Source organism: Xenopus laevis, chromosome 6S, assembly GCF_017654675.1.
Source record: "Xenopus laevis strain J_2021 chromosome 6S, Xenopus_laevis_v10.1, whole genome shotgun sequence".
Taxonomy (NCBI): domain Eukaryota; kingdom Metazoa; phylum Chordata; class Amphibia; order Anura; family Pipidae; genus Xenopus; species Xenopus laevis.
In genome coordinates, this window is record NC_054382.1 from 83,822,329 (window position 1) to 84,043,779 (window position 221,451).

A 221,451-nucleotide genomic window follows, 5' to 3' on the forward strand; every position below is an offset into this window, starting at 1 on the left:
AAGTGTTTTCCTTTAAGTAGTGTATGTTTTTTAACACATTGCTTGATTTGGGCAATGCGATAACACATTTAGACTGTTCACAAACTGCCAATGCAATGATATATTTATAATGTACTTTTATTTAAAGAATAAAAGTATAACAGACACCCTAATGCCCTTAATGCATTTGTATAGGACAGAATTAAAGGAAAATTATACCCCTCAAACAATGTAGGTCTCTATAAAAAGATAAAACAACTCATTTGTAAAACCCTGCTTCATGTAAAGAAACCATTTTCATAATAATATATTTTTTTAGTAGAATCCTAGATAGAAAATGTAAAAATTAAAAAATAAGGGCCACCCCCTGGGATCGTAGGACACAAACAAACCAAACAAACTATACATGTTAGGTCACATGTACCAATTAACCACATTTAAAATATGGAAATAACTTGAGACATCTGACATCTGACATCTCTTCAGTATTTATAAGTAGGTATATCTATGTACCATAGTCCAAAGGTGAAGAAAGGGTAATGGCGCATCTTCACGCTAGATACATTGTACCAGCAGTTTTCTAATTGGTGAAGGACTTTGGGAATGAAGAGAAACAGATGCTGAGAGAGGATTAGTGAAGATAAACTCGATTATTTCAGTACAGAATTTTTAATTGATTGTATTTAGAAAGTTTCTTATTTCAGTATGCTGAAGCGTCTATTAAATTTTCATTTTCGCGATAGTTCCCCATAAAAAAATCTTATCTGTATAAAATATCAGTAACATGATATTGACGTGCAGAACAAACCTGGCCCTAGAAATAAAAACACATAAAACAAAGTACACACTGGGATCCATTGTATATTTTAAAAGGTAAATTTTATTAAATACATGTTAAAAAGGTTCAATGTTTCGGTCTGTTCCTGAGACCTTTATCAAGACCAATAGCACACTAAAAAACATTGTATCAATATATAAGTAAAACCAATTAACACTCACCCAATCCCGTGCAGCCCCATGGGACATGTGATGCAAGGTCCACCCCAGCCGAGGGTTAAACCAAACACCACCTGAACCATATAAGAAAAAGGAAGAAACATAGAGAAACACTTTCATCATTATTTACATAGTTGCAACAAATTTATCAGATATTGTACAAGCAAGAATGTTACAAAATCCAGCGAGATAACCTTTAGTCATTTATCAATGTGGCTTTTATCTTTGTTTCAAAACACATAAGAAGGAACAATGCTCATTTAACCCTGTCGGTACCGTGGTATTAAGCTTTTTAATCCAAAACACTTCTCTCTGGACAAGCATTTTAGATCTATCACCCCCTCTTCCAGGGGGAGGGGGTGAACTTGCATCACATGTCCCATGGGGCTGCACGGGATTGGGTGAGTGTTAATTGGTTTTACTTATATATTGATAGAATGTTTTTTAGTGTGCTATTGGTCTTGATAAAGGTCTCAGGAAAAAACCGAAACGTTGACCCTTTTTAACATGTATTTAATAAGATGTACCTTTTAAAATATACAAAGGATCCCAGTGTGCACCTTACCTTTTTGATTTTTGTATGCAGCTTTAATTGGTAGCACCTGGGTCAATTTTTCCTAGTGGTGTGCTGAACTACTTGGACTGTATATATATATATATATATACACACACACATATACATACATTATATATATATATATATATATATATATATATATATATATATATATATATATATATTAGTGGAGTGGATGCCGGCACTCACGAAAAAGAAGTCAATGTTGCTTGGGTGCAGTTCCACATAATGATGAATGAATAGTGGATGAAGTAGCCGCACTCGCAGGACTTAAAGTTTGAAAAACTTTTTTATTATTGCAGGTGAAAAATCAGCTATATATATATATATATATATATATATATATATATATATATATATATATATATATATATATATATATATATAATACGAAAAAGAGGATCAGCACTCACAGGACTTAAAAAATAATAAGTTTATTGAAAAATTATGGACTAATATTTCAATAAACTCATTATTTTTTAAGTCCTGTGAGTGCTGATCCTCTTTTTCGTATTGTATGCTGCGTCTATTGATTGTGCACCCAGGCATCCTAACAGTTTTTTACGCGAGTGCTGGCATCTCTTCTATTGTGTATATATATATATATATATATATATATATATATATATATATATATATATATATATATATATATATATATATATATATATATATTTATTAGAGAATATAAGGAGCACTCATGGATATAGTGAATTTATTGAATTTTCACAAATTCCCCCACATCTACGCGTTTTTGTTCTCCTTGAACCGTCGTTAGAATATATAAATATCTCAATATATCATTATATACAACACATAAAATAAAACATATACGTGGCAGATACTTATATGGCAATACAAGGTCTGTTTGTTTAGTGAAACTTTGCTTGAGCCACCCTTGTGAGGAGACAAATTGGTCCAATCCAAAGCAGAACCAAGGGGGTTTATAACTAGGAAAACAGATGTCTAACAATGTTTTGGGCCCCATTGTGTATGACCACCTTGAGAAAAACAAGGAGTACAATTCTTATTTAATGTAAAGACCTGCTGATGGAGAGAGATGATGAGGTGAAAATCCAGGTCCATATTTATCAGATTGTTATTGTACCCCTTATCTCTGACTGTGATTAGGCACAAATACCTGAAATAAAAAGTGATATTACACAGTATACACAAATGTGTGCGCAAATGGTATTATTTGAATCTACTTTGGTGCCAGAGAATATGTTACCAACTCTGGAACCAAGCTGGAAAATGTTTGTATTTTTCAGTGTATTTGAATAAACCACTAGGGGACGTGCTAGCACTACATTCAAGAGCACTTTTAAGATAACATTCTCCCAGGAATTCTGACAAACTCATTTGAATCAAATGATTCAGGAGAAAAAATGTATTCACCAGCCATGCAAATTCTCTGCAGAAAATTCACCGCGAAAAAACAAAAGAAAAAATGGCCATTGACTTTAATACATCAGGACAAAAAAAAGTTGCCATAAGAAAAAACGCTCATTGACTTTAATGCATTTGGAGAAAAAAATCGCCATAAGAAAAAACGCAGTTTGACTTCAGTGCATTAGGATAAAAAAGTTGCCATAAGAAAAATCGCCCATTGACTTTAATCAATTGGAATGAGAAGAATTGTCGTGCACATAAAAATTTGTCGCTTGTAAAAACGCCCATTGACTTCAATGCATTTTGTGAAATTTCGCCATTCTGTGAATTTTTCTGCAGTTTCACAAATGTTTAGGCTTAGTATTTAGGATTGCTTCGCATTTCTGTACAAGGGGATGTAAGGGCATGCAATGATTTATGTGAAAGCTTCAGGAGAACAAAGGATAAATACAATTGTCTGTCACTTTTTATCAGAAAAACACATTTTCCTGCCCCTGGCTCAGTTTGCCGGTAGAATTTGAGGAATGTTTCATATGTTACAACATGCTGGACAGAATAAAATCACATTGCTACATTGTTGTGTTTTCTGCTCGTTTTAATTGCTTTCAAGTTGTTTTACTTAAAAACCATGGTCTTAACAATATCAAATATATAATTTAATACAATGTATTACACTATTGATGGATTTTACCAAGTAATCTTACTAAAAGCTCTGAATACAATCAAATGGAATCATATTAGGATATTGAGCTTCAGCAGTTGCCCTAGGCTGGTAGGGTATTGGGGGAGTTTTTTTTAGAAATAGCACATATTAGTTATCTTCTTCTTTTCATACTGTTGTTTACTAATAAAGGGGGCGTGCAGTCTCCAAAATGTCTGTGATCCTAATAAATGGATCAGGAGAGTTGTTTGCACCAGTATTTTGGCCTGAGTGGTCATGTATTGAATCCAGGCTGGGAAATGCCATGTGTTGCAAGGTGCAAGGGTGTCCTGAACTTTCCACTTTTAAAGGGTTATGTACTTTAAACATGACTTTTTCTCACTTTATTAGGAAAAAGAATTCGACCCAACTCCCAAACCCTAATCCCATTTATATTTCAATTATTTGATAATAATCAAATAAAAAAAAGCAAAAAAACGTTGTGCTTCAATTCCAAACGTGTGGCTTTTTCGAATTGACGCTTCGAAAAATTTCCTTTTTTGAGTTGTCGCCCTGAAAATCTCGAATAATTTGGATCATTGAACGAAAACTAGCCTGAAACTTTCAAAAACCATGAAGGCATAAAATATGCTCCAAAGGTTAAAGGGACCATCCTCCAATGACTTTTACATGATTTCAACAGGTTTTAGCTGGAGTATTTTCAGATTCAAATTGTTAGCAGCTTCAGGGTATAATAAATAGCCATTTTATATTATTATCCTAGTACTGTAATACAATTTTTAATGCCAACATGCAGGGCCGGGCCAGGCCGTTCGGGAGCTCCAGGCAACCCGGGCAACTGTGGCACCCATTGACCGCACGCTTGTGTATGAGACAGGCATGCGTGATGACCGTCCACATCACCCCCATCAGGTTCGCACTCCCCCTTCCCCTTAGTACGTCCATGCATGCATGCGCACATGAACAAACACGCGCAGGACTGCAGACGAGCAGGGCTATGCAGACCGGACTGGGGTAGGCAGCAGTGAAATGTACATGCCTGGTGCCCCCCAAGCTTTGCGCCCTAGGCATGTGCCTACTCTGCCTACCCCTATATCTGGCCCTGCCACCATGTTAAGTAGAGTTTAAACTGGAACTTTAATTCTGTGGGGAATTTGATCAGAAAAAAATGGGTTAATGTGGCCACATTAATCAGGTTGGCTGTTAATTTGGTCATATTTGGTCATGTTTGGTCAACATTATATTTGCAGCATAATTTGACTTAATACAGTTGCTAGCAATCCTCAGTCTGACTCTTTCTTAATACCTTTTGGAAGTTTTGCTCTCAAATTTAAGTCACAGAATTTAATAACATTGAGTGCATGGTTCACTTTTCCTTGTATGTATGAATGCATAATTACAGTAAAGATGCTGACAGCACGGAATTATGAGGAAAACGCTGCATTGTTGGTAAAAAAAAAAGTAAGAGTTTGAAATAATTCACTTGCACTAGTAGTGAGCCTTTTTGGACTTTATTCCTGAATTTAATTTTCTCAGACCAACACTGATCCTTCTGATTATTATACAATAATTATACACATGCATACAGGAGTCAAGAGGATTGGCTTTATACAGCTTTTTTTCTTTTTTACACCCATGATATATTAGACTTTTTTTTTACTGCATAAACTGCAAACTAAACAAAACTGGCAGTATTCTAGTGACAGATGAGTTGAAAAGTTATTTTTTGAAAGATAGTATGCAAAATTTTTTGGGGGAAGACTTCTTTTTGAATACTTACTAGTTATGTTTCTATGAGTGAAGTCTTTCTTGTTCATGTCAGACTGTAATTGGTATTGATGTCACTAGCCTCGTGGGACACCAATTTTGTGTTATGAATATTTATTTTTCTCTCCTGGTCTTCTGTGTTTTTAAGCTTTGACATAATTCATGGTTATAGCCAAGGCATGTTTTCAGTTCAAATTTATGTTGTTGGTTAGTATAGCCTTGTGCAGACATATTATTTATGTTTATGTTCACAGCAGAGAAGTTCAACTTGTGGTTTGGCCCTCCAGCTATTTCATTACTAAAACCATCAACGACTCTGTCCAGTCTTCTGCTGCTTTTTGTATATGCTGGGAATTGTAGTTTAACAATTTAACAAGCATAGTTGTTTTTTTTATATATATATATATATATATATATATATATATATATATATATATATATATATATATATATATATATATATATATATATATATATATATATATAATGCATAAACTTCTAAAAATTATGACTATTACTTTCAAAATGGCCTTTCCACCATCATATGATTTCCTCTCTATTTTCCAATTAAAAGCGGAATTAAACTATTATTTCCCACCCGCCCAGAAAAGGGTCATTCATATATGCTCCTCCTTGTTTTTAAGGGTATAGGGTATTTTAATACCAAGATTACCAGTCTATAGATAAATCCTCTGTATTATAACAAAGGCTGCCACGTGGGGTAGTTAGGGGTTTGTTTCTACAGAGCTCCTTATCTCCATTTTTAAAAAAATTACTGTTTATGGGGGAGAAAGGTTAATGAGTTCAGAAAAAAAAACTATTTTCCTTTAGTACTTAATAAAGGCCCAAAATGGGGGGGGGAATTAGTGGAAATGTAATAAAATTTTTACAAAGAAAAAACATTTGTGCACAAAAAGTATAAAAATTTGAATGTCACAATGTAATATTAATCATTAGACTTTTTATTGCATTGCGAATCTTAATAGTGCATTGTGAATCTTTAACACCTGCTTGAAGGTGGCACAAACTTTAAGAGTAAGAGTAAACATAACAAATTTATCATTAAGAAGTTTTATTACATGCATTGTGTACTATTACAAACATTTGCAATCACTATCTTACTGTTGTGTGGTAAAGTGTCTGCAAAGGCAAAAATGGTTCACATTGCGAACATTTATTCACATTGTGAATTATTTTTTGCTTAGCGATCAATATAAAATTCCCTCCATTTGGTTTAATCATCACAATATGCAAAATACATTTTCAAGGCAAATACATTTTCAAAATAATTCTTATTTATTGTGCTCACTGCTCTTGATTAGCAAAGGTGTTTATTGATGTGTACAGCCCCTTTAAAGGAACAGTAACACCAAAAAATTAAAGCATTTTAAATTGACAATATACTTTACTATTGCCCTATACTGGTGTGTTTGCTTTCAAAACACAAATATAGTTTATATATAGGGATGTAGCGAACGTCGGAAAAAAAGTTCGCGAACATATTCGCGAACTTGCGCAAAAACGCGAGCGGTTCGCGAACGGTTCGCGAACCCCATAGACTTCAATGGGAAGGCGAACTTTAACATCTAAAAAAAAAATTTCTGGCCAGAAAAATGATTTTAAAGTTGTTTAAAGGGTGCAACGACCTGGACAGTGGCATGCCAGAGGGGGATCAAGGGCAAAAATGTATCTGAAAAATCTGCCTGTGTGTGCTTGGAAGAGATAGTGTAGGGGGAGAGCTGTTAGTGATTTCAGGGACAGATGATAGTAAGTTTGCTGGCTAGTAATCTGCTTGATACTGCTCTGTATTGGAGGGACAGAAGTCTGCAGGGATTTGAGGGACATTTTAGCTTAGGTAGCTTTGCTGGCTAGTAATCTACTGTTCTCTTTAAACAACTGCCATACGTTGACCTTGTAGGCATTGTTTGCCCAGTTTTTTTGGACGCAGCCACTGAAGCACAGTTGCCAGAAAAAATATGCCATATAAATGCTGAAAATAGTCATTTTTCGCCATACGTTGACCTTGTAGACATTGTTTGCCCAGTTTTTTTGGTTGCAGCCACTGAAGCACAGTTGCCAAAAAAAATATGCCATATAAATGCTGAAAATAGTCATTTTTCGCCATACGTTGACCTTGTAGACATTGTTTGCCCAGTTTTTTTGGTTGCAGCCACTGAAGCACAGTTGCCAGAAAAAATATGCCATATAAATGCTGAAAATAGTCATTTTTTGCCATATACGTTGAGTCAACGTATGGCAAAAAATGACTATTTTCAGCATTTATATGGCATATTTTTTCTGGCCTCTGTGCTTCAGTGGCTGCGGCCAAAAAAACTGGGCAAACAATGCCTACAAGGTCAACGTCGTTGACCTTGTAGGCATTGTTTGCCCAGTTTTTTTGGCCGCAGCCACTGAAGCACAGAGGCCAGAAAAAATATGCCATATAAATGCTGAAAATAGTCATTTTTTTGGTCGCAGCCACTGAAGCACAGTTGCCAGAAAAATTATGCCATATAAATGCTGAAAATATGCATTTTTTTGGTTGCAGCCACTGAAGCACAGAGGCCAGAAAAATTATGCCATATAAATGCTGAAAATATGCATTTTTTTGGTTGCAGCCACTGAAGCACAGAGGCCAGAAAAATTATGCCATATAAATGCTGAAAATATAAATTTTTTTGGTTGCAGCCACTGAAGCACAGAGGCCAGAAAAATTATGCCATATAAATGCTGAAAATATGCATTTTTTTGGTTGCAGCCACTGAAGCACAGAGGCCAGAAAAATTATGCCATATAAATGCAGAAAATATGCATTTTTTTGGACGCAGCCACTGAAGCACAGTTGCCAGAAAAAATATGCCATATAAATGCTGAAAATAGTCATTTTTTGCCATACGTTGACCTTGTAGACATTGTTTGCCCAGTTTTTTTGGTTGCAGCCACTGAAGCACAGAGGCCAGAAAAAATTAAACCAGTAGGGTTTGCACCCTAGTTTGTAACGGTGGCGGAGGGAGGAGGAGGACGCTAAAGGACAGCTGTGTGTGGAGTCATGAGGCTTGAAGAGAAGGACAGCTGCATAGAAGTCAGAACAAGTCTTCCGGCGTGCAGTAACCCTCCGAGATCCACCCCTCATTCATTTTAATAAAGGTCAGGTAATCGACACTTTTGTGACCTAGGCGAGTTCTCTTCTCAGTTACAATCCCTCCTGCTGCACTGAAGGTCCTTTCTGAGAGCACACTTGAGGCTGGGCAAGACAAGAGGTTCATGGCAAATTGTGACAGCTCTGGCCACAGATCAAGCCTGCGCACCCAGTAGTCCAGGGGTTCATCGCTCCTCAGAGTGTCGATATCTGCAGTTAATGCCAGGTAGTCCGCTACCTGCCGGTCGAGGCGTTCTTTGAGGGTGGATCCAGAAGGGTTGTGGCGCTGCCTTGGACAGAAAAACATTTGCATGTCTGACGTTACAGACTGGCCAAAGGGCTTTGTCCTTGCAGGTGTGCTCGTGGCAGGATTACTGGCACCTCTGCCCCTGGAATGTTGATGAGTTCCTGAAGTGACATCACCCTTAAAAGCATTGTACAACATGTTTTGCAGGCTGGTTTGTAAATGCCGCATCTTTTCGGACTTGTGGTATGTTGGTAACATTTCTGACACTTTATGCTTGTACCGAGGGTCTAGTAGCGTTGCGACCCAGTACAGGTCCTTCTCCTTAAGCCTCTTGATACGGGGGTCCTTCAACAGGCATGACAGCATGAAAGACCCCATTCTCACAAGGTTGGATGCAGAGCTATCCATCTCCGCTTCCTCATTATCAAGGACTGCATCATCCACGGTCTCCTCCCCCCAGCCACGTACAAGACCAGGGGTCCCCAAAAGGTCACCACTAGCCCCCTGGGAAGCCTGCTCCTGTTGGTCCTCCTCCTCCTCCTCCACAAAGCCACCTTCCTCCTCTGACTCCACTTCTGGCACCTCTCCCTGCGTTGCAGCAGGTGCCTGGGTTCGTTCTGGTGATTCCGACCAGAAATCGTGCGCTTCCAGCTCCTCGTCACGCTGGTCTACAGCCTCATCTGTCACTCGTCGCACGGCACGCTCCAGGAATAAAGCGAAGGGTATTAGGTCGCTGATGGTGCCTTCGGTGCGACTGACCATATTTGTCACCTCTTCAAAAGGTCGCATGAGCCTGCAGGCATCGCGCATAAGCACCCAGTAACGGGGGAAAAAAATCCCCAGCTGTGCAGATCCAGTCCTACCACCCAGTTCAAAAAGGTACTCGTTGACGGCCCTTTGTTGTTGCAGCAGACGTTCCAACATAAGGAGCGTTGAATTCCAGCGAGTCTGGCTGTCAGAAATCAAACGCCTGACTGGCATGTTGTAGCGCTGCTGAATGTCAGCAAGGCGTGCCATGGCTGTGTAGGAACGTCTGAAATGGGCCGACACCTTTCTGGACTGGGTGAGAACGTCCTGGAATCCTGGGTACTTGGAGACAAAACGTTGGACTATTAAATTTAACACATGTGCCATGCAGGGCACATGTGTTAAATTGCCTAGTCTCAACGCTGCCAACAGATTGCTTCCATTGTCACACACCACTTTTCCGATCTGCAGTTGGTGTGGGGTCAGCCACCGATCGGCCTGTGACTGCAGAGATGACAGGAGTACAGATCCGGTATGGTTTTTGCTTTCCAGGCACGTCATCCCCAAGACAGCGTGACAACGGCGTACCTGGCACGTCGAATAGCCTAGGGGGAGCTGGGGGTGCACAGGTGTGGAGGAGGAGAAGGAGGACCCAGCAGCAGAGTAAGAAGAAGAAGAAGACGAGGTAGAGAGCGATGGAGGAGTAGAGGTGGTGGCAGAACCGCGTGCAATCCGTGGCGGTGACACCAACTCCACTGTTGTTGTTGAGCTACCCATTCCCTGCTTCCCAGCCATTACCAAGTTCACCCAGTGGGCAGTGTAGGTGACATACCTGCCCTGACCATGCTTGGAGGACCATGCGTCAGTAGTCATATGGACCTTTGGCCCAACACTAAGTGACAGAGATGCGGTAACTTGGCTCTGCACATGTTGGTACAGGTGTGGTATTCCCTTTTTAGAAAAAAAATTGCGGCTGGGTACCTTCCACTGCGGTGTCCCAATTGCTACAAATTTGCGGAAGGCCTCAGAGTCCACCAGCTGGTATGGTAAAAGCTGGCGGGCTAAGAGTGCAGACAAGCCAGCTGTCAGACGCCGGGCAAGGGGGTGACAGTCAGACATTGGCTTCTTACGCTCAAACATGGCCTTCACAGAAACTTGGCTGGTGGCAGATGACTGGGAATGGGAACAGGTGGTCAAGGTGGAAGGCGGAGTGGAGGGTGGTTCAGACGGGTCAAGGAGAGCAGAGGTAGAGCAGTAAGATGCTGGACCAGAAGGAGTGTGGCTTTTAGTTTGCCTGTTGCCTTTGAGGTGTTGCTCCCAAAGTGCTTTGTGCTTGCCGCTCATGTGCCTTCGCATAGAAGTTGTACCTATGTGGCTGTTGGGCTTACCAAGGCTCAGTTTCTGACTGCACTCATTACAAATTACAATGCTTTTGTCAGAGGCACACACATTAAAAAAATCCCACACTGCTGACTTTTTGGAAGTGTGCGATCTGGCGGTAACAGTAGAAGTTGGCGGCATTGGCGGCAATGGCGGGTGCGTTGGCCGGCTGAACACAGGTGCCGATACATGTTGTTGCCCTACTGATCCCTGCGGGCTGTCCTCCCTGCTTCTTCTAAGTCTTATTCTCCTACTGCCTCTCTGACTCTCCGTCTCTCCATCTGAACTACCCTCCTCTTGCTCTCTTCTACTAGGCACCCACAAAACATCAATCTCCTCATCATCATTCTCCTCAGATGCATCAATTTCTTCTGACACATCACAGAAGGAAGCAGCAGCGGGGACCTCCTCCTCATCACTCATTATGTCCATCTCTGTCGTGTTCTCTGCCAGAATTAAATCTGGTGTAAGGTCCTCATCTCCTTCATCTTCTTCTGGCAATAATGGTTGCGCATTACTCAGTTCAAGAAACTCATGGGAAAATAACTCCTCTGACCCCAGTGAAGAAGGGGCACCGGTGGTGGAGGAAGTGTTACGTGGGGTGGCCATAGCAGTGGAGGATGAGGAGGATGTTGTGGTAAAGTTAGAAACGGTAGAGGATGGGGTGTGCTGTGTAAGCCAGTCAACTACCTCTTCAGCATTTTGGGAGTTCAGGGTCATTGGCTTTTTAAAACTGGGCAATTTGCTAGGGCCACAGGATTGCATAGCAGCACGGCCCCTAGCACGGCCTCTGCGTGGCGGCCTGCCTTTGCCTGGCATTATTTTTTAAAAAACAACAACAACAACAACAAAAACTCAGTTGGTTTTTCTGGAAACGATAATACACACAGCTAGATGGCGGGTTGAAGAAAACAGTGTGCAAATAATGCCTACAAGGTCAACGTATACACTACTACAGCGGTGGATACGGATTACGTAAAATATATTATGGCTGCTTGAAAAAAGTCACTCCGGTGTTTTTTCTGGAGACGGTAATATTATGGATATTTAGACAGAATGTGAACAAGGTCACACAGCTAGATGGCAGGTTGAAGAAAACAGTGTGCAAATAATGCCTACAAGGTCAACGTATACACTACTACAGCGGTGGATACGGATTACGTAAAATATATTATGGCTGCTTGAAAAAAGTCACTCCGGTGTTTTTTCTGGAGACGGTAATATTATGGATATTTAGACAGAATGTGAACAAGGTCACACAGCTAGATGGCGGGTTGAAGAAAACACTGTGCAAATAATGCCTACAAGGTCAACGTATACACTACTACAGCGGTGGATACGGATTACGTAAAATATATTATGGCTGCTTGAAAAAAGTCACTCCGGTGTTTTTTCTGGAGACGGTAATATTATGGATATTTAGACAGAATGTGAACAAGGTCACACAGCTAGATGGCGGGTTGAAGAAAACACTGTGCAAATAATGCCTACAAGGTCAACGTATACACTACTACAGCGGTGGATACGGATTACGTAAAATATATTATGGCTGCTTGAAAAAAGTCACTCCGGTGTTTTTTCTGGAGACGGTAATATTATGGATATTTAGACAGAATGTGAACAAGGTCACACAGCTAGATGGCGGGTTGAAGAAAACACTGTGCAAATAATGCCTACAAGGTCAACGTATACACTACTACAGCGGTGGATACGGATTACGTAAAATATATTATGGCTGCTTGAAAAAAGTCACTCCGGTGTTTTTTCTGGAGACGGTAATATTATGGATATTTAGACAGAATGTGAACAAGGTCACACAGCTAGATGGCGGGTTGAAGAAAACACTGTGCAAATAATGCCTACAAGGTCAACGTATACACTACTACAGCGGTGGATACGGATTACGTAAAATATATTATGGCTGCTTGAAAAAAGTCACTCCTGTGTTTTTTCTGGAGACGGTAATATTATGGATATTTAGACAGAATGTGAACAAGGTCACACAGCTAGATGGCGGGTTGAAGAAAACACTGTGCAAATAATGCCTACAAGGTCAACGTATACACTACTACAGCGGTGGATACGGATTACGTAAAATATATTATGGCTGCTTGAAAAAAGTCACTCCGGTGTTTTTTCTGGAGACGGTAATATTATGGATATTTAGACAGAATGTGAACAAGGTCACACAGCTAGATGGCGGGTTGAAGAAAACACTGTGCAAATAATGCCTACAAGGTCAACGTATACACTACTACAGCGGTGGATACGGATTACGTAAAATATATTATGGCTGCTTGAAAAAAGTCACTCCGGTGTTTTTTCTGGAGACGGTAATATTATGGATATTTAGACAGAATGTGAACAAGGTCACACAGCTAGATGGCGGGTTGAAGAAAACAGTGTGCAAATAATGCCTACAAGGTCAACGTATACACTACTACAGCGGTGGATACGGATTACGTAAAATATATTATGGCTGCTTGAAAAAAGTCACTCCGGTGTTTTTTCTGGAGACGGTAATATTATGGATATTTAGACAGAATGTGAACAAGGTCACACAGCTAGATGGCGGGTTGAAGAAAACACTGTGCAAATAATGCCTACAAGGTCAACGTATACACTACTACAGCGGTGGATACGGATTACGTAAAATATATGAATGCTGCTTGAAAAAAGTCACTCCGGTGTTTTTTCTGGAGACGGTAATATTATGGATATTTAGACAGAATGTGAACAAGGTCACACAGCTAGATGGCGGGTTGAAGAAAACAGTGTGCAAATAATGCCTACAGGGCAAATAATGCCTAAAAGGTCAACTTATACACTACTACAGCGGTAGTAAAATAAAAAAAAGTAAAATAAAAAAAAATGAATATTAAAAAAAAAAAATTAAAGTTGGTGCTGCTGAACTACTAGGAGCAGCAGATTAGCACACCAGTCCCACTCCCCAACACTGCTAGACTAATAGCACTGGGCTCTTATAGTAGTAGTAGTAGTAGTAAAACAACAAAAAAATAAATAAAAGCAGTCCTTACAAGGACTACTGTTATTGCAGCAGTCAGCAGATGAGATCAGAAGCAGGACAGCTGCCCACTGCAGCTACATACAGAGCACTGCAGTAGAAGGTAGATTACTAGCCAGCAAAGCTACCTAAGCTAAAATGTCCCTCAAACCCCTGCAGACTTCTGTCCCTCCAATAACAGAGCAGTATCAAAACGATTACTAGCCAGCAAACTTTCAACTGTCCCTGAAATCACTAACAGGCAGCAGCTCTCTCCCTACACTATCTCTTCAGCACACACAGGCAGAGTGAAAAAACGCTGCAGGGCTTCGGTTTTTATAGGGAAGGGGAGTGGTCCAGGGGAGAGCTTCCTGATTGGCTGCCATGTACCTGCTGGTCTGGGGTGAGAGGGCAAAAAAAAGCGCCAACAATGGCGAACCCAAAATGGCGAACGTCGCGCGACGTTCGCGAACTTCCGGCGAGCGCGAACACCCGATGTTCGCGCGAACAAGTTCGCCGGCGAACAGTTCGCGACATCTCTATTTATATAAACAAGCTGCTGTGTAGCCATGGAGGCAGCCATTCAAACACAGGATACACAGTTGATAACATAAGTTGTGAAGATCCCCATTGTATACTACAGAACTTACCTGTTCTCTATTGTGTATCCTGTGCCTTTTCTCCTTTTTCAGCTTTGAATGGCTGCCCCCATGGCTACACAGCAACTTGTTTATATTAAATATAGTACAGTTTCTGAAGCAAACACACCTGTTTTACAAGCGAAGTGTAACACTACATTATATTTACAATACTTTAAGACATTTCATTTTTTTGGTGTTACTGTTCCTTTAATGACAATGATAAATGCTACAAATTGTCTATGGAGGGTACTTTGATCAAGGTCCTTCACTAATCCTGTTTCACGAGGAACAAATACACTTAACAGTACTGGAAAAGTTCTGCTTGCACCTCTGCTCCCCATTACCTCCTTATACACTTGCATTCCATACAATGAAAGGGCCGCCCCCTGTTCCCTGGAATCTTCTCCCATTGTCTGTCTGACTCCCCCCCCCCAATATTTTAGCTTTCAAAAAATCTCTAAAACACTAATATTTAGAGATGCTTACCCTAATTTAATTTAGCATAACTTAAATAAACTCCATGCTGCACCACTCACCTTGCTTGCCCATTCCCACAACTTGTGTCTCAGCCCCTTCTCCTTTTAGATTGCAAGTTCTTTTGGGCAGGGCCCTCTTCACCTCTCATATCGGTTATTGGTTACTATGTATGTAATTCTGTATGTTCAATGTATAAACCCATTTATTGTACATTTGATGCTAAACTATTGATTACTGTCTGCGGTTCAGATGATATGGTTTTTAGTCTTGACCTAAAGGTGAAAGGTTCCAAATGTATGGTCAACACACAAACCCATCTGTTCTAATAATCAATAACTCCAACATATTCAAGAATTGAACATGCTGCTTTTGATATCTCTCTGAAATAAAGACTTGGTGACTGGGCAAGACCACATTATTTCTTAATGCCCTATATTTAATTTGTCATGCAGAGACTTTTTGCTCACTTTGTAACCTTGTGAAATTGTTTTAATACAGATTCTGCATGGCTCCTTTTTTTACACCACCTCTTTTACATATCATCTTTGAAAATATTCATTCTAATACCATTTGCACCGACTTTTTACCTTTATCTTTAGTGTGTAGCTTTCGTCTATATTTATAATATATTTATATATAAACAATTTAACCACTACTGAAAATATGACTACGTTTAAGAGTAAACATTAATTTATTGACTTGAAATAATGGGACGTTGAAAGGAGGCTTCTAAAAAATAATTTACTTTCCATTTTAACCACTTCCATTGACAAACCAATATCCTAGTAGTCCTGTGACCTTATTCCTGCCTGTAAAAAAACAGTACTGTCATGCTTTATGACTGAGATTCCTGGGAGTATGCACACCCAATTATTAACCAAAAAGAATAAATACAAGAAAAAACTGAAAGCATTGAGTGAATGGAGCATCACCTGTCAACAAACCCAAAACATTAAAACAAAAGCAAACTAGACTAATAGCTCATGATAGATTTGCAATATCAGTGCTCAATAAACAAGAATACTCAGCTTTATTTTGTTATAGCAGTAGCTAGTTTTCGCTGTGAAAGTCAAGTCTGTGATTAAAACATGCTGTATTTATTTGTGAGTGGGCAAGCCTCCTTAGAAATGAATCAGATGACAGATTTCCAAGTAATGTACTATTAGGCTTTCTTCCAAAAAAGATAGCCAACTAGGGTTCTTGAATGGTTCTGTGTAGGGAATTGTAGAAGGTGAACAGGAAACACAGGTCTGAAGCCTGGCCTCTAAGGACAAAACAATACACCTGCTTTCCACATCCTTGCAACTTCTACTGTGCATGGCTGATGAAATGTGATCTTCCTGTTGTCGTTAGTTGCTGGCACATGTAAATAGCATGCTTTTAGCTTAGTTGTAACTGAATAAATATTATAAAATAAATATATTCCTAAGCAGTGAAACACTGAAAAGGTTATTTGCAAACACACAAGATCTGCAAGGTCTCTGGCCCCCACACAGAAATAAGATGCAATCCTATTTCATATGTGTCTCTGAGGTACAGACGACAAGAGAGATTTATTATAATGACTACATTCTAAATTAACATTTGGTTACTTCTCTTTTGGCTCCTCTATTTAGACTCTTTTTTTTATGTTCTCCAGTCTGTACATGTGGGCGAAATGTTTACAACAAGTTTACAAATAATCTAGTACACAGATCTTAACGTGTCTCTTAAAATATTTTTTGGATTGCATGCTATTTTCTGAGAATACACTAGACATGCATGTGTGTTAATTGTTGTGTCTGTTATTGAGAGTGAGACTTAGGGGCCGATTCACTAAGGGTCGAATATCGAGGGTTAATTAACCCTCGATATTCGACTAGGAATTAAAATCCTTCGACTTCGAATATCGAAGTCGAAGGATTTAGCGCAGATAGTTCGATCGAACGATAATTCCTTCGATCGATCGATAAAATCCTTCAAATCGAACGATTCTAAGGATTTTAATCCAACGATCGAATGAACATCCTTCGATCAAAAAAAGTCAGCCAAGCCTATGGGGACCTTCCCCATAGGCTAACATTGACTTCGGTAGCTTTTAGATGGCGAACTAGGGGGTCGAAGTTTTTTTTAAAGAGACAGTACTTCGACTATCAAATGGTCGAATAGTCGAACGATTTTTACTTCGAATCCTTCGATTCTAAGTCGTGGTCGAAGTAGCCCATTCGATGGTCAAAGTAGCCCAAAAAAACTTCGAAATTCGAAGTTTTTTACCTTCGAATCCTTCACTCGAAGTTAGTGAATCGGCCCCCAACTGTATTTATGAGCTTGCCTACTAAAAATAAATCTTAAAATCAATTATTTCTTAAGTTATCAAAAATGAAATATACAGTATGTTAAATGAATACTAAATAAATAATATTTATTATTGCCAACACTCACTTGTCATTGCACCAGATTTGAAGTATCAGACTAGGCTGACTGTCCCTGCCGGCTCTATCCCTATACCTAGAGGTGGAGTTGCTAAGCAATCCATGAATATGCAAGCTCCCTGGGGATTCTTATGTATTAGTATTAATCTGAGCATCATCTACTTGCCCAATGTCATTTGAAAGGGATACAATTAGTTATGTCTATAGTTAATTCTAATACCAAGAATATTTACAAAGGCACTTAAATTTTTCTGCCAACACTGCCTTATCTGGCAGTGCATTTTACTATTCTTAATCACCTTTTTAGGTATCACACAGCCTCTAACTCAGAAGGAAAAAATATAATTACAGGGCTGGAATCCCTTATTTGAAAGACAGGAAGGGAATATTTATAAAATAAAAATATAGGCTTCTGCTCTTTGTTCAAAGTTCCACTGATTTTTATCTAAGAGAGAGTAGGCTTAGGGGATGTAGGGTAGATGCACACAATGCTATTTGGGGGAGATTAGTTGCCCAGTGACAAATCGCATCTTCTTCGGGGCGACTAATCTCCCCAAACTGCCTCCCACTGGCTAGAATGTAAATTGCTGGCAGGATGGCAATCAGTGCCCTTTGTTTTCTGAAATCGCCCAAAGTTGCCTCACGAGGAAACTTCGGGCGACTTTGGAAAACGGCTCCATCCTGCTGGCGATTTAGATTCTAGCCCGGAGGGATGCAGTTCAGGGAGACTTGTTGCCCTGAAGAAGAGGCGATTTATCACCGGGTGACTAAATCTCCCTGAATCTGAGCCCTTATTGCCCAATGGGAAAAAAAGTGTGGTCCTTCTAACTCCAAAATGCAGGAGAATGGCAGCTCATCTGCATATGTATCACCAGTAGATAAAAATGAATAACCAAAATGTGTAATGTACCATGATGAAGCTGCCCACCTGTTCATCCCAGATCTTAACATAATAATAATTAACATTATCCTTATCTCTGAATAGCAGTCGCCTCTTGCCATCTTCCAACCTACAACTAACCATTCCGATAAATAAAGTAGTAATAAAGTATTAAAAAGAACAAATCAGAATATGTTATGGCCATGAATTGACAGACAGCAATCGTACGACAGTTATGTCTGCCAAATAGTAATGACAGTCACCCACTGATATCGTCAGAACACATGCAGAGATATTATTGTTAGCTGACAGAAATATTCTAAACGACCGATTGCCATGGTACGGAAAATATCGGGACAAATATCGGGACAATCCACACATGGTCCGAAAGTAATACAAACCTTTGTTTCATATTACTTTATAGCATAGTAGTGTATAGCATAGTATAGTGTACAGTATATCATTTAATGATCTGTCTATTCAGAATAACAGGAGCTTGAAGGCCCTTGTGAAAACTGCAGCCAAACCGTCTTGCACAAGAACTACCTGAATTCTGTTGTCTTCTGTTCAGGACCCCTTTTTTAGATTACCAGTATACCCTGTCCTCTAGTCTTGACTACAATGTATATATTTACTACTAGTATTAACTTGATCCCAATCAAAACCATATCTAAAATGTATTTTATACTGTGTATGACCCAACACTCAGGACCCCAGACGTGCCAACTTAAACACCACCTTATCTGCCTGAGTTGGTCCTTTGACAATGCTCTGCCTGCTCTGTGTCCAGCAGGATACACCACGGACAGTCCATAAGCAACACAGATAGTTACTACTAGTCATATAATAAATAATAAGTATGCCCCTCTCCAGCAGTATCACAATACTGTCTAGGCAAAACTCTGTTTTACCTCAGTATTATGTCTAAGAGTTTGCCTGACCTTTCATATGTGTATATTTTAACAATTCCAAATTTGATATCCTTCTGCTGGGTTACCTTTGCAATATATAAGGTTTTTCTTTAAATACCCAATCTATAGGATTAAAGCACAAACTCTTGATAATAAATTGGCTAAAACATTACAGAATTTTATACATAATAAACTGAAATTTTTTTAAACAGAATTTTAGGAATTCAGCAAAACAGTATAGTTTGCCTTGCCTTATACTGTATTTTAAAGCATTTAAAAAAAAGAATGTAAAATGTTTTTTATCTTATACATTTATAATGTTTCTGCTTGAGGAATACGACCCTTGCCTTACTGTAATTTCAGTACATGCCAAGTATTTTGATTTTAAATTGGTAGAATTTGTTAGGGAATTTTTGTGTCTAGAAATATTATGAATGTATTTTGAGCTGGTGAATTCCAATTTGAAATACTGCTGTGCATTCAGACTTAGTAATTCACAATTCTGGAAATTCCCTGTTGATGGCTCATTGATTTCCTTTACTTCTGCTTTGTTAAGGTTGTGGAAATATTGATTGAATTGGCATATTATTAATATCCCTAATAAATTCTAACAGCATAGGTTACAATGCAAATAACCACACTGTCCTGTTTAGCTTTGTCCTTTTTGCCTAAACTTTCCTATTCAGAACCCATCCCTGAGCTTCACACATTTTACAACTTTTTGCCTACTTAATTCTTTTCAGTGCTATTTTGATTACTGTCTAACACTTATGCTTGGACATTTGAACATAATATAGATTTATATGAATGAAATTCATTATGAACATACCTGGTCCAGTTATTGTCCTTCTCTCTTATTTATAAAGAATTCTAAAGAACCCATTTCGAACAAATCTTTTATACCCAACAATTATTTAACTATATAAACAGGAAATGATAGTCCAACATCAAGTAATAACTCACCAACCCTGAGCCTTTAGCAAGGGGAGCAGTAAAAAGAAAAACAGGAATTGTTGAGCAGGCACGCAGGACTGCTCAACAATTCCTAAGTGTTTAACTATAACTGAGGTTTAGTAGGCCTAAATTTGTATAAACTTCCAACACCCCTTTGCAGTTTCCCATATTTTTCATTTGCTAAAGGCTGCATGAAGCAATGACTGCTTTGCCTTGTATGTGTGAGACAGACTGAGATTCAAAACCACATCTACTACAGTGGGCATGTACTAGAAGGGAAAATTGAAAGTGCATGATAAAACATGACAGAGGTCAGACCAGACAGATCATTAAAATCAACGGTGTGATGATTTGTGGTAAGAATTTTATCCATGATAAACTTTAGGTTACAAGGCGTTCTATTAGATGATGTACTGTAGCCACAATAAAGTGAATTTCTGAGTAACTTCTGACCTCAGTACCCTACATCCGACTGAGTCCATTTTTCCTTTGACATTCTTGAAAGAATCATTGTGTCATGGCTGATATCATGGCTCCAACAGTTTTCAGTAAACCAGTAACACACATGACCTGTAGTTATTAGGAGGTTTCCAATCAACTTATGGTGCCTCTTGGGGGATGTGAAATCATAATGGCAAAAGAAATAAAAGTTTGTGTATGTGTCATAAATGCATCACTGGCAGAGCCATTTGCTTTAGGTTAGCCTTCATTTTAAAACCTGACTGTGGCTAATTGTTCTACCATATTGTGGCATCTGTTTGTTTCATCTACAAAAAGTAACTCAAGGCTCTGAGCTGACAAATATGTGTTGAATGTTATGAAATGTTGATGCCAGTGTACCATGCAATTATTATCTAATTAACAGTATTGTCAAAACTTTTCAAGACCATGATAAAATTATGAATTCTGTTGATTTCACGTTCAAGCTATTTTTTTGCAAGAATTGTTCTTTCCCTAAAATACTCTTAAATAACACTGTTTTTTTTGTCGCAAACCCTATTGACAAATAAGCTTCCATTTCAGTCTTTTCTGTTCATCTGATCCTAACATATTTTTCTCTGCAGTCTATTACTATCTCATCCAGTCATTACATTTAAATAGAAGTTGCTCTGAACACCATATTGATGGTCTCTCTCTTTCATTTGCTTACATGGTTGTTGCTTAAATACATTAAACTGAAGAACTGAAGCAGAGCCAGTGAACAAGGACCTCACACTTGACATAACTAGCATTCACACTAGATAACAGGCTTCAATTAATTTACTGGTAGTAAATCCCTTTACTTGCAATTAGTAGGATAGCAATGGGCTGTAGAGGTCCTTTACCTAAGCCCCAGAAGTGCATGAGAACTAAAGGGGTTGTAAAATCATTTCTCTAGTTTTCATTTACACAAAATTGCATCCTGGGCATTGCTGCACTCTGTTCTTTCCCTAAAATACTCTTAAATAACACTGTTTTTTTGTTGCAACCATATTGACAAATAAGCTTCCATTTCAGTCTATTCTGTTTCATCTGAACCTAACATATTTCTAAAAATCGACTGCAGACTCTACAGTCTACTACTGTCTCATCCAGTCATTAAATTTAAATAGAAGTTGATCTGAACAACATATTGAGGGTCTCTCGCTATCATTTGCTTACATGGTTGTTGCTTGAAGCTATTAAACAGAAGAACTGAAGCAGAGCCAGTGACCAAGGACCTCACACTTGACATAACTAGCATTCACACTGCACAATTAATTTACTGGTAGTGTTAGTTTACAAAATAATATTATTAGCATCCATTTTCATGGGCAAAAAAATCAATTTACATGCAATGCATATGACAGCAATGGTTTGTGTATACCCCAGAAAAGCATGAGAACTAAAGGGGTCTAGTTTTCATTTACATAGCACTTGCATCATGGGTATTGCTGCACGCTGTACTTCCCTCTGGATTTAAAATCCAGAGCAAGACACAGAGTGTAGCACTGTAGGATGCGCAATATAGACTGCCGTGTTAAGGGACCTCTGTTACATACAGTTAAATTAATTAAATTCCTAATTCTTCTTAAATTGGCCTTCTTGGTATCTACCTGAATCCTTGAGACTGAACAAAACGTATGATTTCAGTGGTAGAACTTGAATCACTAGAAGTGCCCGATATTTCTTGAGCCCACCCAACAATTGCAGGGTCTGCTTATTCTGTAATGATGCCCCTTGTTTGTAGATGATATAAGGTAAAGCATAGTGTCTTCATTTGGGTGAATTTAGTTAACAATGAAGAGAGTGAAAATGTGATAGAAATTCGTCCTCTCTTTTTACTTGAGGCAGTTATTATTCGAGACTGATATATGGCTTTGAATGTGCCTTACAAAGAAGCAGCAGCAAAAGCATGTGAATGATTTATAGAGCTTGTCAGCTTCAAACTATTGTCCCCCTCCCTTGTATATAGATAATATTATGGCTGGTCCTATATGTTTGTTTTGCCTTATGTCTACAGACAACTGGGATTAAAGAACAGGTAAATATTTGTATTCAGATTAACATCTGTCTTCACTTGTGGCTTTTGAATGATCGAAGCTTGTAAAGGTTATTTTCTTTAATTGTGATAAAGTAATTCAATGTGTAAGGTGTTTATTACAGAAATTATTTCAGCGGGGTGCCGATATTAAGCATATTTATCACTTATTGTTTTCCATGTTTTATATTTTTGCCCTTTTTTCTAAATTGTATTTACTTATTTTCTTTTAAATATGTGAGTGCATAGGATGTTGGGAGCAGAAATTGTGTTATAGTTGCATGTAAGGTTAGGTTACCAGATCACTTGAAAACTAATAAATGCATGGTACAGAGCTGTGATTGCATGTAAATTAAATTGTAAATGTAGTTATTTTTTTTGGAATTTTTAAGTGATCTGGTAACCCTACTGTAAGGCCTTATACCAGAAAAACACCAGAAATTAAACTTTTTAACTTTTTTACATCTATCATAAAATTGCCTTTGCATGCTATTTATAATTCTACCATAACAGTATTAGCCTGATGCTTTTACATAACCCATCTGATTCCCCATGCGGCTCTATAAGGGATTGTCATATTTGTGCAGCAGTAGTCCGTTAGTATTAGAAATTCTACGGTTGACAGGTTGAGAAGGGACAGTCAGGTTGGTAAAATAGTCAATTTTAGGAACTTCAAGTAACAATTACTAACTAACACAAAAGTATGAACATGACCTACTTTTAGGGAGTAATTTACTGAAACCCAAATTTTTCTGGTCGAGTTTAAAAGGGGGAAATACTCAAATTTTTTGAGAAAAAAAACCTTTTCAAGATTTATTGTACCCCAAAGCTGCTAACAATTTGAATCCAAAAATACTCCATCTTAAAACTGTCAAAATCTGTTGCACTGGCTTTCGTTCGATAATCTGAATTATTCAAGTTTTCCAGACAAGAGCTCAAAAAAAATCAGAGGGATAAAATACCACATATCGCAAAAATAAGTCTGCAACTTGAAAGACACAATATTACAATATTTTTAGAACCTCAGTTCAAATGTAATCACAAAGATGGCAGCACAGGGTTACAAAGTTCCCTGGGCTGGTGTACTTAGGGAAAGTGAATTTCACGAAGGGGTGCCTAACATATTGGAACTTCAATTTAATTCAGTTTCCCTTTATGAGTGTGATTTAATATATTTTCATGTAATGTCAATTGGTCTGCAATTGCTTTGAAATATTTTTAGTGGGTCTAATATTAGGCAACAGATACATTTTAAAGGAGAAGGAAAGCTACGGAGGCATTTTATTGCCAATAGATTAGCTGTACTAGTGCAAGCTAGAATGCTATATTTATTCTGTAGAATGTTTTACCATACCTGAGTAAAAAGCTCTAGAAACTCTCTGTTTGTTTAGGATAGGAGCTGCAGTATTAACATGGTGTGACATCACTTCCTGCCTGAGTCTCTCCCTGCTCTGGGCTCAGATTACAGTAGAGAAGGGAGGGGTGGGGAAGAGGAGCAAACTGAGCATGCTCTTGCCCAGGGCAATGAGGTTTAAACTGAAGGCAGGAAGTCTGATACAGAAGCCCATGTGTACACAATAGAAGGAAAGAAATGCAGTGTTTCTTTTGACAGGGGACTTAGAGCAACATTACTTTGGGGGTTTACTGGTATATTTAGATGGACCTTTCTGATAAGGCTTACTTAGTTTTAACCTTTCCTTCTCCTTTAAGGCCGCAGTTATTTATAGAAAGACTGCTGAAAAGTTGAGTAATTAAACAGAAATGTATCTTTTTGTGTGCAGCTCTACTTAGCTAGTGATTGTAGCATATTTGGGGGCACATTTATTATGCTGTGCAAAAACGTCTGGCGTTCACGTGGCGTAAAATTACACACATCATAAGATTTTTTTCACAACATTTTTTTTGGGCAAATTCCATTTTACACAGCATAATAAATATGCCCCTTGAAGGGATTGTGGTTGTGATTGTAGAAATAGCACAACAGTAGGGTTTGATTGTTACATTAACAATTTATCAGTTGACCAAACTGCAACCTTCAGTGGTGGTTGAGGTTCTAGCACCTTGGCAGATGCTGGTTGGTACACTTTGATCTGAATGCTGAATGGCCAAGTTCAACAGATGGCACAGTCCTCCATTAGTTAAATAATATAACTCTCTACTGTAAATTTTGTTTTGATTGTGGACCTGCCACCATTAAAGTTGGCCCTCCATTGTAAAAATATTTGGGCACAAGGAGTTAAAGACAGAGCACCCCCTGCATTGGCATTGCTTTTCTAATTCTGGCTCCTTGATTAAAGGCCTTTTCAATTGTACATTTATTTATAAACTTAATTTGCCTACATTTCAGACATCACCAGCTTTTATGAAAACACACAAAAATCCGTGTTCTAATAATTGACTGTACATTTTGTGTCTAAAAGGTTTGCAGGTATCCAAATTAAGGCGGAGGGTGTTTATTTTTGGGCAAAGTGCTAGCACTGTTATGGACTGAATTATCCACCAAATATTATTTCCTCCCATTCAAGCGGTCAGCATGACCTGACTGTGCAAAAGTGTAGTTTAACTGCAGAAATTTTAATACTAGCTAAAATAAATGGCTTCCTGCTGCATTTTGGGCCCCTGGACCTCTGATTATGTTGAGTAAGGTGCAATTATGTTAGCACATATCGACGCACAGGGATGTTCAGTTTTCAGATATTGAGACATTTAACCCCCTTGTGTGATAGGTCATGTATTCTTAGTGCCTCTCTATAGATATAATGAAATGATGTAAGTTATTTGCTAAAAACTAGTTGTCTAGTAGTATGGCACTTTGTAATACTGAGTATAATTGACTAACGGTGTAAAACATTTGTCTGGTTTAGGGTTACTTGAAGCAGATGCTTTTATGTAGTTATGTAGTAATAGATAAAAGTGCTTCTTATAAACAATTACAAAAAAATGCATATCTGCATCAACTTAAAGGGAACTACTGTTAAAGTGATAATGTAATATAATCTATGTCTCATAGACACAGCAAGCTTTCTAAATATACTCTAAATATACTCCAACTTTGTACTGTTTCTGAAATAATCAAGTTACTTTTCCTGAATTCCTTCTTATAATCAAGTTACTCTTCCCTAATTCCTTCTAATAATCAAACTAATAAAGAGAAAAGTAAAAGGCAATTTTAGACATTGCTTGTGCAATTGCTATTAACTACATAGAAATGGTAATAATCAGTAAAAAAAATAATATCTCAAAAAATGTTTACTTGTGTCAGAAAAACAGTATGTTGGGTTATCATCCAATTAAAACCCCAACCAGCTATAAAGTATGTTTTTAGGCTTCATACTCCACTTCAGATTCAATTTGATGACAAAAACATATCTCTTAATTCAATTCCAGAATGGGAATAATCTATCTCACAGTTCAAAACTCTTTTGAAGCCTATGGGATAAAAACTGGAATTGAATTAGGAGAAAAGTTTTATCTCCTCAAATTGTATCACCCAAATATGTTTTCACCTGATAAACCATAAAATAATGTTTTCTCATTAATACGAATCTGGCCCTATGTCTACAAAACATGCATACACAACATCACATTTCTCTTACAAATGATTTAGAATAAAATAACAACAGGCCCTGCTTTTTCTACCTATAAATAAAAAAAATATTTAAAATAAATGAATAGTCAAAAGCAAAATATGATCTATATCGCATACACTATTGATTATACACGTTATCAGTCAATAGGTATTGATTGTGATTGTTGACAAATTGAAAATGAATTCTCATTGACAAAAGGAGGTTTCAAAACTTCTAATAAAGGAATCTTGATGCACTTTGAAAAAGTAAGCGGGAAATGCACGTCGATACTTCATCTTAAAATTACCTCATGAGCAATAAAATATCCTTATGCACAAATTATTAGCAATTAAAATATTTCTTGGCTGATTCTGGAAACAATGTAATTTCCTAAAGTCAAAGATGTTATACTGTAGATCAGTGACCCCAACCAGTTGCTCACCAACCCCTTTGCCGTTGCTCCCTGCGGGCCTCAAAGCAGGAACATATTTTTGAATCCCTGGCTTGCAGGCAAGTTTCAATTGCATGAAAACCATGTGTAATGCCAAGCAGAGCCTCCTGTAGTCTACACAGGGACTACCAAACAGCCAATTATAGCCCTTATGTGGTGACCCCTAGGACTTTTTCATGCTTTTGTTGCTCCACAACTCTTTTTACATTTGAATGTGGCTCATGAGTATAAAAAGGTTGGGGCCCCTGTTATCGATGAAGAAAATACAAAACAAAATAAACTAGATGAATGCTACCTCTCTTACTTGCATGCTTACTTATATGTATACACAGTAACTTGCCAGGTTGCCATATCAAACCTACATTTATTTCTTTATTTAGAATCATTTTATACCTTTTTAAACTCACACCATTTTCTGTTTTCTGTGTATTACATTTTGTTAAATTTGCAAAGAAGATCTCATTTAAGGAAGATCTCTCCAATCTTTTATCCTTTTGGCTAAAGTGATAAAAGTATTCATTTTATACTTGCTTTCCAGGAATCATTTCTACATGAATCAAATGTTTGACCTGCACTAATCACCTTGAACAAAAAACACATTTTTGTCCAGTTATAAGAAATGGAACTTGCAGATTTACTTCATTTTCAGAATTTAATATTTAAAAACTTATATTATTTCAGTATTTTGAAACAGAAATTTAAATTGCCTCTAGTTTCACCTCAATAGTCAGAAATGGAAGTGCCATCATGTCAAGTGAATGTGACATGGTTCTTAAGTACTTTTCAGTTTCCAGAATGACTCTACGCTAAGGTAAATAGAGGGACTGTCAGATTAATTTGTCAGCAAAATGAATGTTTTAAAGAAAAAAACTGTGAGTCAACTCACTTTTAATTCTAACTGAAAGGCTTAAGGGTTCACATATTTTTAAGGAAGAGACCCAGAGCAACCAATCATCAGTAAGATATTTTGGTGTAGTGCAGTAAGAATAAAGAACACAAATTTTTATTTCTGTGGATCACCACCTGCATGAGGAGGTCACAGTTGCCCTGGAATTATGGGAAGACCCAGAAGAAATGAAGGAGAAGGAAAGGTTAAAAGTAAGTAAGCTTTATCAGAAAGATCTATATAAATACACCAGTAAACCCTCAAAGTAATGCTGTTCCGAGCCCTTTGTCAAGAAACACAGCATTTCTGTCCTTCTATTGTGTATACATGGACTTCTGTATTAGACTTCCTCTTTTTGGCAGGGCTTGGGCTTGAGTTTGCTCAGTTTGCTCCACTCTTCCTCTCCCCCTACCTTTTCCCTCCTCCCCTCCCTGCTGTAATCTGAGCCCAGAGCTATGAGTGAACAGGAAGAGACTCAGGCAGGAAGTAATGTCACACCAAGCTAATATGGCAGCTGCTATCCTAAACAAACAGAATGAGAGATTCTAGAGCTGTTTATTCAGGTATGGTAAAGCATTCTACATATAGTGTTCTAGTTTGCACTAGCTACTTGGTAGCTTTCCTTCCCCTTTAAAGGAGAACTAAACCCTTAATTAAAAAAACCCTACCCTACAGAGACCCCTCCTCCCTGCTCCCCCAGCCTAGCTCTTATCCCTAGTAAATGCCCCTAACTCTTTACTTAACCCTCGGTGCAGATTCAGGGCATCAGAGTTCATGGGCACCATCTTCTTCTTTTCGTTCTTCTTTGGGAAGTAAGGACATGTAAACCCCCCACATAAAATGAATCAGTTAACAGCCTCTTTGAAATCTTTATATATCTGCCACTTTTGTTGTTAAAAGTTTAACAGTAAGGCTGCAGCATCTCCTTAATCACTTAGAAATCCTTCTCCTCCTCTAACCCACTCTGCCCCCCTGGCGGTTGACTCGTGAGCATGCTCAGTTCTTCTCAGCTTAGATTACTAAACACACCTTCCAGTTTAGCAGCCAATGAACAGACCAGCCAATTGCTGGTTCCCTTAGAAACCTAATTTTTCTCCTAACCACCTCTCCTGAGCTCAGCTTAACCATTACAGTGCTCAACCCCAGCAGAACTTTTTATCAAAGTATGTTGTGCCTGTGTAAAACTGCATTCTGCTTTGCATGAACTTTACAGCATACATGTCTCAATGTTACTGATGATGTGTCAGAGGGAAAATGGCCGTTGGGTGAAAGCTGCTATTTGTTTTAGGAAAATGTGAAGGCTCTGGCTCTGGAGGGGGTATATACAGTACACATTATGTGGCTTGAATGGGGAAGATATGCCCAACTTATATACATGGTAGGAAAATTTAGGCTTTACATGTCCTTTAAGCTACAGCCTGTTTTCACCAGTCACTACATATAGTATATGAATAGATACATACCATACATACAGTATGTAGGTGAGCTGAAAGCAGAACAGAGTGGGCCCTAAAATAGTTTTCCTTGTTCCCATTATTTGATCATATGTTTCTTTCTCTTCATACATTCATTTTATCCCAGGCAGCAACTTCTCCTGTCACTCACTAGTGTGTTTGTGTCAAACAATGCATGATAAATTACTACTGGAATCTGAGACATGCTAGGAATCTCTGTACTTTGCCAGATTTTGGAAAATTATTTCTCAGAATGCATACATATTTGTGAACTGTGTTTCAGAAACTGAACCACAATGTTGAAGCTTGCTTCTTCATTTCACCAGTGTCTACTATTCAATATCTGAATTGAATCTTCCTACCTAGTGTGCTAGAAAGTGCATTGTATTTTAGGCTCTTGATTGTTTCTTTTATAGACCTTCCTTCGGTTGGAGTATATAGTAATGTGAACTTGGAAGCAAGTGCTAGAACTACAACTGTTGATTGTGATTCTATGTTTGTCTCCAGGAAAACTTCTTGTCCCTAATGCTTTCCTTTTTGTCATGACTTTTAACCCATTATCATTCCAGTGGCTCACTATTAATATTTTCCAGCAAATGTTTCAGTTGGCATCGGCCCTGGAGACAGTTAGCATAATGTATCAGTTTAAGAGTACGCTATGGTTCCAAAGACACTAAGAATCTGCCAAGGACAATGTTTCTCTGTGAAATAGTCTAATTTCCATTAAAAATACAATTTAAGAAATTGGCAAGATCTTGATTATGAATATGGTATTCAGGGAGTAGACACAATAACTAAAACCCCATATGGCAAAGTATGTTAAGTTTGAAATTACAATTACAAGTGGAGCTACACTGATTGCCAATTAGCATTATTAGCACTTTGATGTGTACGTTTTGAAAAGCAATTAGTAGATTTTCAAAATGACAAAATAATGTAGCTACATTGATTAAAAAAGTATAACCTTATTTAAGATGTCAATGGGAAAAGCATGGCAGTTTATGGCAAACATGGACAAACTGCATTAGCAAACAGAAAAGGTATTTCTAATCCAGGGATAGAAAGACATTGAACAGGATAAATGTTTGTTATCTTGACAGAACTGTAGACTCCAAATTACCCCAGAATAAAATCAGCACTTTTGTCACCCATAATCAACAAAAAACAAATGTGAGAGCCACAACCTGGAATGTACAAGACACAAAGATAAATAATCCGTCATTTTGCCCCATTTTTCTTAAATCCAAATGTTTAAAGAATATGTTAAGCCATTAAACATAACATGGCCCTATGATACATTGAAGGCTGTATTTGTTTTAATACTCAGGTAAACTAGTTTAAAGTTCAGCTAAAATTATGAACCCTTTCATAGTGAAGCATGAACTTGCCTTTTAATTGCCCCTGTTATATGGTCCAAGATTGCTGAATTGTCTGAAAGCTCATTGCGGGCAGCGAGGAAGAAGAGTATGTGTATCTGCCACTTATGTCAGAAATAAATTAAATATAGTGCAATATTAGAACTGAAATGGCAGCTGTTTTCAGAATATCTTGTGCAAAATATATTGGCAGTTCCTAACATTGTAATTAATAATTGTTTTTCCATTTTAGCTCCTACAGACAACCCCAGATTACTTGTACATTCTATTAAACTTTAATATATGTGGTTTTTAAACCACTGAGGTACCAAGGCACTTCCCAGTGTGGTTAAAACATTAAACTTGCATGTAAATTCAAGGGCAGAAATGTGCTTTAAACTATTGGATAGCGACATAACTGAAAAATTCTATTTTCTTTTTCCACTAAAGATTCAGATTTTATAATAAAAAAAACAAGAATTTTTTGGCATTAGGACTTTAATAAATAACCTCCTTTGTGAATGGGCTGGAATTTTGATCAGGAAAATGATCTGCAAAGCAGTTAAACTAATTCAGAGTTACTTTGATTTTTAATAACACTAGCAATATTTGTAAACCTGAAACAACAAAAAATACACTTATTGGTTCAGGAATAAAAATTGAAATGGTAGAATGAATTACTTGCAATGCAAATAATGTATATAATATTTAAGTTTTTTTCTTCATATGACCAATGAGATGGATTTAAAGGGCTATTATCTAGCTTAAGAGAGTCAGGGGCACTGCTGCCACGAGGCGAGTTGAGAAACACGCCTCAGGCAGCAGGTTACCAGGGGCGGCAAAAATCACCTGCTGGTACCTTAAAGAGCTGAAATTCTGATGTTTAATTTGGAATTTTGGCTCTTCTAGTACAGATATGCAATTGCGCTCTTTACACTAGTGATGCGCCCCCCCCTCAGCTCGCTCGGGTGCATGAAAAGATAAGCGCTGGGTTCAAGGTGGGGCGGCATCCAAAAGGCCGCTTCAGGTGGCAAAGACCCAAAAACTGCCCCTGTAGCGAGGTGAACTACATTGAAATAAGGTGTTGGACTTACAGGTCACTCTGTTGTCTACCGGAAGAAGTTGGTATAAATACAAGGGGGCAAATTCACTAAGTAGCGAAAATGCACTAGCGACACCTTCGCCGCACTTCGCCAGGCGAATTTTCGCCAGGGCGCCTCTAATTCACTAAAATCCAAAGTTGCGCTCAGGGAGGCGAACGGTAGAGAATTTGCACAAGCGTTAATTCGTCAAGCAAAGCGAAGTTACGCTAGCGATGCCTAATTTGCATAAGGCGCCAAGTTAAACTTGAATGGACGTATATGTAGCAGCAAATACATTACACACAAGCCTGGGAAACCTTCATAAAATAAAGTTGTTATTTTGCCCTATACATGAGCCCACTGTGTAGTTTAGGTGCCATATGTTAGGAAATGTAGGGGGGAAGGAGGGTACCCCCAAAAAAATTTACGATCTTTTTCAGCCTATCACCCTTAAAAAAGGAAAAAACGCCAGCTCTTTTTGGGACTTAAAAAAAATCTCAAATATTTTTGAAGCAAGCCCTATCTACTCCTTCAGTGGTCTGAGGTGGCGAAGGCAAGTCTGGCGCAAGAGGTAACGTTCAGTAGAATGCACAAGTTAGTGAATTTGCGTAGTTACATTGACCCTTCGTCAAAGCGCAACTTCGCCTGGCGTAAAGGTGCGAAGTAGCACTAGAATAGGTCCACTTCGCTAGCGAATTTACGCCCGTTAGTAAATCAGCGCATTAACGAAATGACATGACGCTGGCGAATTTGCGCTGTTAGGCGATTCGCGCTTTAGTGAATTTGCCCCAAGGTTTCCAGTACTAATGACGTTAGTATGATCTTTTATTGGTATGTGCGTACTGAATTGAATCTTGATTGAATCTTTGTCCATCGAGTACATTATATTCATTGGTGTTACTGAAGATGAGTCACTGAATGAATCTCAGTTTAAAAGGGGATCATGCCACCAGCTCAGCCATATTTTGAAGTGGCATACTGGAACAAAGTTGTGTATGATTTTTTTTGCAGCCTATCATCCAGAAAAAAAAACGGAAAAGTCGCCAGCGTTTTTTGGTACTCGATTTTTCAATTTTTTTTGAGGAACTCCTATCTACTCTATTACACTTCGCCTGGTCTGAGGTGGTGAAGGCAAGTCTGACCCAAGAGTTAACGTTCATTAAAATCCGCATCTTAGTGAATTTCCATAGTTCATTCGCCAGATCGAAAATTCTCCTGGCGTTAGAGTGCGAAGTAGCGCTATGGAACTCTTGACAATCTACAACTTGAGAGGCTTCTTCTCTGGATGTTAAATGCAGTTAAAAATATCTCATCAATCAGTGTGTTAAGTGTTTTGAGTCCCAATGGATAAAGCACAATAAAATATTATGATTGTTATTATGCAATATAATTTAAAATAGTAAATGTCCCCTAAATGGACAATCTAAGGGTGCAAACTGTCCTAGGCCTCTTAAAGGGAACAACACAAACAAAACAAACTGCCATAAGCAGCTTTCCTAGCATACAGCAATTTGTCATCAAGAATTAAAGTATGGACTCTAGCAACATTAGTGTTGGATTAAAGCTTGTGCATGTGCGTCATTATTATATGATGACATGTACTGTAATACTGTAAACAAACCACTGGCATTATATCTCCTGAACAGTCACTTGGTTAATAATGTAAAGCTCCAACAGGAACTGAGCACCTTCTTTATAAACTGAGTTAACTATAGCAAAATAAGGACAAATGTACTCACAACATTTTAAACCATTAGGCAGGGGTGCAATGAGGTTGTGACCACGAAATTCATACAGAGACAAGAGGTCTTCTGCACTCAACCCATTTTCTATGTATTATAGATATTGAGATATTTTATGCCTTTAGCTACTAAAACATGCCTTCTCCTTTAAATGTAGATAAGGTGTGCTTCAAAAGCGGATTAAGCTCTTTGCAGCCCCGGGTGCACGCCGTACCCCCTGCCAGGGCAACGCATACATGTAGTGAATAAATGAAAACGAAGAAGGGAACAAAAAGGTGCGCTAAGAAATACCTATAGAGAGAGGGGAGACAATGCCTATATAGTGTAAAACCTTCTGTGTACTCGAGAATATACTAGACGATCGGTTCTACTCACATAAGGATGGATATAATGTCGCGAATAGAATGCTGATCGTGTGTGTCAGCGGTCAGAGGTCAGTTGGCGGCCGATGTCTCCGATCCGTCTTGTGCCTATTGGATAGGGGTGCCGAATAGTGTGGTAACGCTAATTGAAGTAAGGCTATCTAACGGTATTGCGCTTACCTCAGTTGTAGATTTTAAAGGCGCTGGTTAGATCGTGTTCTGTTCGTCAACTTCTCAATCGGCTGGGCGGCACTTGCATGGATCGATGCTCAGTCGCGGCCAGGTATCCTTACATTGGGAGGGATATATCCTCCTTCTGCAGGTGTAGATCTGGTCTCTGCCGCAGGATTAGATCTCGGCGTTCTCCTCTGCCACGTGGTTTTCCTAAGCGTGTTCTTAGCGATGCCGTCTCCTTCTCCACAGAATAGTTTCAGGGGATTTGTTTTAAAAAGAAATTCTACGGCACTATTTCGCCTTACAAGTTTTTATTAAATACAATGATTAAAGATATAATAACACAATGCCCTTGTGTGGGCATTGTGTTATTATATCTTTAATCATTGTATTTAATAAAAACTTGTAAGGCGAAATAGTGCCGTAGAATTTCTTTTTAAAACAAATCCCCTGAAACTATTCTGTGGAGAAGGAGACGGCATCGCTAAGAACACGCTTAGGAAAACCACGTGGCAGAGGAGAACGCCGAGATCTAATCCTGCGGCAGAGACCAGATCTACACCTGCAGAAGGAGGATATATCCCTCCCAATGTAAGGATACCTGGCCGCGACTGAGCATCGATCCATGCAAGTGCCGCCCAGCCGATTGAGAAGTTGACGAACAGAACACGATCTAACCAGCGCCTTTAAAATCTACAACTGAGGTAAGCGCAATACCGTTAGATAGCCTTACTTCAATTAGCGTTACCACACTATTCGGCACCCCTATCCAATAGGCACAAGACGGATCGGAGACATCGGCCGCCAACTGACCTCTGACCGCTGACACACACGATCAGCATTCTATTCGCGACATTATATCCATCCTTATGTGAGTAGAACCGATCGTCTAGTATATTCTCGAGTACACAGAAGGTTTTACACTATATAGGCATTGTCTCCCCTCTCTCTATAGGTATTTCTTAGCGCACCTTTTTGTTCCCTTCTTCGTTTTCATTGAATCATATGTGGATAAGTGGATCCACGAATTGAACTTTGGTGCAGCTTTTCACTCATACCAGTTCGGACTAAGCGCAGTCTTCATTTCTTTGAATTAATGTAGTGAATAAAGCAGCAGCACTCCGGTACTTTTGAAAATTTGTAAACCTTTACTTAAATGCAATAGGCAACTTTTCGGGCTACGCAGGCCCTTTGTCAAGCCTTTGACATGGCTTGACAAAGGGCCTGCGTAGCCCGAAACGTTGCCTATTGCATTTAAGTAAAGGTTTACAAATTTTCAAAAATACCGGAGTGCTGCTGCTTTATTCACTACATGCCTTCTCCTTTAAACACAACAGGGATTGTTTGTCCATTGTAAGGGTTACAGCGTGGAACCGCTGTGATAGTGGATAGCCATTCCATTGGGAGAGGATATGGCGGAAGCCCAGGGGTGTACCCATAGATGGTAAGGGAGGCAGACATAGTGAAAATAAAGCAGGTTTACTTGGAGCTTGCAAATAACACAGGAACAGTTCAAAATAAGGTAATTACCAGGAAGGTGAGGATAAGGAAACAATGCTGGAACAAGGCAACACAGGAGCTTGGGAATCCAGGAGCTTGGGATACAGGTAAGGATCACTGGAACAAGATACAGCGACCAGATACAGGATACAATTACAATTAATGACTCAGCCCTGAGCAAGGCTCAGGGCAGGGTTAATAAAGGGACGGTAATTGGGAATGGGAAACACATGAGGGTAAACGAGGTGGGTGGAGAATGGGAAGGAACACACTAGAAACTGACAGGTACATGAAACACAAGACACACAAGGGTAAGGATCAGCCTCAAAGAGCCCCCAGTGGCTCAAAAGAACACACAATGTCCAGAATCTGGGAAATAAAGGTTTGAGTCCCGGGCTGATCCTTACAGTACCCCCTCCTTAAGGGTCGACCTCCGGGCGACCCAACGAAAGACCCCCATCCTTTTTAGTCCAATGACTGGAGATGGGGACAAAAGTTTGCCAGGGTCAAAGGCTGGAGAGCCGCCAGGGTCAAAGGCTGGAGAGCCGCCAGGATCGGAAGCCAGATCAGAGAAGTCGCCAGGGTCAGGAGCCAGATCAGATGGATGGCCAGAGTCAGGAGCCAGATCAGAGAAGTCGCCAGGGTCAGGAGCCAGATCAGATGGATGGCCAGAGTCAGCCTGCATAGCAGAAGAACCAGCCAAGGCACCCATTACAGGCGGCGGACCAGCAGAGGCACCCATTACAGGTGGCGGACCAGCAGAGGCACCCATTACAGGTGGCGGACCAGCAGAGGCACCCATTACAGGTGGCGGACTGCCCAGGACAACAGGAAGACCACCACGAATAGCAACAAGACTGGTAGACTCTGGAGCACCAGAACTATCAGATCCTGCAGCAGGAATGGCAGGTCTAGAAGTAGATTTGTCCGTGGGCCCAGAGGCCATGGTACACAGGTCCTCACAGGCTGGAAGCGGCAAGGCTGCTGGCACAGAGGCTGGAAGCGGCAAGGCTGCTGGCAAGGCTGCTGGCACCGGAGCTGCAGGCGGGACCGCTGGCACCGGAGCTGCAGGCGGGACCGCTGGCACCGGAGCTGCAGGCGGGACCGCTGGCACCGGAGCTGCAGGCGGGACCGCTGGCACCGGAGCTGCAGGCGGGACCGCTGGCACCGGAGCTGCAGGCGGACCGCTGGCACCGGAGCTGCAGGCGGGACCGCTGGCACCGGAGCTGCAGGCGGGACCGCTGGCACCGGAGCTGCAGGCGGGACCGCTGGCACCGGAGCTGCAGGCGGGACCGCTGGCACCGGAGCTGCAGGCGGGACCGCTGGCACCGGAGCTGCAGGCGGGACCGCTGGCACCGGAGCTGCAGGCGGGACCGCTGGCACCGGAGCTGCAGGCGGGACCGCTGGCACAGGAGCTGCAGGCGGGACCGCTGGCACAGGAGCTGCAGGCGGGACCGCTGGCACAGGAGCTGCAGGCGGGACCGCTGGCACAGGAGCTGCAGGCGGGACCGCTGGCACAGGAGCTGCAGGCGGGACCGCTGGCACAGGAGCTGCAGGCGGGACCGCTGGCACAGGAGCTGCAGACACAGGAGCTGCAGACAGGACCGCTGGCACAGGAGTTGCAGACTGGACTGTAGGAACTGGAGCTGAAAACGTAATGGGAGACATGGAAATTGACAGAGACAGCTTTCGGGGAGCTGGCACAGGAACATGCAGCTTTCGGAGAGCCGGCACAGGAGGCAGCTGCTGGGGGCCTGGCATTGGAACAAGAGGCAGCTGCTGGGGGACCGGCACTGGAGCAAGAGACTGCTTTCGGGGAGCTGGCACTGGAGCAGGAGACAGCTTTCGGGGAGCCGGCACTGGAGCAGGAGGCAGCTGCTGGAAGACCAACACTGGAACAGGAGGCAGCTGCTGGAGGACCGGCACTGGAACAAGAGGCAGCTTTCGGGGAGCCGGCACAGGAGCAGGCAGCTTTCGGAGAGCCGGCACAGGAGGCAGCTGCTGGGGGTCTGGCATTGGAACAAGAGGCAGCTGCTGGGGGACCCGCACTGGAGCAAGAGACTGCTTTCGGGGAGCCGGCACTGGAGCAGGAGGCTGCTTTCGGGGAGCCGGCACTGGAACAGGAGGCAGCTGCTGGAGGACCGGCACTGGAACAAGAGGCAGCTTTCGGGGAGCCAGCACTGGAACAAGAGGCAGCTGCTGGGGGACCGGCACTGGAGCAAGAGACTGCTTTCGGGGAGCCGGCACTGGAGCAGGAGGCAGCTGCTGGAGGACAAACACTGGAACAGGAGGCAGCTTTCGGGGAGCCAGCACTGGAACAAGAGGCAGCTGCTGGGGGACCGGCACTGGAGGCAGCTGCTGAGAAGTCGGCACAGCAGACAGGACAGGCTGGGAAGCCGGCACAGCAGACAGGACAGGCTGGGAAGCCGGCACAGCAGACAGGACAGGCTGGGAAGTCGGCACAGCAGACAGGACAGGCTGGGAAGCCGGCACAGCAGACAGGACAGGCTGGGAAGCCGGCACAGCAGACAGGACAGGCTGGGAAGCCGGCACAGCAGACAGGACAGGCTGGGAAGCCGGCACAGAAGACAGGACAGGCTGGGAAGCCGGCACAGCAGACAGGACAGGCTGGGAAGCCGGCACAGCAGACAGCCAGTTGGGAGCCAGTCGTCGGGAAGGTCCAGCTGGACACTTGGGTAGCCGATGCTGCTGCGAAGCCTCCTCTCTTGGGGGTACTAGGCACGGCAGAAGCCCCATTTTGGGAGGCACAGAACATGACAGAAGCCCCTCTTCTGGGGCACAGGACAAGGCAGAAGCCCCTCTTCTGGGGGCACAGGACAAGGCAGAAGCCCCACTTCTGGGGGCACAGGACAAGGCAGAAGCCCCACTTCTGGGGCACAGGACAAGGCAGAAGCCCCACTTCTGGGGCACAGGACAAGGCAGAAGCCCCTCTTCTGGGGGCGCAGGACAAGGCAGAAGCTGGGCCAGGACTGGAGGTAGCTGTTGCAGAGGGGTAGCAGGACCGGGAACTGAAGCAGACCGCTGTGGGGTAGAGGGCCCAGGAATAGACTGCGGAGGGATGGCTGGTGCTGGAACAGGAGCAGACTGCGGAGGGATGGCTGGTGCTGGAACAGGAGCAGACTGCGGAGGCATAGCTGGCCCTGGAACAGGAGCAGACTGCAGAGGCATAGCTGGCCCTGGAACAGGAGCAGACTGCAGACGCATAGCTGGCCCTGGAACAGGAGCAGACTGCAGAGGCATAGCTGGCCCTGGAACAGGAGCAGACTGCAGAGGCATAGCTGGCCCTGGAACAGGAGCAGACTGCAGAGGCATAGCTGGCCCTGGAACAGGAGCAGACTGCAGAGGCATAGCTGGCCCTGGAACAGGAGCAGACTGCAGAGGCATAGCTGGCCCTGGAACAGGAGCAGACTGCAGAGGCATAGCTGGCCCTGGAACAGGAGCAGACTGCAGAGGCATAGCTGGCCCTGGAACAGGAGCAGACTGCAGAGGCATAGCTGGCCCTGGAACAGGAGCAGACCGCGGTGGGGATTTCAAAGGCCAAGAAACTGGAGGTGGACGACCAGACACAGGCCAGATAGCAGTTTGTAGCTCATCTTCGCTCGAATCTGAATCTTCCCAGCCCACATCGAAGACTGAATCCTCCCAGTCATCGTCAGAGAGAAAATCCTGATAGACATCATCACAGAAATGGGAGCTGACTTTTGCCTCATTCTCCCCACCCCAAGGGAGTTGTAGTTCCACATCGGGACAAGAAAGCATGGAGGGCTTTCCCAAGGGCTTCTTGTTTGGCTGAGTCATTCTGTAAGGGTTACAGCGTGGAACCGCTGTGATAGTGGATAGCCATTCCATTGGGAGAGGATATAGCGGAAGCCCAGGGGTGTACCCATAGATGGTAAGGGAGGCAGACATGGTGAAAATAAAGCAGGTTTACTTGGAGCTTGCAAATAACACAGGAACAGTTCAAAATAAGGTAATTACCAGGAAGGTGAGGATAAGGAAACAATGCTGGAACAAGGCAACACAGGAGCTTGGAATCCAGGAGCTTGGGATACAGGTAAGGAATCACTGGAACAAGATACAGCGACCAGATACAGGATACGATTACAATTAATGACTCAGCCCTGAGCAAGGCTCAGGGCAGGGTTAATAAAGGGACGGTAATTGGGAATGGGAAACACATGAGGGTAAACGAGGAACACACTAGAAACTGACAGGTACATGAAACACAAGACACACAAGGGTAAGGATCAGCCTCAAAGAGCCCCCAGTGGCTCAAAAGAACACACAATGTCCAGAATCTGGGAAATAAAGGTTCGAGTCCCGGGCTGATCCTTACATCCATATACTACAATTTATTTAAGATGGTCAAAGTCATGCCTGGTCTGGTCAGTCCCACTCCCACCTCCAGCCAATTCATTAGGAATTCTCCTGCTTCATTATACATTTTTCACAGGGACTTTTACCTGCAGCTTGCTTGCTTTCAAGGTTAAAACCCCCAAATGATTGTTCTTTTTATCGGGCACCTCTGGGATGATCTGACTGTAGCTGGGAATGATGTGAGCTACAACATGGAGCTGGTCACTGTTCACACAAAGACAACAGTTTCTCTGCACTTAATCTGATGTTAATTTGTTCATTCCTCAGTGTAGTATTCCTTTATATGTTTTTATATTTATAAATATACTTAAAAAAATAAGTGCAGGAGAGTTGTACTTGACTCTGAGCTCTAGACACTAAAGGGAATATAATCCTTTACAGTGGCCGTTCTGTGAATAACATGCTGGACATTTTCAGTAGGATATAATATGCAATCCAATGTTTTCTACCATTACCATACCTTTTTTACTTTTTGAATTAAGGCTTTTAAAAGTCTAAATTCATGCAGTGTAGAATCCAAAGCACAATGTCTAGACATCTCCTACTGTCTGACCATTTATGTATTTCCTAATCCAAATAATTGTGCCAATTTTGGTGACTAAGCAAGCAACAGTTCACTTTACACTGTGTCATGAAGCTCTGACAAGGCCCAGGTCACCGTTATAAATTTCAGTCTGGCTACTTTAGCAAATCCTTGGCTTTCCTTGCACAAGACTTCTCCCGTGAGGGTACTGGTCTAACTGTGATGATGTGTGCTCTGGAGCATCATGAAGTAATTCAAAGATTGTAAAATCCAAAAGCCACAGCTCTGCCGAAGAACACTGAGCTCTATTATCCTGGAGGCCCCTAGGGTATTTATAGACCGTAAAATGAAGGCTGGAGAAATCTGAGGCAAAGCAAGGTAAACATCAGTGATGTAAAGTCCAGTTCAGGGTGCTGTCGTCACTTTAAAGGAGGTACTCACTGTGGTAATTAAAGTGCAATAAACCTCTGATTCCTCTGCTTTTCATTTACAGTTAACCCTTTTGTTACAGAAAAGGCTTCGAAGTTGAAGTACAGAAAACCTATGAAATGTTTCTTTTTTTAAATAGTCTGGCACATCACAGCAACATAACAGACTTAAACCTAGCAAGTATACATTATGCACACACTAGGGATATTTGCTAAAGAGGAAAGAAAAAGCTGTCAGGGGCTCTCTAAATGCTGGATTTCATGACCTGCATGTCAATACAACATCTGTATGTTATTACGGCTGCTTTGCTACTGAGCTTCCTATTCTGCTACAAATCAAAAAGAGTAAATAGTAGGGCTGCGAAAAGTCTATGAATAACTCCAAATAAAATACCTCATTCGCTTAACTCTCAGTGATATATTGTCATTGTGCTGCATGCTGGCAGTCTGAATTAAAATACTTTGTCAATAACATCATCAGAAAAGGTTTGAGAATTTAACCTGTTTTGTGAAACAGCTGAAAGCTTTTCTGAGCCTTCATTTATGAAGGATACCATCTTGCTTAAATGTCTCACCCTGGTGTATCACTTAGGGGCACATTTACTTAGGGTCCAATATCGAGGGTTAATTAACCCTCGATATTCGACCATCAAAGTAAAATCCTTCGACTTCGAAAATCGAAGTCAAAGGATTTACCGCATTTACTTCGTTCATACGATCGAAGGAAAAATCTTCAGCTTCAGAGGATAGCATATTCTAGCAATTTGTTAGAAATGTCATGGAAATAAAAAGTACATTTACTATATATTTATATATATATATATATATATATATATTTATTATATATATATATATAAAATACACAAAAGCCATGACTATCTTGTAAATGATATCCTTATATCCTTATACACGGTGAGTACTGATGTCATCAGTTATAAACGCTGAGTAGTGATGTCACTTGACTCACTGAATCTTGTGTATTATAATAAATAAAGTACCCCTGTTGCAAAATATGAGGATATTAGAAGTTACCTTGGAGTTCTGTGACCTGTATAAAATATGGCCATGAATACTCTGGGGTAACTTATAATATCCTTATAATTTACACAAGGGGGTACCATATTCACTATATATACCACTGTGTTTAAAATCACATTATCACATTGCTGTCACAGCAAAAAATGGGGCTCAAGGTAAAAGATGTAATAGTATATAATAGTATATATTCAATTTTGGTAAGATTCTTTAATATGCCACTTAGTATGAGATAAACTATCTATTGTTGCTTGATTATTCCTTTTGGGGGTATAGTTTTACTTTAACTGACCACTTTCAATGCATATCACTGCTTAGAACATTACTTCATTCTATGAGCATTACTTCATTCTAATGAGGCTTACAATGAGCAATGAAAAAAGGACAAGTAAATATATATATAAATATGAACAGCTGAATTCTTACCCTCTGACCTCTGTGTTTTCCCTGCTTGGAAATTAATTCTGAACAGGTTGGTAAGGGAATTAGAAAGAGGAAATGTAAAACAAGTCTGGTGCAAACTAATTACATTGTGGATAGCGGTAAAAATGTTACAGTCTGCTGCCGATGCCTGCATTACCAACACTGCGGAAAAAAAATCACCACTTGCAAGTGGACGTAACTCTCCCATCACTAGTTTGTTATGGTGATTACATTTTGAACATCAGCCAAAAAACAGCTGTCATCTAATTTGTAGAAAAATAGAATATCTAATATATAGTTTTTTTCTATATAGATCTGCAACATGTGGCTTTTCAGATACAGAACCATTCTTTACTCATTCTATTCCTCCAACCATATCTCTGTCCTATTTTATAGAAGAGCATCTCTAAGCAGAAGTATAGTAGACGAGATGAACCCTGAGCATGATCTGTTATAAGTCAGCTGCCATATAATACAACATGGCATAATAATCCTCCAACACATTATAGTAGAGGGGATGTCATTCTGAGCCTTATCTGTTATTCCCATGACTTGAAAAATTATATTAAATACATAAGCTTCTAATTCTGCACCCTGGCAAGTGTCCAAGGAACTATTGGTTAAAGCTGGCAATCAACTTTTTTTTAGCTTAGTCATCTGAATGTGTGACTGATCTGATTTGGACACCTTAAAGTTTTTCTCAGGAAAGTACCAAACTTATTTGAACTTACAAGTGTGAACCACTTACAACAGTGGAGGTCCTGCACAGGAAAGACATGCCTGGGCCATTTGGGTCCCCAGGCCTTCTATTGAATCTTAAAACAAATATAAGTGACTCATACATCAACTGTGTGGTAGTCTAGATTGGATGGATCTGAAGGTTTGCCCCACAGACATGTGCAGAACTAAATCAGTCCGATGTAAACATTGTTAAATTAGGCCTAGGCAGTTCAATCAATATTCAGTATTGATATCTGAATGAGCTCTAATCATATATTAATCTCAAAAGTGATTGTTGTGATCCAAAACATAGAACAATCCATGGCCAATCAACAGAATCCAGATTAGCAGCCAGATTTACTAAAGGGCGAATAGTCGCCTGCGACCGTTTCGCACCACTTCACACCACTTTGCCAGGCTCAAATTCGCCTTGGCGCCGAACGCTTGCGACTTTTCGCTAGTGATACTTCTTCAGTGGGAGCATTTCATAGCGAAGATTCCCTAGCGTTAATTTATGCCTAGCGAAAAGTCGCTGGTGAGCTTATGCTTAGGTCAATTTGAATAGGGCGGGTACATAAAAGTCGTATGGACGTCTTTATTAGAGATGTTGGTGCAAATGCTTGAAGTCACCACTTTTTATTACAAATGTCCAAGGAACCTTAATAAAAACAAAAGAGATCATATAATGCCCTAGACATGAGCCCACCCTAAAATGAATGTTCCATGCCTCTTAAATGTTTGGGAAAAAATGTTAACCCAAAAAAGTTTAAGTTAGGACTTTTGCAGGCAATCCCGCTTAAAAAAGGAAAAGTCGCCAACATTTTTTCAACTTTAATGCATTTTCGGCAGTGACATAAGATTGAGGAGGATCTAGCTTCATTTTATTAGTTCATCTGGTCTTAGATGGCAAAACAAACTCTGGCGAAAGAGATAACATTCAGAAAAATCCGCACTTCAGTGAATTTGTGGAGCAACGACCATTTGCCTGAGCGAAAAAGTCGCCTGGCGATAGAGTGCTAACGAACACTAGCGACGGTCTCTTTCGCTAGCAAATTGTTGTCTGCGCCTGTTAGTAAATTGGCGATGTCCCTGCGGATTGGATTTCTGGTGAATTTTCGCTAGCTTTGCCCTTTAGTAAATAAGCCCCAAAGTCTTTTAGTTTGGTTGCCCCAGCAGCTGAAATGTTTTCAAAATGTTTACTTAAAGAGATACTGACAGAAAATAACCTTTTTTTATATCTATCATGACATTATCTTTGAATTCTATTTATAATGTTGCCTGATGCTTTTACATTATCTTTCTTATCCATGTGTTCCTATGAGGGGGCTGCCATATTTGTGCAACAGTAGTCTGTTAACATTAGAAACTCTAACTGACAGGTTAAGAAGGGACAGTCAGGTTGGCAAAACAGTCAGGTCTAGGAACTTCAAGTAACAATTACTTACAAAAGCAGAACTATCAGCGAAAAACTATCAACATGACCTATAGGTAAATTTTAATGTAGAATAATATTTTGAAACAAACATTTGTGCCAGTATCACTTTAAATACTGTATATCAATTGAATTTGGGTTGACAAATTGGGCAAAAGATCTTGATGAATTGGCTATTCAGTTTTTAATTAAAAGTATTTGTTGAATCCAGGATTTAGATTGCAATTGGCCTAGCACACTTTGCGGAATTTAGATTCAGCAGAATCTTTTGGGTTTAATGGTATAGGGGGAAATTTAATAAAATTCTCAAAGAGCACAGATTTGATCACAAATAATAATAAAAATGTGCATGCCACAAAGTAATATTCTTCATTAGACTTTTATTACATTGCAAATGTAATTGCACATTGAGAACTTTTAAGAGATGCTTTGGAGCAATCATAACAACTTTTTTATTTTTATTACATACACTGCACACTATCACAAACTATAAAATTCGCAATTGCTATACCTATGTCGAGTGAGGGGCAAAAGGTTTGAAAGGTTTGAAAAATGTTCGCAAAGGCAAAATTGTTCACAATGACAAAGTTTCAAATCAGTTTTGTATTTTCTAGGGATGCACCGAATCCACTATTTTGGAATCCATTTTGAAAGATTTGGCTGAAGACCGAACCGAATATCGAACTGAATCCGAACCCTAATTTGCAAGCATATGCAAATTAGGGGTGGAAAGGGGAAAACATTTTTTACTTTCTTGTTTTGTGACAAAAAATCATGTGATTTCCCTCCCGCCCCTAATTTGCATATGCAAATTAGGATTCGGTTCGGCCTGGCAGAAGGATTCGGCCAAATCCGAATCCTGCTTAAAAAGACCGAATACAGAACTGAATCCTGGATTCGGTGCATCCCTAGTATTTTCCAAATCTATTGTGGAACATTTAAAAAAATATACTAAATTTGAAATCTATATCATGGATTCTATGCCACAGATGATGCCATTTTTTAAAATATCGCTCTAATTTTAATATGGAAATTAGGCTTCAATATCAGTTTGTTGTTCAGCCAAAACTTTTGTGAAGGTTTCAGTATTTTCGTCAGATTCCGAAATACAATCATGACCAATTGCTTTTCAACATCACATGAAAATGTACAAACCATAGGGCTTTTGTATAGATTTTCACGGGGATTGGGTATATCTGTGTTAAAATACACGGGCGTTGTCTTTGTCACAGTCCCATTATTTTGCATTGGTTGTATTATTTTTCCACAGTCATTTTTTTGTGATTACATTTTTTTTAAAAATAGATCTAAAATCCATTTAAAACCCGGGCAAGCTTTTTATTTGTTTTAAAAAAAAAAACCATAATTGTGGGGAGAAAAGTAGATTACAGAAACAATGCAATCTATGGAGAAAAAAGAAACATGCACATCTATGAGAATCTATGTTATTTAACAGTGAAATACCTCATCATGAATTCATAACTGACCCCCTCCCCCCAGAATGTTCCTTGAGGCCAGAAAAGCAAACTGCTCACAATTACATTTGGCACCAAGTTTCTCGCTTTTCAAAGCACCTTTTTCACAGCTGTTCACAAATGAACCTTTTCAAACTGTCCCACTGTTTGTTTTGCAAGTGAAACCATCAAAATGTTTGAGGTTACATAGGCTACATCATCTCCCACATGCATTTTCTTTAGCTTTTTCATCTTAACAGTGATGGACACTGATTCTATTATATAACGCCTTGATGCAAGGAGAAGGGAAGGCAGAGCAGACACTGTTACAACTGTTACAACACTTTCACCTTGTCTCGCTTCCTTGCTCACACTCTCACATTGCTGTTTTGACAAACACTCATTTCAGGCATCATTCCCTGCCACTAACTTGTACATAATGCCAAATTAAATCCGTATACAGTTATAGGATCTACTATCCAGAATACTCAGGGCCTGGGGTTTTCAGATAAGGGATCTTTCCATAATGTGGATCGTTATACCTTTAGCTTTCTATGTTGTCTCTTTGAGATCTAACTTTACTCATTGATAAATATGCCCCAATTTGATAAATCTCTGCCTCCCTAACAAAGATTGGTGATATTCACTCCTTTTTCATTTAGCAGCAGTGTTGGTGATTTTACACATTTACACAACAACAAAAAAAGCAGGCAGATGGCAGAAATTGCCATGAAAGCGAAGCACACAAAATAGTTTGTGTACAGATTTTAGGCAGATCATAATATACCACAGTAATGAGAAATATTTGCTTATTTAGATTACACGCAAGCTGTATAACACAAACCAACACTTGTTTGATGTGGGTTAAAAAATGAAAATAAAAAAGTGAGCAAAATGAAACACAGAGCTACTTTTAAAGAAAATTTAAATTCCAACATATTTAGCCCCTGAAGAATGTAACCAGCTCCAGACTTTAGTTTAAATTTTGAGAAGGATGAAATAAAATAAAGCGAATATTTGCCAAAACCCCCGTAAATACAGAGATCATTTTTATGCTGTAAACCTTGAATAAAAAAGCACTTCAACAACAACAACAATTTAAAAACAATTTTAAATAGTGTTTCTCTAATGTCAAATAAACAAAATAAAGATAATGAGCCTGGACATAGTTTAATAGTCACAAGATCTTCCTACATAAGCAGAACTGAGGTTAAGAGGTGATAAGGCATGATAGATCCCCTTTAGTTAAAACAAATCCTGATAATATATAATTTATATTTTTTTACATTGATACACATAATTATATACAATCCTGAAAAATAAGATAAAAAATGAACATTACCTTTAACTTTGGCAAACTTTTTTTTTTCCATTGACCAAGATCTTTACATATGGGAATTATGAGAATAGCCCACTGTGATTTTCATCAATTATCTTTTGCAACCACAGCAAATGAATTAGTCGACTGGCGACCAAACAGCAGATCAAGCAGTAAACTAGAAGGGGATGATATGGGATAGAGCCAGGGTGTATAGGTTAATTATGTTTGAAAATTCTTACTATACAGTGATACTAATAATTTACAGCAGTATACAGTAGCTAACTGTAGGGACCCATATTGTTAACGCTCCCCTATGGCTTTAAATGCCTACACTGACTAGTTCTCTAGTTGCTAGTGCTGGCCAAAAACCCATGTATTTACTTTTGCTTATTAGCATAATGTATACAGTGTATCATTGGCCTAGAGGCTGATGACAAGTTCCTGCCACACTTCAGTATAGTACTGGGCAGAGGGTGAAGATTAGTCTTTCCCCGCCGCTCCAGGAGGGAGTGAATGCACTGACAGAACTTTATTTGCTTTAGTAGCCACAGAATGACACTGCCTGGAATTAGACAATTTGTTATCGACAAAAACCCCTAGATCTTAGTTAAGGAAACTCCCAACACACTGCCATTTAGTGTATAACTTGCATTTATATTATTTTTGCCAAAATGCATAACCTTGCATTTATCAACATTGAACCTCATTTTCCAGTTTGCTGCCCAGTTTTCCAGTTTAGACAAATCACTCTGCAAAGTGGCAGCATCCTGCATGGAACCTATAGTTCTGCACAATTTAGTATCATCTGCAAAAATAGAAACCGTACTTTCGATGCCCACCTCCAGGTCACTAATAAACAAGTTGAAAAGCAAGGGACCTAGTACAGAGCCCTGCGGTACTCCACTAACAACACTGGTCCAATTAGAAAATGTTCCATTTACCACCACTCTTTGTAGTCTATCTTTTAGCCAGTTCTCTATCCAGGTACAAATACTATGTTCCAGGCCAACATTCCTTAATTTAACCAGTAACCTTCTGTGTGGCACTATATCAAATGCTTTAGCAAAGTCTAAGTAAATCACATCCACTGCCATCCCAGAATTGAGGTCCCTGCTCACCTTCTCATAAAAAGAAAAGGTGTTTAATTACTGTCTGCAGTAGCATTTAGGCACTGATATTTACTAGCAGGTTATTATTCATAAATTATTTTAATCTCAGATTTTTCAAACATTTTACTTGTTAATCTGTTAATGGGAGGGGGAGGGTAGGGAAAGGGGTTGGCTGCCTCTATAGCCCTCCCTAGCTGCTCTTCTTCTATCCCCATTCTGGATAACAGGTCTCATACCTGTACTATCAGACTGTGAGCCCTGTATCAATAGATAAAAGAATCATATTTAATCCAGCTTTACCATTGCTTATAATGATGATGGGGAACTATATCTGAATAACAGGGCATTTTTTTTTTTTTTGAATTACAGATACAAGTATTCCAAGAGTACTGGGGCCAACTCTAAAATACGATATCTGTGGGGCCTGCCTTTATCATAAAATGGTAGACATTGAGCCTCCTAAACTTGGGTTTATGTACAGAAACCAGTGTTAGTCTGTTATTGATCAGATCAATACATTAATGTGGGATTGCTATGGAAAATATATTATGTAGTGCTGAATAGGAACCATTGTGAATCTTCAGGATGCATATTTCATAAGTGATCTGCATTAAAAGGCGAGGCTAGTAAGCTGATTGTAAAGTCTATATCTCATTTTTTTTTTCATTTTTAACACCCCATTTATTCTAACACGAACACTCAATGAATTCCAGAGTAAATAAGTAACATGTTTAATTACCATCAGTGATGACATGGCCTTGCCTATCTTCATTACCCGACCTATATTTTTAGTGAAGGTAACAGATATTACCTGTAAATCAGGCGTGTTGTCATCTATGATGTGTAAAGAGTTAAAATCATTTAAGACGGGGTAATTAAAACTGTGGCAGCTTAGGCAGCACATAATGATTGAAGACAATGCAGGACAACAAATGCTATTGAAATGCTGTCTAACCACAGAGACTGCTGGGATGGGTTACTCAAACTCAAGTTCTAAGAGAGCTCTTCTCATTAATCTTTTATAATGTTTTTTTGGGAGCCACAGTTCATTTAAACATTTTACATCTTTTTTTACTCATGTATATTTAGTTTGCAATTAAGCCTGTCGCGGTCATATAACGAAGACTAATGAAAATGGCAGAAGGCAGGTTTTCATTTTCTCTCAAATGAAATCATTTTTTTTTGCCAGTTATAGAATTCCCCTAAACAAAAGGAATAAACATTATTGTGCCTTCTTGGACGCTGTCAACAAAATCTCATATAAAACCCATAATGCATTTACGAGGCAATATTTTGTGTTTGTCTCTCTGTCTGTCTCTGTGTCTCTGTGTAAACCGTGTCTAGTAGAAAAACAGACCAAAAAATATTGAAAAGAAATGAAGAGGGGATACAATGCAATATAAGAATACAGTATGGGACCTGTATCCAGGTTATCGGGACCTGGTGTATTCTAGATAAGAGATCTTTCTTTAATTCAAATCTCCAAACCTTAAGGGGGTTATGTAATAAAAGGCATTAAGTTTGCCCAGGAGCAGTAACCCATAACAACCAATCAGCAGGAAGCATTTACTGGTCACCTGTTTAAAAGTAATCATCTTATTGATTGCTATAGGTTACTGCTCCTGGGCAACTTGGTGCCTTGTATTACATATAAGGGTTTGTCTACTAAAATCATTTAAATATTACTAGGATTGTTTTGCCTCTAATGGTGATTAATTACATCAAGTACAAGGTACTGTTTTATTATTACAGATAAAAGGAATTCGTTCTTAAAAAATCTGAATTATTGTATTAACATGGAGTCTATGGGAGATGGCCTTCCCGTAATTCAGAGATATCTTGAAAAGGGGTTTTTCGGATAGCAAATCTTATACCTGTATATGGAGACCCAGCCTGAGAAAAGACCAATTAAATCATGGTTGTCCACAAATATCCAATCAACTACCAACATTTCCTGGAAGCATTTGAAATAATTGGCAATTGCCAGAATATATGCAGAACATTTAAAAAAACCTGATACAATTTACAAATCCATCAAATGGCCTCTATAGATATTTCAGTCTGTTTCCATTAGGCATAATATACTAGTGAGTGACAGGGGAAGGTGTTGCTTGGGTCAGAATAAATGGGAATGCAAGCAAATTTAAAAAAATGCCAAGCCACCATACCAACAAAAAGGTAAACCACATGTCTTGAAACAGATCTACATCTACTGAAGCTTTATGTATCTCAACATAAAGGATCCTGGGGAATTACGCTTCTTATTGAATACAGGTCCTGCTATAAACTCTCTGCTTGATGTATACAGCACATATACTGTATAGTATCAAATGGCTGCTACTGGGTAAGAGCACAATGCAATATAATATGAGCTTAGTAGGTACGCTGTTTGTTTCGAATGGAAGATGACCAAACAGATAATGCCACTAAAACCAAGATTTTGTTTTTGCAATAATTTGCACTTCACATGTTAGTTTGGCAAAATGTTTTACAACATCTGCATTAATTTGATGTCTAGTAAATTATACAACAGATGCTGAAACAATGGAAATGCATTTGGCTATGGAACTAAATATGTTTGCAGTAACATTCAATTGGCATATTTTCTCTTGCATTTCTATTGTTGTGGTTGCAACCACCCTCTGTTGGACTGTGATCAAAGTGTTTCTTTTTAAAGACCATCATTTTGTGGCTTTGTTTTGTTTCATTTCTGTTAACAACTCTTCGAGAAAGTCTAAATTTGAAGCCATTGTCTAATAATGACAAGAAAATGCTGACATAAAATCGCCCAAAACATACACTTTACGTTACCAGTATATTCTAGTTTCTGTTTGTATTGACACCATTACAAACTATTACATTTTCTCAAAAAAAGCAATACAGATCTCTAGAGTTTTAAAGTGGACCTGTCACCCAGACACAAAAATTTGTATTATAAAAGCCCTTTTTTAAATTAAATATGAAATCCAATTTCTTTTTTTATTAAAGCGTTCATAGCTGTTGTAAGCTCATTTAAAAATATCAGCTGTCAATCAAATATTGTCTGCCCCTCCTCTATGCTTTAGGCATAGAGGCGGGCAGACAATTACTTTCACTTTCCATTCAGCACTTCCTAAATGTCACTGCTATCCCCACATTCCCCCATTCTCTTTACCATTTAATTTTGTATCCAGGGCATGGGGATGGACATCGGGTCCCCCTTTCTGGTGCACAAACAAGATTCTGAGATGATACAAGGCTTGTCTTCAATAATTGTAAGGCTTGTGTGCCCTGGTGCCGCAAGAAAGATGGTTAAACTTCAACATTAACAAAGTAAAGGAAAATATTATTTATTGGCTTCATAAATAATAATAATTGGCCTTTTTCTCATATCGATTAAGCAATGTGATTCAGTGAAGAATAACTTTAAGCCCTCTAATACAATTTCTAAATGATTTCAATGTGTCAAAGGGCAGATGGAAAATTAAGCTCTATCTTGTGGTCTTGTGTGACAATATAATTGCATTTTTTTCCTTGGAGGCCATAGCCTCTCTTTATTGATTTCATTTATGCAGGTTGTTTAGTGGTTAGCAAATTGATTATCATAATTGCCTAATTATTTGATGATATATGTCTTATTTAGTATGTTCAGCAGATACTGTAATAAAGGCATGGTCTTACTCATTTAGGATTCATTCATTATTAAAATATATACCAAACCCCATGACTCTAGTGTAAGAAATGGATGATTGCCATTCTTTAACCTCTGTGCAGCGGCCTGAACTCTCTAATGCATTCTTGTCTTAGGGGCACTGAAGGGTGTAAAGGTGGGGTCCAGTAGGACTTGAATTAACCATGGGGTATTATCTCCAGATGTGGTGGTTATCCTTGTTTTCTTTTTTTTTTTTTTTTAAAGTAAGAAAGAAAAATGGAAAGTACAATAAATCATTTCTGGTCTCTTGTCATAAATAATTAAAAAGTAAAATGTCAGGAGAGTCCATGCTGATTAGCACAAGTGCAGGTTACCCCACCATGTTCTTTATCCGATTCCCGGTACAGCCAGCAGTTTTCTAGTTGAGGCATTGATGAAGTGGAAAAATAAACAGTACCAACCAATTTCTTGTAATGTATCTACTACTGAGTCTGAACGCCCTTCCAGGGAAAGCCTAAGGAAAGTAGCCAAAAAAGGCTGAAACTTCCTTTATGTCTTACAAGTGTGTCACATGCCAGGGTGGAGTAACATGTGACATCATTCTTTATTCTAGTGTTTACTTCCCTAATTCTATTATTTGTTTTCCTAATGCAAAATTTGTGTTTCAATTGCAATCATTCCTACTGTACACATTTTCCATGCTAAATATTTCCAAAAATGTGCATCTTCTACTGGTTGTAGGAACATATTTTGCACAGAAATCACATGCCAATGGAGACAAGAAATTCAGGAATGATACTTTGTATATAATGGGGTATATTTATCAAAGAGTGAAGTTAGAGATCACCACAGTCCTCTAGAGTGAAATTGCACCACTCTCCATTCATTTCTATGGGATTTTTGAAAGAGTAGCCCCCATATGTAATAAAAGGCACTAAGTTTGCACAGGCGCAGTAACCCATAGCAACCAATCAGCAGGCAGCATATACTGGTTACCTTTTTAAAAGCAAACATCTTATTGGTTGCTATGGGTTACTTCTCCTGGGCAAACTTAGTGCCTTTTATTACATAACCTCCATGTATCAAAGAGTGAAAGTTCATCCTTTGATAAATATGCCTTTCAAAATACCATAGTAATGAAGGGAAAGTGGCGGAATTTTACTTTAGCGGACTGTGGCGATCTCTAACTTCACTCTTTGATAAATATATCCTAATGAATCTTTATTGGATGCAAACTATCCCATTGGATTCATTTAATGTTTTTAATAGCCTTAAGTTATTAAGGTACAAATTATGGAAAAGATTCCTTATTCAGAACTTCCCAGGTCCTGGACATTCTGGATAACAGGTCCCATATCCTGTATAGCAAAAAGTATTTGTGACAGGGTGATTCTGATTAGTAACTCAAGATGCATGCGGCAAAATGCATCAAATTGCCCTCCACTGGCTGTTACAGCAATCATCAGGAAGCATAGGTGCACTAATAATAAGAATTTATTATCAGATTGAGTGGACATACAGTGTGATGGTGATGGAAAGTTGATTGTGAAGAGGGGGCTTGTGCTGACCCACTTGTAATGGAAAGCAGCTCTCTTGCTTAAAAAAATGGCTGTTGGCAGTACCCTTTGCTAAAAAGAGCTCCATTTGGATGCCCCTTTTTCTTACAGGGGATGCCCTTCTAAGTTACCCAGGTATCTACTTGAGGTCAAGAGTTCCCCATCTAGCACCTTGCCCATACCTTGCTCTTGCCTTGCCCATACTTTGCCCATACCTTCCCTATACCTTGCCCATACTTTAACCTTATCTTGCCCATAGCTTGCCCTTACCTTGCCTTTGCATCAACTTGGGGTTTTCCCCCATACAGAACCCTGTAGCAAAGACAGTTTTTGGTGCTTTACCAAACCGTAAATATAGGTTTCTCATTAATGTAGCATGAAGAAAAGGCAACTTCCGCCAAGGCTCTAACCCAGGGACCTTTGGGGGAAAGAACCAGGCAATTTGCTGTATGCCTGTAGAACAGACATGTGGAGAGGCTGGTTTTTGCCGACTCTAACGTAGCAGTCAGTTAGCAAAGGCAGCTTTTGGCGCTTTACCAAACCATAAATATCCGTTACTCATTAATGTAGCCCAAAAAAAAGCAACTTCCTCAAAGGCGCCAACCCCGGGCCAGTTGGGGGGGAATAAACCAGGCACTTTGCTGCATGCGCCATAGAACAGACATGTTGGGAGGCCGGATTTTGTCGTCTCTAAAGTAGCAGTCACTCTTGAATGCAGCCTGAAGAAAATGACTATGTACAGGCATAAACAACCCTGAAAGGTCCAGGAAAGCATCCATCCGGGATTTGAATTCTGGACACCATGGGCAAACAAGCAGCATTTTCACAGCCGTGTCACAGAGCCTGATCCTGTTGGGAGTAGTTCCCAATGACCATAACAACCGAATGTCCTCAGTCTTCATTGACTCCATCTCCATCTTCCACCTAACAGTCAATACGAACCCCGGGTACATTACAAAAGGGAACCCTACACCCTAGGCTCGGGCCTTTGTGGCCTTGCCACAAATCTGGGCCTACTTTTTGCTTATACAGCAACAGGCACTCCGATACCTACATCACCTACATCACTCAAGAAATGATCCGCACTCCGTGGACTTTTCTATGAAAATAGTCTTTACCTAACAGATCATCAATATATGTGTGTGTATAAATATATAATAAATAATTGTGCTTCTTTTTTTACAACATAGTTTATTTTTCCTTTTCATGACAAAACTTGATGTTGGGGGATTTCAGTGCATGCACATGCTTATAATATTGTAATAATATTATATTTTAGCTTGAAGACCAACTTCATAGAAAGGATACCCTAGTTGTAAACAGTAATCAGAATCTAAAAATGTTGGTTCCCAACTCCTTAAAGTCAGTCCCTTTAATCTTGGACTTTGTTTCCTGATGTTGAAACTACTAAAGGATGCAAGATCCAAAGATCTCATTGGCTGAAAATGGGGTTTTCCATCCAGAGAAACGTTTTTGTGCTTTTCTGAACCGGCTACTAACAGCAGACACTGGGTTAAGGAAGACTTGGCTGAATAAGAATGGGATGAAAGCTAGAAAACTGCTTTTTTAACTCTTTTCCCCCACGTACAAGGAAAATTTGACAAAGGTTTAGTTTTGCCAGAGTGTCTGAGAGGGTGTGAGTTAGTAAAAGAAACTGGGACAGGGAATTTCATAGAACCAGGGCCAGGCTTTCCATGTAGCTAGAAAATGACATTTATTTTTATTCTATTTTTTATCTTTCTGTTTGAAAGACTAAAGAATATGTTCTTTCCTTGACTGAAAAACTAGCATCACAATCAGTTAAAGAAACTCCCTCAGTTTGTGCTTCTCGCCCTCATAATGTTTGGATGAATGTTACATTTCCTAACAATGTGGTTTAAACATTTTTAAACAGATTTTCCTGCCTCACTCATTCTAAGAACAACATGTATTTATATTTTTGTAGCTTTACCAAGACTTTCCATTGTACAGACTTAGCTTAATCATCCATTCACCAGAATTAGTAATACAATAATACATATTGTCTTTACTATTCATCTCAATACTGAGCTTAAAAAGGTTAATATATATATATATATATATATATATATATAGATATAGCTATAGATATATATATATATATATATATATATATATATATAAATAGTCCAGTATGTTCAGCACACCACTGCGGTGATAATCTCACACTTCTGACCCAGGTGCTACCATCAAACTTGCTGCGTACAAAAATCCAGAAAAAATGGTGCACACTAGGAACCTTTAGAAAGATAAAACATCCAAATTTTATTTAATACATGTTTAAAAGCAGGTCAACGTTTCGGTCTTTTCCTAAGACCTTTATCAAGACCCATACTGCCCATTAAAACAACATACAAATAAATAGATAAAACCAACATGCACTCACCCAATCCCGTGCTCCATGTGTGACATGTGATGAGAAGTTCCACCCCCTCAGTGAGGCTAAACAAGACATCACCTGAACCACATCAAGAAATGGAAAAGACATAATTAATCACCTTTGTGAAACTATCAAAGGATCCAATGTTACACTGCCAAATACAAAATGTAGCAAAGCTGTAACTCACACTTCTCAAAACTGACAAAGAAGCAATTACCTCCCTAATATTGTTACAAATAGCATATTATCTTTGATGCAAAAAGCAGAGAAGAGAGCAGTGTTCATTTAACCCTGTTGGAGCCAAGGTGTTCAGTCTTTTTATCCAGAACACCTCTCGCTGAAGCAGCATCTTTGATCTATCCCCTCCCCTCCTAGGGGGTGGTATATGATCAATGGCAATGTAGCGTAATGTGGGTAATCTATGCCCTACTGCAAGGAAATGGTTCGCTACTGGTTTATTGGTGTGTCCATCACGAAATGCAGTGCTGATTGCGGATCGGTGTCCGTCCATACGTAAACGTAATGTTTGGTCTGTTTTACCCACATACGATAGCCCGCAAGGGCAAGTAATCATGTACACTACATGAGTAGTTGTACATGTGATATGGTGTCTTATTAAGAACCGTTTACCAGTCTGGGGGTGCAAAAAACTATTTCCCGGTGACATAAATCTACAAGAGGTGCAACTAGGACATTTAAAACAGCCTGGTGTGTCCTTCCGTAACCAAGACTCCTGTCTCCTCTGGTAGCACCTAACCGGGTCACTCTTTACTAAGAGATCCCTTAAATTTGTCCCCCTCTGGTAACAAGTCATAGGTTTCGCAGGAATTACAGATTTTAAACTTTCATCAGCTTGGATTATACTCCAATGTTTTCTAACCACCTCAGTTACCGTGTTGGAGCTTGTTGAAAATTTAGTGCTGTAAATGAAGTTGGGGTGCTTTACCCCTTCTGAACGTGGGGCTCTCGCCCGGCTCCTAGCCATGGCCAGTGCTTGCTGTAACACTTGGTTGGGATACCCTCGTTCTCTAAATCTGGCCCACATATCCTTAAATTGTTGCTCTGCCAGCTCAGGATTTGAATTGTTCCGTAAAACACGGCAGAATTGTGAGATTGGCAAGGATTTTTTCATTGGACTCGGGTGACAGCTATTAAAATGTAGGAGAACATTTTTATCTGTTTTTTTACGAAACAAAGTGTATTCAACGTGGTCACTCGATCTCCACAATTCAACATCTAGAAAGTGGATACGCTCCAGATGTATTTCATAGGTAAATTTTAGTGGGCTGCCCAAACTGTTTAACTCACATACCATCTCTTTGAACTCTTCCTCCGTGCTACCCCACACGATGATGATATCGTCGATATAGCGACGGAAGAAGAGTATATTATTTCCATATTTTGGCACAATGCAGTGTTGCTCAAATTGGTGCATAAATAGGTTGGCATATGAGGGGGCCATGGCCGCCCCCATTGCCGTCCCTGCCACCTGCAAATAAAAATCAGACTGAAATCGGAAATAATTCATAGTAAGTGACAGTCTCAAAAGTTCCAAGACAAATGGTATAGGGGGTCCCCCATATTGTTCAAACTCCTGAAGTGAACGTTGCACAGCTTCAATCCCGGCCTCGTGGGGAATACAGGTGTAGAGGCTAACCACATCCAGACTGGCTAGCCAACATCTCTGTCCATTAGGAATCACAAGAGATTTCAGACAATCAAGCAAATGTGGGGTATCCCTCAGGTAAGTTGGAGTGTTTTGTACTACTGGCTGTAACACAGTATCCAAATAGATGCATATAGGATGTAATAGAGAACCCCTACTTGATACTATGGGGCGGCCTGGTGGTTTTAGAAGATTTTTATGCACCTTGGGTAACGTGTAAAGAATTGGACAAATGGGATGCTCCTGTTTCAAATAGTCTCTTAGGGTAGTGTCAATAATACAATCGTCAAACCCTTTGTCAATTACCATGTCCAGCTGAGATTTAAATTGGACCAATGGATCTTTTGGCAAATATTTATAAACATCCTTGTCCATTAATTGACCCATAATCTCATCTCTGTAGTCCGAATAGTTTAACAATACGATACCCCCGCCCTTATCGGCGGGCCGTATAACCAGATTGGTGTCATCCTGCAGTGATTTTATAGCCGCACGTTCATCCTTGGTGATGTTGTACACCGAACGATCATTAGTGACCCCCTTAGTTACATCACGCTCCACAGCCTGTTTAAATAATTTAATAGTTGGATGCAGGAGTGGAGGGGTAAATAAACTTTTAAGTCTCAATTTGGGCGCCTCGGGTATAGTGTCCTTTGAATCTTTAAAAAGATCCTTTAAACAGAGGCCCCTGCAAAGTTTAAAAAAATCCACATCCCAGTCTAAAGCATTGAATTGATATGTAGGAACATAAGATAAACCCTTGCGTAGTAGGCTCACCTCTGCTGCAGAAAGTGTGTGGTGAGACAGGTTGAAGATCGGCACTTCTACATTCTGTAGCCTTTTCCTCGTCTGCCCCCTCCGCGTTGGGTACTTCTTGTGCGTCCTCGATCTAACGGCGGTTTGTCGTGTAATGCCTGGCGTTCGTCTAAAAAAGCAGAAGTAGATGGACTAGCGGGGGGAGTGGCTACCGGAGTTAGTTCTCGTGTCAACGGTGCCTCATTCAATCCGCTCCCTTTACCGGATGCTTCCATTGAGTGGTCGTCAGCGTCAGAGTCACCGGAACTGTTATCCACGGTGTTTAAGGGTTTGTGCAATTTGTACCTCGGGGTCCGTTTATATCTGCCTTGTCTTTGGGGCGGATCGCGCTCCCCCCCAAGCCATCTATAAACACGGCAATTTGAGTAATCTTCATTCACGCGTCGTAGCTTCTCCTTCTTAAAACGTAGAAGCTCCTGTTTATATGTATCAACTGTTGAGCGTGCTTTTGCAAGTGCGGCATTTATTGTGTCCCCATTAAACAGTGCTTTGTGTTCCATTTCATGAGTCGCCAAGGTCTTACGTGTTTTAATTATATCACTCGACACCTCCTCAATCACCAAGATCATTAGATCGAGCGAGCATTTGTTTAATACCCCGATCCATTTCTTACAGAACTCAGGGTTAGACCTCCCTATGGTGGGTATATTACGGATGCGAAAGCCTCGTGGTATCCTCCTCAATCTGTAGTAATCAGACAAAAACATGCCATGGAGATCCAGGTCGATTTCTCTTCTTTTTAGTCTCTCCCATTCAGTAGCTATATCTGTCTCACTGGTTTTACAAGGAATCTCCGTGTGTGTCTGATGCCACAAAACACGATCTGCATCTGCTTCGGTAATGTGCCAGGTTTCAGCGTAGTCATTAGATAAAAAAACTCGATCAACATAGTCTTCCATAGTGGAGCTTTTGGGAACTTGGTAGTGCTTAGTAGGAAAATTAACCGAAAAAATCAACCAAAAAAGTTTTTTCAAAAAATCTCAAAAACATAGGGGTGCTTGAACTCAGTGTCTTGCAATCGGCACGTATTTAGAAATAGTCCAGTATGTTCAGCACACCACTGCGGTGATAATCTCACACTTCTGACCCAGGTGCTACCATCAAACTTGCTGCGTACAAAAATCCAGAAAAAATGGTGCACACTAGGAACCTTTAGAAAGATAAAACATCCAAATTTTATTTAATACATGTTTAAAAGCAGGTCAACGTTTCGGTCTTTTCCTAAGACCTTTATCAAGACCCATACTGCCCATTAAAACAACATACAAATAAATAGATAAAACCAACATGCACTCACCCAATCCCGTGCTCCATGTGTGACATGTGATGAGAAGTTCCACCCCCTCAGTGAGGCTAAACAAGACATCACCTGAACCAGGTATGTTGTTTTAATGGGCAGTATGGGTCTTGATAAAGGTCTTAGGAAAAGACCGAAACGTTGACCTGCTTTTAAACATGTATTAAATAAAATTTGGATGTTTTATCTTTCTAAAGGTTTCTAGTGTGCACCATTTTTTCTGGATTTTTATATATATATATATATATATAAAAATATGAATATATGAATAAATGAAAAGTGATATAAACCTCCACAAACTGACCCACCACTCCCCTTAGTTCTCCTTAGTAGATGACGTAAAACTCATGATCAATAATTGCCCACCGCGCTAGTACAGATATTATTATGCTATTTGGGTTGCATGTTAGTACACTGTAAGCAAACATTAAAGGGATCCTGTCATCGGAAAACATGTTTTTTTCAAAACGCGTCAGTTAATAGTGCTACTCCAGCAGACTTCTGCACTGAAATCCATTTCTCAAAAGAGAAAACAGTTTTTTTTATATTCAATTTTGAAATCTGACATGGGGCTAGACATTTTGTCAATTTCCCAGCTGCCCCTGGTCATGTGACTTGTGCCTGCACTTTAGGAGAGAAATGCTTTCTGGCAGGCTGCTCTTTTTCCTTCTCAATGTAACTGAATGTGTCTCAGTGGGACATGGGTTTTTACTATTGAGTGTTGTTCTTAGATCTGCCAGACAGCTGTTATCTTGTGTTAGGGAGCTGTTATCTGGTTAACTTCCCATTGTTCTGTTGTTAAACTGCTGGGGAGGGGGGAAGGGGGTGATATCACTACACCTCGCAGTACAGCAGTAAAAAGTGATTGAAGTTTATCAGAGCACAAGTCACATGACTTGGGGCAGTTGGGAAATTGACAATATGTCTAGCCCCATGTCAGATTTCAAATCTCAGTATAAAAAAATCTGGATTTCAGTGCAGAATTCTGCTGGAGCAGCACTATTAACTGATTCATTTTGAATTTTTTTTTTTTCCCCATGACAGTATCCCTTTAAGTTGGAGGACAAATCTACCAAAAATGCCTTGCCATTGCCTAACATTTACTTTATACCAGGTTGGATTCTCATTGAAGAATTATTTTTTATTTTAATAAAAGTTCTGGAGAATCTGATATAGCTGAACTATTGCTCCCATGCCATTCTTTCTTACGTTCTTCTTTGTCATGTCATTCTTACTCATGACCCAAAAGATCTTTTTGTTTTAATATTTCCATTGTCACTTCCTTTTTTTCACATCTTGACTTTTCAGTTTGTGTCGGCATTGCTATTTTTGCAAAACAAAACAACCTTGTGACCAGGTTCCAACTCAGTGATGTCAAAAATAACAGATCTATATTATGCTGCAGTGGTCAGAAGGGGGCCTACCTAGCCGCACAGTGTCAGGGGCATAAAACATAAATACTGGTAATTGTATTGTAGATTCCATTGCAGCATTACATGTGATTAAAATAATGTTATGTCTCAACACTAAAAAAACATTAAAAATACTGCTGCCACCTAAGAACGGTCTAGGGAGATTCCCACCCACTTGATCTGTGGAACTATATAATGCTAGTCAAATATGCATGTTGCAAACAATGCAACATTTGTTTTGTATAAACCATGAGCATTATGATATAAAATAACATTCAAACATACAAGTACTCGCTTCCTTAATATGGTGGTTCCTACCATCTGGAGCCATGCATATGTCATTTGCATTATATGTAGATATAGTCTCACAGGTGGGCAGATCCCCCAGACAGCACCTAGATGTTAGCATCAGCAGTGGATTTAATATTGAGGCAATAAAGTTATTTTTATTACATATATAATGCTGTGAGGGACTTTCTATGAAATAATTCTGGATTTTCGCCCTCATACAATGCGACTAGGTTTGCTCACATACACTTGACTACTGTTTTGGCTATTTAAAGGAGTAATGAATTGGCTATTTAAGGGTAGTTAACTTTATGTCTGTTATAGAATATCCTATTTGTAGCAACTTCATTTCTCATATTTTTATAGCTGAATTATTTGCCTTCCTCTTCTGCCTCTTTTAAGCTTTCAAATGGGGGTCACTGACCCTGTAGCTAGAAAACTATTGTTGTGTGATGTTACAATGTTATTGTTATTTCTTATTAGTTAACTATCTGTGCAGACAGGCCCTCTCCTATTAATAGCAAGGCTCTCAATCAAACCACTGCCTGGTTGTTATGGTATATTGAACCCTACCAATCAGAATCCCACAACAATGTTTCAATATTTTAAGGGCTGTTTATCAAAATTGGAATTTGTGTAATTTTACAGTTTCACAGTTTTTCCTACACTGAATGAACAATTAAAAAAAGCAAAAACTTGAATGTTTGCTTATCTATTAAAAATCAACAAAATTTGAAAATATTGAAAAAAGAAATATTGCCAAGAATGCCTCCCATTGACTTCTACTGTACATGACCTTGCAAGCTTTCAGATGCCGAACTTTTACAGTTAGATAGCTTTAAGAAGGGGTTGGATGGCTTTATAGAAAGTGAGGCAATACAGGGTTATGGGAGATAGCTCATAGTACAAGTTGATCCAGGGACTAGTCAGATTGCCATTTTGGAGTCAGGAAGGAATTGTTTCCCCTTTGAGGCAAATTGGAGAGGCTTTAGAAGGGTTTTTACGCTTTCCTCTGGATCAACTGGCAGTTAGGCAGGTTATATATAGACTTAGAAGGTTGAACTTGATGGAAATATGTATTTTTCCAACCTAACTTACTATGTTAGATGCTTTGATTTTAAGTTTTTCTGTGTGTTACACTGTTTTTTGTTTTTGTGGTCCCCTCAATATATAATGCATAATGCATTTCCCTAACTTTATATTTTCCTAGATTTTACACCATTTTTTTTGTGTCCCTGAAATGTGAGTTCTAAAGTATTAGTATCCTTTTGGAATAAAATGTTGGACACACAGGTGTACACATACTTCTGGCCATATAGTGTACCTCTATCTAAGAGGAAAAGGTTAAATTGCAATTTTATTGCTAGTTTTTCTAGGCTTGCATAAGTGTTTTTCATCTGGGCAAAAATGCAATGCGAAAACATATAAATTGCATTCAGCTTGTGTCACTTATGCTTTTAATGTGAATTTGTGCCTTAGCCATGTGTTTTCTTTGGGGAAGAAATATACACACACACTACTATTATTGGATGTGATTTGCCTGCTCTTTACCAAAAATAACAATTGCAGAAAGTGGAGGACAACTAAAACCAAATGTTTATTACAGACACATTATGTATGTATAAAGAAATGCTTCTCAGGGAACTAATGAAAGTCCAGGCTAGGGTAGAGCCACTAGGAGCCCTGCTGTGTCTATTTTTAGTTATATCCAATGCTAATGGTTAATAACTGTCAATCACCAGAGTGAAGAACTTCATATGTAGAGGTTGTTCCTTCTGAAAAAAATCCATTGTGATGCCAGTGAGCCAAAGGAAATACAGTTTATTATTTCAACAACTGTAAGAGCCTAGTTTTAGTGGGCTAGTGGGCGAGGTGACCATCATCAGAACAGGGACCCAAGGGTTACACTCAGAGATAGGCCTTGTTTACTTTGAAGAGGTCCAGGAGTGATGCCAGTAAGCTAAGACAAAGACATAATGTCTAGCGACTCTGGGTTTTATTACCCTAACAAGCGCACAAATTAGCTAGAGATTGTTCTTTGAACTATATAAATCCAAGGAAACACAGCATAAAGCAGGACTATGATTTTTAAGCTCCATCCTCCAAAGAATACAAGACAGAATTATCCCTTGTACATTTTAAGGGGAATATATAAACTCCAACACACTTAGGCTAAGGCCACACTAGGCGATAGCGCCGCGATTTGACTCGCGGCGACTTTTCGCCACGACTTTTAAGCCGCAATCGCTGGGGAAACTTTTGCGCTGGCGTCTATGGGGAATCGCGAAAAATCGCCAGCGTAAAAACACACGCGGCGATCTTTTTTCTATTGTCGCTCGAAATCGTCTAGCGAGGCAATTTCGAGCGACAGTAGAGAAAAGATCGCCGCGTGTGTTTTTACGCTGGCGATTTTTCGCGATTCCCCATAGACGCCAGCGCAAAAGTTTCCCCAGCGATTGCGGCTTAAAAGTCGCGGCGAAAAGTCGCCGCGAGTCAAATCGCGGCGCTATCGCCTAGTGTGGCCTTAGCCTTAAAGGGGACCTGATACCCGGACATAAAAAAGCTGTGTAATAAAAGTTGTTTTCAAATTAAACATGAAACTAAAATATTTTTTTATTAAAGCATCCATGCCAGTTATAAACATGTTTAGAAGTCTCAGCTGCCAATCATGTATTGTCTGCCACACCTTAGGCATAGAGGCGGGGCACCTAATTTCTTTTAATTTTCTGTGCTTTCTAGATGTCACTGCTCTCCTCACATTCCCCTTCCGGAGCTCCTCACCATGGAGCGTGGGCATCAGGTGCACACAAACAAGATTATGGAATGATGGAAAGCTTGCCTTAACAATGTCCACAAAATGGTGCCTGACTGCTTTCTGTGATTGTGAATTCCAAAACGAAGAAAAACAAGATTTAAATAATGTATGTAGTGAAAGTGAAGTTTATTTTGCTTAACTAACATCATTAAATAGAATTTGGAAAACAGTTTTCTGCCGGTAGCTAGTTATTGGACCACAGAAAAGGTTCCCCAGAACCTCTCTAATATTGTTGCTTGGTGATTGAGAGCTAGGATATAATTAATCTTAGAGAGTAAATTTAGGTTAGGGGGCCTCTAGGTAGGCCTCTAGGTAGGCCTCTAGGTAGGCAGCTTTAGCTTCCTAACCAGTCACACCTTTTTAAGAAATCTGCTTGTCTGTCTACCAGGTTTTGTCATGAGGAGAGGTCATGGATGGTACTGATGGTTATGGGTAAGTCCTAAGGAGGTGGATAACCATGGTGATCAGTTTGTGGTAGGGATTTGTATTTCTTCATGGGCTTGGATCCTTGGAAAGTGTCTGTTTAATAGCCACAGATATTAAAAAAAAATTCCTTGTGCATTGACTTAGCTTGGTGTGCTAGTGGATAATGCTGGTAACTAGAAGAGCAGACTGACAGAAAGCCTATGGGTTATTGAAATGTTATGAAATTAAGCATTATGTATTTATTTTTATTTATGCATAATTTGTGAAGTCAAACACTGTCAATATTGTATATGTGTTACACAAGTGACTCCACCTGTTGGTCTGTCTAGGCATGGGGCAAACACAACTTCAGAAGCTAAAGTTACTTGGGTGCAGCTAGTACTGACCTTCCTTACTGCCACAGGGCAAACAAAAAGGACAGGGCCCTAACTTGCATATCTAAGGACACACAAGTTAGGGGACACGTATAGGCCAAAAGGGGAGACATTTATGGTGTAACTACCATTCTCAGTTTCAGTCTGCATCAAGTTTTCATCTGATCCTGAACATGAACAATTATACCTGCATCATTTCTTCTGATATAGATTCACAAAACCATCCTTGGCACACAGGGAAAGTGCAAGCAGGGTAAAACCATTGGTCCCTTCCAGACAGAGACTAAAGCACTTTTTGTAGCTGAGCAAATTTGGACGGCTAGTTTTTTGTAGCATTTAGGTGTTTCGGAAAGGCCTCTTCCAAACACTGCTGTCCATGGTTCAGGTTCAATAAGTTTTTGGAATACTTGTTGTACAGCCGAGCATGTCCACCAATTTTGCCAGGTGTCTGCTACCAACCCCTACCCCTAAAGCAAGTTCTTGGGTAGTCTGGGTCCCACCTGTGCAATTGTTCAGGAGATACATACCAAATGTACAATGTCTTGCAAGGCTTTTCTTTAATGACAACATTAAGCGAGATGTGTGCCACATCTACACATATTTCTGTCCATCCGGAGAGAGTCTGCATGTTTCCCAGTTTAGTTGATGCTTCATCAAGTCAGGGGTTTGCTCATGCTGCAATAAACATCTCTGAGACTAGAGCTTTCAGGAAAAACACATTCTTGTAGATACTTTCAAATCTAGTTAGTTTAGCTTCAGCTATTGTCAGATTGTCTTACCTTTTTAATCATTCCATTTCTGTGTCTTACGGCAAGACATCTAGGTTTGCCTCAAAGTTCTGTACATTTTCCTAACAGTCAGGAAAGGATTTAAGAAACTGACACATTAATGGTATCTGATACCTGTGTCAATTCGAGTTTGACTGCTATGAGCCGTTGCATGCCATTTTCATCTATGTAGATAGTACCAGCCTGAAGTTCAGTTCCAATGCATCTTGGGGAGAAAGGCTTTTGGAAATGATAGTTACATTTGAAACACTTTGTAGACCTTCTGGATTCCCTAGACTGATGCAATTTGTGAAGCAATGTCAACCTATGAATTTATAGGAGTTACCAGAATTTTTAATGATTTTCCGGCATTTTCGCAAAAATCCGATGTTTGCTTGCGCAGAACATTTCTGTGACATGCACATGTGCAACGTGATTTCTTTGGCTTCAGCAATACTTATGTGGATGTGTGTGATGTCAGTTCCCCTGACGTCACATCCCCAAAAATGTTTCAGTGGCATCTCAGGTTGACAGGGCTGCATGTGAAAAATATGAAAATAACTTAGATAAGTAGGGCCCAGTAAATCTGTAGTATATTGAGAGAAAAGGTATAACATACAGTAGATCTTTTCTAAATTTGTTTGTGGTCAAGAAGTCATAGCTAAAACCCGTTCAGTAGATGAAGACAAGGGTTACCATAGCAAACTGCCCTTACAGTGTTGGAGTCAATGTGCAAAGAAATCATAATAGCTATTAAATGTGGATAATGGTGGCTCTGATTTTGGGGTGAGATGGGAAAGACATTGCCTATGTTATTACTTTCTGGAATTAACTAAAATATTAGTAGGCTGGTTTAAGGAATATTGCATAGCCTGTAAAAACAGAAAAATGTATATGTAGTATTGTAATAGTTGATTAGAAAATATAAATCGACTTCTTTATACAGTGTGCACATCTGTAATTGCCATTACTATGAGCTGTCTGTGTTTTTCTAATTTGCCAGTTAAGACTGATGTACAGTAAGTTGATACAGTGTTAGGTTACAGAATTCAGTACCAAGATCAAGTAAAGAGAATTTCTGGCTTTAGCCTTCTGTTTATTTTTCTCCCTTGCACAAACTCAATATATAGACTGGTTTATGCCCTATAACCAAAGTGTTTCTTTTTTTAAAATAAGAGGCAATCGTTTGGTGATGTACTACATTTCCACAATGACCCTTATAAGCCATTATAACGCTACAAAGAGTTCAATTTCTTGACGTGTTTCATGTTTTTTCATCAAGGAAATGTATTGTTATTGGTGACAATATATTACTAAGCAAAAATATATATATATACTCAGCGATTCAGATTTCCCCACAGATGCCCAATAGAAAAATTTTCAGCTGGAGTGAAAAGAATTTGGCTGACAATTTCAGTGGCAGTAGAGAGTTGAAAGAGTAGATTCAGCTTAAAATGAGGTAGGGGCAAATTTACTAAAGGGCGAAGTGACTAATGAAAATTCGCCAGTGTGACGTCATTTTGGTACGTTGCTGATTTACTAACGGGTGAGGCAGAACTTCGTTAGCGAAAGAGATAGACTCTAGTGCTAATTCACACTCTTACGCCAGGCGAAGTTTCGCTCTGGTGAAAGAACATTACTTCGCAAATTCACTAAGATGCGCATTTTACTGAACGTTACCTGTTCCGCCAGACTTGCCTTCACTAGCTCAGACCTGGCGAGGTGCAACGGAATGTGTAGGGCTTCTTCAATATTTAGCTTAAAAATTTTCTAAGTCCCAAAAAATGCTGGCGTCTTTTAGTTTTTTCAGGGTGATCAGCTGCAAAAGTCCGCAAACTTTTTTTTGGGTTCCCAGGCTCCCCCCTACATTTCCTACTATATGGCACATAAACTATACACTGGGATCACGTGTAGGGCAATATAACAACATTATTTTATTTAATTAAGGTTTCCCTGGGCTTGTGTAGTGTACCGTAATGTATTTGCTGAAACATATACGTCCATTCAACTTTAACTTCCTTGCCATATGCAAATTAGCCAACGCTAGCGCACTTTTGCTTCGCTTGGCGCAGTAACACTAGCGCCACTTCGCCAGAGTTCGGCACCCTGGACGCAACTTCTAATTTTAATGATTTAGCGATGCCCTGGCGAATCTATGCCTGGCGAAGTGTTGTGATGTGAGCGAAGCTGGCGCTGGCGAATTTATGGAGGTTAGTGAATTTGCCCATAGTGTTTTAACAACACTGAAATGTTTAAGAAACTGAAAACTTTGGTGTAACAATTTGCCTAAAGAAAAGACAAACTATGATTTAAGTGACTGAAAGGCAGTGTTTTTTTCCCATAATTCCAGAGTAATTGTGGTTGCAAGGGAATGATGTGCCTGACGCAATTGTTGACAACGAGGTTGCACACAACTGCAGTGAAAAGTCTGGTTGGCGTTATCTCCAGCATGAGAATGATACACATGCCCAGTTCTATAGGTGCAAAGTACTTTTAATAGATGGGACTTTTTTCTCACTAATTATGACCATGCACAGGATTAGGGAAGTTATTTCTGAGACTAAAGCATGGCTCAAGTCACTGGCTTTCAGTGTTTTCCTGCAACACCTTGAAATTTCTGGATTCAGAAAACAGATAAAAAGACGGTCTGGAATCATCACATACTGTAATTGGATCACACTAAGGGGCAGCTTTGCTAAAGGGCGAAATGGCTAACGCTAGCGACTTTTCGTCAGAGTTGCCACCTGCAGGGACATCGCCAATTCACTAACAGGTGCAGGCGCCAATTTGCTAGTGGACGGGACCGTCGGTAGCGCTCATTCACACTCTATCGCCAGTCGACTTTTCGCTCTGTCGAACGATTGTTGCTCCACAAAGTGCAGATTTTACTGAACGTTTACTTCGCCACCTCAGACCAGGCAAAGTGCTAAAAAAAAGCTAGATCTTCCTCAATCTTCTGTCACCTACATCATATCCTGTCTGCTGAAAATGCATTAAAGTTCAAAAAAACGCTGGCGACCATTTCCTTTTTTTAAGCGGGATTGGCTGCAAAAGTCCTAATTTACTTTTTTTGGGTAACTGGTTTTGTCCACAAATTTTATAACATCTGGAACATTAATTTTACAGTGAGCTCATGTGTAGGGCATTATATTAACTCTCTTGTCTTTATTAAGGTGCCCTGGACATGTGTAATATAAACCGGTAACCTGAACCATTTGCAGCAACATTTATAATAAAGACCTCCATACAACTTTAAATTATTATGCAAATTGACCTAAGCACAAGATCACTAGCACATTTTCACTAGGCACAAAAACAAACGCTAGAGCATCTTCGCTATGAAATACTCGCACTGCCGAAGTAACGCTAGCGAAAAGTCACCAGCGTTTGAGGCCCGAGGGCACAATTTCCCATATAAATTAGCATAGTGGTAGCGAATTTGCACCTGGCAAAGTGGCACGATGTGTATAAAGTGGTCGCTGGTGACAATTCGCCTTTTAGTTAACTGCCCCTTAATATTTTGTACCTGTAAGACTGCTGGGTAACATAGTCTCATGTGCCTTCCACTAGAGTGCAGAAGTTAATGCTTCATCCTGCAGGAAGGAAGGGATCCTTCAGCCAATCATCAGGGGGACAGTTTGGGTTCTACTCCCACAGCCAGGAACAGGAGGGAAATCAAGAGAATAGGGGAGAGGAACCAGAGAGACATGCTGGAAGGTCCAGCCTGTTGAGTGGCAAGCCAGAGAGAGACTGCTATTAATATGCAAGGAAGAAACACAACACTGCACAGCCTTCTGAGAGTTGTCTTGTTGAATCAGCCCCCTCTGCTACCAGTACACACTATATCCAGCTGGAAACGTTTGAGAGGTGTTGGTCCTTATTGGTTGCTATTGCTGTTGCTGTGTTAGCCAGAGCTGTTACGTACAAATTGTTCTTTTACAGCTGCAACTGTTTATTAAATCAGGATGTGCCTGTTGCACTGCCATCTTGTGTGACTGGTTACTGGGGACTTGGGGTGTTGATGGGTTAGAAGCAGCCTCACTACTACTACTACTACTGCAAACACCTAAGGGTACCTTACATTCTGTTGAATTTCCATTGTGCCCTTGGTCAGTTTAGGTAACATCCATAACACACACCTAAACACACCGAAATAATAGCTGCCTCTTTTTCCAGCTATGCAATAATAATGAGGAATAGTTGACTATGGAATATGTCACGATAACCCCTACAATATTAAGTAGTGACAAGAAGTATATTATGCTTAATTAACATGTAATCTTATTCCAGCAGGAGGTAAAATCATGGTGAGGATTTTCCTCAAGTTACAACAGATAAAGAATATGGTTAAAATATATAGAAAGATGATGGGTCACCATAACAAAAGTCCTTAATCCACAATGCTAGTCCTAGAGTTATGTGCTATTAGCCTGTAGTCATTTTTTTAGATCATGAAATATTTTGTGAAAGAGAAGTCACACTATCAGCCAGATGACATAGCAATCACAGCCCGACTAATAGTTTTACTGGCAGTTGTTTTTGGCTGCTTTTTCAGCAAAGCCTTAGAATTGCCTGCTGCCAAAATAAATGTTATTCACCAGCCTCAAAGGAAATGTATGCTATTTCACATATATAATTTCTGGCACCTGGGCATTGGCCACTACACTCTCAACCTGAGATCTCCATTGTGTCACATTTAACTCATTGGATATTACATGAGAGCTGCAATAAGGGAATACTGTTTTGGCCTTGCAACATAAACCCAAAAACTGTACTAGCAGAAAGACAGCAGGAATCTCTTTCCTCTTCAACCTAACTGCCTACTGCAGGGGTCCCCAACCTTTTTAAACCGTGAGCCTGACTGAAATGTAAAAAGAGTTGGTGAGCAACACAGCCATAAAAAATTCCCCATGTGTGTCAAATAAGGGCTGTGATTGGCTATTTGGTAGCCCCTATGTGGACTGATAGCCTACAGGAGGCTCTACTTAGAACTATACTTATTTTTTATGCAATTAAAACTTGCCTCCAAGTCTGGAATTCAAAAATAAGCACCGGCTTTGAGGACACTGAGAGCAACATCCAAAGGGTTGGAGAGCAACATGCTGGGGATCACTGGCCTACTGTAAGACATATACATGCCCTAAAACAATAAAAAGTCAGAAGACGTAGCCCTGAATCCTGAAGGAGAAACTGAAGCAACTTTTCTGGGGACAGTAAACTCCCAAAAGCCTAAAAATCTAAGAGTGAGAAATCATATCATATTTCCTTTCTGTCTCTCATTCTCTCTCTCTCTCTCTCTCTCTCTCTCTCTCTCTCTCTCTCTCTCTCTCTCTCTCTCTCTCTCTCTGTTCTTTACGTTAGGCTTTTTCTTGAGACACACACACACATATAAAGAGTCTCAGTTTGTGGTGTGTTTACCTCCAACCACTAGAGGGCTTCCTTTATTATTAAGTGTTTCTGTGATTCTTTCTGTTAGCACTTTTGTTTGTTCAAGGTCTAAAATGAAGCCACAAGGTTCAACTGCTGTGTACTACCTGAATAAAAGTCTGAAGTTCTGATCAGTGTGGTTTTACAGAATAACACATGGGGCAGATTTATCAAGAGTCAAATTGAAAATTCAAAGTAAAAATTTTTTTTGTGTAATTCGACCATCGAATAGGCCAAAATTGGATTCGAATTTATCATGTACTGTCTCTTTAAAACTTCGACTTCGACCATTCGCCATCTAAAACCTTTTTTAGATTTTAGCCTATGTTTTAGCCTATGGGGGACCTCTTAGAACCCTTCCCATTACTTTGAAATTCGACCCTTGATAAATCTGCCCCTTGATGTCAGAAGTGCACTTGTAAATAAGCTCCAGCCATCAGCTGTTCCTGTTGCATGTCTACAATATCTTCATGAAATCTCTGAAGTCGATGGTGTGCTACTCCGAGGCTTTAGAATAGTTATTCTCTTCTCAAGGATCAAATTGATTTTAGCAAGGCTTCAGGAAGGGCATGTAGAAATAGAGAAAGTTGAAAGGAGAGCATGCACGTGCCTTTACTGGTCAGCTATGAATGAAGATATTGAGCAATTTATCAGTCAGTGTCAGGCTTGCCAAAAGTATCACAATAAACAGCCAAAGGAACTTTATCTTGATATAGACTATCCAGTCTCTCTTGGGAGAAAATTGGTATGGATTTAACATTATCTAGCGGTTATTGAGTTTTTCTCAAACTGCCCTGAACTGGCAAAGCTACAATATTTGCAAGATGAAGAGGTGGTCAAGCACTCCAAGTAAATTCCAGCTAGAAATGGTATACCTACAGTTGTCACTGATAATGACCCTCAATTCACCTGCAGAGTATTCACGGACTTCACATCCGCATATGAATTCATACATCAGACCTCAAGTCCAGAGCATCCAGAGGGAAATGGATTGGCAGAAGAAGGAGTACTCATACTAAAAACTATACTCAAAAAAGTATGGGAATACTGTGGAAAATCTCCAGCACAACTCCTGTATGAGGTGTCAGATTGTCACTAAAGTTTCGACCGCTCAACCATGGCCACCATACCAACAGGAAAAAGTGGTGTACAAAAACGTAATTTTAGAACCAAGAGAAATGACGTTCCACCTTTGAGTGACAATAGTAGAGTTCGTATTCAAAGTTCCAAATCTTGGGAAGTGCCTGCCAATATGATTCACATACCATATATGGTCATATATGGTTCGTACAAACACAAAGTAGACCCTGTGTAGGAATGGCAGAGTCCTTTTACAAATTCCAGAGGAACAAGTACCTTCTGCCCTGGTCAGTGGAACCAATGATAGCACAAAAGGTGCAATACAAAAGCCCCCTGATTCTGGTGAAATGCTTGCCACAAGAAGTCTTGTTTGTGGGAAAAAAATCTGAATTTAATGTTTTTTTAGTATTGTAAGAAACCCATTGCAGATCAGGATATTTTCCAGTTGCAAAGGGGACATCTGCCATTGACTTCTACAGGAGCTTGGCAGGTTTGAGAAGGTGTATTTTTTTTAATCGGACTTTTAACAGCATCGGGGTTTAATAAATCACAAAAAATTTGAGTTTAATTATCTACAAAAAAAAAAATTGTGTTTTTCCCCTTTAAAACTCCGACCATAAAAAGTGTTTTTGTGGTTCTTACTGTCAGCACTTTTGTTTGTTCAGGGACTAAAAATTAAGCCATGAGGCTCAACTGCTGTGTACTACAAGCTCTGGGTTTACAGACTGTAAATGTATAGAATGGGTTCTTGTAAGCAACTTTGAAATTGGTCTTCATTTTTTCTGTTTGTTTTAGTTTTTTAAATTATTTTCTTCTGACTGTTTCCTGCTTTTAAATGGAGGTCAATGACCCCCCATCTAAAAAAACAAATGCCCTGTAAGGCTACAAATGCTTTGTTATTTTTTTTTATTACTCGTCTCTCCAATAAGGTCCTCTCCGCTCCACATTTGAGTCTCTTATTGAAATGAATTCCTGGTTGCTAGGGTATTTTGGACCCTAGCAACCAGACTGCTGAAATCGCAAACTGGAGAGCTGCTGAATAAAAGGCTAAAGAACTCAAAAACCACAAATAATAAAAAATTTTATCATACTAAAAGTTAATTTAAAGGTCAACAACCCCTTTAAAACCAAATCCTAACTAATGGGCCACTGAGTGTTCCATAGGTAGCCAAGTGCATTGTAACAAGACTATCGTCATGCAGTTGTTTGAAATGTCATAAACCTTGTTAAGTGATGTCCACTGAGCCCTTGCTCTGTCACGCTGTGGAAACACTGAATAGCTCCTTAACAGGATATCCGTGTTTTTTCTACATTAAACAACACGACGATTGAACTACAACGTTAACACATTACAAAGTAGTCAGTGAAAAAAAAAATCCATATGACAGAAACATGGCCTGTTCTGCACAGTCTTTTAGCACTTCATCTTTATTCAATTATCTACATTCTAATGTGACTGCACCTTTCATTGGAATCAACTGGCTGCCTCTTCTCATTCAATTGGATCTGGCACTCGCTACGTTCCTTTTGACCCGAGAAGGAAAATGTTAAGTGAAATCAAAAATAAACAGTGTTTCATTCAGTTCTGGTGCCCTGTGGAACACATTCACTTAAAATTATGGGACATAATTATAAAGGTGTGTTGAAAAAACCGATGTTGAAATATATCCGACGTCTGCATATTAACGCCATGATGCACACTGCAGTATAGCATGGATTTATAAAGATGTGCCATGTATTGCTGAATATAAAGCTCTAGTGAAAACAAGGCAACATAAAGCTGCTTAAAGACCAATGTCGGGTGCCAAATGTGTGCATCATTTTGCACAGGAATTTCTTCAGATGGCTTCAAAAATACTGGTCTCAGATATTATTTTTCTTATCTTGAGATAAAAATGCATTTTCTCAACCAAACGTTGTTTTCCTGCTGCAGACAGCTCAGCTGTGGAGTCGGTAGCTAGGAGTCAAATAGCAGACAATATATGAGAATATGAGCAGTAACACAATCAATCTGAATAGGTTTTGTAGGTGTTTAAAGGGATTGCGCACCTTTAAATAAACGTTTAGTATGATGTAGAAAGCAATGTTCCGAGGCAATTGGTTTTCACTATTTTATTATTATTTAGCTTTTTATTCAGCAGCTCTCCAATTTGCAATTTCAGCAATCTGCTTGCTAAATTCCAAATGACTCGAGCAACCATGCATTGATTTGAATAAGAGACTGGAATAAGAATAGCAGAGGGACTGAATGGAAAGACAATTAATACAAAGTAGCAATAGCAATACATTTTTAGCCTTAGAGAGCATTTGTTGCTTTAGATGGAGTCTACATTTGGAAACTGGAAAGAGTCAGAAGAAGAAAACTCTAAAAAAAGAAAACATTAAGGCAAGTTGAAAAGTTGATAAGAATTAGCCATTTTATAACTTACTTAAAGTTAACTTGAAGGTGAACCACTGATAGTTGTTTTTAGATAGATCACCAGAAATAGTGACTTTTTCCAATTCCTTTCTATTTTCTATGTGTCACCGTTTTCTAATATTGAAGTGTAAAGTGTAATTTTTCACCTTCTAAAGCAGCTCTAGGATGGGGGGGGGGTCGCCGACCCTGTAAACTGTTCTAAATTGGATACATTTAGTTGATACATTTCTTATCTTTGTCCCTGCTGAGCAGAATCCGTGGGTTTCATTTCAGGCAGCTGTTAGAATTGCTACAATAGTTACTAATATTCCAGAGAGCTGCTGAGAAATGTATCAACTCAATGTTGCAAAATTATAACAGTTTAGCACCTGAATTACTGAGCTGCCAGACTCAAACACCAGAGACAGGGACATTGAACTTTAAAATTCGATTTTGGAAAAACTATAAAAAAATAAATAATGGAAAGTAATTGAAAAAAGTCTTTATTTCTGGGGACAATCTGAAAACAACTGAACCGGAAAGGGTGTTTAATAGCTTGCCTTTGCCGTGCACTGGTAAAAGTGATTGATTTTATTTAATAGGTTTATTAAATATATTTAGACTTTCCAATTTAGAATGGGATCAGATGTCATCCGTTGCTCTATACACACCTACAAGAGGAAACAGAGCTACATAGTAGCCTTTGCCGACAATCAATGATTTCAAAGTCATAATATTTAATATTAATAATAAATTTTAACTTTAGGCCAGTGGCACACCAGATGTTTTCATCACCAATGTTTCTCCACAGTTGGATCTGCTCCCATTAAAATGCAGAAATTTGCTTTTTCATGCCAAAATCCGTTCTGTTTTACACTTTATTGATGCCAATATTTATTTGCTGTCTGATTTTGTCCCATTGATTTGAAAGGGTTTTACCAGGTCTGAATTGGTGTAAAATAATGGTGAACATGGCTAGGTATGAGGCTTACTGTTGGTATATGTTTAGGGGTGATCTACTCGAATTCTGCAAAGTTCTCTTACATTTTTCAAGGATAACCAAATGTTTTGTTTTCTTTCCATTTTAGAGCAGAAATGACTAAACTGTATCCCTCGGACCCCAGCTGCAGCTAAAATTTCAATGTGGCTGTTATGGAAAGTGTGTGTATGTGTAATGGAGTGTTCTTCACCAATAACTGTGCTGCCAAAGGCTTTTAATCACTTTTGTAGACCCTAAAGAGTTCATTCATGTGTAGCTGTAGTTATGTATGCTGTTATATGTTTCCCTTTGACCTGTATAATTGAAAGAGTATTTTATGATCCTACCAGGAAATGTTTTGTTTCAGCTTTTCTTTACATTACTAGAGATCAGCCTTCTTTATCTCTTATTCCTCTCACATTATCCAATGCCCAAGTGTAGAAACCACAGGTGACAGGTTACAGAAAGACTGCCGGTTAGGACACATTAAATACAACAGAACAAATGTAACCGTGTTAATCTGGATTAAAGGACATCTTTTAGAACCTCCCTAAACAGCATGGGGTTTGTGTTTTTCGGTTCTATTTCCATTTTTTTGGTCCACAATATCACGGATAAGTAAACCTTTAAAAGAATGTAATGTATGGACTTTTGTAATGTACATTCATTATTTTTTTTTTTTTCATTCCAAGATATTAAGGGATACATGTACTGTTAATATGAATGAATTTTGTTCTAACAGCGCCACCTGCTGGTCAGTTTCTGACCAGTCTGACCACCAAGTAGTCAAGGAAGTTGTCAGGAGAAAGAAAGAGGCTGCTCTGATGTTCTTCTGCTTAGGAAAATAATAAAAAATAATTTCTCAAATCTTTCCTAATCAGAAAAACATCAGAGCAGTCTCTTAATCATAGGCCTATGATTAAGGGATTGAGGCCCGAAACGCGTAGGGCTTGAGATCCCTGTGGGGTCTGTAATAAACCTGCCTTATCCTTGAATGGAGTGCTGTCATTCTTTTGGTTTGGTGTGTGACAAGCGGTGGGGACGCTGCAGACAGAGCACCCAGCAAGGAATACACGGAGCAGCGCAGGAGGGTAAGCTGGGAGTGGTCTAATTGGTGTATTCGAAGTTTATCAGAGCACAAGTCATTTTCACAGTTCAACCCGCAGATTGTTACTGAAATGTCCTGACTTTCTCTTTGATCTCCTGCACTGAACAGCCAGAAAAAGATACAATGTTTCTAAAACTTAATTAAACACAGAGCTTTTGGCAGAGAACCCAGAATGCATGGCAGGTGCAATTTCAGATAAGAAAAGAAACAATTGTAACTATTTAAGATAAGCAGGTCTTTTGGGAAAACTGTGACTTGCAGCTTAAAAGGTAATTCACCGTCATTAGCAACAGGGCCGGAACTAGGGGTAGGCAGAAGAGGCAGCTGCCTAGGGCGCAATTTTAGGGGGGCGCTGGGCAGCTACCTCTAAAATTGTCTTCTGCCTACCCCTAGTCTGTGTTCGCACCCCTCAGTCTTACTACCCTTCCTTCCCTCTGTCACCCTCCCCTCTGTCACTCTCTCCTCAGTCGTTCTCCTCTCTCGCTCTCCCATCCCTCTTGTCACCCTCCCCTCCATTTCTCACCTCTCCCCCCTGGCGTTCTCTCCTCCATCGCTCTCCCCTTCATTGGGGTCAGGCTCGTGTCGGGGGGTGGACAGTTGAGTTGCCTAGGGCACCCGGCCGGTCTGGCCCGGCCCTGATTAGCAAAACAGTAATACATTAAAAACACAGAAATGTGTTCAGACTTTCATAACCTGCCAAATTTTGTAAAATGAACATGGTAATTAGGGGGTGTTGCCACAAAAGGGGCAGGGTCAAAAATGTTCACCGCGCTCCTCATGGCAAATCTTTTTGTCCCTCATTCTATTTCCAAACTGTTGGGAGGTATGCTTTACTGACAACTACAAGGTACCAGTTTATAAATGTTAAATCCTGTAATAAGCTGTAAACATAAGTAACTGCGAAGTTACCCAAATACCCTGACTTTGCCAAAGCTTTCACTTTTCTGTTGTAAATTTTTCTGTAATCTTGATAAAAACCTTCCTGAACAAATAAACAAAAAATCCCCTAGGGCAAAGGCCAAATAAGGCCACTGATGCCTCTCACGCCAGGACTGCATAGTCCTCTAATATGATTTGAGAAAAAAAAATATTAAAGGGGAAGTATCATCTTTTTAAACAAACAACAAAAAATGCAGCTTTTTCCTGGTAGCATGTCTGAAAGCTTTACCTTTAAATATGTATTTGTGTACTGTGCCTCCTTAAAAAAACACAATAACAATAAAGCCATTAATAAATGTTATATAATAAGCAGTAGACCTTTTTTTGACTCCAGTCGATGTAATCTATGTCCAGCAACTGCTCAAAATTGATGAATACCCATTGCTCTGAATTATATTACATGTCTAGACTCGGTTACTGAAACTCAAATTAATTTTTTCCACTACTCCTATACTGAAGGGTGATCCTTTCAAAGTCTGTATGTTGTTTTTAACTCTTTGGCTGCAATCAAAGAAATGAACAGCATTACAGTCAGGGCAAAAGCCTGTCGGTTCCTTCACCCTGCTTTGTACAGTTAAAGCTTTACAGCACAATTATCAATACTGTAGTACAAATCCCAGCACTGCTGAAGGGCCATTGACTGGAGGAACATGCCTGGGACTGGAGGGACATGAGAACTTGCATGAAATCCTTTACAAACTAATGTATTTGATGCGTGAAAGGCATCACTTACCTGGCACAGAATCCATAGTAGCAATAATATGCAATTCACTAGAAGCAAGTTAATTATTTGCACAAAATGCGAAGATAACCTTGGAAGTACAGGTATGAGACCTGTTATTTAGAATGCTCGGGCCCTAGGGTTTTCCGCCTAACAGGCCTTTCCATAATTTGGATCTTTATACCTTATGTCCACTAGAAAATCATTTAAACATTAAATAACCCCAATAGGCTGGTTTTGCTTCCATAAAGGATTAATTACTGTATATCATAGTTTGGAGCAAGTACAGCGTACTGTTTTATTATTACAGAGAAAAAAGGAAATCATTTTTAAAGATTTAGATTATTTGATTATAATGGAGTCTATGGAAGATGTCCTTTCCGTTAATCAGATCATTCTGGATAACAGGTTTCCGGATAACTGATCCCATACCTGTACCAGCTCCACTAAGCAGTAGGGACGCACCAATTCCACTATTTTGGATTTGGCCGAACCCCCGAATACAGACCCGAATCAGGGTGGGAAGGGGAAAAAAAACATTGACAAAAAGTCATGCGATTTCCCACCCTGCCCCTTATTTGCATAGGCAAATTAGGATTCGGATTTGGTTCGGCCAGGCAGAAGGATTCGTCCGAATCCTGCTGAAAAAGGCAGAATCCGGAACCGAATCCTGGATTCGGTGCATCCCTACTAAGCAGGTAATACTTCTAGGGCTCTATTGCACATGTGGAGCCTTTTTGTTACGAGGAATTAAAAACACACTGAAGGGCACATTGGTGCCATGTGTAAGTAAGTGCCATGTATGGTATCAAAATACCTTTGAGGATACTGTCCAAGTCTGCACAATCTCGTGTTCATTTAAGCTCTATACCCTTGCATTTATAAAAGGAATACATGGAGTATTCCCAGAAGCACATGAAACATGGCAGATGTAGCTGTAATTTTAGAAGTCAAATATATTTAGAATGAGATGTGTAGGTGTATACTTAAAGGGATGGTTCTTCTTTAAGTTAACATCTAGTATGTTATAGAATATCCAATTCTAAGCAACTTTTCAATTGGTCTTCATTATTTATTTATTTTTTATCGTTTTTGAATGATACACCTTTTTCTTCTGACTCCAGCTTTCAAATGGGGGTCACTGACCCCATCTAAAAAACAATTGCTTTATAAGGTTACACATTTAGTGGAGGTGCACACCGTCAGTTGTTAATCTTTGATTAGAAGGCTGTTAGTATGTAATTCCCCTGGGTAGTCCGTCCTGATATACTCCGTTCCATATATACTGCACTTATCGACATGCAGAGACAGTACCAGCAAGGGTTAAATGTTTTCACTTTTGAATTGAGGGGTGTGGAATTCTGGTGTTGACCTTAAAATGTTCTGTTTTCACTCACCTGTACACACTTGAGAAAGGGCCTTTGCAGCCCGAAACATGTCGTGTGGACATAAAATAAAAGCTTATTAGCAGTTATTCTGCCTGCTGTATGTTTTCCCACCTTCTCTGATAAGGTTACACATTTATTGTTATTGCTACTTTTTTATTATTTATGAAAAAAACTTGAACTTCTAATATTCGATCGAATATGAATGGCCCAAAAATTTCCTCTGAAAAAAAAAAGGCAATTAACATATCGAAATGATTCAAGGACCTCTGCCATTGACTTGTAATAGAACTCGACAGGTTTTAGATGGCGAATATTCGAATTAGAACTGTTTCCACGGTCTAGGTGTGATAAATCTCACATTCTAATTTACATTCGAGCTGGTGCTTTTAAATTGAAATTTGTGAGTTTTGACTCGACTTTTGACTTCGAACCTTAATAAATCTGCCCCTTTAAGTTACAGCTCGTAATGGATGTCTAATCAAGCTGGGACACCAGGGTATTAATGGGGTTATGTGGTAAAAGGTGCAAAGCTGCCAAAAAAAAACCCTGAATCACGTGGGTATTAAATACTTACATTAGAGCACCTAATCTGTGACCATCTCCTTGTTCTCACAGTACCTTCAATGATTGAAAGCAACGTTTATACAACAACACATGCAAGCTAATCTTGGACAGCAACATTCCGTTTTGGAACACTGTACTTAGAAATCTGAAGGATGTTCAGTATCACACCGACTGCAAGAGAATCCTGCTGCTTTACTGTTTTATCCTGGTGTATGTGTGTGGTCAGGTCTTACCCCGAATAATTCTTTGGAACGTATACAAGAGATTGGGTTGTGGCTAAAAGAACCATTATACGAGATATTGATTTTATCTGCAGTGAAAGAAGTGTTCATAGCAGCAACATAGAATAAGCAACTGAACAATTTCTTCTTTTCATTTGTTTCATTGAATAATTTACTTCATCTTTAGATTAACTTTTTGTATCATGTAGAGTAGTGATCCCCAACCAGTAGCTCGTGAGCAACATGTTGCTCTCCAACCCCTTGGATGTTGTTCCCAGTGGCCTCAAAGCAGATGCTTATTTTTGAATTCCAGGCTTGAAGGAAAGTTTTAGTTGTTTACAAACCAGGTGCACTGCCAAACTGAGCCTCAAGGTAGGTTTACAATCCACATAGGGGCTACCAAATGGCCAATCACAGCACTTATTTGGCACCCCAAGAACATATTTCATGCTTGTGTTGCTCCCCAACTTCTTTTACTTCTGAATGTTGCTCACGGGTTGTAAAGGTTGGGGATCCCTGATGTAGAGAGTGATAATCTTGTTTCATCTCTTATTTGCTGGTTTTAAGTTATTTAGCTTTATGTTTAGCAGCTCTCCTGCTGAGTAATAAAAAGTAGCAATAACAATACATTTGTAGCCTTACAGAGAAATAGTTTTTAGATGGGGTCAGTGACCTCCAAGTAAAAGCTGAAGTATGGCTAGATTCTCATATATATATTTTGCATATAAATTGTAAGTGTTACAACGTCTGTGTGCCTGTCTGTACTATTATGATACTGCAGGTATGATATGTACAGCTCTGCAAATACAAATAATGCTATTTAAAGGGCATGCAAAGGCAAATAAAATCAAATCCCATTTCTGCTTTCTTTAATGAAAAAGAAACCTATCTCCAATATACTTTAATTAAGAAATGTGTACCGTTTTTATAAGAAACCTGACTGTATGCAGTGAAATTCTCCCTTTATTTACTGCTGTGGATAGGAATTGTCAGATGGTCCCTAACTGCTGAGCAGGGAAACAATCATACTTATGAACAGCAGGGGGAGCCCCCACCTTACTTACCAGCCATGCAGAATTCAAGCAGCTTTGTTTAGGACGATCCCTAAGCAGCCCAGACCACACTGAGCATGTGCACAGTCTTAGTCTTGCAAAGATGTTTAACAAAGTTACAAGCTGGTGACCTGTAGCCAACTTTGAAAGCATAAATTATTTATTTGTTTGATTGATTGTGGTGCAGTAAGGTCATGTTTATATTTAGTATACAAAATACAGCATTTCTAGCCTTATTCTGTTTTAGACTTTACATGTACATATTTACTATATGTTAAAGCACAAGTACTCAGAAGTATTCAGCATCATATAATGGACAATCCTAACACTGTAACATATCACTGGTCAACAAATAACAGAGAAAACACGCAAAGCAGAGACTGGACAGCTAAATACTGGCTCCAAAATATTGCTTTATTGGATATTGTTCAGGAATAGCCAGTAAGCTTCTTTGACCACTGAATTAGCTACTTGGTAAACTATTATACATATATCATGCACATTCTATAGTACTATTTAATGGGTAAACATCCTTGATTACACGTGAGAAATACAAAGTTATTCCAATAACTAACAGCCTAGTTTGTACATAAAGCCATATCCTCGCTTATATTATCACAGTTGTGGGCAAATCTGAAATATGGCTTGTGTTTTTGCAGAACGTAAGACATTATACACATGTTTATTTGAGCCAGTTACCTCACGATCAGTTTGCAATTCAGGCATTTTTCCAGAAGAGGGCATTAATTACTAAGGCACAACAAGTACATTTTATTTTTATTTAGGCCATGCTCGTCTGGTTACATCAGGGACGAGCCTCTCTCGGTATTCCAAGTGTTGTAGGAGTAACCCTCGCAGTCTCCCTCGACAAGGATTCTGGGAGTTTTGTTTGAACAATACCAGAAAGGACACAGGTTGGATGCCCCTGGTTTATATAAAGTAAAGGTTCATCACTAGTGATATATTAAGCTGCAACTTGTTTGATAGTCAACAAGCAGAGTCATACTAACTAATAGTACGAACTATTATGGACAGAAATCACATAGCACTGCATTTTCAGCCATTGTTTTTGGTAAGACTTCCCCACGAGAAGCACAGAGTCAGAATAAGGCCTTTGTGGAATAGCAATCCTGGAAACAAACAAATATTTACAACTATGTACAGTTTATTTACTCATTTGGTGCTTTTTATGCAACTTTTCTTGTCTAAAGTGCTTGCTTTCCTATACCTTTGCAACAGGCAAACCCATGGCTTTTTAACACTATTGTTTAAGCCCCACAGGAAAATAGACCAGTTCCGTGTATCGGTTACACAATGCTAATAGATAAGTACGGCATCAGTGATTCAAGGTTGATTGGGTGTCACATTCAAGTAGAATCATGCCATGCACGTGTGTGGAACCTGTTCATTAAGTACACATGGACGGCAATGAGATTGAACGATTGTGCTAGGTGGGAAAATAGGAGTGTTGCTTTAATGACTCATATTCCATCCATAAATCTATATACACTGTTGGAATGTGAAACCTGTGACCCTCTAACTGTTAAAAACCATAATCCCCAGCATCTGAGTTAGTCTTGTTTATGATTCTGGGATCTGTAGTTCCAAATGGTGTTAGTGCCCTGGGTATGACATCTATAATCAGGGCTACCATCAAAATCCAACTTTTGCCTTTGGGGCCCCCTCTGATAACTCAACAAAATATATTCTCAGGCCCCCCAAAATGGCCCCCCACAGATGGCTGCCTTGTCCTTAATGCCCTATATAAAGAGCAGGTAGCCCCGTCCTTAGAATAGATGGGCTGCAAGCACTGTTTTACCATTGTGCATTAACTGAATAAATAAAGCTTCATGTTTAGAAACAGCAAACATTCTAAAAGAATCTATATTTGTAGGATCTATATGAGATTATATTGCTATAAGACCTTACCTTTGATTTAAATACTAAAACACGTTTGTGCTGCATATGTAAGTCTAAAAACTCACCTAAAATAGCCAAGGATTATTGTGCTTTATTTCTTTCCTGTGTGGCCTAGTTCCATTCTAATACTCTAACTTGCTGTTTGTCAAGGATTTTTTATTTTACAAGGTACAGAATTAAGAGAGACAAAATGGTGTTCCACCCGTCCCTTCTCTAAGGGGCGCAGATTAAGGCAATACAATATTACTTGCAGCTCGGTCATTCATTTACATCGACTAATATCTGCCCCTCTTTTCCCACAGCCGGGTCGCTTCCATTATTACAGCAAGCAGTGCATGGAGTTGCTTTGTGGTTTTCTTCTCTAATGTTTTTGCACCTACAATACTTTTTTTGGTAGCAAACAGAAAGCATTTGAAACATCCTAATGCCACAAATATGAACATTTAAGGCACTTCTGGCATCCAGCGGTGCCAAAAACATCAGTTGTGCTTCCAGGCCATCTGCTTTTGTCAAGTATTTCAGTTCATTTCTCCATAAAATACATTATCAATCAGTTTTTTCCTTCTTGCTTAGGTTGAGATGAGAATTCTTCTAAAAACAGAATCACTTGACAGCCCAGTAAATCAGCTGTGTCAGCGGCTTGGACTTCAGTTATCTAAGGCAGGAGAGTGTACCATGTGACACTGCGAGTCCAATAAACATTTTCAATTCACTGCAATCGGTAATGTTCAGTTTCGTTTATTGAAGTCCATGATTGTCAGAGCTATGAATGGACGTTGTTGTTGCTGGAGAGGTCATTTCTTATGATTTCATTTACTGCAAAGGTAAGATATAACAGTCAGTATCACTTTGTGACTTTAGGATATAATATTATTATAATTATCCTTTAATGCCGTGGTATAGTGCAATGCTGCATATGAAAATGATCCTACTCTCATGAATAAATCACCTATTGAGCCCCAATGAAAACATACAGGTTTTTACAATACTAAAAATAACAATTCTACAATTTCTTCACCCACCAGAGGTTACTGTTTCAATAGATTCAAAGGATGACATTTAACTGGTAACCTATGACATTATGGGGGTTATTTAATAAACTCCGAATGCAAAAATCATGAAAAATTCGTGATTTGTTTTATGAAATCGGATGGAAAAGTCCTAATCTGAAAAGCCGGCATCTTAAACCTGTCGAGGTTGCATATAAGTCAATGGGAGAAGTCAAAATGATTTTCTGATGTGCGCTGGGTTTCGTGCAATACCCCGAAGTTTTCTTAGTTTTCGGGTGAAAATTCCGGAAAAATCTTGAAAATTGGATGGAAAAATCGCGAAAATCAGATTTCGGGAAACTTTAATAATAAATCTGAGCAGATTTGTTCGGAGTTTGTAGCAGATAATATTGAGATAAATTCGGACTTTGATAAATAACCCCCTAAGTGCTACTGCATACCATATTATTTCAACTATTTCAAGCCCTATACTGACATTTTTTTTTATTTCTGCTTTTTATTTTTTTAATGTATTTCATTTGGTTTTGCTGTCCACTAACTGCTGTGAAGGTTCTGCTGACCCAGCTTGCCATTTTAGGCTTGCCCAAACTGCCATTGTCCCAGGCTAGCTGGCCTCCTTTTGCATAATTGTATTTTAATCCTCTTCCAAAAAAAATGTCATGGGGCATGGCATTCTGTTTAATTGTTTGCGCACAACATTTTTGGAGCATAGCCAAAAACAGATGGAATTAACAGGGTCACCGCCCTACATTTGTGCTCAGCATGTACAGAGAAATTCCATGAGCCACTTCCCTGCATTAAGAACAATTTTGCTGGAAATAGTGGTCCTAGGATAAGGTACATTGCATATTTAAATTAGGTATTTGATATTCTGATGGCCCTAATTTAGACTTTCATTTATTTTAGGTTGAAAGAACCCAACCCACCTATCCTACCCATAACAAAACCCTTTTACTAAAGAAGAGATTTAAGCTGGGAAGTCCTGTAGGATCCAGTAAAGTGTTTAACAAATTATAATGCCAGTTCATGAGAATGTGTTGAACTGCTTGTAGCAGCCTGACACCAACCTGTTCTCCAGGGTGATCCCTAATACTAATTGATAGGGGAACTGAATGTGACAAAAATAAATATGAAACCATCAGTATTTCTTGACCAAGCAATAACTAATGTTTAGTATATCGGAACATTTGTTTCTCAACATGCTCATTCAAAATTATTCATGCAACCATTTCAACCCTTTAGTTATGAATGTTTGGGAACCAAAAACACAAAAACAAAAGGTAATATACAGTAATTTATTACGGATAATTCACTGGACTCTTGCATAAAGGCGGACTGACATGTCACCCAGTATAGAACACAGACACGGTGGGGGTCATTTATCAACACTGGGCAAATTTGCCCATGGGCAGTAACCCATGGCAACCAATCAGATTGCTGCATTCATTGGTCTACTTGCAGCTGGTTTCAAATAGCTAATCACTGATTGGTTGTTAAAGGTAACTGCCCATGGGCAAATTTGCCCAGTGTTGATAAATGAGCCCCACTATGTCAGGTTATATGAATGGCTAAAACAGCAGAATACAGACCTTATACCCATAATCATGAACAGAGGTATGGATACCTTCAGAAGGAATATGAGTAACTCAGAAATACAGGCATTGGTCGTGTGTTAAAACATAGAACACATCATAGGAACAAAAGCAATCGGCGTATACAGTAGTCTTCATCAATCATCTGCCTGAGGCCCTGAGCTCAGATTGTAAGCTCCAAGGGGAAGGGACTCAATGTCCAAGGCAAACTCTGTTTGCTGCACTGTGTAATACTTTTAGCATAAACTCGATACTAAACAATTAGGCATCAGATTGGCTTTATTAATGATATATTATCTCTCAGCTGTGTGTGGTCTAGTTACATTTGAAGATTTTATATGCTCATTAACTAAGAAAAATGTTTAATAGCAGCTCTCTCCCATGTGCATTCACAAAGTTAAATATCCTTGTACAGTGATTTTTTTTTTGCTTTGTTTTTTTTATGAGTTCTTCTCTCATTCTCTTTTTCTCTTGTACACTGTCAAGTTATACAGTTCCCACACTCATCATTTCATGTCAATTTATCAGCATGTGTTTTTTGGCAGTCGGACAGGAAATGACTGATCCTGGCAAAGGCCATCTAAAGCAAGCTGTACAACATCCCTTCTGTTTCCATCCCACCCCCGTCCACCCACTCCCAACCACCGCTGCCACCACTAGCACCTGATCACCACAGAGATATGGTAAATGTCAATAGATTAGAGAAGTAACACGATTTCTTCTACTTCGGAATTTTACCTGCTATGAGCTTTTACATTATGTAAGTAGCCAAGTTGCCAGATTTCCCTTTAGTCCAGTTCATCAAAATAAAACAAGTCATCTAAACCATCCTTCTGTTAGCATTGGCTTCCCAAATAAAATAGGATGTATTGTAAAAGAGTATTAGCTGTCAAAAATAACAATACTTTGAAAAAGGCTTTAATGTAAAACCCCAGATCTCCCTTTCATTTTGGTATGCCAGGCATAAAATATATTAGTACATAAAAATAGATGCTTATATGTTTGCAATAAATGATTAATATAGAGTCAAGAGTGAGTTAATTGTCTTTTCATCCATATACGTTTGTACAGTACACAGTGAAACAAAACAGCGTTCCTCTAGGACCATGGTGCTACACACAACATAGATGTACCGGACAACAGACAAAAAGTGCAAGTGCAAAAATATGCAACTCCTGCAAGACAGGACAGTGCAGGGACAGGACAATACAGTGCACACTCAGCAGATGTAATATGTTAAGTATGAACACAATGGAGTTAGAACTGCCATATTTATGCCTGCTGCATAGTGCTGTCCAGTAGTGATGTGTGAGTTATGTGTGAGTGAGTGACATGAAACCCACAATGACCCTTGGGTTGGCCACTGGTTGGGTGGTTAGGGTTAAAATGTGACCAAATAGTGCAGGTTAGGGTCGGGTTTGAGTCAGATTGGGGAAGCACATTCTTTCTCTGCTCTCAAAGATTCCCTGTCTTGGAACCAGAGGCACAAACAGAGGTAGCATACAAAGGGAAAAGACACAGGTACCAGTTGGGTGCTGATCCTACAATGGCAACATTTTGCAGATTAGGTTCAAGTGTAGGATAAAGGAACTAGGGATGCACCGAATCCAGGATTTGGTTAGGGATTCGGACAGGATTCTACCTTTTTCAGCAGGATTTGGATTCAGCCGAATCGCATATGCAAATTAGGGACGGGGAGGGAAAGCTCGTGACTTTTTGTCACAAAACAAGGAAGTAAAAAATGTTTCCCCCTTCCCACCCCTAATTTGCATACGCAAATTAGGGCTCGGATTCGCTTTTCGCCCAAATCTTTTGCAAAGGATTCGGGGGTTCGGCCGAATCCAAAATAGTGGAGTCGGTGCATCCCTAAAAGGAACAGAAACATCAAAAAATAAAAGTGTTTAAAGTAATAAAAATATAATGCATTGTTGCCCTGCACTGGTAGAACTGCTGTGTTTGCTTCAGAAACATTACTATTGTTTATATAAATAAGCTGCTGTGTAGTAATCGGGGCAGCCATTCAAAGGAGAAAAGGATCAAGTTACATAGCAGATAAGCTCTGTAGAACATAATATTATCTGTTATCCACTATTTAACCCGTGCCATATAGCCTTTTTTCAATTTCCAACATTGCTACACAGCAGCTTATGTTTATATAAACTATAGTAGTGTTTCTGAGGCAAACAGATCAGTTTTACCAGTGCAGGGCAACACTACATGATATTTTCATTACTTTCAAAAACACTTTAATTGTTAGGTGTTACTGTTCCTTTAAGGAACTGCAGGTTAGTGTTGGGTGTGGGTTGAGTTTTTCCTAACCCGCACATCACTACTGTCCAGCTATGGAGAATGATTCAGACAATCCAAATAATAATGCACAGTAAGTAGACCCATTTAGCCCTAGATATTCCATTTCCAAAAAACTAAAGCTGGCCATAGACTCAAAGATTTGATCGTACGAATCTCCATTTCATGCGATTTTTGGGCTGTGTTTGGAGTGTCCCAACATTTTTTGTGAGATGGCGATCGGTCGTTGGATCGGACAGGTTAGACAATTTCTGTCGGCTACCGATAATATCTCTGCATGTATTGCCGATCTGACGATATCAGTGGGAGACTGTCACCAGCTTTTGACGGACATAACTTTCGTACGATTGCTGTAGGGGCAGAACATCGTCTGATCTGTTATTTTACTACTTTATTTGATCTGAATGGTTAGTGGCAGGTCAGGACATGGCATCGATCATTCGTCCGATATGAAGGTAAATCTGCAGGTCTATGGCCAGCTTAACACTACAAGGACTTAAAACATTGCCCTTAATTGCATTTATGCATGTTTCTGGGTTATCCTCTTTTATCAGATTTGGTCACATTCAGCAGCTCCAAATGATATTCAAAATTTCAAGCATGCACATTTCCTTATAGGGGCAATGTAAAAGTGGAAACAGATCCTGATGTTGCTGGGGGCCCAGTATAGCTTGATGTGGATCGATATGAAATATCTACAGTATATATGTGTGTTATCTACTATGTGTATTGTGTGTAACCTCAAATAATTTTGTTGTGTGGCCCTGGAATTTCTAATTAGTCCACTGAAATAGAACAGAACTTTGTGGACAATAAACATATACAGTATTGGATCGATTATCTGAAATGCTTGAGTTGTTTTTGGGATAAGGGATTTAATAAATGTAACAATGTTGAGATAAATGTCACTTTCAGAGAACAATCTACTGCACAGTTTCAGGTTTAGAAACCCATAGAACATCACCTATATAATGTAGCACATAACTGCTTTTTCGGATACTGTATAAGGTAACACAAAGGTTAAGATGCAATGTGCACACATGTTCTTTATATTTACAGCACTAAATGAATACTCAGACAAAAAGTTGAAGAAAACAAATAACATCTGCTTGAAGTACGAAAGAGGAAGAAAAATGAAGCAGAAGATTCTAAAAGTGGGCTTCCCCCTCCCTGCCCACCACGGCACCTGAAAACTGCTTTAGAGGGAATACCCCTGTGGGCGGCAATGGAAATTCTATCCACATATTTCAATTGTAAGATATAACTGAAAAAATGTCTGTCATTGTTTTGCATTATCCGTGTTTATCCTCCAAGATGCATGTCAGTAATATTAGGACTATTTCATAATAAATAAATCATGTTTTATTATCATTTATTTATATAGCGCCATTACAATTTAATGGAACAAAATTGTGAAATATATCTATAGATTTGCCTCTCTTTAAGCATTCCACACAGTCCCATATTATAACGGGCTCCCACCACCTTAGCTAAACAAAGGATGCGAAAACAACAGATTGTATTCAATTATGAAACTACTGCATATTAAACGCTACTTGACATAAAAACGGCATGCATCTTCAATACATAAAACTTTAGTTTACCTCAAAATAAATAAACTGAGTATTATAACAATATACTCCTTCTTTAAAATCTACAGGTTGTAAAAAATGACTATGAACTTTTAACTAGGATCTCTACAAATAAAACTTTGATATGTCCTAAATACAGAGCTCACATAAAACATACAGACATAATAAGTCTGTATGACTAGAACACGCATGGTTTACAGAAATTCAAGTTTATGGAAAGCAGGTCAGTATGCCTAGCCACATGCCCACTTGGTTTTCTAGCCGACCATCATCAATTTCATGAATTCTTAACTGCTCTAGCATGTAACTGCTATTAGAGGGGTGGTTCCAGGGGCGTAACTACAGAGGAAGCAGACCCTGCGGCTGCAGGGGGCCGAGGAGGTATAGGGCACCATGAGGCCCTAATTCATATACAATTTCAAGAAATATTGGTAAAACAGGTCAACCTCTAGGTATTTTGCAGGCCTGAAAAATTACTTTGCTGTGGGGCCCAGTAATATCTAGTTACGCCTCTGGGTGGTTCACCTTTAAGTTAACTTGTAGAGGACCGGTTTTCAAAGGTTGAATTTTAGTGGTTTTAGAGGTTTTTGAAACCACATTTAAACGAATGCTCCCTAAAACCACTAATACCATAAAAGTTATTAAAAGATCCAAATATAGAAAGCACAAATGAAAAAAAAAACAAAAAACGATGAACGATGAGCTACGTCTTTAGGACCTCCACAACTTTCACCTGGTGAATTTTGTATTAGAGTATTTTCTGTGATTTACACTTCATTGATCTTGAATTTTTAGAGTTTTAAAGAATTATAGAAAAAACATGAATTTTTAGATGAAAGGCCCCTTAGTATGTAATAGAATGGCTAATTCTAAGCAACTCTTCAATTAGCCTTCCATTTTTTAACTTTTTATTATTTGCCTCTAGCTCTTTCCAGCTCTTAAATATGTGTCATGGACCCCATTTAAAAACAAATGCTCTGTAAGGCTACACATTTATAGTTATTGCTACTTTTTATCACTCATCTTTCTATTCAGGTCCTTCCCCTCTAGTCTGTTTCTTAAACCAATGTATGGTTGATCCAGACACTAGCAACCAGATTGTTGCTGCTGAATAAAAAGTAAAATAATGAATAATAAAAAATGAAAATTACTTGCAAATTGTCTCAGAATATCACTCTTTGCATCATACTAAAAGTTAATCTAAAGGTGATCAACCCATTTAAATGTCAGAATAGTCAGATACTTATGCAGTGTCGGGCCCCTGCAAAAAAAAAAACCTTCAGAGGGGCCCAGCGCACTCCTATCCCCTTTCTATCTGCTTTCTCTATAGTTACTCCACTGTTCTTGTGCCAATGTGTGTGTATTTACCCCACATATTGTGACCTGGACTTTACTCTAAACTAAAAGGACTGTTTCTACAAAAAAAACATTGGTTGTATTTCCTATAACATTGGTAACTTTAAGTAAAAAAATGCTTTAAATGACAAGTCTGGATAAGAGGGCTTTTTACTGTGCTACTGCTTCGTTTTCACCTCACATCCACATATGTTTGCAGCAGATCCCTGGATAAAGTAGCATTCCAGAGGTTGAGCAAATATAATGGAAAAGAACTGGAGATTATTCCCACTGAAAATTGCCAATAAAATGATGCCTCAAGTGGCCACTTTAGACATAGTGCCCATGGTAGAGAAAGTATTATAACAAATTTAGACAAATTGCATTAATTCTTTGGTCTACTGAGCTAAGCATCTCTTTAGATATACAGTATGGCAGTGGTGCTTTTTATAATATATTTCTTGTTGGCAAACTCCATAGTGTAACAGTATAGTACACTGTCCCTTCCTTTATATGGTTTTGGCTATCCAGATGCTGGTACCTTTGACGGAAGGTGGACTGCTGCAATTTTAACCCAAAGTGCATTTACTGTCATTTTAGATATTTGCTTTCAATAATCTTTATTATTAATGACAGTAATTCTATTTTGTTTTTATAAACATTCAGCATTTCCATTAGCCAAGTGATCAAGAAGAGAACTTCAGTTAACCTGTGACATTCACCACCTTTTATTTTGTAAAATAATAAAGTTGTTTCTGTACTACCATCAAAACAGATAGTAAAACAGGATGTGGCAAAACTGTTAGACCACACATAAGTTTACTGAGTAGAGTTGTTTTTTCTTAACTCCCACGTTTCATTTCTTTTAGGTATAAAATGGAAATTCAGTTTTAGCAAATCACAGCAACATTTGGGCAGCATTTGATCATACACGGATTTTGCTAAATGTGCAGTAATTTATAACGGTAACTTAAGATGAATGGAAATATACTCGCTATAGGCTGTAATACATAACTCAGCAACTCAACTAGCAGTTGTGTACACATGGATATACAGACCAAATGAATTGCTGTCTTGCAGAATCACCTTGAAATGGCCCCATTCAAGAGGCACAGTACCAAACTGCCGACCTCAAAAGGGGTGCACCTTACTGGAAAGTGAGTGGGGTTTTGGCTAATCAAGGGAATTACTAGGCATGACCTTGGCAGATCAGAGTCTGGTCTAAATTGTTATATTATTATACTTAAAGGAACAGTTCAGTGTGGAAATTAAAACTGGATAAATAGATAGTCTGTCCAAATTAAAAAAAATTCTAATATAGTTAGTTAGCCAAAAATGTAATCTATAAAGCCTGGATTGATTGGATGTGTAGCATAACAGAACACTACTTCCTGCTTTTCAGCTCTCTAACTCTGAGTTTGTCAGTGACTTTAAGGGGGGCCACATGGAACATAACTGTTCAGTGAGTTTGCAATTGATCCTCAGCATGCAGCTCAGATTGAAAAGCAACAGTTATGACCCCCCTCAAGTCACTAATTGGTTACTGCCAGGTAACCAATCAGTGGAAAGCAAGAGAGCTGCAAAGCAGGAAGTAGTGTTCTGTTATGTTAAGACATCCAGTCACTCCAGCCTTTATACATTTAATTTTTGCCTAATTTTTTTTATTGTCCACAGCCTATTTACCCAGTTTATATTTTTACACTGAACAATTCCTTTAAATGTTAGATAGCATGCTACAGATGCCACAAAATGTGAAGGCCTAAAGTTTGTCTATGTCTAGTAAAACAAAGCAACCAGTTGTTTGGTTTTTAACAGCTGACCAGTAAATGCTATCTGCTGATTGGTTGCTACAGGTTACTAGACAAGTAGCAGATGTAAAAATGTACCCAGTTCCCCAAGAAACTGTCTCAGGACTGGAACTTGGAGTAGGTAGAAGAGGCATGTGCCTCGAGCACAACAGGGACACTAGGCACATACTTCTTCTGTCTGCCTACCCTTAGTCTGGGCCCTCTTCTACCCCTCTGCCCCATCCCTGGGGTGCAAATTGGATGGCCAGGTTGCTTAGGTTGCACCCCCACCCCCCCCCAGCTTGGCCCAGACGTGACACTGTAACCACACCAATATCTGCCTGAGCCAGACACCGCTGACTACACACAAAAAAATGTGCAGAACTAATATCACTAGCATGTACCACATACTGTATCTCTATGTAGTAACAGCAACTGAAGTGACCTAGATATTTTATTTCAATATTATAGACAGTAGGAGCTAACCGCTGATTTGTTGTTGGGGTGGTGGGGTACTAGACAAAAACTTTCCACTGTCGCAACATAATAACAGTCAAACTAGTCAGTCAGAGACCACAGCTGAGGACAGTGGTATCATTTTATTCTTTCATATGCTTATGAAACACCTATTTCAACTTTTAGAGCTTGGAAGAGTGGACTCTGTATGCCATTGTCATATTCTCTGCTCCACAATGTATAAATACCTATGCACTACAGAATGGCTATATGTGACATAAAAGTTGTAGGTAAGAGGCAAGCTACTGGTGTAATAAAAATAAGGTGTAATAAATATAAAACATCTACAACTAGTAGTATTAGGCTATGGGAACACAGGCCGTTAGCTCTGGCTGTTATTAGCCTGTGTATTTTTGCAGGCTGAGAAAAGCAGATCTGCTCAGTGCCCCATATCCATTAATTTAATCAGCTTGTGTGCGGTCACACACTGACCTTAGATTCAGCTCCGCTATGTGTGACCTCTGATCGAATTCAAATCAATGGAGCAGGGGCATTGAGCAGATCTGCTTCTCTCAGCCTGCAAAAATACGCCGGCTGAGTGCTAGAGGGTATGTGCAGTGCCACTCAGTTTGACAGATTGCATGCAGTTGGCTTGTTGCTAGTTGGCTTGGTTGGCTAGTGGATTGGGGTACATTTTTCCATATGTTACTTAGGGATGTAGCGAACGGCGGAAAAAATGTTCGCGAACATATTCGCGAACTTGCGTCAAAAATGTGAACGGTTCGCGAACGTCGCGAACCCCATAGACTTCAATGGGAAGAAGAATTTTAAAAGCTAGAAAAGACATTTCTGGCCAGAAAAATGATTTTAAAGTTGTTTAAAGGGTGCAACGACCTGTACAGTGGCATGCCAGAGGGGGATCAAGGGCAAAAATGTATTTGTGCTGTAAAGGGCAGAAATCACACTACGTCACTCAGGTGATGTTTCTGGACACAGAATGTGAAAAAGCTCACACAGCTAGGTGGCACTTGGTTAAAGACTGGGCAAACAATGCCTGCAAGGTCAACGTATACACTACAGCAGTGGATACGGAATATATTATTGCTGCTTGGAAAACGTCACTCAGGTGGTGTTTCTGGAGACGGTATTATTATTGATATTTAGACAGAATGTGAACAAGCTCACACAGCTAGGTGGCAGTTGTTTGAAGAACACACTGGGCAAACAATGTCTGCAAGGTCAACGTATACACTACAGCAGTGGATACGGAATATATTATTGCTGCTTGAAAAACGTCACTCAGGTGGTGTTTCTGGAGACGGTATTATTATTGATATTTAGACAGAATGTGAAAAAGCTCACACAGCTAGGCGGCAGTTGTTTGAAGAACACACTGGGCAAACAATGTCTGCAAGGTCAACGTATACACTACAGCAGTGGATACGGAATATATTATTGCTGCTTGAAAAACGTCACTCAGGTGGTGTTTCTGGAGACGGTATTATTATTGATATTTAGACAGAATGTGAAAAAGCTCACACAGCTAGGCGGCAGTTGTTTGAAGAACACACTGGGCAAACAATGTCTGCAAGGTCAACGTATACACTACAGCAGTGGATACGGAATATATTATTGCTGCTTGGAAAACGTCACTCAGGTGGTGTTTCTGGAGACGGTATTATTATTGATATTTAGACAGAATGTGAACAAGCTCACACAGCTAGGTGGCAGTTGTTTGAAGAACACACTGGGCAAACAATGCCTGCAAGTGCACTACTATTGGTGCACTACTATGAAGAACAGAAAACAGCACTGGACACGTTAAAGAACAGTAAGATAAGTAAAATAAAATAATATATATATGTATATTAAAAAAAAAATTACTCTGGTTGGTGCTGAACTACTAGGAGCAGCACACCAGTCCCACTCCCCAACACAGCTAGACTAATAGCACTGGGCTCTTATAGTAGCAAAGTAAAAAAACAAAAAAGAAAATAAAAGCAGTCCTTACAAGGACTATTGGGTTACAGGCAGCAGTCAGCAGATGAGAGATCAGCAGCAGGACAGCTGCCCACAGCAGCTACATACAGAGCACTGTAGTAGAAGGTAGATTACTAGCCAGCAAAGCTACCTAACCTAAAATGTCCCTCAAATCCCTGCAGAGTTCTGTCCCTACAATACAGAGCAGTATCAAGTAGATTACTAGCCAGCAAAGTTACTATCAACTGTCCCTCAAATCACTCAACAGCTCTCTCCCTACACTAGCTCTTCCAAGCACACACAGGCAGAATGAAAAAACGCTGCAGGGCTTCAGTTTATATATGGAAGGGGAGTGGTCCATGGGGTGTGGGGGTGGTCCAGGAGGGAGAGCTTCCTGATTGGCTGCCATGTATCTGCTGGTCTGGGGTGAGAGGTCAAAAATAAGCGCCAGCTAAGGCGAACCCAAATTGGCGAACGTCGCGCGACGTTCTCGAACATTCGGCGGACGCGAACAGTCGATGTTCGCGCGAATTAGTTCGCAGGCGAACAGTCCGCGACATCCCTAATGCTACTACAAAACCCCCTTTGTGTCCATTTAACCACCCAGTAAGAATAAGGTTTGCTGACCATAACAGTAACCGACATCTAACATAAACTCTAAAACTAATGTCTGTGTATTCACCCAATACAGGAAGGCAGTAAAATAGTTGCTGTCTGATCCTGCTTTACTGAATTGCTACTGTGAATGGAATGGGATCATAAAATGTCTTCTAGAAAGACATATAGCTTGTCAGGCACTATGTCTTAGCAATTAGTATTCAGAAAGGCTATTACTGAAATGACTCTGTCCTGTACATGGCAGAGTTCAAGCAGTCAGTCTCGTGCGCTCTGTCTCAAAAAGGAAACGAGAAGTGGTTGTAACGTATTGTTTTTCCTTTGTAGTCACAAATAGCAACTGCATTTGGGAAACATGCTGCTGTTCTATTTTTAGTTGCTATACCAACCGCAATTTTCAAGTACCTGATATTTATCAACTATTCTCTTTTTTTAAAACTTGCTTCAGGACACTGGCCATTGTGTTATAATATATAATATTTAGTCAGAGTTTTAAAAAGTTCTGTTTGACATTATTTTCTATATTGGTGAAATATGCATTTCCTTTTTGCTTTAGGGTAATGGCACAAGGAGAGCAATTTGGGGTGTTTTGTAGCTCCATGGGCTGGGGGCAAAATGCTCAAGTTCAACACTCCATTTACTTTGAAATTGAAAGTGCTGAGAAGAATGTGGGGATTTTTGTGGATAACTGGGCAGAAAGAGCAACAGGATTCTCTGGGGCAATAGAGCTCCTTACAAAGTTAGCTTTAGTTGTTCGAAATAAAGATAACTTTACAAGTTATTTCTAGTGCCCTGGAGAATGGTGTTGCTGTTCACAGATTTGTGATTTGCAGGTTCCTTGCTTTTGGAGAGCACAGAGGCTGAAGTGAATGCGTATGAGTGCAGGTAAAAACTTGGAAGAGTCACACAGTGGCTGCTGAAGCAAATAAAGTACTGTCTTGCATAAATGCTATTAACGTTAATTGCCTATTTATAGGTCCCTGGTAAGGCCTCATCTTGATTATGCAGTACAGTTTTGGGCTCCAGTCCTCAACAAGGATATTAATGAGCTGGATAGGGTGCAGAGATGTACAACTAAATTGATAAAAGGAATGGAAAAATTAAACTATAAGGAAAGACCATCAATGTTGGGGTTGTTTTCTCTGGAGACAAAGCACTTGCAAGGGGACATGATTACTCTTTACAAATGTAAGGAATAGCTTATGATAATAGCTGATGTGCTGAGTAACTATTTTGCTGCAGATAATTGAAAATGGAGCAGACAGCAAAAGCAAGGCCTTGAGACAGGGAGATCAGAAACCAGAGGTAACAGGGACAGGATAGGAACAAGACAGGAACAGGGTTACGGATCAGGAACAGGTTAAGGATCAGGATGAGAGTCACAAAATCAGGAAACTGGGACTTGGAGTTGGCAGGAAGGCCAATGATCCAGCAAGGAGGAGTCTAGGAAGCAGGTTTAAACAGCCCACTAAAAAGCTATTGACCAAAGCTGGATAAGGGGCATGACTAAGGGAAGATGGAGGCAGCATTACAGAAGTCACTTTGTCAGATAGCCACCCATATGGCACTGCACTGGGCATTTTCAATTCAAAGCTAATCAACAGTTGATATAAAGTGTTTCGAAAAAATGCTCCAATTGCCACATTTGAAAAAGGAAGCAAACAGAGTGGATCCCAGCACTGTTTTAAAGGAGAAGGAAAGTCTCTAAACATTATTCCCTAAAAATCTCAGCCTTAATATAGTCTCTAACATATTCCCCCCAGCTCAGTGTCCTGTTGCTTAGTTTGCCTTTGTAATGGCAAAGTCGGTCCTGCTCCTAAAAGTTTGGCTTTTGGCGCTACTGTGCATGCGCATCCCCACGAAGAAAGAAGACACCAGAAGTCGATCGCTCTGTGGTGCTCGCTGGACGAACCCCCGGACCGGTTTAGTTTTCTGCTGGTAGGAGCGCCAGCCCGGGGTGTGAGGTTATTATATATATAATCACTTGGGGTGCCTAACTTTTGGCACCCCCAAGTAAATAGAGCCTTTCCTTCTCCTTTAAAAATGCATTGGCCTGTAATATATGTTTAGGAGTGCCTGCCACCCTATTCTTTTTGTTCCAAGTGGTGCATTCAGATGACTAGAAAAACAGAGAATGGTGTAGCTCCTAAGCAAAACTGGGAACCAATCTGGGGTTCAAGGTAACTGATTCTGTTCACTAAGGGTGCCCGGCAGATTGGCAGCCCCAAATGAATTTCAGTTTTCTAACAAACTCTATAATATTTCTACATGCTTATATCTTATGTTCCTATTAGACCAGTGCAGCACTGCTCCAATAACGGATATTGGCAGACAATGTTGATTTTAGAGTAAAACTGAAATCTGTGTTAGTTAACTACTATACAGCAATATAAATTGCTAAAAACCCCACATCAGTTTATCTGTAAAATAATTATCAACAGGCAGAGGTTGAAGTTTCAGCAGCAGTGTGTAAATCTGTTTAACATTCACTTCAAATGTGTTTATACATTCTTTAAACATAAATGGCACACCAAGCCTTAGTGCATGCACACTGGAGCTCACATAAATACCCTTCTATTGCTATATGTCACAGCACTTGCTAGATGCATTACCCTGGAGACACTTACTTATTATCCTCTTCCTAGCTGGATGCTGTGTTGCAATATGAATATTTTATATGTATTTTGTGAGTGTTAAGCCACACATTGAAGTGTAGACAATAGAAAATGTACTTGCATAATGTGTGTTATTTCTCAACTTGCTGTGTTATCATAGGGTGCCTTCAGAATCAGTTTTCATAATTGAAATATACCTTGACAAAATAAAACATGATCATATAATAATTAAAGTGGAGTATTACAAAAAAATAAGCATAAAAGCTATTGGATTTGAGTACGCTAGTGCAGGTAGAGCAGAACAAGTCTAGTTGGTTGCTATGGATTACTGCACTGGCAAAATTTACACTTTATGAATAACCGTTTACTATTTTACTGATTTCCTAATATCTGAGATCTATGATTTATCTGTTTTACCTGAAAATCCAAAAAAAACCCCAATAAACAGATATACAGGTATGGGACCTGTTATCCAGAACCTGGGGTTTTCCAGATAACATAATTTGGATTGTCATACCTTAAATCTACTAGAAAATCATGTAAACATTAAACAAAGCCAAAAAGCCTGTTTTGCTTTCAACAAAGATTAATTATATCTTAGTTTGGGTCAAGTACTATATATATATATATATATATATATATATATATATATATATATATATATATATATATATATATATATAGTCAAACACAAGAGTCCTCTGCACTCAACCCATTATCAATATATTTAAGACAGAGACATTTTGTGCATACTGCTACTAAAAAATGCCTTACCCTTTAAACAAAACAGGGATTGTTTGTCCATATATTGCAATATATTTAAGCTGGCCAACTACGTCAAAGTCATCCCATATCTGGCCAGTCCTACGCTTAATTTTCATCTGATTCATTAAGAATTCTATTGCTTCATTATACATCTTACAAAGGGACCAGGTTTCACCCGCAACTTACTAGCAACTTATATAAAAAATAGTGGTGAGCACAACTTTCCCTTGTTTGTTATATATATATATATATATATATATATATATATATATATATATATATATGTGTGTGTGTATGTAACCTTGTATTCAAGAAACCGGCACTCCCATGTAAAAACTTCAATTATTTATTGTGTTGTCCTTGAGAAAGGTCCTAACAAGGACCGAAACTTGGACATTGGTACAACACAATAAATAATTGAAGTTTTTACGTGGGAGTGCCGGTTTCTTGAATACAAGGTTACATACATATATTTTAACCGTGCACCCCAGCTATATAGGCCGCAACAGTGTTTGCCTTGGAGTGCGGATACTCACTGGACAGATATATATATATTTACAACATCTATGTTGCCAGCACTCTCGACCAAAAGGTTTACATGCCTGGGTGCAGTATCCCACGTATTTATCCAATCCAAAATGCAATAAGGTCTGCACTCTCAAGACTTCTTAAAAGGAAAATATGTTTTATTATAAAAGTTACAGACTGACGTTTTGGCCTGGTCCCAGGCCTTTTTCTTTGACAAAAGGCCTGGGACCAGGCCGAAACATCAATCTGTAACTTCTATAATAAAACATATTTTCCTTTTAAGAAGTCCTGAGAGTGCGGACCTTATTGCATTTTGGATATATATATATATATATATATATTTTTTTTTTTTTTTTTTTCTTGAATATTTATGTTACTTAGAAGCTGGAGGGTGAAGGTTTCTAGTTAGTACAATTGCTGGAGGGAGACTGTCTGTCAGAGCAAGGTAAGCATTTTTTAAATAGTGAACGGAGCTAAAGACTATTCAGGAGAAAAGTCGTGAAGTAATGGAAAATGTGGCCTAACACATTCTTTCAAGAGTTCATTTTCCTCCTCCTGCTACCTCAGGTGCGTTGGATTTGTGCCTTTCTAATCATAATAATCTATTGCCATGGGGCATGCTGTTTTTGGAAAGATAGATCGGACACTGAAATCATTAACTGACAACAAGTAGCAAGTTTAAATAAAACATGATCCTCCCTTAAGTGTGTGGTTTTGGCATGGATGATTACAATAGTCAGTTGCGACTGTCAAACAAATAACCAAAAGCATGCCCGGTTCAGTTCTGAGTAGTGAAAACATGACAATGTTGTGCACCCAGTGTCCCTGAAAAACGTGGACATGGCAACTTAACTGGGTTTACCCAGTGACGAATTGCTTGAGGCCTCGTAGTTTCCTGGCACATGTATGGTTTGTTTATACTATACATTCACTAGCCAACTGAAGACTGGGAGGGATGACATTCTCATTCTATTAATATACTCTGTTTCTTTTTACTTCTCTGTTGTATCTGCTGACAGTTTCCAGCAATCGCTATGTCTGTTCTCAGTTGTTAAGCATATGTCTTTTTAATGCCTCAGAACTGAAACCCCTGAAAAAAATATTTAAGCTTGATACAGATATTTTTAGAAACATATTTCCACTGAGGAAGACCGCAGTTTGTCTGCAAATTCTGACTACAGTGTGAAACCTCATGATCTTTTTAAGGGCAATAATCAGGACATATGCTGTTTATTAAAATGAGCCCACAGTAACCTTTAACAATAATAATCCAACAGTACTTGTATGCATCAATAGAATGGCTGTTATTGTCAACATGGCTGTGCTCTAGCACAAAAATACAGTTAAGGTGATGTGAAAAAGTAAGAAAAATTAGATTACATTTCTCATTTCAATATTGAAACTGTTATATTTACCCTGAATTCTATTACTAATAGCAGTGATGTAACTAGAGTGCACCTGGCCCCCATGAAAAATAATCTTCAGAAGGGTGCACTCCAATCCCCATCCTCCGCCCACTTCCCATCCCGCCTTTGTCCTGTCCATCTTCCGCTTCTGCTCCGCACGACTCCGCCCACTCCTGCCCCTGCATCCCAGGTAAAAGAGTGGCTGGGGAGGAGGGTTTTTTTATTAGCTAAAGAGGAAGCAGACGCCTGTTCCCCAGGACCCCCTGCGACTGTTGAGTCTGCTTCCGATATAGTTACGCAACTGACTAATAGGTATTGTATTTATGGATGGGCAATTTTTTTGCCTTGTTTCGCCGCAGAAATGATGCCCATATACTTGTATAGCATCTTGCGTCAAAAAAAAAAGACAGGCTGTTGTTTCTCTTACTCAATGTAACTGAATGTGTCGCAGTGGGACCTGGATTTTACTATTGAGTATTGTTCTTAGATCTACCAGGCAGCTTTTATCTTGTGTTAGGGAGCTGCTATCTAGTTACCTTCCCATTGTTCTATTGTTAGGCTGCTGGGGGTGGGGAAGGGAGGGGGTGATATCACTCCAACTTGCAGTACAGCAGTAAAGAGTGATGGAAGTTTATCAGAGCACAAGTCACATGGCTGTGCATAGCTGGGAAACTGACAATATGTCTAGCCCCATGTCAGATTTCAAAATTAATTATAAAAAAATATGTTTGCTCTTTTGAGAAATGGATTTCAGTGAAAAATTCTGCTGGAGCAGAACTATTAACAGATGTGTTTTGAAAAAAACACTTTTCCCATGATAGTATCCTATCCAGACTAGGTATATTTGCATCAGTGCAGTAACCAGCATCAACAACTGATTCATTTATTTGCAGTAAACTAAATAAACTCTGGGTTAAATGATAGCCAGTGCAAGGTTAGAAAATTAGCTCCAAAACAGATCACTATGTTATTTGCAGTACCACCTGTTGCTGGTTTCATATCCTTAACAAAGACAGCAAAAGAACTGTGAATGAGCTACCAACAATATGCCGATGTGCCAGCAGCTCTACAGCAGGTGTTTTTGAAATAATGGTGATCCTTCTCCTTTAAACGCAAATGATTAAACTAAGTTTACATATTTGCTATGAGTTTTGTCTCCAAAAGATACTGCAGGGAGGAATGAAATAATCCACTGCTTTTCCCCCCTAAATTGCTGTATTGGCAGTTTGAAGTCTGCATTTGATAAGGAGACAGGAGCAAAGTCAGACAGAGAAGTAATATAATTACATTTATCTCCACTATGTATCTAGAATACAGAATTGTATGTCTCTGAAAGAACCACTGAGCCCTTACCAAATATATAAAAACTGTTCAGAAAATTGTGCTTTGCTAAAAACAAACATTAAGGGGCAGATTTATCAAGAGTCGGATTTCGAGGTGGAAAAAAATTCAACCATCGAATTGGAAGTTTTTTTTAATCTAATTTGGCTGTTTTCGGTCGAAGTCAAATCGTTCGATCGTACGATGAAATCCTTAGAATCGAACGATTTAATAGATCGATCGAATGATTTTACTTCGACTTCTAAAATCTTAGCCAAATGTTGGCTATAGGTTCTAGAAGGTCCCCATAGGCTAACATTGCAATTCGGCAGGTTTAAGGTGGTGAAGTGTCGAAGTCGAACTTTTTTTTAAAGAGACAGTACTTCGATTTTTGAAGTCAAACTTTTTTACTTAGAATCAAAGTCGAATTTAGGCCTGTTCGATGGTCAACGTACTCAAAAATTCGTTTGAAATTCGAAGTTTTTACATTCGAAAATTCACTTCGACCCTTAGTAAATCTACCCCTAACTGTCTGTACATTTCATTATGCATTCACTTATGGGCTTATTAATCAAAAATCCAATTTGTGAGGCTTGAATTTTGCCTAGGACAACTCCTATTGACTTTTACATGACTTTGCCAGCTTTTAGATGCTGATTTTCCACATTTGAGTTTTTGAGTTTTTCTTGCTTAAATGCCAGACATTCGAGTTTTTTTAAAAAATGTTATTTGAATTTGTGAGTTTTTGTGCAAAAAATTTTGAATCATGGCAAAAATTACAATTCTGACCTTGATAAATCACCCCCTAAGAGGCCTATTTACTAAAAGTGGATTTTTTTTTCACTGTTATGAAAAAAAAATCAACCAAACTCCCAAACCTGAATCACCTTAATTTACCAATAACTAATCTCAAAAAAATTGGTGAAAGAAAAGGTTGCAAGAAAATCGTGCGACAATTCAAATAATGCAACTTTTTCGATCTGCCTCTCGAATCGCGCAACTTTTTGTCGGTGTAACATCTTGAATTCATTTGGATTTGAATTTTTAGCAGCTTCAGATCATAATAAATCTTGAAAAATTCAAGTTTATTTTTTCCTCTTTAAAAACTTGACCAGGAAAAAATTGAGGATTAATAAATAGGCCCCTAAATATGTTTTTGTTTCTTCTAGGCCCAGGCCAGGGGCATAAGTACAGAGGAAGCAGACCCTGTGGTTGCAAGGGGGCCCAGGAGTGTAGAGGGACCAGTGAGGTCCTAAATAATGAGCAATCGTAACTTATTTTGGTAGAAAAGGTCAACTATAGTTACTCCACAGGCCCAGGTCTAGAACTACTTCTTAGTTTATGTATTTTAAAGACTAATCAGGGTTGGGCTGGCCGGCGGAACACTGAAAAAACCTGATGGGCTCCAGTCCTTGTGGGTCCCACTGACACAGACCCCCTCCCCACACTACTCCCTGATTTCCCCTACTAACCTGATTGTGTCATGTCAAGAAGAAAAAAAAAGATACACTTTGGAGGGCTGGTGGAGGGGTTTGCAGTTGGGGAGGGGTGTGAGCAGTCCCTGAGATGGCAATCCTGATGGTTCCCGGACCCCCAGTCCAACACCGTTACTAATCAATAGTTTTGGGGAAAGTTAGAAATCGTTTTGGTATAAATTATACTTAAACTCCATAGAGAATTGCATAGAGCTAGTTCTCTAGTGCATTTTGTCAAAGGCATGGCCATTTTTGTGATCGTTCTGTCTAAGAATTGCCACATCTACCTGAAATAATAATTGGCCTACCAGTGGTTACCATTCTCCCATATTAATAACAGATCAGATGCTTATTTTTCCCCAAAAGCACTAGTTAGTAGAAATTCTGCTTATGGTTACTCTGGGTTTTTCAAATGATGCAAACTTTGCCCATAGCAGTATGTCCTCAGAGGCCTCTGAATTCCTTCATAGTCGGAATATACTCTGCATGCCAGCTTGTCTTCCTACGTTAACTGAATAGAAGCACTAATAGTACTTTGTTGTGACAAAGCCACGCACTGAATCCCTATCCAACATTCCACAACTTTCACTCTGCAAAGGAACATGCATGCAGAGGTCATGAATCTCAAATTCAACTTGAAGTTGAGGCACCAATCCCTTCCTGCAGCTGGGAGACATCTGTAGCACCACCATGGGAACCTCTGCTAATGAAAATACTGCACTGTCATATCTACAGCATATCTCTGACTCTCCTTAGTGCTTCTGATATTCTCTGTGAAGGAGGTAAATTCTCTGCACTTAATTTTAATATCATAAAGTCAACATGATACCAATTCTAACAACTTTTTTTTTTTTTTAACATTTATTTACTGATTCTGTTGCGTCTACTTTTTTTTATTAACATACAAATAATTACCCTGCCATGTAAATGCTTAACATATTTCAGAGAGCATATTATGGGCACAAAGTGAAGCCCAAAACTAAAATATTGTTCAACATTTTAGTATATGTTTGTATCAAATAGAGGCAGATATTATAGGCATCATAGTTTAAATAAGGTCAGATGTATGTCTATGATTTCAGTCTTTCGCTCTTGGTTGGGAAGGAAACATCTAAATTGTACAGATCAAATGTTCTGACTGGCCACAGATTATAGCTCTGCCTCATTCAAGGTTGCGTATACAAAAAATGAAGGAAAAACATTAGTGCAGGTGCTCTCACACTAGTAAACTCCTAAAATCCTAAATGGAATGTCAAAACTTAAAAGGCCAATATACACCTATATGTGGTGTATAAACAGGCAGTAATTAATCAGTGACTTGAGGGGGGGGCACATGGGTCATATCTGTTGCGTTTGAATCTGATCTAAATGCTGAGGATCAACTGCAAACTCACTGAACAGTTATGTCCCATGTGGCCCCCCCTTAAAGTGGCTGAGTGAATCAGAGTTAGAGAGCTGAAAAGCAGGAAGTTGGGTTATGTTCTGTTATGTTAGACATCCAGTCACTCCAGCCTTTATACAGTACATTACATTTTTGGCTAACTATTTGGGATTCGGTCGAATACCCGAATCCTTGGGGAAAGATTCAGCCGAATATCGAAGTGAATCTGAATCCTAATTTGCATATGCAAATTAGGGTCAGGAAAGGAAAAAGTGGAAAAAAATCTTCTTTTTTGACGAAAATTGACGTGATTTCCCTACCTGCCCCTAATTTAGGCACAAGGATTCGGCCAAATCCTGGCCGAATCCCAAACCGAATCCTAGATTCTGTGCATTCCTAGTATAAATGAGGCTATGTAATACTTTTATGTAGCCAAGTGTAAAATTTTAGCATATATAGAGGTAGTGGCTTGAAAAAATCCATGTAAGAACCACTATTAACATTTTACACATCTTTTTAGGGGAAACTCCAATGTGTAAAATAATATCCCAGAATGGTATTTTTTTTACCACTTTGCACTTTTCTCAAGCATTTCAGGCTATGCCACTGGTAAATGAGCTGCATACAGTACATATTATTGCATGATCTTATAGTCTTTATATGTAATTTCATAATTTCTCTCCGTTTTGTGGTCCATTTCTACTACCCATCAATTATCCTGCAAGGAACTATGTTCTTTTCAGAATTGTGCTGAATTAAGTGAATTGTACTTACTTTCCCAGGCCTATATCATATGCTTGCCCTGAGTTTTATTTTATGCAAGCATTTAACCTTATACTGTAATTAAAATTTAAAGGAAACTTTCCTCAAGACGTTTTAAAGTGACTGCTATCGAGGCACACAGAGTGTTATTCACAGATGTGTTATCTTTTAGTACAAGGGGGGGAGAAAACCTCCGAACAACTTCCTTGTTTGAAGAGCTAGGAAACAATTGCAGCACTAAAAAAAAGGGGATTTCCAAGTATGCTAAACCTTTGGGTGCCAGAAAAGTATGCAAAATAATAACCTCTAGGCACTACATGAATATACCTGATCTGTGTTTTATCTTTATGATTTGCTTAAGAAATGCTCCAATATAGTTGAATTTGAAACAATATTTCATCACCACCAGTGATAATTAACATTTTTTGTGGAAAAAGACAACCTTATCAAATAATCTTCTTCGTACGTTATAAAAAATCCCATGTAATTCTATATTTGATGGAGATCCACTTTTTATTTTATAAATGTCAATAAAAATATAACACTGATTATATATGCCTGAAGTAGTTTAATTCTTGAATGATGACATCAAATACTTTTGTGTAACTAAAACGCTCTTAAAGGAGAACTAAACCCTAAAAATAAATATGACTAAAAATGCCATATATTATATAATAAACTTATTGTACCAGCCTAAAGTTTCAGCTTCTCAACAGCAGCAATGATCCAGGACTTCTCACTTGTCACAGGGGGTCACCATCTTGGAAAGTGTCTGTGACACTCACATGCTCAGTGGGCTCTGAGCAGCTGTTGAGAATCTAAGCTTAGGGGTTGTCGCAAATTATCAATCAGAAAATCAGGTTTGCCATGTAATATAGGCTGATGCTACAGGGCTGATTATTACATTTGTATGCTAGTTGCACTGGTTTCTGTGCTGCCACATAGTAATTATCTGTATAAATTACCAGCTTTATATTGTGACATTTCTATGTGTACTGTATATTTTAAGTGGGTCCCTAAGCTCAGTAAGTGACAGCAGCACAGAGCATGTGCAGTGAATTAGCAGAAAAGAAGTTGGGGAGCTACTGGGGCATCTTTGGAGACACAGATCTTTACTGCTAAAGGGCTGTTGCTGCCTTGGGCTGGTACAGAAATCCAAAACATAATGTACAACATTTCTAGCTTACTTCTTTAGTTAAGCTTTAGTTCTCCTTTAAGTGTTGACATTGTTGGTAGTACAACATTCAAATATAGATAGCTTTAAACCAAGGGTCCTCAGCCTTTATTACTAATGAGACACATTAAAATTTAAAAAGAGTAGGGGAGCAACACAAGCATCCTAAATCATCTTGGGGGTACCATATAAGGGTTGTGATTGGCTATTTGATAGCCCCTTGTGTGGACTGACAGTTACAGGTGGATCTGTTTGGCAGTTCACCTGATTTTTATGCAACTAAACCTTGCCTCCAAGCCAAGAATTCAAAAAATAATCACATTAATTACTATTATACACATGTCATATATAAATAAAGACACAACATATATAAATAGTCTAGACATTACACAATAATTTGTAATAAGGGTGTGATAGATTTAATCTGTCTCACAAGTGCAATGTTCTGCTAATCTGAGTAAGTACTAGTGCTACCTATCAAAATCCAGGTGAAAGTGAACTATAAACTGCATGTCATCAACCCACAAACAGATCAAGTTCAGCATTACTGAGGTTCCTACTAGCAAAGCTTGGAACAACTGGCAATAATGCTTCAATAAATGAAATGTTATATAAAAAAAAATATTATCTCTTGTCATGTCATCATGGTATTGAGACTGTAAATGAGGATTAGTAGACTAACCGCCAAAACATATGCTTCAACCATGGGCGTCCGCAGAAAATTTTCCAGGGGGGGGCAAGTAATTTAGTTTAGGGTAGCATCCCCCAACAGACATATATATATATGGAATGACCACTAGTCTTGTTTGCTAGCGTTTTGTCCTCTACGACTGTTAGTGAATTGGCAATGTCCCTGTGGATGAGATTTCTGGCGAATTGTCGCTAGCCACAACCACTTCACCCTTTAGTGATTCTGCCCCACTGTGCAGGCCCCCTTTAGCTATCCGTGCTGCTGTAAAAATAGAGCTGAGTAAGCTGTTGCAGGAGGATATGTGCTTCCTCTATAGTTATCAAGGCACCAACGGGCAGTGGTGTAGTACCAGTAAAAATTATATTTGATGCCAATGTTAGTAATAGGGAAGACAAACAACATATACAGTAATATTTTCTAGAAAAGACAGCAACCCTAGGGACAGACTGGCATGGACTGTGGGTATGATAGTCCCCCTCCCCAACCCTTTCTGCAGATTTAACTTTGTTGCTCACCTCCAACAAGCAAAGTGTAGGGCGGTCAAGCGGGTGGTTGAGGAAGGACTGCCTGAGGGTACCATTGCGGGGGCCTGAGCCCATTCATGTTATGCCACTGCCAATGCTAGAAATACAGTCTGACACAACAAAACACCCTAGGATCATCTCTAGATGCCTAAAAGTACTTTCTGTGACTCCCTCCAATAACAACGAAGCTCAAGTGTATTTAGACAAGGATTGGCTTTCCCTTTTCATCTATAATACATCATCTTGAAAATCTGAATATCTGTCAGTGAAGGCAGAGCAGCAGAGCTGGAGAGAAACTCCTGGGCACAGTGGGCTGGAGAGAAAAGGGCAGGTCCTCACCTATTTCTTTTTCAGCGCTCAGTCAGCTCAGCAGCCTCAGCTTGCGCGCACTCGTCCTCCCAAAGCACCCTGGCAAGTGGCGACGTGACGTCGCGTTGCGTCGTCGGCGACGTTGCGTCGGCGTCCGTGACGTCAATCAGAGTCAGAAATGAATATGCACGCACTCCTGCAGCCGTGACAATTGAGGTAAAAAGTGTGCCTATGATTACGTATCTTTTGATACGAAACGCGTTAACATGAAGAAATAAAGCTACACTTTTTACCTCAATTGTCACGGCTGCAGGAGTGCGTGCATATTCATTTCTGAGGATTGGTTTCGCCTAAGCTACGGGTTCGGGGCACGGCACCCGGGCCATCAGACAGACGTGGTGAGTGCCAAGCTAAGCTATATATTTGAAGTAGAATCGCTTTCGTTGCAAGTGAAGGGCCTGGGGTTTGGACACCCAGGCCATCCTGTCCCATGCGGTGAGGATTACTATTTGGTTGCTTGCTACTTTAATCGTTATCGAAGAGTGTTATACTCGATTTGTTTAAATTGGTTAAAGTGATTAGGAGTAGCAAGCACACAAATTTATTGTCAAGTTGGTCCATTAGAGATTAGAAGCCAGCAATTTGTTCTTGTATTTGTATGTCAATCAGAGTCAGCCCGGCCCCGAGACTGGGGGAGGCAGTTGGGAAGAATTTGGGCCTGGCTGTGGGTAAAATTAAGCGCTGCGTGCAGAGAGATTTGTGTGGACAGTCCCAGGGGGGGCACTGCCCCCTCTTGCCCCCCTCTGTGGACGCCCATGGCTTCAACTCATTATTCACCAATACCCAAGTGACTCAGTGGTGCCTGGGACACAGCTAGGGGTTTCCCTAACAACATATAGCAGCCTATTAATGCTGAAATAAAGGTGTGGTATCCAGAGACCTGACAACAATGATTTGTTTTTAGCAATGAATTTTCACCTTTGCTAGCTGTGATCTGTTATCTGCCTTTATCTGAGATCTTTTTTATTATTTATACATTAAATAAAACACATGGGTATGCTCAGAAAGCTGGTATTTCACTTCTGGTCACTGAGAATTGGATGTGGTCTGTCAGAAATTTCTACAACAATTAGGGGCAGATTTATCAAGGGTCGAATTTCGAAGTGGAAAAAACTTCTAAATTCGACCATCGAATTGCATACTTTGATATTTGAAGTAGAATTCAAAGGATTTTTAACATCCTACGATCGTACTCCGATCATAGTACCATCGTACTACGATCGTACTTCTAATCAAATGATTCTAATGATTTAATCGTACGATTATACTTTGACTTCTAAAAACTTAGCCAAATGTTGGCTATATGTTCCAGGAGGTCCCCATAGGCTAACATAGCAATTCGGCAGGTTTAAGGTGGCGAACTGGCGAAGTTGAAGTTTTTTAAAGAGACAGTACTTCGATTATCGAATGGTCGAATAGTCGAAGTATTTTCACTTCGAAACAAAGTCGAATTTAGGCCTATCCAAAAAATAGCTTGAAATCTGCCCCTTAATGTGTAATTAGTCCTCATTAGATTTATACCAAAGTGAAGTTTGGTGTAAAAGGTTTTTGTGGTTTTTTCACATACGAAATTTAGAATGTTTAGAGCTTTTTAGAAACATAGAAACAATCGCAATTCGATTGTTAGTAAATTGCCCCCTAAGGCTAGTGCAAGACCTTGTGGAACTCGGCCTGCAGAAAAAAGCAGCTAGGAAATCCACTTCTCTGCTGCGCCTCCATTCCTTGATGTGCCAAAATTTGTCATGCCAAGGTAATGTATTTGGGTGCAAACAGACACAGCAAATTTTGCTGCCAAAAGTGTACGTTTGTATTTTGATGCCTACATCCACATCTGCATGCACCAAGGCCAAGGTAATGCATATGTGCGCAGGCACTTCAAGGAACAGCGGAGCAGTGTAGGAGTATATTCTCATCTTGCTTTTCTCTGCAGGCCAAGATCCGGAAGGTCTGGGACAAGCCTAAGGGTCTTATTTTTTAACATTAGAGACAAACATCGACAGTGATGTTGCTCATACCCTCAGCTATTACATTTGAACAGTCACCTACAAGCTAGAAAACAAAAGGAAAGATATGATTGGTTGCAATGGGCAATGAGTCACCAACTGAGGGAAACCTGCTTTGAACAAGTTGATAAAGGGCATTTTGTATTTAATGATGTACTTTCTTCATTTTAAAGATTGAAATTATTCAGGATGGTGTTAAAGCTCAGTGCTGCTGCTGAGCTTTAGAACCCACATAAGACAGTGGAATTTAGCTGCTCAAAGCAGCTGAACACATTCTGATTAACTGAAAAATATATTTTTTGATGAGTTAATTTATTACATTTTAAGGGATAAAACAGGGGAAGATATTGAACAGCTGGGTTCCATATTTGATGAATCTGCCCCTCGATTTTTTTTTAATCTGCTAAGAAGTATGCAATTAGGGAGCTAAGAATGAGGATCTCCCAGCATGAAAATATAAAGGTCTGTTGAACATGCAAAATGATGGGCTTCCTCTTAGGTGAACTTCAGCATCTGCCATATTATTTAATGCACCTACTGTATGTTCCAGTCATCAGCTAGAAGGAAATAACATCTGGGAATTTACGATTGCTGGAAAACCACCACTGATCAATCGTGGATGAGGACTTCTATTACAAGTATTATTTGAGTAAAAAATAGTAACATTTTACATGATATACAGTAGTATACAGCTTCCTGGCAATAGCTCCAGCTAAAGAAAAGAGAGTGAGGGAAAGAAAGAAAGTGGAAAACGTTATACGAAGGCTGCTTAGAGCCTGACATTGTGAAATGCAGAAGATGAGCCAAGACAAGCAAACAGCACGGCTTCCCCATCCTGGCCGGCTGCAGGGAATGCTGGATATTGACATCTGTCGCTAAGGGATACAGTCACCCGCTCTGACAGAGCTCATCTGGAGACTGTAATTAAAACGAAAACATCTTAAAATGTAATTTCTCTCTCATAAACATTTGCAGATGTTAACTAGACTGCTATTCGTGTAAAGGCCTTTGGGTGTGCTTTTATTGTATTGACAAGGGCAAGGTTTCTGACATTCTACTCTGGTATTACATCGTATTATTATTATTATTATTGCTGCTTATAAAGCACCAGTGAAGTGAACATGAAATTACATTCAGACAGGGTTCTGCAAAATAATGGTAAGCTTAGGACACCCTTGGTTAATATGCTTGGGTGCTGCACATTATTAAATACTGCATGCTAGAAAGCTAAGAAAATCGGATTTGTATCTTAGCCAGTAGGGGGCTGAGTTGGAATATACCATGCTATTATGTGAAGGGGGGGGGTTCTCATATGAGTAAAAGGCTGAGCAAGCAGAAGTCTCCTCAGTGCACACGTGTCAGTTCCACCTCAATACTGCAAATAAAGTGGAACTTTTCACTGAGCCAAGTACTTTAACGTTTACAGGAGACGTATCATATAACTCCAGAGTACCCAACAGAAGGTGATGGCTTAATGCTCCATCCTGACATCAACAGTCCAGACAGTGATGTCTACAGCTTTTTTTTTTTTTTTTGCAACTGGCTTTGATTGGTGCCAGAACTTTGGTAAATCAAGATGAATTTTTTATCCCCTTTTTTTCTCTTCTCTCTCTGCTTTCCGGTGCCTACTTCCTGCCATATCTAAAAAAAACAGCAGCTGCATGAGTCTGATAGAGAAGCGTCCCAGGGTAATGACTTTCACAAATGAGCTGGAAACGTTCAAATGAGTTTGGGAAAGGAGAAACAAGACAGTTAAAAGGGGAGCTGATAACACAGGCATAACATCAGGTCTTTTTTTTTTTTTCAAAAGTGGCCCCCTGATGTCTGCCTACAAAGAGAAAGAGCACTGTGATAGAGACATGAGAACGATAGCTCAAAGTGCACTCAGGGATAACACGACAAAGTCTCAAAAATGCACTGCTTCTATTGTGTTTCCTATCAGACTGTGATTAGAGAAAATCCCATGGTAAAAAGATTATAGTAACACATTTTTTTCAAACGTTATAAATGTATTTGCAGTCATTGTGCTCCCGGGCTGATGTGCACTTTTGCAGCATTCACACGGGTCAAGGGGGTCACTGCAAAATGCATAAATCCCTTTAACCCTTAGGGTCAGGCCACACAGGGTGTTTTGGGGCGATTTGGTCGCCTGGCAACTAATCGCCTCGTTTTTGCGGCGACCAATCTCCCCAAAAGCCTTCCCTGAATATGCGCTGGCTAAAAAGAAAAAACGCCGGCGCTAATCACACTCGACGATTCGTTTTCCAAAGTCACCCTAAGTTTAGAGGTGACCAAATCTCCCCAAAACGCCCTGTGTGGACTTACCCTTAGGGTGAATTCAGATGTGGGGCGGGGGATTTGACGCCTGTGTTTAAATCTGGGCTAGCAAGGGCGACAAATGGAAAAATGTTTTTCCACCTGCAATAAAGTACATTCTATATATGAAGTTGCCTCATGAGAAAACTTTGGAAACCAAAGCGCGGTGTATGTTTTCCGAATCCACATTAAGGGAATAACCCATTGTTTTCATTCAGGAAAACGTAGGCTTTCTAAATAGGCCTGAATTAGTGGGAAACCTATTGTGTAGCATAATAGAAGGGTGTACACAAACATGCACACGCAAATATTCTGTTGTACTTATTGAAAGCACACTAACAGAATGAACATACTTTAGATTGCAAGGCCAAATATTGGTAAATTGCTAAATACGCCCCACAACCTATATTTTGTAAATGTAGATATCTCACTGAAACAGTTGCAACATGTCATCACAAAAAATATCCTCCACCAGTTTTTGTGTCAAAACATGAATTTTTTTCATTAACAAATTGACATACTGTACCAAGAAGCCAACTATACAGCATAATAGGGTTGTTTTTTTTGTTTTGTTTTTTTTTTAGCAAATTGTGAAAAAAAGGTTGGCCTGTCATATAAGCTGATGCTACAAGGTTGGTTACATTCTGATGCTAATTCTGATGGGCTCTAAGCTGCCATCTCTAATAATCTGATTTATTTACTAATCAGCCTTATATTGTGACATTTATATTATATATATTCAGTATATTGTGAGTGGGTCCCTAAGCTCAGTAAGTGACAGCAGCACAGAGCATGTGCAGTGAATTAGCAGAAAAGAAGATGGGGAGCTACTGGGGCATCTTTGGAGACACAGATCTTTACTGCTAAAGGGCTGTTGTTGCCTTGGGCTGGTACAGAAACCCACAACATAATGTACAACATTTCTAGCTACTTCTTTAGTTAAGCTTTAGTTCTCCTTTAAAAACACTCTTCATAGGTCTATACATGCTCTCAAAGGAACAGTTCAGTGTGAAAATAAAAACTGAGTAAATAGATAGGCTTTGCAAAATAAAAAATGTTTCTAATATAGTTAGTTAGGCAAAAATGTAATATATAAAGGCTGGAGTGAACAGATGTCTAATAAAACAGCCAGAATCCAACTTCCTGCTTTTCAGCTCTATAACTCTGAGTTAGTCAGCGACTTGAAGGGGGGCCACATAGTACATTTCTGTTCAGTGAGTTTGCATTGATCTACAGCATTCAGCTCAGATTCAAAAGCAACGGATATGACCCATGTGGCCCCCCTTTAAGTCGCTGATTGGTTACTGCCTGGTAGCCAGGGTAACCAGTCAGTGTAAACCAAGAGAGCTGAAAAGCAGGAAGTAGTGTTCTGACTGACATGTTATACATCAAATCACTCCAGCCTTTATACATTACATTTTTGGCTAACTAACTATATTAGAAACATTTTTTATTTTGAACAGCCTATCTATTTACCCAGTTTTATTTTTACACTGAACAATTCATTTAATATTTTGTGGTGAGCACCAATGTATCAGTTCAGCCTACTGGGCTGAATTACATGCAAGGTGCAAAGAACAAGCTGCAGGAAAGCAAGTGAACCCTGAAATTAGGTGTTACTTTTAGGGTTCCCTTATCATAAGCTAATTTGCATATGTGTGAAGTACACTAATAGTACACTATTTATAAGATGACTACTACAATGATTTTGGAATTCTGGGAAAAAAACTGCATTGCTGTTAAGATAAGGCAATTTGCTTCTGTTTTTCAATTGGCAATTTCATTAATAAATTAGGCTTACTGTATTTATGTGTTACAAATACCCATTAGGCTAGGGCCACACGGGAAGATTCAGGGAGATTGGTCGCCTGGCGTCTAATCTCCCTGAATGGCTTGCTGGTATGTCGCACCCGCTAGCGCTAAAGTCGCCTGTGCGGCGATACGTTTTTCAAAGTCGATCGAAATTGCCTCACGAGCTAGCAGGTGCAAGATACCAGCAAGCCATTCAGGGAGATTAGACGGGGCGATTAGTCGCCAGGCGACTAATCTCCCTGAAATCTTCCCGTGTGGCCTAGCCCTTATAGTGAGGCTGCCCAAAAAAAACAATATAAGTGGAATTTCTGCCTTCAAACTAGTTAACCTTCTAGGTACAATAAAATACTAAACCACATATCTAAGCTTAACTTGGGGTTTTCAGAAGATTTCCAAAAATTGACTTCAAAGTTGCAATTTAAGGCATTTTTTCTTGGGTACAAATAACATATTATGCTTATAATTGGATATTATCTAAATAAAATGTTACAAATATATACAGGTATGGGGTCCATTATCCAGATAATACTTATCAGAGGCAAAACAATTCTATTGGGTTTAATTAATGTTTAAATGATTTTAATAAGGGTTATGGTATGGAGAGCCAAATTATGAAAAGATCCCTTTTCCAGAAAACCCCAGCTGCAAACAAGAAAACAGGATAACAGGCCCCATACCTGTATATATATATATATATATATATATATATATATATATATATATATATATATATATATATATATATATATATATATATATATAGCTTCTAGAGAGTGCAAACTATAATAGTTCACTACTTTTTAAATTGACTGGTAGCCAACAATTGGATCATACTGCAAGTCTATGGAGAACCCTTAGTTAAGAACTGACTGGATTTTTAAACTAGCCAGATTGGGAAAGACTTGAGGGAACCATAAACAGACCAGTAAGCTGCTGACTGGGTCTGAAGGTTGCCCCAAAAAGCCACTAATCAGCTCTTGTAGTTAGTGCCACTTAAGTGTCACTTTTTCTCTGTAATAATAAAACAGTTCCTTGTACTCAGTGTCGGACTGGCCCGGCGGGACACCGGGAAAATACCCAGTGGGCCCCGACCCTTAATGGGCCCCCGCCGGGCCAGACACCTCTCCAGATATCTTTAAAAAAGTTTTCCTCCCGCAGCGCCGATCAGCGCAGCGCCTTCTGCGCATGCGCCAGGCGCCTTCACGCTGGTGCGCCAAGCGGCGCCTTTGTGTGCGCGCACTCGGCGCGTCGCAGTAGGGGGCGGGGGGGGGGGTCGGAAGGGGCCCTGGACAGTAGTCCCGGTGGGCCCCGGGCCCCCCAGTCCGACCCTGCTTGTACTTGATCCAAACTAAGATATAATGAATCCTTATTGGAAGCAAAACCAGCCTATTGGGTTTGTTTAATATTTACATGATTTCTAATAGACAATTAAAAATTAAGGACAGGTATGGAGATACAAATTACAGAAAGACCGTTATTCAGAAAACCCTAGGTCCCGATAATTCTGGATAACAGGTCCCATACCTTTATAGCAGATTTAAGCAGACCTTGCATTTATTTTATTTTACTCATAGGAAAAATCCCTGGCGTAAATCATAGAGCCCAAGCCTTTAGATGTGCTGATTAAGCAAGATTTTGTTTTAGCTGCATTGTTACAAACGTGTAAAGACCATAGAAAGTAGATGGATTTAGGCTTTTGCCAGAATTCATGTTTATTTTTAAAAAATAAATGGTGTTGTTCATGGAACAATAATCTACTGTACCAGCTGGGGGAGGGAGGGTTTATGCAACTGTTGGCATTTTATTCACACCATGACACAGAGAAAATTCATGGGTTAGACACAGTCATATTTATATCGGTATTAGTGCATTAAATGGAGTTTCAAAACAACTAATATGGTGTATCTAGAGGACAAGCACATGTTGTTTTTGAATGCAGCATGAACAGTAAGTTTTCTCTTAATTGAAAAACCGCAATATGCCACAAAATAAGTTGTGTTAGTTGAAGCTCACTAAGTCCACTGATTTAAACTGATTTACTGTATATACTGTATGCATAAGCACATGCAGCCACCTGCCCTTGTCATTTAAGTCATAGAGGAGAACGTCTGGAAGCCCCCGGAGAGAGGTTAAACAGAATGGGTACATGTTAAATGGGGAAAAGCAATCAAGATGGTTTGGCAGTCCGTTAATGCTCCTTGCCTGACAGGGGTAAACAGTTATCTGACCCAAATGAATTATCGTAACCATTTATTTATTTGAGTTTTCTCTCCCCATCAGATCTAAAACTGCATCTCAAATGTTAACAACTCAGCATGTTTTATCACAGCATGTACTCTTTCAATCATCATTAGAAATGCGGAGGGGACTGGTTTAGGCATGGGGCCAGCTTAGTAATATTTTCCATGAGGAAATCTTGTTTTTTTCTCCTCCAAAAGCTGCTACTTGGAATGGGGAGGAAGTGGAAGGTTCAATACTCAGACGGTAGGGGAGACAATACTTCTGAACTTTTCAAACTACCTGAATGTTGTTTTAATGACATAGTGACTACTGGAAACCAGAGCCCTCACATGGGTTTTTCAAAATCATAACGGTGTCAACCCTGAGCTGAGTGATTGTGAAACCTCGAAACAAAATAAGTGCATGCTCGCTCCACAAAATATGATATATTTAATTTCTTAAAGATAAAAAAAATTGTTTATAAAACGAAACAATTCAAAAACATTTTAAAATGCATTTGTAATGATAGTATCAAATGCAGAGCAGTAATTAACAGAGGTAGAAGGTGCAAGGGAGAACAAATGGGTATTTTCAGTGCCAGTTTTCCTGCTGTATTATGACATGGTACCAGAATGCAAATGTATTAAGCACCTACTGCCCTAAGTCAATGCATGCCATGTATACTAAGTAGAAACCAGGAAGATAAGTTTTGTCTGAATTGATGGCTCTATCTTAAGTGGCATAACAGGGCTGGGTTAATGCCCAGACTACCTTAGTCTATATCCTATGGGCCCAGGGTGATCAGGGGCCCATCTAGCTTTTTTCAATTATTATTTCCATTTTCTTTTAATATTTATTTTTATTTGCCCTGTTGGGTCCAGTCAGGTGCACCTGGTGGGAGAAGAAGACAGGAAAGGTGCCTGTATGCACCAGGGTGTGCAAATCCAGTGATCACTGGCCCAGTGTACAGATTTTTGGGGCATGTGTGCCTGGATCTTCATGCATTCAGACCAACAGTTGCTTAGAAAGGGGGGCTGTGGACAGGGGTGTAACTTCAGAGGAAGCAGACCATGTGGCTGGATGGGGGGCAAGAGATATAGGGGCCCCATGAGGCCCTAACTCATGTACAATTCACTAAATATTGGTAAAACAGGTCAACCTCTAGGTATTTTGCAGCCTAAAAAATAATTTGCTATGGTGCCCAGTTATCTCTGGTTATGCCACTGGCTGTGGATGTAGCCTAGGGGACCCACATCGCATTTATCTACCACTGGGCATGGGAAATGGCAGTGTGGCACCCAGCCCATTGTGAACTAAGATTAGTTTAGGACCTTAGTTGTCATACACAACTTTCTCTAAGGGTGTGTGTAAAAAACATGATAAGAAAAATAACATCTATAATAAAGAGGTTGACAGGATTGTAACTGCCTACTCGTGCGGTCCTGAAAACCCTACACATGTTACACCTTTAAGGGAATTGTTCAGTGTAAAAATAAGAACTGGGAAAATAGATAGGCTGTGCAAAAGAAATAATGTTTCTAATATAGTTAGTTAGCCAAAAATGTAATGTATAAAGGCTGGAGTGACTGGATGTCTAAAGGTGGCCATAGACACACAGATCCGATCGTATGAATCGAGGATTCGTACGATTTTCGGATCGTGTGCCGACATCTTTCGTCCGGCGGAGATCGGTCGTTTGGCACTTACGGCCGAACAATCGGATTACCCCCGATATAGCCATGCCTGTTAATGGCATATCGGGGAAAGATCCGCTCGTTTGGCAACATCGCCAAACGAGCGGATCTTTGCATCTATAGCCACCTTAACATAATAGCCAGAACATTACTTCCTACTTTGCAGCTCTTTTGGTTTCCACCTATGACATGAGGGAGGCCACATGGGCCATAACGGTTTGCTAACTGAGCTGCAAACTCACTGAACACATGTCCCATGTGGCCCCCCTTCAAGTGGCTGACTAACTCAGAGACAGAGAGCTGAAAAGCAGGAAGTAGTGTTCTGGCTACTATGTTACACATCCAGTCACTCCAGTCTTTATACATTACATTATTGGATAACTAACTATATTAGAAACATTTTTATTTTTCACATACAATCTATTAACCCAGTTTTTATTTTTATACTGAACTGTTCCTTTAAACAATATAAGCTGTATGGTCTGATAACTATAAAAAGTAGAAAACAAGATGACCACAGGAGGATGCAATCACTTTCAAGTGAAATTGTTAAAGGAAAACAAAAAACGGCATATAACTTTCTTGGGATCATTATATAAAGCAAAGGGAGGATTTCCCATTTAGCTGGAGTCTGGAAGAAAGTCTTGGCAAGATGGTGCTTAGAAACTCCCAGAGAAGGCAAATGCAAACACTAAAAGGTGTGAGGAGAATACCATAACACAGAATTATAGGAAATTGCTTATAAAAAATATGTGCATGCTTATTTTTATTATGCAAATTTTGAATAACAACCTTAAAAATGTTCACTTTAAATAAGCTGGAATTGAACTTATTACTGACACTGTGAATACAGGCAAACAATTAATGGCAGATGGCTAAACTAAAATAAACCTTAAAGACTGTCTTTAATTACCAAAGCTAGACTGCAAGAAATGTTTTAGAGGTCACTGGAGAAGGTGGGGAAAAAAAAGTATAGTTTTCATCTGGTAAAAACTATGGCGGCAGTAAGTAATGTGATAGGGCTATGGCGACAATATCAGGCCAATGGTTCTTCACCATTAAAGGACTGCTGTGTGTGTCTGGGATGGAAGGGTTTTACCTAATCCTTAGCCACATGGTTTCTACCTGTATTTTTCTGCTGCATGTGGTGGAAAATGAACAAATGTGCACACAGCCTAATACCTACATATTGAATATTTGTATATGGGGGAGTTACCAACAGAGCTTTCCTGCAAAATGTCTCTTTACCCCAAAATGTTATATAGTAGCAAATATAAATATATTACTAATGTGTAAAGGTTAACATGCCAGAGTGTTTGAGCCATCAGTACTTCAATTTTCAGCCTAACAGGCTACAGTGTGAGGCCACTGTAGGGAAAAATAGCTGTGGTACATCATGCTTTTCTAACTAAACCTGTCTATAATGGGCAGAGGTTTATTAAGTGGATCAGAGGGCACAGCTAAGGGATAATATTGGTTGCGTGTCTCCTTTGTTAATGAGCCCCAGTGTCCCATTAGGGGCATTAGGCTCATGACATACTGAAAGTGCCCGAATCCTGCTGAGTTGCCTGTTATTTGTTTTAATAGAATCTACCTGTCACACTAGTGACATCTGGATTTTGGCCCAAAAATACTCAAATGTGCCTTGTGAAAGTGTGTAGTATTAAAAAAAAACACTATCATACAAAAAAACATGGGAAAAATAGTCCATCAAAACAATAGATAGACTGGCCACTGATCCATGGAAATAAAGAGTACCATGCTTTGATATGATCACTGCCAATGGATTACACACAGGACTTCCAATTGCAATTGGTGATGCATAGGTCAATACAACATGGGACGTATAGCATTTATCCAAAATCAGCATTATAATCGTATTAGTAGTAAACATTTGTGGTGGCAACTAGTGATAAGCGACACTTTTCACCAGGCTTCGCCACGAAAAAGATGGCCATAGGCTGCAATGAGTGAAACAAATTGTTGTGCGGCAAAAAATGGATTTGGTGAATTTTTCATCTTTTCAGCTAACTGAAACAGGTCAGATTTGCCCATCACTAGTTGTGGCTAATCAGGATTATGACTTTTCCCTGCAAGTTTGATTTTTTTTCCCCCAGAGATTTTGTACATATTCATTAGAAATCTCAAATGGCTTTATTGCAATTGTATTAAAACTTGGTTACAAATCTAAGCAAATTGGTAAGTCACGACTGGTGTAAAATCACTAAAAAAAAATCTACATTTTTATCTAGCTTGAATATGCGGAGATACAATTCCCGTTGACTTCTACGGTATCATCAGAGGTTTAGGGTGGCTAAATTGTATACATTTTCTTTTAATAGCATCATAGGTGTGGCAAAATGTTGCCAGTGATTTAATTATTATATTGGACGTCACTCATCGTTACTCATCGCAATGCTGAAATAGCCACTGGAACTGATAATCGACTTCCCCTGTGGCAGTTTTGGTTCTGTTGTTTCCATTTCAGCTGCATTACGTGAGTTTCTAAAAACGGTGACTTCAGTCTGCTATATATTAGTAAAATTCATTAGTTCGAGCTGCTGAATCATATTCCAAGCTGAAACAAAGATTTAAACAGTCTGACTTTTTTTATTGAACGTAACAGCTGCAGTAATAAGGAAATGTGTTATTGTCTGCATAGGAAAAAGCACCCCTTGTTACTCACAGCACCAAGCTTTTTTTAATCCTAAATTAGCCTGAACCAGGCTGCTTATGTCTGAAATTTCACAGAAAAGACAAAATATGAACACTATTATGCGTCTTTTTTTATCCTAAATAACAATTGACTACAGATGTTCCTTTAACAATTCTACCAGTTACTCTATTTATAGCTGAAACTTTAAAACTTTTTTATAAAGTTTGTATGAATGTAGGAGTTAGCGACTATATTAGTTACACAACCAAACACAAAATGCAATAATGCAAATAAACCGAGAACTCTGGGATCAACATACAATATAAAGCAAGCACAATGGGTTGTCTCTCTGGAACCAGCACAGACTCGGGCAGTAAACAGTGTGCTAAATGCTGACCTATAGTACTCTGGATTTTCACCTGAACTCTTAAAAACAGTCATAATGGTCTCCTTAAGCAGTTCATTAGATGCATGCTCCAGACTACACTAGATACTGTGCATCCTACAGCATGCATCTTAATTTACTGCTGATTAAACATGCAAGAAAGTGATTTAGGCTTATGTCAGACTAACGTCAGATGCCTGTATTGGTGACCTTGACTCAAACAAGAATTTTTTGAACAGAGGTCCCTCATTCACCACACAGTATGCTCCAGGCTCCAGGAAACCACAAAGGCCACAAAAATATAGTAAAAATACATTAATTCAAGACACCATCCCTATGCCTTATATGTTTCATGCTCAAAAAGAGGCACTTAATCATAGGCGCCTAACCTATAATTAACCTCAGCCTCTTTGCGCCTCAATAAACAGGGATAGAGTTTTGAATAAAAGTTAATTTACCATAGTTATAGTAAATTAACTTTTTTTTACTTTGAGTGCTCATTACCTTAGTTTCATTAGGAACCAACTATAGTGTTTTAGGCTGTGGATATGACTGTGGGTGGAAAATGTAGCACCCAAAATAATAATCATAGAAAATAGAAAGCCCATATACTGTAGACAGTGCACTGGTAGCTATTAAACCTAGGACCTTACTACTGTAAGACAGCAAAAATAACCTCTATGCTGCTGTGCATATTTGTTGCTATTAATTGCTCAAAGTAGCCATGACTCCTTCCAGAATTAGCCTCATCCAAAAACACTAATGAAAAAGTGACCTTTGTTGGTTTGCATTTTATGAAAAATGGATGAAAGCTCAGTGGCTTTAGGAACTCTTAATCATTTTTCAACAATACATGTGCGGCAGATGTCCCGTCAATGTTTTAATCAGCAAGGAAATTTCTTGTAAAGCATGTGTTCTTTCCTAAATCTAACGCTGGTTGGTAGGATGTTATTTTAAAACGTATCTACTTTAGCATATATTATCATCAATTGTATTGACAAATAGTGGCAGTCTAAGCTGATAGTTGAGTAATAATCAGCTATTTTGGTTGTTGGAAGACAAAAATACAAATAGGGTAACCCGTTTGATTACTGCTACAGTTTGTGCATAGTTGATGCAACAAGACCCAAAGAACACCCAGATGCATTAATGAATTGTGACCACGCTGTTGTAGATGTTCCACAGTCTTATATTTTGTCCTGTAAGGCAAAGCTAGGAAGGTTTCATGGTCTGTCTCTGTACATAAACAAATGCTCTTTCTCATGTCATGAAAGATTCCTTTGTTTCTGGCTATGGACCCAATGCCTGTAAACCATGCCCAACCTGCTAAATGGCTGATAGACAGGCAATGGACTGAGCAGTGATCAAAGATTTGGGTAACTGCATGGCAACAATGTACTGAACTGTTTTGATGGGAAGTAGGGTTGGAGTGGGACACCTGCAACTTCCTGCCAGATCATAATCTTGTCCATGCACCTTTTGAAAACACGGACTGACCATATTTTCTCACCTAAGTCTATTGCGGATTTTATGTTCACACCATTATGTCACTAATCAGCTATGCTACATTACACTGTTTAGGAACATTTGAGCCTTTGAAATAAAAGGAATAATAGTTATTTATATTATACAAAAGTCATCTGACATTCAAACAGGACATGCTGCTAGCAACCAGAAAACTGGTGAATAAGTGGAAAAGGGCTTCAAAATATACAAAGTTTCTTCTTGTAACCTTCCTACCCTTCTTCTACTGCAGTATAACGGATAAAATATATATTTCTGTTTTCAGCAATACTCTAGAGAATGAAGACCAGTAGCCCAAAGAAACCTTATCTGTGCAGCCTGATTAACTAGAAACACAACACAAAAGAACATGCTCTAACACAAAATAAGCTTTTTCTACTGCAGTAGATATATAGAGCTTACACATTAGCAGTCTAGTACTAGTCAGAAGCTAAAGTTACTTAGCATAAACCCCCTATTTTCTTCTAGATAATTGCAATATATTTTACTCAAAAAAACCTCATTTATTTATTTTTTTGTAATTATCTTTAAATACAGGAGCACTGCTCTCTTCTTTCTCCTCTTCTCAGCTATGCATCTGCAGACATTTTGTAATGCCATTTCACTCAAACTTTGTCAGGTCACCTGCATGAGCTAAGAGCATATGGTTGCAATTACTTATGTGTAGCAGTTGGTGGTTAAGCTACCTCTGTGGTTATGAATGGCACTTAATGCCTTAAACACACAGTATGAAAAATGCTACAATAGGAGCTATTTCAACTCCCTTGTCTTATTTTTATTAATTCAAAATGGGCATGTTTCGCAGCATTATTTTAGTGCTGTTAATTTATGAGTGCTCCTGTAAGCATCTGGTTAATAAAGAACTTACTGATACAGCAATATAGTCGAATGCCTCAACATCTGTGAAACACTTACCATCGTCCAAGTACAACTGATCCAATTCCTCAGGCTCACGCTTGATCGTTACAGGAATAGGGGCCAAATTATGATTACTGTCCTCATGCAACTCTGGCAGTGACAGTGGTTGACTGTTTGGAGATTCATTTCTCTGAACCTTCTGTTGTTGGTGCGGCAGCTGACCAATTACGGCTGAGTGAGTTGGACTGCAGGGCTGTAAATATGATGGCTCTTGGGTAATAGACGGAACTGGTGAAGAGGGACTGATGGGATATACTGTTTGTTGAAAACCAAGGGGACAGCTACTGCTCTGTTGGAGACTCACCTGCGGCTGCAGCATGATGGGGGATGACTGGTCGGGGGAACTTGGGTGCACAACTATAGATCGTGGCACTTCCTGTATTGTGGGGACACCGCCAGTGGTCTGCTGTAGTCCTAGCTGAATATGCCCTGGATTCGAGATACATTTGTTGTATGCAGAAGCAGACAGGTCATGAAGCTTGGGGCTTGAGTTTGGAGAAGATGACATCACAGTGTTTCTTTGCTGACAGGAAGTGAAGCCAGACACAAGGCACGTACCAGGATCAGGGGGCATCATGATCTGTTGGCTGTAGTATGGCTTCGAGAGTTGGTTTAATCCTTGGCCCATTGGGACACAGGTTTGAGCTGATTCATAATCATCAGTGGGCTCTGTTTTTATAATTGGAACTGTTAGAAGAAGAAAAAAAAATTAAATAAACATGAGTTGCATTTTGGTAAGATCAAGTTGGCTTGTGGCTAGGATACCCCTTGCAAAACAAACAACTTCTTGAATAAGACTCTGTGTGTCTTTTGCCTCGTTCTCCCACCCAATAAAAAAAAAACGTATGAGTCATCAGCATAAGAAAGTCGCAGCTGGTTCTAATATTCAAAGGAACTATTTTCTTTGGAATCTCCTCCAGCCCTAATGTGCTATAAAAATCTATTTGCAAATAGCCATGTTCCTGAAGAAGCTTTGGACCCAAGGGCTCCATGGATTTGGAATAATCAAAGCAAAAATATTAACTTGGATGCAGCATTGCCTGCGCTTCTGCTACCAATGTCTGTACATTTAGCAGAGTCACAGGCAGTCTAAACAGATTCAGCTGATGTAAGAAAGATATACACATGCATGGGTAAACACAGTTGTGGTTTATGATGTCACCAGATCTAGGATGATTAGGATAGCATCCTGTATTATTGAATATGTTTACTTTTACTTTGTTACAGCTACTGAGGGCTATGTGTGATCTCAGAGAAATCTGTATTTAATATAGCCTTCACATCTGGAAGAAATGCTTGGATTTACCATGTTATATACAGGTATACTTTTCATCAAGGGCTTCAACAAATATTTTGTTTTTGTGTTAAATGCTTTGTGGCAGCTCTTTCCAATTATTCAAATGAGTTATCTTCCATTTCTAGGAGACGCTTTTTGAAGTCATTCCCTTTTTAATACTGGCATTGTATATGTAAAGTGCATCACAAATAAGGGATGCACCGAATCCACTATTTTGGATTCAGCCGAATCCCCAAATCCTTTGTGGAATATTCAGCTGAATACCGAACCAAATCCGAATTTGCATATGCAAATTAGCCTGCGGGAAAAGAAAACATGGAAAAAAATTTCCTTGTTTTGTGACAAAAATTCACAGGAAATCCCGCCCTGCCCACAATTTGCATATGCAAATTAGGATTCTGACTTGGTTCGGCCAGGATTCACCCAAACCTTCTGAAAAACTCTGAATCCAGGCCGAATCCCGAACCGAATCCTGTATTCAGTGCATCCCTATTACAAATGCACACTGCTTCATTGCAATCCTATGGCAAAGACTATAGGCCAAAACTGGTAGCATTGCAATGAATAAGGCTAATATCAAATTAAATGTTTGCACAGTCGCTGTGCAAACATACTGAAAACAGTATTGGTCCAAATGCTCATCTTTGTCTGTCAACTTATCCAATATTAATCCATGGGAAACGCTGTGCCTTAAACACACATAGCATGACAGGTGGACCTGCACTCAAAAATGCTCAAACGGGTATTTTGGATCGTGGCTGTTTCCATCTGATGACAGTAGCTGTCAAAACGCCCAGTCTAACATTAACCTAATTTAGTTTTTCATTTCAATATTTTTTTCCACTTGCTTTCACACCACATATATATTTTCATTAAAATGTATATAACTATATATATAATTTTTATCTTAGGCACATATCTATGTTTTGCAATAGAGGAGATGACACATTTCAAATACATAAAGAAGAAATCCACGGCACACAGACTGCTGCAAGCCTTGACAAAGGGGCATGACCCCGAAACGTTGCTCACTTCCGCATTAAACGTGCAAGGGGTTCCTTGCTTGCAGCAGTCTGTGTGCCGTGGATTTCTTCTTTATTGATTCAATTGTGAGGTGGCCGAACCTCTACCACTGAGCACCAGACTTCGCATCTTACACTGGGTGTGCGAGAGCCAGCTTTTGTTCTACATTTCAAATACATACTTTGACAGGATTTTATGTGTCCTCACGTCGAGTGGCATTGTACAAAGTATAAAAATGTTGTGTGGCACATGCCTACAGAATTTATTGCCTTCTTGATTGCAGTTGAATGTACCGATATATCTCCACTCAATGCACAAAGCAACTGAGTCCCAAGCTGGACTATGCATGAAATGGATGGCAGCTTGAAGAAAAATATAGCACCCTTTTGACAAGAGCTTGTTCAGTTAGGCTTATGTAGAAAAGGTACACAAAAGTACCTGATTACGCACCAAGAAACCATGATACTCCAACAAAACATTTCCCAATATCCCATTGCCTCTCAGTGTAATGCTTCCCTCACCTTGTTTCGTTGTGAAGTGATGGATTCTGGGGCTAGAACTCCCATTGCTTCCTAAAGTGAGGGGTGCACAGGTTCTCTGTAAAGCAGAGGGACTTCACGTCCCAGAATCCATCACTTTTCAATGGAAGGCGTTGCATTACTATGCGAATCTAGGAAGGGGGGAGGGACCTGGCAAACAAAGCATCATGGTAGGATGGCACTTGGAGCACTTCGTTTTCCGAAGTCTAAAACTGTTACAAAAGTATCTTAGGGCAGAGACACACAGGCAGATTGGGGGAGATTAGTCACCTGTCGACAAATCTCCTCTTCTTCGGGGCGACTAATCTCCCCAACTTGCCTTCCTTCCGGCCGGCTAGAACGAAAATCGCCCGTGGGATAGCATTTCTCCAAAGTTTCTTTGTGAGACAACTTCGGGCGTCTTCGGAAAACGAAGCGCTCCGAGTGCCATCCCGCCAGCGACTCACAGCTTAAAGGGCAATTCTCCTTCATTAGCAAAACTGTAATAACACATAAAAAACACAGAAATGTGTTCAAACTTTCATAACTTGGCAAATTTTGTAAAATGGACATGGTAAATAGGGGGTGTAGTCACAAAATGGGCATGGTCAAAAAAATTGCTGTGCTCCATGCTGCAAATTTTTTTGTTCCTCTTTCTGCTTCCAAAGCGTTGGGAGGTATGATTCAGTTACATTGAGTAGGAGAAACAACAACCTGCCAGAAAGCAGTTCCATCCAAAAGTGCTGGCTCTTTCTGAAAGCACATGACCAGGCAAATGACCTGAGATAGCTGCCTACACCCCAATATTACAACTAAAAAAATGCACTTGCTGGTTCAGAAATTACATTTATATTGTAGAGTGAATTATTTGCAGGGTAATTTAGAAATAAAAACTACATCATAAAAATCAGGACAGAATCCCTTTAAAGAATAATTTCATAGACCTTTTGTCAGTTGCTGCATAAATGTGGAACTTCAATCATATTAGCATGGCAAAGTTGTTATATGTAACTCTTTGGCAGTTGCTGAACTACAACTTAAATCTTCCTAATAATACTTTTTAAAACAGCCAAAAAGTAACAGGTTGTAGACCTTTGAATTAGGAAGAGCTGGTAAAGCAGTTGGCATGTCTAACACTAAAGATATGCACATACAGCTGTCTTCTTTATAGTATAACAAATCAATTAAGAGCCTTATGCCTGAATGCCAATTCTTCTGAGACCTATTTGTAAAGAATAGCTTTGATCTTAATGTATTGTAGAGCAGAGCATTGATTTATAATTCATTATTACTTTTGATGGGATAAACTCTCATAATAAATAGCAGCCTCCAAGAATTTTGAGGCTCCAAACAAAGGAAACATGTTTGCAAGATATAGACATAGATCATAGATCTTTTATCCAGAATGCTTGGGCCTGGGGCTTTCGGGATAATGGATCTTCCTACCTTAAGTCTACTAGAAAATCATGTAATTATTAAATAAACCCAATATGCTAGTTTTGCTTCCAATAAGGATTAATTATATCTTAGTTTGGATCAAGTACAAGCGACTCTTTTGTTGTTACAGAGAAGAAGGAAATACTTGGATTTGGATTATTTGGATAAAATAAAAGTCTATGGGAGATGGCCTTTCCATAATTCGGAGCTTTCTGGACAATGGGTTTCCAAATAACGGATCCCTATTCCATGTGTTTCTAAAAATAGTGTGTTTCTACTGTATTAAAATAAATGTCTAGAAACCCATAAACTACTTGCACATATTTTTCTTGAATATATTTTCCCTTGACAGTCAGGCCAATTTTGGTCAGGATAAAACAGAAAGTTACTGGCAATGGTAAATTACCCGCCACCTGTAGTAGGTTTATCAGCTGACCTGGAACTGAATGGGCTGCACTTCAAGTGCTTAAAGTAATTTAAATGAATAGTCAAACAGATAATAAAATTGCATCAGGGAACCTGAATTTAGACAAATGACAGGTTGGCAAGTGGCACCCAAATGGTAAAAGACAGAAATCGCAGGGCATCATTTGAAAAAGATTTCTGGGCCCCCTGGGCTGTGCCCACCATAAACCCCACCTACAGGTCCGACCTCCCCACCCCACAGTTCCACCCCCACCACACACTAAAAAAAAAAAAACATTGGTGGCTATGGTTCCCACATTTTAATAAAAAAAATAAAAAAATATTGGTGGTCAGGGCCGCCCCATTGAAAAAAACATTTGTGGTCAGGGCCCCCCCATTAAAAAAAACATTTGTGGTAAGGGCCCCCCATTAAAAAATATTGGTGGCTAGGACCCCACATGGGGGAAAAATTGGTGGTCAGGGCCCTGCCATGTTACACTTACTTCATTAGTGTGGCCCACCTGCTGTCAGTGAGCTGCCAACTACAGAAGGGAGGAGTGAAGCACAGGTGGCTGCATCTTCTTCCAGTGACAGCATTTTCTTCTCTTATTGGTCACAGAATTTCAAAACTGGTAAAGCTGCATGGTGATTGGATGAGCTGGAGGAGAAGTTCAAACCTCAGCTATCCAATCCCTGAGCAGCTCAACCGGGACTTAAACTCAGTGACCAATAAGTAATGGACAGAGGATACCTCCCCTTGTGCTCCTGTCCTGCCTTCACGAATTCAGCAGCTCTCAGAAAGCAGGGCTAGGCTAATCAAGAAAGTGAGGCGTGGCCGGGCCCCCCTTACTCTCGGGGCCCCCTACAACTCTCCCCCCTGATGGCTGCCCTGAATGCGTTTATTTAATGTTTACATGATTTTCTAGTAGACTTAAGGTATGGAGATCCAAATTACAGTAAGATTCATTATCTGGAAAACCCCAGGTCCCAAGCATTCTGGATAACAGATCTCATACATGTATAACTAAAAAATATGTTTTTTTTATAATTAACAGTAGACGCAACATATTTTTAGTATAAGCACTATTTATTTTGCTTATGCCAATTTAAAGTAAAAAGTAATGTGATTTAACTTTTTTCTACAAACCATGTATCATTTTTTAAACTACCGCTCATTATTTAGCAACTTGATTATAGCATTTCAACCAATGAAAGGTTCTCTAAGACACACTTGTATTTAATCAATTAGCTAAATCTCATTAGGAACCATCAGAGCTTTACCACATCCACTCACTCTAATAAAGTTAAGCATTACAGTCTATCAGGTCTAGGATAATTTGGTCCTTAGTAATCTCCGGGTAAACAAAACCAATCTACAGATATTTTAGTTTGTAAAAACCTACCAAAATATAGATAATAATTAGAAGTGATACTAAATAGCTATATAATACACAAAAGCCATGAATATCTTGTAAATTATATCCTTATAAACGGTGAGTAGTGATGTCATCAGTTATAAACGGTGAGTAGTGATGTAATTTCTGTCACATGACTCATGTGTATTAATAAAGTACCCCCAGTTGTAAAATATGAGGATATTATAAGTTACCTCGGAGTTCCATGACCTGTATAAAAACACTCGGCCTTCGGCCTCGTGTTTTTATATGGTCATGAAACTCCTCGGTAACTTATAATATCCTTATATTTTACAAGAGGGGGTACTTTATTCACTATATATACACCAGCTACAGCAGACCCAGAAATACCAAGCTTTTTTGATGCCCCTCTTGTGATTTTATAATGATTGTTGTGCATGTGTGCTAATAAGAAATCCTCATTGTCCACAATGGGAAGTGTTTTGTGACATTTTGTCACTTCCCATTTTCTGTGACAATGTCCTCAGGCAATCGCTTGGTGTGCCATTACCCATAAAGCTGCAGTTTACTTTAACAATAAAATAATGCCCCTGCAGTGGCATAACTACCGGGGGTGCGATTGGGCCAGGGCCCGCACCCCCTCAAGGCCTCCGGCAGCTCGCACGCCACTCTCTCCTTAGGGAAATGCGGCCGTTTTTGGCCGTACGGAGGGGGGCGGGGCCTTGCTGCACGTCCCGTGCCAGGGCCCGCCCCCCTCTAGTTACGTCTCTGTGCCCCTGTGCTTAGACTGACAGCAAATCAGTTCTTACTAAAAGATAACCAGGCATAACAGAATAACATTGTAATATAGTGAATAAAATACCCCCTATTGTAAAATATAAGGATATTATAAGTCATGAGGCGTTCCATGACCACATAAAAGCACAAGGCTGAAGGCCGATTGCTTTTATACAGTCATGGAACTCTGAGGTTAGTTCTTATTTCCTCATATTTTCCAACAAGGGGTAATTTATTTATTATAATACACAAGTTTCAGTGAGTCATGTGACAGAAATGACATCAGAACTCACCGTTTATAACTGATGACATCAGAACTCACCGTTTATAAGGATATAATTTACAAGATATTCATGGATTTTGTTCATTATATAAGTTAAAGTGGACCTGTCACCCAGACACAAAAAGCTGTATAATAAAAGTCCTTTTCAAATTAAACATGAAAACCGATTTCTATTTTTTATTAAAGCATCCATAGCTGTTATAAGCTCATTTAAACATCTCAGCTGTCAATTAAATATTGTCTGCCCCTCCTCTATGCCCAGGGCATAGAGGCGGGGCAGACAATTTCTTTCACTTTCCATTTAGCACTTCCTAGAAATCGCTGCTCTCCCCACATTCCCCCATTCTCTTTACCATTTAATTGTGTAGCCAGGACATGGGGATGGACATCAGGCCCCCCATTCTGGTGCACAAACAAGATACTGAGATGATACAAGGCTTGTCTTAATAACAGTGTCCACAAAATGGCTCCTGCCTAATTACTATAATTATGAGTTCTCAGACTGAAGGAAACAAGATCCAAATAATTTATATAGTTTAATTAAAGTTAATTTTGCTTGACTAATGTGATAAAATAGGATTATGAATATTTTTTTGGGTGACAGGTCCCCTTTAATTACCACATTTTTCTTGTTTTATGCTACAGGTGTAGGATCTATTATCAAGAACACTTGGGGCCAGGATATTTCCTCATAAGGGATCATTCTGTAATTTGGATCACCATATCAGGATTGTTTCGCCAACAATATGAATTCATGAAGCTAATTTACCATCAAGTAAAATATACTGTTTTATTATTACAGAGAAAAAAGAAATCATTAAAAAAAATTAGAATGACTTGCTAATAATGGACTCTGTGGGAACCGGCCTTCCCATAATTCAGAGCTTTCTGGATAACAGGTGTCCATATAAGGGATCCCATTCATGGGTATTATTTCCCTATTAAATATACAACGTTATGCTTTTAAGTGAATATCCCTTTAATAGCAATAATGATGTGCAAGTAGACTCCATCTAAGTAATGCTAACTATTTCCTATAACAATCTGTGATATTAGGGTGTGCACATGCCCGCCCACCTACAGAACTATAAATAGAGGGCCTGCGTTCTCATGTCCCCTATGTTTATGGAAAATAATTTGCATTACATGCATGAGGGGGATGACCCCTCTAAACTGGAAATTCTAGCACAGCTCTCCAGATTAATTTGTATTATGTGAAATGTTTCAGGTATCTGACTTTCCACTGCCGATATTGCAGTAATGTGGTTAAAGGCTTATTAAAAGGAAATAAAGGGGGAAAAAAAGGAAAATAAATTCTCAGTGGTAGCTTTCATGCAGGATCCATGCTGAATACATAAGCCAAGGCAAATATAATTATTTGTATTTCTCTAAACATCTTGATGAAGAATGATGATTATATACAAAACCTACACAATTCTATGGGTCCATATTCCTAAACTAGCACAGATAAATGACTTGTTAAAGGCTGGAGAACTGCAGGCTATACACTCCTGCTGTTACACCCAGCCTAAGTAGACAATGTCTATAAATTTGATGTATTTGAATTATGTCTCAGCAAATCTATGATTATATGATATAGTTAGATCTCAGGGAAGGAAAAAAACATATTCTTAGCATGATAACTTGCCTTCCATGTGCTGGAAAGATTATATTTCTCCCCTTCCACATATGGCTTCCTATGTTCTATTTAATCACTGACTTGAATATATGACCTGTTTCATATCCTAATTTTAAGAGTAATTTAAGGCTACGTAATCACAACAAAAGTATGGATTACGTACCCTTAAAATATTTGTTTATCTTAAGATTTTGATAACCACATCTGCATCCTGCTCTAGAATTTCACATGTTAATAGAATTACAAATCAGGATGGAAACATCATCCTATTAGGTGTCTCAATTCCTGTCATTTTTGATTAATAATATGTGCTCAGAAAAAGACCACATATTGATTTTAAATTAAGTTGGGTCTAATATGGTTGCTACTTTCTTGAATATCTTGATCCACCAAAGAATGTCAGAGCATAGTAAGCTCATGGTAAATAATTAGTCTGTGTATGAATGTGTTTAAAAAAAGAAAGATGTAATGTTATATACTGTATTGGTACACCAAGTAGTAATGAGTAAATTATGCAACAAAAAGAATCTGTGATTGATATCAGAGGCCCAAAATGTATTGGAGTCAACTATGATCCAATAATTGGTATATTCCTTATTTCAATTAGTATTGTCTGTTATAGCAAAGCATTTCCCCTTACTACAGGAATTTATGGAGATTCAGTATGGGGAAACAATTTTTGGGACTAGAAAGCAACAATGCATTACAGCAGGCGGCCCCAACCTTTTTCACCCGTGAGCAACATTCAGATGTAAAAAGAGTTGGGGAGCAACACAAGCATGAAAAATGTTCCTGGGTGGTGCCAAATAAGGGTTGTGATTGGCTATTGGTAGCCCCTATGTGGACTGGCAGTCTACAGGAGACTCTGTTTGACAGTACACCTGGTTTTTATACAACCAAAACCACTGAGAGCAACATCAAAGAGGTTAAGGAGCAACATGTTGCTCACAAGCTACTGGTTGGGGATCACTGCATTAGAGGGATTTTTATGGCAACAAAAAATCTCGCCAATCTTCATTTTACCCAAATGGGAGTTTGAAACAAAGAAAAACTTCAGCATGTAAAAGCTGGTGACATTTTTTTTATTTCAAAAGTGTGTTTGGGTAAAATGATGAAGATCGCTGAGTTTTTTGTTGGTACAAAAACCTATGTGATTAGTAAACTCACGCAGGCTTTCTTTAAAGATTGCATGTGCCAAAATTGGCTCCTTAGTATTAGTTGCTGGAAACAATGGTCAATGTTCAGAAAAAGTAGTTTTTAATGAATTGAAAAGAATGTGACTGCATATGACGAAGTGCATAAAAATTAAAAGAAATTCCCCAAAAAAGCAATGTTTAGGGATGTTTTTATTGATTTAATTTCATATATGAGTGTATGAAATAACCATACTTTTCCACCTTCTAAAGGAACAGTTCAGTGTAAAAATAAAAACTGGATAAATAGATTGTATTTGCAAAATAAAAAATGTTTCTAATATAGTTAGTTAGCCAAAAATGTAACGTATAAAGGCTGGAGTGACTGGATGTCTAACATAACAGAACATAACCCAACTTCCTCCTTTTTAACTCTGAGTTAGTCAGCGACTTGAAGGGGAGCCACATGGGACATAACGGTTCAGTGAATCTGCAATCCTTAGCATTCAGCTCAGATTCAAAAGCAAAAGTTATGACCCATGTGTCGTCCCCCCTCAAGTCTCTGATTGGTTACTTCCTGGTAACCAATCAGTGGAAACCAAGAGAGCTGCAAAGCAGGAAGTAGTGTTCTGGCTATTATGTTACATATCCAGTCACTCCAGCCTTTATACATTACATTTCTGGCTAACTAACTATATTAGAAACATTTTTTTATTTTGCACAGCCTATCCATTTACCCAGTTTTTTTTACACTGAACAATTCCTTTAAAAATGTGAACAAAAACCTCCCAAGGTCCACTTCAGACAACTTCTCCTTTTGGTTCTACTATCCATTATTGAGGACATGTAAGTTTGGATACCCTATACCAAAAATGAAAAAGCTTGCTTAGCAGAGCTATGTACCTAAAGGCTGTTTTATTTCTAAAAATGCTTCAAGTGGAATTAAAATGAATCATGTCAAACTGTTCAGCTGGAGCAGCCAACAAATGAGGGTGTGGGCCTGAAATGCCAAAGTACAAAGGACCTATTCAGAATGCTTTCCCTGCCTTTGAGCCAGTCTGAAGATTTTGGGTAAATATGGAAGTTATTGAGGGAAAAAAAAGAAAGAAATGTGAAACTTACAAGTGAAGTGCAGAAGTGGAGCCAAAGAAACAGTTGCAGGTGTTTGCTCTTTATTGGGACCAACTTAGAACATTAATAGCCTTAGAGAGCAATTTCATCAGGAAAGACCTCTTATAGCTTTATTGTTGTTTTCATAACACATTACACAGCATGTGATTTAGAGCAGGGCTGTGTTAAAAACTTTCTGAAGAAACTGTGCCCAATAAATATTCAGAAACAGATGCACTAAGTTGTCAAGAATTCTGTGAATAATATTAAATACTGAAACGGCAAAGATCAGCACCAAAACTGCTCAGTTTCAAACTGTGCTTGTTTTAAAATGCTGTTATTTAATTTCATAGTACAGGAATAGAACCTGTTATCCAAAATGCTTGGGACCTAGGGTTTTCTGGATAACTGATCTTTCCGTAATTTGGATCTTCATACCTTAAGTCTACTAGAAAACCATTTAAACAATTCATAATTGTACATAAAGATGAATTATATCTAAGTTTGGATCAAGTACAAGGTACAGTTTCATTATTACAAAGAGAAAGGAAATTGTTTTTAAAAACACAGATTATTTAATTATAATGAAGTCTATGGTACTTCAGAGCCATCTGGATAACGTGTTTCAGGATAATGGATCCCATACCTGTATCTAAATATTTGAGGAACGAAGTGAAGGAAGACTACTTCATAGTTATGCATTCAGGTTACTAATACCATGGTTTTTTATCTACCATTTACTAAATGGGGAAAAAGAATAAATAGGGAAGAGTTCCTGTATATAGTTATAAAATTCATATTTCATGAGGTACTGTATTATTTCAAACTGGTTTAACATTCAATTCATACAATGATGCACAAATGTACTAAGTTATATTAATACTATGTTACCAAAAAAAGGTAAGATGAGATGATTTGAATTGGGCTTGGATGTAATTGTTCCTCCCTACTGTACCCGAAAGCAGAATACAACTTCTAGAAACTTTCCACTACCAGCAGAAAGAGGAGACTCACCAGCCTTTCTGAAAAAGCCAAGTTCTTTCTTACCTATTTGCTTGTGTGTCAATAGAAGAACAAATGTGTAGCAATAGCCCTCAAGGGATGAAAATTATCTGTACTAGGCAACAATTATCATACGTCATGTATAATTAGTTAAGTGCCTGGGTTGGCTTTACAGACAGTATGAAGAGATACAATAGGCTTTATTTTGTTTGTTCTATTATTAAATCATAAGAGGATTATGGCAATTGAAGTTATTGTATATATAATGGAGGAAAGTAGCTGTATCCATATGAAAGACAAAACTAGAGCATTTGTGATTAATGTTTAAGTCTATGATAAGGCCTTGTCGCAGGTAGACTATTACAGTGACTCCCACAGATAAATATGAACAGGTAAGAACAGTTGCCAGATACAGCACTTTAAAAAAAAGGGGGGAAATGGTGCAACCAACCTGTATGAGCACTACTGAAGTGAAACAATTTTTATAATGCAAGTATGAAAAATGAGGATATACTCACAGTTCGCCTCAGTCCAAGGCCGCGTACATGTAAAGTAAAGGCCAAAAAATGTGAGTTCCTCCAAAAATTAAATAGGCACAAAAGTACAATTTGTTTTTAATTTAGGACATATTAGGACATGGCCTAACGCGTTTCATGCCTATTAGGGCACTTACTCATAGGCTATTAGACACAGCACTTTACCTGAGGGTGGCTATTTAATATCAAGAGTCAAACTCTCTTTTTTTCTCTACACTACCTAGGGGGTAGAGGCTCAACATGTTACATTTGTGTGCTTAGCATTAGCTTTGACAGCACCGCCCAATATTTAACTCGCATGCTCCTAAAATTGGCTGATACCTAATAAACTTTGTGTTCTCAAAATTTTCATATTCTGTATTTCCTTTTGACAGACTACTTGCAAATATACCATTCCAGTTTTAAAACCACAGTGAGAAAAAAACATCACAGAGGAAAAATGCTTAAGTCAAGCAGGCTTTATAGCTACAGCTGAAACAAATGCTCAGTATAAAAAAAATTATAAAGAAATCCTGGATCCTTCATGTACATTTAAAAATTAAATAAGAACATGCTTTACATTTTACATCAGAAGTATTTGTTTTACTATTAACCATTCCCTATTGCCTTTCTGTGACCTAACCTAATTAAATTCCCAACAAAATCTAGCAAAGTTGTATTATTGGGGTTTCCTAAACAGTCAAATATCATCACAAAGTAACCAGGATGGATGTATAAAGTAATAAAATACAGGTATGGGATCCATTATCCGGAAAACCATTATCCAGAAAGATCCGAATTATGGAAAGGCTGGCTCCCGTAGACTCCATTTTTTCCAAATTTTTAAAAATGATTTCCTAATATAAAATTAATTAAAGCAAAACCAGCCTATTTGGTTTATTTAATGTTTACATGATTTTCTAGTAGATGTAAGGTATGAAGAGCCAAATTACAGAAAGATCCATTATCTGGAAATCCCCAGGTCCCAAGCATTCTGGATAACAGGTCCCATACCTGTATAGATAACACAGATATGTATATATATATATACTGTATATATTAAACGCAATGTTTTGTTTAAACAGGTTAAATAAACCCAACAGACCCAATATTTTTGCTTCCAGTAAGGATCAATTATATCTTGGTTTTGATCAAGTACAAGCTACTGTTTTATTATTTCAGAGAAAAAGAAAATCATTTTTAATAATTTAAAATTTTTGGATAAAATGGAAACTATGGGAGACAGCCCTTCCATAATTCGATGCATTCTGGATAACAGGTTTCTGGATGGATAATAGATCCCATACCCGTATAAATGTTGTTCAAAGTGGCAACTTGCTCACTCACTGCAGTCAGAGCTCCTCACTAAATCTTACAGAAGTCACAAAGTTCAAATAGAAAACTCCCAGACAAATGAACAATTCACTTTGTTTACTGAAGTCTTTCAGAAATAAATATCAAGGGCCATTATCTGTTCGCCAAATTTTTATAATATCTAGGGTTTGCATAAGGTAGCCAACATAAATCATTAGTCTTGCTTCAGCAGGTGACTTGACAATTTTATTTTCTTGTATTTGGGACCTCCAAATATTGACAAGGAGACATTGTGCAAAAGGTAACTATGGCAACACACATTTACTTTATTATGGGTCAATAACTTATATATTTTTCTAAATCTCAATGAAAAATTACTTCCAGTCCATATTGGCTTTATATCCATTCCCTGCAGTCACACACTTATGGTTAATGCTACACGGGGACTGATTTCAGTATTTGAAAAAGCACAAGCCAAGAATCAGCCCTAACTCTGGCATTAGCATTATTCTTTGCCTCCACTCAGAACCATTGCATCAGTCTGGGAGCAGGAATGGCAGATATCGGTGTGAAAATGCAAGCTCAAGTGTTTCCATGCTGAAGTCCACCACCTAAGAGTTTTGGTTCTGACTCCCCAAACTTTGGAGTGTTACTCAACAACAATGGGCTCCTCAAAGCAACTGAAGATCTAAAAAAAGGAGCTAACTGATAAATACAAAGCAGGGTAAGACTATAAAAAAAAATGCAAAACACTTTTAGCTCACAATTTTCACTGTTCATATTGGCTATTATAGGGAACCGAGGGAGTAACTACAAGATCTGGAAGACCGAGAAGACCTTGAGAGAAAACTGTCAGTATGCTGTACAGGCAAATACAAACCCTTATATGACTGCAAAGGACCTGCAGGATAGTTTGGCCGAGTGGTGTTGCACTGTTCCTTAGTGAATGGTTGCTTGCATTAACATGATTTGCATAGAAGAGTCATCAGAACGAAGTCTTACCTGCGATCTCATCACAAATGTCAACATCTGAGGTATGCAAAAGAGCATCTAAAGCCTCAGGCCTTGTGGAAACAAGGACTGATGAAGCCAAAATAAAACTATCGCCAAAGGTTTGCTTAGAGGCAAAAAAGGAGTAGAATCAGCGCTGGATTTCAATGTGGGGCGCCCATAGGCCGCGCAGTCCAACCAGGCGGCCGCGCGGTCCTAGCGCCCACCTCACCTCCCCGTCCCCATAGTGCGGCTGGGCGGCATGCCGCCCCTATTTTTTTGCCGCCCTAGGCCCGGGCCTATGCGGCCTTGCCGCCAGGCCCGGATTTCTGGGAAGGCCACCTAGGCCCGGGCCTAGGGTGGCAGGATTTTAGGGGGGCGGCATGCTGCCCAACCACACCCACATTGGTTCAAAAACACTGGGGATGCGCAGGAGATACAATCTCCATGAAAATTTGCATGAATAAAGGTTAGGGGACAGGGGGGGACAAACGGCAGTGGCCTAGGGGCGCCCGCCATGTAAATCCGGCCCTGCTTGCCGCAAATCCGGGCCTGAGTAGAATCTAATTAAAAGAACAACCAGCATGGGGGTGGATCATTATGCTTTGAGGATGTGTGGCAGCCAGTGGCACCAGAAATGTTGTTTGTATAGAGCAGTGATCTCCAACCAGTGGCTTGCAAGCAACAAGTGTATAGGCAACTGCTTGGATGTTACTCCAAATAGCCTCAAAGCAGGTGCTTATTTTTGAATACATGGCTTGAAGGCAAGGTTTAGATGCAAAAAACAATGTGTACTGCCAAACCAAGCCTTCTGTAGGCTGCCTGTTCACAAAGGGGCTACTAAATAGCCAATCACAGTCTATATTTGGCACCCCAGAAACTTTTTGCATGCTTGCGTCCCCAGGAACTTTTTGCATGCTTGTACCGCTCTCCCAATATTTTCAAATTCAAATTTGGCTCATGGGTAAAAAAGGTTGGTGATCCATGGTGTAGAGCAGTGATCCCCAACCAGTAGCTCGTGAGCAACATGTTGCTCACCAACCCCTTGGATGTTGCTCTCAATGGCCTCAAAGCAGGAGCTTATTTTTCAATTCCAGGCTTGGAAGCAAGTTTTAATTGCATAAAAAATAAGTATACTGCCAAGTAGAGTCTCCTGTTGGCTGCCTGTCCACATAGGGGCCACCAATTAGCCAATCACAGCCCTTATTTGGCACTGCATGGGACTTTTTCATGCTTGTGTTGCTCCCCAACTCTTTTTACATTTGAATGTGGCTCATGGGTAAAAAAGGTTGGGGATCCCTGGTGTAGAGGAAAGAATGGATTCCACTTAATATCAGGAAATTCTGGATTCCAATGTGAAACAATCAGCCAGAAGTTGAAGCTGAGAAGAGGATAGCTCCTACACCAACCTAAACATACTGTACTTTAAAAGCCACCATGAGCTACTTGACAAAAAACACATTCTGCTGACCTAAACAACATTGACAAATCTGTAGGAAAATCCTAGACATGTAGGCCGACCAAAGAAGATCTTGGATCTTCCATGCAGTGATCTACAAGGAAGAGTGGGCTAATATCGCAACAACAAGAACTGAAAGACGTAGCTAGGAGGTGTCAATAAAGGATGACTTACTAGGGTGTCCAAACTTGTGCACATTCTACAAGTATCACTATTTTCTTTGTTTCTATGTTTCTATGTCAGACACCATTGCACAAAGTTTACCATTTACAGAGTTCAAATACTATTAATACTAGTAATGCTAATATTCTCAGTCACCCTTTACAGATACAGTATATCATCATGGCACATATGCACAAAGGGACTGGTATTTCTTTTCCCCCATCTGTGATTCTAATGAACATATGTAGTAGTCTCTCTCTGGCCTCCCACACACTGCAGTGCAATGCAAGAATTTGTGAATATAATATATATATATATATAAAGAGAGAGAGAGAGAGAGAGAGAGAGAGAGAGAGAGAGAGAAAGAGAGAGAGAGAGAGAGAGAGAGAGAGAGAGAGAGAGAGAGAGATTATAAACTACATCTATTATCTATTTACTGTAAAATGAAAAGAGGGACATTTATTTTGAAATATATTCTTTCCTTATTATTTTTTGAACATGCTCTTAACTGTTAAGTGATTACTTAATTGCTTTTGCAGATATCTGTCTTGTCATATTTCCAATGTGGATACAATAGAATGATTATCATGTGCATGTCTACTTCTGATAACCACAACTGCATGGGAAAAGGGGGGGGGGAGAAAAATATAATTATCATATCTGCAGATTTAAAGAATATTTAGCTGTTCCCTAAACTTGCTTTGATTTCATTGTATTGTATTCCACATATAGTAAAGTCCCCTTATATATATTATGTGCAGGGTCTCAGAACTAATGAAGTCATATCAGTCCTACTTAAGAATTGTTTCAAATTATATCTTTTCTGTGATGCTTACGTCAATATTTGACCACAGGATGTATTTCAAAAAGCCACCATATACCATTTGTAGGTTACGTTGCACACCACTAATGTATTATGTTAGATAGGGAAGGTGAGAATAAAGGTATGTTCACTGGCTAACGTTCATTATGAAAGGGTTCTTGTTATTCATGTGTGATGGAATTCTTAAAAGATAAATTTAGGTCTCAGGAAGGAAGTTGTGTGGGCAGAATGATGACTGAGATCTGTATTGCTCACCATTTTCAGCAACAAAGTGCATTCACTTTTCATATATAAATAGTCAACAACTTGTATACCACAACTTAGTGATTTTTTTCATAGTTTGTTTTTAAAACAAAAACAAAAGATTAGCTAGTCTTTTCTGAAACTTAGTCTTGTTTCAATTTGAAACAGTAAATGGGGGCATAACGTAATTTATTACCAATTGTCTGACTGTCTTTATTAGTGTTAAACCCAGTGCAAAACAGGCTTGGTACACCCAATTATTTATATAAAGAAGAATGTTATGGCCTGTGGCCCTTCAGTTATTATTACATAATTACATAGTTAAATTGGGTTGAAAAAAGACAAAGTCCATCAAGTTCAACCCCTCCAAATAAAACCCAGTATCCTTACATAAATTATATATACCCATATCTATACTTACTATAGAATTAAGTATCACAATAGCCTTTGATATTATGCTTGTCCAAGAAACCATCCAAGCCATTCTTAAAAGCATTAACAGAATCAGCCATCACAACATCCGGCAGTGCATTCCACAACCTCACTGTCCTGACTGTGAAGAACCCCCTACGTTGCTTCAAATGAAAGTTCTTTTCTTCTAGTCTGAAGGGGTGGCCTCTGGTACGGTGATCCACTTAATGGGTAAAAAGGTCCCCTGCTATTTTTCTATCATGTCCTCTAATGTACTTGTAAAGAGTAATCATGTCCTCACTCAAGCGTCTATTTTCTAGAGAAAACAACCCCAACCTTGACAACCTTGACAGTCTAACCCCATAATTTAAGTCTTCCATCCCTCTAACCAGTTTAGTTGCACCAGTTTTAGAGTTTTGGATGGCCCCACTAACCTGTTTTACTAAAAAAAACACAATGCATGCAAGGGCAATTGTAAAAACAAGCATAAAAATAATAGTATTGTATTATTAATAGCATGAATGAACTGATATTATTTACTGTATATAACTGCATGGTAATTTGCTGTATGGCAATGATTTAAACAGCGATGTACCTTACGGCTAAACACTTTCATACATTACATACTGGATGAGTGGCAAAGGTAAGTGAAACACCTTCCGACCACCAGTTAATGACTACTATGCTAAGGTACAATAGTTTATTTTAAAGGAACCTCACAGCCTTACATTTACAAAAGCAAATACAAACATCAGTTCCCTAACAGGTCAGTCTAGCTGCTGATTGTTTTCTATCCTACATTGCTGTGTACTAAGTGCCACCGTCTACCCTGCACAGCCTGGGAAAGGAGGCAGCAGAAAGTGGAGCAGATGGGAGGGACTAGTTGGGTTTTTTGAGCTGAAACACTCCTTTTTTTAAACACATTCCCTCAATATTTAAAATAGTATAATACACATTCTTATTTTATGTCCCTTTTAAGTTAATTGTTAGTATGTTATAGAATGACTATTCTTAGCAGCTTCTAAATTGGTCTTTATTTTTATAGGTTGTGAATTATTTGCTTTCCTCTTCTACTCTATTGCAACTTTATATTACTTATCTTTCTATTTAGTCAACCTACTATTCATATTGTCAGGGTCAGACTGGGGGGGTCAGGGCCCACCAGGGCTGCCACATCATAGCCCCCGCACCCCCCCAAGGGCCCCCCACCCCAGTCGCAGGATTCGCTCCCCAGCAAAATCCTCCTCTGCCCTCTCCCGCCCCCCTCACATCGCTTACCTAATTCGCGCTAATTTGCGGGGGTGCCCAGTGGGTGGAGTGGGCAGGGCATGTTGGCGGTTCAGGTGGGGCAAGTGGGCTGTACAGGCGGGACAAGTGGCGGAGCAGGCCGGGCAAGCAGGTGGAGGAGGTTACACTGAGTGGCATGGGTCTGGGCTGGCAGGGCCCACCTGGTTTTTTCCCAGCGTCCTGCCGGCCCAGTCTGACACTGCATATTGCAGTCTGTCTTTAAGCCTCTGCCAGTTTGATAGGAGTAAATTAGACCTAAGCTAATATGTAGAGCCAAGTATGTTTGCAACAATTTATCCGCAAGTTTGCAACAAACTATGCAAGTAATAAGAAACAAAAATGAAACAAACCTAGATGAAATGTGAACATCTCACACTTGTAACAAGCAAACTAGTTCAGATAAATGTTGCAACAAAGTATCTAAAATTTTACTTTTAATATAGTTCCAATAAAAGCTTGCTAATTGGACCAAAACAGACTCACAGCATACAGCATATTAACCTCATAGCTGAGCAGGACCATGTCCTTAAAATAACATAATTAAAAACTTAGCGTAGTGTGGATTGGTGGTGGCTATAGTATCAGATTGTTTAGGATTAAAGTATCCATTTTCTATATAATAGCATGGTTTCCATTATTTAAGGACTAAAGTCGCCATTAGTACCCACCCTTCCCTCCGTGCACCCACTACCTATCTACGTAGGGAAGAGTGGGAGCTAACCACACCACCTTCCACCTACTGTTGGTCCGATTAGCAAGCATTTATTGGAACTATAGTAAAAGTTACATTTTAGATACTTTGTTGCAACGTTTATCTGAACTAGTTTGCTTGTTACAACAAGATGGAAGTGTGAGATGTTCACATTCCATCTAGATTTGTTTCATTTTTGTTTCTCATTACTTGCAGAGTAAATTAGACCCTATCAACCAGATAGCTTCTGAAATTTAAACTGAAGAGCTGCTAAACAAAAACGAATAATTAAAAACCGTGAAAAAATTGAGATTTGCAAATTGTCCCAGAATATCACTATCTTCATCATACTAATTAAAGCTGAATTTACCCTTTTATAAATGGTCACTTTAATATATTTCCATTTTAGAAGGCACCGGGCAGAGTAAATCACTGTAGTATGATGAACATTTCAGGGTGATGTGTGTTCTTGATAAAAGTCTGTAATTAAACCCTACAGCCCATAATTCAGACTTTGTATACATGCTGTCATAAACATTCAAAACACTGGGAAGAAATAGTGGTCCCCTCTTTCTTTCATAGTCAGTGCACCAATACATTACCCAACAAAAAAAACTTTGCTTTAGCTACTGGAATACAGTTACAGTATGTATAAGTTAGATACTATTATCATTGGTGAAGCCTTTGTTTATTAACCACCAATATAAATTTTAAAGCATGAAATATGCTGAAGCATTTATAGACTCTAGACAGAATCTAGAATAGAATCTGTACAAATAACATCCTCAAGACCACATAAATAAATACCTGTAACTGGGTCCAATGTATAAAGAAAGTCAACATTTTGGTGTCAAAATTCTTACAAGCTTGTAATAACAGTACAAACCTCAACACACCGCTGATGTTTTATTTTGTCAAAAGTGAATACTACTATTTAAACAAATGTTGCAATATATTGATTAAAATTATGGAATCATAATTGTTTAGCTTGTTTGTTGAGTGCATGTTTACTTCCAGTAAATTATTAATATTTGCATAAACACTGGAAGTCATTAGTCTTTTTCTTTGTTTTATGAATGTATTTACAGAGTAGTCGGTGCCAACAATTTGCATTATTACTCAATGTCTCAATAAACAAAGTGTTGTTCAGTATCTTTTGGAACAAGCTGAATGAAATCTACTTAGGTGGCTATAAGCCAAATCCTTAGACACTACTTAATAAAATGCTGTAGGACAGTGCTCCAAAGAAATGTGTTGGAAAATGGCTAAGCAAATATTAGTCTGTTACAGTATACATTTAACCACATCATGGGAAGCATTACAGAACAAACAAAGGTAGATTGTTTAGAAAGCTGGCATGGCCCAAAATATACCTTTTGGCTTACTTCTAACCGTTATAATTACTTATCAATTACTTCACAATTACTTTGGAGACTATAAAAAAGATTTAAGGATTCCTCCCTCCCCTTTCATTTTGTAAGCCTTTATATTTAATTTAGCAAATAGGTATTTCTGTCACATAGAAGGCAATATGCAATATTTGGCACAGCATCTTTTGTATAGGTAAAAAAGATGAAATCTATGTATAGAAAGTTTTCACCGACTGAAGAGTAATTTTACAACATTCTAGTATGTAGAAGACCACACTGTTTATCAAAGAGACTAAAGCCATGGCAGTTAACTCTATGCAAAAACCTGAAAATAAAAGTTAGGCTTCATACCTTTGTAGTTAGTTACCCTGTGGTATATTAGTATATTATCTAAGCACATAGTACTTTATATTCATTCTGGACATTTGAATGGCAAAATCACCTTCATTATCCAATAAGAAATAAGCTGGGTGAGAGTGCCTACAGACTGCAGAGGGAAAACTATTAAAAGAAAAGTCAGGTCTTTACTTACTGCGGTAAGTGGCTCTTCCCCCCAACTTTACAGCGGTGCTCACCATTATCATTTTAACGGACAATCCTCTACTCATACTGCAAAATACAGCCCGTCAATGCCACTCAATCAATAACTATAATTATTTGAAAACACCATTTGCGTTTCTCTAGAAATTTCTAATTTAAAATCACCTAATTTTACCAAACCTCCTCTTATTTAAAAAGGCAATACACGCCTACATAAGTACAAGAAATACGCCTTAGTTGGGAAATCCGAACATCTCCTTCACCTTTTCGCCCACTGGCAGCAGTTAAAACATAAATGCAGTATTTGTTTTGATTTTTAAATCAATAGTCAGAAACCAAGTTCAACATTTCCTTTTAAACATTTTCCTTTTAAAGAATCTTTAAACATTTTCTGTGTATTTTTCTATTGAAAATACTTTAACTGATCAGTTTATAATTATTTCATGTTTGTTATTAACTACTTAATTCGCTTGCATATTCTGCCTTATACAATATTTCATTATTCTCTTGCTGTTTCTAACAGCATTTCTTTTTTCATCCACAGTAAACAGTGATTTTGATGTATTTAGTAGGCAAAGGGATATGATTTGACATCAGGTAGACATTGCCTTTAGATTGTAAACTCTTTCAGCAGGGCCTTCTGATGCTCTTCTTCTTCCGTAAACCTTGTTTGTTAAATTATTGGAAGATCACTGTTTGTTATATATTAATTTAAAATGCTACATAACTTGGTGCTGCTATTCATATGGGCATTGTACTTATTTTAGTGTTTAGTGGCTCTTTAAATGAAAAAAAAAATCCCCTTTCCTTGTTAGATTCCAATGCTTGTGCAATTTGTAAAATGTTTATTTTATTTTAAATACATAACAGAAAACCTAAATTTTATATTTTCAGAATATTTGGGAGACTATTACCTACTGTATCTTCTCACATTAAATAACTGGATAGATGATGGATTGCTGCTTCTTTCCTTCTGATACTATATTTGCAGTGCTTTAGAATTCACACGCATTAACAACCAACTTTTCAAAAGTACCTTTTGTTGCTTAATGGGACAGTATTATTTGATGAATCATGCTGAAGATACTTTTTGATTTTAATTATGACATAAGTGTGGTTTTTTTGTTATTTCTTGCAAAAACCAAAACGAACCAAAACAAATCGTCACTAATTCACTGAAAAATCCTCTTTATAATGAGCTGCTCCTTATCTAAAAGCCTAACAGGCTGCAGCTGGAGGAATTGGATGATTGTATTTAAACAGAGGGCGACTTAGTGGACTTTAGATTTGTGTTGACTGTTTATGTACAAACCAGGGAGTTGAATGTGGCTTTATTTTCAATTGCAGATTGGGTAAGAAATAACAAATAACATACCATTGCTCAACTAAAGTGATAGGTAAAAAGTATGCTCAACACAAGCCATATGCATTGCTCTAATTTTGAAAAAGAGAGTATACAGCCCCTTTATATGGCCACTGTACCTTTTATCATTTACCCTTTGCAATTATCTAATGGTAATAATATATTATAACAAGTTTTAAGCACAATTTATTAAGAAAGAGATGCTAGCAAATATCTAACCACATGCAGGTAATGTTCAAACAATCTGAGCAGAAGATCAGGAAAACAGATACCTGCAATCTCATATCATAATATACAGTATCTGTCAAGCTATGAGTTTTCCTTTTGAAGTTTGTTATACAAAGTTCCCCACAATTAGGAAGATTTTATATGTCCCATTAGTACAAAATACTCAATTCAAGAAACGTTCCTTCCCCCACAGTTAAAAACAGGCACAAGGACCCAGAACATATGCAACTGGTGCAAACATGCAAATAGTTGGGCCTTTTAGAATCTGTCTAGTAGAAATTTAAAAGTTGAGACATTTGTGGGCTACTGACCAGAGAAATTAGCAAACCCTAAAACATTTTGTTAGGGAAAATGCAAAGTACATTTCCAGTTAAGGAATACAAGCAGACTACAATAGAAAATATTAATGGAAGTTTACTCCCATGGTTGGTAATTTTATATCATTTATACATGAGGTTTTGTGACTTTACAGAAGCATAATTATTTGAAAGCAGTTGCAATGAAATCCATGTTGCATTTTTGTGAGTGCATGTGAATGTATGGCTGTGCATTTATGCATGTATTATACTATAAAAACTTGAGGAAGAGTCCTCTATTACCAAAGCATAATTCCCTATTTTATGAGCTGCTAAACATTTAATTATACATTATGAATTGACTCCAGTTTTCTGGAGAGAAAAGTTAATCTGTGTCTCCAGTCATGCAAACGATAAATGACTGGGGCTTAAATTATGCTTAGATATGACATTTACAAGATCGACCCCAAAATAATTATTGTGATTAGCAAAGAGCTCACTGTAGGTATTTGGTGAAAAAAAAATGTTTTTATTAATTTCACATATCAAACAATGTATCTTACATAGACCTTGTGAGGTTATTTGGTCCAAAGGTGAAAAAATTAAACAGAACATGGATTTACAATATGTAGAAGATTTTTTTTTTATGCTTCTAAGTGTGAAATATGATTATATAATTGATTGTAGCAGTTTATCTTTCCATTCACCAGGATAAAGTTGCCTACAAATCACTCTCTAAAAAGTAAATTGCCATTGTTATGCAGAAAATAAAATGTTGTCAACCTAGCATTGCTCTTCCCCATTTTACTAAGAAGCTATTTAGCTCAGACCCCCACTGACAGGGTTGAAGAATTTATTTGGGATGTGAAAACATAACAACTTGCCTGTTTCTTAATTTTGCTAGATCTCTGCACTGGCAAAGATAATAGAAACCACACCCAGATCAACAACAGCTGTCACTGTTGTGATAGGTTTGAAAAGACCACTGTCAAAATATGGGAGAGAGTCCTTTCTTATTATCCCCACCCAGACATTGGTGGCCCACCCAAGATGATAAAGATGCATCCTTCAAAGCATGAAATATGTGCTTAAGTAAATCTGATACAGTTGAGAACTTTTCTGAGATTTTTTTACACTAAATTTTAATTGCTACTGTATGACACTAAAAATATTATGTACCTTCTAACAGGTATTAGAACACAATTCTCAAGGATGCAGAGCTTTCAGCAGTTTCTGTGCTTTTGGCACAAGAATAGGATGTTTGCCAAACGGATGGTCCGATAACATACATTTCAGATCAGCCAGAACAAAGCAAGCACCATTTCTAACAAACAGAAGATTAATTTCATGTTGTTGCCCTTTACACCCACAAGTCATTTTTAACAATGTTTCAGTAACAAGTATTGTTTTAGGTGTATAAAGACAAATGTTCATGATGCAGGATGTTACCATTGGCTGGCAGATAGGTGAAAATCTGGTACTGGCTTCTTTTCCTCTTCCCATTGCAGACGTAAAAATTCACTTGAACTGGGCTGGATATTCTCTGGTTGCGAAAAGGTGGAATCTCTACAACTAGAGTACTCTGGAAAAAAACCAAACAAGCAATTTTAGTGTTGTTTCTTTGTTTTACATCATCATTTCTTAAAATAGTACATTCTAAATATAGGCAACATGCTTTTTCTATTTTATCACTACAGACAGAATTCCATTCAGGTCAATGGAACGCTGTAATATTTAAAGATACAAGCAGGAAGAGGACAGATATTGTCTCTTAATTCACTTATTGGTGAAGAGTACTGTATGTAATCATCTAAGGAAGTGAGCAGTGCAATAATTTACTAAACTATAAATAAGGCTCAGAGTACACAAAAATCTCAAGACAAGTTGGGAGGGACAGAACACAAACAATATTCTTATGAGAATTATGTTAGTTATGATAAATCTGTCACTAGTTAATGTTTAAATACTGCCGGAAAAAACTGGCAAATCAGTTACATACATATTATACACACATATGCTGCTGTCTGCTATATTTAATTTTGGCAACCACCCTTGTCCCCCATAGCTGCTAGTAAGGCAAGCATGGCAGAAGGGTATAATTGTACAGCAGCTGGAGAGTCAAAGGATGGCTTTTGCTGAACTTATAGCTCTGGGCTCAGATTACAGGAGGGAGGGGAGGAGGGAAAGGGATAGAGGGAGAGAGGAGCAAACTGAGCATGCTCAAGCCCTAGCCAGGGAGGTTTAAGCTGAAAGAAGGAAGTCTACTACAGAAGCCCATGTATACACAATAGAAGGAAAGAAATACCTTTCTGATAAAGCTACCTTAGTTTTAACCTTTCCTTCTCCTTTAGTTGATATGCCACCAGGTCAATACATTTTTAAGAACATTTTAAAAACACAGAGAGATAGGCACTTCAGGGAGAGATTTCATTCTGTTACTACATCAATTCAATGTTGGAATTTTTTTTATAATTTCTGAAGTATATAAAAAAAATAATTTACCCATAATTCTTTTTAGGAATAAAGTAACCCACATTTAAGCCAGAAATAAAACATAACTAAATCATTTAGTTTCAACCATTCATACAATGTCAGCAGCAACACTGGGCATCCAGAATCACAAAGGCAAGAGTTAATCAATAGCCAAACCTAGGCTTAAGCAGAATTTATTTTTATCACATGAGGGACATACTTGATGCACTGTATATGAGATATAAAATAGAACTCATTGGGTAAGAATACAATTTTCTTGAGACTTGCTAAGTATTGCAGCTTATATACCAGAACATTTCTTTTATACAGAGGAATGAGATACCAAGACAGATGGGGCCTTAGCATTTAAATACAGTGTGCAAAGCTCTCATGTTGTATTTAGTGTGTTGTGGTACCTTTTGAGATGAAGAGCTGTGATAAAACTTACAGGAGCCAAATAAAGAGTTAAGGGTAGAAAAACATTTAACAATATTAAAAATATACATGCCCGTGAGTAATGTCATAATAAATATATCTTATCATATTTATAAGTAAGAGGGATTACACATTTATATTATATACATATATATCATATACAGTACTAGTAATGCAGAGAAAAAAGTTTAGTATTTGTACCAAAATTTATTTTATCAATTTGTATCCTTTACAATTGACCCAGCTTGCATAGTCAGAGTGGAGATGGAAACAATTGTTGTAGCTCAGTTCTGTTGTATTTATTATAAGCGACTATCAAGAGTTAAAAAGGTTCCCAGTTTTCATTTTACAAGGCTACTTCCCCAGAGTAATTGCACATATTCTTCCTTCGCTCCAGTCACTTAGGAGACAGGTTCCCAGTAGTCAAATCACACTCCTGCTAAGTAGGAGAGTATAACTGACTATAAAAAGGAGCAGCAAAGGTTAAACATTGTTCTAGTATAAAAGGAAATGTTTTGATTATTACAGCTGTATAGTTAAAGTCTCCATCACTTGTCCAGGACCCATAATAGTAGTTTATTGGCTGACTGGCATTAGCAAATACATGTTTTGTACCTTTACTATGACTATTTTTCACTTCAGATGTTAAAATCATTTATGGGAGTTCTATTGCTTTTTAAAGTATGTATATTGTAAAAATCCAAAAAGAGGCTCTTATGTGCATTTACTTACCGGCTTAAACATTTCTTTGTCAGTTTTTGCCTCCATTTCCCATATGTGATGGCCATCTATGAGGATAACAAGAATTAGGAAATAAACAGTTACATAAAAATGTATATGTATAAAAATGAAGAAAACATTCTAGTGATTTGCTCAGCTCTGACACAGTATAGCCATGTGCTAAATAAAGCAACTGTTTTTCAACTCCTCAGGCCTGTTTCACACATATGACTAATACAAAAATATCAGAATGAGTCAGTGGGCCAAACCTACCAATTTAAAGGGGAACTATAACGAAAATGAAAATTTAATATAAGCTTCATCATCCTGAAATAAGAAACTTTCTAAATAAAATCAATTGGAAATTCTGCATTGTTTCTGAAATAATCAAGTTTATCTTCACTATCATTCCTATCCTTCTCTCAACATCAGTTTCTCTTCATTCTGTCTTCTCGCAGCAGTTGGGTGTCAGATATTAATTGACAGTTAGATCCAATAAAGTTTACAGGAGGGGGTTCCTTTCCTAGCAGATGAATTAGAGCTCACACAAATAAGTGATTCAAGTTCAAACAAAATCTAACAAAGTAACTGACTTTTGCACAAATCCTGCATGTAGAGAGACATGATGTCTGGTGATTTTAATAGAGTGAGCTCTAATACATATTCTAGGCAAAAGGATATATTGGATCTAACTGTCAATGAGTGGAAAAATATTAGCCAAAGAATTTTAAAAAATCCTTTGCTCTAAAAAACGACAGAATAATATGCATAATGATCGCTATATATGACTTTAAGTATTTTTGTATGGGTCAGCCAGACAAAGCTGTTGCTGTGATCATGAACTTGAACATCTGAAATGTAATCTTGTGTTAGGGAGCTGTTATCTAGTTACCTTCCCATTATTCTGTTGTTAGGCTGCTGGGGGGGGAAGGGAGGAGGGGGGATATCACTTCAACTTGCAGTACAGCAGTAAAGAGTGACAGAAGTTTATCAGAGCAGAAGTGGCATGACTGTGGCAGCTGGGAAACTGACAATATGTCTAGCCCCATGTCAGATTTCAAAATTAAATATAAAAATATCTTTTTGCTCTTTTGAGAAACTAATTTTAGTGCAGAATTCTGCTGGAGCAGCACTATTAACTGATTTGTTTTGTGAAAAAAAAACATATTTACCATGACAGTATCCCTTTAAGCAAAAGCTTAATAATAGCCAAAGGATTAGATTTCTTTAATAGTGACAAATACCTAATGTTACAATTAAAGAGACAAATAGGCCCTTATTCTTCTAACTTATAGCATACATAAAATTTTCTCTTTTACAGCCCAAAAAAGAGATCTTTTAGTAGAAGCAAGCCTGTATGAGCACCATGAGCACATATTATATCTATCTATCTACCCTGTTTATAAATAAATATGAGTCTGTCTTAATTCTACCTGTAGTGCCTTTCAACCTTTATGGCTATTTATATGGGACATGTCACTTCTGGCCACGTGTAGATGGCAAAAAGTAAACCTCATTCTTTGCTATGGGCATAATAGGCCAGTTGTCCTATAGCAGACAATGTAACCTATTTCTAGCCAGCTATGAGTAGCAGTGTCTACTCCCCCAATGTGGCACATGCTTTAAAGAAAAACTTTACTCCCAAAATGAACACTTAAGCAACAGATAGTTCATATCATATTAAGTGGCAAGAATCTTCCCAAACTGGAATATATATTTAAGTAAATATTGCCCTTTTACATCTCTTGCCTTGAGCCACCATTTTGTGATGGTCTCTGTGCTGCCTCTGAGATCACCTGACCAGAAATACTACAACTCTAACTGTAACAGGAAGAAGTGTGGAAGCAAAAGATAGAACTCTGTCTGTTAATCGGCTCATGTGACCTAACATGTATAGTTTGTTGGTATGTTTGTGAGTACAGTGAATCCTACGATCCCAGGGGGCGGCCCTTATTTTTTAAAATGGCAATTTTCTATTTATGATTACCCAATGGCACATACTACTAGAAAAGTATATTATTATGAAAATGGTTTATTTACATGAAGCAGGATTTTACTTATGAGCTGTTTTATGCAATATCTTTTTATAGAGACCTACATTGTTTGGGGGGTATAGTTTTCCTTTAAGGTAAGTGGGCAAAACGCACAAGGTATTTTGATTGGCAGAGTTTTCTTGGTGAAAATCCACAGTGAGCAATTATGAAAAAACACAGACATCTGCTCCACCGTTTTCAAATAAATGTTGTGCCCATCAAAATGTGCAACGTCAGTGCTCTTGTAGGCCTAGGAGTTGGGATGTAAATGCCCTGATGATCTACAACTACCAACATCATCAGGCACCAGTTAATAATTAATCAACACATTTCCTTTTTGACATAGAGAACGAGATGAAATCATCCCTGCTTACCAATGAATTTAACTCTGAAAAGTGTAGACTAATGTCCTCTATTTTACTTGACGGAAGATAGCTGAAGATCAATTTGTTTTAAGCCCTTGTAAATATATATGTCAGCATACCGGCTGGGCAATACAAATATCAGTCATACATGTTTAAATACAAAAAAGTCAGGTTCTCTGAAACCTGTTGCTGAAAGCTCTTTTTGTTTAGCATAGTCTCTCACGCCCCACACATACAGACGTTTCACAGGCAGAGTGACCTGATTTATTACAAATGTCTGAAATAATCATATTTTGTGTACAGAAGTCTCTTTGTGCAAGGGATCTGAAAGAGAACTCAAGTATTTGTGTTAGCTTAGAAACATCAAAACCGTTCGCATTTTCAGGCAAATTGCTTCTGAGTTCCCAAGGTAAAGATAGTTGCCTATAAGTGATGAAGTGTTGCATTTCAATATTTTTTTTTTAACACTCATACATTGCTAGAGTCTCTAAGCCATATTAAAAGTTTTGAATAGGTTTTGCAATGGTTGGGGGAAATGCATATGCCATGCCAGTATTCAAATCTTTCTAGCAGTAGTTTATATTAGCTTTGCCAGAACTAAACAGAAGAAAACTTAAAGGGCTTCTGGGGATCACTGCTCAAATTTATATACCAGATGTTTAATTTTTTTTTCTTTTTAATCATTGGCAGAATGGGTTTTGCTCTTTCAGTCTGTGGGGCTTAACAACGGAAGTAAAGTTGCCCCACTGACAACATAAGCTACTTAACTCTTTTCTTTACAGAATGTCTGCAACTTTATTTTATTGGTGGATAATTAATCCATTAAAAGTGAACTAGCACCCGGAACAATTCTGTACTGTCTGATGTATTGATATTAACATATTATAGAAGATGCAACACATTTAGCCCTAGCCCTGGACATCAGAAAATAATTATACAAAATAATTGTTTTAATATAAAAGATACAAAAAAAACGATTGGCAATACAGGACGGGATCATATCAGCACCAAGCAGGTACTTGGTTAATATGTTAATTTTATTTTCAAATAAACTTTTGTGTTAAAATGTGGACTCTTCTACAGGTCCATACTTTCAGTCTGTCACAATGATGCTTCATATCTATCAATGCTATAGCCAATGGTTACCAGAGATAATAAATCCTATTTGAGTGGACAAAGCATAGTTTTTAAGCAAACAGGGTTTAAACAGATTTAAGGACGTCCCATTCACTGTCTTAAGTGCCTTAACAGACTAGGTATTAGGTATATATAAGGACATGTGAATCACTTAAATGAGTAAATCTCAAATTACCTCACCAAACAAGGATGGCACTAAATCCAGACCTATAAAGATCATTAAAACCTTAGTTGGACATACCCAAATTAGTTGATGGGAGCAGGATGCTTAGAAAGCCTATAAGATAATTAAGTTAAATATGAAAATGAAAACATTTTAGGCAATATACATGTCCTTACATCCTGCCTTTACATTTTCTAGGACTACAAAACTGTGTGTTTTTTTGGCTTTGTGTTCAGACAGGGTATATCTCAATCCAAGGAGACTTATCAAGGATAATTCTCTCATCCAGGAGGAGTCTAAGGTTGACCGTTCACTTGGAGTGCAGGGTGGTGGGCTAGGAGGAGGCAGAACAGCTCTGGCCTCAACGGAATGGGGAGCTTGCAGAGCACATAGGCAGCTGGAAGTGGAAGAGAGCCTATTTAGGAATCATCCCAGAGAACTGGAGAACTACGTATGAGTGTATTACTGCTAAGCAAAATATTGTGGTTAATTACATTGCCTTGCACAAGGTGCAAACAAGGGCTAACATTAGCAGCACAGTGCAAGGGGCATTTGAAAAATGGCCAAGGGTCCCTTCAACTGAAGAGGGCCAGGGGGAAGTGGCCCACCACCTGCATTCTAACTTGCACATCATCAGGAGGCGCAGCCCATATTGGGACAAGGCTGCTATGCCTTCTCTCTGAACCAAGTACCAAAATTTTTGATCCAGCACTTATTCCAGAGAACATCCGACCCAGGAGACCTAGATGAGCACTAAGGACACACTCTTATGGCATCACAAATATTTTAGAAACTAAGATTTTTAAGTACTTTCCTTAGCAGTATTGGACAGTGTTAGCTGGGCCCCACCCAAAAAAAGGAATAAAAGGCCCACCTTCCCACCACCCGCTGATTGAGTACTGCATTTTCCATTTTTACTCTGCTGCAATCAGGCCCACCCGTGTGCTCCACTGCTTTCCCTCAGTAAGGCTCTAAGTGGATAAAGAAGATATCACTGAAAAGAATAACAAAATGTTTTTGTTAATTATTGCATCCTTCTCAGGCTTTTCTTGTGGCCCCCTTCTGTGCTAAATTCAGAGAACAGATTAAAGGGGTTGTTCACCTTTGAGAAAACTATTAGTATGATATTCTGGGTGATATTCTGAGACCATCTGCAATTGGCTTTCATTTTTTTTATAATTTATGGTTTTTGAGTTTTTTAGCTTTTTATTCAACAGCTCATAAATTTGCAATTGCAGCAATCTGGTTGTGAGCGTCCTCATTATCCTAGCAACCATGCATTGATTGGAATAGGAGACTGGAATATGATTAGGAGAGATCTGAATAGAAAGAGGAGTAATTCAACATAGTAATAACATTACAGAGCTTTTGTTTTTGAGATGGGGTCAATTACCCCCCTTTGAAAACTGGAAAGAGTCAGAAGAAAAAGGCAAATGAAAAGAAAAACTCTTAAAAGTTGCTTATCTTAAAGGTGAACCACCCATTTAAGTTCAAGCCCATATACATTATGTTTTAGCTATACATGATACATCTGCACATTGTGCAAATATATTTTTTGGCCCTGGCCCAGACTTGCCACTGAAATCTGCCCCAGAAAGCACCAAAACTGAATAAACTGAAGTCATATATTTGAATTCAAATGTTACATAAAATAAAATCTGACCTATGTTTAGTCTTTTGACTGTCTGCTGGAAGGTTAGAAGAAAAATCGTTTTCATTTCTGCAAGTAATTCTGCTGAGAAAGTCCAGACCTTTGCAGTTATAAAAGGAATATACTACTCATTAAGAAATAGTGACATTATATTTAAGAATAACACGCAGGAGCTGTTATGATACAGATGTAGAGAAAAAAAGTAGACAATTCCTCATATTACGTCTAGGGAACCAACAGGGAAATCTCAACGCCTTTGAGCTGGGATCAAGTCCAGGAGGGAAACCTTAGACCAGTACGTCAGCCTCTTACAGTAAACATGTTTTGCAGAGTTGCACACATACGTTGAAAAAGAGGAATAGAGCAATTTGTGGGGGCCCATTTATGAAAATGACCCTACAGAACAGTAAGCGCATTCAGTTGCAAAGATTATATACACACTGCAGTCCACAAACTCAGTGGGAAACCCACTCCAACTAGGATATGCCTGCAGACCAATACGTCATAGAAGTTTCCACTAAAGCAGGCCACACATGCTTGCTGCAAGTAGATTTTCAAAAGCTAAAAAAATTTTAATTTATTGAATACAAAAAAGTAGTGAAAGTACATTTATTAAACATACTACAGTAACTGAAAAGGAATGCATATTTTGGCTGAATATGAGATTTACAAAAAAAAATAATACTATAAACTTCAGAGGTCCTGTAAATTCACATCCACAGCCCAATGTGATATCGACTTGCCCCTGTACTTTGGCCAATAAGCTACTAACTTAGTCAAGAATGCTAAAGAGTGCAGTGAAAAACAGCACACGTGTATAATGAACTGCTAGGGCTTTGCTTAGATATCAAATAAAAGATCGTTGAACACAGCAACAAATAGCACATTCACTGCAATAAAATATTACCCCTAATATTCTGTAAAATATATCATTATAAACTGTGCTTAGTGATGTCATAAGTTATAATCAGTGCTTAGTGATGTTATTTTTACATTACCCTTGGAGTTCCATGTCTGTATGACGACACTCACCAATTGTCCGTGTGCCTTTATATGGTCATGGAACTCTTTTGTGGATTATAATATCCTTATATTTTACAACTGGGGATACAGTATTCACTATATATCAAACTGTCATATCCCACCCTTTCAGTTCCCTGTTTCCCCTCAACCACCCACCTCCATCAAGATACATATCCTCCCCTCCCTACACCCATTATGGCTTGTAAACTCTTGAATAACAAGTAGATACTGTCATGATTTGTATGGTGTAGTGTTTATTTCTAAATTATACTGTTCACACTGCAAATAATTCAATTCACTCTACCATATAAAATGTTATTTCGGAATCAACAAATATATTTTTTAGTTGTAATAGTTGTGTGTAGGCAGCCATCCCAGGTCATTTTGCCTGGTTATGTGCTTTAGAAATAGCTAGCACTTCATGCTGGAACTGCTTTCAGGCAGGCTATTCTTTCTCCTACTCAATGTAGTGGGACCTGGATTATTACTGTTGAGTGATGTTCTTATATCTATATCTTATCTTGTGTCAGGAAGCTGTGATCTGGTTACCTCCCCATTGTTCTATTGTTAGGCTGCTGGGGGGGTTGATATCACTCCAAATTGCAGTGCAGTAGTAAAGAATGACTTAAGTTTATCAGAGCACTAGTCACATGACTGGTGGCACCTGGGAAACTGATATGTCTAGCACCATGTCTGATTTTAAAATTAAATATAAAGTTTGCTCTTTTGAAAAAAGGATTTCAGTACAGAATTCTGCTGAAGCAGTACTATTAACTGATGCATTTTGAAAAAACATGTTTTTCCATGACAGAATCCCTAGGCTGTCACCAGGGCTGGATTTAAATAGCAGGTGCCCCTAGGCCCACTGCTGTTCATTGCCCCCATCATCTTCCCTTCATTCGTGCATATTCGGATCTGAAGCACTAGGGATTGACACACCGGAAATGTAAAAACTATTGTATCTCCTGCACTTCCAAACGAATGCGGATGTGGCCGTATGGAATGCCGCCCACTGAAATCCTGCCACCCTAGGCCTGGGCCTTTCCACAAATCTGAGCCTGACTGTCACAGGTACAAACCTGCACCTAAAACCACAAATAAATCAACCATGGAGTTTGTCAGTGGTGCATTTTTTATGGTGACTATATCTATTTAAATGTAAATACAAATAAAGAGGAAATGAAATGATGCAAATTTGAAGGTACATAACAATAGGACTTAGGCCTGTACATAAACATGTAAACAGTGGCATAACTCTAGTGCCTGTGAAAGCACACTGATGATTTCATACCAGAATAAAATAAAGTCATAAAGTACATTGTTTTAAATAAGTGAATTAAAACAAACATGTGATATCAGCACAGCAAAGACTTATCAACACTGTTACCCATGCCAACCAATCAAATTGCTGCATTCATTATTGTACTTGCAGCTGGCTTTAAAAAGCTAATCACTGATTGGTTGCTATAGGTAACTGCCCATGGGCTAATTTGCACAGTGTTGATAAATGAGCCCCAATATTTACTAATTGAGAAATGGAAAAACTTTAACAACCTAACACATAGCAAATAGCAAAAATGGTTTGAAAAGTTCCTGTGAAGGAAAGACTAAAGAACCGTGAGTTATCTTTTTCTTAGAGCTATAATATTAATATCTTAGATTGTGTCTGCTCCAGGAACAATAAATGCTGTTCCAAATATAGATTACAAACATAAATCTATAAACTCTAGCCTGCTATTTGTGTCACGACAAAAGTTTAGCGTGTCCTCACTTAGGCTAAGGCCACACTAGGCGATAGCGCCGCGATTTGACTCGCGCCTAGCGAGGCAATTTTGAGCGACAGTAGAGAAAAGATCGCCGCGTGTGTTTTTACGCTGGCGATTTTTCGCGATTCCCCATAGAAGCCAGCGCAAAAGTTTCCCCAGCGATTGCGGCTTAAAAGTCGCGGCGAAAAGTCGTCGTGAGTCAAATCGCGGCGCTATCGCCTAGTGTGGCCTTAGCCTTAAATGCTGGCCTGCCTGACTGGAATGAGCCAACCTTGATACTATCCCTTCTGTGACATTTTGAAAGCATTTTTTTTTATTATGTGTGAATGAAGAAGAATGTTCACTTCAGCATATCTGCATTTGTTACCAATATTATGGTAGTTTTCTCTCTAACACAATACAAGTTGGTTTATGTAGTTTATCAAATAGCACTTTGCCAGATATAGAAATTAATACTTAGTTTGTGATAGAGGATGCATCTATTTCATTTTGTTTATTATTAATCTTTATACTTATTCCAAATTCAACTTCCAGTAGGATATCTGGACAGACAGTAACAGAAAATATACATCTTAAGTAGGCAAAGAACAGGAGTTGTTGATCAATAAGCAAGTATCCTAGAGTTAGAGGCAAATTTATCAAGGTTTGAATATTAAATTCAAATTTTCGAGTTTCAAAATTCACACATTCGATTCGAATTGTGAAATTCACAAAAAAAGCAAAGATGGCTAAAGCTATTTATTTTTATGATAATTTAATTTCTTAACGTTACACAAGCACAGCCTCCAATGGAAGACTAATGCAATGATTAGTATAATTACAGCATTTACCATAATTCAGTTATGTTAATTCAATTAACAAGCAGGTTCACGTTACAAAAAACAAGATTGCCTTGTTTAAGGCAACATGTTAAAAACCCAGTGAGCATATACTACTTTCTTACTAAGGAAAATATAATAGTAATGGGCAATTATACTTCAGTAAAACAGTAACAGCTTGGACCAGCACCTGTGTGATCAGTGGCAGAACTACCGGGGGAGCACCCCCTCAGGGCCCCCCGGCAGCCCGTGCGCCACTGAAAATGCGGCCGTACAGAGGGGGCGGGGCCCGGCTGCGCGTCACGCACCAGGGCCCGTCCCCCCTCTAGTTACACTACTGTGTGTGATACCCTATTATGATCTGTGAGAAAAAAAAGGCCTGATGACCAGTCAGAATCTCTATTTGTGGGTGGCATGTGTGCCATGTATAACAGCTTTCAAACACACAGGAACACACCATTGGTTTTAATCAGAGGATTGTGGTTACTGGAGGTTCCCAAACTCAAGGAGAAAGAGTCTAACATGAAAACAATACAGACCACAAACCTACACTTTTTTGCGAAGGCTGAAAGGTGAAGATTTTTATAGTTTTTAAACTTTAAAAGGCATAAAAGAAATCTCAACTGATCCTCTTCATAATTGAAACTTTGTAGACCAAGGAAATGAATTTTCCTTGCTCTATCTCATTCTATTTTAGACATTACTGCAGAATCTAGTACCACTCCCCAGGTTCCATGCCTAAAGTAAACTAGCTGTGGCTGAAATGTCATTGGCTTCTGCAACTGCAACTGTTCTTGCATGATTTCCAAAGGCACATTCTGCATTGCTGGTTCTTGATTAAAAAAATGAATGGCATACTTTAATAATTTATAACATTTTTGCATATTGCAATACATCACTAATCAGCAACCAGAAAATAGTGGTAAACTTACACAGTACCCAATCCACAAAACAGTCATCTAGGAGATGATTGAGCTGGCCAACTAGGTTCTCAAATTGCCTATAACAAATATAGACTAGAGCTCTGGCATAAACTAACACCAGACAAATCTCTTACATACTCCACTAAGAGACTGCCCTGACAATCATTCATTTTCATACAAACCTGTATACCGACAGATCTTTATATTTAATAATATTTATCTCAAATAATCAACATTTTTCAAAAGAATGCCACAGAAAGCATACATGAAAGCCCTAGTAAAAGCCACAATAATCAAAGTTATAAATATTAGAAAGAGGAAAATAGGCTGCCTAGCAAGCTTTATGGCTTGACATCATTTAGAATATTGATGTTTACCTTTTTACAGTGTTAGACTGAGCAATAGAAATCTTCAGCCTGTGAGCCTTGAGCCATTTGCAAATGTTCCAGTCATCTTTTATGTACAAAGTATTTAAAGGTTTAATAATTGAAATGGGTATTTAGTGGTTGTTCAACAGCTTTTTCATTGCTTGCTGAGACTCTTCCTCCTCTTATGCAGTACACCAATATTCATAGACAGTCTCCAGTTTAAACTACCCTGTTGTTATCTGTCAACGTTAATTCTGCTTGCCTAGTCATTGGCTTTGAATGCTGAGCTTAGAGTCCTGTTGTGCAACAGCATGGATATATGTATGTATATATATATATATATATATATATATATATATATATATATATATATATATATGTATGTATGTATGTATGTATGTATGTATATATATATATATATATATATATATATATATCGGGATTAAATAAACAATTAGAATATATTATATAAAAGCTGACAAAACACAGCTTCAGTGAATTAAATGTTGGTGTATTTCTCTTTACATGAATTACATTTTGATTGCAAGTGGAAACACGACACTTTTCTGGCCACTGGCCTCCTTACTGTTACTGCTACTGGCATTAGAAATAGTGTGGAAAGATCTCCAAGAATGTAATATCTCTTACCAAAAGGAGATTGGCGGAGATTCAACTCCATCAGTCTGCGCGTCATACTTTGTCAAAACAGCTCTTGCAGTCTTAACCCTGCCACTGATTTTTGTGCACAAATTTAAATAATGATTGTCACTGAAAATACAATGATGCAGGCCTAAAGCATTAATATACAGATTAATGGATCAGGCAAGAAGTAAGGGGGTTATTTATCAAAGTCCGAATTTATCTCAATATTTTATGCTACAAACTCTGATCAAATCCGCTCGGGTTTTTTAAGCTTACGTATTATTACATTTTCCCGAAAATTTGGTTTGCAGGAAAAAATCAGATTTTCACTTTTTTTTCGGATTTTTTTTTTATATCAGATTTTCACTTTTTTTTCATCAGATTCTCACGATTATTTTGAATTTTCACCCGAAAACACCCAGCGCACATCAAAAAATCATTGGGATTTCTACCATTGACTTATATGCAACCTCGACAGGTCTGAGATGCCGGATTTTCAGATTCAGACTTTTCCATCCTCTGGGTTTACTAAATTCCAAAAAATTTGTCATTTTTTAAAAGTCCGATTTTATAAAAAAAATAAAATCACAAATTTTTCGTGATTTCTGCATTCAGAGTTTAGTAAATAACCCCCTAAGACACACCTATGACTAAGCGCCGGAAGGTGCGAAACGCGTAAGGTGGGATATGTGGGGTGGTATGTACTGAATACTTTTTAAATGTAAAATTCAATAAATTATTCTTATTTTTACTCTAAAAGGCCTTGGGATATATATCTTTTTTGATATAAACTTTTTTGGAAATAACCCCCTAAGACAACACTAGCAAATTTGCTTTGAGAACTACCTGCATATTTTGTGATTTAGTTACTAACAAGAATATCCAAACTATGTGTTTTTCCACGGAGCACCAGGCAGTATCAGGTCTTAAAAGTTTAAGTTTATTGAAAAATTAATTACATAAATATATTTGAAATACTCGCAGCGGATCAATAACCCCCACGCTTTATGCGTTTTGTGGCCTCACGCCACTTCCTCAAAAGCATAGGCTACAGCCTCTCACTCCAACCCTCAAATCGTGAAAAACATCCCGCACCTGTTAAAACCGTTTTCCAATTATTAGATATACAATTGCTGGATATGGCCATTTTTCGACAAACCAAGTATCTGGCTGGCAAGAAAAAATAGATTAGTGCAGATCCTTACTATTCCTAGTTGGCCAGTGATCCAATTCATGTGCTGATCATACCATACCCCAACCGCACACATTGCTAATCTGGATCGAAATGACCTGTTTGCTTTGTGTGTAACTGGCTTTGACTGTTATGCAGTAACAAAAGCAAAAGACCTTTTTGCCCAAAAAATATAGCAACCAATCAATAGTTAATTTTATTTACCTGTCTTACCTGTCAATTGGTTGCTTTGGGTCATGCCCAGTTGCTGAGTTACTGCTATCAGTTTACCAATACCCCTACCAAACAGCTTATCCCAAACCTGATGTCACAGAATACTACCTAAAGATTTTTTTTACAGCATAATTAATAAATGAATTACACAAACTGTCACAAATATTAAATTATGTGATATCATACCTTTATTTGCATTTTCTATTTCTTCCTCCATTTTGATCCATTTAACCCACCATTTGCATGTAATAGATAATTGCAGACTTGTTTGATACTGTAAACATGCAAACTCCAAATGGAGTCATTAGCTCCTCGGACATTACTAGAATGCACATTTATAGTTATACATTTTCCCAATGCAACCAGGCCCAGTTATGTGGTGAGGCCACAAAGGCCTGGGCATAGGGTGGCAAAATATTAGGGGTGGCAAGCTGCCCAGCTGCTTTCTGGGGCGCAGCTCTGGCCATGTGTGCAAGCGCTCGTGGGGGTTAGTGCAGGCGGGTGCTGGGACCTCACGGCCTAGGTGCACCAGGGATTTTGGCCCTGAATGCAACCTTGGACTCTCATGCTGCCAGTGCACTGCAACATGATAATATAAGAGGTAATAGGCAGTGACGGATATATCATTTCTGTTTTTGCAACATAAATGTTTACATGTTGCCAAGTAGCAGTTAATAACTAGTACTGAAACTTGCTAAGGTCTTTATTTTACCCCTTTAACAGCTGAAGAGCTAATGGCTGAGCTTCTCAGGATAGAACTGCCCTCTCTAGAATAAGCACGAATAATTCCACCGGCACACAGGTCTTTAGTTGCAAGCAGGGATAACCCTTGCTAAATTTTTATTTGCGTGATGCAACGTTTCGGGGTGATCCCCTTTGTCAAGCATACAAACCGATTGTGAACCAAACTATTTAACACCACCTCAAGTGTAGTTAATTAACATAATTAATTGGAGGCGTGTACCAATCATTAACACCATCGTAACAACCATCAAATATAATATGTGGGCCAAACCAGTAGACCTATCAAAGTGCGGCTTAATGAGCATAAGTCAGTTATAAGGAACTATTGCCCTCCAACCGCTGCAGTGCAGCACAAGAAAAATATTGACAAAGAAAAAGATAGGACAAAATATAAAAAGGAAACTTTATTGGCAGCCCATTTTTCCAACCATGGGCATCAGGTTTCTCAGGTTCGGTGGCAAATTCTGGAGAAAGTAATAGCAAAACAAGGTATGGATAGAAAAAAAGTGTTACTACAAAGGGAATGTTTCTGGATCTGGAAGCTTCAGTCCAGACACCCTAGAGGGTTAAATGAAGAGTTCAATATGTCGTGCTTCTTGCATTAATCCTTTTATACTTCTCTTACAGATAATTCAGAAATTCAAATTTGCCACAGGGTCAGTTACAGCTACTCACTTCCTTTTCCCTGCGTAGGGTAAGATAGTTTTTCTACATAACAAGTTTGTTTAATATATTGCAACATTTGTTACTATGTTTTGGTCATTATGTATCCAGTATTAATATTTATTAGGTTCAAGAAGTCTCTGTTCTTTTTCTTTTTTCCTCTGGATTTGGGACATTCAGTAAATGTTGGACACTATGAGGTTGTTCTCTGGACAATATGGGACCTGGATTTTGAACATTTATTTTGAAATTTTTTTCTACACTTTTTCCACATGATTTTAACTTTTTATGGTGGATGTTGGTTTCACTTATTACTGTGATAATATTTATTGTAACAAACAAATTTTTAAATACTTTTATCCTATTATATTTGATAGTTGTTACGATGGTGTTAATGATTGGTACACGCCTCCAATTAATTATGCTAATTAACTACACTTGAGGTGGTGTTAAATAGTTTGGTTCACAATCGGTTTGTATGCTTGACAAAGGGGATCACCCCGAAACGTTGCATCACGCAAATAAAAATTTAGCAAGGGTTATCCCTGCTTGCAACTAAAGACCTGTGTGCCGGTGGAATTATTCGTGCTGGAAGTTTGTGGGTTTCCCAAGCCCTCTCGGCCGGGCACCGGGCAATACACGTTTTGGAGAGCCAGGGTGTGCAAGCTGGTAACTATATTTGTCTCTCTAGAATAAGGCAACTGTCCTTTCCATTTCAGAAATCTGTTATCCAAAAAAAGCTTCGAATTATCTCCATCTCCCATAGAGAGCAAATCATTCTAATTTTTAAAAATGATCTCCTTTCTATCTATAATAATAAAATAGTACCTTGTATGAAAACTAAGCTGCAAATCCATATTGGGTTTATTTCATATTTAAATAATTTTAGCAGACTTATGTTATGATGATCCAAATAGGATTAAGATCTCTTCTCCAGAAAATCCCAAGCCCTAAGAATGGGGAAAATAGGTCCTAGCCCTGTATAAGGGTTCTTACACATGTGAGGAAATGAAAAAAACACTAATGGTAAAATATGTGCAATGCAAATTTTTTTCAGAGTGACAGTTTAACACATTACCCCCTGAGGGTAAAGTCACTAACATAGGTGAATTATGTACAAATGCTTAACCCATGGTAACCTGCAGTTAGTGTTTACTGGTCTGATGTAGTTTGATGAATAAAAACAGACACAAATGAAGCAAAACTGCAGCTTTTTTGTTTTAATTATTTTATCCCTTGGATAAAATGACAATGTTAAAATGTAAAAAAAAAAAACATGTATCTGCATACATGTTTCTAAAAAATATATACTACAATGAAAATGTATTACGGTAATATTGGGGTAATATCAAAACAAGATTTTGACGCAGACTGAAACAGGTAATCAGAGTCTAGCTAAAACTTGGGGTTTTTTTGGAAAAGAAGCAATGAAATAATAGCAGCTATGTATTTTTTATGTAGTCAGATTGAAACTATGAGACGTTTTGCTTTATATGTCCCTACTGTAAGCTATAGATAATTACAAATATTGCAATAATGTAACTGGATACTGAAGTTTGAGGCAAGACGATCCTGGTCTCGGGTATAATTTTATAAGAGATTAACTACTGTGTAAAAAGAAAAAAATTGCCTACATCGAGATTACAAGCAATCCTTTTCTGACTTCACTGAAAACTCATGGGTTAAGAATTCAGATACTGAATTCAAGTGTATTATCCCCCAATCAGAACACTGTTAAGCCTTACAAACAGAACAAAGGGTTAACACTGAACTCCACTCTCTTTCCTTCAAGTTCAAGTACTGACATGATTGTTCTTTTGGGATTCCCTTGGAATGAGTCATTGTTAGCAGAGACTCCCTATTCAAGGAGGGCAGGATAATGCCAGGCCTCATGAGGTTACAACAGCTGAGATTTTGTCTTACAAGACACTGGAATGAATGTCATAGCTGGAGCTAAAAACAGCTTGCACTATAGCTGCTACAATATCTGTAACACATTTCCTAATTTAAAATACATTTCTCAGAGAAGTTAACTCTGCACTGTTGGTAATTTTACTTACAGTAAAAAAAATTGGATTTTTAACAGCGTTCTCATAAAGCACAGCAACCAAAAGACACAAATAAAACTTCACTTAACCAAGCAGTTCCTTTCTCATTTCTATCTTGGCACTAGGCAAAATTATGCCTGTCTGATACAGTTATATATTTTTGTAATGTATTTTCTTAGAAATGTCCACTAAATCATAAAGACATAAAGTATTTCTGCACATAAAATGACTAAATGCATGCAGTTGTTTCAGTTGTATCTGATGTTGCCATTTCACTTGTTCTAAGGAGGTAACAAGAAGTTTAATCTAAATATCGTAAAGGACATGTAAACCCCCCCAACGCAAAAATGTAATCACTGTAGAGCCTCTTTGAAACCTCTAAATACCTGCCACTCTGATTGTTCAAAGGTTAATAGTAAGGCTGCAGCATCCCCTTAATCACTTAGGATTCCTTTTGCTCCTCTAACCTACTCAGCCCACTCCCTCGGGAATTTCCTTTGGCTCATGAGCATGCTCAGTTGTTCTCCATTCAAATTAATAAACACATGCTCCAGTCTAGCAGCCAATGAAAACATAGCATTGCTGGTTCCCATAGAAACTCTGCTCTAGTTGTCTGCTCCTATTTTTAAATCCTAACACCCTCTCCTGGGCTCAAAGTAATCATTACAGTGCTCAATCCAAGCAGCACTTGTCATCATAGTAAATTCTGCCTGTGTTTGGCTGCATTTGTTAATTAAATGAACTTTACATTGCATATCAGCTGTTTGCAGATTTAAATGCACAGAGGGAAAATGGCCCCCGGGTGAAAACTTCTATTTGTTTTAGTGAAATATAATGATGCTGGCAAATGGAGGGGATATATGCAATACAAATAATGCCATTTGGGTCGGGAGTTGCTCCCAATTTATATACAATGTAGGAAAATGTAGGCTTTACATGTCCTTTAAAGGAAAAATATACCCCCAATTAATACTTAAGCAACAGATAGTTGATATAATTTTTTTTTTTTTACCAAACTGGTATATACTTAAGTAAATATTGCCATTTTACATCTCTTGCCTTGAACCACCATTTCACAATGGTCTCTCTGCTTCCTCAGAGATCACCTGACCAAATATACTACAGCTCTAACTGTAACAAGAAGAAACTCAATAAACTGGTATAATTACCCTTCTTGTCTTATTATGGTCTCAGAAACCCTTGCTTCCATCCAAAGCAGTATAATCATTCCATCCAATAGGTGGGTAATGAAACCATTCAGCGCAGGGATTCTGCTGCAAGGTGACTTTGAAATGTTGTGGAAAATTTGGACTTAAACTTTGCTGACCGGCTAGGCTGGTAAATCCTCCCAGCAGTGGCTTGTTAACCAATGTTATTAGAGGGGTGGGGTTTGAATTTATTTTTTGTACCATGGATGAGATGTTCACACTTGATAAAGAGCTATTAAGCTCGAAACATGTCGTGTTGTTAATAAAAGCACCTTGCAGCAGAATCCCTGCCCTGAATGGTTTCATTACCCACCTATTGGATGGAATGTAACCGGAAGAAGTGTGGAAGCAAAAGACAGAACTATTAATTGGCTCATGTGACCTAACATGTATGTTTTGTTTGTATGCACTGTAAATCCTAGGATCCCAGGGGGCGGCACGTATTTTTTAAAATGGCAATTTTCTATTTATGAATACCCAATGGCACATAATACTAAAAAAGTACATTATTATGAAAATGATTTATTTACATGAAGCAGGGTTTTATATATGAGCTGATTTATGCAATATATTTTTATAGAGACCTACATTGTTCGGGGGGTATAGATTCCCTTTAATGAAAATCACCTATCCCCACCTGGTTTTAATGAAGAATGTCAGGATATGTGTTTGGTTTAATCAACCATGCTCTTTTCACTTTAGGTGTGGTCCTTATTTCATGCAAAATGGAAAAAAAAACAAGCTCTGCCTAAGGTTTTCTAAATCCACAACTGGCTATATACTGTGTCTTGTTAGTTTGGGTACAGTCACATAGGCAAGAGCATGCTCTTTAGTGCTCATTTACGGAGCACTTCTGTCTGGAGGTATGGTAGCACTATGAACATTGTACTGGACAAAAAAATCTCTGTCTAACCCTGACTTACCTCCTGCCACAGCTGTAAGAACATGGCCTCATTGCAGCATGTGACCTCTACTTCCTACCCCTAACCTGAGAATCATTCAGATACACAAGTATGAGACTGATAGGGGACGGGGTGGTAAATCCTGCATTCCTTCCCACTCATGAATTCAGTGCTGTAGAATATGGTAAGCATTGTATTCATTGGGTCAGCATTTCTGCAGTTGAGGAATGCAGTGCGCAAAGTGCAACTAGCAGGAGCATTTTTAACCTTGTACACTACCTTGGAGGTAGTAAATGACCCCTCTAATGTAAAAAAAACAGTCATGAAATACACTGTAATAATCTCCAATCTCCATGTTAGTAGTTTTGAATTAGGTCATCAGAACTGTGCTTCCCCCAGGACCTTGTATCAGTGCATCATAGCTGTGCAAAAGTTTCTACTATGAAAGTCAATTTTAAAAAATCTGTGATATAGAACAATAATGTTGAATACCTGAGATATGTTTAAGTAATACCAGGCAGTTTATAGTAATGCAAAACTAAACGAATAAACCCACAAAACAGGCAGCATGGTGTACAACTATTTAGGGAAACAAGTAGTTAAATAAGAAGTGTAGCGTTGACCACGTTTACTGGCATTTTATTTGGGCTAATTGCTCCCCTATTGCTTGGCTTTTAATCTTGCTGCTATGGATTATAATTACCCATTAAAATGTTGATTTTTATGGAATTGTAAAATAGCAATGTGAAAACCCTTTGAGTCAGCCTACTATGATTATGTGACTTTCTAAGGAGGCATTCATTATTTTGCATGATTTTACTTAGGTGTTTATAATAATGACTAGCCTTCTCTAATTCTATTAGCTGAAACCCACTAGGAGGGTTATTAACTTTTATGTTAATTTTAATTTTCAAAGAACAAATCTCTTTAGTCAACCATTGAATGGCTGAACCCCAAGCAGAAATATGCAGGGAGTCTGGTACCTGCTTTCCTTGTTTTTACTCTTGAAGGTAAGAAGAAAACACCTGCTGGCAGAGACACTGCAGCTGGCTAATTAACTAAAATTACTATTATTATATTTTTATTTCAATTGCATTTAAGTGCTTGTGCACAAAGTACAATTAAAACAGGCATTGCTTCAGAATGATGCATCACCAGCGGATATGCAAGTATTTTGTCTACCATTAATTGTTATTACAAGCTAAGTCCAGGACAATTTTACAAAAGACATTGTCTTAAAAGACTAGCCCTGAAGGGCTCAGCAAAACAAAGTCCTTTCTTCAAGCTTTTTCTGGACTAGAACACCTCCTGAAGAGTAGGCTAGGTGGGAGGCAATTTCACTGTGGGTTGGCTTAATTAAAGCACAATATAATTATTCACTATATATGTTTACAAAAATCAGTTAATAGCCACACAGTGATCAGAAACGGGTTTAAAATTACCCTTTATAATTAAATAGAATTAGTATTTAGAATCTCGCTGTTGATGGCAAAGAAGAAATAATTTGCATACTTAAGCTTCCTTTCCTTTGAAATAATACAAAAGCAATAGCTTTCCAGGGTTAACCTGTAATATCCTTAATTTCATATAATCTTTACTGCTTTTATGTATCGACCAAATGTGCATAACATCTATTTCATGTATCAACTTTCTGTGCTCTTTTAACTGAGACTTAAATGGTGCTGTCTCATTTTCTGTAACATTAGATATAACATTATCATATTTATTTTCGTGGTACCGAGGCTTTGCTTCCTCTTTATGCATGTGGATGCCTATGGGCCATCTTGGATCCAGCAGTGCGTAATCGTTGCCAAGTAAAATTCTATGTATATCAAACACAGTCTTGGTACAAGATGCATTGTGGGTACCCTATACTTGAATTCTGCACATTGCATCCCTTTTGTAAATGAGATCTTTTTTTTGTTTTAGAAGTAGTACAAATCCAAATACAAGGCCGCCTTCACTGTAGGTCAAACTAGGCTGATCCAATAGTTTGGCATTTGGCAGCTATGCAGGCCCATTGGAAGAGGACTGAATTAACAAACTGGTGCAGTTCCCATCTGATGGGATTTTTTAACCTGTCCGATAGATATCTAGGTGAATCTATCAGATAGGCCCCCGGGAAGGGCTCATACACAGATAGATAAATTGCACATTTAGTCCAAAGTGGACAAATTGGCAAATCTGCCTGTGTATGGCCTCCTTTAGGCATTACAAGACACTGTTTTCATATATGTACTACTCTGAAAAGAAGCCATTGACAATGAGTTTTTTGCACAGATTATTTTGGTTATGCAATAACTGTAATTGCAATACAGGTATGGGATCCATTATCCGAAAACCTAGTCTTCCATAGATTAAATTTTATCCAAATAATCCAAATTTTTAAAAATTATTTCCTTTTTCCCTGTAATAATAAAACAGAAGCTTGTACTTGATACCAACTAAGATATAATTAATCATTATTGGAAGCAAAACCAGTCTATTGGGTTTATTTAATGTTTACATTATTTTCTAGTAGACTTAAGGTATGAAGATCAAAATTACGTAGATCCACTATGGGGAAAACCCCAGGTCCCAAGCATTCTGTATAACAGGTCCTATACCTGTATATTATTTTTCATATGTTTTAAAAGGCATGTAATAATTTTATTCTAGTCACTTGCATTATTTTCTCATATAGCATTTATGAGCTGTGGCTGTCTTCTAAATTCAGCTTTTGAGGTTGACTTGTCTACAGAACTTTTACTATTTATCACAATAATATCTCATTTATTTTTTATTATGGCACTGATGTTGGGGAATTATTTTCTGTCTCCTCTACATAAATGAAAACTACTATTAAATGTCAGAAGCACTTGTTATTTGATTATTTGTTCCAATGAAGAGCTGTCCCTAATACCGACAAATACTTTCAGCTGTCAAGTTCTTTAAATCCTCAAGATGTGATTTATTATTGTAGAATGAAAATGATTCAAAGGATTTGATCGTTCGATTTTACTTCGACCGCAGAACAGCCAAATTCGATGAAAAAAAGTATTTTAATTCGACGGTCGAATTTCGCAGTATTTTTAACTTCGAAATTCGGCCCTTGATAAATCTGCCTTTAAGTGAATAAAACATATATACGCAAAAGTACGGTAAATCCCTTTTGCACTAAAGTGCAATAATACTTATTTTGATTGGAAACTCCTTATTATAAATGAACCTTTTCTTTTTATTTACAGCATAATTTTGTGACCCATCTCTGCACTTTGGAAAATGAAGTTGGAGCATTGCCATTCAAAAGCAATCATGCTATGGAACGCCATCAACAAGTTAAATGACTCAATATGATTCAAAATTGACTTGCAACAGTACAGACTAATATGCACACTTATTCTATCATATGTAATGCATATGCAAAAAATAAATAGGAAAACAAAAATATATCTGTATACCTGGTGCTTTTTCTACAAAAATTACTTTGGAGTCTGGTTGGAAATTGTGTCCATTCAATATAATTTTTTTCCCACCGATCACTGGAAAGCTGTCAATGCTCTGTTTCTCCACCAATGGCAATTCCTGAGCAGATCGCTGAGCTTAAAAGGGAAAAATATTATCAAATCATAAACCTGTATATTCACACCTGCTCTTTTGTAGTGATGAGCGAATTTTTTTGCCAGGTTTCGCAGTGAAAAAGACGCCATATACTCCAATAGGTGAAAAAATTGTTGCGCGCCAAAAAATGTGTCACCCATAGACTTCAATGCATTTGGTGAATTTGTCACCGTTTTGCAAATTTTTCGGTGAAGCGAAAAGGGCCAGATTCGCCCATCACTACTCTTTTGTAAACACAACCAAATTCCTTGTCTACACTTCAATCAAAACACACAATTCCAATACAAACCAAATACTAGTTTTTTTTTAGGTATTTCACATCAACACATTCTGTTACTGATCAGAGAGCCAGTGTCAGTAAGTATGCAATACAGAGTTGTTGTATGGCTTTGTATTAAGTAAAACACCCAAGCCAGTCAGTCAAGAAAAAAATAAAACAGGTATCCATACATGAAATATGCTCAACACTTTCAAATCCGGACACTAGATTCATATTTATTCTACTAGTGTTTGGAAACGTAGACATATTTTAATATTAAAAGACTAAGATGTACCGAAATGCACTTGTAATCATTTGGTCTCAGTCAGAATCCTCTGCCTACGTAATGCAAATTCACAAGTGACAAACTGGTTCATTTTATACTGGGACATGCATAATTTCTGGCTCTTCAGCTGTTGCTGCATTACAACAAAAGAGTCATTGATCAGCAACAGCTGGACTGCTACAGTCTGTAGATGGATGGCCTGGAAATAGGCCAACATGCTTTTTGAGAGCAGCTATAGTTACAATTCTGGATTTTACCTCATAAACAACCACTTTGCATTACTGACTTTGTTTTCTTGGATAACTGCACTGTAATGGGTACTACGAGGTTTGGAATGAGTTGTTACAAGCCCAACTTTACCCTTCATGGTTTTTGTGCTAAGGAACATTAAACTAATTAAATATCCGACAATGAATTGCTCTAGGTTTTTTATCTATACCTGTCTTCCTTTAGTGAAGGGACTTTTGTCACACAAAAGATTGTGTCACTAGAAAGGCCTTGATCCTCTTCCCTATATAAAATGCTGGGATATGAGAAGGAAACAAAGCCCAACCCTGCTTATTCAAAGTAAGATTTTTGAGAGTTTAACCTAAAATATTTCAAAATCCCCTCATCCCATAAATCAACAACAGGGGTAAACCCAAATTGCTTGTTTGTATACTAATATAAAATGTGCTGGTATGAAAAAACTTTTTTGTTTGGTTATTGCTGTCTTTGAAAATCCCCATAATATTATACCATATTTACTTTTCAAACTTTCATTTTATGTCCACCTAAAGGAAAAGTAACACCAAAAACAAACGTGTTTTAAAGTAATGAAAATATCATGTACTGTTGTCCTGCACTGGTAAAACTGGTGGGTTTGCTTCAGAAACACTACTACAGTTCATATAAACAAGATACAGTTCATATAAACTGCTGTAGCAATGGCGGTAATTGAAAAAAGGCTCTATGGCACAGGTTAAATAGTGAATAACATATAACACCATGATGTTCTACAGAGCTTATCTGATATCTGCTGTGTAACCTGAGCCTTTTCTCCTTTGAATGGCTGCCCCCATTGCTACACAGCAACATATTTATATAAACAGAAGTAGTGTTTCTGAAGCAAACTCATCAGTTTTACTAGTGCAGGGCAACACAGCATTATATTTTTATTACTTTAAAGCAGGGGTCCCCAACCTTTTTCACCCGTGAGCCACATTCAGTAGTAAAAAAGAGTTGGGGAGCAACACAAGCATGAAACAAGTTCCTGGTGGTGACAAATAAGGGCTGTGATTGGCTATTGGTAGCCCTTGTGTGAACTGGCAGCTACAGGAGGCTCTTTTTGGCAGTACATCTGGTTTTAATGCAGCCAAAACTTGCCTTCAAGCCAGGAATTCAAAAATAAGCCCCTGCTTTGAGGCCACTGGGAGCAACATCCAAGGGGTCGGGGAGCAACACGTTGCTCACGAGCTACTGGTTGGGGATCACTGCTTTAAAGGAACAGTTCAGTGTGAAAATAAAAACTATGTAAATAGATAGCCTGTGCAAAATAAAAAATAAAACTTCTAGTATAGTTAGTTAGCCAAATATGTAATGTATAAAGGCTGGAGTGACTGGATGTGTAACATAATAGCCAGAACACTACTTCCTGCTTTTCAGCTCTATAACTGAGCTAGTCAGCGACTTGAAGGGGGGCCACATGGTACATATCTGTTCAGTGAGTCTGCAATTGATCCTCAGCATTCAGCTCAGATTCAAAATCAAAAGGTATGACCCATGTGGCCCCCCCTCAAGTCTTTGATTGGTTACTGCCTGGTAACCAGGGGTAATCGGTCAGCGTAAACCAAGAGAGCTGAAAAGCAGGAAGTAGTGTTCTGGCTATTATGTTAGACATCCAGTCACTCCAGCCTTTATAAATTATATTGTTGGCTAACTAACTATATTAGAAACATTTTTTATTTTGCACAGCCTATCTATTTACCCAGTTTTTATTTTTACACTGAACAATTCCTTTAAAACACTTAAATTTTTTGATGTTACTGTTCTTTTAAATATTTTACCTGAACTGCAAAAATTTTGATTTTGTTTTTGCTAGATGTCAGCTCCGAGTACTAGTGTCTGTTTCCTGTTCTAAATCGTGCTAACCATGGGAAAGAGTGGGTGGTACATAAACTGAGCAGAAAGACCTATGTAAGGGATGCAGAGCCAAATATATTGCAAAGAAATGTGATGACACAGAATCACTACACCAACAGAACTACAAATATTTACATTATTCCCTCATCATAAATCTGTAACCCTTACAGGGAAGAATATATGTTAATAACATATATCGATCCTCTGCATTCTATTTTTTTTTCAAACAGTATTAGACTACTAGCATATTTTCTTTTCAGATACACATTACAATTAATTTAAGGCATGCCTTATAATTACTTACAACACTCTATAGGGTTTGATGCTGCTTGCAGAGTGAGAGTTCTCCCATTGGCTTGTGGAATGTGAACACGGAACACTAAGCGGACTCTTGTATTCTTCCGTCCAATATCTGTTTCACCTTTTCGTAGCTCAATGTCTGAATTGCGAAGCTTCAGAATACCAGCACAATCGATACTGTTCAGACAACAAAAAGTGGTTATTCTTTATCAAAGTAATTACTGAAATCCTTTTTAAGCCTGAAGTAAAATAGCCCTATTACAATTATAAGAAAATATCTGTATATGAATCCAGTACAGACAATACACTTGAGAGCAGTCTCATATGTTTCATCCTGTGCTGTGTTTATTTAGAATTTTGGATTATATTTTTTTGGGAAGTGCTGATGTGTGCAAATAATATTAAAAAAATAAATAAAAAGATATATATATATAGAAATGTGCATGCACAAAATTGCTCAAGCATAGATGTTGGGCCCAGACAGTTTATACCACACATATCTAATGTACTGTAATTTGTAAACTTAAAATTCTTAATGACATATGATGCTACATTTGACCTTTATTTACTTTATAATGTGATGATAATAATTTGGATTTTTTGTTTTTGCAATTTTCGTATTAAAAATTGTTGCAAAAAAACTCCTCTTCTAAATTCACCCAGAGGTGGACCTTTTGGGTGGACCTTTTTCTCTCTTCATAGAGAACACCTCTATGAACAGCAATGTGTATTTGTATATGTAAGTGCTGCTGTAAAGTTGTTTATAAAACCTGCTCTGTCTGTGCGTTTTTCAGCAAACATGACAGGATTTGAGATGGTCTGCGCCTATAAGTTTTCCGTATCATCTTTTTCTTTTATATTCCCAAGAGAAGCATATAATCTTATGTTTGAAAAAACACTGCACTTCAGAAAACAAGATCCAATAAGTGTCATCCCATAAACTGTACACTAAGGTTGAAGTGGAAGATATTTACAGCTCTGTAACTGAGACATGTTTTATAAAAAGCAACAGCCGCACGGGCTGAAACATAAGAACCAAAAGCAATCAGTTGTCAGAAGTATTTTTAAGGTTTATTAAGGTGGTAAAACGAGGAGAGGTACTTCAAACATGTTTTGAAGAGTTGATTGGGGAAAGCTGGATTATTTATGGGATTTACGTAACAAAATTAACTCATATTGAAATTACTAATGGGCAGCGCTTCAGAAAAGCACAGGTAGGCTTACATGGCTCTCATATTGTTCTCTGGCAGAAGTGGGATTTCCAAAACCTTGGTGTTGGAGAGGATTGTTTCATGACTTGTGGTAGAAACGGTCTTGCCGGTGATGCGATGGACCTGGTAGAAAGCATGGGGTCGCAGCAGGCGATCGTCTGCAGTACCAATGAACAGCTGGATAGTGAGCGGCTCGTTTTCTAAGTAACCTAGTAGCTGGCAAGAGAACAGAAGACTTAAAATCACACACGTATAAATGCTTGGAATCAATTAAGTCTTTTGTAACAGGGGCTATGATTTTAAGGAGGGGGGAAAGAATTTAGGACAGGTGCTGAGTGTTAGGCCATAGGTTTCCCTGGCAATATTGGTGCAATAAAAAAGGTGTAAGTCAGAAAAATGTCTCATTATTTCAGTGACCTGAGGCAGTCAAGCTAGATTTCATCTTTATATGCCACTACTTTAACCATTCACCCTCTCAAGAGGGTCTCTATGTATCAGTGATATACAATACACAAAAGACATTCAGCAATACCATAAGTTATGTGACTTTTTATTTATTTAAGAAGAAAATAAGCCTGCAACATTATTTTAAATTGTTTGTTATTGCAGACCTAAATTCATTAACAGACATAATAATATGGCTGTCCAGGTAGAGGTAGGTCCATGTGCCAGTTGAGGCCCTCCAATAAGGTTATCAAACATTTGGTGTAATAGCTCAACCCACTACATTAAATGTATTGCTACACACTGCTTTAAAAAATGATGGATGAAGCTATGCAGTGATTCTACTGATTTGTAGCAATATACTATATATATACTGTTCTCTAAAATCACAAGTTTACCGTCTATTGTCATAGTTGCCAAGTAATAATACAGAGACAGCACCCTAGGCTACTATGCACCCTACTGATTACACATATTTACAAATATAAAAGCGGAGGTACATCTATTTAGTCATACGTGACTTCATGCTTTTGCATGAATCTACTTGTTAACATGAAGACTGTGACTGAAAGTATAAACTGTATTACCAGTGGAACCTTGCATTAAAATAATCACATTATAACCAGCAAACAGCCCTTTGGAATTAAAGCTATTCATTAGGACAGCTGGTAAAAAAAACCTTCACAGCTCCCTGAGACAGTTTGCACCTGCTCTGTGTACCTTCATGCATTCTGTGCCTGGAACAAGTACGATACTCTTGGAAATATAACTTCCCTTTTAACAGAAATACTTTTGTTTTCACAACGGTGATGCTAAAAGGGAGTACTATCATATAACAAAGCAAAAAGGTTCAGGCAATTCACCTCAGTTTCAGTTTGTCTATTTTTGAAGGCATCACCTGATGCTTATGGGTGATGGTTAGAGGGGAAACACATCCTTCCAACTTTCTTTCTGATCCAGTTGATCTGGATCCAGTTGATCAAGAACTATCAAGCTAATAAGTACAGCTCCCAATGTATAACAAATATATCCATTAATATGGTTTCCATGGTTTGGAAGGTTCTTAGATGGATCTCAAAAGGGTCTGGCAGTAGCCTTATGAATGGTGATCTACTAGTTTCGTCAAAACCTTGGGGATATAAATATGGATTCTACTTCTAAAAGATCCATCAGGAGAATCAATAAGGAAAACAAAAGATGAAAGCATAGAGACCCTTTTATTTAACTTTATTCAAAATGCATACCTTTTGTTGTTCATTTAGCTTACAATTAGGCAACTTACTTTTAAATTTTCTTTTGTTACAGTAGACAGTTAATGTGTATACACTTCCTAGAGAAGCTTTCACCAAGAATGCAACTTTACTCTTCACATTGAGTAGAAAAAATCTATTTTTCTTACAACAGCTGGAATATGCCACTTATTTACATGCCATTTTCTATACAAAGCTTTCAAAGAATGAAAATAAGATAACATGTTGCTTGTATGATTTATTTATGCCATGTACCATGTTACCTTCTGGAATACTGGCAATTTTTTTTTTTCATCTCCAAGATATAACAGCTTGAACGATGATTCTTTGCTAACTGCAAGCAGCAGACATAACTGCCAGATAAATAATGATATCATTCATGCTTCCAAACAAGTATCAAAACAAGAAAGCAAGCCAAAAAAACGCACAAGAGTGGAGGCATGCTACTCAATTTCATCACTCAGCACAATCAGGCTTAATGATTTTTGTTGTGTGTGTTCTTATGCTGGAATGTGATTTCACACAGTCCTGTGCAGATCATTTGACATGCCATTAGATATTTCCATTTAATAAGGTATTCAGATGTGTTTGTGCATCTTATGAGATAGCTATTTACATTTCCATAAATAATAACATTTGCATCATCAATGTAACACCAGTATCATTGTCGCTTCTCTCTCTGGAAAAATAATCTTCAGGCAGGCTCACCCTTGCACAGGTAGAGCAACAAGTTGTATATAACAAGTTGTCTAATGCCAGGCAGTGTTATTCTGTGACTACTAAAGCAAATAAAGTACTGACTTGCATAAAAAAGGGCATAAACTGAGGGGATGAAAACAAAATTGTACCTCTTTATAGGTCTCTGGTAAGGCCTCACCTGGAGTATGCAGAGCAGTTTTAGGCTCCAGTGCTTAAGAGGGATATGAATGACCTGGAGAGAGTGCAGAGATGTGCAACTAAACTGGTGAAGGGGATGGGATTTAAATTATGAGCGTTGTTTGTCAAGGTTGGGGTTGTTCTTTAGGGGACATGATTACCCTTTATAAGTACATTCAAAGACATTATAGACATATAGCAGGAGATCTTTTTTTCCATAAAATGGATCACTGCACGAGAGGCCACCCTTTAGACTAGACGAAAATAACTTTAATTTCATCTGTGAAGAACCAACTTAGGTGGTGGAATGCCCTTCCGGTGATGTGATGGCTGATTCTGTTAAAGCCTATAAGAGGGGCTTGGATTATTTATTCGACAAGCATAATATCCAAGGTAGTGATGTGCGATGCCGACCTCGCACTCCCTTTTGGCGGGGGGGTTTGGGTTGAGCTCTTATTCCTGCTCTCCCCTCCTGCCACCTTGCACTGCCAGCTTCCGACTACCCTTTTTCTAGATGCGTGCCTGATCGCCCCGCCCCTTTTGTAACATCATCGGTGGGGTGGCGCGGGGCTATAAATGGTCAGGCTTGGACAGGGGAGGGTGGATTTAGGGTCGGGTGCCAGACCAGACCCGCACATCACTAATCCAAGGCCATGGTGATAGCAGATATGGTTAAATGCAAATCGGAGAGAATGTTTGCTCAGTGTGGCCACAATGTTTTTTTTGTTTCTGCAAATGTTTTATTCAGTTGAGGTGCTGCTCTAAGCTTTGGCTGAGCTACTAGATATCTGACCTGTCAACGCTTGGGAAGACTGGTTAGATATGAATGCTTTTTGGCCCCACCTGTGAATGACCGCAATGCATTGATATAGTAAAACTACCTAGATAAGCGCATGTCATGCCTGTGTTATTCCCAGCCAGATACAGGCCAGGAACACAGAGGATATGACTGTTCATACACTAACGTTGAGTTTTTTCACTAGTAATTGTCCAAAAAAACATTTTTAGAGATAACTGTTCTGCGCTTTTTTTTTTCAATTCATGCTTTTTAAATTCGGATCTTTTAATAAATTACAAGGCATTTGTGGTTTTAGAGAAAGTGAGTTTATTTGTGGTTGCAAAAACCTCTAAAACCGCTAAAATGAGACTGTTAAAATATACCCCAAAGATCTTATAATCTGCATTGGGCAAATACATATGGGAAAGAAATATGATGATTTAGTGGCCCTTTAAGCATCAAGAAAATCAGCATAAGATAGAAGCATGTTATATTTTAATGAAATGTAAAACCATATAATTTCCATTGAAAACAGGAACCTGTTCTCATCCAAGTGTTGTTTCTCTTTTATATGCTGGTGGCTAAATGTTAAATAATATTTTTATTATTTTTTTTATCACACCAGAAAACACCTTTCATGCAAATGAACTGTAGCAATAGCACTTGAAAGCCCACAGCCACCTCTTCCATATATAATATTATAATAAACTCCAGATGTTTGGTTCTAACCAGACATATAGACATATAAAAATATATCACTTGCCTCATGTTGTATACCCAAGCTTTTGGAAGGTAAGCTCAAAAGAATGGTGTGTCTGGTTACAGGCTGAGCCGATCTATATAGCAATGTCAGCATGCATTAATGTGAGAGGTCAGCTGCACTTGTTTTGCTGTATAGATTTCATATGGATCCCTTTTACTTGTAACCAAAATAAACTAACTGAGTGATAAAAACTGTATGTGCAGAAGACATCTGTTCTTTGTTCGTTTTGCTTTATTTTAAGGGATTTTTTACATGCACACACAAAAATAGTTCACACCTCTTCAAAATATATGACGTGCAAGGGTTCCTGTCTGCTTGACAGAGCTTACACCATTGCTGCATGAAAGGCTCATTCAAAGCAGAAATGGCACCAGACTATACCTAATGTGGGTATTTGATATAATTGAGAGCATGTCTCCTCTGCCTACATTATATGACAAACCATCTCACAGCTGGCACTGAAATTTTATGTTAAAATGAATTGTTAAGAGTCTTCTAGACCGTATAGATTGTGCATATGGTTTTTTTATAAACATGAAGAGTCGAAACAGACTGGAACATAGGCAGTACTTTTCTCTGCAATCACCCTTTATTGGTGTTTAATCACGACATGTTTCGGGAAGGAATCCCTTTTTCAAGTGATATACATATGTTTTTTTATTTAGCATTTGATCTTGACTACACCTATTACGCTGTAATTACTAGTATCCCAGTAATACATACTATTTTAAAGTACAATAGCAGTAAACTTCACTGTAGAAAGGGGAACTATTATGGTTCATACTGAACAGTACAGTGACCCATAACTTTGGTAATTGCTTATATTACCATTCTTTTGTCTCTTTCTCTCCTATATTCTGGTATTGAAACCTCTGGTTTAATAACTTCAAATTGCTTTAGAATTTAACATTGCATTGCATTTTTTTACAATTTATTTTACTATAATATTTTACTAAATGTGCCCTACGGAGCCTGCTCTGTTTCTTTGTCATTTTATCGTGCACTAGACTCATGCAAAGCTGTTTATCTGTATTCCATAAACGTACATCTGCTTCAGTGAATAAGTATGCACAACTGAAGTTGTCATGACACAGATATCATAAAGTCATCTTAAAATTACCTAATTGATGATTATCTTTGGTTTCACTATAGTCGAGTCTGATCATACAGGAAGCCAGATGGATTGACACAGTTAATAAAAGCATGAAGAGTATGCAGCATAACAAAAAAAATGGGGATTGTTTACACCAAAGTACTTGCATGAACGCATAATATCGGGGAAAAATATATTTATTTTTAAAATATATTTTCTGCAGTTACAGCAAATTCAGTGATGGAAGGCTTATAGAGAAAAAATAAAAGTTTACATTTTGCACAGTAATAAAACCAATCCTACATTCAAAACAGGGAGACACTGGGGCTAATCGAAGCAATGAGCTTTACAGTTTCAAACTGATGAAATTCTTTACTTGAATTAAATATTTTTTTCACACTGAATAAGTGTGACTGTATTATTTGGCAAGTGCAAGCCATGAGAATACTCCAATAACCCATGTGGAATTGCTGGTAAAATGTACCAGCCGTTTATGATTGAGCTATAAAATGTCTGCTTTGTGGTATGTTTGCCTGGCTACACTACATGTAATAATTGTATTCTGGCTCACAGATGTGTATTAATGTTGTATTTTTTTCATTTACCTTAGATGCATAATAGTAGCATATGGATAATAAACACAGTGCTTTCAGTAAATGCCTGCAGGCGTGAATTCTAAGGGAAAATTAGGAGGGGTACATTTACCACCGAACTGATGTTTGCATTATCTCTACATAAATTAATAAACAATGGCTATAAAAAATGGTGGTTCAGCAATATAATAGCCCTCTTTTCTTGCAGCTTTAGAAATATTCATTTCACAATTAGATATCCCATTTAACCATCATTACAAGTCTAATACCTTATGCTTTTTATAAAATCTAGTGAGATGGTGTTGTAATGTTTTCCAAAAAAATGGAAAGTTTACTGGTTGGTTTTGTGCATAACAATGAGTCAGTTATAGCAAGACTTAATCAAAATAAAAGGAAATACATTTTCCACAGCTCTAAAGCAAAAATCATAAAGCTCAGCCTAAGTCTGTGAATAAAATCCCTGGAAAATAGAGGAATGTATCAGACCATGCTCCTAAACCTTATTGCATGTCCCTAATAAACTTGCAGTGTATTAGAGTTTCTTTTCCTTTAACCCCCAATGTGTGACACATCTCTAAGCTTCAATGCATGAATATAGCTGGCACAGCACATTCAATTTTTAAGGTTTGGAAAGCAAACATATAGCCACCTAAAATAGAAGCATCACTCTAGTATTTTTAATGGATTAGTGCAATGTCGGACTGGCCCACCGGGATACCAGGAAAACTCCCGGTGGGGCCAGGTAATACCTCCCAACATTTTGGAAAAAGAAAGAGGGTCAAAAGGATTTGCTGCCGAGAAAAGTATGTGACCATGCCAATTTTGTGGCCACCCCCCCCCCCAATCACCATTTTCATTCTACAAAATTTGGCAGGTTATGCAAGTTTGAAAACATTTCTGTTGTTTTTATGTATTATTACAGTTTTGCTAATGAAGGCGAATTGCCCTTTAAGCTGCAGGTCACAGCTTCCTCAATAGATATGCTTATCTTAAATTGTTACAATTGCTTCTTTGCTTATCTTAAATTGTTACAAGTATCCAAGTGCACCGGGCACATATTCTGGGCTCTCTGCCAAAAGCCAATTAAGTTATAAACTTTGGGGCAAATTCACTATGCGCCGAAGCGCCTAACGCTAGCGTCAATTCGCTAGCGTTGGGCATTTTTACTTTGCAAATTCACTAACGGGTGCTGGCGTAAATTCGCTAGTGTAACTTCGCACCCTTACGCCTGGCGAATTTGCGCAACGGACGTAACTACACAAATTCACTAACCTGCGCATTTTTCTGAACGCTACCTTTTACGCTAGATGTCCTTTGCCACCTCAGACCAGGCGAAGCGCAATAGAGTAGATAGGGATTTCTTCAAAAAAAGTTAAAAATTTTACTAAGTCCCAAAAAGTCCCATTTTTCTATATTATGGGTGATAGGCTGAAAAAGATCGAAAAAATTTTTGGGGCTCGCCTCCTTCCCCCCTACATTTCTTAACTCATGGCAACTTAACTATACAGTGGGCACATGTGTAGGCCAAAACAAAAATTTTATTTGATGTTTTGAAGGTTTCCCAGGCATTTGTAGTGCTGCTACATATTCCTCCATTGAAATTTGAATTTGGCGCTGTATGCAAATTAACCATCGCTAGCATAACTTCGCTTCGCTTAGCGAATCAACGCTAGCGCAACTTCGCAACCTTATGCTACCCCGGAGCGCAACTTCGGATTTTAGTGAATTTGCGAAGCGCTGGCGAAACTACACCTGGCGAAGTTACGCCTGGCGCAACTATGAATCTTAGTGAATGTCCCACATTGTATATTTTTCTGGCTGTTCAGTGCAGGAGATCAAAGAGAAAGTCGGGACATTTCAGGACACTAAGCAGTTTCTTGTTTAAATGAGACTCCACTTCCTAAACACCGTGTAAGCGTCCATCTCCAGGAGTGAATGATTCTGATCACAAGCTAGCTACCTCGCAATGGTCATGCTGAATGGTCAGCCCCCACACATTTTCACCTCACCAAATCTGGCCCTCGTTGCAAAAAGTTTGGACACCCCTGATCTAAGGTTTACTGGTGGGCCCCTGGCATCCCAGTCCGACACTGGTTTAATGAGATATTCTTTAAATTCATCCATCACCAAAATATATGCAACAACATATGTAGCAATTAAGCTAATTAAACAACCAACAGTATGTTGTTCTTAAACAGAATTCCACTCCATGAGCTCAACTTTATCTATTGTGGTGCAAAACTTCTCAGTACCAAGACTGATTTGGCAAGCCAGATATAAGGAAGGGCCAGAGGCACAGTTCCAAAGGGCTGGAGATTCTGTTTACACTTGTAATTTGGTCTACATCAAACCCTTCAGCGCTGCATGAAAAGTTTATCCACAGCATAACCCTGGGAGCAGGGGCGTAACTATAGAGGAAGCAGACCCTGCGCCTGCAGGGGGGCCCAGGAGGTATAGGGGCCCCACGAGGCCCTAATTCATATACAGTTTCAATAAATATTGGTAAAAGAAGTCAACTGCTAAAAATTTTGGGGCCCTGAAAAATAATTTGCTGTGGGGCCCAGTAATATCTAGTTACGCCACTGCCTGGGAGTGATGGAAGGCTCAAACTCCGACACCCAAAGGTAAAGGATGGGCTTTAGGCTAAGAAAAGAGGAAGCAATTTTTTAAATATATATACAATATGAATGCAACAAAATTATAGGACTGCTCTTCTATCACACTCTTTTTTTTTAAAAGTTTTTTATTTAAAGTTTAAAACATAACACGGTAAAGAACAATAAAGAGACAGAAAAAGGGAGAAAGTTGAGAGAGAGAGGGGGGAGGGGGGGTAAGGTATAATATGATACATCCAATAAATTAGTGTATAGGCAGTTAACCAGCTTGCACATTCAACCAAGTACCCCAGATCGCTTCAAATTTCGCGGGGCATCCTCTCGAGAGATAGGTCAGTTTCTGATTCGAGAGAGAATCATTTACCAGAGTTTTCCAATATTGTATCGTGGGAGGGTTGAGCGATTTCCAGTGCATTAATATGGCTTTCTTAGCATAATACAGGAGCTGTAAATAACATAATCTAGTATACGGGTGCAGCTGCAAATCCCCTATTATCCCCAACAGACAGGTTTCTGGCGAACGAATGCTGGGCAGTGCAAGCTTTTCATTCAAGTATTGGAGGACTGCACTCCAAAAACTCTGAATTAATGGACAGGACCAAAACACATGAAACAGAGTACCAGGTTCCACACTGCACTTAGGGCACAGGTCTGACACCGTAGCATATATTTTAGCTAGGCGGTAGGGGGTTAAGTAAACTCTATTTAAAAATTTAATTTGTATAAGCCTGTCCCTCATGGATATTGATAGTGCTGTTACAAGCTGTAGTGCGTCCTTCCATTTTTCATCATCCAGGCCAGGAATGTCTGCTTGCCATTTGCCCTTAACTCTCTCAAGGGGAGAGGGACCAGCGGTAGATAGTATCGTATATAACCAGGATAGGGGTTTTGGTAGGTCTAACCTGTGCAGATAGGTCTCAAGGGACGATACCTTTAAGTCCACAGGCTTTATTGGGAATTGCACATTGAAAGCATGGCGTAATTGGAAATAACGAAACAACATATCCGGGTGGGGGTAGAAGTCCCATTTGGATTGTGGCAAAGCTCTTACAGTCACCCCCCGTGACGATATCACCAAGAGTTTTAATCCCAATCTGTGCCCACCGGGCGATGTCTGGGAGTGAGCGTAAATGAGGGAGGTGATTATTACCCCATAGCGGGGTATGGGGGGACCAGGTGGTGGAGGTTCCTCGAACCAGTTCTTGGGATTTCTGAAATGCTTTCACCACTGTTTGCATAGGGGTAGTGGTCACGTGATATGGGGAGACAGCTTGGTAAGGGAGTTTGGCAAGGGCCTCAAAGGAGCCTAATACCGCTGCTTCTAACACCACCGCTGAGTTGCTTCTATCAGGGACAATCCACCAGTGGGCATAAACCAACTGGGCCGCAAGGAAGTAGAGTTTAAGATTAGGTAATGCTAGGCCTCCTCCAGAAGCCGGCGCCTGTAACACCCTAAAGTTTAATCGGGGATGTTCTCCTGCCCATAAGAAATTCCTAATTATTTTGTCTAGTCTGGTGAACCAATGGGCCCGAGGGGTTATGGGAGAGTTGTGGAGAGTATATAGAAATTTGGGTAAAAAGATCATTTTAAACATATTAATTTTGCCTGGTAAAGAAAGAGGGAGGTCTTGCCATACAGCAACTTTGTTAGTCAGGGTCTGCACTACTGGATCTAAATTAAGTTGTACATATCTATTAAGGTCTTTATGGATCACTATACCCAGATATTTAAATGAGTTCACAACCTTGAGTTGTAGTAAGGTGTCCGGCGAATCCGGGGGAAGGGGATCTATGGGGAACACCACCGACTTCCTAGATAAATGCTGTCGGATATTTGTCCATTGACCAATACCTTGGCCCTCGGGTGTGCATTCAGAAGCTGAATCCACTTCTGAAGTTTAGGACCTAGCTTATACCGAGTTAATACCTCCCATAAGTATTGCCACTGGACCGTGTCAAAGGCCTTCGCTGTATCGAGGGACACTACAATTCTATTCCCCAGATTGTCATGAGGAATCGCTAGGTTAGTAAAGAGTCGTCTCACATTGATATCCGTGGCCTTAGAGGGCATGAAGCCCGTCTGGTCCGGATGTATCAAATCAGGTGCTATCAATTTAAGTCTGTTGGCAATGATTTTGGCAAAAATCTTAATGTCACAGTTAAGGAGGGAGATAGGCCTGTATGAATCACATCTATCAGGGGGTTTGCCTTCCTTGTGTATTAGGGTAATAAAGGCATCATAGCATGAGTCCGGCAGTACCCCAGTCCTAATGGTGCCATTGAAGAGAGCAAGGAGTTTGGGGGCCAGAAAGTCAACATACTTCTTATACCATTCTATCGGAATCCCATCCGGACCCGGTGTTTTCCCCACAGGAAACCCATTAATAGCATCTTTAATTTCATCTAAGGTATTCTATCACACTCTTTAAAGAAAGGCTATCATCAGCTACAACCAGGATGTCTAAATACAAATATGCAGAGAGTGAATGGCACAATAAATAATACTTTTTTATTTAAAGAGGAAGTACATTTTAGTCTATTATAGACGGAACTATTTCAATCTGATACCTGTACAACAAAAAATGAAGACCAATTTCAGATTGGCTTAGATTTCGACTGCCTATTCAATATTAAAAGTAAACTTCTGTTGCTTAGCTATCATTGCATTAAAGGGGTCGTTTTCCTTAAAGTTAAACTTTAAATTCCTTCAAGTCACGTCTCACAGATTTTAACAACTATAAATCCCTCAGAAGTGTCTCAAAGATTTTGCACTTCATTGTGCATGTATCCTTGACTAGCATTGCCTCAAAGGTTTCCACAGAAAATATACAAGCACACACAGTGGCATATATTTTCGCCCACGCAAGCTTATGGTTTTTCTACGAACTCACCTGTATTAAATTTAACCCATTTATCAAAAATGCAATTCTTCTTCACCTAATATTTTGCTGTATTATATGGAGTGGTGTCAAATAATTTAATATGCAGAGAACCAAATACAGAATAAAAGATCAATAGTTTGACCATGAAAATAGCTGTGACTGGTAAAAATTAAATGGTTTATTTATTCTCTATTTACTGATGTAAGTAGCCACATGCTTAAATAAAACATCCTAAATATCTTAGTTATTGTAAAATCGCCTATATTTCTAATACATAACAGAAGCATGTTAATTACTAGTTAATTATGTCATTGATCAAACTAGAAGAACCCATTAGGATCTGAACTTACTTTTAAAACAACCATCTTACCAGCTTTCACGTTTTTATAAATGTTATCAGATGAGATAGAACATTTCCTGTTCTTCACAAATTCAGACCTCAAAAATGTGCGATATACATTTCTGTTTGCAGCCCACGCAGAATTCAAAAGGAATTATCATCTTTGTGAAGCATGAAAATGCCTTCATTTCGGCTTTATTAAAAAAGACTATTTTTTTTAGATATGTTTGGTAAATTGTGCTTTTTTGATGCATGACTTGACATAAATATACTCACATAAATATTCAATGTTGTATCTTATGTACTTATAGCTTCACATGTACGGGGGTGGAAATGATCATTAAAAATGTTTCAAAAATCTTCCCATCATGTTTATTCATATGTTAAGCAATAAATAATGCACTTATGAAAATGCAACTACACATTTAGAAGAATATCTGGTACTTGCGGAATACAGTAATATTGGTTTTATTGTCCTTCCTCTAAAGTGAAAAGTGTTATAATTTGATCATCATCGTCTGATGATCTCATTAGGCTACCTTTTGAGTTCTAGTTGTCCTTTACAAGTTCAATTTTACTCTAGACGATGGTTGAAAAGATGAGTTTAGGAATAGTCCAAAACCATTCAAAATAATGCCAGAAAGTGCAGTTACATTCATCATAGATAAAGTATTAAGTGATTTGGATTCAGAATGAATAGTTTATATACTGACATTTAATCTGTCATAAGAGTAAATTTCCTCCTATTAAGCTAGATCGCTGCAGGTAATTGGTTTTGCTCGTGGTGATCCTAATGTGATCCTAATGTTAGCCTATGGCAAGTCATTTTTGGGAGATTTGTCACCATCTTTTGTTTAAGGAGATTAAGGGGCAGATTTATCACCCACTTTCTATTCATTCCTATGGACTCAATGGAGTTCACTATTTAATAAATATGATTTGAAGAATCCCATAGGAATGAATAGAAAGCGGGAGAGTTTTTCTATGGCAAGCTCACATCTCACATTTTGATAAATCTGCCCCTTAAAGTAGTCCAAAGGGGTTATGATTCAACTGGTTACAGGAAGTTTTTGGCCTGAAATTTAATTTTATAAACTGCATCTGGAGTCAACTAACCTGCCTGTATGTTTTTAGGGTGTAGCAGGAGACCCGCACATTTGTGCCTGTTACTACCTACACCAGTGGTACCAGGTAGCTTCCATAAGAATTTATTGGAGGTTGCATGGAGGAGTGGGGTGTTTCTCTCTGGTGTAACACTTACATTGGACCTTTCTACTGTTAAAAAAACAATTGAGACAGGGTGGGAGATATTTGCTAATACATACATGTTATGGTTTTCTTATATTGCATCATCAATTTTTTCTATGGCCAATGTTTATATAATTTTTCAATATACTGCTGTCAGCATTTGAAACTACTTTACATTTGAAACTTTTAGTGAATATCATCATGCCAACAAGGCAATTTAACACTAGTATACACACTAAGTTTAAAGGGAAACTGTCATGAGAAAAATGTTTTGTTTTCAAAATACATCTGTTAATAGTGCTGTTCTAGCAGACTTCTGCACTGAAATCTGTTCCTCAAAAGAGCAGACGGATTTTTTTAATATTTAATTTTGCAATCTGACATGGGGGCTGCCCCAGTCATGTGACTTGCGCTCTGATAAAGTTCAGTCACTCTTTACTGCTGTACTGCAAGTTGGAGTGATATCACCCCCTCCCACCGTCCCACCCCCAGCAGCCCATCAGCAGAACAATGGGAAGGTAACAAGATAACAGCTCCCTGACACAAGATAGCTGCCTGTTAGATCTAAGAACAACACTCAATGATAAAATCCAGGTCCCACTGCGACATATTCAGTTACATTGAGTAGGAGAAACAACTGCCTGACAGAAAGCAGTTCCATCCTAAAGTGCTGGCTCTTTCTGAAAGCACATTACCAGACAACTAAAAAAAATACACTTGCTGGTTCATGTATGAAATTTTATATGGTAGAGTGAATTATTTGCAGTGTATACAGTGTCATTTATAAATAAAAACTACACCATAAAAATCATGACAGAATACATTTAATAATGAAGATTTCCTTACAGAAATTAGTGCATTTTCATTGAAATACTAATTTTATCAATTGCTTAATAACATCTCTGAAATATGTACTTGTGTACTTCAGTCAATGCACAGAGCATAATCAGTATTCTATCCCATGTCAAAAATAACAGAACACACTATCACTAATAACATAGTTACCTGCACAATGGGATGTCCTCCTGTGGTTGCCTTCACAGCCCCTCGACTTCCTTCCGTCTCATAATGAGCTCTGTGGTGTGATTTGGGCTGCACTTCAATCCGAAGTTCATATGGTCCTGACTGGGATGGCAAATGCCAGTCAAGGGCAGGCAGAGAGGGGCTATAATGGAAAACAATAGTAATTAAATATTTACACAAAGAATATCATCCCACACCACAGGAATCCGGCACTATTACTTTGGAGACCATGATAAGCAGTTCATCCTTCACTATCTAACATTTAAAATGTTATCAATAGGTCTAATGCTATGACATAAGTAATTTAAAAGCTGACAAAACCTCTTTTCTCTTTATGAAGATGAATGACTATTGAATGACTATAGACTCACTGATACTTCACTTCATAACTAAATGAAACTGTATGCATTAGGTGTTTTTTTTTACCCTAAATGTCCTTGTATTGATTTTATTTGTCTCAAAATGGAAGAAAAATTATTTGTGACATTAAAATAGCATACACCGGCACACAGGTAATGCAAGCAGGTTATACCTTGCTAAGTATTTATTGCAGCATGCTGCAATAAAAACTTAGCAAGGTATAACCTGCTTGCATTACCTGTGTGCCGGTGAATTCTTGTCGCCACTGGATAGTGAGGTTGCCGTTTCCTCCATTTCGCTGTGCACCAGGGGTCTCTGCTTTTTGGGAAGGCCAGGGTGTGTGAGTACTTCCTGGACTGTTCTATTAAAATAGCATAAACAGACTGTATTTCTTATAATTACTTGACATGCTAAATGCAGTCGTGTATCCCATAATCCCCTCTTGTGCAATCTTTGTTACTATTTTCCAGTAATATATTAAAATAAGAAAGGGGGTTAGACCTTATACCAAGATTAACAGAGATGCACTGGAAAAACAGAATCTCCAACACAAACTTCCTAATAAAATGTATATAAACATGATACTTCTTCTTTGTAGCCAGAATTATCCAAGGACATCATATGGTTAGAATATCTCAAGGGGATAGTACATTGCAATTGTAATTTGGAAAATCATTTACTGGTTACCCCCAAAGATCCTGGCAGCAAAAATACTAAAGGCAGGTAAGAGCAAAACATTTTTTGAGTTTTTAGTATCACACAGTAGTACACAATCAGCACCCTAAAAAATAAAATATGTTTAGAAAAGGTAGTTTGCAAAGTCAGTGAAATGCAAATATTTCAGATGTAGTATTTCACTGCAATTTATTACTCTTTATTAGTAATATCATTATCTCCATTTAATTTGTGATGCAATATTAGCAACAGACTATGTAAATTTACTATACTGTGTAACATCTAGGGATGCACCGAATCCACTATTTTGGATTCGGCCAAACCCCCGAATACACGCGAAAGATTCGAATACCGAACGGAATCCTAATTTGCATATGCAAATAAGTGGTGGGAAGGGGAAAACATATACTTCCTTGTTTTGTGACAAAACGTCACAGGCTTTCCCTCCCCACCCATAATTTGTAAATGTAAAGTCGGATTTGGTTCACCCGGCAAAAGGATTTAGTCTGAATCCGAATCCTGCTGAAAAAGGCTGAATCCAAAACAGAATCCTGGATTTGGTGCATCCCTAGTAACATCATATCTAATAGTGGATTCATTTGAGAAATTAATCTTTATGTCCAGTTGCCTTTTTGATGAAAAGAAATTTGTCGCCAGCATTTAAAGCAATAAGACACTGGGCCTTGTTTATAAACTGTGGGGCAAGTTGTGCTTTAGGCAAAGGTCTTTGCTTTCTAGAATGGAGCTCACAGACCAGCACCTTCCCACGCAGGCGAAAGATGTAGGATAGCCCTGTACATAATGTAGAACATTTTGCAATATTTATTTAATAATCTCAATACTAAACAGTCATTATTAATGATTTGGGCTGAAAAAAGATAATCACTGTTTGGTTGCTGTTAGTGATGTACTAGTCAGAAAGTTATCAAACAACACAGAACCTACCTAAGCTGCCCCTTCTCTAAGTGAACCCAGCACGAACTGAAGTTCCACGGAGATTTTGATACCAGTGCATATTTAAATAAACTGTGACAAGCGAGAAAATGAAAAACCTAGCATTTACATTACTGCTAAATTAATTGCATTTCAAAACATATTTGCATTAAAAGCAGAGCATGGTTTTGGTGAACAACCAACCACAATAGCTCTAACAGCACATCTAAAGCGTATTTCTGATTCCACACACCGCAGTGGGGGTTAGGTTAATGGTAAGAGCACATGGTACGGAACACAATATAGCAGTTTGCTAAATGTATAGATGAACAAAAAGTAGACTTATGTGCAGCAGCCACCATAGAAAGTATGGTTTTAATACTGCATCCTTAACAAGAAGGCACAAGAATATAACTTTTTGTCCTTCAATATATTTTAATGTTATTATAGCTTTGCACTTTTCCTCCAAACTGTTGGTGCCATGTTCATAAAATAATGAATGAGAGCAAACACCTGAGATGAATTAAACTGAATTGTAAAATAAAAGGTGTTAAGAGAAACAGCTCCCCCAGAACCATTAAACTATAAGTGTTTGGAGGGGATTTACTGTGCTCTGTGAGTCACCTTGTGCCATTAGTGAATGCAGAAAATTAGTCAGAGTTGAGCAGTGAAGAGAGAATGTGACCATAATTCTACAGGAACTACTGTAAAGTGGGCCAGGCCCCTAAAGAACATTAAGCTGTCAAATAATGTATGGGAAAAGTGGTGGCATGTGCAAAACAAAGAGCTAAACTGAACTGAAAAAATTAATTATTGGGAAAGGAAGAAGCCTTTGTAGTGTAAAAGATTCCACACATAACTAGACACCCTTATTTCCTTCTTATTTCTTAATGAAAACAATAGGCAAAAAGATGCATATTTTGCTACAACTGGCAGGTAGTATTTACTGCCTGTTGATTTGAAAGCAAATATCTTATTAGTTGCTTTGGTATACTGCCCTTGGCCAAACCTTGCATAATAAAGAGAGTTAGTGAATTAAGTTCAGAGAGGAATACTTAATTGATTTCTCGTTTTAGCGTAAAGAACACTTGAACAACTCATCTATGAAGTTTCTAAAGGTCTGCATTCCATTTTCAGATATGACTGTACTGCCATGTTATAAGCGGGAACTCCCTGGTAAACTGTACCAAAACAGTAAGTAGCATGTTTCTCTCAGTGGCAGTAAGCATCATGTTTTTATTTTATTCAGGCACAATAAAGTAGAATCATCTGATTTAATGGTCAGTCAAAGAGTATCCATGTATAATACACAAAAGCCATGAATATCTTGTAAATTATATCCTTATAAACGGTGAGTAGTGATGTCATCAGTTATAAACGGTGAGTAGTGATGTAATTTCTGTCACATGACTCACTAAAATTTGTGTATTATAATTAATAAAGTACCCCCAGTTGTAAAATATGAGGATATTATAAGTTACCTCGGAGTTCCATGACCTATATAAAAACACTCGGCCTTTGGCCTCGTGGTTTTATATGGTCATGAAACTCCTCGGTAACTTATAATCTCCTTATATTTTACAAGAGGGGGTACTTTATTCACTATATATTGGACAGAAACAATCCCAATATCCCACTACATAATCTTTGACCTCAGAGATGTATGTCATTTGTTAAAGAAATGCAGTAAACGGTTAATGTTGATGGACCTGTGCTGTGGAAGGAAGTTGGTTAAAACACAATTAGCAAAATAACCAAAATGTATTTGCAGTAATGTCCCAGAGCAAATGTTAGGGAGTTCAAATGGAAACATACTCCATGGGAGCAGGAAACATATTGTGATCAAAACAGGGGAATGTTTTTTCTTTTTCTCCACACCTTCTAACTACTGCTAGAATTTTCCTAAAAAATAAATGTTAAATATGTGAAGCATCCTGCATGTCAAGCAGAACTTAATCAGAAAAATCTATTGCTGGAGGAAAAGCTAATTCTAATTTACAATTGACTATTACAGAGGATACAAAGCAAAAACATATGGTTTGATGGCACAACAGGTTGACAAAGAAGCACTACTGCAATGTGGTCACTAGCATGGGGTAGACTTGAATTGATCAGTTATGTAATAAGGACATGTGTGTGTGTGGCCAAAGTACACAATAACTATCCTGGTTTAGTTAGCTTTAACAGGAAAATAAATTGTCAATATAATGTTTTTTGGTATATGGAAGGAAATTGGAGTGCCCACAGGCAGGGCAGCCATCAGGGGGGGGGCAGGGGGAGAGTTGTATGGGGCCCGAGGGTAAGGGGGGCCCCGGCCACACCACACTTACTTGATTAGCCGGGCCCCCCTGCTTTATGAGAGCTGCTGACTTCGGGAAGGCATGGACGTTTAAAGGGCCCTGACCACCAATTTTCTTATTATGTGGGTGGGGCCTGGCCACCAATTTTTTTTTCTCATCTTGGGTCCTAGCCACCAATATATTTTTATGGGGGGCCCTGACCACCAATATCTTTTTATTTTTATTAACATGTGGGAACCCTAGCCACCAATATTTTTCTTGTTTTTTTTACTGTGTGGTGGGGAGGGCGGACCTGTAGGTGGGGCTTGAGGTGGGCGCAGCCCAGGGGGCCCAGGAAATGTTGTCTTATGGGCACCTGTGATTTCTCATGGCGGTCCTGCCCACAGGTAACCCAAACATTCAATGGGATTACACACAAACATACTGTACATTATGCAAATAATGTCCATGTCAGAAACAAACTCAGATCCCTAGTGCTTCAAGGCATTAGTGCCCTGAGATACCGGTAGTAGAAGACCCATTTTGTATGCCTTTTAGCAGCTTCTGATCACTGGGCTGTACACTAGAAAGAGGTGTCACCTTTTTATTTATTTTTAATAATTACAGTTTTAGATAAAGGATTCTGTTACTTCTAGAATGGACATGCTGGCAATTATACTCAAAATATGTAGATGTGTTTTAAAGGTAATAATCATCAACATGTGCCAAACCAAGATGCTCCTATACTTTTAGCAATGACAATATCTGCAGTATTCTCAGTGTTTTTCCCCTAGTGAATCGTGTAGCACTAATGCTACACAAGTCCTGGCTTTCAGGTGGTTATTGTCCCTTAGACAGCCATAAACCATCAGCTAAAAACAGACTACTTGATTTCTGCCATGATTTTGTTAAATTCTTTTCAAAAGCCATTGCCCTAAGAAGTGATAAAGGCCTGCTAGTTGTGCCAGGAAGAAAACAGATAGATTCTATAGTATGGTCTCTTCAATGCTTGCTACAACCTAATCCTCTACCAGAAACCATTGTTTATCTAACAATTAATTCTTTAAATGGGTAATTCTAACATTGTCTGAAATAGAGCCCTGGCCCCACTGACTGGCTTGAATACCATCTGGTCTCTAGAACCTTTTAAATGCATCATATTATTTAGAAATATTATTTCCTATGTTTATGCTGCACAAAAAATCTCCTCACTCAGAGTGTACAGCTTCTTCATACAAAGCCACCCCATCTCATGCGTGCTTTATAAAAAAAACAAACTTGTCAACTCATGTTAAGAAAAAGCTATATAGTTTTATTCAGGCAAAAAAAAGATACTTATAGAGTATGAAAGGAAAAATGTGTTGCCATGTGTCTTATGAACTGAAGAACTAGTGGATCCTATCTTTGCATTCTCAGTGTTGTCATAGTAATGGCACATAGGGCAATTTAAAAACTCAGCACCAAAGAGCCCCCAAAACAGACTCTTGTAGATTTGAATGGAAATCCTCTGACGAGTGCTAATGTCAGAGCTTGCCACTGACACAAGCACTTGAGCACGTCAGAGCTGACATGAAACAATTCCTGATCTATGACGGGCTGCTTTGGTGCTTTGGCTGGAGATCCCTTACTAGGTTTAATTAGCTGGTGGTTAAGATATGCAAGCCAACCAAGACAGCAGATAACATTTTCAAAATATGCAACTATATGATAAATAGTTATAAAAAAACAGCGGGATAATACAGCACACGTTGCCTGGCTTCACTAAACGTGTACATTTTTTACGTGTTTTTTTCTTATGGCCATATTTATTATGCTGTGTAAAACAAAATTCACAGAAAAATCGGTGTAAAAAGCTGTGTAAAATAAATGGCCAATTTATTGTGTGTGTAATTTTATGCCAAGCAAACACCAGATTTGCTCCCTTATTTTACATGCTTCCAGTGGAAGTCACATAAGAAAAAACGGTAAAAATGTTACACTGTTTTTAACACTGCGAAGAGTGGCGATCTGTGATGTATTATCCCACTATTTTTACACAGCATACTAAATATGCCCCTTATAGTGAAGCAAAATAACAGCATCAAATCTGCCCCTTAAAGTGAAGCAAAATAACGGCATCGAATCTAGTGTTCGCATGCTGTAAAATTACACATACTTTGATAAATTTGCCATTTATTTTACACAGCTTTTTACACCATTTTTTCTACAAATCGTTTTACACAGCATAATAAATATGTCCCTTACTAGGGACAGCCCTGTAATTTGGAAGGGCTGTCTGGGTGAAACCTGTCTGGATTTCCAAATTAGGAAATCCGGACATGACACTGAAATTGTCATTGTCATTGAAATTACATTGTTATCCACCCCCTGACCATTTTCCTGCCCCACAATTGGTGGCAACCCTATCTCTTAAAGTAGAAAAAAATGGTGTAAAATCAAAGAAATGTATTTTGTATTATATATTGGTGCTTTGCTACAGCCAGAGGGGGTCCTTGCAGGGCACTTTTATAATGCAGATATTTAGGGGCCGATTCACTAAGGGTCGAATATCGAGGGTTAATTAACCCTCGATATTCGACTAGGAATTAAAATCCTTCGACTTCGAATATCGAAGTCGAAGGATTTAGCGCAGATAGTTCGATCAAACGATCAAAGGATAATTCCTTCGATCGAACGATAAAATCCTTCGAATCGAACGACTATTCGAAATCCTTTGAAAAATCGTTCGACTATTCGACCATTGGATAGTCGAAGGATATTCCTTCGATCGTTGGATTAAAATCCTTCGAATCGAACGATTCGAAGGATTTTAATCCAACGATCGAAGGAATATCCTTCGATCAAAAAAAGTTAGCCAAGCCTATGGGGACCTTCCCCTAACATTGACTTCGGGGGTTGAAGTTTTTTTTAAAGAGACAGTACTTCGACTATCGAATGGTCGAATAGTCGAACGATTTTTAGTTCGAATCCTTCGATTCAAAGTCGTAGTCATAGTCGAAGGTCGAAGTAGCCCATTCGATGGTCGAAGTAGCCCATTCGATGGTCGAAGTAGCCCAATCTTACCTTTGAATCCTTCACTTGAAGTTAGTGAATCGGCCCCCAAATGTCTCCAATGAGGCTCGGTTGAATATTTATTACAGATTTATGTTATGTGTTAGTATGTTATACAGAATACTATGTCACTTCCTGTGAATGTGTGTGTTGCGAGTGATTACTATTGGTCCTGGGTCACTTCCTGTTCTATACTTTTCCTGTTTCTATGATATTGTGTGTGTGTGTCTCTCTCTCGCCATGTTTCTGCATTTAAACTGAATACCAGAGCTGTTATCCATTTCTTCTAAATAAAAGTTATAAGCAGCAAAGGATTTGTGGAACTACACCACTCTGTGCCAGAATTTGATGCAAGGAAATCTGGTAGGTCTAGCATACAGTTATACAAATGTCAGCCTGCAATGCTGTTCTACTATAGCCTAGGGAGCAGAGGTAGCTTTCTGGCAATAACGGTAGGAATTGTTACTGCAGATAGCCATGTGGCACAGGCCAAGCATAGTTTTTCTTTAAATTATTAAAGCAAAGTCCTATTTTAACCATTTGCCAGAATTTTAGAGGAGAACAACCACCAGAAATGTCACAGCAATATTTCACAAGATGTAACAAAACACAAGTAAGTGAAGCAAAATGTAATTATAGAATCTCTTCAATCTTGGTAACATTAAGCTGTCCTAAACTACAGTTCCCGGTATATAGCTGAACAGTCTAGCTTTAATTCTACAGGTATAAGGTGCCTGGGTGCAGAGCTATGTATTAGTATAAGAAGCTAGGACACACAGGACTTATGGAGAAAAAAAGGTTTTTATTTTAACAGAAAAAACTAACGTTTCAGCTAAGTCCCTAGCCTTTCTCAAAGTCTTTGTATATATATATATATATATTTATATATACACACACACACATTGAGAAGAATCCCTAAGACCTAAATAGACTGATGCATATGAAAGCAAGAGAGACTCAAGGTAATTTCCTGACCTTCAGTCCAGGGACTACAAGTGGTTGGTATAGGTTTACATGACTCTTGTAATGACTTCCCAGGCCCTCTCATTTAACACTTTTATTTTGTTAGGTGTCTGTTGTCGCTGTCAAAAGAGAAAGTTGAAGCTGTGTTTTTTTCCTTACAAATTCTCTTAACTTTAACATAATAGTCACATCATAGCTAGGCTATGCCAGAGCACTCACAGGCTTTGTTTTTTCACCTGGCCGCCCAAGAAAAGACACAAATTATTTATTCTATAAAGAGCTATATACACTTATGAAACCTATGCCTCCATTTTGCAGAAGATCCTATTAAATACTCAATTTACATCACATATGGTACAAGTTAATGTGATAAAGACAAGCAGTATGATTGTGCTGTGATTAATATTGCTCTCTTGCTTTGATCCCAGCCAGGAAATAATCTGCAATAAATTAGTATATTCTCTCCATGCTTATGTGGGTTATTTCTGCATATTCAGCTTGCTTCCAAACTTCCCAAACATATTGGCAGGTGAATTAGCTTCCAACAGGTGCAGCGTTTTTTGGCAGAAATGTGTATTTTTTTAAAAAAAAATAAAATAAATTAAACTGGCTTCTCAGTACAGGTATAATGCAGTACCTTCATGGCCTAGGATTCCCATGTGCCAAGAGTCTTTAGGACTTCTGACTAAGGAATGTGCCCTTCAGTATATTGCTGGCAAAGTCCCATTCAGTTCTGAAAAATTGCTGTTTCCGCATTGATTCTGCATCTCTGTTTCAAAGGACAAAATAGATGAGTAGCAAAAGGACTTCTGTAGAATACAGTAGAGCAGAGCTGTCCAATTGGCGGCCCGCAACCCACCCTTGTGTGGCCCCCCATATAAAAGTCTACCTGCTGTGTCTGCTTACCTTGTGTAAACTTTAAATGGTATCATTACAGAGATTAACTGGTCCCTGCATTGTTTAAACCTCAAATTCAGACTATAATCCCCTGTATTGTTCACACGTAATCCCCTCTGCATTGTTCACACTTGTAGCACTTTATTGTTCATTCCCCTGAAACCCTGTACTGTTCACACCTGAGACCCAGACTGAAATTGCCCACATTGTTCACCTGTTTACACTGTATACAATGCTAATGGGGCACCAGCACTGTGTCACTGTATGTAGTACATTTTAGAGTGGTCCTAATAGGCTCCCCAGTCTTCTGCTCTGTTCTGCCTGTGTGTGCCATACTATGCCTTCCCTATGCTCCCTGTGTCTGACATACTCTGTCTGCCCCATGCTCCCTGTTTGTGCCATACACTGCCTTCCCTATGCTCCCTGTGTGTGCTATACTTTGCTTGTCCTACTCTGCCTGTGTGCCATACTCTGTCTGTCCCCTGCTACCTGTGTGTGCCATACTCTGTCTGCCCCATGCTCCCTGTGTGTGCCATACTCTGCCCATCCTACGCATCCTGTGTGTGCCATACTCTGCCTGCCCTACACTCCCTGTGTGTGCCATACTCTGCCCACGCTATGCTCCCTGTGTCTACCATACTATGTCTGCCCTGTTCTCTTTGGGTGTGCCATACTCTGCCTGTGTGTGTCTGCATTTGTTAGGGGCCCCTAAAGTGTTTGATCATGTGCTGGGGGGATGTTTTGTTATCCATAGGGGAGGAGGCATATGGATTTAAGGGTATGTCTTAATATGACTTACTAAACTTGTTTCATATTTGAGTTATAAATGATATCCCTGCAGTGAGCACAAATCATTTTTAAACATGGATGTGGTTTAATGTGGATGTGGTTTAAAAACAGGGAGTGGTCAGCACTGGCTTACATTATCGGCCCTCCACTATGTAGGCTAGAATAATTCTGGCCCTCGGTACCACAGAAGTTGGACAGCACTGCAGTAGAGTATAGCACAAGGGAAAAGGTCAGTTGAGGATTCCTCTCTTTTCATTCTGTCATCCTGCTAACCTTGTAAGCTGGCTATCCAGCAATTCTAGTGCAATGTGTTGCAACACATTTTAATTTTCTAGGTCGAACATCTCATACTGATTTTCAGTATAAATGTAACAGTTGGCAAAATTACAGTTTGTGCATAAAAAATCTAATATTTAAAACCAAAGATACAATCTTTTGTGTTTTTTTGCTAAAGAGGCCTTTAAAGTAGTATATTTCCAATATTCATGTGACTACTCTTTCCCACCCTGTGATTCTAGAAATTTTTACAACACAGTATGAGTCAGAAGAGTCAGGCAGAAAAAGTGACTGTAACATTCAGCATTAAGGAAATAATTTTTTTTTTAAAACACATTGCTCCATGGTACAAATAAAGAATTAATACTTAAATAATGTTTAAAACTAGATTATTTACTAGAGATAAGGGCAGTAATAATCTTATTATTATAAATAACTGAATATACAATCAGCTGTCAGAGTAGCAAGTAAATCGCTGGATCAAGCAATATTATTATCTTTTAGAGGCAGATTTAACAAGAGTTTTTAAACTATAATAAATTCGATGCTGGAATAAAGAGTAGAGGAAAATTTTGTATATATGCACTGTGATTTCCTTTAGTTATTTTTAGTCCCCTCCATATTTACACTGTAGATTTTATTCAAAATTACCAGGTCACTTAGGCTATGGGAAATTTTTTCTCTAAAAGTACCTTTTCTAGTCCTGTATCATATTGTCCCAAGTGTGATGAGACCAATGTCCCTTTTCCACTATCTATAGACTTGTCCAAAGATTAGTATGTTTTGGAGGGAAGTTAACAGTTTTCTGAACATTAGTCTGAAAATAAAAATTAAATTATCTCCAGGAAGGCTTTATTTAATTTTTGGATACAAAAAGAGCCCCCCTCATTGTCAGACATAATTTCTTATATGAACCAGCTTAGTTGGCAGGAAGCTTTATTAGTAAAGACAAAGGGAAATAATTCCAAAGAGTCATTTAGACTTGTATGGTCTCCTTACTTTGAGATCTGTGACTCCAACACTAAAAGCCAAATATCTCAGTTCCTTCAATTGTAAAAAGATTGCAGGTTGGGTATCTGACATTCCCGAGGACAATGGGCTTTTTTCTTACTTTCTTTTCTTTTATGAATGTGTTTGCATCCACTGGCTTAGTTAGTTTTAAATAGTTCATGTTAGTTTCTTTTATATATTACTTCATTGTAAGTTCTAAATTTTGAATATTGTAACATTGTACTAATTGCAGCACATTTTCTTTTTCTGCATTCTATTTGTTGTCATATTGTCTTTATGGTTTTATGCACTAGAAATATTTTCCACATATCAACAAAAACTAACTACTAAATAAATGTTGTATTTTCTGTATTGGTAAGTAACCCTCATTTATTAATTAGCTCTAAAGGATAAAGTTCAGAGAAAAAAAATTGGCGCTACAAGTGATGTCATGAATCAAATGTATAATTGATCCATTAAGTGGAACTAATGCTAGTGGTCTGAACCGTAGACTGAGGGCACATGGATCGTTGGCTACACTGTTCTCAGTCTGCGTGTATTTTGCAGGCTGAGAGAAGCGTATTCGCTCCCTTACACACCTCACTGCACTGACAAGTACAGCTTCCGAAAGCAGGCATTTTCAGGCTGATCCTTGCTGAGTTCCGCTTCGTGTAGCCAAGCAGAGGCAGAAGCTGTACTTGTCACTTTTATTGAGGTGCGTATGGGAGGGATCTGCTTCTCTCAGCCTCCAAAAAAAAAAACATTCTTTGTGGCCTCAGCCCTATCACTTATGTCTCTCAAGGGCGTAATGCCTCAGCATTTTATTGATAAATTGCCCTCAGTATCTTTGTAAAATAGTGAACAACATTATTCACTAACGAAAACATGACTTCCCAGACTATCTCTAATTTTTTTGTTGCGTTTCCACTTGCACTTACTCGTACGCAATTCAACATGCCTTTCAAGTGATTAAACCTTTTTTTCCCAACTGACCTCTATTTCTAAAACACTACAGTCCTTAATTACAAAATGAGTGCAGTTAGTGATGTTTTTACCTGAAAAGCAATATTATTTTTAAGATGTTCTTCTTAGAGGGTTACATGTAACCCAAAAGTGTTAAGTCTACAATTGGATCCTACTATATACGGTGCATAAAGAGTTATATTATCATAACAATTTTGTTAATACCAGGATAAGCCTTTTATTATTAACATTATATAATGTATTTATAGAGCGCCAACAACTGCTGCAAGGAAACGACACAGGTATAAAATAGAAAAATGCAAAAAGAATATGGTAGAAACAAACATTTAATTTTAAAATACTGTAACACTTTATGAACTCAGGAAATGCAAAATTAGTTTCAAATTGAGTGCCACCAGTAGGGTTCTCCTAGTGGGGTATATTCATCAAAGAGTGAAGTTAGAGATCTCCACAGTCCGCTAGAGTGAAATTCCGCCACTCTCCATTCATTTCTATGGCATTTTTAAAAGTGTATTTATCATTGGGTGAAAGTGAAAGTTCACCCTTTGATAAATATGCCTTTCAAAATGCCATAGAAATTAATTGAGTGGTTGAATTTCACTCTAGTGGACTGTGGAGATCTCTAACTTTACTCTTTGATATATATATATATATATATATATATATAATATATCATCCTTTGAACCATTTTCCTGCCAAGCATGTATTTCTTCTTTACTAACAGGCAAAGACTATAACCACGGTATAACACATTCAGAAATGAAACGATTACTAAATTAATTTTCATATTAAGTTCAGAATGACAAAGTGAGCACCCCTTTTTAAAGACACATTACAACAATGTTCTAATAAATCCTTCAGCAACATATCAAACTGCAACTGTTTTATTTTAAGAATCAATAGACAGAGATCAATACCAAGGTTCTGTTAATCTCTGTTTATCATTGGTCGTGGGAAATGGTTCAAGCATTAAACAGATCAAGGCACCCAATAATCTGTTATTTTATAAATCTGCAGCCCAGTGGCCCTATAAAGAATTCTGGCCACCAGTATGCCTTGAAACTTGATAGATATATATCCTTGTATGGAATCACAGTTATTATGTTAACACCCACTACACACAAAGTTAGGCAGCACTGATCTAATATACACTAAACAACCTACCCTATAACCAATTAACAAGCAGATATCAAGGTTACCAGCAGTAAGACAGCAATATAGACCTTAAATGTTCACTAAAATGAGAGGGCAAGGTATATAAATTGGCAAAAATGTGGGGCCTGTGTTCTTTTTCTTATGCTGGCCTGTCTGTATGTTACAACATAATATAAAAACTGCAAGCTGTAATTGCCTAATTCTTGTTATTCCCAAACCTGTAAAGCTCCAAACCACCCAGAAGAAGTTATGATCTAAAACACTTCTGCCTACAATGGGAGAATGTAAAGATAAGTGTATAGAAGACAGCAAGAGAGGGTTGTTTTTAAGATGAATGCGAACTTACATGTATCTATACATTTAATATGCTCTAAAGATCTCTCACACAAAGAATAAATAAGCAAACTGTTCTTTTTCTGGAATACAACAAAGCAATTTTATGGCTACATATGAAAGAAATGTAATGTCTTAAGTTGTTATGTAATTATCTTACCTCAAATAGGATGTTGGAGATATATTCTTTGGTTTGGCCCACTGATAGGATTGCTGTGGAACAGATAAATATTGATCACAGAAATTTCCTTTCCTTATGTGATGAAATCCAGAATAGTCATCTGGTGATAAGTCATTAGTTGATGACATTGTGCTATGGTCATCACAAACAGGCTCTGTCTTAAGAGACATGTTGGGTGTATGATCTGCTGCTGTTTTTCTAGATTTTATTGGAATGCCATCATTCATGTCTGTTGGGTCAGTTGTAAGGGCATTGATTGCTGCAACTATAGCAGAACTGGTATATTGATGAGTATTTCCCAACCATGTTTCATCGGTTACACTAACACGTGGGGAATTATGGGGAGATGGAGTTGGTGAGTGGTGTGGTGAGTAAGATGTCTGACGACCATTTAGGCTGTATTTTCTTTTGATGCATGGTGAAGAAGGGCGTGAATTTGGGGCATTTAACCAGTTTTCCTCTGAAATGCTTGTCCTGGGTGATGTAGATGGAGAATGCCTAGGTGAGCTAAGCAAAGTGCAGGTTACCATGCCCCTCTGGTATCCTTCTTCAGGATCAGTGGTTTTGGGAGAAACACATGGTGACTGCCACGGAGAGGTCTGCGGGGAAGTAAATGGATAAGAGTAATTTGATTCAAAAGAAGAAGCTTCAGAATTACAGCTTCTGGAAGACAAACTGCTTGCAGGACTTAAGCAAGATGGATCTCGGTAAGTGTCAACGTTTGGCAAGTTCAGAGTTGCTGTAGAATGTGTTCTCTTTGCTTGTGGTATGGCTTCCTCAACATCTGGTTCATTAAAAAACGGGTTATGGTTAGGATGCATTGCTAAGCATGATGTGATCTCAATTCTGGGGCTTTCTAATGCTGGGGGTCCAAAGGGTCTTATGCTAGGAGATAGATAATATCCAGTGGCCTCACTGTCTAGGTTCCCTCCATATCCAGACAGATGACTTGAAGATGGAATAATGGAAATGACTGGATTTGATGACTGAAGGCCATGGCATGGGTTTGATAATGAAGAATTCGTCACACCCAGCGACAGACTGGCACTTAAATTGGAGGATGCATAGTTAAAGTGCTCTGAAAAAAAAATTATTACAACAGATGTTAGTAAAAACAGAAATAAAATGACAAGCCTATCTTTTCATTTTAACTTTTACAATAAAAGTAATATGATTCTGCAAGTGGCAAAGTATGTCATATGCCAAAATATGTGCTTGTATCTGTGAGCAGCACAAGGATAAAAATAAACAGTATAGAGATACCATTTATTTATGTGTGCTTAATGATGCAAAAAAAGGCACATAATAAAAAGGATATATTTTAACCTCAGCCAGATGCCAGATGAAATCAATGCAAGTGAATAACATTGTAGTACTGATGGAAAATTGCTACCATATCTGGATTATTGTGGTGAGATTCATGATGTTACTGCACAACTGCAGCCATAAAGTGCTATTAACAAGCCTGATTTTACGACGTGTCAGTGCATCAGACAATGCAGAATTTCAAAGAATGTGAAATGAGTGCTGTTGCATATCCTTGAAGAATGGTCAGATGAATTTCAACATTACATTTAAGATACTTTTTCATTAAGTAGTAAATGGCTTCCAATAAGACAGAACCAGAAAAGCAAATATTTTGGGTTAATCAGCATAATAGTAATATATACGGCTATGGGGTTTGCCTGCCATTGCTGGTGGAAAACATTGAAAGAAAAAACAGTCCAGTCAGCCTTTTCCAGTCCTACATGAAGAGTGTCATATTGAATACACACATAGTGTGATGACTGGCTGATCTTGCATCCAATATGGCTCTTTGCATGCAATGCTATCAGAAGTGGTGACATTTTGCCTGCCACTGTGTTCCAACCCATGTACCATAGCACTATGGGGTTTGACTGTATCCTAAAGGTTTATATAGTGTTTATGGATACTTTTAGATTAAAGGAGTAAACTTGTTTTTATATAAAATGACCCATGCACAGGCCAACCATTTCCCAACTGCATCACCAAACTCTAAAAAGGTTCCCATCTTCCCAACACCTGAATCTAAAATGAATCTAAAATGCAGGGCTGCAGAGTTATATTGCCAGCAACCATGTTTGGATCTGTTAAATTCTGTCAGAAAGTCAATGTCCATGATCAGCTGGCATTCAATTCTATAAAAAAACTGTGCCCTGGTGTCCCTGCCAGGGACAATTGCATCTCTACACTAAAGCATTTATATCATAGCAGCCACAACAGGAGACCAATGCCAGTTCATGTGCAGTCAGATTACACCACAAAACAACCTATATTATTTATATTCTATTCTTGTATGCTGCCTGCCCTGACCTGTGACTGGACTTTGACCACAATCATTACTTAAGCCTTTGTGCCGTTCTTGCCAATCCTACCTGTTCCCCAAGACTTGCTTCCTCCTCGGTCCTAACTTTCTAACCTTGAGGCCAGCAGCCTCAAAAGATTGACTCCCTAAAGCCAAGCAAAATGCAATTAATACCAGCCTTCTAAATAGACAAGATGGTGCTGCGTGTGGGGAGATGACAGCAAAACACTCCAGTTTCTCATAATTATACAGTTTCCTATTGTCTCTCTCCAACTTGCAGTTTAAAATGCTAATGGGTTGTAGCAGTCACTGACTCCAGCAAAAACTTTTTATGTAAGGCTACTTTTTCTTTGCCATTGTTACTTTGTCTTGTTTATTGTTATATAGAAGTTCTGGCTTCCAAACAACTGCCTGGTTGGTACGATAGCTGGTACCCTTGCAAACAGAAGATCTTAGATATTTCAAGATGGATAGCTGTAGAACAAAAAGTTAAATGGTTTAAAGACTAATGAAAACAAATATGATTGTGCACATTATCCAAAAATCTAGTCTGGACTACGTCTTAAAGAGATAATGTAATAAAGGATTTGCCAAGTCCTGTTATATTACTAAATACCATTGTTTACAAATGTATCTTGGCTTAAAAATATAAAAGATGGTGGTTTTCAAATGTGGTCACCAGTTCTGTTACCGTGCCATTCAATGTTGGGAGGCACTGTGACTATGCTACTAAATGTTGTAACTGTAGTGAGGTAACATTATTTATTCTGCTTTCTGTAGACACATAGGGGGTTATGTAATTAAAGGCCCTAAGTTTGCCCAGCAACAGTAATCTATAGCAACCAATTAACAGGCAGTTTTCCTGGTCACCTGTTTAATTAACTTAATGGTTGCTATGGGTTACTGCTCATTTCCTACCTGTAGCCCTCAGAACTACTTGAACGCTCAGCAAGCATTCACAGTACACTCTTTCTTTAAGTAATCATGCTTATGAGTTTTGCTGTGGCTGCACCAATGGCTGGATATTCAGTATACAGCCACAAAAGTTTAAACGTGCTACTAGTGGCAGCCAGAATGGAACATAACTACAGATCTAGAAATACGTGCTTGTATGCATTATTTTTTATGAAAGCGTCAAATTAGCTGAAACAAAAGTATACAAATGTTGTCAAATTCTGCTGGGAACTGGCCTGCTGCCGGGATGGATGCATTGTTTCACACAATGGCACTGCACTAAATTTATTGAATTACTGTAATTGGATATATGAAAAAGTACTGGCTTTTGATTTTTCTTTATGTGACAGATGTGACAAATTAATGGTTATGTATCAAAATGTTCCAGATGGAGAAATTGAGACATGAACAATAACGTTCCAAATAAACATTTCAATAAATGAACTACCCAGAATTTTCCAAAATGAATAAATTGTTCTATTGGTTGTTTAAAGCAAATTAACGTAGATTTGATTGTCTCTCAATTTTGCATGGTTATCTGCATAGCTTGTGAACAGAAACATTAGCTAGAGTTTGGCTCATATGTTAAAGAGGCAACCAGCTGAAAATGGAGATGGTTTCCTAATATTTACCTCTAGTAGCTAAGCAGGTAGAGTATGCTGTGCAGCAACTATTTTACTACTGTGCACCTGTGCTTCTAAGAAATATTTCTGTTTGCACAACTCAATAATCCTCTAACCTTAATATTTGCTTTTAATATGGAGAGATAAAAGATTTATAAGGTATAGTATAACATACATGGACTTGCACTGACTGCCCACACACATTATAAGGTGTGCTGACCTAAAGTTACACCATCTTTTTATCTCTTTAAAAGCTTGGTGATGTCATCATTGTAATTTCTTAATAAACGTTCATTTATTTCTAATAGTCTCTTATAGCAAACTACTGTCAACAAAGACAGCCAGAATGCAAGCCTCAATCATCATCATTTATTTATATAGCGCTGTCAAGATACGCAGTGCTCAATCTCAACGATAGTTACAGTAAAAAAAAGTTGAATTAGGAAGTACAGATCCAGTTGCTATTTTAAATAGTCGGTTCCTAAACTGGCTGTCCCCCTTACAGAAACGTCATTTTTATTTTTTTAGTATATGGAACCAAAATACTACACAGGAATTTAAGCTAAAAGTTAGTAATGCACCAAAACCCTAATCATTCATGAAAGATTTGACCGAATCCCGTATCAAATCCAAACCCTAATTGCAAATTAGGATAAGGAAGATTTTCATGAGAAGAAGTCATGTCATTTTAAGGATTTGGTGCCTCTCTATAAAAAATATATATTATAAATTATGCATATTTAATATGTTCAAGGGTTAAAGGATCAGATGTGCATTATAACATATATGATAAGATTTTTGTGCACCAAAAATATTTAGATTATAAGACAGTTAAATGCATCTCTTTGTCTTTAATGGAGGAGGTACATATGTAATATACATGCAATGTAAAGTACAAATGTAATATACATGCAATGTAAAGTACAGATGTAATATACATGCAATGTAAAGTACAGATGAGGGCTTATTTATCAATGCCAAAGGCAAGTATTATCCATGTACCTATGAGTTTTCACCACACTTAGCACTAACACAGCAGCTGTGCTCTGCATTCTTGTACCATTTGCTCCTTTTATGGAGCATCATAGGACACTTTCCATTCCTTTGCACAATATGATTAATGTGCAAGCAAAGGCAATGATAGCGACTGCCCAGGCCCTTCCTATGTGTGGCAGCATGAATTCTAAAGTCTTTTATTTCTTAGACTGTAACTATTTTTTACTTTGCTCCATCAATCCCTAAGTCATTCGTATTACTGACTTGAAGTGTCTTTCAGAAACAAACAGTGTGATTAATCAGACTGCCTGAAAGTAAAAACGTTAAGTCTAAAAGACCACATGTCTAAATAAAGTATCTCATATGCAACTAGAAAATAAAAATATAATAAGCCATAGCAGAATTTGAAAAAAAATTATTAAATGGAGGTTTTTAAAGGAGAGCAGCCCAAATGGGACAGTACATGTAACTTTCAGTATGATGTAGACAGCAGTATTCTAAGCCAATTTGCAATTATCCTTCATTTTTTAAAGGTTATGAAATATTTCAGCTGCTATACAGTTGCTGGGGTCAAAATGTCAGATTCTGATAATAGAGGGCCTGAAAAAAAAGATAAGCACATAAAATGAAGAAAAAAATTAAACCTTCAAAGTGGATATGTTTTGTGGTCTTGGGGGCAGCACCACCACTGATAACCATATAGCATTTTCAGTCACATGTTGATATTCCAAAAACCATAACAATGACTATGAAGAAAATTGAAAAACTGCTTAGAATAGCCAATAAGATACTAAATAATCTTAATATGCAGGTGTACTTTCTTTTTGATGTCCCAGTAATTTCTAAAGTCATCTTTATGGAACCAAAGTGTAAGAGCAACAGAACTGGTCGATGTGAAAATCAGAATATTGAGACAATCCATCTTCTAACTTTGTTTTAAAGTGTTCCTTTGAAATCATATGTTTTTTGTATTTTTACATATACAGCATATATTGCACTTCCTGGCTTCAAGCAGTATTCGTATTATAATTTTACAAATAGATAAGAAGGCCATAATGTGGATGCCCTGTAAATAGACTATAATTAGAGTTCTAGCTTTGTTAAAATGCATTTCAAGTCTTGTGCGCCAGGAGTTCCTTCCATTCAGTACATGCGGTCCTCAGCCTGCCAGGGGTGTTAATGGCAGATGGCAGCATCCCACTGTGGAACAACTACTAAGTTACATGCCATTTGGTAACCTAAATCAGCATCCAGTTATCAGCAGCAGAATTGCAACAATGATTCAAATGCTAAATACAAGATAAGAAAGTATCTTATTAGCAATTCAGAAAGTAATGAGGGGTTTAAATGATAAAGTAAACTCAAGAAAGACCAACTTTGAAGTGAGGGTCAGGGCACACGTTTCCTCCTGAGGCAACTTCGGGCGACTATGGAAAACGAATTGATCCGAATGCCATCCCGCCGGCGATTTACATTCTAGTTAGGGGGAGGCACTTTGGGGAGATTAGTTGCCCCGAAGAAGAGATTTGTCGCCAGGCTACTCATCTACCTGAATCTGAGTATGACCCTAAGATGTGTCAGTATTTGTAGTTTGAAAATTAACTAGAAAAACACTTACTCTTTATATCTTACTGAAAGTATTTGTTCATTGCCATATCCTGACAGAGGTCTACCGGCAATTAGAAGAAAGCTGTGGTAGATTGGTGGTATCTGCTCCTTCCATTTTCAGCTGAATTATTTCAGCTACAAAAAAATAGTGCCACTCTGCTGGGATGCTGGGAAAGGTAAGAAACATGCCAAACAGTACTACTTTTATCTTTGAGCTGGAGATTTTTTTTACTAGAAGGAGCACAGCCCAGAAAAAAACTTGGCAATTAAATAATTCACTGGTTGAAAGAGGAGTGGGTACGGGATCAGATTTATTGGTACATGAATTTGCCTTTTCTTGTCCTTTAACAAGAAAATATACCCTATATCCACAAAACATTCACTTTTACTAATTTATATATCAGTAAAACACTTGTAAAAATGCTTCTTTCATTTTCTTTATCATTGTATTGCTGTGTGTGTGTAATACTTATAATTACTACTATATAATTATATAGTGCTGACGTATTCTGCAACTATTTAGAGACTATACAACATTAAATTTAACCCCTGCACCAGTGATGCTTACAGTCTAAGGGAGGAACTCCGTGCTGCGGCTTGAGCCGACATGTCGCCATGCGACGAAACGCATGCGACGTGTCGGATGTTCTGAAGATACAGGAAGTGAAGAAGAAACCACAGGTAAGAACTAGATTTTTCCGACTGTCGGATGAAAACGCAATACAGCGTTTTCATCCGACAGTCGGATAATTCTAGTTCTTACCTGTGGTTTCTTCTGTAACCCTTCCATATGTATGCATGCCTAAATCACATATATCTCATAAAATGAGAGAACAAAAGACATTCACTGTCTGCCTGTTCTTCCTCACAGACATCTTTGCAACTTTCCACTGCAGCTATTTCTATTTCAAGATTGACGTTAGTAGTAAAAACAGCACAGTGCTAAGTGATCCGAACCGCATTGCATGGAAACTTTTCTTAATTCATGTTGGTTGTGTAACCTAAATTATTTTACTGTGAACATATCCCTATAACCAGGTGTTTTTACCTGCAATCCCATAAAATGTATCTACATAATCTAGTGACTACACAGAATCAGCAAATAACTAGATAATAGTAATAAACTTCTGCACAGCTTTACATTAACTGAATACATGTGAACAGAGACAAAGCAGAGTGCAATAGGGCAGCATAAGTATCAGTCCCCAGCACAGGGCATTCTATTTTGATCACTAAAGGACAAACATGGCAATCAAATGATCTCTGTGCTATTGCCCTTATGGATCAGTCATAAAGAATATATCTAAAGGTCTCAACTAAAATACACGCTATAAGCTGGCCATGCACAATTTGAAATGAGGGATATATAAGTAACTATCCTGCAGGTTTATGACCATTTGCCACTGACTTGATCATCAAGCCTATAGGCCAACTGGGATCACTCAGTGGAAGTGCATTTATGACTATGTTTATCTCATTAAATCCACTGTAATCTATTCTCATAAAACTAAATCTGTCCAAATGTCACACTGCATGGCAATCCAGGAAAAAGTCACTCAAAATGTAGTAGTCTTCATGTGGCAAATATATATAAGCAAAAGCTTGGTTTTGGAGACACTCTTATAGTGACTTGAACTTATGATAATGTAATGTGAGATATTTGGGACTGCTATAGCGTTACTTTGGGTTACTTACGTTTTATGATATGAATTAAGCCTAGTTGAACTTAGAAAAAGGTTTGTTCTATTAAAAGGCTTTAATATATGATATAGAAATCATTTGCAGGGCAATGTTGAGCTCCAGAGCTCAATTGGTAGTTCACATAGCTGGCAAGCTATTCAGAATATAACTATTTACTTAACAACAAATGGGTGTGGGGTCAAATGTCACTCGTGGCTATACAAAAATAGAGGGGAAAGTCATTTACATACAAAACAGGACTTCTATTTCACAGCTTTCTGTGCTCTTTTAATTTATATTGGCACCATGTTTGGAAGGCAGATTTCAGATTAAACCTTGTTGACCAATAAACCAACTCATCAACAAACCTTTTAACTTTTCGTGATGTTATGACAGCTACAATAACTAAATTAGCTATTCCAAACCTACACAAAGTTGTAACTGTGTGTATGTGCAGGTGAGTACCAATTGCTACCATTTCCATGTGTCCTTGAGTTGGCACAAACTTGCTACTGCCAGGATACACTATAACAAGTTGTTTAGACTTCAGCATCACCTGTTCCCTATCTCCTTAGTCTGCAAAGAGTCCTGAGGGAAGTGGGTCAGAAAACAAAATTTATTTAGAACCATCAAAACCTGAGGAAAAATGCCTACGTTTTATAACTGTACTTTAGTAGGCCCCCATGCAGTGTCGGACTGGCCCACCGGGATACCAGGAAAACTCCCGGTGGGCCCCTGGTCTAAGATTTTTGGGTGGGCCCCTGTTGTCCCAGTCCGACACTGCCCCCATGGCTGTTTGTACTCTTTATACTTAAAAGCCTCTCCTACGCTACATCTTGGATGTCACTTTAAAGGTAAAGGGTGTATTCTATATAATGTTACCAGGCCTGGCAATCTGTGGGTTCTGGCAAATGTCAGAGGGGCTGCTATACGGTCCCATAGAAAGTCAGTATTTAGTGGGCTGGTGGGGGCTGTTTGGGTCTCTGTGTCCCTGAAATGCCAGGGCATTTTCATTCTCAGTCCGGACCTGAATGTTACCAATTGCCCCTCTCATATATATGAAGGTATGATCCCCTTAATGTACACCCTGAGTTCCTTACTTTATAATATTGGAAGTCTCCATCGGTGCAAAGTCCTGTGGTTGAGAAATGCTGCTCTATACTTTGATAGGAGTGCTTGAATATTGTTCTATATGTTTGTCAGGTATATATTTATTTTAGGTTATTAAATGTGCAGTGTCTATGCATAAAGAACCCTCTATTTCTTGATCCTGTAGCTATATGGTTTACTGCTGCCTAATCTAGCAAAGTATGTTTGCTTCTTGCTTAATATTATAACCCACTCCCCAATCACCACAAAAAAAAACAACAGCAAAATGCAAAGTTCACAGTAAAGCTGAAAATGAATATTGTATAAGGCTGACTCGTGGGCAGGCTGGAAGCTAAAGGGTTATTATTGTGTCCCCGGGAGAAGAGAAGTGCACGCCTATAGGTCCTTAGAGAGAAGTCTCCAGTGTAAGTGAGACGTGACGTTCCTCCCCCATGACAATGCCCTGCACATACTGTAGCAGTAACACTAACTCACACATCTCAGGCTCTCCAGCTGTTGTTGTCAAACTACAACTTTCGCCGCCATAATGGAGCCGGTGGCAGAGGAAACTGACGCTTATTAGAAAGTGGAGAGCCACGACAAGTGAAAAACAAATAAGTAAAAGATCCCATTGACAGCTAGTGATCTGTAAGCAGTTAAAAAACTACAAAACAACATCCCACCGGGCGCTGCATGGAATGCTGGGAGCTGAGAGGAGATATCAGGTCGCACATGAGCAAGTGTTTATGTTATGGTTAAAGCGCGTGGAACAGGATGTGGAACGCACAGAGCAGGAAATATGTGCGCGCATCGCTCTTATTAGCGCTCCACTCACTACAGGAATGACATAGACGGGATAGCGGCACAAGTTGGCGGAAGGCTGCTGCTGCCTCACACACAGTCCCACCGAACTCACCTCTGTCCCCGCCCAGGTGCTCGCCCTTGTTGTACTCATACTCGAACAGATAGTCGAAGTCCAGCTCGGGCTCTTCTCTTGGGGCGCTCATGCCTGAGACTCGCTCGTCCCCCCCCGTGCCGCTGTGTGTGTCAGACTGTGTCCCGCAGCTCCGCCTCATCTCAGGGACCTGTTGCTGCTGCTAAAGCTCAAGCTCCGGCCCCTCCCCCTGCCCTGTCATTACTGAGGCTTCCTCCTCTGTTTAAATAAAGTCAACTTCAAAGCTGCCCCACTGGAGGTCTTGCTGCGTCTCCGCTCCTGTGACTGGCAGTGCCAGCAGCAGCCGCTACACCCTCCCCCTTCTTCTCACCTATCGGGTGTCTGCCACTCTCTTAATCCCGCACTCCCCGGCCTCTAACGGTCACTTGCCCTGCTGGCAACCTCTGGCCCAGGACTTGAGCAGCACCCGGCTCTAGACATCTCTCTGACATCATCCTAATATGTAAAAGCAAGCATGGTTTCATCTCTTTCGGTGATGATGATGATGATGCAAGAGCCCTGCCCTGTGCTTTCTGTGGGCATGGGATGGGCACATTGATACAGCAGCTTTTGGCGGAGGGATAAAGGCCGGGCTGACAGACCCCATTCCTGTGTGCGCTCGCTTCCGGGTTTGTATAAACACACTGCTGGCTCCCCTGAAGGAGAAGGATCAGGCTAATTCCCTCTCCTCAGCCCCGGGGCCTAATCTCTCCTCTCTCAAGGCTGCCCTGTCTCCGCAGGATTCTCACACAGTTTATAACGAGGTTATCAGGTGCCAAAAGGTCCCTGTGTCCTGCAGTGTGAATGAGTCAGTAAATGGGGCGCTCCCCCGCCCGCCTGTCACTGCTTTACCTGCTCCATATACATCATTAAAGTGACTGGGGCAGTGCCAAACACGCGACTCGTCGCCAGCAAATAAATCCAATTGTCATAAGAAGAGCCTCAGACTGACACAGGGATGTGTTGATGTGTCCCCAGCAAGTGTTTGTGTTTCGTTGCAGCACCCACTAGTGCTAACTCCTATTCACACAGCCGACACACATCATAATCATACACTAACGTGGTCCGCTAGCTGGAGCAGCACAAACAAGCCTATTGCTCCTACTTCTGCACATTACTTCTTATAAGCGCACTGTTCTGTGTATTTCCATTCAAACCTTTAGTTATGCACCCAATGCACAGGCTAAATGCAGTGCCAATTACATTCTTGCAACGTTTGACCAGAGAAGTAGTAGTTGCTGTGTTATTGCAACTGTCTGCTCTGACTGTCAGTGGGTGGCGGGGTGTGCAATGCCTACTATAAAGCCACAAATGATCATTCCCGAGCTAAAGATCTGCCTGTGCTTCCCTGGGAAATTAGAGGAGCTAGCCGGCCTACTTTCATGCTCCCTGCATCATAACCCCTTTTCATCTAAATATCAACAGTAACAGTTCTCTAAACTTCCCAGTAAATGTGGTGTATATTGGCCCACTCTAATAAACCGCAGAAATATAGAAAGCCACGTTCTGAAGTTTCTTACAAGAGATAATGCATGCTTTCATTCCCCCTGCCTCCTGCTTTGGCACTCCTGTGTCCTGGCTAACAAGGCAGCCCCTATCCCTGGCACATTAATACTTTCATTTTAATATGCAAAAGGGAAATTACAGTGACCCTCCACTGGTATTAAACACAGTTATTACTGCGTAGGATCCCCCCCCCTGCAGATCATACACATCTCCCCAAACAGGGCCAAAAAGTAAGGAATGGCAATACGAAATGAAACAATTAAAGAAAATATAGTTCTAAGCAACACATCTAGTTTGAGTATTTTAAAAATTAAACATATAACTGCAATTGCAACCAGTATTTGTCTGTCCCTTTTAAACAATGTTGCCAGCTAAGACAGTTCTGGCTTTCTGCTACATTGTTTCAGGAGTCAGAGCTTACCAGGGCCCAAAAAAGAAAGGAGCAGAAAGAAAACGCCTGATAACTGAAAAGGGTTGTTCACCTTTGAATTAATTAATTTTAGTAAAATGTAGTTTGTAGAGTGATATTCTGAGACATTTTTTTTATTTGTGGTTGTTGAGTTATTTAGCTTTTTATTCAGCAGCTCTCAAGTTTGCAGCTGCTATGGTCCAAATTAACCTAGCAACCATGCACTGATTTAAAAAAAAGATACTGGAATATGAATAGGAGAGGGCTGAAATAAGTATCAGTAACAAAACATGTGTAGCTTTTGAGCATTTGTTTTTAGAAGGGTCGGTGAAAAAGTCAGAAGAAGAAGTCGATTAATCTAAAAAACTATAAAAAAAAACAAACAAACAATGCAGACGAACTGAAAAGTTGCTTTGAATTCTAGAACATATGAAAAAATGTATCTTATGTGAACCACCGCCGCACGGATAATGTTAAATGCGTGTATACTGGAAAGTTGCTTTGAATTATATTTTCTTTGCTTAGGCACAGTTTTGTTTTTGGTTTGAGATCCCCTTAGAGAATTAAACACGTGACTAAAGCCGAATATGCGTTTCCTATCTTGTAATGAAGGGCAAGATAGTTGTTCAGGTGGGGCATTGCTGATGTCTGGTTTGATGTCTGGGCTAAAATTCTCAGATTTCCCTAGATTACAACTGAAAGGATTTAAAGTAGGAGGATAGGCTTAAGGTAAATTACAAAAAAATGCCCATAACATTTGCTTTCTAGGTAGTTACTGAGTTTCTACAAACCATGCTGCCCATCCTTATGGGCCGGAGGGATGTTCGTTTTAGTAAATGGAGCAGTTGGACATTGTTTATTGTACACATAAGCCAGAACGCAGCGATGCAATGTTGGCCCTCATCTCTAGCGTAGGAAATGCAATTTCCAGGGATCGCTGGTATCTTGATACCATAGCGCGTTATGTTATACAGAGCGCTCTGCCATTTGGCTGCTGCGTGTGGATTACCATTAGGTGGCTTTGTAAATAGATGATAGATAATGTAAATGGATAGTATAGCACCCAGTGCTGTTAACCAACATAAGTGCACTAATCTGGTAAAATACTGTGTAGGATCTGCTTTTATTGATATTTTAGGCGGGATGGGGCTCATGGAGCACCTTAGCATCTAAAGTAAGGCATTTGGTGGTTTAGCAAGCTAAAGTGCAAGCTTTTGGTATCTAAACGTTGTAACACTGCATACGTTGAAGTTTAACAGCACTGGGCATCAATGTGTGCTTTAGCTCTGGAAATTCAAGGTGCACAAGATGCTGTGGGACTTGGGCTGCACCTCACAACATTTCAGCAAGCTTGCCGCATCTCCGAACTACTGAGCTCTGCGCTAAGCTCGCTGATTCCAACCCTAACCAGATTTTAGTGCTACGTGGGGGTACCAGGTACATTTTTTAGTAAAGCCACCGTTTACAGTTTAATTTAAATCAACTCAAATCTTTAGCACCACTTTGATTTGACAAGTCCCGCGGCACCCAAGCAAAAAAAAAAACAAAACAAAACTACTAAAAGAAAAAGCAGTACAGATAAGTGGTCAGCAATACCATGTGGCTATATACTATAGCTGCCATCCTTCAGCCTGTCTCTGAGATTCTTCAGGATGCTAAAGTATTAATAATCACAATGCATACAATGCAGAATGACTAGGTGGGTCCAGGAGACAATTGAGCAGGTGCCATATGTTGAATTTATTTTTTTAATTTGAATTCTGGCGACTTTGCACAGTGCCAATTGGACACATTCCCCCACCCCACTGTCTTCCAGGAGACATTTCTCCTTCTAGTTGCCTCTGCCGTTACACCCCACCAGCATTGAGAACTTGCATTTCTCTTCTCTCTGACACGTGTACAAAAGCCAAATAACCAGCTTCAAACGCTTCTCCTGACAATGATAGGCGAGCTAAGTATTTAACCTGAAAAAAAAATGATGGAATTCCATAATTGGCCGCAGTTCTCCAATTTATTTTGGACTTAAAGGTTTTGCGAATGGTTTTAATTATGGGTGCGCCCAAACAGTGCCATTTACTGTTTCATCATGATTTACTCTACTGCTGCTACTGGCCGGTATCATGTCTGAAAGGCCAGCTCTGTGCTAAATATAATCAGCATCTAAAGTTTAATGTATCAGCCAGACTCTGGGAACTTCCCTAGCACCAAGGGATCCTTTAGGAAAAACAGATCAGCCTGTAACTGTTCACTAAGTACAATCTCGATTGGCAGAGCATGCTGGGAATTGTAGTTCAAGAGCAACTTGGCATAAACATAACTCATCGTGCCAAGTTTCCCACACATAATGCCAACCAAAGGGAAAAAAAAAAACTATTGTGTGTGTGTCATTGTGTGATAAGCTACACTAATCAGGGCACATTTCCTGGCGCAAAAAGAGAGAAAATAGAGATTAAGAAAACCAAGAGAAATCTCTGTGCAAACCTGCAATGATTCTGTGCTTTGTGCTCTGATTTGTACCTGTTTCTCACTAATCATCTAATTTAGATAATGTAAAATAAACAAACATGCAGCATGGCAGCTACATGTGAGATGAAGAAAATTAAACTGGACACACAAACATATATACATATATATATATTCAAAAGTGGACCAGCACTCCAGAGAGGCAAGCAACAATAGGACAGCTATCAGTTTAACTCTTGTAATGCCAGCTTAATAGTAACAGAATAAAATACTACTGCTACTACCAGTGGCATCCCAGTCCCACCAGCTGGAAGGTCACTGGCCACGGGCATCACCATGAATGTCACCCCTGTGTTTGTTACAAGACAATTGATTCGCTCAACTCCCTAGGAAACTTTTGCGCATTTACCGGGGAACTTATGAATGGGTGCCATGCACTCATACACATATTAGGAACTCTGCATATACCTTAACATACTAAGTACAGGCTCTCAGTATTAACAAAGTGTACATTCATATAAGATACATAATACATATCAAGCGTTAAATGTAACTTCCAGGCAACTTTTCCCAGCAGTTGCACGGATCAGTTAGCGCCCACATGCACCCACAGAACCCCTGACACCCTGGGGATCCAGGGGACACAGTACCTTCCTCCGCTGACTTCATGATGAATGGGAAGAAGGGCTGGAAATCCACACTAGTGTCCGTGACGCAGGCTGGATAGAGCGGACCGAGGGGAAGACTGGAGGCAACTGCAGCCGCTGCTACTCTAGTGCGTGGCATTCACTCGGCGATCCGAGCCGTTTATTTGCTGGCTGTGTGTAGCAGTGGGCTGAGGTGTGAGAGGGAAGGAGATGTGAGTGTGGCTACAGTCACTGCAACTATGTTACAACACACTAGGCTACTTTTTGCTCTGCGCTGGTAAGTGAAGTTTGGAATGCGCTGTCCCGCAGTAGAGCACTGCACTTTGTCAGCAGTAGATGTGCAGCCTCCTTTTAAATGAGATGTGTGTGTGACAGAGAGAGGGGTTAGGCACTGAGTAGTAGTGATGCTGGTGGTGCAGCCGTCTGACAGGAGCACGGGCGCATGTGTGTGTCAGAGTATGGGATAGTGTGTGTCAGTGTATAGGATAGTGTGTGTCGGTGTATGGGATAGTGTGTCTGGCTGTGCTCGCACATGGGCAGTGAATGAGTGAGGGCTTTAGGGAGTGTGTGACTTCTCTTTTCCTCTTTCTAATTTCTAGTTGTTTGTGTTAAGCTGGGAGTTAAGTAGTCTCAGAGTCTCTCTCTGACGCAGACCTGCTGCCTTTTTAAAGCTGGAAAACACCCCCCCCTTCTCACACACACACACACACTGTCACACATTCTACCTTCCTCCCTCCGTCCTTCCCCTCCCCTTCCCTTCTTTCTGCACCTCCCCCGCCCATAGGACTGTGACGTCTCTGGACCTGCTACTGCTCTTCTGCCCGTTGGAAGCTGCATGAGACTGTCTGCTGCGACTGTGTCTTTGCTACACAAGAGTAGGCTAATGGGCGGGTGACCTGTCACAAGGCACCTTCATTTCCCCCTTTGAGTCTTGTGAATAGGAAACTTCAAGGA

The 221,451-nt window shown here is 38.7% G+C and overlaps 1 protein-coding gene across 4 annotated transcripts; it reads right to left on the minus strand.

The window, feature by feature from the left end:
• Positions 1-81,797: 81,797 nt before the first annotated feature.
• nfatc1.S (nuclear factor of activated T cells 1 S homeolog) lies at positions 81,798-221,196 on the minus strand. 4 transcript variants are annotated; one of them, XM_041567773.1, is made up of 11 exons: positions 215,455-216,450; positions 205,242-206,340; positions 191,379-191,538; positions 177,505-177,707; positions 176,285-176,457; positions 173,155-173,295; positions 151,868-151,923; positions 149,678-149,810; positions 124,841-125,223; positions 124,534-124,729; positions 81,798-84,140 (listed from the first exon to the last, which is right to left on the minus strand). In XM_041567773.1, the coding sequence occupies exons 1-11, from the start codon at positions 215,612-215,614 to the stop codon at positions 84,088-84,090; spliced, it is 2,757 nt and encodes a 918-aa protein (XP_041423707.1). In that variant the 5' UTR covers positions 215,615-216,450; the 3' UTR covers positions 81,798-84,087. The 4 variants fall into 4 exon arrangements, with proteins under 4 accessions (XP_041423707.1, XP_018079072.2, XP_018079073.1 ...); XM_018223583.2 differs by lacking the exon at positions 215,455-216,450 and adding an exon at positions 220,501-221,196 and having other exon boundaries at positions 124,534-125,223; XM_018223584.2 differs by having other exon boundaries at positions 124,534-125,223; positions 215,455-216,452.
• Between the last annotated feature and the right edge of the window lie 255 nt (positions 221,197-221,451).

Bases quoted from the DNA above. Each gene is read 5' to 3' on its own strand.
- nfatc1.S (XM_018223584.2), bottom strand. From the start codon at position 215,614: ATGAGGCGGAGCTGCGGGACACAGTCTGACACACACAGCGGCACGGGG. The intron at 125,224-149,677 runs GTAACATCCTGC...TTCTTCTAACAG, and splicing joins CACCTATCTGCCAGCCAATG to TTCCAATTATAAAAACAGAG. The intron at 84,141-124,533 runs GTAAGTGTTTCA...TTACCTTTGCAG, and splicing joins TCAGTTGTACTTGGACGATG to TAAATGAAATCATAAGAAAT.